The sequence below is a fragment of the Mytilus californianus genome, unplaced genomic scaffold, assembly GCF_021869535.1.
Source record: "Mytilus californianus isolate M0D057914Y unplaced genomic scaffold, xbMytCali1.0.p SCAF_65, whole genome shotgun sequence".
Lineage (NCBI taxonomy): Eukaryota > Metazoa > Mollusca > Bivalvia > Mytilida > Mytilidae > Mytilus > Mytilus californianus.
The window spans coordinates 89,625-377,982 of NW_026262718.1; the positions used below are offsets into that span (position 1 = coordinate 89,625).

General features: G+C 33.5%; 2 protein-coding genes across 2 annotated transcripts; both read left to right on the forward strand.

Annotated features, from left to right (window-relative positions):
• The first annotated feature begins 74,137 nt into the window (after positions 1-74,137).
• LOC127707331 (uncharacterized) lies at positions 74,138-76,429 on the forward strand. Its single transcript, XM_052211847.1, has 3 exons — positions 74,138-74,446; positions 74,479-74,627; positions 76,423-76,429. The coding sequence occupies exons 1-3, from the start codon at positions 74,198-74,200 to the stop codon at positions 76,427-76,429; spliced, it is 405 nt and encodes a 134-aa protein (XP_052067807.1). The 5' UTR covers positions 74,138-74,197.
• Positions 76,430-111,717: 35,288 nt separating this feature from the next.
• LOC127707341 (uncharacterized) lies at positions 111,718-216,052 on the forward strand. The gene is made up of 8 exons (XM_052211855.1): positions 111,718-111,874; positions 168,536-168,737; positions 185,062-185,364; positions 186,485-186,554; positions 188,474-188,547; positions 205,123-205,188; positions 211,389-211,424; positions 212,337-216,052. The coding sequence occupies exons 1-8, from the start codon at positions 111,851-111,853 to the stop codon at positions 212,633-212,635; spliced, it is 1,074 nt and encodes a 357-aa protein (XP_052067815.1). The 5' UTR covers positions 111,718-111,850; the 3' UTR covers positions 212,636-216,052.
• Positions 216,053-288,358: the final 72,306 nt, after the last annotated feature.

Here is a 288,358-nt window from a genome sequence, read left to right on the forward strand (position 1 = left end):
CTTTTCTTTACAATTCAATTCAATTAAAATGTTTATTGCCATATGAACTTTAAACAATAAGTTACAACAAATCCAAAAAGTATAAATAAAATCACAATATTAAATGGTTCAAAAGAGTACGGGAAGTACCTAGAAAAATCCTTTAATTTGATTAAGCTAAGTGGGAAAATATAATTTGATTTACAAAAAAACTTAGAACACTAGAAAAAGATTATGAATCAAGTAATGTTGACACATTATAGAACACCTTAAAGTAGATCTTGTTACATCAATCGAAAAAAATTTACCTCACAAAATGATGACATATAAACACATATTACCTGGGTGACAGATAAATAACGAAAACTTATCAACAACAAAAATAAAGCATATAGTAAGGGAAAGAAAAAAAAAAAAACTTCAACAGCAAGTACAGAAAGAACTACGTACAGAGTACTGGAACTACATAGAACAAATAATTTGTGATTTACTTGTAAATGATGCTGATCAACACGACATCTTATTCAGCTATATTAAAAGCACAAGAACAGATAGTACAGGTATTGCACATTTAAAAAAGGGCCGCATTTTAATCATTGAAACAAGAAGAAAAAAACAAACATCATAAACCAACAGTTTCAACCAGCCTTCCCAAAAAAATCAAACACAAATATCCCAGACAAAGGTACTAGCCCACATCTTGAAATACCACAAATATCTATTAGCAAACCAGGAGTTACAAACTTATCATCTAAACTTAATCCACACAAAGCATTTGGACCTGACAATATAAATGGAGTACTATAAAAATTAAAAGAGCAAGTTTCACCAATACTTGCATTAATATTCAGTAAGGCAATACAGTCAGGTGAAAAACCGAAAGTTTGGAAACACACAAACGTTGCTCCTGCATTTAAAAAAGCGGAAAATATAACCTGTAAATTTTAGACCCATATCATTAACATGTATATGCTGTAAGATCATGGAACATATCACCAAAGTAACATAATGGCACATTTAGAAATCAATGACATCTTATATAATCTACAATATGGTTTCAGAAAAAAAGATCTCGTGAATCCCAATTAATTGACTTCATCCAAGAACTAGCATCTAGTAATAATTGTAACATTCCAACTGACTTCATCATTATGGACTTTGCTAAAGCGTTCGATAAAGTTCCACACAAGCGACTATTTTACAAACTAAATTACTAGGGTATAAGAAAAAATACACTAAACTGGATCCAAGCTTTTTTATCCGATAGAACACAAACAGTTGTTTAAATGGTATATCTTCTACATCAGCGCAAGTCACATCTGGAGTTCTACATGGTACTGTACTTGGCCCTATATTATTTCTCATTTACATCAATAATTTCTCTTAATATCTAACCAAAGCAAATTAAGATAGAATGATCTATAAAGAAATCAAATCTCAATCGGACTGCAATCAATTATAAGAAGATATGTCGCTGCAGCAAGGTTGGAAGCAGATTGGCTTATGACTTTCCACCCAGACGAATGCACAAAACTCGCAATTTCTCATAATAAGAATATGTAAACGATTACATCCTACATAACCAAATTTGTGAATGCGTTACATCTGCTAAATATCTGGGCGTTACAAGCAATATTCAGACCGAAACTAGAATACAGCTGCAGTTTATGGGATCCTCACACAACAGATGTTACTAAAAAAAAATAGAAATGGTTCAGAGACGAGCAACTAGATACATTTGTAATGACTATCATAACACCAGTAGTGTTACATTAGCTGAACGCCGCCTTAAAACACGACTTATAATATTTTATAAAGTTATTCACGGTCTTATTGTCATACAATCCAAAAAATATTCACAACAGACAGTAAAACAAGAAAACACTACCCAAATAATTACAGGCACAAAGGAAGCACATGGTCTTTCTTTCCACACAACATCATTTAGTGGGGCATGCTACCAATAGGCACAGTACAGTCAACCACAGTTTACAGCTTCAGTGCACACCTTATACAAGGTGATCTCTGTCAACTGACTTAAACCAGGTACTAAATTTTCAAAATAATGTCAATTTCAATCACTTGTTTTGTATTATACATGCATATATTGTCAAATTTATATATATATAATTCTTTTGCATTTACAAGATAAATAACTTTTGGTAAATACGACGCATGCGCAACGACAAGTTCTCTTAAGTATCCTGAAGTTTTGTTGTATAACTGAAGAAAGAAAAAGAAATGTTTTACTATTTCATATGAATAGACATTAATTTTCATTAAATGCAATGTTGATGATTAAAAGTTGTCTTGTGTTAGGTCTTTCCACTTTTCCGTGGAAAGACCTATTGGTTTTGTTCTGATTATTAGGTCTTTCCACTTTTCGGTGGAAAGACCTTTTGTATTTGTTCTGATTATTATTAGGTCTTTCCACTTTTCTGTGGAAAGACCTATTGTATTTGTTCTGATTATTATTGTTATTATTATTTTCTTCCGCCAAATTTTGTTCTCGCGCAAAATTTTTGTTTCGCAAGATGTCGCTTAGATATTTCTTATATAGTATCATACAGTTTATGCGCTTTTTATTTTCACCCGTTCTAAGCCGAACAATTTACTTTGTAGGAGTTATCTCCCCGAAAACTGTTTTCCTTGTGACTGCATCTCCTCCGTAACCGTAAAAGAAAGCGACAAATTTATTTCATAAAATTGCTCGTTATATCCTTTGCATGATTTGTCCTATTTTGACCGAAGCGATATGAATATTCCATATGAGAGTTATTTCCCCTTATGCATTTGAAATAAGTGATATGCATTTGTAACTGGTAAACCATAAGTGATAGAGACCTAGGGTCTGTTGATTTGAGGTCCTTGGTCCTTAAGAATAGAAAACTAGGTCAAGGTCAAAGGTCAAGGTCATGTTGTGATTTTTTACATTCAGTTCATATCGCTTCTTCCTAGAAAGAGTTAAAGATATCGACAAAACAATTTAACCAAAAAGTTTGTCGCGACAGGTGTTTACTAGAAAATATTTGTCGAAATGGTACGCGTCATTTTATTGCAGGGTCAAAGTCCCTGTTATGGTCGAATCAACAAATTACTTATCAAAACTTCAAACTTTGCAGCTATCATGTTGTAAATGTTTCTTATCTCAATTATCAACCACAGTCTACCACTACACTCTCCCCCCCCCCCCCCCCCCACCCCCCCCCCCCCCCCCCCCCAAGAAAATCGCTTTTAGTCCCGTACATTATACTGTAAAATGCCAATCCTTCTTATGTACAAATTTCTTTCTGAAATAGAAATCCATCCCTGCAAAAATCTGCTCCAATTCATTTATTTTCTGAAATTAATCTATGAGAGACGTGCGGTCCGCTTGATTGCGAAATTAAAATCAATATCGTAGAAATCGCTCCTTTAAGTTCGTAAATATTACTGAAATCCTACAATCAAATTTCTAAACATGCATTAAAATACAAATCTGTGCTCCCGTAAACATGTGTACGTAATATGTATGCATGATCCGACATCAATGACCTGTACAAAATAAAAACAATAGTTATCGTGTTTCTTTGATCAATACACATGTGCTCTGTTCAACGGTCTCCCCTGAAAAGAACTCCAGACATATATATTCGAGCGTCACGTGACTTCAAAACATCATCACGCGCGCGGACCTAAAATTAGAATAAAACATTAGAGATCCATATCCAAATATGGAAAGTGAAACTTCCAAGACAAAATGTTACTCATTTTTTTTCTTCCTACAAGTTGAAACAAAATGTACACACAACACATAAAAGAAACCATGAAGTATCAGTTCTCGTAGCAAATAGAGAAAATTAGAAAAAAAAAAGAAGATGTTAGGATTTTTATTTATTAGGAAATCCTGAAGCTGTCCATTTGGGAGTGCGGGATATACAAGTACGCAGCCTCGTCAGAATATGAACGTCAAGTCCGATGCCTCGCATAGAGAGAGTGTCATGCAAACTTTCAATCAATCAATCAATCAATCAATCAATCAATCAATCAATCGACCAACCAACCAACCAACCAACCAACCAACCAATCATGTTTCGGAGGGGAAAGACCGTTTAACAATTGTTTTTAAAACAATTGATTTATATTTATTTTTTTTTTCTTCTTCCGCCACTTTTATTTCTTGCGTATAAATTTTGTTTTGCAAGATGTCGCTTAGATGTTTGGTATATGATATCGAACAGTTTATGCGCCTTTGAAATTCACCCTGCGTAACCGAATACTTTTCGTTGTAGGAACTATCTCCCCGAACACTGTTTTCCTTGTGACTGCATCTCCTCTGTAACCATAAAAGAAAGCGACAAATTTATTTTATAAAATTGCTCTTTATATCCTTCGCATGATTTGTCCTATTTCGACCGAAGCGATATGAACACTCCATATGAGAGTTATTTCCCCTTATGCGTTTGTTATTAGTGATATGCATTTCTATATTGTAAACCATAAGTGAAAGAGACCTAGGATCTTTTGATTTGAGGTCCTTGGTCCAAAAAAAAAAGAAAATAAGGTCAAGGTCAGAGGTCAAGGTCATATTTTAAAATTTGATTTTGGCTTATTTTCACTTCTTTTCAAAAACCGTATAAGATATCGACAAGATATTTTTACTAAATTGCAAGTTGCGACATGTCGTAACACATAAATTTTGGTTGAAATGGTACGCTAACATTAAATTGGAGTTTTCTCCCCTCTTATGTTATAATTTAGGCGTAAAGTGATATAACTCATTAACCATATATGATTAAGACCTATGGTCTTTTGATTTGAAGCCCTCGGTTTATGACCTTGAAATTGAGCTGAAGGTCATAGGTAAATTTGACGTTCTAGATTTTGACCTTTGCTTTTTCCTCGTTAGTATACGTGATAAAGCCATAGGACTTTTTGCATTACGTTGCAAGCCACTTGACCATGGAAAAGCTAACCGGAAGTGACCTTGTGTAAACCGGAAGTAGCTATTTTTTGTACTTATTTAATGTAAAAGTATATAAAACCATATATTTTTGGAATCAGTATCAAGTAAACTATCAAATAAAACCGGAAGTAACAATTTATCTCCCTTATTTTGAAAAAAATGTATAGAAACCATGTATTTTTGGAATCAGTGTACAATAAACTATCATTAGACGCTGAATATGATATTTTAAACCAAATTTTAATAGTTCTATTTCAAAATAGATCTTTATGAGTGGAAAGACCTTCAATTGTTCTCGGAACAATTGGTTTTTAATTATTTTTTTTTTCTTCTTCCGCCACTTTTATTTCTTGCGTATAAATTTTGTTTCGCAAGATGTCGCTTAGATGTTTGGTATATGATATCGAACAGTTTATGCGCCTTTGAAATTCACCCTGCGTAACCGAATACTTTTCTTTGTAGGAGTTATCTCCCCGAATACTGTTTTCCTTGTGACTGCATCTCCTCCGTAACGGTATAAGAAAGCGACAAATTTATTTTATAAAATTGCTCATTATATCCTTCGCATGATTTGTCTAATTTTGACCGAAGCCATACGAACACTCCATAAGAGAGTTATTTCCCCTTATGCATTTGATATAAGTGATATGCATTTCTATCTTGTAAACCATAAGTGATAGAGACCTAGGATTTTTTTATTTGAGGTCCTTTGTCCCAAAAAAAGAAAATAAGGTCAAGGTCAGAGGTCAAGGTCATATTTTAAATTTTGATTTTGGCTTATTTTCAATTCTTTTCAAAAACCGTATAAGATATCGACAACATATTTTTACTAAATTGTAAGTTGCGACATGTCGTAACACATACATTTTGGTTGAAAGGGTACACTAATATTAAATTGGAGTTTTCTCCCCTCTTATATTAAAAAATAGGCATATAGTGATATAACTTATTAACCATATATAATTAAGACCTATGGTCTTTTGATTTGAAGCCCTTGGTTTATGACCTTGAAATTGAGCTCAAGGTCATAGTTAAATTTGACGTTCTAGATATTGACCTTTGCTTTTACCTCATATGTATACATGATAAAGCCATGGGACTTTTTGCATTACGTAGCAACCCACTTGACCATGGAAAAGCCAACCGGAAGTGACCATGTGTAAACCGGAAGTAGCCATTTTTTGTACTTATTTAATGTAAAGGATATTAAACCATATGTTTTTGGAATCAGTATTAAGTGAACTATAAAAAAAACCCGGAAGTGACATTTTTCAAACCGGAAGTAACAATTTATCTCCCTTATTTAGAACAAAAATGTATAGAAACCATATATTTTTGGAATCAGTGTACAATAAGCTATCATTTGACGCTGGATATGATATTTTAAACCGAATTTTAATAGTTCTATATCAAAATAGATCTTTATGGGTGGAAAGACCTTCAATTGTTCTCTGAACAATTGGTTTTTAATTTTCTTTTTTTCTCTTCCGCCAAATTGTTTTCTTGCGCTGTCTTTTTGTTTCAAAAGATGTCACTTAGTTTGTTTGTATATAATACCATACAGTCTATACGCTTTTGAAACTGACCCTATTTAACCGAACACTTTTCTGTGTAAGAGTTATCTCCCCGAACACTGTTTTTCTTGTTATGAGATCTCCTTCGCAACAGTAAAAGAAAGCGATAAATTTATTTTTCCAAAACGCTCATTATATCCTCAGGATGTTACGTTTTATTTTGACTGAAGCTATCCGGAGACTCCATATGAGAGTTATTCCCCCTTATGCATTTGATATAAGTGATGCATTTCTAACCAGTAAACCATAAGTGATAGAGACCTAAGGTCCCTGGTCCAAAAAAAAGAAAATAAGGTCAAGGTCAGTGGTCAAGGTCATATTCTAAATTTAGATTTTGGCTTATTTTCACTTCTTTTCAAAAACCGTATAAGATATCGGCAATATATTTTTACATGTCGTAACACATGCATTTTAGTTGAAAAGGTAAGCTAACATTAAATTGGAGTTTAAAATTTCTCCCCTCTTATATTTAAAATTACGCGTATGGTGATATAACTCATTCACCATATATAATAAAGACCTAGTGTCTTTTGATTTGAGGTCCTTGGTTTATGACCTTCAAATTGAGCTCAAGGTCATAGGTAAATTTGACGTTCTAGATTTTGACCTTTGGTTTACTTCATATGTATACATGATGAAGCCTTGGAACTTTTTGCATTAGGTTGCAAGCCATATGACCTTGGAAAAGCCAACCGGAAGTGACATTGTGTAAACCGGGAGTAGCTATTTTTTGTACTTGTGTAATGTACAAGTATATAGAACCATATATTTTTGGAATCTGTCAAGTAAACTATCAAATAGTACCGGAAGTGACATTTTTCAAACCGGAAGTAACAAATTATCTCCCTTATTTAAAGAAAAAAAGTCTAGAAATCATAATTTTTTTAAATCAGCGTACAATAAGCTATCATTTGACGCTGGAAATGACATTTTAAACTTAATTTTAATTTTTTTTTGTATCAAAATAGATCTTTTCGGATGGAAAGACCTTCCTGAACAATTGTTTTTTAATTTATGTTTGCTTCCGTTTTATCCAGAGATGCGTTTTTGCGCATCAATATATAGTAAGTGTTTGACGTAGAAATCAGGAATATGGATGGTACTCAAAGAGGATTTTTCGTTGTAAGAATCCAAATTTTTCAATCTAACCCTTTCTGGACCCATTGTTTACATTATTTATCAACGTGTGGTCGTCGATGATCTCAGATGATTGGTTAAGTTTAAAGTTCATAACCTTTTCAGCTCTATTAAATGTTCTTACAACTGTTAGAGAAATTGACAACTTTATAAAAACCTTTACTAAGCGGAAATAGTTCGACCTTCATTGTTTAAGTTTTTAACTAATAAATATTTCATAAATACTATGTTCTTGCTTCAAAATGGTCTATTTAATAAATACTTGCTTCCATATGATCCAGAGATGCAGAAATAACGTTGAAAAAGGAATATGGAAGGCACTCGCAGGGGGATTTCGTTTATCAAAAATGAAAATTTATTTGATAATCATTAGAGATAAAGAATCTTACATAGTTACTCGTGGATTATAGGATGTATCCAATCAAGTTAATCAAATTATCGACTTTTAATGTCCAAGCCGAGGCTCAGACTTTAAAATTCGACAATCAAACTATCTCCGATAAATACGATAGAAAAGGGTCAAATGTTAAAATTGCTGTAGCAACAATTGTTTTGGGCATTTTTATCGCTGTTGCGTGACAGTTTTGATCGATTTACTCGGAGGTCCACCATTCTATGGAAAACTTTTGTTGCATTTATCTTTTTTAAATTATTCTATTTGGTTTATGCTTACAAATGGAATGTTTTAGCTACCATATCTTGAATCAGACACGTTATATAGTTACATATGTGGTCTTTTGAATGACCGAAAACAAATTAAAAACCTCGTACGGTTCCTTTACCACACTGTGTATAAATGTTAATAGCCAAATAAAAGTAATATTATTATTTCTACGATAATTTTTAATTTAAGAGATGCCATTCGATCGATCGATCGAGAGATAGATAGATAGATCTTTATTCTCATAAACTAAATTACATAGTTACAGAGATAATAATATACACAATATAACATATTTTGCATGTGTGAAAATAACATAAACAACTATACTTTAACAAGGAGGACAGACTTTCACTGATATATAATAAATAAATCTACACAACTTTTCTAGTAAAACAATATTGGTTGTTGTAAATACATCATTAAGTTTAACAATATTAATATTTGTACACCAATACAGTGATAAATATTTTTATCGTTATTTTTTTTCAAAAAAGGACAAGACATTACATAATGGAATTCATCGCCGATGTCAGCAGAGCCCCAAAGGTGGCACAACCTCTCTTGTCTTTGGACATTATGCCACCTCCCTGCCTCCACTGGCAAACGGTGATTGCCACATCTAAATTTACATAGTTTCTCCATCGTTTTGAAATATAATTTTGATTTTGCCATATATTTGACATTCCACAATTATCAAAAATACTCTTGATAAATGACAACCATTTGTTTTCAATTCCTTAATTGTCATAATCAATATATATCAACTTATATAACTTTGACGAAATCGTGTATTCAAGTGTGTTATCAAGAAGGTAGCACCAACATTTTATCATCCGTAAATTAACTTGTATAGAAATCGGATATCTTCCCAAACCCCACAAAATCATAAAATTAGGAGTCGATCTTTTTAACCGTAATACATGTTTACAAAAACTCAAATGTACCCTTTCCAAAATGTCAAGGTTTTGTATCCCCATATTTCGGCCCCTTATAAAATAGTAGACAAAACGGCTTTATCAAATATATCGAGCTGGTACTCTATAGATAGAAGGTTAGATCTACACTTCTTAATAACACAATACATAGCTATAATATCTTGATCTCTAAGATATTTTCTAGTTGCAAAAAGATGCATTTCTAGAGAATATAACACCAAGGTATTTATAGTTCTTAACAATTTCTATCTCTTTGTTATCAATATAAAACTTCAAATTATTTTGTGGTCTACCTTTTGAAAAAATAATTACTTTACATCTTGCTAACATTAATTTCAAGTTTCAACTTTTCACAATATTTAGAAAAAACTATTTAAATGTAACTGTAAATCTGTGCATGATTCAGCAAGTAAAATCGAATCGTCAGCATACAATAAGACAAATATCTTAAAATAAATATCCAATTCATTTTCTTTGTCAGATTTGATTGAATGTACACCTTTAAATTACTATTTTCTAAAAATTCTTGAAGATCATTTAGGTACAAAGAAAATAATATAAGTTTCTCCTTGACGGACTCCAATATCGCTAGTCAGATGCTTCATTATTATGAAAAACTCGTGATTTAACATCTTTATAAAAATTTTCTACAATTCTAAGAAATTTACCAGATATCTTATTTAAAACAAGTTTATACAAAAGTGAGTTCCATAGTCGAAGGCTTTTTCAAAGTCAACGAATACACAATGTATTTTTTCGTTTGATACATAGCAACTTAAAAAGTGCATACAATGAACAAATATGATCATTGGTAGAGTAACCCTGTCGGAAGCCTGCTTGATTTTCGTTAAAGATATTTAGTTCGTCAACAAATTCCCCAAGTCTATCATTAAGGATATATGTCAAAATCTTTCCCAGGCTTGACAATAAAGTAATCGGCCTATAATTTTTTTCGTCTTATTGACACCCTTTATTCTTGAACACTGGTATAATGTTCCCAATGAGCTAGGCCTCCGGCAGAATACCCGTATCAAAAACAAGAATAAACAATTTTACATACACATCAATGATATAAAAAGAAGATGTGGTATGATTGCCAATGAGACAACTCTCCACAAGAGACCAAATGACACAAAAATTAACAACTATAGGTCACCGTACGGCCTTCAACAATGAGCAAAGCCCATACCGCATAGTCAGCTATAAAAGGCCCCGAAATGACAAATGTGAAACAATTCAAACGAGAAAACCAACGGCCAAATTAATGTACAAAATAATGAACGAAAAACAAATATGTAACACAGCAACAAACGACAACCACTGAATTACAGGTTCCTGACTTGGGACAGGCACATATAGAATGTGGCGGGGTTAAACTAGTTAGATGGTGCTAAACCCTCTCCCTAACCTGGGACAGTGGTGCAACAGTTCAGCAACAGAACACACTATACAAAACAATAAACGAAAAAAAATATGATAAACAGCAACAAACAACAACGACCACTCAATTACAGGCTTCTGACTTGGGACAGGCACATATAGAATGTGGCGGGGTTAAACGAGTTTGAAGGCGCCAACCCTCTCCTAACCTTCGACAGTGTTGTAACAGTACAACATAAGAACAAACTATAAAAATCAGTTGAAAAGGCTTAACTCATCAGAAGGATACAAATAGAAACACATCTAACAAAAACACAAAGTGGACGTGGACGGGTACTTGCACATCCCAAAAACAAAAAGACACTAAGTACAGATATGAGAGTACTCGCATTTACTGACAGCTAGTTCAAAGTCAATAACAACTAATAAAAAAATCATGCATCTAAGACTAAATTATCAATCAGTACAAATCCAACATCCAATGGATTTAATGTAAAGACGTCATAAACAGTCAGAGAAAAACATGACCTTGTGTAATGCCAAGATACAGGTATCGACAGATTGTAGAGCCATGAATGTGCATATGTATATAACAATGATATTTAGTTTGATTTTAATTTACTGCTAACAAAATCAATGTTAATACCAATAAAAACAATATTCAAAGATCTAATTACAGTGTTGAATTGGTAACATTTTAGAATAAGTTTATTTAAAGGATCGATAAGTTTACCAGGATAGTTTCTAAATTTCCGGGCTCGGAAAACAACATTTCCGTAAAAATGAGGATGTGCTATCCCGTTGGAAATAAGTTTTCTACAGGAACAACCAAACTTCAAAGCCAAATCTTTATATCTATGGCAGAATTTAGTAAAGGCTTTAAGTAATTTGTGGTAACGAAATCCTTGACTTAATAATTTACCAGTAATACATAGATTACGTTCATTAAAATCCAAAACGTCACACCAGTAAGATGGTGCCAAAGGAACATCACCATTCAAAAGAGGAAAATTATCAATAGGGAACGAAAAATCGTCCCTTTTGTTGTAAATTTAAGTGCAGAGTTTCACGCGTAAAACTGAAATATATAAATCTAGGAAAGGACAGTTATTACCGTTTATATTTGATTGATTTAAAGTAAGTTCCACAGTTTACTATCAAAATATCACACAGTTTACTATCAAAAAGTAAAATAACAAAAAATACCGAACTCCAATGGAAATTCATACGGAAAGTCCTTTATAAAATAGCAAAATCAAAAGCTCAAATAAATAGACACTCTATAGACAATGTACATAAGCCAAAATGAAAGACAAGGATGCACAATTGACCTTAACGCAATACCACAATGGCGTGATGTACAAGTACTGAGCCACGCCAAAAGTATATTACCAAAAATGGACTAAACAGTAAAGGTTAAAAATGTACAAGGACAAATAAAAAGATCACTATAACACGTAATTAAGATGATAAGCAACGTCAGTACCTAGTGTCTACACTTCAAGACCATCATGTATTATTTGTGAAGTTGATACGAAATATTTACCAACAAGGTCTTAGTATCTTCTAATTAACTTGTTTATAAAAAGGGCGAGAAGTTCTTTGACATAATCTTGGCTTATCAACTTTCTGCTCAGACACTGGTGACGTTTTATAAAGTCTGAGTAGCAGCTACAAGCTCTTGAATACCGAATGAGTTGTGAAATGTATATCTCATATGCAGGTGAAGCTGGTATATTGCTGCTTATGTGGGGGAAATTTATAATTTCGTAATTAAAATCGTCTCGTTTGTCATAGATTCTGGTACTGAGATGACCGCGTATGTCAAATTCGAGGTAAAAGTCTAAAAATGAGGCAGATGAAGCCGTGTCTGGTGTTTCTTTAATTTCTAGTTCTGCAGGATATATTAATGGAACCCAATCAGAAAAGTTTGGATTGTTAATGAAAAGAAAATCATCAATATATCTGAATGTGAAATTAAATGATCTGGCTTCTTTGGTATTCTTGTTTTCAAGAGAATTGGCAACACATTCATTGATTACTTTATCTTCACCTGGCGATTTGTTGTTCTTCGCCTTTTTAATAGCTTTATAATTTCGTCATGTATAATTACACTATTCAGTGTCTTATTTACAAGATGTGAGTTCAAATCATAATCGATGATAAACTCGTCTTCAAACTTGTTTTTATTCAATTCTTTTAAAAAATCAAATAAAGTTTCAATATATATATTGCTCTTTTCTCGTTTTCTGCCTCGCACCCTAGTACAATTCAGCATATTTCTACTATAATTGCGTGTACCAAATGTTGCTTTGGCAGAACCAATTAAAATATCAGTAATATTTGTAACTACAGAATTTATTTCATTTTTTGTTACATTTTCTAGATTAATGAAGAATTCACGTTATTAATAGAAAATTTTAAAGGTGAGTGAACATCAGAAAAAAGTTTAGAAAATTCAAGAACTTCAAAATTCGTTATGCATTGTAAAAAGTGTGAAGTCTAACATTATAATCTATAACACTATTATTTCTACTGGTACGTCGACCAATAACATCTTGACCAACTCTACCGTTTAAAATAAATATTTGTTATTTGTACAAAATTCAAGGAATTTTCTACCATAACTATTAACACCTTTGTTGGGGTTGTTTCTTGTTGTTGATATATTCAAATCGTCTAATGCATATTCATCAGTAAAATCAGTATGATCAGTAAGGTTGTCAATAACAAAATCATTTTCATCATAAAAATCAGCCAGGTTAGCTGAGCGACTGTTAAAGTTTCCTAACAAAACAATATAATAAGATTTTTTGAGAAAATCCCTGAAGTTCAAGTTCTATCCATGAAAAGCATCTTCAGATGTGTGGTTTGTATTTACTGCCAGTATGCAAACTATACCAATAAAGACGTTTTCTGGTAAATCGAGAATTTTTTTGTCAACAGTAAACCAATTAACCAATTTGCATTCAGTTTCAATGGGTTTAATATAATGTGCTAAATACTTCCGATAGCCTAAAGCAATAACACCAGTTCTATGGTTAGAAATTTTATGTCTTTTTTAAAACTAAAAATAAATACATCACAAATAATTTTGTCGCAATCATCTAGTTTAGTTTCTGTAAGACAGATAAAATCATGATTACACAGTAGGGATTTAAATTTAGGGTAAAGTAGTCTATTTTTAATACCACATACGTTTAAACATGACAAGTTAACAATATTGTCAGTTTTATTTACAGTTTAATTCAAAAAGCTGAAAGTCACAGGTACCGTTTGACAGATCACTTCTTGTGGTATCGTTGCCTCCAGGGTTGTCTAAACTAATTGACCATATTTTACACCTCGCTAACGCTCAGTGTAAAATATCGACACGTATAATGCCTACTAATGTTAAAATGAGCATAGAGTATGACATGAAGGAATTATTTCGATTCTAATAGGACATATATGGTATTTCTATATGATGAAGCGTACGCAAATACCTCAGGAATGTTTGGCTATTCCCGTTTACTCCCCATGAATAATGTACATTACATTTTCATATTTAATTTTATTTGGCATTGCACAAGTCATGTCTTCTTTGACTGTCCATGGCGTTAGAACACTAAATCCCTGATATGTGTTTTAATTGATTTTATTCTCTGATGCATGATTTTTTATTATTAATTGTGTTTGGCTTTTAACTAACTTTCAGTAAACTGCGAGTACTCTCAAATCGTACTTTCGTGTTAATTTGACCTGTTGACACAATTTGTAATGCATTTTGGTTATTCAATGTTTACTTATTTTGTGCTATATCTCGTCTCACTATTTTTAATATGTACCACCTTTGATGAGTGTTGTGCCACGATTATTTACAATATTCTTTTAATAATGAACTTCATTCATTGCTTTTTGCGTAAACCCCTGAGGACGGATATATTGGACGATGTCCGTAGTCTTTCGGAACACCGGATGTTATTCGGAATACATCTGTTTCTTTCTGTGGCCACCTTTCATATACATGCGCAATAGCTTATTACTTGACCTGTTGAATCATTAGCATCTTAAAGTTGCTATAGAGATAAGTTACATATGATGCGAAATTTATTATGACGCAAGCTACTTTAATAAGCATTTGAATACTTCCTTGCACGCAATTACAAGCAGCTAATATTTACCTTACATATACGCGTAGTTATTCTAATTAGAGTCAAACGTTGAAACCAGCTGTGTTTATGAGATATGAGATAAGATTTCACGTAAACAATGCGATTTATATTCGAAACTAGATTTGTTAAAACTAAAATCTATAAAAGAAGTATTACTAGCATTTCACTTAAGATTCCGAGTCGGGAAAATGTACATAATGTACGAAGCAGGCTATTTCATAATTTTCATACCTCAACGTCCTTGTGGGACTAACTAAAGGACAATACTGAAATTAAAATGAAGTCTTTCTTGCACTTTATTGAAATTTTACGTCTAGGATAGACCAAGGACGTATATAAATTTTATCTAAATTGATATACGTCCTTGAATAGTTTTTATTTTCTTTAAAATTGCAATTTTCTTTGTTTAAGTATTGCAACGTTATTTCCTTATCAAATGTCTATTAATTAATAGACACCGAGTGATGACAGATGCAGGCAGAGATAAGAAAAATTAATTTCTATTTATAGTTATCTTGGTCAGGGAACAGATTATCTAACTATATGTTCGGCCTGTAGTAATTAATGCTCTTCAAAATGTTCTCCCATAATACTATTTTTATTTGATCCCCCGTAAAAACTTTTAAAAATTGTGATCCCCCTCTATTAAATATGCCAAAGTTTTAACATGCAAAACACGTATCATGTTATTTCACGAAAATATTGAAAATGAAATATTCTCAGTGTATTGAGTCCAAAATCACATTTGAGGGAAAATTGCCATGCAATAGGGCTCTTCCATGAAGCCTCTTCCATGAATATTAGTAGGTAGAGCAAGCCAGTGCTTTGAATAGCTTTTTCTGACTTTTTTTTCCAATTTCCTATGTTGGGCTATTAAAGAAAACTTCATCCTAATTAACTCTGTAAAAAATATACATTAAAAAGTAAACTTTTTGAAACAGTAACAACACATTTTTTACTTAGAGGGATCTATTATATGTCCCTCTCTTGAACGCTGCTTAAACTTAAGTTTTACGTAAGGCCTTATTGAAACCTCCATTGAGCCGCTAAACTTTTATATGGATAGTTCATGATTACAGCTTGAACAATTCAATTACTCATTTATTGTTACATTTCATTCATAAATGTTTGATAGTAACCTCAAAATTTTGATTTATTAGCCTAAAAAGTACAAATTTTGAGGGAGTGAGAGGTATAAATGGACTTAAAGCGATCTTGTAATGAAACAAAAAGATACATTAGTGTTGTTCATCATCTCAGAATCATCTGTTGTATCAATACTCAACTGTTTGTATGCAGATTAGATGAATATTTAATAATTTATTGGAGAATTTATTGCTGTACACTATATTCTTCCATGATGCGGCGTGATTTGTATTTTTGGACAAAATTTTGCACAAATCGCTGTAGATTTCGTTTTGATTTATACTTATTTCTCTCAAACTATTAAGCTGATTATAACAAAACTTGGCAGTAATGCTTGTTAATTTAGTGATCGAAGTGAGTGAAATATAACGACTAAATTATTCGGATTATGAAGCACCCATGCATTTTATATGGGACAAAATGACACAAAATGGCAGCTTCAGATCCTACATCACTAAAGTCTTGTGATGTCTTACTTAATTGTATATGAATGGTGTTAAAAATATATTTCGATTTGATTGTTGTAATGTTCTTCTTGACATTTTGTCTCCGTTGAAGTATGTGAACTACTTATTTCTATGTGCAAAAAATATTGATCCCCCCACATTGAATTTATAAAAAAAATTGAACCTCCCTTTTCCACATACAGAAAAAAACTTGATCCCCCATGCATTTTGACCAGCCCCCCCCCCCCCCCCCTCCCAGATAAAAAATGATAAGTCCCTAAATACGAAAATGTAAAAAAGTGTAAGAAGATTTTGAGCCATCCCATGACTGATCAGTAGGCTACACAGTGCCCCCAAATGACCAGTATAAAACTATCCAGCAAGAGAGAAAAAGGATAGCCGGGTCAATGTAAGAAACCTACTAGGCAACTTCAGTTCAATTTCAATATCTCGATTATTCTAATGGATTTGTCAAATGTCAGGGAATATCTTTTTAAATGTGATAGGAAGACAACTCTCCATCAAAACACGGTGTAGTCAAAATTCGCAATTATAGGTTATAATTCAGCCTTCAACACAAAAGCTTGGCTCACATTGGACAGCATCCTACCGAGGGCCCCAAAACACTGTTATAAAACAATTTAAACAGGAAAAAACTAACAGATCTAATTTAACTCCAAACCAGAAACAAAAAGCAAATATGAACTGCACCAAAATAAGACAACCACTAAACAACATGCTTCGGACTTGGGACATGTGCTTATGAATACACCTGGTTTAAAAGAATTTACATACATACCATAAGACAGTAGTGTAATTTTACCATGTAAAAGACACCGTTTAATATTTAATGAAAAAATCGTGTTCAGATAAAAAAAATCGTAAGGGTTCCGCGGAACCCAGTGTCTCGCCTACTTTTGTTGAAATCGCAGGCTCAACAAAAATGAGGAAAAACATCAATAAAATTATTCCTCTCAATACTTTTTTTTTTATTTTAAGAAGCTTCTGTCCAAGTTTGGTAAAAATCCAGGATAGTTTATAAATCTAAAAAATTTAACTTCAGACTGTATGTAATGTTAACTGGAAGAAAAACTAAGTCCATTTATAAGTAAAATACAGATAAACAGGTACAAAATTTTAACAAAAAATTTCCTTCTAAATACTAGCTTTTAATCATAACCAAGCTTCTGTCCAAGTTTGGAACAAATCCAGGATAGTATATGAAAGTTATTAAAATTTAAAAAAAAATTTAACCTCGGAGTTAATGTATTGTATCCCAGCAGAAAACTAAGTCCATTTATAAGTAAAATACGGAAAAAATGGAATTTCATTTTTACAAAATTTACTTCTGGATACTATCTTATGATCATAAACAAGCTTCTGTCCAAGTTTGGTACAAATCCAGGATAGTTTAAGAAAGTTATTAGAATTTTAAAAACTTTAACCACAGAGTGAATGTATTGTTTCCCAGCAGAAAAAACTAAGTCCATTTATAAGTAAAATATGGAAAAATGGAATTTTATTCTTACAAAATTTACTTCTGGATACTATCTTATGATCATAAATAAGCTTCTGTCCAAGTTTGGTACAAATCCAGAATAGTTTAAGAAAGTTATTAAAAATTTCAAAAATTTTAACCACAGAGTGAATATTTGTGGACGCCACCGCCGACGACACCGACGGAATGTAGAATCGCTTTGTCTCGCTTTTTCGACTAAAGTCGAAGGCTCGACAAAAAGGAACACCTTACAACAGTTCATAAATGTGACCTTTAAACAAACTCATATTTAGGTGATGGGTATACTGATCAGTGGTAATTTCAGGTTTGACCATGTTAGTTTTTTTGTTGTTTTCAATTTTGTTTGTTTGTTTATAAGTACAAGGTGTAAGCTGTTTTGTCTAGGCTATAAATATCTTTTTTAATGAATTGGTTTCGGTCATCAAGGTGAAGAGGATACAGTGCGATTCAAATTGTATATATTTACAATTAAACTTGCAGGCCCTTTTTCATGACCCACAATTTGAAATATAAGAAAACATCAAAATAAAAAGGGACATCCGGAAAATATCTTCAAAGCGAGTTAAAGGTTTTAAAAGTGTTTGTTTTTAACAAAAGAGGTTTGTCATCTAAAACTTTTAAGAGCATACACAAAGCACAGAACTTAAAATTGCCAATGCTTACTACCCTAAGCATAAAAAACCTTGCAGAGCAGGTGTAAGGATCATATGGCAAAATTTGGGGTAATTTGCTAATTTGCATAGCGGCCATTTTGCCTTATCATGACGGCAGCCATTACAATAGGATTATATAAGCCCTTTTAATAAAAATGCCAATATGCAAATACCTATGTCGAATGAACAATTTGTTCGCATATAGGTGAATTGTACATGTTTTTAGGCTTCTGTCCGTGTACAAATGGACATTGTCTACTCTGAAATCTTTCGGCCTTTTTAGTTTAAAAATCGGAAGCGTAACCATTGTGTAATTGCTATTTAAGATCAAATAAAATGACGTAAAATCGTAAAATAGCAAGATTCAAAACAGAAATACACATGCAAGAAGATATTGTTCATGATTTGTTCGCATATAGGGAAACACCTTGTAGGTTGAATTTTAAAGTTAAATAACTTTTAACTTACCTGCTTTCTTAAGTTTTCGGCCAAATTCTTTTAAAAACATGATGATTTCAACCTTCCCATTTCGTAAAAAGTCAAATTTTAAGCATTTTCCCATAGAATTACACAGTATTTTTGTAAATATCCGCCAAAGGAAGTTTTTAAAGATACATTAGTTTTAGATACATGACGGAAAAGGACTGGATTATCCGCAAATCTATAATAAATTATATTTTCAATCTTAAGCTAAGGGAAGTAATTTGATCAAAAGGGACAAAGTCACGTGGTGCAAATGATTTAAATAAAGTACCTTTGATTTTGCCATATGTCTTAATAATGATAAATATCAAGCCATTGTTCAAATAACCATGAACATATCTCAAATTCCAATAAAAACGGCTATTTTACAGGTTCACGTATTGCATTTCTTAAACACATATAATCATTAATTGATTAAATTTCTTCACATTTGCATTTGAACTTTAGCCTAAAAACTAACTCTAATTTAAAAACAAAAACCAGCATCATAGAATGGAACATCAAGTGGGTGACTTAACATGATGTCTTTCGGGAGAGAGGAGAGAAAAAAATATTCCTTTAACAAGAATATTTCACCCCACATTGAACAGTATTTACTTTAAGTAAACAGTCACAGACAATTTCTAATTCTTATATAACAAAAATGATATAAAACAATAAATCTTTTTTTTAAACAATTATCTTATATCTAATGTCAAACAAGCATTTGGGTTTACGATTGCATTTCTTTTCTTAACCCTTACTATGCCGTAAAGCCTATATTTAGGCTTTCTGTACTCCTTTCAAATGCCAGTTAACGGTCTTTATTTAGGCTTAGCAACGGTTGCCTATGTCGTCTGTTTTATAACAATACACGTTACGTCACAGATGGGTAAGGACAATACATTGAGGCTCGACACGGGGTTTCAATGCAGGAAGATTTCTGTTTATTGCAGGGGACAGACTTGCCATTGCTGTGTCGTCATATGTTTTTGACGTAATGCTAAAATATGACGTCATTACTGTAGACAGCATCGTAAAATAATGGCCGTCTCATGAAAAATGTGACAGAAGCAAACAGGATAACTATTCATAACTATTCAAGTAATGTAGATCTAGAGGAGGGGTTTAAATAATAAAAAAAAAGATACAATGTATTCTTACTTTGATTAAATGAAGACTCGTGTAGTTTTCAAAACTATAGCCTAATAAAAAGTGAGGTCACGGAGATATTTATCAAGCTGCAGTTTTTGCAATTTTTTTTTTTAAATAATCGGAATAATACAGTAAAACAAATAACTACAATTATCTTCAGTTAGATGAAAAGTCTTATAAATGAATTGCATTCCTCATTTAAAATACATATTATTTCATTAAAGATCTAGACCGATTGTTTTCTAGTATTTTACAATCCGAGATGGCGGAAGATACCAGATATCTACTTTTAAATTTTATATCTTCAAATTTAACACCCTCCAAACACATTGATACACGTATTTTTCAATCAAAGAATTTTTAAAATGGGTCTCTAAATATTTGGCGAGTTATTTATTGACAGGATGAGAGAAATCCTGAAAGTCCGCAATCGCAGTCCATCAAACTGTTTTATCATGGTGATTCATGTTAAATGTATGATATATGTTCAATAGAATTATTCTACCACGGTTTAAACTAAATGTTGTACATGTCGTGTATTCGAAATAATTTACTTCAATTTCTGCCGGGTCAATCTTACTTTCAAAATGTTCATACTGTGAATCCGATGACCAACTGTTGAAACTCTAACGAACTTTTAAGAGATCACAGATTTGCATAAAATAATCGTTCTTTCTGAATGTACACAAGAGATAAAAATTAGAAGATGTGGTATGACTATCAATTACCCTTAAATGCAACAACTCCCTACAAGAAACCAAATGACGTATAAGTAAGCAACTAAAGGTCACCGTTTGGCCTTCAATAATGAGCATAACCCATACCGTGAAATGACAAATGCAAACAATTCAAACGAGAAATCTAACGGCCGGATTTATGCACAAAACAATAGACGACAAAAAAAAATATAATAAACAGCAACAAACGCCAACCACTCAATTGCATGTAGGCTCCCGGATTAGGACAGGCAAATATAGAATGAAAAGGGGTTAAACATGTTTGTGGGTACCAACCCTCCTCTAACCTGTGACAGTGGTGTATTAACATCACACCATAAGAACAAATTATAAAAATCACTTGGTTAAAACCGTAGTTATTATTGGAAAATTGTAACCCTGCAGTTACTGTAGTACAATTTTACATAAAATTCAAATATGGGATTCGGTAAAGTTGAAAAAACTTTTATAATATAAAAAAGAAGATGTGGTATGATTGCCAATGAGACAACTCTTCACAAGAGACCAAATGACACAGAAATTAACAACTATAGGTCACCGTACGGCCTTCAACAATGAGCAAAGCCCATACCGCATATATTAGTCAGCTATAAAAGGCCCCGAAATGACAAATGTAAAACAATTCAAACGAGAAAACTAACGGTCTAATTTATGTACAAAAAAATTAACGAAAAACAAATATGTTAAACAGCAACAAACGACAACCACTGAATTACAGGCTCCTGACTTGGGACAGGCACATACATACAGAATGTGGCGGGGTTAAACATGTTAGCGGGATTTTATAAATCTGTCTCCCGTGTCACTTGAAAAGAGATTGATACCAAGCACAAAAACGACTATTAAAAACACAAAAGGTATAGACATGAGAGTACTCGCACGCCGGTACAGAAAGCTAATTCATTAATAGGTTGAATTGACATACTCAATAAATGTTCGATTTTCAATATTTAAGTTTAAATGATATACTTTTACTAGGTTAAATTTGAAAACATTTCAAATCATAAATATCATAAATGTATCGCTTAAAATTACTACGGAACCCCTCAAATACGTAGGACTCGCATTTCATCTGCTGCGCTTCGGATCAAAATCTTAAAAACCCCAAAATACTTGATGTTCTGTGCACACCTCCATCTGTGCCCCTCTCCGTGACGTTCCTTCATTGTGGACGTCATAGGCGGTACAGTTGTTTTTTGTATACCCAAAATATGCCGTGGCAAAGTATTGAATCAGTGTGGCAGTGAAAGGGTTAAAGAAAGCAACTTGTCATTTGTATTTCCCGGTGTATATTTTCCGCGAAACTAGGTCATACATATTTTCACTTTTGAACACTTGCTTGTTATGCGGAATGATTTTCCATAGTTACAACATTAATAACTTCTGAATAAAGTAATTATGTTGTAACTATAGAAAATCAATTTTAACATTAATTATTCATATCTTTGTCGTATTCGATTAATACAATTCTAATGTGATTTGTGATATCCGTGATTACTCACGTGTCCAGAACTATAGTTAAATTGACAGAAAATATTTTTTCTTAATTTTAATATTCTATTGAGACAGCAGGTGCTTGTTTAGATTTTGTTTGATTGTACATGTTATGCTATTTTATTTTATACCAATTCTGGGGACAGAATTCTTTTTCTTGATGGGAGGCAGTGTTGTGCCACGATTATTTACAGTATTCTTTTAATAATTACCTTTACTCATTGCTTTTCATTTGTATTTCCCGGTGTATATTTTCCGCGAAACTAGGTCATACATATTTTCACTTTTGTACACTTGCTTGTTATGCGGAATGATTTTCTATAGTCACAATAAGTATTAAGTATGACGATAAATTTTCACTTCTGTACTCGTACTGTGAACAACAAATTTATATATTTTTGTAAAAAATATCTCCGTACTCCCAACAACAAAATTATTATATTTAAATTTACCTGTGTACGTTATTTTATTTAACGCCATTTTGTCACAGGTTATAGTTGATTTCTGACATAGTTTTACATCCTTTTATTTTTTTTTTATTTTTAATATTGTATTTATATTGTGTCATAGATCAAATTTATTCGTTCAGTGTATGTTTACTTGTTTTTGTTTTTGTTTATATGTATTTTTGATCGAGTTATGCCCTTTCAATTGATATTTTCTAGTGTGTCTGTTTATGTTGTAATGTTACACTACTGTTTTAGGTTAGGGTGAAGGTTGTCGCCTGATAAAATGTTTAAACCCGCTGCATTTGTATGCACCTGTCCTAAGTCAAGAGCCTGTTGTTCAGTGGTTGTCGTTTGTTGATGCGGTTCTTAAGTGTTTCTCGATTCTCGTTTTTTATAAAGATTAGTCCGTTGGTTTTCCTGTTTGAATTGTTTTACACTAGTCATTTTGGGGCCCTTTATAGCTTGCTGTTCGGTGTGAGCCAAGGCTCCGTGTTGAAGGTCGTACTTTGACCTATAATTGTTTACTTTTTACACATCGTGACTTGGATGGAGTGTTGTCTCATTGGCACTCATACCACATCTTCTTATTTCTATATATAGAGAGCATGATATGAAGGAATTGTTTCGTCAAACTGTTACTGTTTTCAAGATTTACATTCAACTGTATAAATATTTTAGTTTGGCATGAATTATCTCCTTTTTATGTGATTTTGAACTATATCACTGAGTATGTTTGACTTAATATAAACCAACAATTTGTATCCTTATTGCTGTTGTTTACTGTCAAAATGTAAATATATTTATGATGGTAATAGCCCCTAATACAGGAGTTGAAATATAAATATACTAGATTTCCAACTTCCATGTGACAAGAAGATATTTTATTTGGCATATATACAATATAATTAAATATACTTTCATAAGTACCCTATAATTTTAAAAAGAAATTGTCATTATCAAACAAGAAAAGCTTGACTGACTTGGTACATTGACACAACATATCATTTCTTACCTTCCATGAGACTTAAATGTCTTTTAATGGTTGCTTTTTAGTTATGGCTGTATAAAATATATAGACTGATGCTTAGCACCAAGAAGTAATAATACATTGCACACAGTGTTGCATGTATCAACACAATGTAGTGCAACGTACATTAATCACTACCAACAAATAATTGTATTTAGAAATTACAGGAAAAATCATATACTAGATATACTATCCAAAGATAAATTATTACAGTATATAAGAAGAGAGATCGTGTGTACTAAATGCGCATTCACATTGTCTTTAGTTTGTTCAACTCGCATGTACTTATTATTATTAATTTATTAAATTTTGTTATGATAACTCGATTTACGTAAGATTCACGTGAATCAAAATTTAACGTGAAATTTACGTGAATTTATCTTTTAGGCTTTATTAACGTGAAATATTACACGTGAAATTCACGTGAACAAAATTTGCATGTGTAAACTTCAATATGAATTTTGTTGGCAATACTCACTTTGTCATCTAATGTACCGCATTGTAATAAATATCATAAAGACAAATCCTTCTATTCAGATCTACCAATAATATCTTCTTTAAATTTTATTTTCAGTTTAGGCTAGGTAAAAGCTTTAAAATTAGCCAATACAATATGGGGTCACCGACCTCGTTTTTCGATTTAAAACACCATCTTTTTCATGGAATTTTTAAATCGCGATTTGTAGTTATTAACAGTGTAATATTTTATAAAAATTCCGTATCACATTAAAGTTGTTTGTTTTTTTAACCTTGTTGTTAGTATAAAGCTATTAAGAAAAGTCGGCGTTATGCTATCAGTTTTTTTTGGTTGACCTAGGTTTCAGGACAGCCAAATTTTAACACAATCAGAATCTGTGTAGAGGTAAAATACTTCCGGTCAATGTTCAGAGTCTAAACTACGTTATAAAGCATTTAAGGATAATTTTCGGCATCTTTGTAACATTATAGAAATTGTGAAAAAAAATACAAACCGATCTCTTGATTCTCCTAACCAAGGTGCTAATCTTTAAAATTAAGACCAATTATTAAATTCTGATTATACGCGAAGGATGAACAAATATATTTGAACACAAATTTATAATGGTGGGGAATATTTTTAGATTATCATATATCGTTTTCCATATCGGCCCTAATATAACCCCAAAACTTCCATATCGGACCGATGATTTTAGCCCAAGGTCCCGATATTGGTCGAGGGATGATACTAGTGCCAATATGGAAAATACCATGTAATGATCTGTTTATCACATATTTTATAGCTAATGAAGTTGGAACGAGATAATTGAATAAATAATGGAAAAAAAAACCCAATGTATTTAATTCATTTGTTTACTTTTAATTTGTGTTTGTTTGTTCTTCTTGATTTTATTTTGTTATATTGTTTTTTGCACTTTATAACGATCCAATAATTCCTCAATAATTCCCGTAACCACACCTGGTCTTCTCCGACAATCAACAAACATTTCTTTGAATGCTGCGCTGTTCAAACAGTTTTTTAAACGGCAGGGTTACTTTTAATCAAGTAAGTCTTAAATATTGTACTTGACTGTTCAAACCGGAAGAGGGCCAATATGGATTTTGCACGCGAGGGCCAATATGGCTCTCCCATTGAAATTGCATTGGAATCCCATATTGGCCCCGTTTATTTGCCCTGGGCAGCAATATAACTTGGGCAAATCAGCGTTTAATACATATGCAAAACCCAATGTATTCGTATCAAATATGTGATAATATTAGTTACACAATGTGGTATAGTAACCTTATATGATATAAATGGCGTCAGTAAATTCCATATTGGGTGACTGAGAGCGAAACCCCATATGGAATTTACTGACGCCATATATATCGTATTAGTTCACAAGCACACTGTGTAACGAATTTATCTTACGGACTATGTTGACATGAGACATTCAGACTAGTGGCCTAAGAAAGTGATCATGTCTTCAATAATAAGAACCTACTTCCATATGTCTATACAAAAACAAATGCCAATTATTACAACTTGTTTGCTTCTAATGTGTTTTCTGCATTTATTTCCAATCGTTCATCATCAATTTCTTCATCTGTTGTCCGGGCGAAACGTTTCAGATTTTTCCTCAATGCCGTGTTGATTTTAAAAAGAGACATGAAACCACTGTGTATTAAAATAAAACACGCCAACTAACTCTATATCAAATATACAGGGTCTGCACGTGTTCGCTTTTAACTAATTATATTCCTAGCAGTGAATAGGAAGTAAGACAAAGGTGTTTATGATTTCATTTAAACATTTGGATATTACTTAATAAATGTACCATTTCGTTAGTCACAGACAATATTATGCACAGAAACACCTTTTTTTTAACGTATAGACCCTACAAATTTTCTATAATATCGTATTTGAATGAATAAAAAAAAAGATACTTTTACAGCAAAATATTGGAATGCAATAATTAAATTTGCACCTTACACATGATGTACTTTGAAAATATAAAAAAAAACAAAAAAACTTGTGATATTGATTACTGAATACTGTAAAACGAGACACAACGACAAACAATGTAAAGCCGGGTGGGTGGTTGGGGGTTGGGGGGGGGGAGAACAATCTATACCAATATTGAAATACTGGAAGATATTCATTTGCAGTAATAAAAAGTCTATTGAAATTACCTTTTTGTTCCTAAGCATCTGGAAGTAGTACCAGGAATGTTGCTCAGAATATGTATATGCAAGGTGCAAATATAAAATGTGAAAATCACCACCATGGTTATTACTACACAGCGGAAACACTGACAAAAGAATTATAAACAAATGTATGTGAATATGAATGATGTGGTTTCAATTCCCTTGTTTGAGTCAACGATTTATCGAAGCTCTAAATAAAAAACGGAAAATAAATAAATAAAAAAAAATCTATAGATATATATATGAAATAAACTTAATGTACGTTTAACATTGGTTAACAGTTAATGAGAAAACATCGGGATGTTACAAAGATAATGTTACTGTAGCTGATAATAAAGGAGAAATTGGAATTGATAATGTTAGATTAATTACTGTACATATTTCAATTGTAGGAAATCATTACGACTGTTTAAAAAATATACTTCCGGGGTATGCAAATTACACTCATCCGGTGTATACGAGTTTTGTTTAAATCTATGATTGTGAGAATTTTTTTTATCATATTTCGAGGAAAGATAGAATTTAGAAAATTATAATTTAAAGTAAATTTTGGACATTTAGAGGAAATTTTATGCATGGCTAAGAACTTGGTAATAGAAGGAACATTTTCCACTTTCCTAAAAAATAAACTGAATATATGCAAGATTTTTTTTTGCATTTTTTTACGATTCGATAACTCCTTAATTTGATTTGCATTTTATAACGATTCGAAAATTCCTCAATTTTTTGCATTTTATAACGGTTCGATAATTCCTCAGTTAAATGATAAAGATGAGTAAATTCTTTTAACGCTGCGCTGTTCAAACAGTTTTTTAAACGTCAGGGTTACTTTTAATCAAGTAAGTCTCAAATATTGTACATGACTGTTCAAACCGAAAGAGGGCCAATATGGATTTTGCACGCGAGGGCTAATATGGCTCTTCCATTGAAATTGCATTGGAATCCCATATTGGCCCCGTTTATTTGCCCTGGGCAGCAATATGACTTGGGCATATCAGCGTTTAATACATATGCAAAACCCAACGTATTCGTAACAAATATGTAATAATATTAGTTACACAATGTGGTATAGTCCCTTATACAATATATATGGCTTCAGTAAATTCCATATTGGGTGACTGCATGAGAGCGAAACCCCATATGTAATTTACTGACGCCATACATATCGTTTTAGGTCACAAGTACACTGTTTAACGAATTTATCTTTAAGGCTATCTTGACATGTGGCATTTAGACTAGTGGCCCATCAAAGTGATTATGTCTTCAATATTAAGAACCTACTTCCATTGGTCTATACAAAAACAAATGCCACCTATTAAAACTTGTTTGCTTCTAATGTGTTTTCTGCATTTATTTCCAATCGTTCATGATTAATTTCTAAGACTTCATCTGTTGTCCGGGCGAAACGTTTCAGATTTTTCCTCAACGACGTGTTGTTTTTTAAAAAGAGACATAAAACCACTACTAACTGTGTATTCAAAATAAAACACGCCAACTAACCCCATATCATATATACAGGGTCTGCAGTGTTCGCTTTTAACTAATGATATTCCTAGCAGTGAATAGGAAGTAAGACAAAGGTGTTTATGATTTCATTTTTAAAATTTGGATATTACTTAATAAATGTACCATTTCGTTAGTCACAGACAATTTTATGCACAGAAACATCAAAGAACAAAAAAACTCTTTTTTTTAACATATACAATTTTCTATAATATCGTATTTGAATGAATAAAAAAAAAGATACATACAACAACAAAATATTGGAATGCAATAAGTAAATTTGCACCGTACATATGATGTATTTTGAAAATATATATATATAAAAAAATCGTAAGGGTTCCGCGGAACCCAGTGTCTCGCCTACTTTTGCTGTTAGTCGCAGGCTCAACAAAAATGGGGAAAAACTATTAAATATTTTCCTCTAGATACTGTCTTTTGATTGTAAGAAGTTCTGCTCAAGTTTGGTAAAAATCAAAGAGGGTTTATGAATCTAATAAATGTTTTAAAAACTTTAACTGCAGACTGTACGTAATGTTAACTGGAATACAGCTAAGTCCATTTATAAGTAATATACGGAAAAACAGGAAATAAATTTTTACAAAATTTCCTTCTAGCAAGCTTCTGTCCAAGTTTGGTACAAATTCAGGCTAGTTTAAGAAAGTTATTAAAATTTTGAAAGCTTTAACCACAGAGTGAATGTAATGTTAACTGGCAGAAAAACTAAGTCCATTTATAAGTAAAATACGGATAAACAGGATTTTTTTTTTAACAAAATTTACTTTTGAATACTACGAGTATCTTATGATCACAAACAAGCTTCTGTCCAAGTGTGGTACAAATCCAGGATAGTTTAAGAAAGTTATTAAAATTTGAAAAACTTTAACCACAGAGTGAATATTTGTGGACGCCGCCGACGACGACGACGCCAACGCCGACGGAATGTAGGATCGCTATGTCTCGCTTTTGCGACAAAAGTCGCAGGCTCGACAAAAAACATATTGTATAGACAATAAAAGAGGGACGAAAGATACCAGAGGGACAGTCAAACTCATAGATCGAAAACAAACTGACAAAGCCATGGTCAAAAATAAAAAGACAAACAGACAAATAATAGTACAGATGACACAACATAGAAAACCAAAGACTAAGCAACACGAACCCCACCTGGGGTTGATCTCAGGTGCTCCGGAAGGGTAAGCAGATCCTGCTCCAAAAAATTTCGACCAATCATTGAGCTTATCTTTAAATGAACGACATATAATTCATTCATTTTTTTACTTAACATGTGATATTGATTATTGAATACTGTTAAACAAGACACAACGACAAACCATATAAGGGGGTAGAAGAAGAACAAACTATACCAATATTGAAATACTGGAAGATATTCATTTTCATTAATAAAAAAGTCTATTGAAATTACCTTTTTGTTCCTAAGCATCTGGCAGTAGTACCAGGAATGTTGCTCAGAATATGTATATGCAAGGTGCAAATATAAAATGTGAAAATCACCACCATGGTTATTACTACAAAGCGGAAACACTGACAAAATAATTATAAACAAATGTATGTGAATATGAATGATGTGGTTTCAATTTCCTTGTTTCATTCAACGATTTATTGAAGCTCAAAATAAAAAACGGAAAGTAAATAAATAAAAAATCTATAGATATATTATATATGAAATAACCTTAATGTACGTGTAATATTGGTTAACAGTTAATGAGAAAACATCGGGATGTTACAAAGATAATGTTATTGTAGCTGATAAAAAAGGAGAAATTGGAATTGATAATGTTAGTTTAATTACAGTAACTGTACATATATCAGTTTTAGGAAATCATTACGACTGTTTAAAAAATATACTTCCGGGGTTTATATATAAAATATAGTATCGTATTCACTTACTCATCATCAACGATGCACAACCAGGATTCCATTTGAAATATGATTATGGGCAAAATAAATAAAGAATAGAGAATAATGGCCAAAATAAATAAAGAATAGGGAAAAATGGCATAATTATCTTTTTGTTTTTGTTTATTTACAGTTCAAATCAATAAATTTAAAATTTGAGCTACAACTATATTGTGTTTCACAGCCAATAGTGTAGTCTAGCTCTTTACATTAAATACTACTTCATTGTGTGAAGTAATTAACTAATAAATATAAGAAGATGTGGTATGAGTGCTAATGAGGCAACTCTCCATCCAAGTCACAATTTGGAAAAGTAAACAACTATAGGTCAAAGTACGGCCTTCAACACGGAGCCTTGGCTCACACCGAACAGCAAGCTATAAAGGGCCCCAAAAAGGACTTTTGTAAAACCATTCAAAAGGAAAACCAACGGTCTAATCTATATAAAAAACGAGAAACGAGAAACACTTATGAACCACATCAACAAACGACAACCACTGAACATCAGGTTCCTGACTTACCTTTTTGTTCCTAAGCATCTGGCAGTAGTACCAGGAATGTTGCTCAGAATATGTATATGCAAGGTGCAAATATAAAATGTGAAAATCACCACCATGGTTATTACTACAAAGCGGAAACACTGACAAAATAATTATAAACAAATGTATGTGAATATGAATGATGTGGTTTCAATTTCCTTGTTTCATTCAACGATTTATTGAAGCTCAAAATAAAAAACGGAAAGTAAATAAATAAAAAATCTATAGATATATTATATATGAAATAACCTTAATGTACGTGTAATATTGGTTAACAGAGAAACACTTATGAACCACATCAACAAACGACAACCACTGAACATCAGGTTCCTGACTTAGGACAGGTGCAAACAAATGCAGCGGGTTTAAACGTTTTAATAGGCGCCAACCTTCACCCTACCTGAAACGATAGTGTAAAAAAGAGGGACGAAAGATACCAGAGGGACAGTCAAACTCATAGATCGAAAACAAACTGACAACGCCATGGCCAAAAATAAAAAGACATCACAGCACAGAAAGATACACTATAAAATATCAATTGAGATGGCTTAACTCAATCAAAAGACATATTAACAAAAACAAGTGAACATACACTGAACGAATAAATTTGATCTATGACACAATGCAAATACAAAATTAATAAAACAAGGGGGTAAGATGTAAAACAATATCAGAAAGACAACCATAACCTTGGACAAAATGCCGCCAAATAAAATAACGTACACAGGTAAATAAAATAATTTTGTTGTAAGGTAAACATGGAGTACGGAAATAATGTTTACAAACTAAAACTAAATTTTCAAATATTGGAGATTACTGTTCTTATCAACAGTGGATCCAGTAATCTGAGTTTTGGTAAGCGTATTAGTTAAAGATTTAGGTTATATTTAATTTTAAAACGTTTTTCTTTTTTTTTGCATCGCTTTGATATTGTTTAATTTTTTTTAGTAAATTTGAAGTTATAATTATTCTTTTAATAACATTAATGGTACCAATTTTACTGCACCAGTAAACTTCAACTTATTTTGATTTTGTTGTTTGTTTTAAAATTAAACTTTTAGTCAGTTTCAATCACAAATCCTTTCCAGCTGATAAATGTGCTTCGGGGCATTTGTAACTCATTTATAGAAACTCTTTGTTTTCAACTGTAAATAGGCCTAAACAAAAGGATAATCCCTTACTGGTCCGTGTATATTTGCGTCCATTCGTTTTTCGTTTTGAAATATCAAATACAAAAAATTAAAAACGAAAGTGTTTTCATTTTTCGTTTTTGATTCCTTAAAAACCAAAATGAAAAACAAAAGTGTTTTCGTTTTTCATTTTTGATTTCTCGAAAACCAAAACGGAAAACGGAAGTGTTTTCATTTTTCGTTTTTGATTTTTCAAAAACCTAAATGAATATCAAAAGTGTTTTTGTTTTTCGTTTTTCGATTTCTCTAAACAAGAAAAGAATTAACATTTGCATTCAATTTCTGCATTTTGCTCTATTTAATTCTCGTTTTCTGGTATACAATATTTTCCTATCCTTTTTGATAGCCATGATACCCCGGTGTATTTACTACTTAATGTAGACAGAATAGACCACCTGACTTATGATTTGAACAAAGGTAATTAATGAATCAAAGACTTTCAAAGAAAAGACTTTATCAATCTGAACAATAAGGATGCATGATCTTTACTTTTCAGTTTTGAAAGGTTAGTAATCTAAGATGATTAGAACTGAAGACCTAGATCCATCTGTCAGTATTAGTACTTTTACACGAACATTCACGACGATAATCTGTTTTTTTTTTATTAAGATCGTTTGATTGAAAAACAAATTTTCGAAAGTTCACAATTCAAAATGGGATTAGCATTCAATCATTTTGCCATTCGGGGCCTATTCGTGATGATTTTTACTCCTTTGTGAAGGCTATATGGTGACCTATACTAGAGGTTACGGAATAGAGAATAATGGGGAAAAAAAATAAAGAATTATAGAGAAAATGGGCCAAAAAATAAAGAAAAGAGAATAATGCAGTGTTAGAATATAAAGAATAGAGAATATTTGGCAAAAAGTATAATGATTAGAGAAAAATGGCCTAAAACATTTAATGAATGGCTATTATTTATTTTGAATTTATTGAACCATAAAATTAATTTTTGACTCTTCACATTGAATAATCCGCGAAGCGGATTATGTAAAATGTGAAGAGTCAAAAATTAATTTTATGGTTCAATAAATTCAAAATAAATAATAGCCATTCATTATAAATAAATTTCTTTCAAAAAGAAGGCTCAAAGAGCTTTTTATATTATTTATATTAACAATAACAACGTACACATATGTTGGCGTATGAATATACACAACGTCAGAGTGGGCGTGTCGCCATAAAAATTGACAACATTGAAAATAAAGGTAATACTTTTAACCAATCAAAAGACAGTAACTACACCAAATTTATTTATTAAAGAATACAGAAATGAAGGACCCCAATCCAGACCATTATACTAGTTGCCTATACCAACGTTTTCTGTCTCCAGTAGATTGTTATTGGTAATCATACGTTTTCTCTTTATTTTTATGACTATCAGTTAAGACGTGAGCTTCAATAATTCGCCAGCATATATATATATATATATATATATAGTTACTTAACTTCTTTTGCTCCTGGTGACAAAATGGGAAAATATTATTAATTTATTGCGTCCAAAGCACTTTTCTGGTTTTATCAGGAGGGTTAGGCGGGGAAAACAACAGTATATTTCACCTGTTGGTACTGTAGCGTCACTCTTCATTCATTTTCTTGTGCCTGTTTTTTTTTATTTACACCAGGTTAGACTTTTCATTTTCAAAACCTGTCTATCCCCCACTACTCCCCCCGTGCGAAATAATATAATTTTATTAATGGTGACCCCTTTATGATTAAAAATAATTGAAAAAAAAACATATATTGCATACAGCTACCGATACGACAACAACAGAATTAAAGGCTCCTGACTTCAAACAGTCCAACATATTCGAGTGATACTCCCCAACTCATACCTGGGTGGTGTAAAAATCAGTTCATAAGAACAGAGTTGTCTTTCACATGAAACCACGTACAAACATTGGTAAATAGTTACTTCGGTATAAATGATCGAGAAATTAAGAAGGTAAAAACAAAACAAATATTAAAATTAAGACAGTATTCATGCAATAACTACAACTTGGATACAGTCACTTTGTTCAGTTAGTGTTTGATTTTGATAATTATTTTGCAAATCACCATAGATTTCCGATAATTGTTCTCCATAACACCCTATGGGAAAGCACATTATCTAAAGCAGAGTTAATAATTCATTTTACAATAACATGTTCTCGTCCTGAATATGCATTTAATTTGCCACTGGACATTAAAAAGCCATCCATCATTACCATCTCTGGCACAACCTTGCATAAAAGAGTGATTTTGCGGTCGTATAATGGTATGACGTTTGTCGTCGTCGTCCTAAGACATTTGGTTTCCAAACAATAACTTGAGTATACATGTACATGTAAGTGTATGGATCTTTATGAAATTGTACCACAAAGTTTCATACCACATAAGGAAGGTTGGAATGGATTTGAGGGTTATTGTCCCAACTTTGTAGGAATTAAGGACTCAAACCAAGCATTTTTCTTGTTTCAGGACAATAACTTAATAATAAGTGTATGGATCTCAATGAATTTGTGTCACAAGGTTCCATACTTCATAAGGAATGTTGTGACTGATTTTGGGGGTTATGGTCCAAAACGTTAAAGAATTACGGACCAAAAAATCGGTAAAAAAAACCTATGATTTTCTGGTTTCCGGACAATAATTTAAGTATAAGTCTAAAATGAATCGTTTTAGGAAAAAGGACTTAAAAACAATACTTTTCTTATACTTTTCATACGTTTTTCATTTCATGACCAACTTCAATGGGGTTTAATTCAAAGTCTTGAATTCTTGGATTTTTTTTATATGCAGAATCTCACCGTGTATTTATAGATTCTTATTTTGGGGTCCGTTTTCAATTTGGTCCACATGAAGGTCCAAAGGGTCCAAAATTAAACTTAGCTTGATTTTAACAAATAAAATAGATTATTAGGGTTCTTTGCTTTGATAAATCTAACCGTGTATTTAGATTTTTGATTTTGGGCCCGGTTTTCAAATTGGTCCACATTAAGGTCCAAAGCGTTCATAATCAATTTTAGTTTGATTTTAACAAAAAATGAATTAAAGGGGTCTTTTAATTGCTTAATCAAGATTTCAAGATTTATTGATAACGCTCAGACACATAAATGTGTAACATGAGGTCAAAGTATAATACATAAACAATTGAATGACGAAATGAGCATGCAGTACTATTTAAACACATAGAAATACATTTGTAAATATTTTAGAATAAACAAGCAATTTTCTTAATAAAAAATGATAGTCGTTTGTAGACTTCCATATTACATATGGACAATAATCCCTCCATTTTAATGTATTGCGGATTAATAGTATAATATCTAGGTAAGTATTGGTTTCTATAATTAACAATAGAATCATGTTGACATACAAATAAAATATAAAATTCATCACCAACAAATTTATGACATAATGTACATATTCTCTCTGGTCTAGGTATATTTTGCCAACGGCCTGTCTCGATTGGAATACGTAAGTTCGATGTCCTTAATTTAGTTACCCACCCTCTGTTCTGTTCAGATAGTCTGATCAGATATTTTTCTAACCCAAAGTCCTTTTTAAATGTCCCATAAAATTGTCCCCGAGATGAATTTTCTATATCGCCAAACCATGAGGTAATAAACTGATCACTCAATATTCGGTCGAGATAATTTTTATCACAAAAGCCAATTTGATTCATGAAAATGTATCCTAGACCAGTGTTGTTAAATATTGATTCTACAAAATCAATCCATTTGAAAGCATAATGACCATGATTCTTCAATGATAACATCAGCCTGTACAAAGCACTACTAAGTTTACTACTATTGTTTACAACTTTACACCAATACGAAATCATTCTACATTTAACTCGAATTTGCAGAGGAAATCTTCCCAATTCTCCATACACCATAAAATTGGGTGTAGTATTTCGAACTTTTAAAATTCTTTTGCAATATTTCAAATGCATCTGTTCAATAATTTTCAAATTCTCAAAACCCCAAACTTCAGAACCATATAAAAGAATTGGTTCTATCATGGAATCAAATAATTTCAGTTGCAAATCTATAGTAATGTTTTCGTTTCTAACAATTCTATGTATAAAATGCATCGATGTTTGTGCTTGATCAATAAGTTTCTTTTTGGTATCTAAAAAAGTACCGTTATATTTAAAGATAACACCTAAATAAGAAAATTTTTCAACAATCTCAAGTTCTTTGTCTTGTAATAAAAATTTAAATTTCTTTTTACTTTTCCTCTTTCTAAAAATCATAACCTTTGTTTTATTTAAATTTACTTCTAATTTCCACTTTTCACAATATAACTGGAAAATGTTTAGTGATCGCTGCATACCTTCTTCTGTTTCAGATAAAATTACAGTATCATCTGCATATAATATAACAAATAATTCAAAAAATATGTGCAATTCACTTTGAAACTTCTCTTTTACAGTTACTAGTGGAATCCCATCTAGACTCTTAAAGTAGTCTTCTAAGTCATTAAGAAAAATTGAAAACAAAAAAGGCGATAAATTCTCCCCCTGTCTTACACCTGTTAAACAGGGGAAAAAATCTGACTGACATCCATTATATTCTACACATGATTTGATTCCTTGGTACATATTAAAAATAACTTTGAAGCACTTCCCTTTGATATTACTCAATTGAAGTTTTCCCCATAAACCAGATCTTGATACCGTATCAAATGCTTTCCGAAAGTCTACAAAAGTACAAAAAAGTTTTTTGCCAAAGGAGAAATACAGCTCTATGAGTGCATGAAGTACAAAAATATTGTCTACAGTTGAATACCCCTTTCTAAAACCAGCCTGATTTTCATGTATAAGTGAAATTTCATTTGCAAAAAAATTCAATCGAGTATTGATTATGGAAGTAAATAATTTCCCTATACAACTGATTAATGTTATAGCTCTATAATTATCTGGATCCTTTGGACAACCTTTATTTTTAAAAACTGGTATAATTATTCCTGCTGTCCAGGTTTCAATAATAATACCGGTATCCAATATCACATTAAATAGTTTAGTGTAAATACATATCAAAAATGGTGGAGAGTTTTTCAAAAACTCATTCAGTATCCTGTCAGTACCAGAGGCTTTACCATGTTTCAAGTTCTTAATGGCATCCACAACCTCTTGTTCTGTAATGACGCCATTTAAAATTTCATTATAAATTGGGTCACTACACAACGCATTGATGTCAATGCCATCAAGATCTTCTTCGTCACTTGCATTCATGTTTTTAAAATATTCATGAAATGCTTCAATACTGATAGAGGGATTGTCTTTTTTGTAGCCAGAATATTTTTTAAGTGTCTTCCAAAATCCCTTTGAGTCATTTTTTTTTATCTACGCATGTATTTGCATGTTGAATATTGGATCATGATAGATAAATATCCAATTTCATTTTTTACAGCGGATGATCGTGAAGGAATTCTGGTGTTATGTTACCACAGACATTTCTACCCACTTGACTTGCGATTTTTGACTGATAACCGAACGTATTTCGTATAATTACGCGGATATCATGGAGTGCAAAATAACACTCCTAATCGCTTGTTATATATTAATTTCATCATTAAATATTCATGAAAATAATTTTAAGAATATAGATATATATATCTCAATAACAAATCAAGAATACCGAAAATTTGTGTTAACGCATGCGGAAGAATATCTCAAGAACGTTTTGCAACAAACGCGGGATAATATGAATGCCTACTCAAATCCAATCTATTAGAAAAACAAATTATTACAGAAGAGTGCCCACCATGCACTTGCACTGCACTATCATTAGAATAGTAGAATAGAATGACATACAAATGGATGAAAATGATATAAAACTGTTATACAAATGTTGATATAATATATAACACCAAACCAGAGTATACTGATAACAAATGATTATATCACTACAATATAATAGTTATTACGGTGAGGGTGAATTTCCTGTCATTTATTCGTCATCTACACACGAACTTGTCTCAGAAAAAAGATATATCTATGTACCTCAACCTAACTTTCATGTATAGAGATGTGATTTTTTCTGAGATAAGTGCTTGTGACCATCCACCAGAACTTGCGGTCATCCGATGTTCAGTACTTCAGTACTTTGATTTAAGTTCTTATGCCACATGTCAAATATTTAATCACAATCAAAATTCAGAGTTGTATTGCACAATTAATAGAAAGTATAAGTAGATTCACAGTTAAAAATAGATACCGCATTAAATTTTAATTTTATAGAAGAAATTATGTATACATATAGTTTGAAATGTTCAATTCAATAAAGATCTTTTTAATTAAAGGTAAGTTTTATGGATTTTTTTTTAAAGATATTGTATTAATGATGAATGATATTTTGCGAATTGTTTTTTTTTTTTTCATTTCTTTTGAAAGTATTTTAAGAACTTGGTGGTAGGTTTGTTTTTATTCTATATAAATTAATTTTAAGAATGCTATATATATATATATATATATATATATATATATATATATATATATATATATATATATATATATATAAGTCTAAATTGAAAACAACGTTCAAACCTATGATTGCGTTGGATAAAAATCGCAATTTTTATACGTGTGCATGCAAAACAAATTTCTTGGTAGAGGGGTCTAAATACAGCACAAACAACAGTTTCCAAAAGACCAAATGAGTGAAAAAGTATATTTTAACAAAACGCATTTGACTAGCAGGTCGAACAACTGATGCTCTTAAACCCTGCTGACTGCCATTGGCGATTGCCAAATAAACGGATCACAAGATGTAACAAAACAGATCTTATTATTAAATTATTATCAAACAGAAAACAATAAACGTGCGGAAAAGATGGTATACCGCAAACATGAGGTGCAAAAATTTGTACACCATATCCGGATTTCGACAATTAATGTCTCTTCAGTGATGTTAGGAATCGAAACGGTATTTGGAAGGCCATATAATTTACCTCAATTTAGGATAGACTCTTGAATTTTGAAAGAGTCAAAATAGGATGAACGGATCATATAAACCCAAAGGCAAATATAATACAAGCCCAAACGAAAAAATATAAACAAGTCTAAATTGAAAACAACGTTCAAACCTATGATTGCGTTGGATAAAAATCGCAATTTTTATACGTGTGCATGCAAAACAAATTTCTTGGTAGAGGGGTCTAAATACAGCACAAACAACAGTTTCCAAAAGACCAAATGAGTGAAAAAGTATATTTTAACAAAACGCATTTGACTAGCAGGTCGAATAACTGATGCTCTTAAACCCTGCTGACTGCCATTGGCGATTGCCAAATAAACGGATCACAAGATGTAACAAAACAGATCTTATTATTAAATTATTATCAAACAGAAAACAATAAACGTGCGGAAAAGATGGTATACCGCAAACATGAGGTGCATACATGTATAGAATTTTTTTATGAAGGCTAACTTGACAAACTTAGCTGTTATTATCCATTGACAACTTCTAGTAGATTAAATTTTTGGTACTGAATCTAACCTTATACAAATGTATTTAGATTTTGGATATTGGACCACATTCTGTACGTGCCTGTCTCAAGTCAGGAGCCTGTAGTACAGTGGTTGTCGTTGGTTCTTGTCGTTCATATTTGTTTTTCGTTAATTTTTTTGTTAAAAATTAGGCTGTTAGTTTTCTCAACCGAATTGCTTCATATTTTTCATGTTGGGGCCTTTTGTAGTTTACTATACGGTATGGTGTATTTCTCATTGTTGAAGGCCGAACGGTTACTTTTCATTGCTTATATCATAGTTGTCTCATTGGCAATTATACTTCATCTCCTTATTTTATAAAAGTCCAATTTCAAATTTTTCTGGTCTAACACCACCTTTATTCTGTGTCAGAAACCTATGCTGTGTCAAATATTTAATCAAAATTCAAATTCAGAGCTGTACCAAGCTTAAAATTGAGTGTCCATACTTGTCCCAACTGTTCATGGTTCGACAGCTGCGGTCGTAACATTCTGCGCCCCGTTGAGCATTTTGTTTATATTTTCAATTCGTTGGATATGTAATTTAACTGCAAAAGCCTCCAAGGGACGGTGGTGCATGGCAAAGTGGGAGTTAGACGCACATTGTATACATACTAGTATTTATAATCTGATCAAAATACCTCGTATCTGATGAAGTGGGGTTACTCTACTTTGTGATTTGACTCCAGGCGGCACCAAGGGAACATGCCATGCACAATTTACTTGTGAAAAGAACACCGAAGAAAAAAGTGCTTTAAAAAAGCTAATACGTGCAGAATATCCACTGTCATGTAGCTGAATAGGAATAATTTTACGTTAAATGAAAAGACTTTAAACTATATTTCATCTGTAATGCTAATAGCACACGTAAACTCTTTTCCTTCATTTTAAATTAACTTATATAATCGCATTTACTCTCATCAACTCAATCTTAGTTGATCTGCACTGATTTTTAAACTTGTCTGAGATACATATTAAGCTAAGACGAGGTCCATATTCGCTTCCGTATATATTTGCTGTCGCTATGTTCTTAACACGTATCTACTGTACAAAAAGAACGCATTAAATAATTGTAAATAATTTTACAAAAGGAAGACTAATGGCCAATTTCTCCCTGTATTTTATTCACACCATGGCCATTTTTAGCTCAACTGGCCCAATGGGCAAAGTGAGCTTTTCTCATCACTTGGCGTCCGTCGTCTGTCGTCCGTCGTTGTCCGTTAACCTTTACAAAAATCGTCTCCTCTAAAACTACTTGGACACAATCATTTTTGGGGTATCTAGTTTGAAAAATGTGTCCGAAGACTAAAATAGAAAAATGCAAGTTTTGTCTATTCTTTCGAAAACCGTTATGAATAGAGAAAATCTGACATGAGCAAATATGTTCAGAATGTTGAGCTCTGTTGTCCATACATGTCAAAATTGTCAGACGACCTCTTATAGGAGTTATTGCCCTTAAATGACAAATTTTACCATTTTTTTTCATTTTTGCCTATTATTTTGAAAACTATAATAGATACAGAGAAACATTAAAATGCAAAAATGATCAGCAAGACAAGTTCTACAAATAAGTTCAATTGTCGAAATCGTCAGCCGACTCCTTATTAGAGTAATTGCCCTTGGATGATGATTTTTACCATTTTTTTTGCGTTTTTGCCTTACAAATGTATATCTTAAAAATTATAATAGATAGATAGAAACTTTAATAAGCAAAAATGATCAGCAAGACAATATCTACAATTAAAAACAATATTGAGGAAATCGTCCGACTTTTCCTTGGAATTATTGCCCTTTAATGACGATTTTTAATCAGGTTTGGGGGGTTTTGCTTTACATGATAAAATTATAATAGATAAATAGACACTTTAAATCACAAAAATGATCAGCAAGGCAAGATCTACTAACAAGTCACTTTCATATCCTTTTTTGTGTTTTGAGCAAAAACTAGAGAAGATAAAGAGAAACTAAGCAGACTAAATGATCAGCAATACAAGACCAACAAAACATAGATTTTTGTCATGAATTTTATTCTCGTTTTATATATTCTATGTTGGAGAGTGTCCTTTGTTGAATATGCACATAAACCTAGGTGAGCGACACAGGCTCTTTAGAGCTTCTAGTTAAAAAGTATATCAATCTTTAACTAAATTCTTAGTACACGTATCGCAACCCAATGTATGTTTTCTATGGTTCTAACAATATAATGGTAATTCTTAAACAGATTACAAAACTATAAACGCCTAAAGGGTCTGCAAATAGTCCAAACCGGAAAATTTTTAAAAGATTTTTGCAACGTTTAAGTAGTTATCGTCAAAATGAATAAACAAAAATAAAATAGTTAACCAAACCAAAACTCTTTATTTATTAACTTATAAACGCCTAAAGATAGCTCAAAATCGCGATTTTTACAATTTTTTGCTTTTTAGTATTTATTCCTAAAACGTATAAGAAGGTCATCGTTAACCAAACCCAAATCGACGGCCTTCGATGCCAAATTTTACAAAAACATGTAAAAGCAAATTTGTATCTTCAACAGCATGCAAGATGTAACGCTGAATAGCATTTTGAGTTTATGGAAATTTATGTGTAAAATTGTTAAAAAAAATTGATAATTGAAATTGGGAATGGGTCAAAGAGACAACACAACAACCCGACCAAAGAGCAAAAAAAAAAAAAAAAAAAGGATCAAGGCCACCAATGAATTTTAGACACAGCGAGAAAATCCCGCACCCGAACGGGCTTCAGCTGGCACATGAACAAAAATGTGTACTAGTTCAGTGAAAATGGACGTCACACTGAACTCCTAAACATATAAATGAACTTAAATTACAAAAAGATATTTTAAATATATAATTTAAACTTTTTTATATTGCATTTCAAGTATGATAAAGATATGAAAAACACATTTTGGACCCTATGAGTGAAAAAAAAAGTTATTGAGAATTAGTCTCTAACCCTTTGCAATTTTGTATTACAATGCCTTCAACAGAAACAAATAGCACTGAATAGTATTTTGATTTCAGGGGAATATGTAAAACATTGTTACAATATATAACGTCATCTTCAATTTACAATGTGCAGACCAATTTTAGATTTTGACCCTATGAGTGAAATAAGTCCAGGGAAAATTGGCCTCGTCACTTTCAAAGACCCCCCCCCCCTTTTTTCCTGAAAATTGAAGGAAAGCCACATGTTTCTCAAGTGCCTGTGCTTTTGGCTATTTCTGTGGTTGACCCAACATGCTGCCAACAATTAAGTTTCGATGCTTTACTGCTTGAAAAAAAAAATGGTTCAACAAGTTCACGGTTATGAATGATTATCAAAATATCTTTAATGTCATCACGCAAAGTCAAAACGAACAAATTAAACCACCAATTATTGAGGCAAAATAATAAGAAACTGATCAAACTCAATTAGTCTTACAACCTTATGTTTTGTGATTTGAGACTTGATAAAAAAGTCGCGTAGCAATTTTATCACATATTTTATATTTTGATATAAATCAAGTAAGGCGGGAAGTACAATAATGTGCCGAGCATCGTAATAGACATCTTCTTTTTGACTGCTTCCTGGTGACTCTAAAGATGGCCGCCTAAACCTCGACTTCGAGTGTGAACTTTTTTAAAAATAATCTAAATAGCGTATACATATTAATTACCGTCTTGAATGCTGAGCTTGAATGTTCGTGAATTATTGGCTGATTGACCTCAGTCATCATGCAATTCTGATAATCTTAAAAGTAAAGATCATGCATCCTTATTGTTCAGATTGATAAAGTCTTTTCCATTCGTCGACATTATCTCCGATTTAAATACTATTGATCTGATAACCGCTGTGCATACTTTAACGACAGGGCTAGTTTTCTTATCAGCTAGGTAGTAACCTCCCTTGTTAATGTGATGTTGTAATCAATCGTTTTATTTCTACCATCTTTATACAATATTTCATTGTATTATTTTAATTTGTAATTCATTTAATATTTAAATATAGTAATTTTATATTTTATTATAGATAAAAACAAGAAAATTTGAAAGTCTTTGATTTATTAATCACCTTAGTTCAAATCATAAATCAGGCGGTCTATTCTGTCTACATTAAGTAGATAATACACCGGGGTTCCGATGGCTATGTAAAAAGAAAGGAAAACATTGTACAACGTAAAACGAGAAATAGATAGAACAAAAAACAGATATTGAATCCAAATGTAGATGTTTTTCTTGTTTAGTGAGAAATCAAAAACGAAAAATGAAAACACTTTCGTTTTCCGTTTTGGTTTTTGAGAAATCAAAAACGAAAAACGAAAACACTTTTGTTTTTCATTTTGGTTTTTTAGAAATAAAAAACGAAAAATGAAAACACTTTCGGTTTTTGTGTTTTGTTTTTGATATTTCAAAACGAAAAACGAATGGACGCAAATATACACGGACCTGGTCTAAGAACATGATTTACTTTCATTCTTCACAACATATCCAGAAATCAACGCCACTTTGCTTATTTGAATATTATACTAAAGAAATCGGATACGGGTCACGGAAATTATATTGAAATGATAGGGAATTTAGAAAAAATGTCTGTTTTAACTTTGATTTAAGTGATAGACAGGTTGCCGGGGCAGAAAATTCGAAGCGAGAGGCTTTTAACATTGCAGTATAAAATACAGACTAAAATGGCTGAAACGTCAAATTTGCAAACTTCGTGTTGAAAATTGGCTAACAAGGTCATTAGAAATACAGGTTGCCGGGGTGAAACTTGAAACTTGAATGTCCAAAGAATAAGCAAGTCCAAACCTTGTATGTGTAGTCGTTGAACTCTAGGTTCCCACGTAAAGTTAAAATGCCTCTATTTCAAGAAGAATAAACTCACGAAAACACGAAAAATTCACTAAATTCGCGTTCATTGTTTTGATTTTGACCGCCTGACAACTTTACGGAAATATCAGAGCGATTATAAACAAGGACTCTGTGACGGGCAACTTATAATATCCGTGTTTTAAAGATTTTAATGATATCAAGCCAGTCCAGTTCAAACTATTATCACGTGGTACAATTCTCATTTACATATTATGAGTATTAATTAGCAAAAGTACTACTAATTTCTGGCTATGATTAAGAAACACCAAATCCGACAATTTCATTGGCTGAGAGCACTTTGATATATTCTAATGAAATGATCGAGATGCGCGCAAATATTCATATTCTATTTGAAAGAGTGTCAGAACTAGAAAGATCAGATCAGAAAAATGAAAAAAAATCATTAAAATCTTACAAACTGAAAAACAATAAACTTTGTACGCAATATTTAGATTTAAAAGAGGAACAAGGGAATATGAGAGAAGATCAACACAAAACGATAACATATTTAAAGTGTTGTTCGAGTCGACAAAATCATTAGATGATTTTGATCTGAATAACTTTTAGAAAGATATTAAGACTATGAACAGCAAATTGGACAGACATAACAAATTAAAATCTAAAATGCAAAAGACATCAAATGAACTAAGATTAATTGTTAAACCGTCTTATGTATCGATAAATTCTCCCGTAAAATCATCTGGTGAGTTAAATGTCGGCATGTCGTTATGTAACGGTTTATTTCTTCCTCTGTGATATTTTATCCTGGGGATAATTTGTCACAGTAATTTTTTTCCAGACATGGTATTTCACAGGTAGATTTTATCCAGAGGAGTGAAATTCTAACTGTCTTATGCGGATAGTGTTTACCAGTATATATTTTCCGTTCCACATTTCACAGAACCTTGTAAAATAGAGTCCCACTGTCTACTAAATAAGGTACTCACAATCAATATATACCTGACCATAATTATAAATGTTTCACCAAGGTAGAACATATTTGCATAATTTGTCAATCGAAGGGAGGTAATTATGAGCCATTTATATTTTACAGATATTATATTCCAGAATCTATTTCATAGTGAAATTTTTCCTTTATTCTTAATTTTTTATATTAATTTATATAAAAAGATGACTTAAAACATGATTTAAAAAAAATATATTTCTACAAATGTACCTTTACTTTTTTATTTGTACTGAGATCTGAAAACAACTCACCTTTACCTGTATTTCACTTACCTTATTTATATATTAAATTGATCATGATATTATTTCACAATTAAGATCTGTGAAATTACTTCTGGTTTTGTTTCATATGTTTTCATAATATTTGTCTTTTAAAAGAATGATGTTTACTTTAATATTATTTTCAATTATAATCTGTGAAATTATTTCCCAATATAATACATTTATTTGGTTTTTTATTTACTAATTAAGCTTATATTCAAATACACTAAAACATTATTAGTACATAGTATTTGCAAAGATTAAGTTTTTTTTTTTATTAACTATTCAATATTTTAACTTCCCAGATAGAATTTCACGGCAATGGATAATATATCACAATGAAATATTTTCCTCCGGATAAAAAAATAACAACAACTTCTGTAACATTTTTTCCCCCAGATGATATTTCATCCGGATAGAATTTTGCTTTACACTCTGCTGGCACAAAAACGTCTTAGATCAATGCATATTTAAATGTGCTTACACCCCAGTTCTATTGTTATACTTCATATATATAGTTTCTATTTCTGAAACAAGTGTAAATTGAATAGATTTATTGTTACGAATAACAATGGATTTTGAACACAGGGTGTGACGAGCGGGGTTTCTGGAAACCCCTGCTTCTACATCCCGCAAACAAAGTCCATTGTTATTCGTAACAATAGAAATTGATTATTTTTTAAATAGCATAAACATAAGAAATTACTAATAGTGTTTACTACAAATTGTTTCATGATATTAAAAAAACACATTTTAGGAAATTCCAATAAGCATCTATATGGAATACAAAAATAATTCTTTAAATACTCTTTTGCTTGAAGTTATTTTTTTTATCCCAGTCATATGTCTCTATTCTAAAGCATTGATCTTTTAAAAAAAAATGGGGATTCTAACTCCCGGACCCCCCTCTCCCCTTTTTCTGTTGAGTTGGGAACCCCCGGCTGGATCAGCCCCTGATTGCCCCCAAAAAAGGGAGTTCCTCAATATTAAATATTGTATGTTGAGCGTGTCTGGTAGTCGGGTTTCTAATGCAGACACACCTATCCCATAGTATGTTCGAATATTATATGAAAGTTTGTTTATTCTCGAGAGGGGGGGGGGGGGGCTTTTGTTTTTGATAAAATCGTAAGGTATACAGTTATGATTACCTTTATTAAACTGATACAGGTAAGTACTTTGGGTTATAATATTGCCTTTATCTTTAGTCTCTTCTACCAAATCCAACGCTTGCCACAAAATGTCGTCCGTCTTATACCCGTCCATATTGACAACTGTATACCAGGAGCATGATGTATTTTTTGTTTGTAATAAGAATACACGAAACAGTCAACCTTGACCTGCTGATCCATATTAGCACATGGATTTAACTGGAATATGCAAAACAACTTGACATTTGTAAAATATACTCACTTGTCAAAGTTTGAACGACGATAACCAAAGAAAGGTTACTAGTGGGGTTTCATGTAATAAAAAATATTCTTATAAATCATGGTTTGATATTGTCAATAAATATGCTATCGTTTTTTTTTTTCATTTAATAATCAATGTTAACAAATATAGGGTTTAGAATGGGGTGTAAGTTAGTTATACACCCTCCGGCCGACGGGGTTTCTTATCCAGACACACCTATCCATCGGTGTATAACTATTACTTAAACCATTGTGGCGACAGCCTATTCATTTACCGTGGATTCTTTTTCTAGAATCAACGCTTCCTAAATCTGCCGCTGAAATGGACTCACCAAATTATATTCAATTGTTTCCTTTGTGTGTCTAGTTTCATTAAGTTTGAATTGGCTAATTTACTGATTTCTGTTCACTAATGGAATTAATTTAAAAATTTACCTTTAATTTTTGTAATTTGTATATGCCTTCACTGGGAATCGAACCCTTCCTTGAAATCTGTCATGAATGACTGACATCAACACATCGACGAAACCTCTCGACTACCAATGGGTTACAACTTAGATGTCTATTATATATATATAAATGAACATCGGACACACAGGGGTTGTACCTTTATATATACACAATGGGTAGTCGTATAGTATGAGTTGGTAGCCGCGAGGTTAGCATGCTTTAAATCAACAAGTTAAAAGATAGGGATTTGTCGGTTTAGGTTCGAATCCCTGTATTATCTCTGTTGTCCCAATTCTTTTTTTTCTAATTTTGCATGTTATAGTGGATATTTTTGTAATAATAGCGTGTTTTGCCGTTTATTTTTTGGGTTATTATCGGCTATTTCACATGTTTGAAACAAAAATGATTACATTCTATTTGTCAATTTTTGTTGTATAAATATAGTATGATTTCATCTGTTTTACTACATAATGTTACAAATATTTGTTCGCAAATTCCTATGCTAGAAAATCGTGATGTGCCTAGAGTGCTAGAAATTTCGGTAACATACTTATTATATATACTTTATATATGCTCTTTGGTCGGGTTGTTTTCTCTTTGACACATTCCCCATTTCCATTCTCACTTTTATTAGAAATAATTTCGAATATGTCTTATTTTGTAAAAACAGATAATATACAGATGCCTGGTAATATAAAGATCTTTAAAGGTAGAAGTGTTATATTTGTATTTTGTTAACCAATTAATTGTGATCTGAGAATTATCAATGCATCGTTGGACACGATAACATGGTTATTTAAACTCACTTATAATACCTTCTATTTAAGAAAAGGCTTTAATTTTGAAAAGAAATTAACACAATAGTTTAAGTTATAGATACAATGGATAAGCGTAGATTCATGAAAAACAAACCATTCGCCCTCCGGGCTCATGGTTTCTTTTTCAAGAATCCACGCTTATCCATTGTATCTATATAACAGAACACCTCGGGAAAAAATAAAGGTACGGAACGAAGTACCCTTAAAAGAAAGTGACTATTCGTCATCGCTAGTAGACTATTCGAAACATTTTGTGTCTAATATCGAATAAGATCAGTTAAATGAAACATCGAAAGTTTCAAATAAGGATCAGTTAAACTTTAAAATACCGGTACATGTACAAGGAAATACCGAAGAAATAAAACCATGCAATGAGGATATTTTTGTTGGTGTAACACCAAGATAGCACATCAACACGATCTGGAATTTTACAGTTTCTTGAAGTGAAAGGTGTCAATACGACGTTCCTACAACTATTTCACGGTAAATACAATTATTCACGTATATCAGCGAAATTAAAACAGAGGAATCCGCCAGCATAATCGAGACCAATGCATTATGGCCTGCTGATGTACGATGTAGGAGGTGGCTGAACAACCACAACTGGCAACACAGATGGAATGAAACCCCATAGAAAGATACAAGTTGAACGCTGCAAGACTATTTAACACTTAAAATGTTGTTCATGTATGTAATGTAAACATTTACCACATGTTTTACTTTGTATGCTTCGATGAGTTTTAACATTTTAGAATGGAATGTAAGAGGTATTATGTCCTCTACCTTATGCCTTGTAAACTTGCTTGAAACTAAAAACTGTAATATTGCAATAATAAGTGAACATAAACTAAAACAAAATTTATTGTCTGATATGAATAGTATAGATATGAGATACAAGAGTATTTCAAAAACTGACAAGTTAAATGATTTATGTAATTGCACACATGGTAAAGGTGGTATTTCTATTTTGTACAAAGCATCTTTACAATTTTTCTGTTGAAGAAATAATAGAAACAAACTCAGATAGAAATGTTGCTATTGAGCTGAAAAACAAAAGTTTTGGTTCAATTTTTATATTCTGTGTATACTTACCTGCTGATGGTTTAATTGATAATTATAGACAAGAATTACAAGCCCTCGATGACTTATACACATATTACATAAACTACGGCAAAGTAATTGTTGTTGGTGATTTCAATGCTAGTTGTATAAACAAAAACCTTCAGATTACAAACATGATGAAATCAAAAGAGCTGTTAAATTTTGTACATAGACACTATATTTTTCATCCATTTACTGACTCATGTAAAACACCACTAAAAGGTCCAAGGTTCACATTCACATTAAAAAATACAATGTTACATTATACAGTCGGAAAGCAAGCCCTTAGAAACGACCGTTGTTGCTACTTTCTTAAGACAACAATGAGACTGATATTAAAACCCGCCATTCTGAAATTGCGTTAATTTCGCGGAAAAAATAATTTGGCGCCAATTTGGAATTTTTTCTTTTTTCTGTTTCTTACTTGCCATTAGGGTCAGAAATGGATTTCTTTCGATTTTTCAAGTATGGTTCTTATTTTCAAAGAAAATAATACTTAAACATGTTATAAATTGTCCGTCTTTTAAAAATAACGTAATGCCTTTGATCGTCGTTTAAGAATTATGCGAAATTGTCTGTTATTTTTTTCTTCTTTTTTTTCCAGATAAACAAAGAATATACAAACTATATAAAAAATTAATAATAAGTATCTCAAAGTTAAAACAAAAATCAAGTCTAACGTTCTATCATCCCTTAGGAAACCCCGTTCGAACTAAATTCCAAACGAAAGACATTTTTTGACATTGTAGTTTTTTTTTATCTTACACATCGATGTCAACTTGCATCTTTACACAATGTACACACATTTAGTGTGTTTGTTTGAAAAAGCAATGGCGAGTTCAGCTGTGAATATTTGACTGGATTAATTATTCTCTTTAAGTCAGTGATTTGTTTGACTTAACTAAAACAAGGTAAGGAAATCGTATACTGTCTTTACACAACCTTAACCAAAACGCATTCATCGTTTATAATATTATAAAAAAATTTGTGATGAAGTAATCCTGCAAAACTGCCAAAGGTAAATGAAAAAGTCTTGTCCTAAATATGAACTTAAAACAATCTCTTTCAGACTAGCATTTTAATCACTCTTATTCAAAGCATGTTCATACTGACATGAAGTGTGACTTACTTATGACTTGTGATCTAAAACATAATATTGTTGACTTAGCACTCATATGATAATCTGCTCTGAAATACTTTTATATAAATATAAAAATGCATAATTGTTAAAAAAAAAATTAAATAGAAGAAGAAAAATATTAGACCCAGTCTTTTTTGTTCTTATCTATTTTCAAGTTCATGATTAGAACCATTAATTTATTGGTTTAGTGTTTTTTTTTATAATTTGAGTCCATTCATTACGACATTAGAATCTGCATGGAATCAGTGAGACAAAATTTATTGTTATATTTAGTTTGTTCATTCAAGAATTGCAAACTAATTTCCTTTTATTTCAAATAATGAAGAATTTACATTCGGAATACTTTCATTATGGTCTCGTTTAAGTTTAAATGAAAAAGGTAGGATCAGGTATCAGTAATGAAAAGGAGTTCCTGTATTTGATCATTTTAATCCTGTCTTGATCCATTATTCATGAATATTTTGGCTACCCCTTGTATGATTAAAATAGAAATTTATTTCTGTGTTGAAATAATTTGGTTACAGCAGTATAAATACTTACCAAAATATAAATATTAAATTAACTCTTGGAATAATAATATTATGGCACATACTGAGAGGGCCTATTTGAGTATTTCACTGACAAGTGAGTGTGAGACTGAGTTCTGAAAAGTGATAAAATGTGTTTCGCTAATTTTTTTGCACATGTCTTTAGTATCAAAATATATTCAATAAAATTATTTTAATAATATCCTCATGTAAATAACAGCATATGGTGCTTAATAGATCTTAATATAATAATAGTTTGATCATGAGAGTGTCAAACAAAGGGACGTAACTCGTAAATTACTATCGGCCCCGCTTCGTCAGAAATATCGACACATCGAAGTGGCACATTTGCGTATTTCAGCGTATTAAGTGGCACAAATTTGACATATCATAGTCAAAGTTATGTTACATAACATAATTTAAATTCACCATAGCTTCCCGAGAAGTTAAGAAAGAAAATTACGATTTTAATTTCCAGTGGCCGATTTTTTTGGTCAACACCTAGACTTTGAAGACACATTTTGAGAGAAAAAATTAGTTTAATCCATAATTGAGTGGATCAATATATTCCTTATATACTCAAGAATGGTCACTTAAAAGCAAATTAGTTTTAATTCATGCAAAAAACTACAAATTCCAAAAAACGAGCTTCACTTTTTTTGGTAAAAAAATGCCCATATATGGTAATCACATGACTTCCATTGTTGCTTTAAGAAATGGGGTCAAACCGGGGTCAGCTTTCCGACTGATATATTGATAGACGAGATGTTAATCAGACAATTACGACGGTATGAAATCCTTTAAGAAGGAACGTTTAGCTCAACGTCTGATCATCTACCAATTATCGCCTGTGTGGAACTAGATGAGAACCCCTATATTAACTTAACAATTTTACAAAACTTCCAGCTTGGCACAAGATCACAGAACATAATATTAAAGACTATAAAGTTAAATTATATGTTCCTTTAGATAGACTAATACGAGAGGCGCAAAAAGATAACATTGACATAAACTTATTTAATCATAGTCTAGTGAATACGCTTATAAATATGGCAAAAGAGACAATTCCGTGTAATACGTATAATCTGCACACAAAACCATTCTGGAATAAAGACGTAAAAAAAGCACACAATAAAGAATGAAAAATGCGTAGATAGAAATAAGAAGATGTGGTATGAGTGCCAATGAGACAACTCTCCATCCAAGTCACAATGTGTAAAAAGTAAACAATTATAGGTCAAAGTACGCCCTTCTATACGGAGCCTTGGCTCACAACGAACAGCAAGCTATAAAGGCCCTTAAAATGACTAGTGTAAAACAATTCAAACAGGATAACCAACGGTCTTATCTATATAAAAAACGAGAAACGAGAAACACTTAAGAACCACATCAACAAACGACAACCACTGAACAATGTAGAGTATGGATGCACGACCTATTTCTTGTGACAATGTCAGCTCTGTTATTAAATAGTTAAAACGTAGAAAAGCGTGTGGCAATGACATGGTTCAAAACAAACACTTTACATATGGTGGGCCGAAAGTTGCGGAATGTTTTTCAATTTTTTTAATATCGTTATAGAAAAACAGCAAGTTCTTAATGACTGGCAGAAAGGACTTGTTGTTCCCTTGTTTAAATGAGGTGATAAACCTTTATTGAGCCCGGACAGCTATCGGCCCGTATGTTTACTATCTGGTGTATTGAAGCATTTTGAAAAGATAGCACTCATCCGCCTACAATCATTTGTCGTAATACCAGGAACGTCTCCGAATCCTCTTCAACATGGATTTCAAAAAGGTCTTGGTTGTCTAACTACGTCCTTTTGTCTCCTCGAAACAATTTACCATAATATAGAACAAAACAGCAAAGTATTTGTAGAGTTTCTAGACAGTAGAAAGGCCTTCGATACAGTGTGGCGTAAAGCACTTAATATGTTTACATTATTCAACCTGGATGTCAAAGGGAAAGCATGGTCCCTGGTTGATGGTATGTATAGTAAAACACAAGTTGCAGTTATTGTGAATCAATGTAAATCAAATAACTTTGTTGTTAAAGAAAGTGTTAGACAAGGAGGGGTATTGTCTGTATTTTTTTTATATTTAGTGTTTATTAATGAATTAATTACTGAATTAGAAAGATATAATATAGTTACTGCAGTCAATAGTATAAAATGTTGTGCACCCTCACTTGCTGACGATATTACATGTATTGCTTCAATACAGAAGCGTTTAAAACACATGATCGATATATGTACAAGATATATAACCTGTGAAATAAAAAAAACGCAAATGATATTTCTTTGGAAAACTTTGTAAAACGAAAAACTCTTGTCTTCCAAAACTAATCTTTTTACGAAGCCTTTTTTCGTGCCTATTAGATGGACGAAACCATATCGGTGTTTATTACATGGACGTAGTAAAGTCACTTCAATGCATCTAAGTCGGAGTTACTGAGCTTAGTTGAAGGTTCTTTTCCTAGACTAATTGTAAAAAATGATTCATCATTACATGCACTTAGTTCAACATAGAAATCGAGAAAAAGGTTTTCTATTTATAAGTCCAGACAAGTGATGTACATATTTGATGTGCACGTACAGCCAAAGCATGCATGTATGAAAACATCAGTGAACCGACGGTCGCAAATTTCACAAGATCTGGAAACGTGGTTTGGAGCGGGAGATATAAGTTTTCCGATAAACCTAGCAGTGCGAATTTCGGAGCTGTTCGAAAGGAATTTCCACACATGAGCCGCAGATACGGGTTTATGTATATATTTGAATCTCTCGAAGTCATCAATTTATTCACACATTTTAACGTTTTGTTAAGGTATTACCCCTTTTCAGCATTACATTAAGTTGCCAGAGTGACCTTTCCGTATAAAATAAAAAGATAAAAATAATCAAATTGAATACGATTTTGTTTCATTGTTTTATTTGTTTTAATTGTCAAGTACACAAATTTCTATTTTTTTTTTTTATTAAAATTTTAAGCTACACATTTCTCTATTCTAGAGAATGATATACAATAAGGTGATGTGGTATTGTTGCCACGTAGACAACTATCTACCAGAGACCAAATGACGTAAATGTTTGCAAGTATAGGTCACCGTATGGCCCCCAACAAGAAGCAAAACTCTTCCCGCATAAAAGCTATGAAAGGCCCCGACATGAAAAGTATATTTTAAATAAATTTCAAATGAACGAAAATTTTGAACAAAGATTGATGTAGAGTAAAAAATCTGATTCGGATGTGATTTGATTGCAGTGCTTTTTTTATTAATTTATTTTGATCACTTAGCAGATTTTCCTTGTTCAACAAAATAGTAAGAAATGGGGGGACAACGATTAAACTGAATCAATCACTACTATGAAATAATGCAAATTTATGATAATAATATGAATAATGATCGTGTTGTTTTGCTGGATCCTCGTCGATATATTGCTGAATAAATTGTTATTATTTTATTGTTTAAAAAATCATTTCAGTATTATCAAACAAACTCATACAGGATTAGCTGTTCCTTTTGAGATGGTCCCCACTATAGACTGTAGTGGTATTTGTATTTAACATCAGCGTCAAAATCGTATTGACTTTCCTAACACGTCTAGTAGAGCTTTCTTACATTTTGACGAAAGGTACAAACGAACGCAAGGGGAGCATGTATTACTACGGAAGCCTTTTAGGGCCATGCCAATTTACTTTTTACAATTTGTTATAACAGATTATTAATTTGATATAACAGATTATTAATTTGATATAACAGATTATCAATTTGATATAACAAATTATCAATTTGATATAACAAATTATCAATTTGTTATAACAAATTATCAATTTGATATAACAAATTGTGACAATTTGATATAACAAATTAATAATTTGATATAACAAATTAATGATTTGATATAACAAATTAATCATTTGATTTAACAAATTATTAATTTGATTAAACAAATTATTAATTTGATTTAACAAATTTTAACAATAACGATCGTTTATTGACTAGTTTCATGTCAGGGAGAGAAGAGGTGAGAAGTCCAGAGCTAACCGATACAACGTAAGTATATATGTAGGAAGGTGAGAATAATTCATAGTTACCATGGAAACCAGAAATCCTTAATTTTCAGTGTGTTTTTCTTCATATTTTGAAAAAAAGAAACATTGACCAAGTCACACTGAATGTGATGGTTAAATGTTTAGTTTTATGATCCCGCTCCTACCACCTTGATTTACTCCTTTTCAAGCTTTTCCCTTTATCAATTTAAACGATATACATGACTTTTTGTACTCTTTTTGTCCTTTAGAAACCAGGAGAATAAAAAAAAAGACTCTCCGTTCGTTTTTTGGATTGTCATGCAAATTTGTTTCCGATAGAAGCATAACTTATTTTAGTCTCCATGGATTTGACGTAAGCTTTTACAGTTGAGGGCTTTATTTATAAGGAAGAAGCAGTTTCATTTTGGGGTTAGAAGGTTAAATGTGGAGGACAACGGTTGATTTGAAAGGCAGGGATGGCTGAAGCAGTTCTTTTGTTTAATAGAATATTTTGCTGTCTTGCGTCGTACGCTTCGAAAATTTCCATCAAAGATTTCACGGCTTCCACAAATGGAAAGGGTTTGAAATTTTCTTTTAATATGACGTGCTGGATGTTTTAACTCGCAATCAAGGCAATCGGTTACATAGGGAAAATATTTTTCATTGTATGCATTGAAATCAAGACTTTTCTACGACCCCGTGTAGACGTGCATATCTAGGCCCTTAAGTCTTCTGTAGGATTTTGGTTACATATTTTAAATTCAAATGAAAATGAGTCTTTATTATATAATGTTTATAAAGTTAACAAGCAGTTAAATGATGGATTTGCTTCAAAAATTAAAATGCTACTATCAAAATTGAATTTCACTCATGTTTGAGAAAATCAATGCACCTTTTCTAAAAAACGATTACTTTTAGCCCTCGTGAAGAAGCTCAATGAAAATTACATTATATTTTGGAAAAATTGTCTCTTTAATGATGATAATTCAATAAATGGAAATAAACTAAGAACCTACAGAAAATTTAAAGTAAAGTATGAACTAGAAAAGTACCTTTTATTGAATTTAGATAAATATGTTACACAAAATTATGCTAAAATAAGAAAAAGTAATAGTATACTGGCTGTTGAACGCGGTAGATACAACAAAACAGCCTTGGAAAAAAGAATATGTCCTTTTTTGCCATAAAGAGGTGGAAGATGAATACCATTTTATCATAACATGTACATAAATTAATAAAACTAGGATCAAAATGTTTAATGAAATTTCTAGTATTGTCCCCAGTTTTAATTCAATGAGTAAAGAAAACTAATTTGATTTTATATTTTCTTGTGAAGAATGTGATATTTTACTTATCATTGTTAACAATATAAGTGAAATGTATAATGAGAGAAACAATTATAATGTCAATATATGAACTGTGTGTATTTGGTCGCTTAACTTATAATGTTATATATAATCATAATATTTGAATTAATAATTTTATAGAGGAGGCATGCTGTCAAAAATAGTATAATACTTAATATTAATAATCTTTATTTTTTTTTTTCAATGCTACATGTTTGTATTGTTTAATGTCTATCGTTTTGTCATTAATATGCCTGTCTGTCTGTCTGTCTGTTTGTTTGTTTTGTTTTGGTTTTGTATTGGTTTGTTTATTTAGTAACAATCCTATTGTTTGGATTTTAAACTAATAAAATTCTTATGTAACGTACGATATAACACTTTGAAGTTTCCAGAATACTATTTAAGGGCTTTGTCTTTGATCCTGTCGGTTCTCTTTGTATGGGTAAGTTGTGAGCGTGAGAAAAAAGTTGAAAAGTCTGAAGTTTTCTAAAACGTACAATGTAATCAGAACAGATGTTGCAAGGGCTTCAGCCGGGTATATATAAAAGGGATATTTTTTATTCAAATGTTATTACGTACGCAAAATGGAGCCAAATGAGAAAGATAAGGAAATGTAAGTAGTACGATTATACATGTTCTTAGATCATCTTGTGACACGTCTTTGTCCAAAGTCGTGTTCTCGAAGCTCTCTTAACTCAGGATATATCGCAATTTTCATTCTAACTTTAGGACACCTTAATATGTGTCTTGAGACCAACCTATCTTGATCCTAACTTAATAAAGTTTGGATCTCGCTTTTTGTTCATTATTTACGTGAAGATGAACATGAAATGAAATGCACAATCGGTTATCAACTCGTATTTAAAGAAATTGTGCATGATTTTAAACTTTGATCTTCGTGTTTCACGATTCGATGACACTACAAATTCAATTCTCATTCCAAAACTTATTGTTTTCCAGTTTAAATTACAATCCTTTTTGTTATAATTTTATAATTAAATATGACACCATGCATTTAATTCAAAACATGTAAACGTAATTATAAAATTCGTAAACAATTTTATTAATTGGTTTCGTCATTAATAAATGTTTAATCAAAGAATTATTTTCAAAATGAACGATTTAAACATTTCGCACATAAGATGATTATGTTTAGGACATACTAACAATTTAAGATGCGTCTTATATAGCTTCGAGACACAACTTAACAATGTCCCAAGGCGTCTGAGATAGCTCCAATACACAACTTAAGAATGTCCAAAGATGATCCTAAGTCCATCCTAAAATTGGTCTTCGGATGAGTCTTATTTAGAAAGCCGGTAAAGTCTTCAATAATACATCCACATAGATCTGTACTTAGATAGTTTGGGCTTTATCTTTCATGGTAATTTTGGCATTTTTGAATAATTATGCTCTTCAACGTTTGGGATTGTATTTTTTAGTTCAACATTGTAGACCTTGAGCACAACTGACGAGTCACAACATCTAGTGCATCAAAATTGGTATCACAAAAATGTTTTTGGCAACTTTATTTGTAAAATGTCGCCCAATACTTCAACTTGTTACATAGTTTCTTGTCTCGCCAGCGATTTGTGTTGAAGAAAGCGAAACTTTGGGATATTGATCCGGCGGCAGCGTCGGCATTAGCTCTTGACTTAAAAGCTTTATTTTTCATACTTTGTATATAGATGCCTCATGCGACGAAGTGTCCGTCTGTCCATGGTTCTGCGACTACTTGAAAAATTCACAATTTTGCAATATTAATAAGAATATGTGGTATGAGTGCCATTGAGAGCAATTCTCCATCCAAGCCAGAATGAAGTAAAAGTTAGCAATTATAAATTACAGAACGGCCTTAAACACAGAGCCGTGGTTCTCAGTACCGAACAGCAAGATATAAAGGTTCCCAAAATGACCATTGCAAAACAATTTAAACGGAAAAACCAAACGTATAATCTATATACTAAACCAGAAGCACATATAAACAACACTCACAAACGACAATCACTATACAACAGGTTCCTGACATAGTAGTATAAAATATGCAGCGGGTTTAAGCTGTTTAATAGGCTCGCCAACCTTCACCCTAAACCGAGACAGTACACTGTAAAATTGGTGTTTAGATCTTAAACACATTTCTAAGCACATCTTTTGTGCGCTTTTTTTACATGTTTAAATGTAAACGTGTCTCAGTACAATGTGTTTAGGATTGTGTTTAGAATCGTGTTTGGCTTAGAAATATGTGTTTAATTTTTAAACACTTTCATTTTAAACACATTAAAAATGTTTAAATTCAAGTCATGTTTAGATATTATGTGCTTACTGAGAAATGTATTCAGAAATTAAACACAATCCTAAACACGTTTAGATCTAAACATGTAACACAAGTGTTTAATTTCTAAGCACAACTTTTACAGTGTAGTTAAACATAACATAAAAAGACACACTATAAAATATTACCTCGATCAAAGATTTAAATAAAAACAACACTAAACGAATAAGTATGATCCGCGACACAATTTAATATTTAAGAGTTGAATGCTTCTTTATGTAAATTTATTGGGATGTAAAAGCGATGACCGAAGTACATTTTGTCTAAAAATGTGCGCACGGTCAACGCTATTACAACCCTATGCAATTACAAAAAGAAGCATTATATACTTCTAATTACATTTTTTTAGCTAGGATCAGGAAAACACGATTTATATCCAGTTTCTCTTTTATTTTCATGTGCACTTTTTTGTGAGAGCTCGTGTCATCATGAATGTTACATTTCATTGTGTAATGAATGTTAATTTCAGAAGGACGCGAGATTGCTGTTAGAAAATAAAAATTAGGTATCATAATGAAACATACATGCAATGCAATTATATACAAAACGAGGGCAAAAACACATATGAACTACAACAATCACCTGAGCAACATGCTGCCTACTTGGGACAGGTGCATATAAAATGTAATATATTTAGTATCCCCTTGGACAGTTAATTTCGCTTGACCTCGACCTAATTTCACGGATCAGTGAACAAGGTTAAGCTTTCGTGGTCAAATGAAAATCTCCGATATTATAAGCAGTAGGTGCACCAAATAATTGCATAAACCAAAAGGGTCGCATTCTTAAGTGCTATTGGACTGAAAATATATAATTATGCTTTGATTTCGTAGTATTTCAAATACTACGAAATCAAAGCATAATAAATTTCATTTCTTCATTTTCCATTCCGTTTCGTTTCGTTATATTTTGTTTCGTTTCGTTATTTTTCGTTACGATTTTGTTTCTCACTTTATGAGTACTTTATTTTGAAATGTGCCAAACTCCTATCTGTATGGGTTGCTTGTGAAAACGGAAATATAATTTCTTTTCTGTTAATTTTTAAGCAAACAGAAATGTCCAGCTTAAATATTTCTTGTCTTCAGCATAGATGCTTCATGATATGATCCTGTTATGAGCCCCCCTATAAATCCCTCCCCCTTATCATAAATCCCATTTTTTTCCCCAATATATACCACTTATTAGTATCATGTATATACCAATACACCATATTTTTAAACACCAAAAATCAAAAAATCAAATCATTATAGAGCTTACCTATGTTAAAACAAGGACACATTAAATATCAAGTTCGTTGTTTCGGTGCAATGCATTTTTAACTGTTAGGAAACCTATGTATTGCCATTCAATACTCTCCGAATACTTGTCTTAGTTGTTTTGTTGCTGTGAAAAAAAAACCCTTATGAGTTATGCGGTACTTTTGGTATATATTGGATGCTTGCAAAGTCTACATAATTACATTCGTCAGACATGTTTCACCTGACCTCAACCTCATTCATTTCATGGATCAGTGATACTCGTTTTTGTGGTCAAGTCCGTATATCAAGTACTAAAAGCAATATATCACTTATATTTGGTGTGTGGAATGACTAAAAGGTGTACATGTTTGACTGGCAGGGTTGACTGAACTTGACCTCATGTTCATGGTTCGGTTGTCAATTTTTTGTGGTCTGGTCTGGTTCTCAGAAAAAATAGCTGCTTTTAGTGTATGAAAAGAACGTAAGGTGTTGAGTCCGTCTGACTGGTTACCATCTGACCTTGACCATTTTTTGTTTTTCATTTATTGGACACTAAGATTTTACTAATTGGGCTTTATTTGATACTCTAAGCCAAAGGGCTACTATATTTGGTATAAATCATGGAATGGTTGTTAGGTAGACAAGTCTGTCTGGCAGCTTTTTATTGTGTTGTCCATTATCAAGCCTCATCCAACTTCTTGAAACAAGCTCTTTGATTACTTATATAAGAATGAGTTTTAGTGGATCGAATCAGTCAACCAAATGGTTTACCCTGGTTTCTATTTCAATGTTGACATTTCTTTCCTTTAAATAGGATAGTACACCTTGTTTATTATGGCATGGTATTGGTTGCAAAAAATTGATATTTTTCATTTAAATGCAATATTTCTTATTTAATTGGTATATTTCTTCATTTAAATGCAATATTTTTTTATTTGAATGGTATATTTTTTCATTTAAATGCAATATTTTTTATTCAAATGGTATAATTTTTCATTCAAATGGTTTAATTTTTCATTCAAATGGTATAATCTTCATTTAAATGCAATAGTTTTTATTCAATTTGGTATAAAAGGTCATTTGAATGAAATATTTTTTATTCAATTGGTATAGTAGTTTTTTTATATCTATATGCAATAATTGCATTATGGGAAATTCTTTGACGTCATAAGGTCAAATTTGCAACAACGTTTGTGATTGGTCGGAAATTGTTTAGATTTCTCCCCTTTCTTTCTAAACATGGGTGACCAAGAATTAAAAAACGCGTCAGAATATCGCCCCTCTAACTAAATCTAACGTTCGTGCGAGTCCTGCACTGGCTGTTAAAATCTTGTGGTCATAAATAGTATTTCTATTGTAAAATTTCGATGGTTAAAACGTTCGGTCCACTTTTCAAAAACCGTTTCATTGAATATGGATTTATATGCAAGTATATCGTTTTTTTTAAATAGATTAGACACCGTTGGTTTTCCCGTTTGAATGGTTTTACACTACTAATTTTTTGGGGGCCCTTTATAGCTTGCTTTTCGGTTTGAGCCAAGGCTCCGTGTTGAAGACCGTACGTTTACCTTTAATGGTTTACATTTACAAATTATGACTTGAATGGAGAGTTGTCTCATCGGCACTCATACCACATCTTCTTATATCTATATACAACGTTAACCAGACGTTTCTCAGACTGTTTTCTTTTTTTAATAAATCCTTTGCCGCGCGTTGTGTACTGATTGATAACTCAGTCTGGGAGAACAAGATTTACTTCAGTACCAGTTGTAATTAGGTTTGAGCAAACTTCCAGCAGAGACATATATACACAGAGATTGGCAACTGTAACAGTGGTCAGCGAAATCCAATTAAAAAAAAATGTTTATGCAAATATTTTCTGCAATAAATTGAAAAGGCTCAGCTGCTATGACTATTCAGAAATGTGAGGTACATGTATATGTCAATGAGACAACAACCCAACGACAAAAATATTCTTTGCACATCTATGAATGTTTAAGAATTCTTGTGGAGGTCAAAAGCACATAACGTGTACTTATATATTGGTGACCTGGTACATGTATGTACCTATTGATGCATTCCGTCTTAAACATAAGTTGTGTGAAGAGACCAAGCAGTTTATATGCTTATAAAAAAACTGATATTAAAATGAATGCCTGTATAACAAATTCCGGGAATGAGACACTATTTTATTTAAACCAGATGAGATATTAGTGGTAAAGGTTTAAACAGAAGCAAGAGATGTCAAGGGGCAATACAAAAAGTACAAGGTCATGTAACACAGATGAAAAAATGACAAATGAAAAGAAAATAACAGCCCACATAGCACTGCACCGAAACATAAACCCACAAAAGATCAGATAAAACTTGTCTACAATTTTAAATGTTTCTAATTTCAAACTCGAGTTTCACGTACTACCCAATAGGAAAGAGTAAAGATAAGGATGTTGCAGTACTTCTGTGGTCTATGAAACAGAACATTAAAATTCTATAGTTCAGCAGAGCATTTTACTGTACTTATGATATACATTGTTTTTAATCAGGGTCTGTGATATTAAGTCTATAAAAAACTACAAATAATGACAGATTCATATTCAATATTTCATGACAGCAAAAATAGTGATTTCGACAACACTGTACATAATGTACGTTCATTTAGGAAATTCATACAAAGATTCCACAAATAATGTAATTGTAGGTCAATCAAAAATTAATCATTTAAATCAGTTTTCCACGAGACAAAATTCTACTGGCTACATATTTTTTTTATATAAAAAAGTTGCTTTCTGATTTCTTTTTTTGACATGTTAAATGACTATTTTTGTTCCTGATTGAATACTATAGTAGAATGTAGGACAGTAAGTCACAGGACAAAAAGTCACGGACGAAAAGTCACAGGACAAAAAGTCACAATTCAGTTTTGAGATTATTTTTCTCTGAACAAGAAAACACTAATTTTAAAAATAATTTTTTGATTTTTTATTGAACTATAATATATGAAGCAACTTTGTAATTAAAATTTATTCAATAAATATCAATGATGATCAAATAATTGTTATGATAACTAAATGTCAAAGTGGTTTGGCACTTAAATGGCTTCATGGTGCCAAGAAATATATTATTTGCATGATTAAAATTTAATAATTTTTCATTTATCAAGGCTTATGAACAATTTCCTGAACTTAAAAATGAATAAATGTAAAAAAAGATATTATTTGAAGATCTTTCTCTTATATATTCAAACAATTGTCAATAAATTATTTGTGACTTTTTGTCCTATCCAATTTGTGACTTTATGTCCTGTGACTTTTTTTACTGTGACTTTCTATCCGTTTACCCTATTCATAGTATAGCCCAGTGTTTCTGTTAAAATAAAGTTCTGGTCATGGTTAAAATAATGTCAGAATTTGTTTAGTTGTAAAAACAATTACCAAGTAATAATCCACTTAGAACTTCACCTCCGGCAAAATTCAGGTGATCGGAGGGCAATAAATTGCGTAATCGCACACCTGTGAATCCACAGTCTCAACTCTAAGGAAATAATGACCGGAAAATCAGACACACATAATTTCACTGTGTAATTTAGAAGCAAACTTTAGCAAAGAAATGTTTCTTGTAATATCATGATCATTCACAATTTACCAGATTTTACTATTTAAATTAAAAGAAATACCGAAAAAAAGAAAAAAATATTTTCTCAATCAAATACATTTAAAAAAATACAACTATTTCAAGTAGTTTTTAGAAAAAGAATTTATTTGATCTGAAATAAGTTTTCCTATTACTTTTCTTGATTAGCTATCGAGGTTATTCATCCCTGACTTGTCTACATGTTGTAGAATAATTATCGACGAGAATCTCATTCCGGTCCGCGTTTTTTAACATGATTTCACGGAGTTGCCAATCTCTGTGTATATATGTCTCTGCTTCCAGTAATTGAAAATACTCTTATGTCGGTGCTTTGTGTCTATTGTCTTAATGTTAGTTTTTTTTGTGTGTCTCGTACCGATCTTTTGAGTTAATTTGCTGATTTGTGCAGGTTATTATTTTATTGTACTGTTACACCACTGTCCCAGCTTCGGGATGGGTTGCTCACAAACATGTTGTTGTACTGTTACACCGCTGTCCCAGATTAGGGGGAGGATTGGGATCCCGCTAACATGTTTAACCCCGCCACATTCTGTATGTATGTGCTTGTCCCAAGTCAGGAGCCTGTAATTCAATGGTTGCCGTTTGTTGCTTTGTTATACATATTTGTGTTTCGTTCATTTTTTTGTACATGTATTTAATTCGGCCGTTAGTTTTCTCGATTGAATTGTTTTACATTTTTGATTTCGGGGCCTTTTATAGCTGACTATGCGGTGTAGGCTTTGCTTATTGTCGAAGGCCGTACGGTGACTTATAGCTGTTGATTTCTGTGTCATTTGATCTCTTGTGGAGAGTTGTCTCATTTGCAATCATACCACATCTTCGTTTTTATATCCACCCTGCCATATTCTTTTTTTGCCTGTCCCAGGGATGGAGCCTGTAGTTTAGTGGTTGTCGTTGGTTCCTGTCTCGACTCATATTTGATATTTTGTAAATTGTTTTGTTATGTATAATTAGGCTGTTAGTTTTTCGTTTGAATTGTTCACACTTTTCATGTCGGGCCTTTTATAGACGACTTTACAGTATCAGGTTTTTGTCATTGTTGAAGGCCTTACGATTGTCTACAAAAAGCATTTGTCTACATGACGGCAAAAAGCTCTACAGAGCTTACGTTTGTAGTATTTCATGTAACCCGACTTAAAATATTTTTTTCTTATCTTATCTTAATATCTTATCTATAATTGCTTACATCCACTTCATATTTGAACTCCGGTGGATAGTTGCCTTATTAGCAATCATATTCCATCTCTTCATTTTTATATTATATACGTGACTTCTAAACTCGTGTTTTCCTGAACCAGCATGAAATAATTTTCACTGGGCGTTAAAATTAGCAACAAACAATCAATCAATTTAAACTTGTGTTAAATAAGAGGAAAACCATTTGATATTTATTTATTTGTTGGGGTGGGGGACAGAAGGATTTCATATATGAATATGGTTGCCTGGTAAGAGCTGAAAAATAGGCATGATTAGCGACAGATTGAAATGAATAATAATGCCCTCTCTTCCCTTCCCCATCCTTCATCTATAAATTTAAACTGACCACCACGGAATAGCCCAATAGTGTTGAAAGTAACGTTAAACACCAATCAATCAAAGTCCCTTCCCTAGAATATCAAGTAATCGTCCCTTAACTGTTATTGTCAGTGTAGTTCTTATATTTATCCAGTTTATCGTCGTACAGGGATGTCCTACTAAGGCTGTCATACCATAAAAACGTTTATAAAACAGCTCACATTCTAATATATCTGCATTCATAAATTTATTAATTTCATTTAGACTAAACGACGCCATGTTTGTTATGTGCCTCTGCCGTCAACCTATCAAAAAAGAAGAGGTGGAAGATAGCCAGAAGATCTTCCCAATGCAAAAAAAAAAAACAGAAATGGACTTCTTCTGGCTCACTTCCGAAGAACAAAAAAAAAAAGGTGCCCTATTGATATGTTTTAAAAACGCCTTGCCCCTACCTTTTTTTCCAAAAAAAATGGCATTATTAAATATATAAACATATATATGATCATCAAAATTAAAATGCTATTGTATTTTTATAAGACCTACTTTATTACATGACCTGGGACTAATGACATCTATCTATAAGTCCTAGCATACATTAATTATTATAATATGAATATGTTTCTTGTTTTAATAACCACATATGATGCTATGCATGAGTCACCATTTATCAGGACATGAATTGGGTTTACATAGAGAGGATAAGGGACGACATCAGAAAATCAATGAAGGATAAAAAACTTAATTCAAATAGTTTTTTGGGGGGGGTCAAAATTGCTGCAAGTTTTGTTCAATTAACATCGATTTTATATATATCCTTATTGGTCAATCAATTTTTCCCAAATTAAGTTAAGAGGGGGGGGGGGGGGGGGGGTAGGGGTAGGGGGTCAATGAAAAAAACTATATGAATTAAGTTTTTTTTATCCTACATTGAACTTTTGATGTCGTCCTTAATGTGCAAAAAAATAGATAAGGGGCGGTACCAAACCTATAGATAACATAATAAAGAAATGATGAAATATACAGAATACGTTGATTGCCTTTTAGTTGCATTATGTCCAGTGGCAAATATGTCACGTATGTTTAGGACAAATATAATAGAGATCAAAGGATAAAGAATAGAGTGAAATGGTAAAAACTAAAAGATATAGAATTATAGAAACGATCTTTGATCTGAAACCCCTACCCTCACACACACACACCATAACCATTACTGCCAATACTCGCATATAAACATCTCTATACAAATATCTAAATTTAAACCTACTCCCCCCCCCTCTCTAGACACCGAGGTTTTTGATCCGCCCCTGTTAAATGTGTCTAATTATTTACATTTTGTACGTGTCTAGATAATAGCTAAACGTACAATCATATAATTTGTTGGATACCTAATTATATTATATAATGTGTCACAAAATAAACTTGTATACCCCCCCTTCCCAATGCAGTATTGAAAAGTAAATCATTTAAAAGTCCTGAAGGTAAAATATGAAGCTTAGAAATGGAAAAATATTAAATACTAAACTCGTTCAAAGGGTATCTACACGTCTCAATCTTCAAAATCACTTATCTAAAAATACTACCATCGCTAACATTTTTAACAATAAAAATCGTGGTTACCCTTCTATCGATAAGTGTCATGCCAAAAAATGACTTACATGTCCCCGTCTTTCCACCAACAATACGGTAAGGTCTACGTTTAATGGTCGCACATTTTCTTTAAATTTTGAAACTGATATAACTTGAAAAACAAACAGTATTATTTATTTACTCACATGAAACAAACCGGGATGCGGTATTCAGTACGTAGGTGAAACTGGACGATATTTATCTAAACGCACGCAAGAACACCTGTATCGTTTTAAAAGACCCAATAAATTCAAAAGTATCATTTATCAACATCTTAAAAAGCACAATCATCCTATTAAATATTTAACAGTTCAACCTTTAGAAGTAGTAAATAAGCAGCCTGGTGAATCTCATTCAAAGTTTGTACGATCGCGGAAAATAATTGAATTAAATTGGATTAAAAAATTACAGACAGTGTACCCTCTCGGTCTTAATGATAATATCATGGGAATTGGTAATATATCAAGAACCGATTATGTTAACATTTTGAATATAGTTTCTAAAACTGTTCGTAAAAACCGTTCTCAAGGGCGTAGAAAAAATTGCAATCAAAGAAAATTTCGGACCAACCATACAAATATTTCGGACCTAATTTCTATTTCAAAAAACAACGGCAGGCATTAACTATTAACCAAGCTCTGTTCTTTACCTATAAATAAATTAAATAAAATTTTAGAGGATTGCAACACAATTTCATATTGCAGTCCTAAGTATGAGATCGTTCAAATTATAATGGCATATTGTTATTCTAAACTGTTTCCCAAAATTGATCGCCCTGAAGATCATAAAAAACATTTTATTAAAATAAAGTATGTCAATAAAGGTTTTGATTTTGTAAATATTGCCGGTATTTTTAACGACCATTCTGTTAAAGAACAAATTCCTGGATATTTTGATAATACTGAACTCCCTCTTATTTGTTATATTTACAAGAAATCTACCCGAAAATTTGTGTTTAATATAGCCAAGTCTGTAAAGATGTAAATATCAGTGAAAATACACCTCCGTCATGTAATTGTAGTAATTCCGAATACACTTATGGCCCCATTTCCCATGTTATAACAGGAGACCTCAGCAACATCGTTCGCGACCGAGAGTTAAAATCATTCCTCAGTAAAGGACCTAAATATCGTCCCACCGTCAATTATTAATTGGAATGAGTGTCGTAATATCATCCACGACTCACTTCGTGCTTACTGTTTGAAATGGATAAAACGGGAAAAAGCTGACAAAAAATCTTTGGACTCTTTTTTTAATTCAGTAATGAAGATAGTTGATATACGTATACAACATTTTAAAGAACATTTTACTCTTAACAACAACCATAAAAATCCTATCTCTCGTATCAAACATAAACTAAAAGAACTAGCCAAGGAATTTGTTCTTGTCCCGGCTGATAAAGCTGCTAATAATATCATTATAGTTTGACGTAAATTTTACATTGAGGTTCTGCAAAAGGAAATCACGAATTCACCAACATTCCAACTGACTTCATTTTCAGAAATCGATATCTGTAACAAACATAATCTATTAGCTACTTCTTTACAAGCAGAACCAAATACAATGAAAGTCCCAACTATGTACTGGCTTCCGAAGCTACACAAATCACCTTACAAATATAGATTTATTTCGTCTTCAAGTCATTGTCCCACTACTAAATTGTCTATTCTACTTACTAGTACACTTGGTACAATCAAAAACCTGATAATAAATTGTTCAAATAAGGCATTTGAAAATAGTGGAATTAACTACTTTTGGAGTGTCAAAAACTCGTTGGAAGTACTTGATAAATTGCATGCATATATTGGTGATTTTGAATCTGTTCAAAGTTTTGATTTTTCTACCCTATATACCACTTTGCCTCATATTCTTATTAAGAAAAAATTCACACACCTAATTAAATGGGCATTTAAAAAGTCGGAATGCGAATACATATGTTCAAACTCTTTTAGGTCATTTTTTAGTAGCAACAAACAAAAGAGCTATGTCAATTGGACATGCTTTGATACTTTATCTGCCCTTGAATTTTTACTTGATAACATTTTTGTTCGCTTTGGAGATTCCGTATATCGTCAAGTTATCGGAATTCCAATGTGGACTAACTGTGCACCACTTATTGCGGACCTGTTTTTGTATTGTTATGAATTACAATTTATGACTAAAATCAGCAAAGACCCATCGAAACAACATCTGATACAAAAATTTAACAATACTTTTAGATATTTGGATGATATATTGGCTCTCAATAATGACAACTTCAGTATGTATACTAAAGAAATTTATCCTGTTGAACTTACTTTAAATAAAGCTAATACTAACAATGACCACTGTCCTTTCCTCGATCTTGATATCTATATCATTAACGGGAAGCTTAATACAAACATTTATGATAAAAGAGATGATTTTTCATTTCCTATCGTTAATTATCCTTATTAGATGGTGACGTTCCCTTGTCACCTTCTTATGGTGTTTATATATCTCAACTTGTACGATTCGCTGGTGTATGTAACAACGTATTAGATTTTAGCGAGAGAAATTTATATATTATTGAAAAATTATTACACCAGGGTTTTCGATATCATAAACTAGTCAAAACATTTACTAAATTTTATCTTCGGTATAAGGACATCATTCGTAAATATAACTCAACATGCAGACATCTTATACGTTCGAGTATTTCACATCCAATCTTTTATGGTAATATTCTTTACAAAGCACAAAAATGCCAGTATTCACCTCAAAAGCTAACAAAACCTTTAAACAGACTTATTAAGAAGGGATATAGTTACGATACTGTTGTCAGGTCATTAAAGATTGCATATTTTGGCTTTAATATTGATTCACTTATAGGGTCTTTGCATCGGAATTAAACATATTTATTCTAAAACCAGTCCTTGGCATGACACGGGTTGTGTTCTTCTCATATATTTTATGACGGTATAATACTAAACCCCTAACAGGAGGGATTGTGCCTGATATTCATATGAAGAAGACATAATCTTTCAATCAGTTTAATTGAGGTCTGGAGCTGGCATGTCAGTAACTGCTAGTAGTCTGTTGTTATTTATGTATTATTGTCATTTTGTTTATTTTCTTTTGTTTCCTATTCTGACATCGGACTCGGACTTCTCTTAAACTGAGTTTTACTGTGCGTACTGTTGTACGTTTGTTTTTACTACATTGGCTAGAGGTATAGGGGGAGGGTTGGGATCTCAAAAAACATGTTTAACCCCGCCGCATTTTTGCGCCTGTCCCAAGTCAGGAGCCTCTGGCCTTTGTTAGTCTTGTATCATTTTTAATTTTAGTTTCTTGTGTATAATTTGGAGTTTAGTATGACGTCCATTATCACTGAACTAGTATACATATTTGTTTAGGGGCCAGATGAAGGACGCCTCCGGGTGTGGGAGTTTCTCGCTGCATTGAAGACCCATTGGTGGCCTTCGGCTGTTGTCTGCTCTATGGTCGGGTTGTTGTCTCTTTGACACATTCCCCATTTCCATTCTCAATTTTATTTGAAATATGCCCTGCATACTTATTTATGCAAAGACAAATAGTAATTATTGAACTACTGTGGGGCTTGAAAAAAAATCTATTTAAGGGATTCGGAGACGAGAACAGTAAAAAAAAGCTCAGCAACGAATCCTAAATGTAAAATGATTTGCAGCATAAGACATGAGAGCACATATTATAGATAGTATTAAATATGAAGTTCACGTCTCATATAGTGAATTCCTATGTCATAGGACTATTGTTGTAACATGGGTTAGTAACTGGTTCCAATTTATCCTGAATTGTCTTTATTAAAAAATTAGTTCCGGAGTATAACAGCTTATGTCGCTACTCAGTGTGGGTTTCTGGTTCTGCTGTCATAATTAGGTGATTTTTTTTTCTACATGTAGTAAAAAAGAGGGGGCTTTAATTAAGTTAGTCCAAATAATTGTAACGTCCTGGATGCTTTTTATTCTTTTTTCAAGTGTTCCTTCCTGCAACGTCTCTGAGGATCAAGAAAAGTAAAAAATGATATAGCACTAAAGAACGTCATGATTACATGTATCTGGACTTAGAAGGGGGAGGGGGGCTAGCTATGTATTTTTTTTATTTCAATGTGTAGACTGTAGGAGAGTTTCTTCAGAAAAGGTTTTCATTGGAGGTGTTTTTGCCATGCACGCAGGCATCTGTTTCTATCCATGAACAAGTTGTGTGTCAAATTAATTATTATTGCTTGTCACTCGCATTTTTTGCTCGTCCTGGCCATTATTGGCATTAACAGCCAGTGCACGAACTCGCACGAACGCCAAATTTAGTTAGAGGGGCGATATTCTGACGCGTTTTTTAATTCTTGGTCACTCAAGTTTTGAAAGAAAGGGGAGAAATCCAAACAATTACCGACCAATCACAAACGTTGTTGCAAATTTGACCTTATGACGTCAAAGAATTTCCCATAATGCAATTATTGCATATAAATAAAAAACGACTATACCAATTGAATAAAAAATATTGCATTCAAATGACATTTTATACCAATTGAATAAAAAAAAATTGCATTTGAACGAAAATTATACCATTTGAATGAACAATTATACCATTTGAATGAAAAATTATACCATTTGAATGAAAAATTATACCATTTGAATGAAAAAAATATACCATCTGAATAAAAAATATTGCATTTAAATGAAAAAATATACCATTCAAATAAAAAAATATTGCATTTAAATGAAGAAATATACCAATTAAATAAGAAATATTGCATTTAAATGAAAAATATCAAATTTTTGCAACCAATACCATGCCATAGTTTATGCGTAAACGATATCTTTCAGACAATTACCATTTTCATTATTTCATTTTCATTTATGATCGAACAAACATATTCATATTTCAAACTTTTAAGCCTCAAACCCAAACCTAAATTGTATTGAATTTGGTATTTTTAGGTACATTCTCTGTGCTACGATTCTGGTTCATAATCATAAACTTAATATTTGTCTATAAATTTCTTTGATGAATTTTTCTTTGTATGTGTCGCTTTTAAACATTCATTTATAAATACTATTTGTCATTTCTATTTCATTGCATCTAGAAGTATGGATTCTAACGGTGAAGAAGAGGAATCCTCCAGATCTTTATATAATTTCCTTCAAGGTCGTGAAGTAGATGTGAATAAATTAAAGGAGCAGAAGGTATGGAACTGTATGTGGTGTGATTTAATTATTAAGTATTCTCCTGATTAATTAAAAGCAGAAACAATGCACTGAACTGTTTTTCGCAAAATTTAGCGTTGAAATTTGTTATGATATTTAACAACAAGTGGGCTTTTGTAACTAAAATTTGTAAATTAGAAGTTTTCTCTGTAAGGGTTATCTCCCCAAAAACCGTTTTGCGTGTAATTTGTACTTTCTCACAACAAAAAAAGAGAATGTGAAAAATAATTTTAACAGGCGCATTATTAGACTCCATATATATGAGAATGTTTCCCCATTCTCTATTTTACATGAAGGATAATTATATAGGTGAAACAGTAAAACTGTTAATGATCCGCAATCATTCATGTTTAGCTCACCATGTTAGCTCAAATGGGCCAAGTGAGCTTTAGTGAAACCGTAAAACTGTTAATGATCCGCAATAATTCATATTCAGCTCACCTGGCCCAAATGGGCCAAGTGAGCTTTTCTCATCACTTGGCGTCCGTCGTCTTCGTCGTCCGTTAACTTTTACAAAAATCTTCTTCTCCTCTGAAACTACTTTGCCAATTTTAGTCAAACTTCGCCACAATCATCATTAAGGTTCCTCTGAAACTACTTGGCCAAATTTAGTCAAACTTCGCCACAATCATCATTAACGTATCTAGTTTAAAAAAAAAATGTGTTCGATGACCCTGCCTGCCAACCAACATGACCAACATGGATAAAATTAGAACATATTTTGTCTAGCCTGCGACTTTTGTCGCAGAAAGCTCGACATGGGGATAAAAATCTGGCTATGGCGGCGGTGGTGTAAGGTAACCGTCTATCACAAATCAATTGTCCTTGACCTCATTTTCATGGTTCAATGACTACTTGAAAAAAAGTTAAGATTTTTGTAATGTTAATTTCTCTCTTATTATGAGTAATAGTATAACTATATTTGATATGCGCGTACCTTGTCCGTCACACAGGTTTCACTTGACCTCGACCTCATTTCATGGATTGTAAGGTGTACGTGTTCAACTGGCAGGTGTCATCTGAACTTGACCTCATTTTCATGATTCAGTGGTTATAGTTTAGTTTTTGTGTTTTGTTCTATTTTCCTTATACTGTATGCAATAGGTCTACTATATTTGGTGTATGGAATGATTGTTAGGTGTACATATCCAACTGGCAGGTGTCATCCGACCTTGACCTCATTTTCATCGTTCAATGTTCAAAGTTAAGTTTTTGAGTTTTGGTCCTTTTTCTTATACTATATGCAATAGGTCAACATATTTGGTGTATGAAAATTTTTTATGATGTACATGTCAGTCTCGCAGGTTTTATTTGACCTTGACCTCTTTTTCACGGTTCTTTGCTCAGTTTAAAGTTAATGTGTTTTGGTCTGTTTTTCTTAAACTATAAGCAATACGTCAACTATATTTGATCATACCTAGTGTATAGAATGATTGTTTGGTGTACATGTATTTCTCATTTTCTCATTTGGTTTATATGACCTTGACCTTTTTCTTGGATCATGTGAAGTTTGTGTAATATTTGTAGTAAAGCTTTATATTTAGGACGCAACATAATATCAATGGTTAGTAAAGAAGGCGAGACATTTCAGCATGTGCACTCTTGTTTTTTTTCTCTTCATTTTTGTAAGGCCTTATATGATGTAAATTATAATTGACAAATAGACACTTTAAATCACAAAAATGATCAACAAAGAAAGATCTATTAAAAAGTCAAATTTTGCCGATATAGTTAGTAGACTCTCATTCCCCTTGAACGAGAATTGTGTCCCCTCTTTTATGTTTTGAACAAAAAATATAGTAAATAGATAGAAATTAAACAGACTAAAATATCATTTATGCAAGATCAACAAAATAAAAGATTTTTGTCATAAAGTCTATTCCAATCTACAATGTTGGAGTATCTTTTGTTTGATATGGACCTAGATCGAGCAACATTAGAGCTTCTAGTTAACCTATAAACACACAGTTATCATATTAAATCTTCATTTTTATTTAAGTAATCCCCCCCCCCCCCCTAAAATAAAATATTGAAACAAGTTCATGAAGGAAGATGTAAGAATATTTAAAGGATTAGAGAAAACGGAAGAGGGATCCTTATCTATTTAAAGTACACATATACAAGTCCGTGCCAAATGATTTGTCTATCGAGATATTGGTATTTCCAGGAGCATGCAAGTATAAAAACCGCCTCCCCTTCTTAAAGTAGCCTGGCATGTTCGGTAATCAAATTACTCATTGGAGTCGTATTCATTCTTTCTTCAATAAGTAAATATCAATCTCTAGAATTACCCTCTTTAATCCCGAAGAAACAACCCTCTTACAATGTTGAGAATAGGACATACTTTGTTATTATTGATAATCTATGGTTTTTTTATACAATGGCTTCCTTTTCAACATAAGTGAAACATGCAGGTATATTGGTAAATAAATAAGGAGTATATACCAAAAACTATTAAATATTCTTTGGCATTCACTACTGTTACACGAACCATGGGTAGTATGCTGCTTATATTCCAATCTCTTTTTCCATAGCTGAATAATCATTTCCTTTTTTCAGATAGACTGTAAAGTTATACTGGAAATGGATGACAGAGAATTATCTAAATTTATTCCAAGGTATGGAGATCGTGTGCTTGTTCGCAGTTTTCTTCGAAAACAGAATTCGCCAAAAACAAGAAACCCTAAAAGAAAGTCGAAGGGTTGTATTGTATCATCTTTAAAGCAAACACTTAAAGCAATGAAAAATAAGAACAAAAAAAAAAAGGTAGTTCAGACTCAGAATCGGAAGATACAAGTAATAGATACACTGGTAACCAAAATGCTCTTAAAGGTACTAGACAAGTAAAACTTGTTCTTATGAAGAAAGATAAGACTGGACAGTTCACTAAAATCTGGACACAAAAAGGTGGTGGGCCTAGAAAGTTGCCAATTAACAAGTCTGCCAAGAAAGATGAAATTATAAAACTTGGAAAACAAATCTACTTTGGAAAAGATGGCATTTCTAAACTTGGGTCTGTAGTTGATTTCAATTTTGAAATTAAAAACTTCGAGGTTGAAGTTGTGGGCGACACTCTCAGTGTTGGGGACCTTTACACAGCCATAGGCCTTACGTTATTAACTTTCTACATTTTGCTCACTCCAGTGGAGGAGGAGAGCCTCCCCAAACTATCACTACCAAAAAAATCTGTAAAAATAGATGAGCAGCACGAGAAAGAACAAACTGATGAAAAGGAACAAGATGAAAATGATTTAACACACTCTGTAGGAACAGATATTATAGCAGAAGCCATACTATCCTCGGGGGTTGCTGATTTTGATGGTGGAGATTCTCTCGATAGCATTCCGGACTTTTTTGAGCATGTAGCATTTTTAGAACCAGAGAACATAGATGTCCCAGGTGATTTTAGTTTGCCAGTAGAAGAACCAGTTACTTTGAATGAGGCTTTAACACAAAATCAAGATGGACCTATGGTTTTGGATGATTTTAGGGTTTCCCATCCCTCTCAAATGATGACAGAAACCCAAAAAATAAGAGTACACAGGTCAGACTTACTTAACGATATGATAACAATATTCAAACAACAGTATATAATACAGAGAAATTTAATGTTTGAGTATGTAAATGAAATAGGGTCAGATTTAGATGGTGTGTCTCGAGATGTCTATTCTTCCTTCTGGATTGAATTCCTCAGGTGTTCCTCCGAAGGGGAAGATTGCAGGGTACATGCCTTGAACTCGAGGTGGCAGGCAGACGAATGGATGTCCATAGGGCGTATCAAGGCAAAGGGTTATCAGGACCACCAAATTTTCCCCCTACAACTTTCAAAGGTAACCACCATCGTCATTGCATTTGGGGAAGAAACTGTGACATCAGCAGATTTCTTTAATTCCTTCCTTCACTTTGTTAGCCAAACGGACCGTGACTTAATACAAGCTGCGCTAAAAGACGATCTGAAAGGAGAGGATAAGGATGAGCTTTTAGACCTTTTGGAAAGGTTTCAATGCAGCATCAATCCTTCAAAGGATAACATGAAATCAATTATAGACAAAATTGCTCATAAAGAGTTAATACAAAAACCCAAATATGCGATGGATAATATGGCAATCACATGTAGAGAAACTTTCATGGGTACCTTTTTATCAGTTGATAAGCTGTTAGAAAAATATGTTAATCTTGAACCAAACCCCAAGGACATTTTTAAAACTGCTGAAGGCTAGTCCAATAACGAACGCTGAGAATGCCTCATTACGCTTTTTTCAACAATACGTGAGGGGCCAAAATACTGTGTCACTTAGAAAACTATTGAGATTTCTGACCGGTTCAGAGACTATAACAGTTCCGAAAATAGACATATCTTTTACACAGTTGGAAGGATTTAACAGGAGACCTATTGCACATACTTGTGGACCATCACTAGAGTTACCGTCAACATATTCGAGTTACCCAGAGATTAGAATGGAAATGGACAGCATCCTGTCTGACGACTCCTGCTTTGTAATGAATATTGCTTGAGCATATGATCATATTAACAGTGACATGGGGTTATTTTCCAAGAAATGTGTATCTATTCATATTCTACTGAATTTTTTTTCTTGCGTTCAAACTGATAGCATGATGGATTTTAAAGGACAATAAATGCTATTAATGTCTGAATGTTGTGGCATATTAAAAAAAAAGATAAGCGAATAACTGCTTCTGCACCGATATTTAAGATGCCATAAAGAAAGTAATGAGAAAAAAGGAGAAACTTTTCAGCCTTGATTTTAGTTTAGTGTGTATAAATATGCATATGATCTCTACTGTAGGAAGTAGGACTTATAAATTGATCTGAAAATTCTCGTTATATAATTACGATTTTTATCTTGGGAATTTTATTTTTTTTTCTCAAAATGTGCAAAGTGCACCCTAAGAAAAGTTGCAAAATTGATGTTTATATGTTTGTGCAAGAGAGACACATGTGAAAATTGTTCTTTTTTTTTCTTTTTCATGTGAATTGGGGTTTTTTGTTGTTTCTTGTTTGTTTTTTGTTGTTCTTTTTTTTTTTACCTCACCTGGACAAAAAGTCCACATCATTTTCTATATGTTTGTTGAAATCTATAAATGATTAATGTAAATTAAAAATATGTTTTAATTTCCAAGACAAGATCTTCCTTTAAAGCAGGCGACATTTCATCGAAATCAGACCTACCAGTTTAAAATACAGAGTTATTGTCCCTGACATGCCAAAGGTCCATGTTAGCTTTTGCCATCACTTGATGATTGCCGTTGTCAATAATCTTTTTTTAAATATCGTATTGTATAAAATCACTGTACAGATTTTGATAAAACCTGGCCACTATGACCCATAGAGTATTAAAGATTGATGATAAATGTATTTGCAAATATGTTCATCAATCGGTATGCAAAATATAACCTTTATCAGACTACTTATCACGACCTGAAAAAGTGATCACCAAGAAAATTTATATTTAATTTAGATATTCAGAGTAATTGTAGTGGCTCAGAACATAGGGAGCGGTATTATGCGTTCTTTTTTCGTTGTTTAGGCCCAGTTTATATGTCGGACCTGTGAAATCAAGTTCAATTTCAAGTACAACTGTATGAATATGACAGATATTTACGTGGCAAAAAGAATAGAAAATTATAAGTAGAAAATTATAGTGATAATGATATCAAGTTTTCAAGTTCAGCGGCGACTCGTGGATCAGGTAAGCCTCTGGTTTTAGGATTTTATTAGAGCATTGTTGACACTTTTCAAAAGTGGGATTAGTTACGTGTGTGGCCTGTGCATCAATGATATAATTTGAAACACAACATGAAGCCTTCTTTTATATTTTGTTGAAAGAATATATCTCGTGGCAAGTAGTAATTGTAAAAACAACTTTTGTTATTTTTATAGTTCCTATGTTGCTGTCAGAGATAACGTTGCAGTTATCCAAATTTAAAATGTTAAAATAATAGAAAACATTTTTGTGAAATAAAAATTAAAAAAAAATACATGAACATATATATGTGTTTGAAATGATTTTTGTTTGGTTCTAAAAATAATATCAACGGTCAGGTTTTCAGCACTGGTGACAGAAGAAAATTGTTTCATTCATACATACGAGCTATATCTTTGATTTTCTGGAAATATATTGTTTTTGTCCCATTAGTCATCGAAACATTTGTTTTGCTGTTTTAGCATAGTTATAGTTCAAACATATTTATTTAAAGTGAATTGGGAAACAAGTAATTACAACTTATATTAATTCCTTACAACTTTGCTGGTGCGAGTGTGGCCTTATATTTGAAGGGGACTATTGTCAGGAGTAGCCCCGGTGCCCACGTGCACGTTTGCATCCGCATAAAGGTTGAATGTCAGATTTATATCGGAACAAATATACATGATAGAATCCTCCAATCTTGCATACAGATTCATCGGGGATAGTAGATTAGCACCAAAGCAAAAGTTACATGGTCACTGCGACATACATTTTCCAGTTCATTGACTTATATTAAATAAAATTGAGAATGGAAATGGGGAAAATGTCAAAGAGACAACAACCCGACAAAAGAGAAGACAACAGCTGAAAGCCATGCGCCAATGTGTCTTCAACGCATTGAGAAAATCCCGGTGGTGGTCCTCAGCTGGCCCCTAGCTAATAAAATTGTGTACTAGTTCAGTGAAAATGGACGTCACACTAAACCCCAAATCATATAAATGAACTAGAATTTAAAAAAAAACATACAAGACTAACAAATGCCAGAAGTTTACATCCGAGTTCATTTCTCAGCAACTATAATCGGGTTTGAAAAATTATTTGAGAGGATGTCGAATTTTTTTTCAGTTTTGTTCGATTTTCTCTATTTATTTGTTTCATGGAATGGTTTCGGTAGCATGTCGACGAATTTGATCTATTGTTTTTCGTTTCCCAGATAAAGGGACCCAAATTGACGGTGTCCGAAACTGTAATTTTTTTAATTTTGTCCGATTTCGAACGTTTCAATTGATTCCTCATGGAAATTCCTGTCAGTGACTGTCAATTAGATTTCCATACCTCTAACGGCTTCTGACCTAAAAGTTATCAAAGAGGCCAAAAAGTTGGTATTTAGGGGTATCATTGATTTGAACAATTTCACTTCACGAAAAGTTCGGGAGGGGACTTTTGTGATACCTCGAGCGTCCGGTTAGCAAGCATGGATTAAGTATATTCTGACTTACTGACAAGTCCAACATAAAACATATTGGTATGTATATGATGCATCTAGTGATGCTCCCTGCAATGCAAGCTGTAGATGCTGACCGTGACCTACATTTTTCGGTTTTGCCGCTGACTGACAAAATAAGAATCCACTATCATCAATCTTCAGTGATTTTCTATCATTTCTACCAAAATTGCAAACCACCGTTAAAATTTTCAAAATGGCTGCCAGCCGTTACCATGAGAAGTGAAAAATGTTGAAATTATAATTCTTTTAAAACAAGAACCGGCCTTATGAAACTTTAAGTGAATGTTGTATGTGAAGTATAGAAGCTCACATTGTGTATAGAAATTCCAAAGTGACCGCCATTTCCATGAAAACTGGAAATAAGTCTTATCATCATGACATGGGACATTCTAGAACATATGTTCTATTACTCCTAGAGACTTCAAACTTCATATGATGGTAGTGTAATCGGAGAATATGATTCAACATACAAACAGGATATTAGTTTGTACAGATGTGCTATCTGACCTTAGAATTTTTAAAATGGTCGCTGTTGCCATACAAATGCAAAAATACCAAAAAAAATCAAATTCTCAAACTGTAATGAAACTTTACAGGAATGTCAGTTGAAGATGTTCAATTTGACTGGAATTTTAAAAATGGCTACCGTTATCCTGGAAATAACCAGTCCAAAATGACTGCCATTTATGTGGCAATGGCGGAGTATTGATATCCGCTATAATTTGCAATATATTAATTGTAATTTTTTGGTACATTTATTGCAATTTAAATATTTAACTACCTCCGATAGTTTTGGGGACATTTGATAAAATCTAAGCTAGATTTAGGGTTTATTAAAAGATTGCAGTGCAGATATATATATATATATATATATATATATATATATATATAGAAGTCTATAAAAAGGACCAACCAGCAAATTTACTATGTACCGGATCGTCTAGAATAGACGATACTGTACAGATAAGGAAAAAGTATTGTTAAAACTATTGACACTGACGAAGGCTATTTGTTCAGCCGAAATGTTTGTCAACACGATTTAATAACAACATCTTCGTATAATACCATCTTATATTAGTACCGTTGTGCAAATTTTTAGACTTATATATATATATATATATATACCAATATAATATCTTGTCTTGCTGGTTTTTTTTTTTCTTTGGTATATTTTGTCTTTCTGTCACAATTTGTTTTCTGTAAGCCAAGACCTGAAGTTTTACTTAATAGAATATATGTTGCTTAGGTGGCCATTTTTATTTGTCTGATCAGAACAAAACGGAGGTGATTTGTAAATGATACACAAGGGATGATAACTGCAAAATTTCAAAACATTCAGTCCAATGGTCAGTGGTTTCAAAGAACATTTTAAAAAAAAGGTAAACAGACGACGGACGCAATGTAATGGAAATGTGGCCAGAAGAGCAAAAACAAAAAGATGACTGCATTTTTTGTGTTCATACCAAACGGTTAAACATCTTATTTTGTCGAATGTCTCAAAATCTAAAAGAGATACAGGAATATTGAAGTCGCCTGCTGTTTTCGTTTCAAAAAGTTCTGCTGAAGTCTCAAGTGAGTCGAATAAATTGAAGACTCCTTGTAGGATTATTTGCCCATGATAGGTCAAGTTGACGATTATCACTATTTGGGCTTAAATATTGAAAACTGTAACAGATAGAAAGATACATTTTTGTTCTTTCCAAAGTTGAAATAATTCTTAATCTTGTGATATTTATTCCATTTGATCCAGCAGCCCTCATATAAGTTATTGCACTTGAATGGGCATTTTTTACTCATAGCATGACAACTGTTACAGATGGAATGGAATGGAGTGATCCTTATGACTACCAATTATTTAAATGGGTGGAAATATTTTTAAGACTCCTCGATAGGTTAATTGACTTGTTTACTTATAGCTTTAGTTGGTAAAGCGTAAGAGATATACAGAAAATTTCTGTGAAAAAAATTATACTTATCACAAGGACTGCCAATAAATTATTTGGGCTAGATTGATTTGACTATCCCCTTTTACAGTTATCATTTTTTTCAGGTTCAATTGGCTGTTCTTCATGTTGTGAAAACAGAACAGTTTTATTTTTCATAATACTTATGACTCGAATTACCAATGATCAAATTGGTTCAATGTGAGTTATTGAGTTATTACTCGTGAAAGGCAAAATTTGCTGTTTTTGGTGTATAGCAGGGAACTGTTTTTACAGATAGAAATTTTTTTTTCAAGTTGATGAAATGGTTCTCATGACAAGGGCTACCAAAAGCATAAAGGGTAGATAAGATCCAATGGCAATCATTATGGCTAATATCTTAAAAACTGGCAGGGATTATATCCAAATTTCCATCTGCTAGCATTTTTTCTCAAATTTGGAATACTAATTTGTTCGAGTAGTGACCTCGAAGTATACCCATATGTAACGAACTTTATATTTTGATGCTACTACCATGAAAATAATAGAAAATGAGTGATCAATGAAAAAGGCAAAATGACTTATATTTTTTGTATCCTTGACTGGTACATTTGTCATTGCTGAAGACATCAATAAGGCCTCTCCGTAAACGTTTAGTGCATGTTATGTTCTAAGTATGTTTTTTTTGTTTGGCATGGGTAACAAATTTAACAAAATTCGTCAACATTTTTATTATTATCTACAACACCAAATTTCGTATAATTGGCCTCAATAACAAATACAAGTCGATCCCTTCACTGGCGCATGCAGCTTCAGTCCAATTATTTTCCTCCATTTCATAAATACATAAATCAAACACATTCTGGTCACAGATTATCGATGTCTTAGTACATGCTTGTTCACAAACAGCTATCTCAGCTTCTTCTTTCACGCCATATAGATAATTATCTGCTCCACATAGTTCAGGAAGATTATACAATAGTTCTGGTCGTCCACATGGTGTCATTACATATTTCATGGACCTTAATTTGTGACTATTCCAGGTTCTAACAACTATTTTCAGTTCATCTTGAAAAAAAGCATTTTACATATTTTACAGACAAAATTGGAAAAACTGAGTCAAAAATACAAATTAATACCCCGCTACATCATTTATTAACTTGGAAAAGTCCATGTTTTGTTACAGTTAACCCCAAAATTCATTCATAAAAATCAAAAAAAGGATTATGCATAATGGCATCATGTAATAAAATTTCCATGAAGGTTTCATTTAATTTCACACAGTGGTTATGGACCAGGCTCAAGCTAGCAGCCACTCGCTAGCAGCCACTACGCTAGCAGCCAGTTTTCGGATATGTCTATGAACCCAAAAGTTGCATAAGATTCAAACGTACTCAAAATGTTTTTATCAATATATAACTACTATACTATTAGTTTTTAATATACAATTAAGCAGTCGAAGACACTATTCAATGAATTTAAAAAATTCATTTCCTGTTCATTAACTTAAAGACAATATTAATCGTTTTAAATATACCAAACAGCGTACTGCACGCTTTAAATTTTTAATAGTCAACAGTTTTGAGTGTATATAGAATCGTAAATAGTTATGAAATTATTGAAATGCTTGCAAAATTGCTTGTAACATGGAATTGACTAAGACATCAGAAATTATTTATGTGATATTGTGTCAAATGGCTTTCCATATTCTCGGCATCCTGTCAAATAGTTCCTGAAAAGTTAAAATTGTTCTGCATTACAAGAATAGAAAGTTGCGCTCGTGCTTTAATATTTTTTTAATCAGACAAATATGTTTTAACGAAACTTTCTATTTCTAAACCAGTAGATTTCGTTTACTTTTGATTAGACGAAAATTTTATTTTTTGTACACAAAGTATGGTGGGCAAGGAAATTATTTATTATCTATTTAAAAAATAGATCCGTGCTATACCCCGATTTTGAATTTTGGTCAAGCAGGCCCTAGGTCACAAGCTTCCGTTTGCACCTAGTGCGGAAAAAAGTATTGCCGTAGGGAATTTTTTATTAACTTTTCCGTATGGGTGGGGTAGGGTGTCCGACCCCAACTTTGGACCTGATTAAAAAAAAAACTAAGCCGAACCACACCCTGGATTTTTTCTCAAGTAAACCTCAGCTACTCAGCTTCACTTTGCACCTAGTGCGGAAAAAAGTATTGCCGTAGGGAATTTTTTATTAACTTTTCCGTATGGGTGGGGTAGGGTGTCCGACCCCAACTTTGGACCTGATTAAAAAAAAAACTAAGCCGAACCACACCCTGGATTTTTTCTCAAGTAAACCTCAGCTACTCAGCTTCACTTTGCACCTAGTGCGGAAAAAAGTATTGCCGTAGGGAATTTTTTATTAACTTTTCCGTATGGGTGGGGTAGGGTGTCCGACCCCAACTTTGGACCTGATTAAAAAAAAAAACTAAGCCGAACCACACCCTGGATTTTTTCTCAAGTAAACCTCAGCTACTCAGCTTCACTTTGCACCTAGTGCGGAAAAAAGTATTGCCGTAGGGAATTTTTTATTAACTTTTCCGTATGGGTGGGGTAGGGTGTCCGACCCCAACTTTGGACCTGATTAAAAAAAAAACTAAGCCGAACCACACCCTGGATTTTTTCTCAAGTAAACCTCAGCTACTCAGCTTCACTTTGCACCTAGTGCGGAAAAAAGTATTGCCGTAGGGAATTTTTTATTAACTTTTCCGTATGGGTGGGGTAGGGTGTCCGACCCCAACTTTGGACCTGATTAAAAAAAAAACTAAGCCGAACCACACCCTGGATTTTTTCTCAAGTAAACCTCAGCTACTCAGCTTCACTTTGCACCTAGTGCGGAAAAAAGTATTGCCGTAGGGAATTTTTTATTAACTTTTCCGTATGGGTGGGGTAGGGTGTCCGACCCCAAATTTGGACCTGATTAAATAAAAAACTAAGCCGAACCACACCCTGGATTTTTTCTCAAGTAAACCTCAGCTACTCAGCTTCACTTTGCACCTAGTGCGGAAAAAAGTATTGCCGTAGGGAATTTTTTATTAACTTTTCCGTATGGGTGGGGTAGGGTGTCCGTACTATGAGTACGTTTTAGAGGCAATATCTATGAGGAGGAAAGATTAAAAATGACACTCCGTAAACTGTATGGACACCATCACGAATTGGGTGATCTATACGATGTGTCTGTGTCTAAACTAACTAACGACATTTTTACCACGTCTTAGATTGTGGTTTATCATCTACGTCGTCTGGTCTGACCGAACATGACCTATTCCCGAATATGACTGTTTTGACGTGTGTGAATTCGCATTGCTATAAGACGTGTCTCGGTACATATATATTCAACATTCGTGTATTTAAGGATGTTCACTCCTCTTGTTTTTGAATTTTTGCCAGATATTCGGAATCCTCTGGTAGTGCCATTAAAAAATTTTCCCCGCTTACACCTACTTTTCTTTTCATAATTTTATTATATATAGTTTAAATAGCAATATTTGAAAGTACAATAAAATCCTTGTTATTTTTTCATATTTTTTTAAAGAAAAAGGGTGCCAATGTTAAATGTATGAAAAATCTAGAGAGAAATATTTCCCGCCAAATTTTCAAAGGCTTATTTATCTCCAAAACAAGCACACGGACCCTTCATTTTTTTCTGCTATTTTAGTTCCTTTATTTATATACTATCAATTTATAACAGTCTTTTAAAGAGCTTGTTATTTTGAAACAGAGTAGCAAACATCCTTAATTATGATGTTTCTTTTGTATGTTTGGTTGGATATTGTGTTAAGTCTTATCGTTTATGGTTTGAATTCTATTTTTATTATCTATATGTATGAAACAGTTAAGATAATTAATTAGCTAGTTCATTTCTAAAGTTTTTTTGTTTAAAACAGCTATAAGCACAGGATTTATATGTTTTAAACATTTTTGATTTAAGTAACAATATACATGTACAGTAAGGAAAATTTTTTACCATCCCCTTTTCCTTGCTTTCTTACAAATTAATTAGCTACTGTTTGTGTCATATATGTGCATATTTATGTAATCAGTATCTTTCATAGATTTGATATCTAGTAGTTGAAATGGTTAAAAGTAATTTCTCTTTGATGTATCCATGTAACCTGCATTTATTTGCTATAAAATATTGCAAAAAGGGGGGGGGGGGGGGGGGGGGGGGGGGGTAGGGGGAGTAAAGATGTCACATATTTCCCAAAAATTTAGACACAAGTAGAATTTCCATCCATTGGAGTGATACCTTTTCAGCAATTGTTTACATGTATCTCTCAAGAGATCAAATAAAAATCATATGTTTTTCGTCTCATTTTTTTTTTAATTGGGTTAAACAGTTCGTGTGAACAACGTCTTGGTAAACAGTTCACAAATTTCTGGACCTGTGGTTGGTCTGGCTATGAAAATACGGACAGTCAAACAGAAAATAGCCAATAAAACATGTAAAAATGATCTTGATGTTCTTATAAACCCACTTTGAAGACTAAATTAGTCATCAGCTGTCTAGAATTGATTTTTTTTGCACAATATCTTTCATATTTGGAAAATACACCGGGCCTAAAATGCTAAACTATACTCCTAGCTGTGTATTTCTACCTTAAAAGAAAAACCGACATGGTTAAAAATACAAATTATTACACCATTAATAATACACTACCATATTTATATTCTATTTTTAGAAATTTACTTGTGATAAAATAAACGTCACAAAAAATACGTCACGTTTTATGGCGTTGATACATTCGTGTGACGAACAGTTCATAATTCTATTGTGTGTTCTGGTGTACTGTCGTAAGTTAATGGAAGGTGGTGTCCGTTGTTATTGTGTGGTTTACATGCTGTAATGTACTATTATATTATTTATGTATGTATTTCTCTGTCCTGAGTGTTCTTTCGTTTATTTTTACTGTATTCCTGTCACGTAATGTTGTAATTTTATCGGTATTTTTAACATTGCCATATAAGCGGGAGGTTTTGCTAGCCATAAAACCAGGTTCAACCCGCCATTTTTTTCTTAAAATGTCCTGTACCAAGCAAGGAATATGGCAGTTATTATCAAATAATCCGTTTCTATGTATGTTGGTGTTTGTTTTGGTAGCAGTTCAGTGTTTTTGTTGTTCCGTTGCTTTCCTCTTATAGTTAATGTGTTTCACTCGGTTTTTGTTTGTGACCCGGATTTGTTTTGCTTAATCGATTTATGGTAGCAATAAATAGTTAGGAAAAAAACTTGAAAAATGACACCCATTATTTTAAAATACCCTCTTTCCATTGCTTTCTAACAAATAAGGCTTAATGTGTGGGTTATGCATGTGCATATATATGGAAACAGCATTTTCCATAGATTTGATTTCTAATTGTTAAAATGGTGAAACATAATATCTTTTTTGTGTAACCATGGCATCAATCTGCATTTATTTGATACAAAATATTACAAAAGGGGGGTGAAAATGTCACAAAAGTCCTCAAAATTCGGTCCAAAGGAAAATTTCAATCCATTAAAGTGATACTTTTTCTGAGACCATAAACATTTATCTACCAAGATGTAAAAAATAAATCATATGCATTTCAGTTCATTTTCCCATGAAATGGAATTGAAAAGTTCGACGGTCAAATCTTTGTTGAAAACACTGCAATTATTTCTGGACCTATGGGCGGTACGGATGTGAAAATACGGACTGTCAAACAAAACAAATGGCATATAAAACATGCAAAAAATTAACCTTTATATTTACATGAACCCACTTTGAAGGCTATATATTATTCTTCAGCTATCTAAAAATCAATTTTATTGTACAAAAACTTTCAAATTTAAAAAATTCACTATGGCCAAAATGCGAAACTAAACATCTAACTGTGTATTGCTACCTATGACTATTGAACAGCGGTACTACTGTTTACATACCAAATACCCCCCCCCCCCCCCCCCCTCATTACTCACAACTCGTACGGGTTTAGGCATTACCGCTATGTCTCGCTCTACCTCTGTTCAATTGGTCAATGTGGAGAATCTCTTAGTTAGGCCAGTCGCCAATAGTTATTGGATTATATGACATACCAGGGTCCCATCATCCCATACTGAAAAAATCGTACGGGCCTGTAACACAAGTAGTATTGGCCTTTTTAGTGAAAATGTCTACCTCTACGTCAGGTACCAAGGATTCGTTGAGTGATTTTTTCAACTTTTTCTAGACTTTGGATCTTAGTTATTTTCAGCAATATTTATGAAACTTTTGTGTAATCAACTCCTCCTTAAGTTTTCCACCTATATCCTATACACTTCACTGGAAGATTGTACATATGTTGGAATTGTGAACAGCATTGTCGTGTGGATTTTTATACGAATCAAATATAACGGTGGAATGGAATCAGTTATTTCAAACCCCGGTATTGGACTTATGTATGGTTGTCTGGACATTATGGTCCAGGAAATTAAAAGGTTACTGCCTTTGATTTGCATCTAGTGCGTACAAAATAACTCTACAGATATTTCTTTTTTCTTATTAAATTTACAACGAGTGACAGGAGCCAGTAATGTAAGACCCCGATATTGGGCTTGTCCTGAAGAGCTTTTTTTAGTTTTCTCACCTGGGCCTTTTATCCAGGAAATCTTATGCCACTCGTTTGCATTTAAAGCTTATGCAGATCAAATTAAAAGCATGGCCAATAGGATTGGTTTATGTTTTAGATTTAAGTTGCATACGTCAGTACCGATATTGGACTCATTGTATAGACCTTCCGCGAAATGTCCACTTGAGGCTTTTGGTCCAGGAAATATTTCCTCTCTGATTTTCATATATACACCTAGTGCAGATAAAATTTTCGACGCAGGAATTGTTTTACAAATTAAATTTAGGTTGTATAAATAATAAAATTGAGAATGGAAATTGGGAGTAGGTCAAAGAGACAACAACCCGACCAAAGAGCAGACAACAGCCAAAGGCACCAATGGGCCTTCAACGAGCGAGAAAATCCCGCACCCAGAGGTTGTCCTCGGCTGGCCCCTAAATAAAATTGTGTACTAGTTCAGTGAAAATGGACGTCACACTAAACTCCAAAACATATAAATCAACTAAAATTGAAAAACATACAAGACTAACAAAGGCCAGAGGCTCATCATAGATACCAGGATTTAAATTATGTACGCCAGACGCGCTTTTTGACTACAAAAGACTCTTCAGTGATGCTTGAATCATCAAGTCTAAAAAGACCAAATAAAGCTGAAGAGCATTGAGAACCGAAATGGTTTATCAATACAGCTAAAGTAGGCTATTCCTGGTGTAGAAAATCCATAGTATTTCGAAAAATGTAAAGTTTTGTAAACAGTCAATTTATAATGATGACCATATCAATGATAATTCTTGTCAACACAGAGGGCAGTAATGTCAGATACCAATATTGGAAAATGTGGTTTAGACCTTTCTAAGAGTAGTCATAAACTGGGCATTTGACTAACAAAAACGTAGGACACAGGTTTGATTTTTTACTAGTGGGAATAAAAGCATTGACGTATGGAGGTAAATTTAGAGTGGATAAAGGTTCAGTTATTTCAGATCTTTATATTTAAGCTATAAAGTAGACCTTCCGTTAGTCCTCCCACCTGGATCTTTTGGTCCAAGAGATCTGAGGTCACTGTCTTAAATTTGCATCATGTGTGGATCAAAATGGTGTCGAAGAAAACTTTTTAATTAAGTGATGGTAAGGGGTAGGTAATCTCAGACCCCGATTTGGATCCTATGATGTAAATCTTCTGTTGTTTAACCCATCTGGGCTTTTTGTCGATAAAACCTTATAGTCTACCTTTCATATGCATGTAGTCCGGATACAAGTATTGCCATTGGAAATATTTTCGAATCAAATTTAGGCCGTAGGAAGGAGATGAGTATTATCAGACCCCGATATTGGATATGTGGTGAGATCTATCTTAGGTTTCCCCCTGTGTCTTTTGGTCAAGAGAACTTTAGGCCTGTAGTATAGAATTGACAGTTCGGCCGCACTAAAACATAGCACCGGTTTTTAAAACATAAACCCGTAACCCTCACCCTAAACCCTTAAAATAACAGCCAAGTTCGAAAAAAACAATTGACCTGACAGGAGAATGATAAAATAAAAATACAATATGGAAATGACATCAACATATAAAGTTGAAAGCGAGGAAAGATTGAATATATACAGATGATCTGAACGGAAATGTCTCATGAGGCTATGAAATGTGCACTGTGATATCTCAGAAATTACAGAAGTGGATGGAAAATTTTGAAATAGTAAATTGTTAATTCTTAATAATAGAAGAAATGAAAATCACTAAAGTCTCAGCTTACAATATACTACACAAAAAAATTAAATAAATTGGTGGGAACTTGTGTCAGAAGTAACGGTTTACAAATAGACCTACATTTTGATCTGTAAATAGTATCAGGGTTGGATTAAAAACTTTAAATAAACTTTAAAATGATAAAAAAAAAATTTTGAAGAGGGGGGATAAAAAGATATACAATTACGACATGGTATTAACAAATACAATGGTGTTTGCTGTTGAAACAAAAAACCGTAGAAAGCTTTTGCTAGGAATCAACTGCTTTAAAAAATTAAAATATAGGGAAAGTTCAGACAATTGAACCAATTCAATCTAAAACTGACATAATGCTGGCAGAAAGAAACAGACATTTGTGGAACTTTTTTGTAAGTAGTCAAACCTAGAAAAAAAACTCAAAGTCTAGATGGATCCAGAGACATTTTAAAATACCACACGTTTCAAAAGAATGGAAATTATAAATGGGGGTACTACGAAAATTGGCAAAAGTATATGTGATTTTAAATTGCATGTTTGAAAAGATGGTTGGTGATAAGAAGGAAGAAGAAGAAGCTTATATACTTTGCTGAACAAACATGACAAAGGCGATCAACTTTGAAGAGATGTTGAAAATGATGTAAAATAGATTTGGAGAGAAATTTGTAAGTTGGACATCAGACAAAAGTGGTTAGGCACTGACTGAGGAGATTAAAATAAAATTTGATATCGATAGATAAAGATCCATTATCGGATTTCAATACTAGGTCTTTCCTAAGTGGCTGGCAGACAAGAAAGCCATCATTGATGTGAACCAGGACGAGCAATGTTTTTATTTGGGCGATTTTTGTGTCGATAAATTACGAATGGGTAGAACATAAAAGTGTTGACCGGGTAAACTAGTACCATCGATGGGCAGAAGAGTTCACGTTTGAAGGGATTGACTTCCCAGTGAATCTCAAGTTTGAGAAAACAATCCAATATATCAACTAGCGTGTATGGTTTAGAAAAGAAAAATACCTACCCACTCAGGATATATGATACTGACAACAGAGAACTGAATGTGGACTTGTTGGAGATTGAGAAAGAAGGATTGACACACCGCTATTATCTGATACCTAATCACTTGATCTAAAGTATCAACATATTTTATAGATCACCCCCGGTTTTTTGTCAGTCTGATTTCGACTTATGAGTTTAACATGTTAAAATATCTCTTTGGTTTATTTCGCCTCTCTTTATTCACTTCCAAAGTGAGCAGACCCTATCCAAGCAAAAAGAGAACAGTATTAACAAGGTGATTGTTAAGTTACGATGACGGATCAAGGGGCCTACGATGATTTTGAAAACCATTTGAAATCAATGAAGGTTCCATTAATTCGATGTGTACGCAGGATTTGAGTGCTTTACTGATGACATGACTCGAAAACATTGTGAGGGATTGTAGTGAAAACAATGCAATTTTTTTTTAAATCAAGGAACAGAATAAGATTCCAACTGAAGAAATTATGAATCGCTGGTGCCGAATGGATAACTTCAAACCCTACCAGAAGCACACATCGTGTAGAATTTGCTATAGCATTAAGGGCTATGACGACAGGGTGTAATCTAGAGAACCAATTTGTTATACAACATGTTAAATGCAGAAAGAAAGGGACGATGTTACCAAGATCTTTGTGATTACTTGAATATGTACCAGAAAGATAATTATTGAATGTTCGAGGAGATGTCGGAGGAGAATGAATAAGCATTACAGCAGGCAACGATGTAACGGATCTGTTGAAAAACTAGGAGATGACAAAGTGATACATAACTGTCAATATACCGGGGGAAGCAGGGCGCAGCTCACTATGTGAAACCTAAAGAACAAGATACCCAAATTAATTCCATTGATCTTCTACAACCAGACCGGGTACGACAGCCATTACATTATTACAAACATGGGAGTGAGTGGAGCACAGATTACTTACAAACCCCAAAACGAAGAATTATACATTCCCTTTACAAACATTGTTGCGGTTGGTGAATTTAAAGGGGAGGAGGGGAAGATGTAGACAATGTACCGGGACTCGCGCTTTATTGACAGCCTGACATTAATAAAAGCAATTGTTCTTGTACTTGTAGAGAATAACACAGCCGTCGCATTTCCAAACACACAGAAAGTGTTTGGAGAAATCAGGAATTCTAATGCAATTTTATGTAACAATTTTTTCATTGGCTAAAAGTTACCATCAAACCCACAGTTGACATGGCGTAACTAAGGATGGAACACGCCATTTTGAAATGCTTGGATCAATTACTATCAATAACTACAATATTATCGAAAATAAAACAACATCTACCTCAAAATCGCCGTTTTGATATGATTTTATCCAAAGTTTAATCGTAGAATTAACGTAATAACCTACAGTTTGTATGTTTTCATTTGTATGACCATTTTCCGGATTTAGTTTTAATGTAAATTCCGGGTAACGGGAAATTTCTCCAAGCACTTTCTGGCTGTTTGGAAATACGACGGTTGGGTTATTTTCTGTAGACTTGCTTTCCTAAAGCACTCGCTATTAATAAAGCGTAATGCCGGTACACTGTCTGCATCTTCCCCTCCTCATCCCCTTTTTGCTCTGCGACACTTTTTGTAAAACGAAATACATTTTTTGTTTGTTTTTGGGTATGTAAGTAATCTGTGATTTACTAACTCACATGTTTTCAATGAAGCGGTAGCTGTCGTACCCGGCCATGTTGTGGAAGATCACCAGAATGAATTCAGGTGCCTTGTATTTTAAGTTTCACTTGTGAACTGTGCCTTTGTAAAGCCCGGTTTGTTGACAGTTATCTTTCACTTTGTCATCTCCTAGTTTTTCTCAACATTCTTTGCCTGGTCGAACGCTTGTTTAATCTCTTTCGACATCTCCATGGACATTATTATTATTTTTCTGGTACAGAGCTAAAAAATCTTCTTTAAATATATTCATAAGGATCTCGGCCACATCATCCCTCTATTTCTACATTGTACATGTTGAATAACAAACTGATATCTAGTGAACACCCTGTCGTCACAGTAATTTATGCAATAGAAAAAGGACGGTGTGTGCTTTTGGTAGGGTTTGGGGTCTGGTTTGCAGTCATACATTCGTCACCAGTAACTCATAATGTCTTCGGCCGGGATTTTATTCTTTCATTGACTTTTTTACAAAGTCCTGAATTTTTTTTTATCTACTAATCCTCACAATGTTTTCGACTTGACGTCTTCAGTATAGCACTCAAATTCTACGTACACTACGAAATAATTAAATCTTCATTGATCTCATACGGTTTTGAAAATCTTGGCATCGTTACTTTCGTTGTCATCTTTTTTATTTTTACAAAATATGAGCAGGACACAATACACAACATAGAAAACTAAAGACTGATCAAAACGAACCCGACCAAAAACCAGGGGAAATCTCGGGTGCTTTGGAAGGGTAAGCACCTCCTGCTCCACATGTAACATCCGTCGTGTTACTCCTATAAAATATTTTCATTGACTATATCAAGTGATTCTGTAGCACACGTTAGTTGATTCAATTTGGTAATTGACAGTTATCTAACCCTAAGACAGCAACAAATTTATCAACCATCAACATTCATAAAGTGTTCTTTACATTTTTTATACAGAGAACTGTGTTTTTTAAGTAAGAATCACCTAGATTGTATGGCAGAGTAAAGTTTTTACAAACTTTACGGATATGCATATAGATATGCATATAAATATGAAATTTTCTAACTCACTTTTTCCCTTTAAGATACTCTTGTATGGTATTTGACTGAAGTAGATTTTACGCAACCACATGAGCATACAACTACTAGATACCTCACTTCTTCACGGGAATGAAGAGTAGAAAAATGATCAGAAGTATTAGATAAATGAGTGAAATACAGATATTTAATATAGTACTCCCCACAAATCAATGTCTTATATGGGATTCGAAAAATGAACGAAAGACTTAAAACTTATAAACGTCAGATAGGTCTTTTTGATGTATAAATTACTATATGAACCACAGGATATATAGTGTGGTATTTTAATCAACATTCTTCCATAGGAACTGGAACACACTGGACATGGTGATTTAAAAACGGATCAAAATATATATATTGTGATTATTATGAACTTCAACACCCCGAGAAATCGATTGAGTATTTACAATTATAAATTGACTAAAACATAGATGAACTACAAAAACGCGACACAGTAGTGTGTGAAAATATTTGTTTGAACGTTTTGAAAATGCTTTCAGATAGTCAACCGTTTGATGAAGTGACGTTGTTTTGATTAAAATTATGAAAAAGAAAGATGGTAGATTAGTTTATAATTGTTAAAGACGAGCGAACATTGTTACTCTTTTCCTGAACATCGATGGTAAAACGAATGCGGATTATGCAGAACCACTCAATTAGTAATATCTCCGAGCAAAATAAGGAGATACACCGATGAAGAAAGGCTAGTATACAAAGAATTTGCTCGAATTGGTCGCAAACATGAAAAAAAAATAATTAAAAAATTGTTAAAAGCATGTTATCGATGATTTCAGAAATCAAGGAAAACCTCGACGTGAGTGTTCAATTGAAACTTACGGATAAACCTAAACAATCACTTACAACCGAAGATGACAAGATAGAGGTAAAAAAACCATCAAAGTCCTTTTTTACATACCAGGTGCAAACAGAAGTTAGGGAACTAATACCTATCATTTCTTATACCTATACCAAACCAATTGCAACTAAAATTTTCAATTACAAACGCGTGTTGCAGGATCTCAATATTGACGACTTCAAGTCTAAACCTCCTGATTGCACCTGTGCTAGTTCCCCATTTATATATATAATCCGGCTGACCATGTTATTACTGGTGACCTAAACATTGTCAATAACACTTCTCTCCGAAATGTGTTATCCAAAGGCCCGAAATATCCTGAGCCTAAATCCATCAATTGGAAACACAACTTCAAAATACTGATGGATTCAGTCGAGAATTATGCCAGGCAATGGGTTACACGTGAGAAAGAAGACGTAGATACTCTTTCCGAATGGATTAAGGTAGTGAGGTCGTTAATACAAATCAGAATTAAGAAACTGAATGGTCTATTAATACCCATGCTACATCAATCTTTAAAGACCCAAATGTTGCTATACACTTTTCCTACCTCCATGACAAATATGTTGTTGTCCCCGCAGATAAACCCCAAACAGCATCGTTTTTGTGTGTAAATCACATTACATAAACTGCTTGATAAATGAATTAGGTATTGACAATTCACTTGGAAACTCAACATATACCCCCACGACACTTACTAAAGAGGAAATCCTGGATAATCATAGGTCTGTTCTATGTTCCTTTGGAATCGTCAACCAAAGGTGAAGAACTGGATCTTCCATCACTGTATTGGATACCTAAACTACATAAGTGTCCTTACAAACAACGGTATATTGCTGGGTCTTCCAAGTGCTCCACGAAACCTCTTTCTAAATTATTAACATCAATTTTATCAGCAATCAAAGCCGGGCTTCAAAGTTATTGTAAAACTACCTATTCAAGAGGTGGCGTGAATCATATGTGGATACTAAAAAATTCTAAAGATCTTTTAAAGTACATACAATCTAAGACTCTTTCATCTAAGACTTTTCTACATTTCGGACACCCTACCCCACCCATACGGAAAAGTTAATAAAAAATTCCCTACGGCAATACTTTTTTCCGCACTAGGTGCAAAGTGAAGCTGAGTAGCTGAGGTTTACTTGAGAAAAAATCCAGGGTGTGGTTCGGCTTAGTTTTTCTTTTAATCAGGTCCAAAGTTGGGGTCGGACACCCTACCCCACCCATACGGAAAAGTTAATAAAAAATTCCCTACGGCAATACTTTTTTCCGCACTAGGTGCAAAGTGAAGCTGAGTAGCTGAGGTTTACTTGAGAAAAAATTCAGGGTGTGGTTCGGCTTAGTTTTTCTTTTAATCAGGTCCAAAGTTGGGGTCGGACACCCTACCCCACCCATACGGAAAAGTTAATAAAAAATTCCCTACGGCAATACTTTTTTCCGCACTAGGTGCAAAGTGAAGCTGAGTAGCTGAGGTTTACTTGAGAAAAAATCCAGGGTGTGGTTCGGCTTAGTTTTTCTTTTAATCAGGTCCAAAGTTGGGGTCGGACACCCTACCCCACCCATACGGAAAAGTTAATAAAAAATTCCCTACGGCAATACTTTTTTCCGCACTAGGTGCAAAGTGAAGCTGAGTAGCTGAGGTTTACTTGAGAAAAAATTCAGGGTGTGGTTCGGCTTAGTTTTTCTTTTAATCAGGTCCAAAGTTGGGGTCGGACACCCTACCCCACCCATACGGAAAAGTTAATAAAAAATTCCCTACGGCAATACTTTTTTCCGCACTAGGTGCAAAGTGAAGCTGAGTAGCTGAGGTTTACTTGAGAAAAAATCCAGGGTGTGGTTCGGCTTAGTTTTTCTTTTAATCAGGTCCAAAGTTGGGGTCGGACACCCTACCCCACCCATACGGAAAAGTTAATAAAAAATTCCCTACGGCAATACTTTTTTCCGCACTAGGTGCAAACGGAAGCTTGTGACCTAGGGCCTGCTTGACCAAAATTCAAAATCGGGGTATAGCACGGATCTATTTTTTAAATAGATAATAAATAATTTCCTTGCCCACCATACTTTGTGTACAAAAAATAAACCTTTCGTCTAATCAAAAGTAAACGAAATCTACTGGTTTAGAAATAGAAAGTTTCGTTAAAACATATTTGTCTGATTAAAAAAATATTAAAGCACGAGCGCAACTTTCTATTCTTGTAATGCAGAACAATTTTAACTTTTCAGGAACTATTTGACAGGATGCCGAGAATATGGAAAGCCATTTGACACAATATCACATAAATAATTTCTGATGTCTTAGTCAATTCCATGTTACAAGCAATTTTGCAAACATTTCAATAATTTCATAACTATTTACGATTCTATATACACTCAAAACTGTTGACTATTAAAAATTTAAAGCGTGCAGTACGCTGTTTGGTATATTTAAAACGATTAATATTGTCTTTAAGTTAATGAACAGGAAATGAATTTTTTAAATTCATTGAATAGTGTCTTCGACTGCTTAATTGTATATTAAAAACTAATAGTATAGTAGTTATATATTGATAAAAACATTTTGAGTACGTTTGAATCTTATGCAACTTTTGGGTTCATAGACATATCCGAAAACTGGCTGCTAGCGTAGTGGCTGCTAGCGAGTGGCTGCTAGCTTGAGCCTGGTAATACAATAGATTCAAACGTACGCGTATCAATACCAAAAAAAGATAAACGACTTTTACTGAAATTTTAATCCTATGGTATAGATATGTATGACAATAAAGATGACAAGGAATATGCTTCAGCGGAAAACTATTGGAGTATGCATTTCCATTTGAAAAAAAAATATAGAGAATCATTTCAAGCTCCTGGAAAATTTTTTGGGATGTTAATTAGATTTTGGTTTGTACGAAATTTCACGGTGACCTATAGCTGTTAGTTTCTGTTTCATTTTGTCTCTTGTGGAAAGTTGTCTCATTGGCAATCATACAGTGTACCACATCTTCTTTTTTATATTTATATACTAGATTTGACCAAATATGAAGCAATGCAACTCTTAGCTTTTCATCTAAATTTCGCTAAACGTCAAATCTTTTTGGGTCAAAACATTATATGATTTCATATACATACAGTGTTCGTTTATTTGTAATATCTAAAATGTTAATGCATTTTAAGAAATCTAGAAATTATTTATAGAAAGTAAAATGTTTTGGAAACATACCTGAACTAGGTTCATGAAACAGAATCTAATTAGGTTCACATCAAGAAAGTCCCCACTGAAATGACCATCGTCTTTAATAGTTTGAAACATATCCATCCAAAACTGAGCACTTTCTTTTCGTAAAATATTTCACCAGCTTTCAATCCGTTGATTACATCTACTTGTGCCATAAAGAAATGCGTTTGTTTCATGGCCATCACAGTCTCGTAAAGCAACCTGCAGTTCCCGAACAATTCCATTTTCAGTTCCAAGGTCTGCCCTGATACATCGAGGACAACCACCTACCTCACGTACGGTATCAATAAAATACCCTGCAATTACATAAGGGTCTTTGTTCGTTGTGTCAGCTTCTAACCACATGATGTTGCGTGAAAATCCATCAATGCATCCATGAATGCATATTCCATAGGGTTTTAGCTTGTCATATCCGTCCATGTGCCATATGTAGTTAGGACCGTTATTCATATACGTCTAGTCAATTTTCTTGCATTTCGACATTTCACACCAGTTGGGTCAAGGCATTTGATTATGAGTCGGACAGATTCTTTGTCTATTTCAAGGCCTCTCTCTAAAAATTTAGTGTGCATCCATCGGTATCCATGCAGTTGTCCAGATACCTTTGACTCTTTAGATATAAATGTAGCAACATCAAACAAGTTACTTCGAGATCTTCGTCGGTATAATCCTAGTGATGCAACAATTCGTTTCAATTGTCTTGTGGAAATAATAACCTTATGTTTTTTTGCCAAAATATACTTGATTTCGTCGAAAGTAAGGAGTAGAGTATAGTACATTTCAATCAGATTATTCCTTTTTTCCATTTCTTCCAATTCAATAAGTAATCAACTAGCTTTTTCGAGTCTATCGCTAAAACGCATCTGAGAAGACTATTTATTTGGCAGAGAAATATCGTAAAATCAAATAAATGATTCAATAAATCATATAAATTATTTGTTATATCAAATTATTAATTTGTTATATCAAATTATTAATTTGTTATATCAAATTATTAATTTGTTATATCAAATTATCACAATTTGTTATATCAAATTGATAATTTGTTATATCAAATTGATAATTTGTTATATCAAATTGATAATTTGTTATATCAAATTGATAATTGGTTATATCAAATTAATAATCTGTTATATCAAATTAATAATCTGTTATAACAAATTGTAAAAAATAAATTGGCATGGCCCTAAAAGGCTTCCGTATTTTACATTCCCACGCTAACACTGTGTGTCTTGTTTTATCAAAACGGCATTCGTTTCTGAATCAAATGTATCTTTAAAAGTTTAATCATATCGTATATAAAACACGCATTTGATATATGAAAATAAAGAAAAATAGTTTGAAATACACTTACGTCCGATACGTTGCTTATGTCTTTCACGATTACACACATTTGCGCTGGATTTTTTCAAGCATGCTTTTTTCTAAATGGTTAAACCATTAACATTAAAATGAAATTCTTGCAGTTGATACTTTAAATGTAACGCCAAAATTCATATTTATTTTTAATTATCTAATTAATTAATGACTATGCCATCAACAAATTGTCAACGTGCATCATCGATATTTGCCAGACAAAGAAACTACAATGAATGGAAAAATTTATGAAAAAAATATCTGGGAGAAGGAAAAAAAAAGATTTTGTGAGAAGTTTTCCCACATATTTAAAAGTTAATGGTTAAACAGATCATATTGCGACACTTGCGATCGCATGAAACAAAAGTTAAACGGAATAATAACTTTAACCCCCTTTAAAAGTTAAATGGTCGATGCCTTTGACTTCCATATTTTAACGATTTTAGTCTGTATTCAACTAGTAATATCTTCAGTTAATATTAGGTGCACGACTGATTTGATCAGATTTTCTTAAACGCCGTCAATTCGTTTAAAATTATTTATTAATTGTAAACCAATCAGTGGTGCATTTAGCATTCACAGAACAGGAGCGAATATGTGAAATACAGTGTCGATTCCAAGGGAACCATTGACATACACACACAGACTCACACACAGCTGAGAAAATAACAGAGCAACACATAAATGATCGTCTTCATCAATGCAAATAGAGTTAAATATGAACGTTATATAGTTCACACTGTATAACAAACGTAAAATGGTCCACAACAATCACCGATATAGGAGGCTAGGTATATGTCTGTCGGGTAGAAACACATCAGGTGCACCCCACACCTAAATCCGCCCTTGAACTCTAATTATAGATCAATTTATTATGGATGTGGTCTTGTTCATTTATACATGTTTGAACATCTAAATGTTTAAGCGAGCCCCGTAAAATATTTTGGGTGTCCTTTTTAATTTTTTTTTGGGAGGGGGGTTGTTGTCAAGCACTTTTTGTTAAGGGGCCTTTTTTTCTTCAGACAAGTCAATGTTTAGCAAATTGTGTTGAATTGTCTCCTTCACCCTGGTTTTATTATAATGTCATAATAAAGTGTAGTGTAATGGTCCTCGATGTGCAAACATTGAGACGAAACGCCCTCTTAGTCCCATGACATCCTTGATTAATATAACATAAAAGAAATTCAAAACTCAAAATAAAGAATCCCTAAAACGGGTCTTACGTATGATTCTTCAAGCGTACGCACCTTTCATCAAATTGCAAGAAAGCTCTATTTAGAATGTCTAATATGTCCGGAATAAATCCGATATGGTTTCATCCATCTAACAGGCACGAAAAAAGTCTTTGTAAAAAGATTTGTTTCGCAAGACAAGATTTTTTCGTTTTACAGAGTTTTCCAAAAAAATATAATTTACGTTTTGTTTATCATCTTAATAACGTGTTATATATTCTTTAATTGCTTTATTAATATTACTTTTACTGTTTAGTCAGTTTTTGGTGATATCCATTTGACGTGGATCTGTACTTATACATCCCGTCATTGTGTTATTGTTCTATGGTACAATTTTTGTATTCTTGTCTTTCATTTTTGCTAATGTGCTTTGTCTATATGCCCTTTTGTGTTTCTTTGTTACATATGACGTGGTTCTGTACTTATACATCCCGTTATTGTGTTATTGTTCTATGCAACAATTTTTGTATTCTTGTCTTTCATTTTACGCTAATGTGCATTGTCTATATGCCTTTTTGTGTTTCTTTGTTACATATGATTTGGCTCTGTACTTATACATCCCGTCATTGTGTTATAGTGCTATGGTAAATTTTTGTATCCTTTGTTTTTATAGTGATTAAGATTACAACTTAATGTTGACTGATGTACCCCTATTTTTTGACATTTTGTACCTATTATGTCTGTTTATTTTGTTCACACATCGTTGTCAATATAATGGAATTTTATACAACTGTCATACAAGTGAGAGGTTTAGCTAGCTATGTGTTAAAATCAATCGGGTCCAGGACCAATCCAGTATATCTTATTATAATCCTTCGTGATTAATTCCATTTTCTATGTGCATACATTTAGAGTAATTTAGAGCTGGTAAACTCAGTGTATGATAAATATTTCTGGTTATGGAATACATTCTCCTGGTTTTGGAACACATTCTTCTGCATTTACTTGCATATTTTTCTAGAAATTCACACTTGCATGTTTGTAGTATAATTATTGTGTGTGTAATTTTAGAATAGAAATCCAGATCAGGTCTGGGTTTCTGATATTAAAAAAGGTGTTTCGGTTATGGTCATGTAGACCTAGGCCAATCCTCATCAGGTATCCCTAGCCTACATGTTTCCTTTCTTGTAATATGTAGAATAGTTCCAATTTGAATTCTCTAATGGGGATACTTATTACTTGTTATTAACAAGACAATCTCCATATATGCTTATTATAACCCTTTGTTGAATTGCTTTTCAAAACCATGGTAAGGGACAAAAAACTGAAATATAGATTTGAAAAACTATATAGAACAACTCTTGACCAGAGAAAGTGACATTGAAACTACATTAAACAATTAAGAAAAGTAAAATGGAAGATCAATAATTTACAATGAAGAAACAAATAATTATGTCCGAAATAAATGTGCCAGATGAAAAGAATACAGGAAGTACTAAACAGGATATGTCAATTAAAGTCAAATGACAAGAAATATAAATTGCATCAACAGAATGTTATAAAGTTCTTGACTTATACATACAAGTCACTGGTTCAAATTTGATTCTCATGGGGATTCGACCACCTGTATATACGAATATTACAATAATAACATGTTCAACAGCTGACAAATAATAGGTGTTTTTTTCTAAATGAAAAATACTAATTGACTATAACTATCAAACTATAATTCTTTAACTGACCAGTAAATAATACTATTATTTTAATAGAGATACGATATAGAAGAAGAAGAAGAAGAAGATGCTTTATTTCCATCAAATGGGCTCACAAGGAGCATAATATAATATCATTATAATATTATTTTTACAAATATAATAAACAATACAGTATACATAGTTACAAACACAAATAAGAAACAACAGTTTTCACATATTCGTATATATATATATATAGGAGTATATATATAAAACCTTCGTCTCAGGCACACCTCTAGAAAGTAAGAAAAAAGAATTCTGTGAGTAGGCTAAATATATCTAGCTTAACTGCAGGAGGCACCAATGGACGGTGCTATATGGCATGGTGGGTGCATATTAAAATGTGTATCGGGACATTAACATTATTAATGATATGGTAAGACATTGTAAGAAGTTGCACATAACTGGTATGTCATCCTCGTGCCTTGTGCAGAGGAGTCAGTACTATTTAAAGTGACACAACTGCAAAAGGCACCAAGGGACAATGCTAATTGACATGCCAAAGTGCACATATTACGAAAAGATAAAATATTACCAGTTTAATCAAGAAATATCATAAACAGAAAGGTAATAGGACTTATACGATGTGTCCTGTACCCCACCATGTCAACCTCGTGCCTAGTGCAGAAAGCCTGATTTAAATATTTATCTTTCAAGTTATATTTTGTCTTCATCAACTAACTCACAGACAGATATCAAGATATCAAGATTCTCTACATTAAGAAGCCATATCAGTTTTTGGCTAGGAATCAAATGCGTAAAGTTTGGGCATAATGAGTTAATAGTAGAATTTAAACAATTTCTCTTATCTTGAGATGATGTACACAAAATGTTTTTCATCATCAACTTCATTTGAGGTGCACCTGAGACATATTCTGTCTTGTAGGAGAGTACCCTCTTAGTCTGTGAGAAGAAATACGCAATCGAGTGAAATTTCTCCTCTGCTCAGGTGATTGTAATAAAGTAAGATATCTTTCAAGACCAAAATGAGTCTTAAAAGTGCTATAGCTACAAAGCTTCCCATCAGCACAATTGTGCATTTGTTTTCTCCACTGTATTTCATAGTGCTGATAAAAAAACTTTTTAATTAAAATTTTGAATCTAAAGTTGCTTGCAAAGGCTAGACTGTCAACCCCATTAATTTTTTTTTTGCAAATAGTTTAAAGATCCATACCAAGAGGGAATTTTTGATTCAAATAATAGGTTTGACTCTAAATATGCATCTTTTAGTAATGGAAAGGATGAACCCAAATTTTCAAGCCGGTGCCAGTATCTGATCATAGATTTGGTGATATCAAAATGTAAAGGAAATCTCCCAAGTTCTGAAAGAGTGGCAAAGTTTGTTGCTCTTTTCCCCACACCTAGTAATAGTTTACAAAATTTCAAATGTAATCTTTCAGAAAGAAGTTTAGGATAGGCTTGATCAACTGTAGAAGTCTGAGAATTTAATTTTTTTTTGAAGGGATTAAAAAAGCCCCAAATTTCCGAACTATACAAAAGAATGGGTTTAATTGTATGATCAAATACGTGGAGGCTGTTTTTAATATTTGGATTCAGTGACAAGAAGTCCTTTCGTAGCTTGTAGCATGCTTTCAGTGCCTTATTGTACAATTCCTTCTGAGCAAAGGAAAAAGATCCTGATGCACTAAATGTTATACCTAAATATTTACAATGTTGAACACAATCTATCAACATGTCATTAAAATAAAAATTATGTTTTATATGCCTGCCTGCCTTGTTAAATACCATCACCTTAGTTTTTTAGATTAATTTTCATACACCAATCTTTACAATAATTATTTAATTGATCAAGTTTACACTGAAGCCCCTTTTCCGAGGAAGAAAAAAAGACAATATCGTCAGCAAATAATAAACAATGAACTGGCTTTGAGTTAACCAAGACTGGATCAGGTGACTTTTCAAGATAATCAGGGAGGTCATTTATGAAAATTTTAAACAAATTTGGACTCAAATAATCTCCCTGTTTCACTCCCACCTTAGTTGGAAAAAGGTCTGTAACTCTATTCTTAAATCGAATACACGATTTACTCTGAGCATATATACTCTTAATTATATTATAAAACTTTATACCCAGCCCGATGTTTAATAACTTGAGTTTTATTCCTGGGTGAATGACGGTGTCAAAGGACTTCTGGAAATCAACAAAACAGGCAAACACTCTACCTTCTTTAGTATGGCAGTACTTATCAATAATGGTCTTAAGTATGAACATATAGTCAGATGGTCGTGCTTTTTTTGTGAAACCAATTTGGCTATCTTTAATGATCTGATATTTATCTAAAAATTTGCAAAGACGGGTGTCATGAATTTTATTAAAAAGCTTCCCCAAAGCATCAGTAATAGTTATTCCTCTATAATTATTAGGATCAGATGCATCATTCCCTTTATGAATTGGAAATATGTAACCAGTAGTCCAGGGTTCTGGGTATTTTCCATAAGAGAGGCAATTATTAACATTTTTTAGTAAACACGGTAACAAAGAGGTTTGACCATATTTTAGCATACTGTTAGAGATGTTATCCAACCCTGCTGCTTTATTATCCTTTAAAGATGACAAAGCAGTAGATATCTCGGTTTCAGAGATCCTACTATCAAGTTTATTAAAGCACTTTCTTTTTTCAAGAATGTTTAGCTTTTCCTCTTAAAATTGCAGTCACTCTTTAAACTCATCTTTTGGTTCGGTCAAATTTTTAAAATGATTCAACCAATCAAATGGTGCAACCAATGCACTCTTATCATCCTTTTCCTTGCCCTGCAGTTCATCAATCAATTGCCAGTACTGCTTAGGGTTTTCCTCATGCAGTGTTTCTATTTGCTTCAAAAATGACTGCTTGTATTCCCTGTATTTGTGTTTCCGTGCCTTAGTATCTACGCGCTGTAGTTTATAATAGTGACCTTTAACAGCAGTATCTCTGGGAAATCGAGAATAAATTTTCCCATAACTAAATAGGTTTTTTCGCAAATATGCAAGATTACAGTCAAACCACTTTTGGTGTTTAACCCCCTTACCCGTTTGGGCTTTACGCCTTTTAAGATATATATTAGCAGCAGTTATAATAATGTCTGTCAATTCTAGAGATGCGTTATCAATTGCATTTTGGGAATCTATGGGCTCTAGTTTAAGGAATTTGTCAAGTCGCTGCTGAATTTCTGCAGTAAAAAGGGCATCTTGAAAAAGAGCTGGTGAGTCATCTGACCATATGAAACCTGGTAATATTTCATGAGTTTTAACACTATTACAATCAGTTTTTAAACAATATTTATCAGACAATGACCATTCCAACAAACAATGGTAGTCTGATAGTGTTGGTATAAAATTACATGTCCTCATGTACAGAATTTGATTCAGGATACTCTCCGACACTTAAACATAATCAACTGTACTAGCCCCATTAGGTGTATAACATGTTAGCCCACCAAAGGTGTCACCAAGAACTCGACCATTTAGAATCCTTATTTGGTTACTAATACACAAGTCAAGCAGATCCCTGCCCCTTGAGTCAAGTTTATCATCTTTGCTCCTTCTTCAAGAATTTGTTTATCGCTGAAATAGGACTGATATAATGGAGAAAGATTATTACTGTCATCTATGATAAAATCTGTATCAGAAGCCACTCTGGCATTAAAGTCCCCACACAATAATATATTACCCTGTTTTTGGTAGGAAGCAATATCCTTTTCTAAACATGTAAGAATATCATGGTCAAGTCCTTTAGAGTATGATGACCCTTCTGGTGGATTATACACAACACATATAAAAAGATCTTTGTCAAATCCAAAGAATTTATTTTCTAATTTCACCCACTGAAAATCTGGGATAGATGATTTTAGAATTTTCACATGTTGCTTTAGTGAGGGCTTGCGTAGTATTGCAAGTCCTCCAAAATGCCTGTTGTTATATTTAGTTACAGGTCTACAAATTAGATGACAATGGAACGACCCTATATTAGTTACATTTGATTCATACCCCAAGTGGGTTTCAGCGAGGAACACTAGATCTAGATTTTCTATATGTTTCAAAAAGGGGGTCTTGAATGTTGTTGTTTTGTCTTTTTTTTTTAGACCACCCACGTTCCAGCAGCCCATTTTAATGGAAGATAAATCATCACAAGTCATTTTATAAAATAAAAGAGTGTCTCTAATTCTATCTTAAATTTTTTTGAATAGTATATGATTGAACAACTTGTTTTAATGATTTTAGATATTAATAAAAGAAATTAAATATATGAGATACTGGCTATCCTACCTCAATATCTTTATACTACAACTACATGTGATTGTGATATGAGAGTAATAATACTGTAAATATTTTCACAACTGATAGAACAATGTTTCATCATAAACACACAGATATTTATGCATATATTGTAATAGAAAAATGCACTTTATTTGATTTTGTATAGTTCACTAATTAATACATATAAAATTTAATGTGAAAAATATTTTATAATAAATTATTGTTTAACTGATATATACTTTAAAGGTCAAACTTTCATGTCCAGTTTTTAGTTCAAGTACACTTTACGTTGGTCAAACTAACCTTCTGATAGAACAAATATTACTTAAACCTTTGTTTGAAAGTAAAAGATTAACAAACAAGTCACAAACTTTGGACAATGGTTGACATGGTCAACTTACGTCAACAATTTAATTATGTTAAGCTATAGGTACCTTAGTAACATCAATATCTTAATTAAAATTTATAATGTTATTTTATATTATTTTATATATATATTTTAAGTTGTGTATTGTTTTATATTAAAGTTAAGAAAATATTAATGAATATATTTTGAAACATATTTTGGTAATTTCAAAAGTAGAAATTACAGAAATTAAAGAAAACTCATCTTTTATATAACTGATAGTTATGGCCTAGTTCTGGACCATAACTATATTTTGGCATTCTTATTTTATTGATTATGGATTAACAATAATAGCTTAATGGTCACTATGACACTTAGAAATTGGTATAAAAGGAAATCAAGTCGCTAAAACATTAATAGCGTATTTCTTGATTTTTCTAGGTGAGTCTCTTGGTTCTGGAAATAATTTAGATTAAAAATTATTTTTCTTTTTATTTTACTTTGGAAAAATAAGACAAAGTTTATAAATAATTTATATCTTAATTAAAATAAGGTTTAATTTAATGGTAATTATTATTGTTATTATATTATATTTGATTTGAATTGTAGTATTTAATTATTGTTTTCAATTTATTTTTGACTATAATATTTGTACTGTGAAATTGGATTATAATTATAATGATGTTCTCTTTATTAAATAAGAGCGTATTTCTTGATTTTTCTAGTTTGGTTTTTCTTTCCGTTGTTGATTCCGGCCTCCTACCGTGAGCCTCCCCCTAGATTGCGCCAAAAGGCATTACAATTGTCGGGTACAACATACCATAACATCACACGAAATATATCAACACAATACATATAATATATAATATATATATATGAGTTGTAGCTAGCATACTACATACACACACAAATGTATCCATAGCTAATTGTTGCATAGTTGCAGCAAGGTAAGATGTCAGATAACGACAAAACATAACAAGTACAAAATTAAAAACACAAAAAAAAACATTACGGTCTGATATATAATTCAATATTTAGAATTTGTGTGCATGTGAGCTTGCCGTTATGCATGTACATGTAAGTGCCCCCTCAAATAAACAAGAGACAAGAGGAAACAATCTCTGATAGTCACCCTGTGAATATTTTTTATATTAAAATAAAGAGAGAGAAAAAAGCAAAGAAACTAACTGATTGATATTTGAAACACAGCTTATTCCCAGTTTAATGTCTTCTTGTGCCCCCTACCATAACCTCGTCGCCCCTTGGATTGAGACCGCCCTCTTTGCGGGGTAGGCATAGAAATATCAAGGGCACTGTGTATTGATTTTTTAATATTACTGGCCAAAAGAGACACCCCTTTTGTAGATAAGTGGTATTTATCATCAGTTAATAAATCATTGATGGGATTTCCTTGTAACAGCATATTATTATGTTCACAATATGTCACAGTCGAGACTTTATTACCAATAATTGACTGCTTAACTAAGGCATTTATGATTTGGCCATTTGTAAAAAACCCAATATCATCTTTTCTTGGGGTAGTTAAAGAAATGATAATTTTAGCAAGTGACCATTTATCATGAATTAAAGAAATTAATTGATCAAGTTCATCAATACATTGCTGTGCAGTAAGATGTTTCAGGTCATTTGTTAACGAGTGCAGTACAACCAAATCTGGTCTGTCTTCATGTGAAGTTCCAAAAGCTACTGTTTCTTTTAATGTATATTTCAATACCTTTTCCACAGTAGCTGCAGTAGTCAGCTTAGCCTCGTTTATGGCTTTAATGTTTGATTTTCCTAGAAAAAGAACTTTCGGTTTGCTCTGTGTATCATATGTATGTTGCTGTTGATTAGTTGCTGCCTTATTAGTAGCAGATGTCTCCTTGGCCATGTTAGCATCAAGCTGGGCAGCAATATGAAGTTTGAGTTGGATTACTTCATCCTGGGCTGTGTCCAGATTTTTTTTAACAGTTTTTGGATATTTTGTGTTAATTGCTGTATTTCGTCATCTTTCACCTTTATTTTTTCGGTGTACTGATTAAAATTCATATTGGGAAGTTTCACAAGATTGCTTTAATTGATTCATTGTTTCATCAAGTAGTAATTTTAAACTTTTGATGTTTACTTCATTATTTGATCTTTCTATTTGAATGTTACCATCCTGAATTTTTAGTTGGTTCTCTAGATGTTAAAGCCTATCGCGAAGTTTGGATATTGTCTTTTGAAGGGAGGTAACCTCAGATTGGTCTTTAGCTCTAGGGTTAGCTTTTATTATGGTAGTTAGAGTTTCACACGAAGTGGTGATTGCTGTCATCAATTTGGTATAATCATTAGATTGTTGGCTTGCTGTTTGTATGATAGCCTCAGTTATTGTTTTTTTCAATACGAGAAAAGTGGTCCACTAAATTTGTGTTTTCTGACGTGCTACATGTAACGGTAGGTGTATTTGTGCGCTCATGCACATCCTGGTGTATGGTGGATTTGATGGATGTTAGGGAATCATCAAGCTTAGATGAAACTGTGTTGTAAACATCTTTTAAGGTTTGATCTAGGTCAAACTGTTCCTCAACTGTAGCATGTGTAGCATTATCAATCACCTTGGCTAAGATTTGTGTCAGGACAGGAAAGTAAGAATGAACAAAGGCCATGGACTTAGATCCCTGGACCCTGATTGTCCCGGTTGTAACGAAGAATGTTATGTTGAACTGCAATGCTTGTTCCTTATCCAATATTTCGATGACAATTGAATTATTGTTATTATTAGGGTCGGACCAAGTTGTCGGGACATCGTACCATTTAATGTCAAATTTATCATTATTTCCCATGTGATCATAATAGAATAAATCAAGGGTTTTAATCCATGGATGAATGCCTTCTACATTTGTGAAGAAGGTGATCATTCTGGCTTCTTTTTCATATAGGTTAATATCTATATCTTCAAATAAGCACTTCTTTGCTTTACCCGTTCGTTTGTGAAGGAGCTTTAGAAACATTTTCACTGGGTAATCTTTATAAACTTTGTCCATACTAAATTCTATAATATCTAGTAGTTCAGGGCCTCCGTTGACAATATTTTGATCAAGACCCGCCATTTTGTCTGTTTTATCACACGTGTTTTGCATTTGGCGTAAATGAAACTGTTGCGTAAATGATGTGTGGATTGTAATAGAATAAACTTACAACTCCACAGATGGAATTTATTCACTTTTGTACTGCTATTTGTTGTTTGTACGGCTATAAAGAGTTAGGATTTGCCTACTTTATCAGGACGATTTTCTTGCTCCCGCCATCATATAAGGGGAGGTACTTTACTAGGAAATACTTCATCAATAATTCCGGTTGGCCACTAATTGCGTGGTATACTAACGTCAATCATGAGCACAATGTCACCAATTTGTAAGTTGCGATTTTCAATTGGCCATTTTGATCGAGTTTGGAGGTTATGCAAGTATTGTAGGTTCCATTGCTTCCTAAATTGATTCGCTAAAACGTGTACATGTTTCCATTGCGATTTGTACTTATCCTTCACAGAAAAATCGAAATTATACGGTTCTATATCACTATTAATTTTCTGTGTCAAAAGAGTGTTTGGTGACAAAATAGCAGGCGATTCAGGATCACTTGACACAGCAATTATTGGTCTACTATTGACGATACAACAAACTTCTGTCATTAATGTGCATAAAACTTCATGAGTAAGTTGCTTTCCTTGAATGTCCGTTAACATTGAATCAAGAATTCTTCTTGCCAGTCCAATCATGCGTTCCCATGCACCATTCATGTGTGAGGCATGGGATGGATTGAATGTCCACACAATTTGTTTTTTAGACAGATATCCCTGAACATTTTCGTCATTAAATAGAAGTGAAAGTTCATTTACTGCTCCTACAAAGTTTGTACCTTGATCAGATCTAAATATATATATATATATATGCAATGTATGTAAAGGATTTTCTATTTATTTTCATTAGTAATATCGATCCAGAAGAAGAAAATAATACATTATTATGTGTATCTGTTACGGGCACTCCTGAACTATTTTAAGATATAGTTTAGGTTAGGTGAGGTCAAAAATACACGTGCATGTATCTGTGACTCAACCAATCAGCATACGAGATCTCGTAATCACGCGGAAGCAATTAGATAGAAATATTGGACTGATAAAATACACACACTTATCTATCACACAGTGCAGGGTCTATTTTAACGCTATAACATAGGAAGTAAAGGACTGTTTTGTCTTGTTTAAAAAAACCCAGTAATAATCATCTCTCAAATAGAGATTGATAATACAAGTTATTCTCAAATAGAATAACAGCATATAATAATCTCTCAAAAAGAGACTGCTATTAATAGAATAGCAAAAATAAAGTAATCTCTCAAATAGAGACTGCTTTAATAACTAAATTGCTCTCAAATAGAATAACAAAAAAAAAAGATATTTTATCTCTCAAATAGAGTATTAAAAGCAATGAGCAAACGTTTTACATACAAAAGACATAAAAATCTAAAAGAGTATTTAACGAATTCAAAGAAGAAAAATGATATAAACAGACGAAATTAAACAAAAGATAAAAATATCACGCACAATAAACTAATTGAAGAGCTTAAATAAAAAGAGGAAAACATACTAAAATAACAGAAAGAAGAAAAAAGATAAAAAACGATTATATAAACAGGTGTCGTATCCCCATAAGAGAATTCAAATTGAAACTATTCTACATATTACAAGAAAGGAAACATATAGGCTAGGGATACCTGATGAGGATAGGCCTAGGTCTACATGACCATAACCGAAACACCTTTTTTAGTATCAGAAACCCAGACCTGATCTGGATTTCTATTCTAAAAATACACACACAATAATTATACTACAAACATGCAAGTGTGAATTTCTAGAAAAATATGAAAGTAAAATGCAGAAGAATGTATTCCATAACCAGGAGAATGTATTCCATAACCAGAAATATTTATCATACACTGAGTTTACCAGCTCTAAATTACTCTAAATGTATGCACATAGAAAATGGAATTAATCACGAAGGATTATAATAAGATATACTGGATTGGTCCTGGACCCAATTGATATTAATATAATCCACCATTTTCTACATAAGAAAATGCCTGTACCAAGTCAGGTATATGACAGTTGTTATCCATTCGTTTGATGTGTTTGAGCTTTGGATTTTGTCATTTGATTAGGGACTTTCCGTTTTGCATTTTCCTCGGAGTTCAGTATTTTTGTGATTTTTCTGTTTTCGATTTCACAGGTTATATTTCGTAGCCCAACCATTCTTTCACACATATCTGATCTTGTTGACGTCTTAAACTTTTGTACGTACTTTACAACAAAATGCTGAGGTCTATTCAGTAATGTGTTGTTAACAACTTTATCATTTGTATTTCTGTTATCAATATATTGATGTATTCATGATAATATAATTAATGTAATCTCTATGAAAAGGAAATAAAGAAATGAATGAATGAATGGTCCCATTTAAGCTATCCAATCAAAGCGGACACTCCAATCTTATCCTTCAATTCGTTTTCAATCAGGGATCAATGACGAAGTGACATCTGCTTACAAAAAAATTGAAATAATTTGTAGCAACGTCGAACGAATAAATTTATATTCAGATACATTTCTATTATACAGTCACACTGTTTCAACTGCAAACTGTGAAATTGAATTTATTTCTTAATTTTGCAGTTAAATGATAGGAAAATGAAACTTTTATTTAAAATGTTTAATATAAAATTCGTAGTTGTACTAAGAAATTATATTTTTAATTTTGAAGATTAACAAAATTGCGTAACTAACATGTTTATGAAAAAAAAATATCCAATTTAGGGGAGGGATTAACAAATAAAAATTCCTGTGTTGTGCCTCTTGAATTTTTATTATCTCCCTTTTGTGAAAGGAATTTACTTTAAGCTTAGCCCTACGTATTTACACCGACTTAGCTAGCAGGACTTAACATTATGTTTACAAACTTTAATACTTTTTAAAACTGTTTGGTGTAGTTAATGATGATGTGTGGAATCAATGTAGCAGTGCAATGCGGTTTCGAAGGATAAGCGGGGTATTTATATGTAGATGTATGATTGTTTCATTTTTTAACAGCAATGATATATGGTTAAAATCAAATGAATTTATACCAAACTTAATTTAGTAAGATACAACAAATAAACAAAAAATATATTATATATTGTCAATTTAGCACAATTTTCGCTTTCATATCGCAGTCGTTTATATTTGAAATATATTTTCCGAAATCTATTTATAAATTAAAGGGTACGAATATGACGTATATGGGTGTATCAAGAAAATAACCATATTGGTTTATTTATAGTTGTTTAAAGACATTTCGATAAAACTTACTCCTGTGGCGGATTCAAGTGGGTGCGTAATGTCCGGTCGTGCGCTTTAGATGTAGAAATTTTAAGAACGCGTTTTATAAAGCAGTAAACATTCATCAAGTTCAAAGTGAGGTCAAAATCCAATAGTTTTCAGGGGCGGTCAAGCCATTTTTAAAAAGGGGGTTCGAACCTTATGTCCCCATTCAAAAGCATTGATCGTCAAAAAAGGGGGTTTCCAACCCCCGGAACCCCCCCCCCCCCCCCCCCCCCCCCCCTTGGATCTGCCTCTGGTTTTATGTGTAAAGGTAGAAGCACTAAAATATATGGCAAGAATATCTAACATGGAAGTAAATCACTATATCTATATGATGCATATTGCAAGAAAGAAATATTTATGAAGCAGGAACTTTTTTCTATAACCTTTGTCAAAAATATAATAATATAAATTGATCACAGATACTATTTTCTTCTTTAAAATGTATTAACTTATAGAACGAATTCAGTAATTCCAAGTCGAACTCAAATAAGTTTTATAGCGACATATTTAAAAAAAAATGCAATTCTTATAACTAGTGTTGTGTGGGTGGTTTTTTGTTTGTACGACTTTTTTATCGTTGGTCATAGTGTTATTTGTGTTTCCTCGACATACATGGTTTAAGATAAAACCCTTGATATCTGCTTCCTTTTTTCAACCAAGGAAAAGATATCCAAATTATTCAAAGTTTATCGATTTATTGAAATCAAAAGAATACTTAAAATATATATGATATTTATGTGTGTGTGACATTTATAGAATTGTAGAAATTATTTTGTTATTAAGCCCGACTGTCTTATATTCTGTTCATCCATATATCCATCCTTCTAAAGTAGCCAATTCAATATTATCATAACAGCCCTGCAACTGAACATACCTTTTTTTTTTTAAATTGTGAATTACAATATATACATTGTAGCAGATTCCATAGTGTAAACACGGTATTAGAGGTTTTTTTTTTTTGCATCATTGGAAAATCAAACGAACATATTATAGAATGTTAAGCATTGTAATTTGAAAAAAATCACCGCGAAGTCTTCTAGAGTAGGTAAAAATGAACAAAAAACATAATATGCTTAAATAATTAGTGGGTTTAGATAACATACATTCAAAACATGATATATTCAAAAACACTAGGTTTTATAATATGCTTTCAGGAAATAAAAAGAAAAAATGGTGTCCCCGAACTTGTTCTCTTGCTTCTAGTAAAAATTGAAAATTTCATTAACATTTCTTTATAAAAAATGTACTTTAAGAGCTATTTCCTCTTATATAGCTAAGTTGAAAAATTAAATCAAACAATACAAATATTCAGTATTTGTAAAAACAGACTCTATAATACAGTACATAATTTTTTTTTCTTTATTTAAATAAACAATTTTTCACATGAATTGCCATTCTGTCTCAAAATTTGCAGATTTAAGCAAAATACTAGACCGATTGTGTACTGCTCTTGTGCAATCCAAGATTGCGGTTACAGTTTAACTGCCTTATTAAGATCCATTATGATTCTTCCCTTCGCCTATATCAAGCTGCTCAGTCGCTCGGTTATTATCTCATCATTGCTTTGAAACGTGAGCAAAACTTATCAGCGACGTCACAATGTCTGAGGAGAAGGTATCAGTGTGTTAGGAGACGTTATCAAGCTTACTTGTATCAGCGTTAAACTGTCTTAGGAAAGCAAAAAGACCAGAAATAGTACAATAAACAAATGAATCAGTTGTTCTGCCTAAATATATTGTAAAATATCCGCAGTTCGAAAGAATGGGAGGCTTTTTTCTGCTCGTTGGCAACACGCATATTCAGGATCCCAAAATCATATTTAAGAGTGTTTGAACTTTGTCGTAAAGAAATGCAGAGGAGTACTGAAAGTGTGTATGGTTGACATGAAAAAATACGTAAGGTTGCATATTTGAACCCCTGCAGTGCCAAAAAGGTTTCAGATCCAAGAAAGATATAAAAGTAGGCAATGCGCTCTGTTGATACTTCGTACTTTTCATTTGAGGCAGTTCCGGTCCAGAACATTTCCGAAGGGAATGTACACAAATTGTGCATTGATAGGTGACTGAGACTTTGGATCGCCGATAAAGACACGGTGTGCGTTAAAGATATGGTCAATAGCTTTCAATCTTATCCTCGTTGGTCAAAAATTCCGTTGTAGGGAAATAATAAGAAATTGTAAATCATGTCACCATTCCTGTGCTGATGAGTAGGAAATTTGGTATGTTGTAGTGTGAGCGTCAATTCTGATGTACTTTCCCACCCGGACATTTTCACGGATAAAATAGACAACTTAACAGTAGAGAACAATAAACGGATCACCGATGTAACAAATGGATCTTAATTATAAATTTAATACTAAACAGAAAACAATAAACTTGCGGAAAAGATTATATACCGCAAACAAAAGGTGCAAAGGTTTTTGTACACCATATCTGGATTTCGACAATTAATGTCTTTTCAGTGATGTTATGAATCGAAACGGTATTTGGAAAGCCATACAATTTACCTCAATTAAGGATAGACTCTTGAATTTTGAGGAGTCAAAATAGGATGAACGGATAATATAAACCCGAAGGCAAATATAATACAAGCCCAAACAAAAAAATAAGACAAGTCTAAATTGAAAACAACGTTCAAAACTATGATTGCGTTGGATAAAAACCTCAATTTTTATACGTGTGCATGCAAAACAAATTTCTTGTTAGAGGGGTCTACATACAGATCAAACAACATTTTCCAAAAGACCAAAAAAGTGAAAAAGTATGTTTTAACAAAACGCATTTGACTAACAGGTCGAACAACAGATGTGCTTAAACCCTGCAGACTGCCATTGACGATTGCCAAATAAACGGATCACCGATGTAATAAATGGATCTTAATTATAAATTTAATACTGAACAGAAAACAATAAACTTGCGGAAAAGATTATATACCTCAAACAAAAGGTGCAAAGGTTTTTGTACACCATATCCGGATTTCGACAATTAATGTCTTTTCAGTGATGTTAGGAATCGAAACGGTATTTGGAAAGCCATACAGTTTACCTCAATTTAGGATAGACTCTTGAATTTTGAGGAGTCAAAATAGGATGAACAGATCATTTAAACCCGAAGGCAAATATAATACAAGCCGAAACGAAAAAAAAGACAAGTCTAAATTGAAAACAACGTTCAAACCTATGATTGCGTTGGATAAAACCGCAATTTTTATACATGTGCATGCAAAACAAATTTCTTGTTAGAGGGGTCTAAATACAGCAAAACAACATTTTCCAAAAGACCAAAAAAGTGAAAAAGTATATTTTAACAAAACGCATTTGACTAACAGGTCGAACAACAAATGTTCTTAAACCCTGCTGACTGCCATTGGCGATTGCCAAATAAACGGATCACCGATGTAATAAATGGATCTTAATTATAAATTTAATACTAAACAGAAAACAATAAACTTGCGGAAAAGATTGTATACCGCAAACAAAAGGTGCAAAGGTTTTTGTACACCATATCCGGATTTCGACAATTAATGTCTCTTCAGTGATGTTAGGAATCGAAACGGTATTATATATATATATATATTGTTACATCTAGTGATCCGTTTATTTGGCAATCGCCAATGGCAGTCAGCAGGGTTCAAGAACATCCGTTGTTCGACCTGCTAGTCAAATATGTTTTGTAAAAAAAAATACTTTTTAACTTTTTTGGTCTTTTGGAAAATTTTGTTTGTGCTGTATTTAGACCCCTCTACCAAGAAATTTGTTTTGCATGCACACGTATAAAATTGCGGTTTTTATCCAACGCAAGCATAGGTTTGAACGTTGTTTTCAATTTAGACTTGTATATATATATATATATATATAATATAAGTGCCTATAAAAAGCACATGACATACAAATCTATGGGAGTGTGGATTAATCAGTACAGAGATTAATTCAATTACACAAATAAAATTATAGATTGCCTAACAATGTAATTTTAACACACTATTTAGTATGTAAATATAAGAATGTTTAAAATATTTACAAAATGATGAAAATAAACGCAATATTTCGCTAGACTAACTAGCTTTATCAAGCGTGCATCTATCCAGGTGAAATCGGATGTAGATGATAAGAAACTTTTGCAGCTGAATGTATATGTTGCACTTGAATTTGGCTGCCTTGAAAATAATACATAATTTGGATGAAGTTGAAGATTTTTACAAAATTGGTAGTTAAAGTTAGCAACGTCCATTGGCAAATATTACAGGATAAAAAGGACGATGCTGTGTACTAAATTATTCTTTATCTTTCCTTATCTTTTCTCATTTTTTTCGTTAAGACCATCAGGTTCTAAAGTGTGGAGTAGGTGGATCCAAAAATTTTCTCTCTCCTTCTCGCCGTGGTGTCCCACTCGGTGTTGACTTCTATGATTTGGAAAGTAACATTATCAAAAGAATGTTTCGTTGAACGAAGATGTATTGTGAGAGGACAATTTTTGTTGGTTTTGTACCATGAACGATGGTTATTGAGCCGAATATTAAATTTGTCCATTGTTTGCTCTTTCAAAAGCGCTAACAAAACTAGTCGCCAAGAACTTCTAGAGTACAAAGATAAGAATAAAGCAGCTAACAGAACACCCCTGGTACTCACTTACCATCCTGATTTTAAAAATGTGTCTTCCATTGTTCAGAAGCATTGGAAAATTATAGAAAATGATTCAAATGTTAAAAAAGTATTTTCCTCACAACCAGTCATGGCCTTCAGAAGACCTAAAAACATCCGTGACAAATTAGTGACATCTGTATTAGCAAAGCAGCCTACTCCATCTCCCGGTTGCTACAAACAATGTGGTCGAAGGAACTGCTTGTGTTGTAAAGCTGCCAACACAAGCAGTTCTTTCATCAGCTCCGTAACTAAACAAAATTATACCATCTACTCAAATTCCAACTGTAAAACGGAGAACTCAATTAATATATTAACATGTGACACTTGTGGCATTCAGTATGTGGGAGAAACAATGGACAAATTTAATATTCGGGTCAATTTATAACACCTCTTCTGACGAGAAAAAAGCCAAACAATCGCTGAAAAACCGAGATGATATTGTAATAAAGCCAGCAGACAAGGGAACTGCCGTTGTGATAATGGACAAAGCTAACTATATCGCGGAAGCAGAGCTTCAGCTCTCTGATGAGAGATTTTATTAGAAGCTTGACCATGACCCTACTTCCGAGTTTACTTCCAAAATTATTACTGCGTTACAAACCATGCACAATGACGGTCACATAGATGAGGCTACATTCGGATATTTAAAACCAGAGAACACCAAGTCTGGTCGATTGTATCTTCTCCCCAAAATACACATGGTTAACAACCCTGGTAGACCCATTGTATCCGCAAACGGCCACCCGACTGAGAAAATCTCGGAATTCGTAGACTTTCATTTAAGATCTCATGTAGAAAATTTTCCTTCTCACATTCAAGACACCACAGACTACCTTCGTAAAATGGAATCCATGAACCCTCTTCCTCCGGAAACTCTCCCTGTCACTCTAGATGTCACCTCATTGTATACCAACATACCTCATGATGACGGAATACAATCGTGTAAGGAAATGTGGGACTCGCGCAACACTTTAGAACCACCTACCGAATGTTTAGTCCAGCTGCTTACTCTGGTTCTGAAATGCAACAATTTCACTTTTAATGGTGAACATTACCTTCAGATAAACGGGACAGCGATGGGGACGAAAATGGCACCGTCTTACGCCAATATTTTCATGGGCAAATTAGAGAAACAAATCATATCAACATCTTTATCCAAACCTCTGTCTTGGTCCCGTTCCATCGATGATGTTGACATGAAATGGATTGAATCCCAACTTAAACTAGATGATTTCATCAGACATGCAAACAACGCCCACCAGTCAATTAAATTTACATATGAAATTTCCGACTCTAAAATATCTTTCTTAGACACAACTACATCTATAAAGGACGGTGTCATATCAACAGACCTCTACTGTAAACCTACAGATAAACATCAGTACCTTTCTCCCCAAAGCTGTCACCCCAAACTCTGTACAAAAAGTATCCCCTATAGTGAAGCTCTTAGAGTAAAGCGGATTTGCTCCTCTGAGGAGGCTGTCACTAAACGGTTACAGGAACTTCGCGGATTTTTTACCAAACGAGGTTATAAGGAATGGGACATAGATAAGGGATTTGCACGTGCTAACAATAACAGCCGCAATGACCTATTACAATACAAACAGAAGAGGCGCAGCAAAATAGTTCCTTTGTTTTAACATACAATCCCGCCTTTACTAACCTTTCACGTTTGATCCATACCAATTGGCAAACTATTGCCAAGCACCCTAAATTATCCAAGATCTTTCCCAAACCTCCTGTCTTAGCTTTTCGGAGACCAGCAAGTCTGAAAGACTTATTTGTGAGAGCTGATGTCTCCTCTAATAAAAGCTGTTCAACTGCAGGATGGTGCAAGTCGTGTGGTAACAGACGATGTCCGACTTGCCAACAAATACTGAATACTCAAACATTTACTTGCCACTCCACCGGGTCTGTGTACACTTTATTTCGCAATGTAACTTGCAAAACCCAGAATGTTGTATACCTTCTTCAGTGTCAATGTGGCATGCAGTGTGTTGGCGAGACAGAACAACCATTCAACAAACGCATGAATGGTCATCGAAGTGACTACACCTGCAAGCCCGACCTCCCCGTAAGTTGTCATTTGAGATCACCTGGGCACGCCCAAGCTGATCTCATAAACCTTACCATCACTATCATAGACCACAACGAGGGTTGGTCAAGGGCCGACAGACTTGCTCGGGAAAGGTTTTGGACAAGAAAGCTTAGGACAGTTTCCACAGAGGGCATCAATGAAAAAACATAGAATGTGTCACTCATTTTCCCTACCATCACTTGTTTCCAGTAACTCAGGCTTCCCCTTTGGACTCTTACAGTTTTAATAAATTTATTCCTCCTCCCAAACATCAATATTGATGCCGCAAGTTTATTGTTTTCTGTTTGATATTAATTTGTAAATAAGATCCATTTATTACACCTGGTGATCCTTTTATTTGGCAATCGCCAATGGCAGTCGGCAGGGTTTAAGAACATGTGTTGTTCGACCTGTTAGTCGAATGCGTTTTGTTAAAATATACTTTTTTACTTTTTTGGTCTTTTGGAAAAATGTTGTTTGTGCTGTATTTAGATCCCTCTAACAATAAATTTGTTTTGCATGCACACGTATAAAAATTGCGGTTTTTATCCAACGCAATCATAGGTTTGAACGTTGTTTTCAATTTAGACTTGTTTATATTTTTTCGTTTGGGCTTGTATTTTATTTGCCTTCGAGTTTATATGATCCGTTCATCCTATTTTGACTCCTCAAAATTTAAGAGTCTATCCTAAATTGAGGTAAATTATATGGCCTTCTAAATACTGTTTCGATTCCTAACATCACTGAAGAGACATTAATTGTCGAAATCTGGATATGTGTACAACAATCTTTGCACCTTTTTTTTGCGGTATACCATCTTTGCCGCAAGTTTATTGTTTTCTGTTTGGTATTAATTTATGAATAAGATCCATTTATTACACCTGGTGATCCGTTTATTTGGCAATCGCCAATGGCAGTCGGCAGGGTTTAAGAACATTTGTTGTTTGACCTGTTAGTCGAATGCGTTTTGTTAAAATATACTTTTTTACTTTTTAGGTCTTTTGGAAAATGTTGTTTGTGCTGTATTTAGACCCCTCTAGCAAGAAATTTGTTTTGCATGCACACGTATAAAAATTGCGGTTTTTATCCAACGCAATCATAGTTTTGAACGTTGTTTTCAATTTAGACTTGTTTATATTTTTTCTTTTGGGCTTGTATTATATTTGCCTTCGGGTTTATATGATCCGTTCATCCTATTTTGACTCCTCAAAATTCAAGATTCTATATTAAATTGAGGTACATTATATGGCCTTCCAAATACCGTTTCGATTCCTAACATCACTGAAGGGACATTAATTGTAAAAATCCGGATATGGTTTACAAAAATCTTTGCACCTTTTGTTTGCGGTATACCATCTTTGCCGCAAGTTTATTGTTTTCTGTTTGGTATTAATTTATAAATAAGATCCATTTATTACACCTGGTGATCCGTTTATTTGGCAATCGCCAATGGCAGTCGGCAGGGTTTAAGAACATTTGTTGTTCGACCTGTTAGTCAAATGCGTTTTGTTAAAATATACTTTTTCACTTTTTTGGTCTTTTGGAAAATGTTGTATGTGCTGTATTAAGACCCCTCTAGCAATAAATTTGTTTTGCATGCACACGTATAAAAATTGCGGTTTTTATCCAACGCAATCATAGGTTTGAACATTGTTTTCAATTTAGACTTATGGTGATCCGATGGAGAAAATCGGTTGTAGAGTCGTCACTGGTTCAGACGTACTTATAATAAAATTATTTTTGTGACTGCATCTTACATTAATTTGTAGGATCCTTTACAATAGATAATTCAGCTGATTTGTAACAATTCCATCTTCATGCCTTATATATCATGTACTGTGTTACGACGCTAGATTAAAACTGACGAGGAAAGGTAACACCCGGCCATATTATTATAGTGCCTAGGTGTTCGAATGGTCTAGCGCGTCGGGCATAGTGCATGGCGATTTGGTGCCACGATATCTCAGAAGCATGAGTTCGAATCCCGGCGAGGGAAGAACAAAAAATTTTCGAAAGCAAATTTACAGATCTAACATTGTTGGGCTGATGTTTAGACGAATTATATATAGATATATATTCTTTATATTTGCTTATTGGTAGATTGAATATGTTTTATTCATGTATTTAACATTCAATTTGTATGTACAGAGCCTTATTGGAAATTGGTTTAATCCAAATGAGTAGCTCTCTTTGAATACAGATATTATTATTATTAGAACACACCCGCGAAATCGCGGGTATTTAAAGCTTGGTTGAAAGTATGTAAACTGTTGTAGGATGAATTTTTGTAAAATATTTTATGTCTGGAGAATTTCAGAAAAGGTATCAAACTGAGTCATATAGGCACTTGGAGACAGGACAATTATTTTAAGCCCTCTCCCTTTTTTCCAAAGTCCGTTATTTTTTTGCTCTCTGTTAAATTCCATGATGATTTTCGCGTTTCTGTATACTATGAACATACATATAATATAAATAAGTGTATTTGCTATTAACTATCAATTCCAAGTTTCTTCTCCACGGCGATCACTGCTATATTATATAGAGGGTCTCTATATATAATAGGATTATAATCATAGTATACATACAGAATAACGCGACAATAATTGTCCTGTCCCCGAGTAATTATGAAAATTATGTTTAAAGAGGGGAGTAAATGGGGGTGGTATCTCCACGGAAGAACGCGAAATAAAATTGCCATTTCACGATGAGCGAACAATTAAAAATTTCTTGCACGTTGATCTTTTTATCGATTTCAAGAAACACGTTGAATAACGAACCTTTTTCACGGCTGCACGTGAAATAAAAAGTGGCAAAACACGTTGCACGAAAATAACCCTTTACCCCTCTTTTAAAGTTTAAAATCGGAAGTCTTGGGTATGACTTAAAAGTCGGTCAGTATGACGGAAACAATACCCGGACGCCTTTTCCTTCGTTTTTCTCCAAAAATAACCCAAACTGAATAATCATAAGAATGGATGACAAATGCAACTATGCAAAATAGGTCCAAAATAAATATTCCCTTGTTTTTGACAGTTGTAGGTAATTGATCCTACATTTCATTGCAGTAAAACATTTCTGGATCATAAACTAAATCTTGGATATTTCAAAGCATCATTATTTTTTTATTTGGGGTTTCTATAGAATATTTTGGAAACTTGAGGTTACATGGTTACTAAAGCTTGTACGCAGGTTAAAAAAGGGGGAAAATTTGATTGGTTAACTTTCAGTGATGGTTATTTTCTTATTTGCAATGAAATGTTATGTAAAATTTTTTCTATAGTACTGGACAGGATAAAACTTTACTCATGCCAAGTATTTCTTTATCTGAAACAAAGATAAATTCTGTACAATTTTTTGAAAAGTGCAAATTTAACATAGACTAATAGGGGAAAATCAATGGTGGTATTACACCTACTGTGGATTCATTAATATTCGTTGGATACCAATTTTCGTTGATTTCGTGGGTACTGGGGAACCACGAATTTAAATGTTCAACGAAATACAAATTTTCTAAAGGATTGAATGCAGACTTTGCGAAAACCACGAATTTAAATATCCACGAATATGCAAGTTTTCCTCAATCCACGAAAATTGGTACCCACGAAAATAAATGAATCCACAGTAATATGGGAAGCTGTACATGCACCTTTGACCTTGTGAGTACTCTCATGTGTTAAAATTTCTTGCTATTTAAGTGAAATATTACAAATGATGAAATATTCTGAGTGGATTGAGTCTCCAAAACACATTTTATGAGAAACTTTCCTTGAAATAGGACTTTACCATGAATATTAGTTGACAGAACAAGCCATACTTAGAGCTTTGGGGAGCTTTTTCTCCTTATTTCTTACATTCTGCTATACTAGAAAAATTTTCCTAAGAAATACCTAATAAATATATAGTTTTAAGTAAATGAAATTATTTTTAAAGCAGTAACAACAAATTATTCACCAAAAGAGAAGCTTTTTATGTCCCTCTCCGGTACGCGACGTAAATTTAAGTTTTACGTAAGGACTTATCGAAACCTCCTTGGAGACAGTAAACTTTTATACTAATGGTTCATTCAGCTTGAATACTTCAATTAATCATTTATTATAACATTTCTATCATAAATGAGTGAAAGTTACCCTAAATTTTTTATTTATTGGCCTAAAAAGTAGAAATTTTGAGAAAATGAGAGGTATAAATGGACCAAAAGAGACCTTATAAGGAAGACAAAGAGGTCCGTTAGTAGTATTTATCATCCTAAAGTCACCTTTTGTATCATATTCAACTGTTTGTAGGCAGATGAGATAAATATTTGATCATTTATTGGTCCACACTATATTCTATTATAATGCGGCTTGGTTTGGATTTTTCGAAGAAATTTTGCTCGAATCGCTGTAGATGTCGTCTTACATTATACTAGTCTAAAATTTGTCTCAAACTATTGAACTGATTATGACAAAAGTTGACAGGAATGCTTGAAATAACCAGTATTACAAAGGAAAAAAGTCACATTCAGTTTAGTTAAGAAAAAAGTCTTCTTTAGGTGTAATACCACCAAATCATAGTACGTCACATCCGGTTGCATACGAAAATAGGTCCAAAAAAAATATTCCCTTGAATTTGACAGTTGTAGGTAATTGATCCTACATTTCATTGCAGTAAAACATTTCTGGATCATAAATATATATCTTGGGTATTTCAAAGCACCATTATTTTTTTATTTGGGGTTTCTATAGAATATTTTGGAAACTTGAGGTTACATGGTTACTAAAGCTTGTACACAGGTTAAAAAAGGGGGGAAATTTGATTGGTTAACTTCCAGTTATGGTTATTTTCTTATATGCAATGAAATGTTATGTGAAATGTTTTCTTTAGTACTGGACAGGATAAAACTTTACTCATGCCAAGTATTTCTTTATTTGAAACAAAGATAAACTCTGCACAATTTTTTGAAAAGTGCAAATTTAACATAGACTAATAGGGGAAAATCAATGGTGGTATTACACCTAATATGGGAAGCTGTACATGCACCTTTGACCTTGTGAGTACTCTCATGTGTTAAAATTTCTTGCTATTTAAGTGAAATATTACAAATAATGAAATATTCTGAGTGGATTGAGTCTCCAAAACACATTTTATGAGAAACATTCCTTGAAATAGGACTTTACCATGAATATTAGTTGACAGAACAAGCCATACTTAGAGCTTTGGGGAGCTTTTTCTCCTTATTTCTTACATTCTGCTATACTAGAAAAATTTTCCTAAGAAATACCTAATAAATATATAGTTTTAAGTAAATGAAATTATTTTTAAAGCAGTAACAACAAATTATTCACCAAAAAAGAAGCTTTTTATGTCCCTCTCTGGTACGCGACGTAAATTTAAGTTTTACGTAAGGACTTATCGAAACCTCCTTGGAGACAGTAAACTTTTATACGGATAGTTTATTCAGCTTGAATACTTCAATTAATCATTTATTATAACATTTCTATCATAAATGAGTGAAAGTTACCATAAAATTTTTATTTATTGGCCTAAAAAGTAGAAATTTTGAGAAAATGAGAGGCATCAATGGACCAAAATAGACCTTATAAGGAAGACAAAGATGTACATTAGTAGTATTTATCATCCTAAAGTCACCTTTTGTATCATATTCAACTGTTTGTAGGCAGATGAGATAAATATTTGATCATTTATTGGTCCACACTATATTCTATCATGATGCGGCTTGGTTTGGATTTTTCGAAGAAATTTTGCTCGAATCGCTGTAGATGTCGTCTTACATTATACTAGTCTAAAATTTGTCTCAAACTATTGAACTGATTATGACAAAACTTGACAGGAATGCTTGAAATAACCAGTATTACAAAGGAAAAAAGTCACATTCAGTTTAGTTAAGAAAAAAGTCTTCTTTAGGTGTAATACCACCAAATCATAGTACGTCACATCCGGTTGCATACGAAAATAGGTCAAAAAAAAATATTCCCTTGAATTTGACAGTTGTAGGTAATTGATCCTACATTTCATTGCAGTAAAACATTTCTGGATCATAAATATATATCTTGGGTATTTCAAAGCACCATTATTTTTTTATTTGGGGTTTCTATAGAATATTTTGGAAACTTGAGGTTACATGGTTACTAAAGCTTGTACGCAGGTTAAAAAAGGGGGAAAATTTGATTGGTTAACTTCCAGTGATGGTTATTTTCTTATATAAAATGAAATGTTATGTCAAATTTTTTCTATAGTACTGGACAGGATAAAACTTTACTCATGCCAAGTATTTCTTTATTTGAAACAAAGATAAATTCTGTACAATTTTTTGAAAAGTGCAAATTTAACATAGACTTATAGGGGAAAATCAATGGTGGTATTACACCTTATATGGGAAGCTGTACATGCACCTTTGACCTTGTGAGTACTCTCATGTGTTAAAATTTCTTGCTATTTAAGTGAAATATTACAAATAATGAAATATTTTGAGTGGATTGAGTCTCCAAAACACATTTTATGAGAAACTTTCCTTGAAATAGGACTTTACCATGAATATTAGTTGACAGAACAAGCCATACATAGAGCTTTGGGGAGCTTTTTCTCCTTATTTCTTACATTCTGCTATACTAGAAAATTTTCCTAAGAAATACCTAATAAATATATAGTTTTAAGTAAATGAAATTATTTTTAAAGCAGTAACAACAAATTATTCACCAAAAGAGAAGCTTTTTATGTCCCTCTCCGGTACGCGACGTAAATTTAAGTTTTACGTAAGGACTTATCGAAACGTCCTTGGAGACAGAAACTTTTATACTGATAGTTCATTCAGCTTGAATACTTCAATTAATCATTTATTATAACATTTCTATCATAAATGAGTGAAAGTTACCCTAAAATTTTTATTTATTGGCCTAAAAAGTAGAAATTTTGAGAAAATGAGAGGTATAAATGGACCAAAAGAGACCTTATAAGGAAGACAAAGAGGTCCATTAGTAGTATTTATCATCCTAAAGTCACCTTTTGTATCATATTCAACTGTTTGTAGGCAGATGAGATAAATATTTGATCATTTATTGGTCCACACTATATTCTATCATGATGCGGCTTGGTTCGGATTTTTTGAAGAAATTTTGCTCGAATCGCTGTAGATGTCGTCTTACATTATACTAGTCTAAGATTTTTCTCAAACTATTGAACTGATTATGACAAAACTTGACAGGAATGCTTGAAATAACCAGTATTACAAAGGAAAAAAGTCACATTAAGTTTAGTTAAGAAAAAAGTCTTCTTTATGGGAAGCTGTACATGCACCTTTGACCTTGTGAGTACTCTCATCACTACTGTAACAACAGCCCATGAAAAGGCCGTGAAATGTCTGTGAAATATCACAGGGCCGTGAAAACCCCGAGAAAATACCCCGTGACTTTTGTAAAAAAAATATTTCTAAAGGCCGTGAAAAATATTTGATGTTAGAAAAAGACCGTGAAATTTCAATACCCCGTGAAAAGGCCGTGATAATTTGTCCTTTCATGCTTAATAAAAAATATCACGGCCTTTTCACTGGTTGTTGAACCAGTGAAAAGGCCGTGATATTTTTTCATGTCAATTTTTTCTTATCCTAATTCAGATTTAAAACATCCCATGTGATTATTGTAATATGGTCTAATTATTTCCACTCACATTTTTCTAAATATCCTATAAACTTTTCATTATAAATATATGTCTGTTTAAATATTATTATATGCAATACTACTGTACAGGACTGACTTTTCAATGGAACCATTCATTGTTATATTTAATGACTTTGTGCCAATAAATATTTTGTATTTAAAGAAAAGTATTTTGCTTCTCGTCTGTACATTATTAAAAACAATTTAAACATTAATTTTAATTGGAACCGAAACATGTAAAAACGAGAACTTCCCGGAATATCAGACCGTATCCGGATTCGTGTTTCTTTTAGAGTAATTGTAACATTTCCGCAAGCTAGGTACAATGTAGGAAATTTGAAAGACGCCGAAGGTCGATTAATATTTACTTTATAGATGCAAGACGAGTGACAGCAAGTTTGAGGTAAGTTAAGTTATTAATATTTTATTCTTTTATGCATCATATCACCAAAATGTTGATGACGTTTGTGAGCATTTCCATTGAACTGATTTTCACTGAATTTGCAGAAACCGCGCAAACATGCATGTGATATATTCACTTATATTTTAGTCTGTTGCACATGATTCCTTTAATCATTTTGGTTAATGTTTTCTAAGACTTACCGGATCCTATAAATACGATTACGGTTTTTTTTTTGTTTATGTATTTGGGGAAAAAAAAGGGGGGGTCCTTTTTCCCCACACTGGCCACATAAAAAAAATGACATTTATGTACAGTACACTACGTAGACATAGACATAGATAATCGGAAATGATTATAATAGCAATAAGTATCTCTGAAATGGAGTTCACTCTGATAATCAGAGGCGTAACCCCCTTTGAATGTGTTGGGAGCTATTTAAGTATTTTCTGACTTGGCCGCGTCGGAACACAGAGTTCAAAAGGAATCAGAGGCGTAGCAGGGAAAGTATTTAATATTTGTAAGGCAAAATGTCCTTTCTAGAAGGGTTTGTGCCATATCATAAGAATAATTATTATGGAAATGAGGTGTTTAAAAAATAATTGGTATGGCGAATGTGCCTGCAGTAAAAGTTGCTACACCCCTGGCCCCCTGTAAAATTAATAGCTGTGACTCATTACGGCCACTTAGTCTAGAGAAGTTTGACTTAAGCCATACATATCATTACAAAGAAACATTTAAATTTAATAGTCTGTCTTAAAAGTGTCTTTAGTCTTTAAAAAAATCTAAAAAAAATAATATACAATGTAAGTTGACAATACAGAACTTCGTTAACTAATGATGCCATATATATTGGATAGGGGGCAGATTTTCTGGAAAATGGTATGAAAATATGGGAAAACCTATGTATGTTTCCAAGTGGCTGTTCTGTTTCAATGATGTTTTTTAGTATTTTTCATACCATTTTCACCTCCAGTATGAAAATCTGCCCCTATTCAATATGGGGTCATTAACCGTGAAGTCCTGTATTGCATGGAATAATATTGTAGCTGTTTTAAGTACATGTATGTACATAAATGCCAAAAATTAATTTGAATATATAAATAGTTTTTTTATATACATGTATAATATATGTAATGTTTCTTTATTTATTCTAGGAATGAATATGATCGAAGAGCAAAAGGATATAGCAGTCTTTATATAAAATAGTTCAGGAATCCAGTTGGAAAGAAGAGCTTTTCAGTTAAAAGTATTTCCTGGGAATTAAGAGGAACTTCTATAAATGTTTTTCTGGAATAGTTATTCACAAGGGCAGTGAAGTGAAGGATTACATTAGACAAATATTGCTGAAGTGGTAAAATCAGACCCAAGAGATGTACAAAATTTCTACAATACATGTTACAGCTGACTTTAGCTACTTAATCACATTGACATTTGTGTGCTTTTATGTTTTCTTTACATAATTACTACAGTTCTATTAAAATTAATATTTTTATTCTTTGTCACAATTATTACTAAAAAAAATACAGCATTTTAATATGGTTTTTCATAGTCTCACTTGCATTGTACTTAAATAAGTTGTCTGTAGATGTTTACACTAGGTTTTCAGGTATTTCACTTCACTTGATTGAAACAGCATTGAAATTTTTTGTAAAATTATGGCCTGAAAAATACATTTAACATTTTACAGGATTTTTCACAATCAGTGAATGGCTGTTTATCACAGTAGTACATGTACATTTCACGGTCTTTTCACAATGGGCACATAATTTATCACGACATTTCACGGTGTACATTTTTGTTTTTCACAGGGTTTCTACGGTCTTTTTACCCAAGTTTTCACGGCCTTTTCACGACAAATAAAGGCATATACTGTACTATATCTACATTTCACGGTCTTTTCACAATGGGCACATAATGCATTATCACGACTTTCTCACGGTGTACATTTTTTTTTCACAGGGTTTCTACGGTCTTTTCACCCAAGTTATCAAGTGGCAACTCTTCACGGCCTTTTCACAAACTTTTCATAGCCTTTTCACGACAGTCATTCCACGTTATTGTCACGGATAAGTTTCACGGCCCCCGTAAATTAACCGTGACAAACACTGTAAAAATCACCAGCATTTTTACGGATATTTTCACGGCCAATCTACGGGGCATTGTTCCAGTAGTGCATGTGTTAAAATTTCTTGCTATTTAAGTGAAATATTACAAATATTCTGAGTGGATTGAGTCTCCAAAACACATTTTATGAGAAACTTTCCTTGAAATAGGACTTTACCATGAATATTAGTTGACAGAACAAGCCATACATAGAGCTTTGGGGAGCTTTTTCTCCTTATTTCTTACATTCTGCTATACTAGAAAATTTTCCTAAGAAATACCTAATAAATATATAGTTTTAAGTAAATGAAATTATTTTTAAAGCAGTAACAACAAATTATTCACCAAAAGAGAAGCTTTTTATGTCCCTCTCCGGTACGCGACGTAAATTTAAGTTTTACGTAAGGACTTATCGAAACGTCCTTGGAGACAGTAAACTTTTATACTGATAGTTCATTCAGCTTGAATACTTCAATTAATCATTTATTATAACATTTCTATCATAAATGAGTGAAAGTTACCCTAAAATTTTTATTTATTGGCCTAAAAAGTAGAAATTTTGAGAAAATGAGAGGTATAAATGGACCAAAAGAGACCTTATAAGGAAGACAAAGAGGTCCATTAGTAGTATTTATCATCCTAAAGTCACCTTTTGTATCATATTCAACTGTTTGTAGGCAGATGAGATAAATATTTGATCATTTATTGGTCCACACTATATTCTATCATGATGCGGCTTGGTTTGGATTTTTCGAAGAAATTTTGCTCGAATCGCTGTAGATGTCGTCTTACATTATACTAGTCTAAGATTTTTCTCAAACTATTGAACTGATTATGACAAAACTTGACAGGAATGCTTGAAATAACCAGTATTACAAAGGAAAAAAGTCACATTCAGTTTAGTTAAGAAAAAAGTCTTCTTTATGGGAAGCTGTACATGCACCTTTGACCTTGTGAGTACTCTCATGTGTTAAAATTTCTTGCTATTTAAGTGAAATATTACAAATAATGAAATATTCTGAGTGGATTGAGTCTCCAAAACACATTTTATGAGAAACTTTCCTTGAAATAGGACTTTACCATGAATATTAGTTGACAGAACAAGCCATACTTAGAGCTTTGGGGAGCTTTTTCTCCTTATTTCTTACATTCTGCTATACTAGAAAATTTTCCTAAGAAATACCTAATAAATATATAGTTTTAAGTAAATGAAATTATTTTTAAAGCAGTAACAACAAATTATTCACCAAAAGAGAAGCTTTTTATGTCCCTCTCCGGTACGCGACGTAAATTTAAGTTTTACGTAAGGACTTATCGAAACGTCCTTGGAGACAGTAAACTTTTATACTGATAGTTCATTCAGCTTGAATACTTCAATTAATCATTTATTATAACATTTCTATCATAAATGAGTGAAAGTTACCCTAAAATTTTTATTTATTGGCCTAAAAAGTAGAAATTTTGAGAAAATGAGAGGTATAAATGGACCAAAAGAGACCTTATAAGGAAGACAAAGAGGTCCATTAGTAGTATTTATCATCCTAAAGTCACCTTTTGTATCATATTCAACTGTTTGTAGGCAGATGAGATAAATATTTGATCATTTATTGGTCCAGACTATATTCTATCATGATGCGGCTTGGTTCGGATTTTTCGAAGAAATTTTGCTCGAATCGCTGTAGATGTCGTCTTACATTATACTAGTCTAAGATTTTTCTCAAACTATTGAACTGATTATGACAAAACTTGACAGGAATGCTTGAAATAACCAGTATTACAAAGGAAAAAAGTCACATTCAGTTTAGTTAAGAAAAAAGTCTTCTTTATGGGAAGCTGTACATGCACCTTTGACCTTGTGAGTACTCTCATGTGTTAAAATTTCTTGCTATTTAAGTGAAATATTACAAATAATGAAATATTCTGAGTGGATTGAGTCTCCAAAACACATTTTATGAGAAACTTTCCTTGAAATAGGACTTTACCATGAATATTAGTTGACAGAACAAGCCATACTTAGAGCTTTGGGGAGCTTTTTCTCCTTATTTCTTACATTCTGCTATACTAGAAAAATTTTCCTAAGAAATACCTAATAAATATATAGTTTTAAGTAAATGAAATTATTTTTAAAGCAGTAACAACAAATTATTCACCAAAAGAGAAGCTTTTTATGTCCCTCTCCGGTACGCGACGTAAATTTAAGTTTTACGTAAGGACTTATCGAAACGTCCTTGGAGACAGTAAACTTTTATACTGATAGTTCATTCAGCTTGAATACTTCAATTAATCATTTATTATAACATTTCTATCATAAATGAGTGAAAGTTACCCTAAAATTTTTATTTATTGGCCTAAAAAGTAGAAATTTTGAGAAAATGAGAGGTATAAATGGACCAAAAGAGACCTTATAAGGAAGACAAAGAGGTCCATTAGTAGTATTTATCATCCTAAAGTCACCTTTTGTATCATATTCAACTGTTTGTAGGCAGATGAGATAAATATTTGATCATTTATTGGTCCACACTATATTCTATCATGATGCGGCTTGGTTTGGATTTTTCGAAGAAATTTTGCTCGAATCGCTGTAGATGTCGTCTTACATTATACTAGTCTAAGATTTTTCTCAAACTATTGAACTGATTATGACAAAACTTGACAGGAATGCTTGAAATAACCAGTATTACAAAGGAAAAAAGTCACATTCAGTTTAGTTAAGAAAAAAGTCTTCTTTATGGGAAGCTGTACATGCACCTTTGACCTTGTGAGTACTCTCGTGTGTTAAAATTTCTTGCTATTTAAGTGAAATATTACAAATAATGAAATATTCTGAGTGGATTGAGTCTCCAAAACACATTTTATGAGAAACTTTCCTTGAAATAGGACTTTACCATGAATATTAGTTGACAGAACAAGCCATACTTAGAGCTTTGGGGAGCTTTTTCTCCTTATTTCTTACATTCTGCTATACTAGAAAAATTTTCCTAAGAAATACCTAATAAATATATAGTTTTAAGTAAATGAAATTATTTTTAAAGCAGTAACAACAAATTATTCACCAAAAGAGAAGCTTTTTATGTCCCTCTCCGGTACGCGACGTAAATTTAAGTTTTACGTAAGGACTTATCGAAACGTCCTTGGAGACAGTAAACTTTTATACTGATAGTTCATTCAGCTTGAATACTTCAATTAATCATTTATTATAACATTTCTATCATAAATGAGTGAAAGTTACCCTAAAATTTTTATTTATTGGCCTAAAAAGTAGAAATTTTGAGAAAATGAGAGGTATAAATGGACCAAAAGAGACCTTATAAGGAAGACAAAGAGGTCCATTAGTAGTATTTATCATCCTAAAGTCACCTTTTGTATCATATTCAACTGTTAGTAGGCAGATGAGATAAATATTTGATCATTTATTGGTCCACACTATATTCTATCATGATGCGGCTTGGTTTGGATTTTTCGAAGAAATTTTGCTCGAATCGCTGTAGATGTCGTCTTACATTATACTAGTCTAAGATTTTTCTCAAACTATTGAACTGATTATGACAAAACTTGACAGGAATGCTTGAAATAACCAGTATTACAAAGGAAAAAAGTCACATTCAGTTTAGTTAAGAAAAAAGTCTTCTTTATGGGAAGCTGTACATGCACCTTTGACCTTGTGAGTACTCTCATGTGTTAAAATTTCTTGCTATTTAAGTGAAATATTACAAATAATGAAATATTCTGAGTGGATTGAGTCTCCAAAACACATTTTATGAGAAACTTTCCTTGAAATAGGACTTTACCATGAATATTAGTTGACAGAACAAGCCATACTTAGAGCTTTGGGGAGCTTTTTCTCCTTATTTCTTACATTCTGCTATACTAGAAAATTTTCCTAAGAAATACCTAATAAATATATAGTTTTAAGTAAATGAAATTATTTTTAAAGCAGTAACAACAAATTATTCACCAAAAGAGAAGCTTTTTATGTCCCTCTCCGGTACGCGACGTAAATTTAAGTTTTACGTAAGGACTTATCGAAACGTCCTTGGAGACAGTAAACTTTTATACTGATAGTTCATTCAGCTTGAATACTTCAATTAATCATTTATTATAACATTTCTATCATAAATGAGTGAAAGTTACCCTAAAATTTTTATTTATTGGCCTAAAAAGTAGAAATTTTGAGAAAATGAGAGGTATAAATGGACCAAAAGAGACCTTATAAGGAAGACAAAGAGGTCCATTAGTAGTATTTATCATCCTAAAGTCACCTTTTGTATCATATTCAACTGTTTGTAGGCAGATGAGATAAATATTTGATCATTTATTGGTCCACACTATATTCTATCATGATGCGGCTTGGTTTGGATTTTTCGAAGAAATTTTGCTCGAATCGCTGTAGATGTCGTCTTACATTATACTAGTCTAAGATTTTTCTCAAACTATTGAACTGATTATGACAAAACTTGACAGGAATGCTTGAAATAACCAGTATTACAAAGGAAAAAAGTCACATTCAGTTTAGTTAAGAAAAAAGTCTTCTTTATGGGAAGCTGTACATGCACCTTTGACCTTGTGAGTACTCTCATGTGTTAAAATTTCTTGCTATTTAAGTGAAATATTACAAATAATGAAATATTCTGAGTGGATTGAGTCTCCAAAACACATTTTATGAGAAACTTTCCTTGAAATAGGACTTTACCATGAATATTAGTTGACAGAACAAGCCATACTTAGAGCTTTGGGGAGCTTTTTCTCCTTATTTCTTACATTCTGCTATACTAGAAAAATTTTCCTAAGAAATAACTTATAAATATATAGTTTTAAGTAAATGAAATTATTTTTAAAGCAGTAACAACAAATTATTCACCAAAAGAGAAGCTTTTTATGTCCCTCTCCGGTACGCGACGTAAATTTAAGTTTTACGTAAGGACTTATCGAAACGTCCTTGGAGACAGTAAACTTTTATACTGATAGTTCATTCAGCTTGAATACTTCAATTAATCATTTATTATAACATTTCTATCATAAATGAGTGAAAGTTACCCTAAAATTTTTATTTATTGGCCTAAAAAGTAGAAATTTTGAGAAAATGAGAGGTATAAATGGACCAAAAGAGACCTTATAAGGAAGACAAAGAGGTCCATTAGTAGTATTTATCACCCTAAAGTCACCTTTTGTATCATATTCAACTGTTTGTAGGCAGATGAGATAAATATTTGATCATTTATTGGTCCACACTATATTCTATCATGATGCGGCTTGGTTCGGATTTTTCGAAGAAATTTTGATCGAATCGCTGTAGATGTCGTCTTACATTATACTAGTCTAAGATTTTTCTCAAACTATTGAACTGATTAGGACAAAACTTGACAGGAATGCTTGAAATAACCAGTATTACAAAGGAAAAAAGTCACATTCAGATTAGTTAAGAAAAAAGTCTTCTTTATGGGAAGCTGTACATGCACCTTTGACCTTGTGAGTAGTCTCATGTGTTAAAATTTCTTGCTATTTAAGTGAAATATTACAAATAATGAAATATTCTGAGTGGATTGAGTCTCCAAAACACATTTTATGAGAAACTTTCCTTGAAATAGGACTTTACCATGAATATTAGTTGACAGAACAAGCCATACTTAGAGCTTTGGGGAGCTTTTTCTCCTTATTTCTTACATTCTGCTATACTAGAAAAATTTTCCTAAGAAATACCTAATAAATATATAGTTTTAAGTAAATGAAATTATTTTTAAAGCAGTAACAACAAATTATTCACCAAAAGAGAAGCTTTTTATGTCCCTCTCCGGTACGCGACGTAAATTTAAGTTTTACGTAAGGACTTATCGAAACGTCCTTGGAGACAGTAAACTTTTATACTGATAGTTCATTCAGCTTGAATACTTCAATTAATCATTTATCATAACATTTCTATCATAAATGAGTGAAAGTTACCCTAAAATTTTTATTTATTGGCCTAAAAAGTAGAAATTTTGAGAAAATGAGAGGTATAAATGGACCAAAAGAGACCTTATAAGGAAGACAAAGAGGTCCATTAGTAGTATTTATCATCCTAAAGTCACCTTTTGTATCATATTCAACTGTTTGTAGGCAGATGAGATAAATATTTGATCATTTATTGGTCCACACTATATTCTATCATGATGCGGCTTGGTTTGGATTTTTCGAAGAAATTTTGCTCGAATCGCTGTAGATGTCGTCTTACATTATACTAGTCTAAGATTTTTTTTCAAACTATTGAACTGATTATGACAAAACTTGACAGGAATGCTTGAAATAACCAGTATTACAAAGGAAAAAAGTCACATTCAGTTTAGTTAAGAAAAAAGTCTTCTTTATGGGAAGCTGTACATGCACCTTTGACCTTGTGAGTACTCTCATGTGTTAAAATTTCTTGCTTTTTAAGTGAAATATTACAAATAATGAAATATTCTGAGTGGATTGAGTCTCCAAAACACATTTTATGAGAAACTTTCCTTGAAATAGGACTTTACCATGAATATTAGTTGACAGAACAAGCCATACTTAGAGCTTTGGGGAGCTTTTTCTCCTTATTTCTTACATTCTGCTATACTAGAAAAATTTTCCTAAGAAATACCTAATAAATATATAGTTTTAAGTAAATGAAATTATTTTTAAAGCAGTAACAACAAATTATTCACCAAAAGAGAAGCTTTTTATGTCCCTCTCCGGTACGCGACGTAAATTTAAGTTTTACGTAAGGACTTATCGAAACGTCCTTGGAGACAGTAAACTTTTATACTGATAGTTCATTCAGCTTGAATACTTCAATTAATCATTTATTATAACATTTCTATCATAAATGAGTGAAAGTTACCCTAAAATTTTTATTTATTGGCCTAAAAAGTAGAAATTTTGAGAAAATGAGAGGTATAAATGGACCAAAAGAGACCTTATAAGGAAGACAAAGAGGTCCATCAGTAGTATTTATCATCCTAAAGTCACCTTTTGTATCATATTCAACTGTTTGTAGGCAGATGAGATAAATATTTGATCATTTATTGGTCCACACTATATTCTATCATGATGCGGCTTGGTTTGGATTTTTCGAAGAAATTTTGCTCGAATCGCTGTAGATGTCGTCTTACATTATACTAGTCTAAGATTTTTCTCAAACTATTGAACTGATTATGACAAAATTTGACAGGAATGCTTGAAATAACCAGTATTACAAAAGAAAAAAGTCACATTCAGTTTAGTTAAGAAAAAAGTCTTCTTTATGGGAAGCTGTACATGCACCTTTGACCTTGTGAGTACTCTCATGTGTTAAAATTTCTTGCTATTTAAGTGAAATATTACAAATAATGAAATATTCTGAGTGGATTGAGTCTCCAAAACACATTTTATGAGAAACTTTCCTTGAAATAGGACTTTACCATGAATATTAGTTGACAGAACAAGCCATACTTAGAGCTTTGGGGAGCTTTTTCTCCTTATTTCTTACATTCTGCTATACTAGAAAAATTTTCCTAAGAAATCCCTAATAAATATATAGTTTTAAGTAAATGAAATTATTTTTAAAGCAGTAACAACAAATTATTCACCAAAAGAGAAGCTTTTTATGTCCCTCTCCGGTACGCGACGTAAATTTAAGTTTTACGAAAGGACTTATCGAAACGTCCTTGGAGACAGTAAACTTTTATACTGATAGTTCATTCAGCTTGAATACTTCAATTAATCATTTATTACAACATTTCTATCATAAATGAGTGAAAGTTACCCTAAAATTTTTATTTATTAGCCTAAAAAGTAGAAATTTTGAGAAAATGAGAGGTATAAATGGACCAAAAGAGTCCTTATAAGGAAGACAAAGAGGTCCATTAGTAGTATTTATCATCCTAAAGTCACCTTTTGTATCATATTCAACTGTTTGTAGGCAGATGAGATAAATATTTGATCATTTATTGGTCCACACTATATTCTATCATGATGCGGCTTGGTTTGGATTTTTCGAAGAAATTTTGCTCGAATCGCTGTAGATGTCGTCTTACATTATACTAGTCTAAGATTTTTCTCAAACTATTGAACTGATTATGACAAAACTTGACAGGAATGCTTGAAATAACCAGTATTACAAAGGAAAAAAGTCACATTCAGATTAGTTAAGAAAAAAGTCTTCTTTATGGGAAGCTGTACATGCACCTTTGACCTTGTGAGTACTCTCATGTGTTAAAATTTCTTGCTATTTAAGTGAAATATTACAAATAATGAAATATTCTGAGTGGATTGAGTCTCCAAAACACATTTTATGAGAAACTTTCCTTGAAATAGGACTTTACCATGAATATTAGTTGACAGAACAAGTCATACTTAGAGCATTGGGGAGCTTTTTCTCCTTATTTCTTACATTCTGCTATACTAGAAAAATTTTCCTAAGAAATACCTAATAAATATATAGTTTTAAGTAAATGAAATTATTTTTAAAGCAGTAACAACAAATTATTCACCAAAAGAGAAGCTTTTTATGTCCCTCTCCGGTACGCGACGTAAATTTAAGTTTTACGAAAGGACTTATCGAAACGTCCTTGGAGACAGTAAACTTTTATACTGATAGTTCATTCAGCTTGAATACTTCAATTAATCATTTATTACAACATTTCTATCATAAATGAGTGAAAGTTACCCTAAAATTTTTATTTATTGGCCTAAAAAGTAGACATTTTGAGAAAATGAGAGGTATAAATGGACCAAAAGAGACCTTATAAGGAAGACAAAGAGGTCCATTAGTAGTATTTATCATCCTAAAGTCACCTTTTGTATCATATTCAACTGTTTGTAGGCAGATGAGATAAATATTTGATCATTTATTGGTCCACACTATATTCTATCATGATGCGGCTTGGTTTGGATTTTTCGAAGAAATTTTGCTCGAATCGCTGTAGATGTCGTCTTACATTATAATAGTCTAAGATTTTTCTCAAACTATTGAACTGATTATGACAAAACTTGACAGGAATGCTTGAAATAACCAGTATTATAAAGGAAAAAAGTCACATTCAGATTAGTTAAGAAAAAAGTCTTCTTTATGGGAAGCTGTACATGCACCTTTGACCTTGTGAGTACTCTCATGTGTTAAAATTTCTTGCTATTTAAGTGAAATATTACAAATAATGAAATATTCTGAGTGGATTGAGTCTCCAAAACACATTTTATGAGAAACTTTCCTTGAAATAGGACTTTACCATGAATATTAGTTGACAGAACAAGCCATACTTAGAGCTTTGGGGAGCTTTTTCTCCTTATTTCTTACATTCTGCTATACTAGAAAAATTTTCCTAAGAAATACCTAATAAATATATAGTTTTAAGTAAATGAAATTATTTTTAAAGCAGTAACAACAAATTATTCACCAAAAGAGAAGCTTTTTATGTCCCTCTCCGGTACGCGACGTAAATTTAAGTTTGACGAAAGGACTTATCGAAACGTCCTTGGAGACAGTAAACTTTTATACTGATAGTTCATTCAGCTTGAATACTTCAATTAATCATTTATTACAACATTTCTATCATAAATGAGTGAAAGTTACCCTAAAATTTTTATTTATTGGCCTAAAAAGTAGAAATTTTGAGAAAATGAGAGGTATAAATGGACCAAAAGAGTCCTTATAAGGAAGACAAAGAGGTCCATTAGTAGTATTTATCATCCTAAAGTCACCTTTTGTATCATATTCAACTGTTTGTAGGCAGATGAGATAAATATTTGATCATTTATTGGTCCACACTATATTCTATCATGATGCGGCTTGGTTTGGATTTTTCGAAGAAATTTTGCTCGAATCGCTGTAGATGTCGTCTTACATTATACTAGTCTAAGATTTTTCTCAAACTATTGAACTGATTATGACAAAACTTGACAGGAATGCTTGAAATAACCAGTATTACAAAGGAAAAAAGTCACATTCAGATTAGTTAAGAAAAAAGTCTTCTTTATGGGAAGCTGTACATGCACCTTTGACCTTGTGAGTACTCTCATGTGTTAAAATTTCTTGCTATTTAAGTGAAATATTACAAATAATGAAATATTCTGAGTGGATTGAGTCTCCAAAACACATTTTATGAGAAACTTTCCTTGAAATAGGACTTTACCATGAATATTAGTTGACAGAACAAGTCATACTTTGAGCATTGGGGAGCTTTTTCTCCTTATTTCTTACATTCTGCTATACTAGAAAAATTTTCCTAAGAAATACCTAATAAATATATAGTTTTAAGTAAATGAAATTATTTTTAAAGCAGTAACAACAAATTATTCACCAAAAGAGAAGCTTTTTATGTCCCTCTCTGGTACGCGACGTAAATTTAAGTTTTACGTAAGGACTTATCGAAACCTCCTTGGAGACAGTAAACTTTTATATGGATAGTTGATTCAGCTTGAATACTTCAATTAATCACTTATCATAACATTTCTATCATAAATGAGTGAAAGTTACCCTAAAATTTTTATTTATTGGCCTAAAAAGTAGAAATTTTGAGAAAATGAGAGGTATAAATGGACCAAAAGAGACCTTATAAGGAAGACAAAGAGGTCCATTAGTAGTATTTATCATCCTAAAGTCACCTTTTGTATCATATCCAACTGTTTGTAGGCAGATGAGATAAATATTTGATCATTTATTGGTCCACACTATATTCTATCATGATGCGGCTTGGTTTGGATTTTTCGAAGAAATTTTGCTCGAATCGCTGTAGATGTCGTCTTACATTATACTAGTCTAAGATTTTTCTCAAACTATTGAACTGATTATGACAAAACTTGACAGGAATGCTTGAAATAACCAGTATTACAAAGGAAAAAAGTCACATTCAGATTAGTTAAGAAAAAAGTCTTCTTTATGGGAAGCTGTACATGCACCTTTGACCTTGTGAGTACTCTCATGTTGAGAAACTTTCCTTGAAAAAGGACTTTACCATGAATATTAGTTGACAGAACAAGTCATACTTAGAGCATTGGGGAGCTTTTTCTCCTTATTTCTTACATTCTGCTATACTAGAAAAATTTTCCTAAGAAATACCTAATAAATATATAGTTTTAAGTAAATGAAATTATTTTTAAAGCAGTAACAACAAATTATTCACCAAAAGAGAAGCTTTTTATGTCCCTCTCTGGTACGCGACGTAAATTTAAGTTTTACGTAAGGACTTATCGAAACCTCCTTGGAGACAGTAAACTTTTATATGGATAGTTCATTCAGCTTGAATACTTCAATTAATCACTTATCATAACATTTCTATCATAAATGAGTGAAAGTTACCCTAAAATTTTTATTTATTGGCCTAAAAAGTAGAAATTTTGAGAAAATGAGAGGTATAAATGGACCAAAAGAGACCTTATAAGGAAGACAAAGAGGTCCATTAGTAGTATTTATCATCCTAAAGTCACCTTTTGTATCATATCCAACTGTTTGTAGGCAGATGAGATAAATATTTGATCATTTATTGGTCCACACTATATTCTATCATGATGCGGCTTGGTTTGGATTTTTCGAAGAAATTTTGCTCGAATCGCTGTAGATGTCGTCTTACATTATACTAGTCTAAGATTTTTCTCAAACTATTGAACTGATTATGACAAAACTTGACAGGAATGCTTGAAATAACCAGTATTACAAAGGAAAAAAGTCACATTCAGATTAGTTAAGAAAAAAGTCTTCTTTATGGGAAGCTGTACATGCACCTTTGACCTTGTGAGTACTCTCATGTGTTAAAATTTCTTGCTATTTAAGTGAAATATTACAAATAATGAAATATTCTGAGTGGATTGAGTCTCCAAAACACATTTTATGAGAAACTTTCCTTGAAATAGGACTTTACCATGAATATTAGTTGACAGAACAAGTCATACTTAGAGCATTGGGGAGCTTTTTCTCCTTATTTCTTACATTCTGCTATACTAGAAAAATTTTCCTAAGAAATACCTAATAAATATATAGTTTTAAGTAAATGAAATTATTTTTAAAGCAGTAACAACAAATTATTCACCAAAAGAGAAGCTTTTTATGTCCCTCTCTGGTACGCGACGTAAATTTAAGTTTTACGTAAGGACTTATCGAAACCTCCTTGGAGACAGTAAACTTTTATATGGATAGTTCATTCAGCTTGAATACTTCAATTAATCACTTATCATAACATTTCTATCATAAATGAGTGAAAGTTACCCTAAAATTTTTATTTATTGGCCTAAAAAGTAGAAATTTTGAGAAAATGAGAGGTATAAATGGACCAAAAGAGACCTTATAAGGAAGACAAAGAGGTCCATTAGTAGTATTTATCATCCTAAAGTCACCTTTTGTATCATATCCAACTGTTTGTAGGCAGATGAGATAAATATTTGATCATTTATTGGTCCACACTATATTCTATCATGATGCGGCTTGGTTTGGATTTTTCGAAGAAATTTTGCTCGAATCGCTGTAGATGTCGTCTTACATTATACTAGTCTAAGATTATTCTCAAACTATTGAACTGATTACGACAAAACTTGACAGGAATGCTTGAAATAACCAGTATTACAAAGGAAAAAAGTCACATTCAGATTAGTTAAGAAAAAAGTCTTCTTTATGGGAAGCTGTACATGCACCTTTGACCTTGTGAGTACTCTCATGTGTTAAAATTTCTTGCTATTTAAGTGAAATATTACAAATAATGAAATATTCTGAGTGGATTGAGTCTCCAAAACACATTTTATGAGAAACTTTCCTTGAAATAGGACTTTACCATGAATATTAGTTGACAGAACAAGTCATACTTAGAGCATTGGGGAGCTTTTTCTCCTTATTTCTTACATTCTGCTATACTAGAAAAATTTTCCTAAGAAATACCTAATAAATATATAGTTTTAAGTAAATGAAATTATTTTTAAAGCAGTAACAACAAATTATTCACCAAAAGAGAAGCTTTTTATGTCCCTCTCTGGTACGCGACGTAAATTTAAGTTTTACGTAAGGACTTATCGAAACCTCCTTGGAGACAGTAAACTTTTATATGGATAGTTCATTCAGCTTGAATACTTCAATTAATCATTTATCATAACATTTCTATCATAAATGAGTGAAAGTTACCCTAAAATTTTTATTTATTGACCTAAAAAGTAGAAATTTTGAGAAAATGAGAGGTATAAATGGACCAAAAGAGACCTTATAAGGAAGACAAAGAGGTCCATTAGTAGTATTTATCATCCTAAAGTCACCTTTTGTATCATATCCAACTGTTTGTAGGCAGATGAGATAAATATTTGATCATTTATTGGTCCACACTATATTCTATCATGATGCGGCTTGGTTTGGATTTTTCGAAGAAATTTTGCTCGAATCGCTGTAGATGTCGTCTTACATTATACTAGTCTAAGATTTTTCTCAAACTATTGAACTGATTATGACAAAACTTGACAGGAATTCTTGAAATAACCAGTATTACAAAGAAAAAAGTCACATTCAGATTAGTTAAGAAAAAAGTCTTCTTTATGGGAAGCTGTACATGCACCTTTGACCTTGTGAGTACTCTCATGTGTTAAAATTTCTTGCTATTTAAGTGAAATATTACAAATAATGAAATATTCTGAGTGGATTGAGTCTCCAAAACACATTTTATGAGAAACTTTCCTTGAAATAGGACTTTACCATGAATATTAGTTGACAGAACAAGTCATACTTAGAGCATTGGGGAGCTTTTTCTCCTTATTTCTTACATTCTGCTATACTAGAAAAATTTTCCTAAGAAATACCTAATAAATATATAGTTTTAAGTAAATGAAATTATTTTTAAAGCAGTAACAACAAATTATTCACCAAAAGAGAATCTTGTTATGTCCCTCTCTGGTACGCGACGTAAATTTAAGTTTTACGTAAGGACTTATCGAAACCTCCTTTGAGACAGTAAACTTTTATATGGATAGTTCATTCAGCTTGAATACTTCAATTAATCACTTATCATAACATTTCTATCATAAATGAGTGAAAGTTACCCTAAAATTTTTATTTATTGGCCTAAAAAGTAGAAATTTTGAGAAAATGAGAGGTATAAATGGACCAAAAGAGACCTTATAAGGAAGACAAAGAGGTCCATTAGTAGTATTTATCATCCTAAAGTCCCCTTTTGTATCATATCCAACTGTTTGTAGGCAGATGAGATAAATATTTGATCATTTATTGGTCCACACTATATTCTATCATGATGCGGCTTGGTTTGGATTTTTCGAAGAAATTTTGCTCGAATCGCTGTAGATGTCGTCTTACATTATACTAGTCTAAGATTTTTCTCAAACTATTGAACTGATTATGACAAAACTTGACAGGAATGCTTGAAATAACCAGTATTATAAAGGAAAAAAGTCACATTCAGATTAGTTAAGAAAAAAGTCTTCTTTATGGGAAGCTGTACATGCACCTTTGACCTTGTGAGTACTCTCATGTGTTAAAATTTCTTGCTATTTAAGTGAAATATTACAAATAATGAAATATTCTGAGTGGATTGAGTCTCCAAAACACATTTTATGAGAAACTTTCCTTGAAATAGGACTTTACCATGAATATTAGTTGACAGAACAAGACATACTTAGAGCATTGGGGAGTTTTTTCTCCTTATTTCTTACATTCTGCTATACTAGAAAAATTTTCCTAAGAAATACCTAATAAATATATAGTTTTAAGTAAATGAAATTATTTTTAAAGCAGTAACAACAAATTATTCACCAAAAGAGAAGCTTTTTATGTCCCTCTCTGGTACGCGACGTAAATTTAAGTTTTACGTAAGGACTTATCGAAACCTCCATGGAGACAGTAAACTTTTATATGGATAGTTCATTTAGCTTGAATACTTCAATTAATCACTTATCATAACATTTCTATCATAAATGAGTGAAAGTTACCCTAAAATTTTTATTTATTGGCCTAAAAAGTAGAAATTTTGAGAAAATGAGAGGTATAAATGGACCAAAAGAGACCTTATAAGGAAGACAAAGAGGTCCATTAGTAGTATTTATCATCCTAAAGTCACCTTTTGTATCATATCCAACTGTTTGTAGGCAGATGAGATAAATATTTGATCATTTATTGGTCCACACTATATTCTATCATGATGCGGCTTGGTTTGGATTTTTCGAAGAAATTTTGCTCGAATCGCTGTAGATGTCGTCTTACATTATACTAGTCTAAGATTTTTCTCAAACTATTGAACTGATTATGACAAAACTTGACAGGAATTCTTGAAATAACCAGTATTACAAAGGAAAAAAGTCACATTCAGATTAGTTAAGAAAAAAGTCTTCTTTATGGGAAGCTGTACATGCACCTTTGACCTTGTGAGTACTCTCATGTGTTAAAATTTCTTGCTATTTAAGTGAAATATTACAAATAATGAAATATTCTGAGTGGATTGAGTCTCCAAAACACATTTTATGAGAAACTTTCCTTGAAATAGGACTTTACCATGAATATTAGTTGACAGAAAAAGTCATACTTAGAGCATTGGGGAGCTTTTTCTCCTTATTTCTTACATTCTGCTATACTAGAAAAATTTTCCTAAGAAATACCTAATAAATATATAGTTTTAAGTAAATGAAATTATTTTTAAAGCAGTAACAACAAATTATTCACCAAAAGAGAAGCTTTTTATGTCCCTCTCTGGTACGCGACGTAAATTTAAGTTTTACGTAAGGACTTATCGAAACCTCCTTGGAGACAGTAAACTTTTATATGGATAGTTCATTCAGCTTGAATACTTCAATTAATCACTTATCATAACATTTCTATCATAAATGAGTGAAAGTTACCCTAAAATTTTTATTTATTGGCCTAAAAAGTAGAAATTTTGAGAAAATGAGAGGTATAAATGGACCAAAAGAGACCTTATAAGGAAGACAAAGAGGTCCATTAGTAGTATTTATCATCCTAAAGTCACCTTTTGTATCATATCCAACTGTTTGTAGGCAGATGAGATAAATATTTGATCATTTATTGGTCCACACTATATTCTATCATGATGCGGCTTGGTTTGGATTTTTCGAAGAAATTTTGCTCGAATCGCTGTAGATGTCGTCTTACATTATACTAGTCTAAGATTATTCTCAAACTATTGAACTGATTACGACAAAACTTGACAGGAATTCTTGAAATAACCAGTATTACAAAGGAAAAAAGTCACATTCAGATTAGTTAAGAAAAAAGTCTTCTTTATGGGAAGCTGTACATGCACCTTTGACCTTGTGAGTACTCTCATGTGTTAAAATTTCTTGCTATTTAAGTGAAATATTACAAATAATGAAATATTCTGAGTGGATTGAGTCTCCAAAACACATTTTATGAGAAACTTTCCTTGAAATAGGACTTTACCATGAATATTAGTTGACAGAAAAAGTCATACTTAGAGCATTGGGGAGCTTTTTCTCCTTATTTCTTACATTCTGCTATACTAGAAAAATTTTCCTAAGAAATACCTAATAAATATATAGTTTTAAGTAAATGAAATTATTTTTAAAGCAGTAACAACAAATTATTCACCAAAAGAGAAGCTTTTTATGTCCCTCTCTGGTACGCGACGTAAATTTAAGTTTTACGTAAGGACTTATCGAAACCTCCTTGGAGACAGTAAACTTTTATATGGATAGTTCATTCAGCTTGAATACTTCAATTAATCACTTATCATAACATTTCTATCATAAATGAGTGAAAGTTACCCTAAAATTTTTATTTATTGGCCTAAAAAGTAGAAATTTTGAGAAAATGAGAGGTATAAATGGACCAAAAGAGACCTTATAAGGAAGACAAAGAGGTCCATTAGTAGTATTTATCATCCTAAAGTCACCTTTTGTATCATATCCAACTGTTTGTAGGCAGATGAGATAAATATTTGATCATTTATTGGTCCACACTATATTCTATCATGATGCGGCTTGGTTTGGATTTTTCGAAGAAATTTTGCTCGAATCGCTGTAGATGTCGTCTTACATTATACTAGTCTAAGATTTTTCTCAAACTATTGAACTGATTATGACAAAACTTGACAGGAATGCTTGAAATAACCAGTATTACAAAGGAAAAAAGTCACATTCAGATTAGTTAAGAAAAAAGTCTTCTTTATGGGAAGCTGTACATGCACCTTTGACCTTGTGAGTACTCTCATGTGTTAAAATTTCTTGCTATTTAAGTGAAATATTACAAATAATGAAATATTCTGAGTGGATTGAGTCTCCAAAACACATTTTATGAGAAACTTTCCTTGAAATAGGACTTTACCATGAATATTAGTTGACAGAACAAGTCATACTTAGAGCATTGGGGAGCTTTTTCTCCTTATTTCTTACATTCTGCTATACTAGAAAAATTTTCCTAAGAAATACCTAATAAATATATAGTTTTAAGTAAATGAAATTATTTTTAAAGCAGTAACAACAAATTATTCACCAAAAGAGAAGCTTTTTATGTCCCTCTCTGGTACGCGACGTAAATTTAAGTTTTACGTAAGGACTTATCGAAACCTCCTTGGAGACAGTAAACTTTTATATGGATAGTTCATTCAGCTTGAATACTTCAATTAATCACTTATCATAACATTTCTATCATAAATGAGTGAAAGTTACCCTAAAATTTTTATTTATTGGCCTAAAAAGTAGAAATTTTGAGAAAATGAGAGGTATAAATGGACCAAAAGAGACCTTATAAGGAAGACAAAGAGGTCTATTAGTAGTATTTATCATCCTAAAGTCACCTTTTGTATCATATCCAACTGTTTGTAGGCAGATGAGATAAATATTTGATCATTTATTGGTCCACACTATATTCTATCATGATGCGGCTTGGTTTGGATTTTTCGAAGAAATTTTGCTCGAATCGCTGTAGATGTCGTCTTACATTATACTAGTCTAAGATTTTTCTCAAACTATTGAACTGATTATGACAAAACTTGACAGGAATGCTTGAAATAACCAGTATTACAAAGGAAAAAAGTCACATTCAGATTAGTTAAGAAAAAAGTCTTCTTTATGGGAAGCTGTACATGCACCTTTGACCTTGTGAGTACTCTCATGTGTTAAAATTTCTTGCTATTTAAGTGAAATATTACAAATAATGAAATATTCTGAGTGGATTGAGTCTCCAAAACACATTTTATGAGAAACTTTCCTTGAAATAGGACTTTACCATGAATATTAGTTGACAGAACAAGTCATACTTAGAGCATTGGGGAGCTTTTTCTCCTTATTTCTTACATTCTGCTATACTAGAAAAATTTTCCTAAGAAATACCTAATAAATATATAGTTTTAAGTAAATGAAATTATTTTTAAAGCGGTAACAACAAATTATTCACCAAAAGAGAAGCTTTTTATGTCCCTCTCTGGTACGCGACGTAAATTTAAGTTTTACGTAAGGACTTATCGAAACCTCCTTGGAGACAGTAAACTTTTATATGGATAGTTCATTCAGCTTTAATACTTCAATTAATCACTTATCATAACATTTCTATCATAAATGAGTGAAAGTTACCCTAAATTTTTTATTTATTGGCCTAAAAAGTAGAAATTTTGAGAAAATGAGAGGTATAAATGGACCAAAAGAGACCTTATAAGGAAGACAAAGAGGTCCATTAGTAGTATTTATCATCCTAAAGTCACCTTTTGTATCATATCCAACTGTTTGTAGGCAGATGAGATAAATATTTGATCATTTATTGGTCCACACTATATTCTATCATGATGCGGCTTGGTTTAGATTTTTCGAAGAAATTTTGCTCGAATCGCTGTAGATGTCGTCTTACATTATACTAGTCTAAGATTTTTCTCAAACTATTGAACTGATTATGACAAAACTTGACAGGAATGCTTGAAATAACCAGTATTACAAAGGAAAAAAGTCACATTCAGTTTATTCAAGAAAAAAGTCTTCTTTAGGTGTAATACCACCAAATCATAGTACGTCACATCCGGTTGCATACGAAAATAGGTCAAAAAAAAATATTCCCTTGAATTTGACAGTTGTAGGTAATTGATCCTACATTTCATTGCAGTAAAACATTTCTGGATCATAAACATATATCTTGGGTATTTCAAAGCATCATTATTTTTCTATTTGGGGTTTCTATAGAATATTTTGGAAACTTGAGGTTACATGGTTACTGAAGCTTGTACACAGGTTAAAAAAGGGGGACAATTTGATTGGTTAACTTCTAGTGATGGTAATTTTCTTATATGCAATGAAATGTTATGTGAAATTTTTTCTTTAGTACTGGACAGGATAAAACTTTACTCATGCCAAGTATTTCTTTATTTGAAACAAAGATAAATTCTGCACAATTTTTTGAAAAGTGCAAATTTAACATAGACTAATAGGGGAAAATTAATGGTGGTATTACACCTTAACATACCAGGACATTTTGTGTTTACCCCGATTACACCAGTCTTTGGTCTTAATCCTGAATTCCACGTGTTAAGCTGAGAAACATTAAATACCAAACTTTAGTTTTACCCGACCAGGAATCGTACCTACGACCTCCTGCACTCGATGCAAGTACGCTTCCACAAAACTGCAAGGCGATTATAAAAAAAAAGAAGGAGGTTAGAAATTTATTTAAGTTCATGTAAGGTTAACCCAGCTAAACCATCTGTTAGGCAATTTTAGTTTTGATTCCTTACTCCGCAAAATTATAATTATTGAATTAATCTTGATGGAGGGCTTTATTAAACGCTTAAATTATAATATCTGTTTGATTCTCATTTGTCATAGATTTTGCTAGATCTTAGATCTTGGATACTGATAATGAGTTGGGTCTCGCAAGACATTTTCTCCTAAACTCATGCTGACTGTCATTTAACATCTTATTCTTTGTAAGATGTTTTCGGAAGTTACTTGTTAAAATATGTCGCAATATGTTACAACTTATTGCAGTTAGTGAAACTGGTGTATAGTCTATAGCGTTATGCTTGTCACCCTTTTCAAATTTAGGTACAAAATTAGCCTGCTTTCAATCTGTTGGGACTTTAACAGAATCAATCCATATATAGAAAAAAGGGGAGTCAAAAAGGGAGACAATTCTTCTGAAAAATTATGTAAAAAAATGTACTGGCGGATTATCAGGGCCAGTGGGGTTATGGGGATTTAAGTTTTGAGTAACTGCAGTATTCCGTTATTATCAATATTTATGTCTTGCATGGTTGGATGGGGACTTAAACCTTTATTTAGCATTGAAGATGTACCTTCAGTAGTGAAATCACTTCTACATTTTTCATTAAGGAAGTTGGCTTATGTATTAGAGTCACTGTATATTAAACCATTATTTCCTCTTAGTGTAAAAACTCCTAATGTTTCTGTTTTCTTACTTATTATGAATTGCCAGAAAGATTTTGGTTTTTCTTCTAACTGGTGCGGATTTTATTTTTTGTAGATCAACTTTTTTCCATAAATAAATTTTATGCTGGGATTGTTTAGATCTTTGGGCTTGTAGATTACATCTACCAACACGATTTTATGATCAGATATACCTGGGATGGATTTATTTTAGTTATTAAAGCAGGTTTCAAACATGTGCTTCGATGGGGTAAATTCGTTACATAGTCATTAAGTGACCGGATACTGAATTTACCCTTGTCAGTAGGTTTGATACCTTACTCGGCTTCGCTTCGCCTCGCCAGGCATCAAACCTACTGACCAGGGTATATTCCGTACCCGGTCACTAAATGACTACGTAACTAATAATACACCTCATGGCATAAAATACCCTTTTTAATGGCAATAAGTACACCACCATTTTCCTTCCCGACAGTCATTCCGGAACACACCTTCAAATAGTGTGGATGAAAATTTTCAGAAGATAAGACATCTTTGTTAAGCCATGTTTCGTTACTAATTATTATGTCTGGCCTAGACGATGTAAATAAATTTTCAAATTGAGGAACTTTAGTTTGGCAACTTCTAAAATTAATCTGAAGAACTTTCAATGAGTTTTGTCTATTAATGTTTTTATTTCTGGTTTGCTTAGTCACTGACTATGACAAGCCGTTTTTATACTTATTCCATTTTCAAGGTATCTTATAAAGATAAAATGATATCATTTAAACTAAATAAGATATCTTATTAAGTAATTGAGATATCTTATCAATTTAATAAGATATATTATTGAACCGTCTGTACATATATCTTATTTAGTTAATAAGATATCTTATTTAGGTTATAATATATCTTATTTAGTTAAAAAAAATATCTTGTTTATTCTAAAATATATCTTATGAACTATATACGATATCTTTTTTTCTATTAAAGATATCTTATTAACTATTAGAGATATCTTTTAAACTAAATAAGATATCTTTTTATCTAAAAAAGATATCTTATAACCTAAATAAGATATCTAATAAAACTAAATAATATATCTTATATACTTTATAAAATATCTTATATATGAAATAAGATATCTTATATTTTTGAACAAGATATCTTAAAAAACTAATAGCGATATCTAAACTAAATAAGATATCTTTATCACTAAATAAGATATCTTTACAACTAAATAAGATATCTTTAAAACTAATTAGGATATTTTTAAAACTAAATGAGATATCTTATATATTAAATAAGATATCTTATATATTAAATAAGATATCTTAAATATTAAATAAGATATCTTATATATAAAATAAGATATTTTAAACATTAAATAAGATATCTTATATATTAAATACGATATCTTTTAAATCAATTTTATAAGATATCTTTTATTGCTTATAAGATATCTTACAAAGTTAAATGTCTTATCTTATATACTTAACACTAGTCATTTTGGGGCCCTTTATAGCTTGCTGTTCGGTGTGAGCCAAGGCTCCGTGTTGAAGGTACTACTTTGACCTATAATTGTTAACTATTTATACATTGTGACTTTGATTGAGAGTTGTCTCATTGGCACTCATACCACATCTTATTCATATTGACTGCAGGGTTTGTTGCTCGTGCTTTGTGGATGCAGTAGAATGTGTCCCCGTGCTTGTGGTGTATACCGTTATATTTTACAATTATGGGTTGTTTGCCTGTGAGACAGCTTTCACATGTTTATGATATCTGTTCTTTATTTGTTAACTCAATAGAATGGTATTGGGATGTATAAATACTCATACACGCCTGCTGTTTTTATTATTGCCCCCTGCTATGGTTTTAATTAGATTTCGTATAATTTCTGTTTTGCCCTGTGTTTGTTATATGTCTGTTTTGTATTACTTAAGTCTTTTCGTCGGGCATTTTATAACAGTTTTTGTAAGAGTTCTTTAACTGATTTGCCTATTCCGTAATTGTGATCCTTATTCAATGTTACAGCCTTCGGTCTTTTTAAATTCCCTATACCTCTATTTATATAATCATGTCATTACGCAATGGAAAGAAATTAGAAAACAATCTTACTTCTAGGATATCCACGTAAAAAATCGAATTTCTAATAAAAATGATACAGCAGCCTATCAAAATTATCCCACTACATTTAGCACTGTGTACAATTGTGTCAAAGGAGGCAATGCCTCTACAGCCAGATTGTTAAACAAAAATGCACGTGGATATCCACACATTTTCCCGTGCAATGCCAGAAAATGACTGACCTGTTCAAGATTAACTTCTCACAATACTGTTAGTTCAACAGTGAACGGGAGAGCTATTTTGCTCTCCTTTTCTTGTGACATTACCTGAAAAACACAAAACCTTATTTATCTGGTAACTTGAACGCAGCCTAAGTGTGGTATTCAATATGTGGGACAGATGGGACGAGAAATTGACAGAAGAAATCAAGAGCACCTTTACCGCTTTCGAAGACCTAAAAAATTTAAAACTTGGATATACCAACATTTAGATGAGCATAATCACAATCTAAAATTTTTAAAATTCCAACCACTTGAAACCGTTAAGAAACAACCAGGACAATCACACAAACAATTTTAAAAATCCCTTAAAGTTCACGAACTATTTTGGATGAAAATATTTCAAACAGCTTATCCTCTCGGTCTCAATGACAAAATATAGGGACAGGGGAACATATCTAAAACTTCTATCGATGTCATGAATATTGTCGAAAAAAGGGCTAAGTATTTTTGCGCCTGTCCCAAGTCAGTAGCCTCTGGCCTTTGTTAGTCTTGTATCATTTTTAATTTTAGTTTCCTGTGTATAATTTGGAGTTTAGTATGACGTCCATTATAACTGAACTAGTATACATATTTGTTTAGGGGCCAGCTGAAGGACGACTCCGGGTGCGGGAGTTTCTCGCTGCATTAAAGACCCATTGGTGGCCTTCGGCTGTTGTCTGCTCTATGGTCGGGTTGTTGTCTCTTTGACACATTCCCCATTTTCATTCTCAATTTTAATAAATATTAAGTCCCATGGTAAACGTAAAAACCGTAATCTACGTATTTCGAATAATCTAAACACTTGCTGATCTGTTATTTGTAATAAAAAAATAATGGTTGAAATCAATTATTATGCAAACTTGTTCATATACCAATAAGTAAACTATATGATATTTTTCTGGAGTGTAATAATATTTCATTTTTCATCCCGTTGTATGAATACACCCGTATTATTACAGCCTTTTGTCATCACAGGCTGTTTCCTAGTATCGATAAACCAGGAAATCATAAACGGCATTTCCTTAAATTAAAATATATAAATAGAGGTATTGATTTTATTAACTTATCTAGTACAGTTAGTTAACTCTCGTTGTCTCGAACTCGGTTGACTCGATATTTCGGATGAGTCGAAATTTTCCCGTGGTCCTAAACCTTGTTCCATATAAATATATGTATTTCGACTCCTGTTGATTTGAAATTGGATGAGTCGAAATTTCGGTTGATTCGAACCAAATTTACGGTCCCAAAAGCATTAAAATTGCATTATTTATCTCAAACTCATACACATTTGTCAAAACATGACCTCGGGGATTTAAATGGATTAAAGAGTGCACCTGACAATACACGTGTTATTAGTCGTGTTAGGAAAGGGATTTAAATACTGCGCTGATGTTAAATACCAATACCGATACAAGATTTAAGTGTGGACTTTCTCAAAATGCAATTGCATTGAAAAGTATCCCGGCTTAGTCTAGCTTTGTGTTTGATACAACATGAAGCGAACGGTTAACGTCGACTCTAAATTTTAAGACCTGCATTGGCCTTACGTATTTTTTCATACATTCATTTGTATTTGTTTGATTTAGGAGTGCAAAATAAAACTTAACAAAAATATATGTAAGAGTCAAGAATGGGAATGACGGATTTTACGGCCAAAAGTCCAAATATATGCATTACGTGATATGGTTCAGTGGCGGATCCAGGGGGGGTGGGGGGTTCCGGGGGTTGGAACCCCCCCTTTTTTTGACGATCAATGCATTTGAATGGGGACATCTAGTTGGAACCCCCTTTATCCTGGGTTAGGACCCCCCCCCCCCCCTTTATAAATGGTTGGATCCGCCCCTGTGGTTAGAATATGTTTGATAGTTAAATCTATACAATATGTCCTATTTTCGTTGCAAAATATAGTTAGCGTGCATTTTGTGTCCGGTGATACAGGGACACGTATGTGTGGCTTAAACAAATCAGTACTTATCTGAACACATCGTTATATCTATATATAAAAAGATAAATAAATAGTGGGAACAAGTGGATACAGTGATATTTCCTATATAAAACTTAAAGAAACTGGGGATACAGGCGGACACAGCTGGACACAGTGCTATTTCTATGTTAAAATATAGACACTGGTGCACGTGGCTACATATATAAAACTTCTAAAGGCGGACACAAGTGGACACAGTATAATTTCTGTATAAAAATTACAGAAACAGGGGTTTACAGACGGACACAGCGTAATTTTTATATAGAAGTTTAAGAAAGAGGGGCTACAGGCGGACACACGTGGACACAACGTTATTTCTATATAAAATTATAGAAACTGGTAATTTTTATATAAAAGTTTAAGAAAGAGGGGGCTACAGGCGGACACACGTGCACACAACATTATTTCTATATAAAATTATAGAAACTGGTGGCTACAGGCTGACACAGGTGGACACAGTCCTATTTCTATATTAAACTTAAAGAAGCAGGGGGCTACAGAAGAAAGTTGTTTTGCTGCGCATCGTTTTAATGTTCCAGAAAACCACTTTTCACGAGCTATATGTGATTCGAATTGTCTACTTCTATCTGGGTATGAATGCAATGCATGGACAGATCGACGAAAGAACGGATGAATGGACCAATTCACCCATCACTATATACCGTCCAATTTTCAAAACATCCTCCGGACCCAAAGATAATAAAATTAACTTCTCCATATGAAAGTTTAACACCACTTTCAACAATATCTCAATTTAATCGTGGTGTTCTGTTTTGTTGGTGAAGGAAGCCGTGATAATAAGAAAAAAAAACAACTTTCGACCCTTCACCGAAACGTAAATTTAACATGCTTGATAATGTCCAAACGTAGTTATCTTTTAAAACTTAATTATATAACCTCTCTTTTCCAAAAAAACTAACTGATAAAAGTTGATAGAAAGAAAATGTCAGGTACTATCTCTTTATTCACACACAAGTCGGCAGTTCAATACAATAAACATAAACAAATTGGTAAAGTCCAAATTCATTTAATAAAGTCCAAATATAAAATATCAGTGTTACAAATTAGTTTTTTTAAACCAAAAACAATATATATGATTGCGATGGAAAATCCGAACGCAGTTTATGTGCTCTCGTTGGCAGCTCCAAACGGAGTCCCTTAATAAAAATTTATCTTTCTTTAAATACCAAATAGCGTTGCTAACGACAAAGTTAGTAACGGTCATTTTGTCAACAGAAATTAGATAACAGATTGATTCCGTTTATCAAAGAGAAATTATTAACACGCTTGTGTATTGAATTAAACATAATTGATCAAATAGAAATATTGAATAACCGTAAGATTTCAGTTCAATCTTGACCATAAGTATTGACAAATATAAATTTATAATCTAACATGTTTCAGGTGTAAACAAATATTTCGGACATTTAAATTCATTATGAATTTCGAGATCATTACTATTGAATAAATTAAATATGCCTGGTGCATTATACGAAATGTACACGTTAATAAACTGTAATAGAAATGAACACAATTAAATAGTTTTGAATATAAAATTTAGTACAAAATAATGTGTGACAACTCACCGTATGACCCCCAACATGCAGCAAAACCCATCCCGCATAAAAGCTAAGAAAGGCCCCGACATGACAAGTATATTTTAAATAAATTTCAAATAAACGAACGTTTTCAACAAAGATTGATGTAGAGTAAAAAATCGGATTCGTATGTGATTTGATTCCTGTGTTTTTTTTTGTTTTTTTTATTCACTTATTTTTATCACTTGTAGATTTTTCTTGTCTAGTAGTCGTTCAACAAAATAGTTAAGAAATGGGTGAACAACGATCTTAAACTTAATCGGTTACTACTATGAAACAATGCAATTTTAAGAATAATGGTCGTGTTGTTTTGCTGGAGTGATCCTCTTCCGTGTATTGCGGAATAAATTGTTACTATTTATTGTTTAAAAATCATCTCAGCATTATCAAACAAACCCATACAGGTAACTATAGTGAATGATTACCAGGGCTTTTTTGAGATGGTCCCCACTATAGCCTGTAGTGGTATTGGTATTTAACATCAGCGTCAAAATCGTATTGACTTTCCTAACACGTCTAGTAGACGTGTTAGGAGTTAGGAAAGGGATTTAAATACTGCGCTGATGTTAAATACCAATACCGATACAAGATTTAAGTGTGGACTTTCTCAAAATGCAATTGCATTGAAAAGTATCCCGGCGTAGTATAGTTTATCTTTGTGGTGTGTTTGATATGAAGCGAACAGTTAACGTCGACTCCAATTTTTTTAAGGACGTGCATTGGCCTTACGTAGATCTTCATACATTCATTTGTATTTGTTTGATTTGGGAGTGCAAAACAAAACAAAAACAAAAATATGTAAGGGTCAAGAATGGGAATGGCGGATTTACGGCCACAAGTCCAAATATATACATTAAATAATATGAGTAGAATATGTAATGTAGTCTTGCTGCGCATCGTTTTAATGTTCAAGAAAACCACTTTCCACGAGCCGTATGTGATTCGTATTGCTTACTACTATCTCCGGTATGAATGGAATACAGAAGGAAAAAAGAATGGACGGATAGACCCATCCAACCATCTATATATACCGTCCAATTTAGAAAGCGGAGAGTATAGTGAATATTAGGTAGAACAAAATGAAGGAAATCGAGAAAAAAAAATTGCCCTACATATAATTTAGCAGGCTTTGCAAGAGGTGAAAACGAATATTCCATTATCAAAATATCCTTCAGACCCAAAGATAATAAAATTAACTTCTCCATATTAAAGTTTAACACCACTTTCAACAATATCTCAATTTAATCGTGGTATTCTGTTTTGTTGGTGGAAGAAGCTGTGATACCAAGAAAAAAAACTTCGGACCCTTCACCGAAACGTAAATTTAACATGCTTGAATAATGCCCAAATGTGGTAATCTTTTTAAACTTATTTCGAGAACCTCTTCTGTCCAAAAAACTAACTGACAAAAGTTAATAGAAAGAAAATGTCTGTTAAAATGGGAATAAGAATAATTAATTCACACATTTTAACGGTTTTTTTTAAGGTATTGTAGCTTTTAGCATTACATTAAATTGCCAGAGTGACCTTTCTAGATAAAATAAAAAGACAAAGATTATCAAATTGAAATAGCTTTTGTGTCATTCTTTTATTTTATGCCCCACCTACGATAGTAGAGGGTAATTATGTTTTTCTGTCAGTGCGTCCGTTCCTTCGTTCGTTTGTTCGTTCGTCCGTCCGTTCGTCCGTTCGTCCGTCCGTACGTCCGTCCGTGTGTCCCGATTCAGGTAAAAGTATTTGGTCAAGATAGTTTTTGATGAAGTTAAAGTCCAATCAACTTGAAACTTAGTACACATGTTCCCTATGATATGATCTTTCTAATTTCAATGCCAAATTAGAGTTTTGACCCCCAATTTCACGGCCCACTGAACATAGAAAATGATAGTGCGAGTAGGGCATCCGTGTACTATGGACAGATTCTTGTTTTTACTTGTCAAGTACACAAATTTCTAGGGTTTTTTAATTAGAATTTTAAGCTACACATTTCTCTAAACTAGAAAATTATATAAATTAAGGAGATGTGGTATGATTGCCAAAGTAGGCAACTATCTACCAGAGACCAAATGACGCAAATGTTTGCAACTATAGGTCACCGTATGCCCCCCCCCCCCCCCCCCGATAAAAAGAGGAGCAAAATCCCGTATAAATGCTATGAAAGGTATATCTTAAATAAATTTCAAATAAACGAACATTTTGAACAAAGATTGACGTAGAGTAAAACATCAGATTCGGATGTGATTTGATTACAGTGTGTTTTTTATTCATTTATTTTGATCACTTTGCAGATTTTTCTTGTAGTCGTTCAACAACATGGTAAGAAATGGGGGAACAACGATCTTAAACGTATTCGATCATTACTATGAACCAAGGCAATTTTATGATAATATTAATAATTATCGTGTTGTTTTGCTGGATCCTCCTCGGTAAAAATTGTTATTATCTAGTTGTATAAAAATCATCTCAGTATTATCAAACAAACCCATACAGGTAACTATAATGAATGACTACCTGGGCTTTTTGAGATGGTCCCCACAATAGCCTGTAGTGGTATTAGTATTTAACATCAGCGACAAAATTGTATTGACTTTCCTAACACGTCTAGTAAATTTCCGATCACTGACCTCTGTATTGATTTATGACATTCTTTTTCCACGAGCGTTTACCTACGATTATCTTTGATCACATGATAAATAATTAGCGATACATTGTTATAGTTTATGAAAAATTATTCATAATGTTTGTAAACTTATTAACCGTAATCATACATTTATAAGCTTGTTTATGCATAAAGTAGGGATTAAGACTTAGTGATCAACTCAAAACCAATCGATCGGCGTCTTTAATCGGTTTGTACTTTATCTTGCAGAAAAAGATTGCAATTAAATAAAAGAAATTGAAAAGAAATCTAAATTTTAAAAATCTCTTGTATACGAGAATGAACAATTTTATCAACTTTAAATCACGCTAAGCTTGATTGGAAGTTACTCTTTCGGCCTAAAAACTACGGGAAAAATTGCAACTGTACAAAGAAATAAATAAGAGCAAACAATCATATTAATTTATCATAATAATTAAAGAACATTACATACAGATATATCGATCTCAGACCAGAGTATCGATTCCCTACCATATTCATCAGGATTTATTTTAACCTTACCAAGCTAAGCAAGAGTTGTATCGTATCCCTTGGTTTCTTAAACTTCCGGCATTCGTGTGATTCGAACTACAGGTGTCTCGAAATATTTCTCTGGGCCGACTGACTTCGAGATAACGAGAGTCGACTGTATATTCAATGACTCTACCATCCATAGCCACATACCTCCATATTTTGATAATATAGAACCACCGATTATTTCGTATTCGTACAAAAAAACAGCAGAAGTTTGATTTTTAATTATACGTCAATATAGAAAATAATGCTCCTTCCACTTGCGACTGTGAAACATCTAGTATTAGATATGTTCCCTTTGGTCATGTCATTACAGGAGACCTCAACATCGTTGAAGACCGTTAGGTCAAAACTTTTCTTAAGATCAGCAGAAGTTTGATTTTTAATTATACGTCAATATACGCGGTGGGTAAGGTTGTCCTGCGAGAGAATGTTCTGTGCTGGTGATTCGGTCCTGACTGGTGCTGGTGATCATTAAAATATGTAAACAAAGACGAAAATAACGAATTTTGACGTTTTCTCGCATAAAAAATGGAAGGAAACAGTTGAGATGTTTAAATTTTGTTTCTTATGGGTTCATAGGCAAACAATTACAAATATGACCCTCTAAGCTGTTTCAGTAAGCGTAACACAAAAGTGCTCATTTTTAGAAAATCTAGAACTGAAAAAATAAAACAAAAATGCTCCTGGAATCCGCTTCCTATACCCAAATCCACACGACAAAAATATTTTGTGAAAAACCTGTGCAATTTATTAAAATTGTGCATTTTCTAAGTTTAGACATGTCCTGATTCTGTGCTGGTGGGTCCTGTCATTGTGCTGGTGGGTCCTGATACGGTGCTGGTGATTTTGGGTAAACAGTTGGTTATATTTGAAACAAACGTTACAGAATCAATAAAAATGGGCAGATAATTGTATTCAATCGGATTTGTGACTCCTATTTTTACTTTTGTGCATCCATTTGGCTGTTTAATAAGCGTTTTCAAATAATCGTAACTTATATTACATAAAAGGGCAACATCTTCCGTCCAATATCAGATGAAAATATATCTAATTAGAATAGTTTTATTTAAGATATTAAATGCCCTTAAATTGATGATTCTCTACATAATATGCTAACTAAAACAGTTTTAAAAGGTGCTTAAGGTTAAGCGACATGTATATTATAACGACAATAAACGTTTGACTGGTTTATTTCAGTTAAATATTCGAGGTTAGATGATCTTACTACTGGTGCCTCTAATTTCTTCCTTAATATATACACTGTCTCCAATACATTTCGACTGGATAAAAAAAACGACCTAGACTTGCTTTTCATACATGACTGATAAAAACTTACTAGAATGGAACAAGATGTGAACAATTGCAAGTCAAAGTATGACCTTCAACAACGAGCAAAAACCATAACGAATACTAGCTATAAAAATCACGGTAAACGATAAAAAAATAAAGACCTTCGGCCTGATTAAAAATACAACTCTGAACAAAAAACAAACATGACAGATAGCAAGCATCGACAACCACTGGTTTTGGGCATTCTACAGGGCTTAACATGTTTGTTTGCGCTCCACACCCCACCCAACCCCTCCTCCTTTCCTCCTTCATTGGTACAGTGGTGTAACAACACAACACTTAGCACACAAAATAATAACATAAAGACACAAATTATTGAACCACGAGTACTCGCAGCTACTGAAAGCTAGTTCAACTAATAGATAAACCATGTTCTCTTAGATTAAAATCTCAATCGGTACACATCAAACAAATTTCGCAAAACTTAAGTTTACATTTTAATTTTTGTTTTAGCAAAACTTTAAAACTGTGCAGTGAATCTTGTGCTCACAACAGTTATTGTCATAAATATGTATACATCAGACATTAAAAAGGCATGCGGAAGATACTAAGTAGTATTTTACAGTTCAATTTATTGATCATAAAGGGATGGAGATTGCATGGAGGTTTACATATGATAAGAAGAAATTGATAGTATTTTTGGCGAAAGACTTTAAACCTTCTTTGCATTAAATTCTGAAAGTTTTCTTGTTGCCGTAAATGGTAAAATCCTCAACAAAATCTCAATAATTTGTTGGAATGAATAAAGGTTTTAAATCAAATTTTCATGGACTTTGATCCACTTTTTAAGCTCCCACCCTGACGAGCCATGTGAGCTGTCGGTATCATGTTGCACCTACAGCCCGTAAACTTTCACATTTCCATCTTTTTACCCAATTCCTACGTGACAGGATTATTATCCTAGTAACCGGTGTTACCAATGTATCGAACATTTTAAGTTAAAAAATTCCACAATACTATATTCATTTTGTGTGTCAATTTATTTGGACAAAACAAAACTGCAAAAACTTCGAATACAAGAGAGTATTTTTTTTAAATGTCATCATTATCTGTCGATTTCTAGATCTATGCATAGTATTTATTTCAGATGACATGGATTTCACACCCTGGTGACCCTGCTTCCCTTCATATATTCATATTTATCGTCCTTCCCTACGCCTATATCACACTGCTCAGTCGCTCCGTAATTCTCGTATCACGGCTTTGAGACGAGAGCAGGCATTATCAGCGACGTCACAATGTCTGAGGAGAAGTTATCAGCGACGTCACAATGTGAGATAAGACGTTATCAAGCTTGCTTTCGTCAAGTGTAAAACTGTCTTAAGGAGGGAGAAAAGACCAGTTATAGAACGATAAACAGATAATCGGGGTTTCTTCGTATAGATATCGTAAAATATCTGCCGCTCGACACAATGTGAAGCTTTTTCTCTCGTTCGCTGCGCTCACTCGCCAAAAAGGTTCACATTGTGGCTCGCGGTTGATATTTTACGATATCAATGTGTAGAAAACCCGATAATCTATACACATATATAAATAAACAAACTAAAGGCTGCAACTGGTATTTTTGCATTTGAAATGATTCATTGCAACAAGAATATTTGTATTGAATGGAAACTGTGTGGTTCAAAATCTTGTATTGCTGATAAATGTCGCTGGACCAAGTTTCGGCATCTGATCCGTATTTTCTGAAAAGTGCAAGGTAGATAGACATTGGCCTGTTGAATATTTTTACTCGGTAAGTTTTGCTCTAACCATGCTAACTGCTTGAACTTTTGCGATATAAACTCGAATATATTTTAACAAACAGTGGTCATGTTTGTTGATGAATATTGTTTTTCCTAGATTCACTCAGGAAAATTCATTTGGTAACATTTGGTCAAGCAATATCAGAGAAGATTTTTTTAATTACGGACGCCAAGTCAATAGCTCACACGGCCCCTTGATACAGGTGAGCTTAGAGCGAAACGGGTTGATAACCAGTTGAAATTAAACCAAGTTTTGTAAAGTTTGTATATTTTGATTGTTTAAAACTGTTTTTATGGCTTTTAAAAGTTAAACGTAGGTGTATAATTAAAGATTTTTTGCATCTTATATACTTGTTTATACTCAATTGGTAGTATGAAGCTACGAGATATTGTAATTTTTGCACATTTAACAAAACAACCGATTTCAGTAGGTGCAAATACTTTTGGGTTTTTAAGACGCATAAGCATAAATTCAACTGAAAAAATAACATGCACGAAAAGATAAAATAAGCATAAATTTGCATCTCTGCCCCCGGCAACAGTATTTTTTTTTGGGGGGTCTAAAAATGAGCAATTATCTTATCGTTAAGAGACAGTCGAGTACACATTTTACGTTCAAGGCGTGTTTGAGTTGATTGTTTTTTCCTGAAAACGTATAAAATAAAAATAATATGTTTGATACATCTGGCTTTAGATTCGTTTTTTTTATATTAAGGCTACATGTTAATATAATAATACTGAGAATTCACAGTACTTATCACAAAATGAAATAAATGGATGAAGTGAAATACCTTTGTAACGAGTCATTACTACAGAGAAGGTGTGTTTGAAACACAAAAAATAAAAGCTTCGTGCTATTACAAATATTTAACTTAAAGTTTATTTTCTTAGTCTGGTGTTTTTTTTTTTTTCGTTCACTCATTTTTCACTCATTTTCAATTAAAATTTAGGCATATTTTATTTTTATTCAGGAAATATATTTAAAAATAGAAAATTAGGACACATCGTTCACTTACTCCCCCTTCATTCTTTATCAAAAATCCTTGACAACAGACTTTACTTTTGGATCTTTAAAATGCATAACTTAAAAAAATCTTATTTTGTGTGTGTTATCTAGGTTATCTAGTCTTCATTTTCTGACAAATTCTAGTCTGCCCTTCCATGAAATATTTAAATATTTTTTTTAATGTTTTATTGAACTTTCGAAAATTCCCCCTGACAACCGATCAGACAATAATTTTATATTGACCAGAGGCTTAAAGGTACAGCAAATGATGCTTAATAGCTAATAGATACATTTTCTGTTAAAGTACAACTTTTAAATCTTACGGAAAATTTTTTATGGTAAAATTATCAATTATCAACTGCAGTAATGAAATCGTTCTTGATCATCTGCATCAAATTATTTTTTATCAACAATTTTAGAATTTCAAAACTATTCCAAGCTTAATAACTTTCACCGTGACCTCCCTCTTCCTTACTCCAAAAAAAAAAAAAAAACCCGCAATATTTTTGTCATCCTTTTAGTAAACACTAAAATGTTACAAAGAATTCTGATTTTAGCTGCTGAGGACACATGATTCTTACGCGCATAAACAAGGCTGAGATTCATTTGGTTGAATAAAAAGAAAAGTATCTACAGTATCGTACAAATTTGTCAGAGAAACAATATCCAGGATGCTTAGGCTACACTGAATGTATTATCTAAACTCATCTAAGAAATGTTCAGACTCACCTGATAGTTTGCCGTGATCAACTTAGGTTGTGCTTGATTTTCATATGATGAAGACATAATCTTTCAATTAGTTTGATTGAGGTCTGGAGCTGGCATGGGAGTAACTGTTAGTAGTCCCTTGTTAATTTATGTATCATTGTCATTTTGCTTAGTTTCTTTAGTTACCTATTCTGATACGGACTCGGACTTCTTTTGAACTGAGTTTTACTGTGCGTATTGCTGTGTGTTTGTTAATTCTACATTGGCTATAGGTATAGGGGGAGGGTTGAGATCCCACAAAGCATGTCTAACCTCGCCGCATTTTTGCGCCTGTCCCAAGTCAGGAGCCTCTTGCCTTTGTTAGTCTTGTATGTTTTTTTATTTTAGTTCATTTATATGCTATGGAGTTTAGTGTGACGTCCATTTTCATTGAAGTGGTACACATTTTATTTAGGGACCAGCTGAAGCCCGCCTCCGGGTTTGGGATTTTCTCGCTGTGTTGAAGACCCATTGGTGTCCGTCGGCTGTTTTTTGCTCTTTGGTCGGGTTGTTGTCTCTGACACATTCCACATTTCTATTCTCAATTTTATTAGAAAAAAGTCCTTTATTCTATATTTATGCTCTCCATTTTTATGCAAAACCTTTTACATTTTGCTTTTTTCGGGTCATTGTTGAAGGTCGTACGGTGACGTATTGTTGTAAACACCTAGTTCATTTGGTTTCTGATGGAAATTTGTCCATTGGCAAACATACCAGATAATATTTTTTATATAGGTATTGGATATTTTACACCGTATTTTGATGGTCATGCAAAAGGATCGTCATCCCGCAAATCGTATGCATAATTTCTCATCTCAAAAGGGGGCAAGAGGGGTTCAATTAACAGGTCAATATCTTTTTTTATTTTGCTCAAATCAGAATACAGTAAATTTAAAATATTGATAACCGATAACAGCATTTTAAATCATCTTAAATGAGAAAACAGTGAATTAAAAAATCAAAAAACAGTAAACAGGGGTATTTTTTTTTTCATAATAACAGTTCATAACAATGTCAATTTTAAGAAAAAAGATAACAGCTAATTAGTCAACAACAGTTAACAGCTCATATATCTTCAAAATAACAGTTAACAAAAGTTTAAAAATGCCAAAACACCTCAACAGAATGATCTTGCACCCCCTCTCAAAAATTAAATAAAAAAAAAAGACTCAACTTGGCTCATATGAAATATCAACCAAATATATGCTAGGTATATTTTCTATCAATTATACAAATTTTCTACATCAATGATCTTGAATAATTGCCACTTTTTACTAAAATATAAAGGCACAGAACCAGGACATAGGTGCACAGAACCAGGACCGTTTTTCTAATCACCAGCACATCGTCAGGACAATTTCGTTTGGCGAATTTGCACGACTTTTTCAATAAAAAATCGTTGTAATATTCCTCGCATGGTACTTAGGAAGTATCAGAGAAAAATTAAGCAACAGAACGGTTGTTTAATGGCCGTTCTGGTACAATGTAAACAAACCAACCAGCACAGAATCAGGACCCACCAGCACCAGTCAGGACCGAATCACCAGCACAGAACATTCTCTCGCAGGACAACCTTACCCATCGTGATATAGAAAATAATGCTCCTTCCACTTGCGACTGTGAAGCATCTAGTTTTAGATATGTTCCCTATGGTCATGTCATTACAGGAGACCCCAACATCGTTGAAGACTGTGAGGTCAAAACTTTTCTTAAGATCGGACCTAAATATCGTCCTCCATCTATTATGGATTGGAAACAGTGTCGTCACGTCAGTAAAGACGCTCTGTCTGCCTACTGTAAAAATTGGTGTAAACGTGAAAAATCTGATAACAAATCTCTAGACAGTTATTTGAATAAAATTATGAATACTGTTGATATTCGTATATCTCATTTTGAAAACAATTCTGAAATTAATAATAGGGTTCATGATATACCCATTTCTAGAATAATAAATAAACACCAAGTACTCGCAAAGCGGTTTGTGTTCGTACCGGCAGATAAAGCAGCCAATAATGTAGTGGTGGTGTGACGCATATACTACACGGAAGTTCTCCAAAACGAAATTATCAATTCTTTTACATTCAGGTCCTTACGCCCCACAGAGAGGCAAATTGTAAACAAGCATATCACTGCCACTACCCAGCTAAAAGCCTCTTCCGAACATTTGAAAGTCCCGACTATGTACTGGTTACCTAAATTACACAAACAACCATTTAAATTTAGTTTCATCTCCGCATCTTGTAAGTGTTCTACTACTAATCTGTCAGTGCTTCTAACTACCTCCCTTACTACTATCAAAGAACTTATTACTGTAAATTCAGAAATTATTGCGATGTTTTTATTATTGCGAAAAATGCGACAGGGTTATAATCGCAATAATTTAAACTCGCATTTTGAAATTTTTTATATGAATTAAACAGGATTTTTCTCAAAATCGCAAAAATTAAAATCGCATTTTAGTCTAAAATGACAAAATCGCAATAATAAATGCACGCAATAATTTCTGAATTTACAGTATCAACATTTGTAATAAAGTTTATGAAAATAATGGTATTATTTATTTTTGTAGTGTTAAAAATTCCTTAGAGGTTTTAGATAAAATACGTGCTTTTGATGGTCCTTTGAATTCTGTTGACAGTTATGATTTTTCGACTCTCTACACTACACTTCCACACAATCGTATCAAGAAAAAGTTTTCATATTTAATTAAATGGTCTTTTGAAAAATCTAATTGCAAATTTATTTGCTGTAACTCGTTTAAATAGATACAAGAAGATGAGGTATGAGTGCCAATGAGACAACTCTCTATCCATGTCACAATTTATAAAATTAAACCATTATAGGTCAAAGTACGGCCTTCAACACGGAGCCTTTGCTCACGCCGAACAGCAAGCTATTAAGGGCCCCAAAAAATTACTAGTGTAAAACCATTCAAACGGGAAAACCAACGGTCTAATCTATATAAAAACGAGAAACGAGAAACACTTATGAACCACACCAACAAACGACAACTACTGAACATCAGATTCCTGACTTAGGAAAGTCTTTTTCTGTAACGAAAAAGGAGAGTATGCTAGATACACTTAATGGAAATGTGAAGATATGATTGAAGCTGTAAATTTTCTCCTGGACAACATATATGTACGTCTCGGCGATAATGTGTATCGACAGGTAGTAGGTATTCCTATGGGCACATAATTGCGCCCCTTTGATAGCAGATTTATTCCTGTGTTGCTATGAATCACAGTTTATGGCTAAACTCAGTAAAGACACGTCATTGTAACATTTGGTTGACACATTCAACAATACCTTCCGTTATCTTATTGATATTTTTTCGTTAAATAATCCAGAGTTCTCTAAATATACTACCGAAATTTACCCAAAGGAACTTACTTTAAACAATTCTAACATAAACAGCAGTAGTTGTATCTTTCTAGATTTAGACATTTCAATTTCTAAATGGAAACCCCATACTTAAGTTTACGACAAAAGAGACGATTTTTCATTCCCTTTTGTTAATTTTCCTTTTTTAGACGGCGATGTTCCATTGGCTCCATCATACGATGTTTATATATCCCAACTCGTTCGTTATGCCCGTGTGTGTAGTTATGTCGTAGATATTAACGAACGTAATCACTGCATCGCTGGTAGATTATTAAGTCAGGGATTTTATAAAATACTTAAAACATTTACTAAAATCTTTCATAGATTCAAGAATTGATTAGTAAATTTGGCTGTACCTGTAGAAAACTTATTAAAACGGTATTTCACATCCTTAATTTTACGGTAATATTGTACTAAAAGCGCGGTTATCTTTTTAATGTTGTAATAAGATCTTTGAATATTGTTTACATTGACACTAACATCGATTTTGTCATCAACAAATTAAAACATAACTAAATTTGTTTTCTTTTCGAATGGTTTTTGGAATGTAAAAATACACATCCACGTTAATTTTGTATTTAGAGATTGCTTTACCTATATATAACATGATACATATTTATTATAAGGTTATATCCTAACGATCCTACTGCCTGTCGATACTTTTATTTTGGTATTGCACAAGTCATGTCTTCTTTGACTGTCCCTGGCGTTAAAACACTAAATCCCTGGGATGTTTTTTATTTGATTTTAGTCTCTGATGCATGATTTTTTATTGTTAATTGTTTTTGGCTTTTAACTTGCTTTCAGTAACACGAGTACTCTCAAATCGTACTTTCGTGTTAAGTTGCCCTTTTGACACAATCTGTAATGCATTTCCGTAATTCAATGTTTACTTATTTTGTGTTATATCTCGTCTCACTATTTTTTATATGTACCACCTTTGATAAGTATTTAGTATGACGATAAATTTTCACTTCTGTACTCTACTCTGAACAACAACTGTACTAATTTTGTAAAAAATGTTTACTTTCGTACTCCTAACAACAAAATTATTATATTTAAATTTACCTGTGTACGTTGTTTTATTTAACGCCATTTTGTCCCAGATAAGAGTTGTCTTATTGACACCCTTCCTACATCTTTTTTATTACTACCTGTAACGTAAATGTTATATAGGCACCTACGTTTTAATATTGTATTTATATTGTATCATATATCAAACTTATTCGTTCAGTGTATGTTTACTTGTTTTTGTTCAAATGTCTTTTTGATCGAGTTAAGCCATTTCAATTGATATCTTATAGTGTGCCTTTTTATGTTGTTAATTATGTTACACTACTGTCTCAGGTTAGTGTGAAGGTTATCGCCTTTTAAAACGTTTAAACCCGCTGCATTTTATGCACCTGTATAAGATATCTTATAAATCTGAACAAGATATCTCATAAATTATTTGTTGAAAAATATCATTAAAAAGATATAAGATATGTTAAAAAGTATATGAGATTAAGTATATAAGATATCTTATAAAGTATATAAGATATCTTAAAAAGTATATATTATGTTATTTTTTCTGTTATTACATTATTTTTTTAAAATTTTTTCATAATTACCGATAAAAAGAATAAAGGACTTTTTGTTTTTGATACTGGCTTTATCACTGTAAAATATCAGGGTCGCTCTTCGGTTTACCTTATATTTTACAGTGATGAAGTTAGTATCAAAACAAAAAGTCCTTTATTCTACATTTACATTTTTCCATACATTACAATAAGAATATTTCAGTCATTTTGGATCACGAAGTTCGTGTTGATATATGCATTTTGAAGACAACGAATTCCATTTAATTGATTATGAATTATGCCATACGTATTTTTTTTCAGATTTTGACACTTTGCTGGTTGGTTAACATCAAGTATGATGTATTTGCATATGACCTAGACAACTGCCCTTCTTCAAGCCAATGGAAACTTCGGGCTAAAGCCATGTGCAATGCATCGCCGGAAAACTACTCATGCCTTTATGATCTTATACAGAACAAATACAAGGAATCATGTTCAGGGAAACCAGATTATGTTAAACCTGGTAAGAATACATTTTTGATTTAGTAACAGGTAGAGTTTTATTGGAGTACTAGTTTAAAAAGACGATTGCTTCCTTAAGATGAATCATACAGACGTTGCAATGTTTCTAAAGTTAATAAATGATTATTATATAGTGGCTAAGTGACATCATTTTGTTTATTAAACACAACCTCATACCGTCCCAAACAAGATAAATTAATAAGATAAAACAATTTATCATACCTCAGTGTGTATTTTCTATTTAAAATCAAATATTGGTAAAATGACCCTATGGACGATAGTTCACAGAATGCAAACATTTTCCCGAAATATTTTATTCCTCGGGTGTTTGTAGTTTTGACGTTCAGTTACTTTTAGATCAGATATTTACCAAAAAACGTTTTATCATAAGCCACATCTAATATTATACTGTTATCAAATGGTTGTTTTCATATTAATCCTGTTTTATATTAAAGTACAGTCGTATTGGGTGAACTGTATTGACTCGAGGCGAAGCCGAAAGCCAATACAGCTGAACGGGACCCAATACGACTGTACGAGGACAAAATACAAGAATGATATGAAACAACGCGTTTTCTGACACCTGTATTAACCAATGACTTAGAATAACTACCAAAAGATGACCGAGGATAATCACGAATGTAGCCGGAAGACTCGTACAGGATGAATATGAACGATTTGGATTAATTATAATTTTAATGCAAGGAATAAGGGATTACCCTTTAAATTAATAATGTGCGATGAATTACCCTTTTAATCAACGGTAAATAACCCTTAGAGCCTCTCGAATTTGAACCGATTTATCTCCAATCAAAATAACGTCACTGACATATGTAAACAAAACGGAAATTATAATTTTAATGCACGGAATGTCAAATTACCCTAAACAATAATGCGATGAATTATCCTTTTATTCATCGTTCAAAAAAACCTTTACACGAGTTATATCCAATCAAAATGACGTCACTGATTTATATAGACTGGAGTTACGAAGAAATAAGTATTTGAAATCGGTCTGGTGCCGAGGATAGCTTTCACAAACGGCCCTTTTCATGGCCACCAATATTTTAAAGAAAGAGTCTTCGTTTGTTGAACATATGAGGCATTTTAAGTCACAAAATAATTCTCTGACGTAAGTGTTTTGACAAATTATTTGTTGCTACAGTAAGCCGACTTTTACAAGAGCTCTTTTAACATGTATTTCTAATGGTTCGCAGGGCCCTTTGGTATTATTAAGCACATGTGGCCCATTCGAAACGGTGCATATCTAAGATTGTCAACCGTACAGATTTCCCTCACTTCTGACTGTGCCCTCAGAGAAATAATACTTGATGTAACATCTTTGCTGTGTATCAAAGGGAGGTTGATAAAAACAGAGTCAAAATAATTCCCTTCAAAGACAAACTGCTGAATATAATGCTTATTAAACAGCCCTTTGACATGATTCTTGACAATAATTGAACATTATTAATATTCATTATCTGAGCGCCTGTGTTACGGACGGAATAATATATACCTGCGTATACTACCAATGTCATCCAAATAGTTCGATGGATTATTACAGTCCCTAAGCAGTATATTGCTGCACAATTTATTAATACTGCTCCCTAAGTAAACATATATAGATGGCGGTCTTATTTGATTACAAATTAACCGTCATAAAAAATATCCTATGGGACCATCCTAAGACCATCTTAAGACACCTAAATAGCAGACATGGGGTAATTGAAATATGTAATTGTAATTGGCTGTAATTAATTACAATTTCTCAAGTAATTGAATGTAATGTGTAATTGATCATTTTTTCAATTACAAGTAATTGGAAGTAATGAATTACAAAGCCAAAATTGTCTGTAATTGACAATTACTTTTCAATTACAACTCAATTACATTTGAAATTTGGGATCAGAAAGATTGAATCTTGTGTTTTTCTCAAAAATTTATGAAAAGCCATGACCTTAGCAAATGTAGTTAGCTGACAAATCAAAGCCTACACAGTATACCTTCTGTAATTACACAACCATGGAAGATTCTTTATTTTGTAATGAATGAACAAAAAATTAAAAAAAAAAAAAATATTGTAGAAACATGCCATAATTTGTGTTTAAAAGAAACCATTAGTAAGTCACTGTCTTATACCTTAATTAGCTTGTTACCTACATGTATATTCAGATGGATATTGTTAGACATTGATTTAACATAATCAATTTGAAAGGTCATAAGTCAATCAATAATTATAGCCTCTGGCTATTTGTTTTATCATATAATGACTGTTTTTACAACAGTTATGTTTGCATGTTAAACAGGTGTTAAGCCAATTAGAGAGAGATAAATATACCCCTAGGTACATGATTTTTTTTAAATTAATTAATTGTGATTAAAACTACATTATATTTAAAAAAAAGTCAGACTTTCTAAATCATTTCTTTAGGAAAAATAATTTTTAATAAGTTGTGATCAAAATAAAAAAAAAATAAAATTTTATCTATAGGGCTCTCTTCTTGTATCATTTTCAATGAAATACATTAAAACATAAATTTCAATAGGTAATTAAACAAAATTTAATATTTTCCAAATATTGAATAAAGCTTTTTATCATTTTGAGCATTGAATTAAACCAGACATCTAGTCCTAACCATTCCTGATAGACAAAGTATTATGTGCACTTCAGATTTATGTTTGTTTTTTCTTTATTACCTTAACACACCAGATATTTAACTTTCCCTTTTTCCTTGATACTGGCTGAATTTGAAAATAGTCACTGTAGATCTCATTTGTTATAACTATAAAGCAATGTATGATAATTATGTACATATGATAGAATAAATGCATGTTCTAAATTTTCCTTTCAAAAGTAATTGAAGTAATTAATTACATTTGCCAAGTAATTGGAAAGTAATTAATTACATTGTCAAAAAAAGTCAAATGTAATGTGTAATTTAATTGAAGATTTTGTAATTGTAATTGAATGTAATTAATTACTTTCAAAAGTAATTGACCCCATGTCTGCTAAATAGATGTTGTTAGGACATGTCCTAGTCCTAAGAGGACTTCGAAAAAAAGGTCCCATGTGTTTAGTCTTAGTTTCTCGGTGTTTACCATTAATTCATACATCTGTTTAGTTAATATAATATAATATACAACGAATAACAGACATCAGTTATTGATGTTTAAAGACTGATATCTCAATTTCACTACTGTACCGTTCGTTGTTTATAGGCAGTGGCCATTCTTTTGCTAGCTATTTAGTGTGTTTTATTTGCATCTTTAAATTCTTCGATGGACGATAAGTATGCATTAATATTTCTTTCTATAACCCTTTTTTGTATATCAGGGGTCTGTTAATCGAAGCTGTTCTAGGATCGGTCCTAAGACCTAACTTAGGAATAAATTAGGACGGTGTTAGGACCGACTTACAACATGTCTCAGCACATGATGCACATCGAAGCAATCTTAGGACTATCTTTGCTAGGATGTCATAATTGCTGTTCTAAGTGTTAGCGTAAAGAAAAATAGGATTTGAGACATTTTAAATGCTCAAGAAAGCATCAAATTTCAACAGTAGTAAATAAGTATAAGTTTACAAATTAGAAATCGTAATAGTATTATTATAAAGATAAACAATATTTTTTATCTAATAATGGTAGAACATTATAAAACAAAAACACAAACATGTAACAACGGTTTTAATTAATTAAAACAACTTAGAGACAATCAGTAACAATCATAATATATTTTAGCGAGTTTAATTCGAAGTGTCACCGACCGTGCAAGACCCTCATGGATAGTCAAGGTCGTTAAAAATCACCCTCGTCATTTTATCACAGATCACAGGCGCTTGTGGAATGGGCCTCCTTTTCTAAATCTTTTTTTTATGTGTGTTTTAATCATTTCCAAATTTCTAAATTAGCATTCTTTAATATTTTAATCTATGTTCATTTATTTAATGTGAGCCATATATGATGCCCCTCTATTCTTATTTTCCACGTGGAAAATATGAATAGCGGGGCATCATATATATATTATTGGTTTTGTGATATCTTTTTTTGATAAGAGAAAGAACACTTTAAAATAAGTGAAAATAGGTTGAAATATTAAAGAATATAAATATTTACTTAGTAGAAATTAAAAAACAAGAAAAACAAAAGAAGTTTTAGAAAAAGGGAGATCTTTTCCCTAAGCGCCTGTGTTACGGACGGGATAATCTATACTTGCGTATAATATTAATGTCACTCAAATAGTTCAGTAGATTGGTTAAAACCATTGTCGTGACTTCAGCCTATTCATTTACCGCGGATTCTTTTTCTAGAATCAACGCTTCCTAAATCTGTTGCTGAAATGGACTCACCAAATTATATTCAATTATTTCCTTTGTACCTAATTTTATTACTGATTTCTGTTTACTAATGGAATCGATTTAAAAAACTTACCTTTTATTTTTGTTATTTTTATATGCCTTCACTGGGAATCGAACCTCTCTTTGCAATCTGTTATGTGTGACTAATATGAACACATCGACGAAACCTCTCGGCTACCAATAGGTTTCAATTACGATTTCTATTCTATACATTTAAATAAACATATGATACACATCGGTACAAAGGACACACACGTCTTGTACCTTTATATATACATAATAGCCAATCGTATAGTATAAGTTGGTAGCCACGAGTGTAGCATGGTTAAGATCAATGAGTTGAAGAGTCAATGTAAAGGTAGAAACTTGTCGGTTTAGGTTCGAAATCCTGTATTCTCTTTGTTGTCCCTATTCTTTAGTTTTTTCCGTTTTTCTTTTTTTGTATGCTACTGTTGATATTTTTGTAATAATAGCTAGTTTTCCCGTTTATTTTTGGATAATTATTGACTCTTACATATTTGAAACGATAATGATACATTCAATTTGTCCATTTTCGTTATGATTGCATCTGTCTTACAAATGTGTAATCGCAAATCCCCATGAGAGTAAATCGTGATGTGCCTATAATTGGGCTTCTTGCTAGAAATTTCGGTAACATACTTATTATATATACTTAGAAATAAGTTCGAATATGTCTTATTTAGTAAATTACGGATAATATTCATATGCCTGATAATTTGAATACAGACGTGATATGTTATATTTGTATTTCTCTAAATAATTAATTGTGAACTTAGATTATTTAATGCATCGTTGAACATGATAATATGGTTATTTAAACTCACTTACAATACCTTCTAATGAAGAAAAGGCTTACATTTTGAAGACATAAACACAATAGTTTAAGTAATAGATACTCTGTGCTCATGGTTTCTTTTCAAAGAATAATGCTTATCTATTGTATCTATAATACTTACACCCCAGTTCTGTTGTTATACTTCATAGTTTTTATTTCTAAAAAAAGTGTATGCCCGTGTATGTAGTGATGTCATAGATTTTAACGAACGTAATCAATGCATCAGTGCATCACTGGTAAATTATTAAGTCAGGGATTTCGTTACCATAAATTACTTAAAACTTTTACTAAATTCTTTCATAGATACAAAGATTTGACTAGTAAATTTGGCTGTACCTGTAGAAAACTTATTAAAAATGGTATTTCACATCCTAAATTTTACGGTAATATTGTACTTAAAGCGCGGAAATCACTATGTGATCCGTGTAAACTCATCGAACCTTTAAACAAACTTATTAGTAAGGGTTATCGTACCAATGTTGTAATTAGATCTCTGAATATAGTTTACTTGGCACTAATATCGATTGTGTCATTAGCAAATTAAAACATAACTAAATTTGTATTTTCTTTTCAAACGGGATGTATAGAGACACACACACGTTCATTTTTATCTATAAAGAAGTCACTCCTCACTATCCTACTACCTGTCGATACATTTAGTTTTGGCATTGCACAAGTCATGTCTTCTTTGACTGTTCATGACGTTAAAATACTAAATCCCTGGGATGTGTTTTAGTTGATTTCAGTCTCTGATGCATGATGTTTTATTATTAATTGTTTTGGCTTTTAACTAGCTGTCAGTAACTGCGAGTACTCTCAAATCGTACTTTCTTTTTAATTTGACCTGTTGATACTATTTGTAATGCTTTTTTGTTATTTAATGTTTACATGGATCTTGTCTATATACCAGCTTTGATAATTTGGTATTACTACTAATTTTCACTTCTTCGTACTATGAACATCACAATTATTTAATTTTTCCTTAAATACTGTACAGGAAGTTTTATCTAGCACTTATTGTATAGTTTTATTGTTGATATTCACCCCATATGTAACAAGTGTTAAATTAGTTTTATTAATATTAAAGAAATTTCTTGGTATTCCTAAACGGAAGATTTTATACACACAGAAGAAGAAGTATACTTAACAACAAAATTATTTTCATTTACCTGTGTATAATATGACGCAGGTTTTTTCAAAAGTGATGATTTTCTTAATATTGTTTAACATTTCACAGTGGTATCACACTTTAACTTTGTTTTAACCTGTTTATTTACTTTTGACCTTATCCCTTATAATTTTTATTTACTATGTATTTGCATTCAGGTATCACAGATCAAATTTATTTGTTCATTGTGTGTTAATTTGCGTTTTTTGATTGAGTTAAGCCTTCCAATTGATATTTTATAGTGTGTCTTTCTATGTTGTGATGTTATACTATTGTTTCAGAAAAAGGAGAAGGTTGGTACCATTAAAACGTTTAATCCCGCTGCAAATTTTTGCACCTGTCCTAAGTCAGGAATCTGATGTACAGTAGTTGTCGTCTGTTTATGTAGTTCATACGTGATTCTCGTTTCTCGTTTTTATATAGATTAGACCGTTGGTTTTCCCGTTTGAATGGTTTTACACTAGTAATTTTTGGGGCCCTTTATAGTTTCTTGTTCGGTGTGAGCCAATGCTCCGTGTTGAAGGCCGTACCTTGACCTATAATGGTTTACTTTTATAAATTGTTACTTGGATGGAGAGTTGTCTCATTGGCACTCATACCACATCTTCCTATATCTATGTAAATTGCATAGATCTATTGTTACGAATAACAATGGATTTTGACCACAGGGTGTGACGAGCGGGGTTTCTGGAAACCCCTGCTTCTACGTCTAGGTTAGTCTATGAAAAGGTATATACTATGAAATTTAGAGCGAGGGGCTTGCCCCGAGCTCTTAATTTCATAGTATATACCTTTTCATATACTATCCAATTTAGCACATATTTACAACTCGAGTAAACTTTTAATTGGTCTATTGATAGTTTATTTTGGCTGACTACTTGTATCACAGGTGTTTGTAAAACGGAGCTCATTAACGAAGTTTTGTAAATCTACTCACAAGTATGATTGTAAAATATGTGATTTCAAAAGGCCCTTGACTCCAGAATGAAAAGATGGCAGCTGCTGGTGTAAGTATGTATATTGATATAAAGCGGTGTTTTACTATACATGTTCTTCTTACATGGTAAGATGACCAAATAAATTGACCAAAAGCAGGCAATAATTAACTTGCAGTGGAAGCTTTACATGTTTTGAAAACATTTTTTTAATTTTACAGTTAAACTTAAGCTATAATAAATTCGAAACATATAGATAGTTTGTCCCCATAGATATTAGCAGATATCTATGGGGACAAACTATCTATATGTTTCGAATTTATTATAGCTTAAGTTTAACTGTAAAATTAAAAAAATGTTTTCAAAACATGTAAAGCTTCCACTGCAAGTTAATTATTGCCTGCTTTTGGTCAATTTATTTGGTCATCTTACCATGTAAGAAGAACATGTATAGTAAAACACCGCTTTATATCAATATACATACTTACACCAGCAGCTGCCATCTTTTCAATCTGGAGTCAAGGGCCTTTTGAAATCACATATTTTACAATCATACTTGTGAGTAGATTTACAAAACTTCGTTAATGAGCTCCGTTTTACAAACACCTGTGATACAAGTAGTCAGCCAAAATAAACTATCAATAGACCAATTAAAAGATTACTCGAGTTGTAAATATGTGCTAAATTGGATAGTCTATGAAAAGGTATATACTATGAAATTAAGAGCTCGGGGCAAGCCCCTCGCTCTAAATTTCATAGTATATACCTTTTCATAGACTAACCTAGACGTAGAAGCAGGGGTTTCCAGAAACCCCGCTCGTCACACCCTGTGGTCAAAATCCATTGTTATTCGTAACAATAGATCTATTCAATTTACATAGATATAGGAAGATGTGGTATGAGTGCCAATGAGACAACTCTCCATCCAAGTAACAATTTATAAAAGTAAACCATTATAGGTCAAGGTACGGCCTTCAACACGGAGCATTGGCTCACACCGAACAAGAAACTATAAAGGGCCCCAAAAATTACTAGTGTAAAACCATTCAAACGGGAAAACCAACGGTCTAATCTATATAAAAACGAGAAACGAGAAACACGTACATGTATGAACTACATAAACAGACGACAACTACTGTACATCAGATTCCTGACTTAGGACAGGTGCAAACATTTGCAGCGGGATTAAACGTTTTAATGGTACCAACCTTCTCCTTTTTCTGAAACAATAGTATAACATCACAACATAGAAAGACACACTATGAAATATCAATTGGAAGGCTTAACTCAATCAAAAAACGTAAATTAACACACCATGAACGAATAAATTTGATTTGTGATACCCGAATGCAAATACATAGTAAATAAAAATTATAAGGGATAAATAATTAAGGTCAAAAGTAAATAAACAGGTTAAAACAAAGTTAAAGTGTGATACCACTGTGAAATGTTAAACAATATTAAGAAAATCATCACTTTTGAAAAAACCTGCGTCATATTATACACAGGTAAATGAAAATAATTTTGTTGTTAAGTATACTTCTTCTTCTGTGTGTATAAAATCTTCCGTTTAGGAATACCAAGAAATTTCTTTAATATCAATAAAACTAATTTAACACTTGTTACATATGGGGTGAATATCAACAATAAAACTATACAATAAGTGCTAGATAAAACTTCCTGTACATTATTTAAGGAAAAATGAAATAATTGTGATGTTCATAGTACGAAGAAGTGAAAATTAGTAGTAATACCAAATAATCAAAGCTGGCATATAGACAAGATCCATGTAAACATTAAATAACAAAAAAGCATTACAAATAGTATCAACAGGTCAAATTAAAAAGAAAGTACGATTTGAGAGTACTCGCAGTTACTGACAGCTAGTTAAAAGCCAAAACAATTAATAATAAAACATCATGCATCAGAGACTGAAATCAACTAAAACACATCCCAGGGATTTAGTATTTTAACGTCATGAACAGTCAAAGAAGACATGACTTGTGCAATGCCAAAAATAAATGTATCGACAGGTAGTAGGATAGTTAGGAGTGACTTCTTTATAGATAAAAATGAACGTGTGTGTGTCTCTATACATCCCGTTTGAAAAGAAAATACAAATTTAGTTATGTTTTAATTTGCTAATGACAAAATCGATATTAGTGCCAAGTAAACTATATTCAGAGATCTAATTACAACATTGGTACGATAACCCTTACTAATAAGTTTGTTTAAAGGTTCGATGAGTTTACACGGATCACATAGTGATTTCCGCGCTTTAAGTACAATATTACCGTAAAATTTAGGATGTGAAATACCAGTTTTAATAAGTTTTCTACAGGTACAGCCAAATTTACTAATCAAATCTTTGTATCTATGAAAGAATTTAGTAAAAGTTTTAAGTAATTTATGGTAACGAAATCCCTGACTTAATAATTTACCAGTGATGCACTGATGCATTGATTACGTTCGTTAAAATCTATGACATCACTACATACACGGGCATACACTTTTTTTAGAAATAGAAACTATGAAGTATAACAATAGAACTGGGGTGTAAGTATTATAGATGCAATAGATAAGCATTATTCTTTGAAAAGAAACCATGAGCCCAGAGTATCTATTATTTAAACTATTGTGTTTATGTCTTCAAAATGTAAGCCTTTTCTTCATTAGAAGGTATTGTAAGTGAGTTTAAATAACCATATTATCATGTTCAACGATGCATTAAATAATCTAAGTTCACAATTAATTATTTAGAGAAATACAAATATAACATATCACGTCTGTATTCAAATTATCAGGCATATGAATATTATCCGTAATTTACTAAATAAGACATATTCGAACTTATTTCTAAGTATATATAATAAGTATGTTACCGAAATTTCTAGCAAGAAGCCCAATTATAGGCACATTACGATTTACTCTCATGGGGATTTGCGATTACACATTTGTAAGACAGATGCAATCATAACGAAAATGGACAAATTGAATGTATCATTATCGTTTCAAATATGTAAAATAGTCAATAATTATCCAAAAATAAACGGGAAAACTAGCTATTATTACAAAAATATCCACAGTAGCATACAAAAAAAGAAAAACGGAAAAAACTAAAGAATAGGGACAACAAAGAGAATACAGGAATTCGAACCTAAACCGACAAGTCTCTACCTTTACATTGACTCTTTAACTCATTGATCTTAATTTTGTTTGTTTATTCTTGAGAAGAGGGGTGGGGGGGGGGGGGGGGGGGGGCTTTTTTTTTTTTTATAAAACCGTAACATGAAAAATACATTTATGATTACCTTCATTTAACTGATACAGGTAAGTTCTTTGGGTTATAAAACTGCCTTTATCTTTAGTCTCTTCTACCAAATCCAACGCTTGACTCAAATTGTCGTCTGTCTAATACCCGTCCATATTGACAACTGCATACAAGGAGCATGATGTATTTTTTTTTTGGTAATAAAATACGAAACGGTCAACCTTGACCTGCTGATCCATATTAGCACATGAATTTAACGGGAAGATACGGCGTGTCTGGATAAGAAAACCCTCCGGCCTCCGGCCGTCGGTGTTTCTTATCCAGACACACCTATCCCTCGGTGTATAACTATTACATAATTCATAAGAAGTCTATTGTTTACTGCTCCCTAAATAGACATATATAGGTGGCGGTCATATTTGTTTACAAGTCTGCCATCATAAAATATATCCTAAAGTTAGGACCATCATAAGACCATCTAAGACACATAAATAGGTGTCCTAAAGTTAGGACGATTCCTTTGACTTTTCCTAAGTGACGACATGTTTGATATACCCACTCAAGACAAAGATACGTCTTAAGATGATCTTAGGAGGTGTCGTAGTCCCAAGAGCGCATCAATAAACAGGTCTCAGTACTTTAAAATAATACATTGTTTTGTGACTAGAGCAAATACCAGTTTAATTGCACGCTAACTTGAACAACATGCACAATTAAAAAAAAACCCTTAAAGATAGGTATATTTCAATACAGACAGCATAATTTTTAACGATAATTTCCCAACGAACGGTACAGTATCAGAAAATAATCTTAACACTTTCAATGTAATTGTCATATGTTATATATTCTGGGAGATGATACACATGTAACACTTATACCAGCTGTCAAATGAAGTTATTTGTATACATAATTTTATGACAGTGTTGAGCTTTTAGTTTTTCAATATGTGTGTGTTTCTAAAACAGAAATTACAGCTGGAGTTAAACATGTAATTTCATAATTAACTTTGATGACTTAACCAAAATACAACGATTCAATACGGAAGCCCATAGGGGACCTACAAAAAAATAATATAATATCGTTATCTCAATATATATATCGTTATTTCGATATAATTAAATCGTTATCTCGATAAATTTATATCGTTATCTCGATATTTATATCGTTATCTCCATATATATTTTTCTTTATCTCGATATAATTATATCGTTATCTCCGTATATTTATTTCGTTATCTCGATATAATTATATCGTTATCTCGATATTTATATCGTTATATCAATATATTTATTTCGTTATCTCGATATAATTATATTGTTATCTCCATATATTTATATCGTTATCTCGATATTTGTATCGTTATCTGAGATAACGATATAATTATATCGAGATAACGAAATGAATATTATATCGTTATAACGATATAAATATATAGAGACAACGATATAATTATATGATGTTACGATATAAATATCGAGATAACGATATAAATATTGAGATAACGAGATAATTATATCGAGATAACGAAATAAATATATGGAGATAACGATATAATTATATCGAGATAACGAAATAAATATATTGATATAACGATATAAATATATCGAGATGACGATTTAATTATATCGAAATAACGATATATATTTTGAGATAACGATATAATATTATTTTTTTGTAATACGGAAGCCCTTAGGGGACCTACAAAAATAATATTTTATCGTTATCTCAATAAATATATCGTTATTTCGATATAATTAAATCGTTATCTCGATATATTTATATCGTTATCTCCATAATTATATCGTTATCTCCATATATTTATTTTGTTATCTCGATATAATTATATCGTTATCTCCATATTTATATCGTTATATCAAGATATTTATTTCGTTATCTCGATATAATTATATCGTTATCTCGATATTTGTATCGTTATCTCGATATAATTATATCGTTATCTCCATATATTTATTTCGTTATCTCGATATAATTTTATCGTTATCTCGATATTTATATCGTTATATCGATATAATCATATCGTTATTTCCATATAAATTATTTCGTTTTCTCGATATAATTTATCGTTATCTCGATATTTATATCGTTATAACGATATTTATATCGTTATCTCCATATATTTATTTCGTTATCTCGATATAATTATATCGTTTTCTCGATATAATTATGTCGTTATCTCGATATCATTATATAGTTAAGGTGGGGTTATGGCACCTTTTTGCAAATAACTCAAAAACTTATACAGATATCAAAATCTAGCAGAGAGTAAAATTGATAAGTACATTATGATCTGCCTCTGCCGAAATTTAAGTTCAGGTTGATCGGACAATTCGTTTCGGAGCTATGGCCCTTTATTTGCATTTTTTCTCAATTTTTTATAATTTTGACAATATTTTGAAAAGCTAGAACCTTTTTATTATTATTATTATTCCAAAATATTTCTTGTTTAAAATTATCTTAGTCATCCAGGAAACAGATTTACAGAAATGCCATCTATACAGGGGCAAAAGAAAGCTAACAAAGTCCATTTTAACCTTTATTTAACATTAAGTTTTAAATGTCTTAGGCCCGCTTGAACTAGTATATATATTTTTAATATACACGAGGTCGTAATAAATGAGATGTAGTAAGAGAATTAATAAGACAACTCTTTCCTGGGACAAATTGGCGTTATTGTAATAAAAAAAAAATGTACACATAAAATATAAATATAATGGTTTTGTCGTTAGGAGTTACTGTAACTGTCGATTGATCCTCCAGTGGGTTAGCAAACGCTCCCCGATAGTTGTCCGACCTAGTGTATATTACAGATATATATACTATTTCAAGCGTGTCTGGGACATATATTGAAAATCGACAGTTCTACGCATTTTCGCGTCAGCTACAGATTGATACAAAACTTTAACGACATTACATTTTTGCACCGGCAGTTCGATCGGCTTCCCTGGTCTGTCGCTTTCTTCTTTTCGTCCTGATTATGCATGAAATATTTGCGACTGAACGTTAAGCAAACATCAATCAATGTAAACAGAAATTGACATACCAAGCAAGCGGATCAAACTGCCAGCGCAAAAAAAATAAGCCTGTTTAATGTCTTTCAAGGTATGGCATCTATCAGAAGCGCGCGAAATGAAGAATGTTCGATTAATCCCCCAGTGGTGTTAGCCGGCGCTGACCGATAGTTATCCGACCTCAATAAATAGGTTCAAATTATGAGATGTTTCATTGCATAACTTTTTTATTATTACATGTAAAATGTCGGTTTATGGCTCGTTTTAAAGAAAATGCAATATACCTTTGAAAATTTTAAGATGTGGATCTAGACAATTTAATTGAGGTCTGGAGCTGGCATGTCAGTAACTGCTAGTATTCCTTTGTTAGTTTATGTATCATTGTCATTTTGTTTAGTTTCTTTTGTTACCTATTCTGACATCGGACTCGGACTTCTTTTGAACTGTGTTTTACCGTGCGTATTGCTATGTGTTTGTTTTTTCTACATTGGCTAAAGGTATAGGGGGAGGGTTGAGAACTTAAAAAACATCGTTTAACCCCGCCGCATTTTTGCGCCTGTCCCAATTCAGGAGCCTCTGGCTTTTGCTAGTCTTGTGTAATTTTTAATTTAAGTTTCTTTTATATATTTCGGAGTTTAGTATGACGTCCATTATCACTAGTATACATTTTTGTTTAGGGGCCAGCTGAAGCACTCCTCCGGGTGCGCGGGATTTTCTCGCTGTATTGAAGACACATTGGTGGTCTTCAGTTGTTTTCTGCTCTTTGGTCGGGTTGTTGTCCCTTTGACACATTCCCCATTTCCATTCTCAATTTAATTATACATAAACAAAATACAACGAGAAAACGAAGACCATATTCTTGATTTGTCGAGTTACTGACCTTGTGTATATAATAAAATAAAAAAATGTTCAAGCAAACCTGGGGCCTTTAGTTTTCAATAAATATGCAAAAATATGCGAAAATCTGCAAATTTGGGTATTTTAAGAGAACCAAATCTGAAAGTTTTGCCCACAAGACTTTATTGTAGCTCTTAATGATCTGAACAATTTCCAATTTAAACTAAGGCTCTAGCTTTTAATCTAAAATTTGAATTGAATGGATTTGATTTGATCGATAAAAACATATTAGAAACAGTAATTTTAAAAATTTAGGCGAAATGTATTTCTTACTCTAAAAGAAGCATATAAATATATGCAGTGTTGTATATGTATATATATTTTAAAATATACGACGAGGAAAAGTAACATCCGGCCACCGAAAGCTTTATTATTGTAGAGCCTAGGTGGTCGAGTGGTCTAGCGCGTCGGGCATAGTGCAAGGCGATTTGGTGCCACGATATCTCAGGAGCATGAGTTCGAATCCCGGCGAGGGAAGAACAAAAATGTGCGAGAGGAAATTTACAGACCTAACATTGTTGGGTTGATGTTTAGACGTATTTTAAAATATATATACATATACAACACTGCATATATTTATATACTTCTTTTAGAGTAAGAAATACATTTCGCCTAAATTTTCAAAATTACTGTTTCTATATTTCCATATCTACTACCAATGAAAGCCTTTATGTAATTATCATGCATTTATACTTTTTTGATATTGTATGCGCTTATCATTTTGCAAAGGGAACTATGTATTTCTTTTAAACTCAATGTTAAATAAAGGTTAAAGTGGACTTTGATAGCTTTCTATTGCTCCTGGATAGATGTCATTTCTGTAAACAGGGAACCTCAGTCTCTTACCTAGAGGAGTAATATAATTGTAAACAGGAAATACTTTGGAATATTGATGAAAAACCAAAAAAGGCTCTAGCTTTTACGACTTTCAAGATATTGTCAAAACTAAGATGAAGATTTGAAAAAATTGCAAATAAAGGCCCATAGCTCTTTAATAAGTTTTCCGATCAACCTAAACTTAAATTTTGGCAGATACAGATCATTATGTTCTAATCAATTTAACCATCTGCTAGAATTTTGATATATGTATAAGTTTTTGAGTTATTTGCAAAAAAGGTGCAATAACCCAACCCCACCTTAACTATATAAATATCGAGATAAAGATTTAATTATATCGAGATAACGATATAATTATATCGAGATAACGAAATGAATATTATATCGTTATAACGATATAAATATCGAGATAACGATATAATCATATCGAGATAACGAAATAAATATATGGAGTTAACGATATAATTATATCGATATAACGATATAAATATCGAGATAACGATATAAATATCGAGATAACGATATAATTATATCGAGATAACGAAATAAATATATGGAAATAACGATATAATTATATCGAGATAACGAAATAAATATATTGATATAACGATATAAATATCGAGATGACGCTATAAATATATCGAGATAACGATTTAATTATATCGAAATAACGATATATATATTGAGATAACGATATAATATTATTTTTTTGTAGGTCCCCTATGGGCTTCCGTAATTCTGTGTATGATATATGAACGTATACACATTTTATATTATAAATTGACCGCCTCAGCATGTTGTTGTGTTGTCGCTTCATACAGAAATCATACTGGAATGAACTTTACGTATACGGCAGTAATAATATGTGAAATTATTACAAATACTTAAATTTAACGTCAAATGTCATTTTGTTTTGTTCGTTTTATATTTGAATCAGGCTATATAAATGACAAACACTGTCATATAATTTATTAGGTAAACGATATGTCATCAGGGGTGAACGTGATAACGATAACTGCAATGACTCAAGGTATCAGCCTGTTAAATTATGGTCTAACCGAAGCAGTAAATGTGAAATTTTAAAATATGATTGCAACGAAATGGGACAAGTGATTGCCAGCAACGGATCAACAACCGAAGATCGTACTTGTCGATGTAATTACAATAAAGGATTTGATTTTGTCATTAAACCAATAAATGTCTGTTATTGTATTCCGTCAGAGGAAGATTGTTCGTGCTATCGAAAAAGCTGTTCTTCAGACGAAAAATTAACAAAAGGTATACTTAATTATTTGATAACATCAAAAGAAGGAAATACAATTTCGTGACAAAAAGTTAGTGATAGGGAGACATGCAAAAAATTCAAATTGATTTTTCACAAATGGTTTAGACTAAAAATTTGTTAAATTCTAACTGGTCATAATGAATGGTACAACTAACAATGTTCTATATCTCCTTGGAATGAATCAATTAGAACTTTGTATTCGGTACTGTTGTATCTTTTGCTATCAACGTCCACTGAATTAGTCAAATGATTGAGGTTGGCGTTGGCAGCCCGTCTACTCAGTTAGTCTCAAAGATTTATAATAGGGTTTAAATGCGTACGGACTAAATTATTTGACATTTGGAAGCTTGTTATCCATACTTTATGTTATGTTCGATCATTAAAAAAAGGTGTACTGTGCATTTTCTGATAAACAAGGGACAAGGATTGACATTCCTTAAGTTTTTAGAATAAAGCAATTAACTTTTCTGTCACTTGTATCATTCAATAATGTACGAGATACACTAGAAAATGGATGGAACCTTTAGAAAAAAATGCAATAATCATATTAAACATACTTGTGTACGACATTGTTTATCTTCTTCTTCATAAAAAAAATTAAGAGCTCTTTCTGGTATTTGGCATACTTTTTCGGAATTTTCGGTTTTTAATGCTCAGCAACTTTGTATTCGATTTGGTCTTGTAACTCTTTTGAATCAAGTGATTATTATGTCTGGCGTCCCAAATTATCAGCTTGGTATCTTTAATTAGTTGACTATACTGATATGTATTGCATTGTTTTTTTTTTTAATTTTTGTTATTCAACTAATCAATAAAAAAGTAACTTGATATAAACAAAAAGACAAAGAAACAAAAACAACAGAAAAAAACAGAACAAGCTTAATCCACCTGCATATTAAAATATGCCTGCCCCAAGTCGTGTTTTGTATCTATTGTTATTCTTGAAATCGATATTAAAATGAAGATTGTTTACATTTATCCATATCAAAACTATTTTTTATAAAAATAATATATGTTTTGTATTTGATATAATCATTGTCTAAATCATTACTATTCTCTTAAAAATATTGCGATTCAAGGATATGTTTAATAATTTTCTCACACTTTACATAGATTATGAATGTGCTTCAAAACTGAGACTGGATTTGCAGTACGGTAGATGTTTCGTTATTGTAGAGACACAGTAAGTTGCAGATTATGCTACAAGTATACATACTTTTAAACTCCTGAAGACAGCAACGGTAAAGAGCAAATCATATGGATTTTAGATTATAAAGATGCGTACTTTTGTTGGTAGAAGTCAATCCTTTAAATAATGTATTCGAAGAAAGTAAAAGAAGACATATCACTGATGCGCGAATTTAACTCGATCCCGCGAAAACGTTTATATAAAAATAAGGAGATGTGTTATGATATCCAATGATACAACTATTCACAAAAGTTCAAATGAAGTGGATGTTAGCAATTATAGGCAACCGGACCGTATCGTCGGCTATAACAGGCTCCGACATGAAAAAAATGAAAAAAAACAAACGGCCTAATTTATAAAAAAAAAAAACAGTTTACAAAAAAAAAATGTGTTAGACATGAACCAGCGACAAACACTTGATTACAGGCTCATGACTAGGGACAGACACACAAAAAAATGTGGCGGGTTTAAATATGTTTGTTAGCGCTCAACCTTCCCTAACCTGGGACAGCGGTGTCACAGCACAACATAAGAATAAACTATTAAAATCGGTCGGGAATGGCTTAACACATTAGAGTGATACAAAGCAGAAAAATATCTTACAAAATCACAGACCGGATCTGGCAGTGTATTTATCCATCTCTCATCACTAACAAACAAAAAAAAACAAACCACTAAGCACAGATCTGAGACTACTGGCAGTTACTGAAAGCTAGTTCAAAGCTTATACAAAAATCAAGTATCAAAGTCTATGCACTGAAATCAAGTATCAAAGACTATGCACTGAAATCAAGTATCAAAGACTATGCACTGAAATCAAGTATCAAAGACTATGCACTGAAATCAAGTATCAAAGACTATGCACTGAAATCAAAGACTATGCACTGAAATCAAGTATCAAAGACTATGCACTGAAATCAAGTATCAAAGTCTATGCACTGAAATCAAGTATCAAAGACTATGCACTGAAATCAAAGACTATGCACTGAAATCAAGTATCAAAGACTATGCACTGAAATCAAGAAAACGAAAAGCCGTGACAGTATTCAATTTTTGCCCGGAATGTGCAATTTTTCAAATCTTTTTGAACACAAAAGATATGAACCAAGTTCTAACCCGAAAAAATATTTAAAACACTCATATCCTTGTAAAATACATCAGTGTAGTAAAATATCTTTTATCAATAAAGCATTGATTCATATGTACTGTTTTAATTCGAACGTCTAGCGTACAAAATTGTTATCCTGGTAATTTGATGAGTTTGTGTAAATATTAATGACAAGATTTCACATCGAGGCAATTTTGCAAGTTTTAGTTGTTCGGCACTAAACGTAATAAGTTTCAGCCCAAATATATATATATATATATACATTTATATGTATAAAAAGTCAGATTAATATAAATAGTCTTCATCTTAAGGTTGTCATAAAATGTGTCAATGCAAATCCCTGGCTCCACCAGTAGCGGTGTCGACACAGGAAATAAAAATTACATTTTATGAATAAAGCCTTCATGAGACATTTCTTGACTCGTGTTCATCAGGTAAGCTCCAAACCTAAATTTGAAAGTCAATAATGGAAATATACTTGAGAACCTATATGAACGAAAAAGACCTTTAAAAAATAGCCCAAAACCATCTTAGGTCAGTTTATAATTAACGAAATCGGAACCTTATTTTGTTTTATGATTTCTAAATGTATTAAAGGAAAATATACAATAATGAGTTGATTTCATAATTTAAGAACCCACCTTTCCCTGTCCACCGAAGCCACCATGTTATAAACTGGTTTTGGATTCCGTCCAACCCAGCAAAAAATATTAAACAACATGTCAAATTGTACTATTCATATCAGCATTCGTCATCATCATATTCATATCTGTAGACCAGCAATTTTACTATAAAACATTTTCAGAACGGCATCATTTGATACTTCCTCAACATCACAACAAAGACCAGCAAGTACTATATTTCCCGTATATGAACGTGGTATGTAATGTTTATTTGTAAAAAAATTTTTTATTTACTTACTTTGTCTTGAATATAATTTATCATATGCAACACACTAATAATTTTATTTTTAAAAGATTTATTTTATTTTATAAAAGTGTCACCATCCATTACAGTATCTTTAAATATATATTCCATCTTAATAAAGCTTCATGACTTATATATCATGTACTGTGTTACGACGCTAGATAAAAACCGACGAGGAAAGGTAACAACAGGCCACCGAAAGCTTTATTTTTGTAGAGCCTAGTCGACTGGTCTATTGCGTCGGGCACAGTGCAAGGCGATTTGGTGCCACGATATCTCAGTAGCATGAGTTTGAATCCCGGCCAGGGAAGAACAAAACATTTGCTTCCGCAAATTTGCAGATCTAACATTGTTGGGCTGATGTTTAGACGAATTATATCTACAGAAAGTTGGTTCAGCCTTGTATCACCATCACTTGGATCAAATGAATAAATCTGTCGTAGAGTTTTCACTGGCTCAGACTTATATGTTTATATAAGTGTATAAGAACATCAGTTGTTCGACCTGTTAGTCAAATGCGTTTTGTTAGAATAGACTTTTTCACTTTTTTTGGTCTTTGGAAAATGTTGTTTGTGCTGTATTTAGACCCCTCTAACAAGAAATCTGTTTTGCATGCACACGTATAAAAATTGCGGGTTTTATCCACCGCAATCATAGGTTTGAACGTTATTTTCAATTTGGACTTTTTTATATTTTTTCGTTTGGGCTTGTATTAAATTTTCCTTCGGGTTTATATGATCCGTTCATCCTATTTCGACTCTTTAAAATTCAAGAGTCTATGCTAAATTGAGGTAAATTATGTGGCCTTCCAAATACCGTTTCGATCCCTAACATCACTGAATAGACATTAATTGTCGAAATCCGGATATGGTGTACAAAGTTTTGCACCTCATGTTTGTGGTATACAATCTTTTCAACAAGTTTATTGTTTTCTTCTTGGTAATAAATTTACATTAAGATCCATTCTGTTAGATCTGGTGATCATTTTATTTGGCAATCGCCAATGGCAGTCAGTTGGGTTTAAGAACATCAGTTGTTCGATCTGTTAGTCAAATGCGTTTTGTTAAAATAGACCTGTCCTAAGTCAGGAATCTGATGTTCAGAAGTTGTCGTTTGTTGATGTGGTTCATAAGTGTTTCTCGTTTCTCGTTATTATGACCCACCTCCGATAGTAGAGTGGCATTATGTTTTCAGGTCTGTGCGTCCGTTCGTCCGTCCGTCTGTCTGTCTGTCCCGATTCAGGTACAAGTTTTTGGTCAAGGTAGTTTTTGATGAAGTTGAAGTCATATCAACTTGAAACTTAGTACACATGTTACCTATAATATTCTAATTGTAATGCCAAAATTAGAGTTTTGACCCCAATTTCACGGCCCACTTAACACAGAAAATTATAGTGCGAGTGGGGCATCCGTGTACTATGGACACATTCTTGTTATCATCATTGTTTATCATAGAGATGCGACCATTAATAAATTTTGATATTTTTCACGGGAAAAGGCGGGGGATAGACAGGTTTTGAAAATGGAAAGTCTAACCTGATGCAAATAAAACAAAACACGCACAAGAAAATGAAAGAATAGTACTGCTAAAGTACCAATAGGTGAAGTGTACTGTTGTTTCTCCCTCTTGGCCCTGATAAAGATAAAACCCGAAAAGTTCTTCGGACGCAATGAATTAATAAAGTTTTTCCATTTTATCACAAGGAAGCAACGGATCTTCTTATTTTCATGTTTCGTTTAGGTTGAACTGTAAACCATAAATGTATTATTTATCACGTTTATCTTGTGCTCGTATATATATGACAGCGGCCATCAGTGAAATTATGCAATACGTTTAAATCCTAGGCGATAAGCTAACGCATAGACATGTTATTTTCAGGCATTAGGCTTGTTTACTGAAATCTGATGAAGAATATTCAATGTTTTGATGGGCATTATTTCAAGCAATAAATTGTTTTATCTTCTTATTTAATGTACATTTGGTGAAATATTCTTGATGTTTACTGATTCTAAAATTATATTTCAAATATTAATATACATTCATTGAACAGTTCTCCAAATTTTGGTTATTTTCGTATTCTAAATTTGATCAAATCGTGTTTCATTGTAGCAAATAAAAGAAAATAAGAAATAAATAGATAAATTGAGTTTGGGGGTAATTGCCCTAAACGTTTAGGAAAATGGGGCCAAAAAGGGGCCAGAAAACAAGCATTTTTCTAGTTTCCAGACGATAACTTGTGTTCAAGTGTATGGATCTCTCCGAAATTGTACTGCAAGGTACCATACCACAAAGGGAAGGCTGAGATTGAGTTTGTGGGTGAAGAATCATAAGGAGGTTCAAAAAATTTGGAGGGGGGATTTTTTTCCCTTTTTTTTCTTTAAAATTTTCCATTTTAAATTGGTTATTTCTGATTTATATATAAAAGCAAATAATAATGATATGGTGTGAATAGGTAAATTAAAATTTTTTAAGTTCTTAGACCACATTCATTCTGTGTCAGAAACCTATGCTGTGTCAAATATTTAATTACAATCCAAATTCAGTGCTGTATCAAGCTTGAATGTTGTGTCCATACTTGCCCCAACTGTTCAGGGCTCGACCTCTGCGGTCGTATCAAGCTGCGCCCAGCGGAGCATTTTATTAAAATTGGAGTTATCTTCCTTTGTCCATGATTATGGTTGAATCAAGTACAATCAATGCTTTATACAATGCAATGTTTAATTTTGCCTTCTACTGATAAAACACAGATCAAGTTGAATTTGGGTAGTGTCACTTTAACCATTATTGAGTGATGCCCCTTTATAAATCGAAAAATTGTAAAATTTTTAGTTTCCGTTCTGTAACTTAAGTTTGCCCCAACCAAACATGAAACCTATACACAATACTTATTACCACAAAACTAAGATCAAGTACAAATTTGGGTAGCGTCACTTTTATTGTTCTTGAGTTATGTCCCTTTTTAATGTATGCAAGCAGGGGCATCATCTGTGTCCATGGGGACACATTCTCCATTTATTTTTTATAATCCGCCAACACATTTTTGAAATATTCTGTATACAAAAATAAAAGTTGTTAATTGAATAAAACAACCCCTCAACTACAAAAGGCAATGAAAGAATTATATAGGCATCCGATATTTTTTAAAACCAATAAAATTTGTTCAGCAGAATCTGCTACCCATAGAGATGAAATGAATCCGTATGCTTGAAGTAAGATTAGCATATTTTGATACTATATTATCATACATGAAATTGAATATTATGTCCAGAACAATGCAAGACATAGAGGTGTATACGAATGAAAGTTATGATAGATCCGAATTTTATTCAGAATGCACCAATAAGAAACCGTAGTTTTTCTTCAATTTATTTACCTAAAACTATTATATCAGCTGCAAAATTATTATTATATATACGCCTACATTGCACTACACAATGGAAATTAACAATGTATATTTATATAAACGATCAAACTTGTAAATAGATAAATAAATAAAACTAATGGAAAAGGGTGGTTGAAGATTTTAGAAGAAAATTATTTGAAGAAAATGCACAAGTAGGATTATAAGTGAACGAAAACAAGAAAATTCTCTCTTTTTATGATAGAGTCGAGAAAGTCAATAATAAAAAAATACCGGTGATTATACTGATCAATCAAAGGTTATTTCTTAACAAGTAATAGCTTTTCTAAAAAGCTTGCCGCATTTTAGCTGCTTATATTGAAATCGGTGGTTTAAAATTTGTGGGTATATGTTTTTTTATTGGAATCTTGCATTCCAAGCACTATGAATATATAGTGTCTTTTTTCTCCTGGTTATTGATTTTAGTTGTAGTATTGGTGGATCAGGGTTATCATGGAAGGAGGCTTTATAGTCACTTATGATAATATATATATATATATATATATATATATATATATATATATATTTTGTAATAGCTAGAGTAACGATACATACACTTTTTTCTTTGTTTTGTGGAATATGATTGTTTACTCTTTATGACAATGCAAGTAGTTTTAACATGCATACTGTGTCTTGACAATTATGTGATAGTTTGCAAGGTTAATATAATCAAGTTGATAAGAAAACCTATTATTTACTTTTGAGGATTACTACTTGACAAAATGGACTACCAGTGGCAGATCTAGAAATTTTCATAAGAGGGTGCCCGCTCCAGTCATGCTTCAGTGATTCACTACATGTATATGATCAACAAAAGTTTCCCACAAAATGGGGGGGGGGGGGGGGGGGGAGGGGGGGGGAGGGGTCCCCTGAAAAACTTTAGTTGGCTGTTCAAATATGAGAATATTATATCTTATATGTATATTTCTGGCATATTTCTGGGCGCGGTTGAAAAATAAATGAACATGACTTTGAAATAGCAAGAATATTAAGCTTAAAGAAATAGACCAAATTTGGGTGACATCTATTAAAATGTTTGAAATAATTATGAAGTTGACAAGAAATGAACTTGTTCAGATAATATACAGTCAGCCTACAGACTTGTTGCCTCCTGAAATGTCTGCTTACACAGTGCTTTCCTAAAATGATTTATAATGTTATCTTTTTCATGATGAATGCTGAGCAAACATAGATTACGCCGTTGGTTTTCTCGTTTGAATTGTTTTACATTGTTATTTCAGGGCCTTTTATAGCTGACTATGCAGTATGGGCTTTGCTCATTGTTGAAGGCCATAAGGTGACCTATAAGTGTTTATTTCTGTGTCATTTTGGTCTTTTTTGGAGAGTTGTCTCATTGGCAATCATACCACATCTTCTTTTTTTATTTTAAAATGACAAGATAAATGTTATGTTCTCCACCCAACTAGTAAAATATATAACTTCTCGTTGAACTTCTAACACAACGATAAAACGCTGTGTTGCAAGTATCTTGGGTTTCCAGGAAATAAGATGCGATCATATTAATTCAAATTGCTCATTGCTGCCTTCAGTTATAATTTCATCTATAGTTGTAGACGTCCAGCTAGAGGGGTCATTAAACAAACTATAGTGCACTGAAACCCTTGCCCATTACTAAACCGTGATGCTTGGTGTTTGCTTCCTTGCACACACGCAACCATGTTACTCACCTTGTTTGTTTTCTATTATTCTATTTAGCTGTGTATCGGCAATTGTCTGTTTTGTTTTTACATCAGAAATCAATGAAGCGGTGAATGCGCGGGAAACGAAAGGACATCTTCGTATGAATACGGTAAATTCCGTGATTTGAATATTTTCTAATCAATATGTTCAAGCAATGAAAATATGAGTATAATATTTTTATTCATAGAGCACACGTTTTGTGTATTTACTATTTAAAATTATAGTTTATGAAGAAATATAGCAAAATATGTTTCAATACGCACTATAACGTGAAAATTAGATGTATTATTGTTTTGTTTTTGAAAGAACATTAATAATCCATAAATATACACCTTTGTACCAAAATTGCAACAAAATTTCAAGATAACATAAATTTCATCATCACAGAATGATATTATTTGCTCAAACTGACAGGGCTTCGTGAACTAAATTTGGCTTAAATTATGAGAGCAATTGAACACTTCATTATAGTTTCTACCGATGACCTACAATCATGATTTTTATCCGACCCCACTTACGGACGCGTTGACAAATAATGCATACAACTCAATAATAGCCAATCAGACGTTAAGATATCCTTCACTTCCCCCAGAAGCAGCCCGGAAGCAGCTGAGATGCAGCCATTTAATGTTATTTATAACCAATGAGATACCGTTAACAGATTAACCACATTCCAGACGTCCAGCCTTTGACTAATCATGTATTGAGATCGGTGGTTTGTGGGTATAGGGTTTTTTATTGGAATCATGCACTCCAAGCATTAGAATATATAGTGTCTTTTTTCTCCTGGTTTTTTATTTTAGTTGTAGTATTGGTGAATCAGGGTTATCATTGAAGGAGGCTTGATAGTCACATATGATAATATATATATATATATGGTTTGTAATAGCTAGAGTAACGATACAAACACTTTTTTGTTTGTTTTGTGGAATATGATTGTTTACTCTTTATGACAATGCAAGTAGTTTTAACATGCATACTGTGTCTTGACAGTTATGTTATAGTTAGCAAGGTTATAATCAAGTTGATAAGAAAAACGTATTATTTACTTTTGAGGATTACTGCTAGACAAAATGGACTACCAGTGGCAGATCTAGAAATTTTCATAAGAGGGTGCCCGCTCCAGTCATGCTTCAGTGATTCACTTCATGTATATGATCAACCAAAGTTTTCCCACGAAAGGGGGGGGGGGGGGGGGGGGGGGTCCCTGAAAAACTCTAAATCCGCCTCTGACTACTATAGTTGGCCGTTCGAATATGAGAATATTACATCTTATATGTATAGAAGACAGTGGTCTCTTTAGCCCAAATTAGAAGGGCGCCGCACCCTGGGTGCCCTTAGCCACGCCCTGGGTGCCTTCAATTGCGCCCCTCCCTGATGCCTTTTTCCAAGGGAAGGGGGGAGAATAGTTATTTTAATTCGCTTCTTTTGGTTAATAGTGATCTGATGTATGAATGTGTATTGCCATGTTTTATGAACATGTAGTATGAATGACTTTTCTAATGCAAATTTTATAGAGTAAATGATCAAAACAACAATTTATGCATCTTTATTAACAACATATACAGTAAAAAAAAAGTGCACTCGTGATACACACGGAAACGTAGACAAAAGAAATGAGAAGTGCCTTTTCCTATCATAAAAAAGTGCCCTGCCTTTCACTGGCACCCTGCCCCTTTTTATTTCTAGCTGGAGCACTTCAAGTGATGAATATCTCATCTAGCTTTTGTCTTAGAAGAAGCAATTAGTTTTGAAGGTACAGGTTAAGTGTTGTTATTACTAATTTCCAGATGTAGTATAACTGTAAGAAGATGTTTTGTGGTAATGGATTTGGAATGAAATATTAATTGCAAATAATTTTCTAGAACATGTTGTCAGCTGGCTTCTTATATTATTTATTATTTTGTTGCAGTTTATAATCTTGACATTTTTTTTGTAAGTTCTATAGATGAGAGCTTCATATTGGTATTATCATTTAGTGCTTTATATTTGGTTGCATGTGTAAGCATATGCTTTTGTCAGTTGGAATATTTATATTTTCATTTCTGATGGCAACAAGTTCATGTAATACATATAGTCAGGATTATTAGTAAGCGATAGTTGTTTTGTTTGTTTATGTTTATTGTCATGATTGATATGAACTATATAACTTGCTGTTTGGTGTGAACCAAGGCTTCATGTTGAAGAACGTACTTCAACCTATAATGGTTTACTTTTACAAATTGTGACTTGGATGGAGAGTTGTCTTTGGTACTGATATGACATTCTGTTATATCTATCGACAAGATTGAAAACACATTTTTTTGTAATAAAACATATTTAATTCTATGATATCATATTTAACAATTTATCGGTAATTTGTGCATTTTTCCTTTAATGTGTACTCTCTGATAATGTCAGTATCAGTTGACTGGTCGTGATATATAAATTATTGGGTCAGTTCGCAATTGACATTCTCAGGTGCGCTGTGTCAGGATCTTCTTTCCCCTTTCATTCACAAAATCATGCATGATTTTTTTTTGCAGAATCGCAAGAGTGTTTTGGTGGATGAAACACTTCTCATATTGTTTGAAAGTTTCAGTAAAATTAGTTTTGCCTTTTTGACAGATTGTGTGAAAATTCGAACAGAATATGAATAAATAAACTACTTCGCTGAGCGCAGCTGGATACGCCCGCAGAGGTCCAACCCTGAACAGTTGGGGCAAAAATGGACACAATATTCAAGCTTGATACAGGTCTGAATTTGGATTGTAATTTAATATTTGACATATTATAGGTTTCTGAATAAATGTAGTCAAAGAACTTGAAATTGGTTATATAAATTGAATTTATATTCAGTTAAAGATTTCTTGCTGTTGTGCAATACACTATGCTGTGCGCAATACTTAGTAAATCTGTTGTCAAACTATAAACAAATAAAATTTATAAAATTCTAAAGGGAGCTTACATCAATAGATATAATCAATTCACCAAAGTTTCATAAGAATTGCTGAAAGCATTTTTGAGTTATTGTCTGAAAACTGGAAAATCCCCCCTTTTTTAATGAATAAAACCCCATAACTCGGAAATGTAAAATCTAAAATTTATAAAATTCTAAAGGGAGCTTACATCAATAGATATAATCAATTCACCAAAGTTTCATAAGAATTGCTGAAAGCATTTTTGAGTTATTGTCTGAAAACTGGAAAATCCACCCTTTTTAAAAAATAAAACCCCATAACTCGGAAATGTAAAATCTAAAATTTATAAAATTTTAAAGGGAGCTTACATCAATAGATATAATCAATTCACCAAAGTTTCATAAGAATTGCTGAAAGCATTTTTGAGTTATTGTCTGAAAACTGGAAAATCCCCCCTTTTTAATGAATAAAACCCCATAACTCGGAAATGTAAAATCTAAAACTTATAAAATTCTAAAGGGAGCTTACATCAATAGATATAATCAATTCAGCAAAGTTTCATAAGAATTGCTGAAAGCATTTTTGAGTTATTGTCTGAAAACTGGAAAATCCCCCCTTTTTAATGAATAAAACCCCATAACTCGGAAATGTAAAATCTAAAATTTATAAAATTCTAAAGGGAGCCTACATCAATAGATATCAACAATTCTTCAAAGTTTCATGAGAACTGCTGAAAGCATTCTTGAGTTATTGTCCGAAAACTGGAAAATCCCCCTTTTTTTAATGAATAAAACCCCATAACTCGGAAACGTAAAATCTAAAATTTATAAAAAAAACAAAATGGAGCTCACGTCAATAGATATAAACAATTCACCAAAGTTTTATGCAAATCGGTTAAAGCGTTTTTGAGTTAATGTCCGACATGTTGACGACGGACGGAAGGACGGTATACCATACGACGTCCCGTAAACGGGCGTATAAAAACCCAATAAACTTTTTAAAAAAATGCACTATAATTAATAGCTTTCCTTGCTTATTCACAATGATGTACAAAATGTATAAATATATCATCCATGCTATTCCGATCTGAGTTTTTATTCATACATAGTCTGGTGCTGTTCCAAGTAGGCTTCTTTTTCTGTTTCTTGAGAAGTATTTGTTTTACCTGATCAGTCACGTTAAAGTGTTACAATTAATATTTAGACGCAACACAGAATAGTGACCAAAAAGGTACTTCTATCATATGAGAGGAGCTAGAAAAAAAAATGAAATGTACACATTATCAACATTTTTGTGGGACCATCAAGATGTGGTTTCATTGTCAATATATAGACAGATATTCATAGACCAAATAACAAATAAGCAACAAATTCAAAAGTAGATGTAGGATGAATTATAGAAAGAAGGGGTACCCAGGGGCCGAAACTTGACAAGGTTTGGTTTGGAACAAGTAATATATCTGCATTAACATTAAATGTAGGTTTTAAAAGGGGTTCCCAGATCGCCTTTCTCTAAATCCTTTTCTGAAATTAAAGGTAACCGCATATTTCTGGGCACAGTTGAAAAATAAATGAACATGACTTTGAAAAAGCAAGAATATTAAGCTCAAAGAAATAGACCAAATTTGGGTGACATCTATTAAAATGTTTGAAATAATTATGAAGTTGACAAGAAATGAACTTGTTCAGATAATATAGTCAGCCTACAGACTTGTTGCTTCCTGAAATGTCTGCTTACACAGTGCTTTCCTAAAATGATTTGTAATGTGATCGTTTTCATGATGAATGCTGAGCAAACATAGATTATGCCATTGGTTTTCTCATTTGAAATGTTTTATATTGTTATTTCGGGGCCTTTTATAGCTGACTATGCAGTATGGGCTTTGCTCATTGTTGAAGGCCATAAGGTGACCTATAGTTGTTTATTTCTGTGTCATTTTGGTATTTTTGGAGAGTTGTCTCATTGGCAATCATACCACATCTTCTTTTTTTATATTATAATGACAAGATAAATGTTATGTTACCCACCCAACTAAGTAAAATATATAACTTCTTGTTGAACTTCTAAAACAACAATAAATCTGCTGATTCATATCGTATCATTCAATGCTGTCAGATGCTATGTGAAAAATAACGAAATTTAGTTTAATGTATACTTCCATTATATTCGGTATTGTTATTCAGTTATGTCCAAAGCAGAACTTATGAAAGGCATGCAATAATTTATTTTCAATAGATGCATTTGAAAAATTTATTTTCGGCACTAGTAAAGCGACGTCTATGTTCATGATGTCATGTGATCATCTATATATATAAGAATATTTCATTAGAGTTGATTTATTAAAGATTGCTTTGAATCCTACTTATTGCTATTTGTCTGCAATTACTGGCCATCACAAAGGTTCACGTAAAATTTTGACGTTATAATACAAAATATCTGACGCCACAATGGAAAAGTGATTGTAGTATGATGTCAATGGTTGAAGCGGGACAGATTCTCAGGTCAGCTGGGACAGAATTCCATAAAGCGATTAGGTGTATGGTTATTATTTATGGGTACTATGTTCAGGAGGATGAATTCTAATATATATACGTAAAATACCTGTTCGGTTTTGGATTAACATCCTGGATCTGGATTTCCTTATCAACCACCATCATTGATAACGCATCCAAGTCATAAACTATAGCCTTTATATAGTCAGTTCGATCTGGCAATATCACATATTACAAATACTTATACAAATACAGCCGATAGATTAAACTCAGCACCATTGTATATCGATGATTATACATATAGTATCAGCTCATTCAGATTTGAAAAGGTTAGCAAAATAGCAGCACCATTTGAAAATGGAAAACCTTGATTATCTCGAGCATGTGAATCAAAGCAAATGGTAATTATCATCACGACGAAATATAATTATTGTAAGACCTGATACATTGTACATTGTAATGTGAACAAATAAGAACTGGATTTATCTATATCAAACATTTGTCAAATGCAGTTCTCAGTGCTGTTGATATATCAATTAACAATGACTGCTGAGCGCCACTGTGTACAGTGGCAGATCCAGAACTTTTCATAAATGGGGGGGGGGGGGGGGGGGGGGGGGGGCTATATAATCAACCAAGGGGAGGGGCGGCTTTTTTTTGTTGCCTATTTTAATTTCATCTATCTATAGTCGTAGACGTCCAGCTAGAGGGGTCATTTAACAAACTATAGTGCACTGAAACCCTTGCCCATAACTAAACCGTGATGCTTGGTGTTTGCTTCCTTGCACACACGGAACCATATTACTCACCTTGTTTGTTTTCTATTCTTCTAATCAGCTGTTTATCGGCAATTGTCTGTTTTGTTTACATCCGAAATCAATGAAGCGGTGAATGCGCGGGGAAACGAAAGGACATCTTCGTATCAATACGGTAAATTCCGTGATTTGAATTTTTTCTTATTAATATGTTCAAGCATTGAAAAATATGAGGATAACATTTTTAATCATAGAGCACACGTTTTGTGTATTTACTATTTAAAATTATAGTTTATGAAGAAATATAGCAAAATATGTTTCAATACGCACTATAAAGTGAAGATTAGATGTATTATTGTTTTGTTTTTGAAAGAACATTAATAATCCATAAATACACACCTTTGTACCAAAATTGCAACAAAATTTCAAGATAACATAAATTTCATCATCACAGAATGATATTATTTGCTCAAATTGACAGGGCTTCGTGAACTAAATTTGGCTTAAAAAAAATAGCAATTGAACACTTCATTATAATTTCTACCGATGACCTACTATCATGATTTTTATCCGACCCCACTTACGGACGCGTTGACATATAATGCATACATCTCAATAATAGCCAATCAGACGTTAAGATATCCTTCACTTCCCCCAGAAGCAGCCCGGAAGCAGCTGAGATGCAGCCATTTAATGTTATTTATAACCAATGAGATACCGTTAACAGATTTACCACATTCCAGACGTCCAGCCTCTGACTAATGAGACCGTATCACCATGGTGATACGGTAATAATACGTATACATTTTAAAGATTTTTTTGTTGTTTAACTGTGTTATTTAAAATAGACTTAAGAGATAACTGTATTGTATTTGAAGCTTTGCGGACGTCCATCGGTAGTTTTACTGTCACAAATTTAGTATACTTGGCGACGCGTAGGAATCATTTGTTTTTTTCACAGTTCAATTTAAAAGAAAAATCATGGTTATAAAATACAAATAATTACACCATTACTAACGCAATTCTATATTAATATTCTTGTAATAGTTAGAAAATACATCAAATAACACCATTACAAATTTAATCCCAATTTCATATTGTATGTTTAGTAATTACTGGTGACGTCACTTTTTGAGGCGTTGAAACATTCGTGTGACGCACAGTTCATTATTCTATTGTGCTGTATTTTTGTTCTGTCATAAATTAATTTTAGGTGTTCATTCTTATTCTGTGGTTTACATGTAGAAATGGACTATTACGTTATTTATTTATGTATATATTTCTCTGTCCTTGATGTACTTACACTTATTTGTACTTTATTATTGTCACGTAATGTTGTCATTTTAGCCGTATTCTTAACAATGCTATATAAGCGGGAGGTTTTAAATGTTCTGAACCAAGTCAGGAATATGGCAAATGTTATCACATAGTCCGTTTTTATGTATGTTGGCGTTTGTTTTTGTAGCAGTTTAGTGTTTCTGTTGTTCCGGTTTGTTTCCTCTTATAGTTGATGTGTTTCCCTCAATTTTATTTGTGATCTGGATTCGTTTCAGTTAAATTGATTTATGACTATTGGATAGTACAGTACTAGTTTATTTGAATAATTATAACATAAAATATACAAATTCATTGAAAATATTTTTATTTGTAAGATCCGAGCTTGGTCATCCTAAGATAAAGTGTTCATTGTTGAAAGCCGTACGGTGACCTATAATTGGTAGTTTCTGTGTTATTTGGTCTTTTGTGAAGAGTTGTCTCATTGGCAATCATAACACATCTTCTTTTTTTATGTTTACGATGCGTGCATCCCAAGCTTGAACCCAAAACATGTTTAAACGGAAATGAATCCAATTATTATCTGAAAATAAATTTGTGTCCTCCCAGCTAAGCATTTTGTTGAGTAAGATTTTATTTCGAAAAAAAATATCGTTTTTGTCCAGAATAAACAAAATGATATGCTTCAACGACAATAATTTGTTGAATTCTTTAATTCTTAATTTGCTGTGACCCACAAAACCCACGAAAATTGGTATACCACGTATACAAATGAATCCACAGTAATTGCGTTAGAAGCTTGTGAAACGGGAATTAAAAATTGCCAATCCTTGCTGCATATCGATAAAACAAATTGGAAAAAATCATCTACACACAAAATCAAAAGATCTTCGGCTCACAAATTCTCATGCTGCGTTCACACGTAATTCGAATTCGATTCGCATTAACTATTTCGAATTAGTTTAATTCGCATTCGAAACGTTTTACGTCCAAACGTAAATTCTAATTCGAATTGCAATGTGCGTCAAATTCGCTTTACTGTCCGAACGACGTTAACTTTTAATTCGTATTAACAAAAATGCATTTCTAATGCGAATTGGATAATGCGATTTAGCCAATTCGAATCAATTCGAATTAAAAAAGAAGAGTGTGTGAACGCGATAAGCGAATTCGATTCGCATTTGATTCGAATTCAATTCGAATTAAATGTACGTGTGAACGAGGCATAACAGTGTTTTACAAATTTCTTAGCATGTTACAATTTTCCAAAATATGTTTTTTTTTCACACGTAAGTTATCGAGCACGCCGGTCTGCTCTTGTCACATGTACATTCAAAAGAGAAATATTGTCTTTTCCTGAATATAAAAATTTAAAAGTCTGTCTTTGCAGGTTAAGAAAATAAAGATTCCTATTTTAATAAATTAGATATCCTTCCACTATTTTGTATACAATTTTAAGAATAGGTCGTCTATTTTTTTTACATGTATTTGTGGTTTTGCGTAGTTTTAAAAGTGCCAATATTTGCTGCGTATCAATCGACTCCTTTGGATTTTTGTTTACTCTCACTGATCTAGTTATATATACGAATAATTAACATGTTCCAGAGAGGAACACATACAGTAAAAGAAATAATTGAAGCTGTTGGTACTCTAAATGAAATATTTCTTTCACATTGCAAAAATTATGACATGACGAAAAAGAAATAGGTAAGGAGTAGTAGTTTACAGTATACCAGGTCGATGTGTTGCATTCCGATCAAATACAGTCAGAAACTGCAATAGTTTCATGGTGCATCAACATTACTGAAAAAATTTAGTAATATTGAAACTGTTATTTAAAAAATGATTTAGAGGAGGCTTCGAATGTAAATGATGTTTTCATAAAATTTGATGAGCCCAATATACTATATGCTACATAGTGACAATTATCGTGACTTTACAGCTGTGGTAATATCAGATTGAAAACGAATGTGACAAGAATTAGTTATTGTGATTGAAAAAGATAATACCATTCACAGGGTAGTATTAAGTGATCAAACTGAAAAAAAAAACCGGGAAACTGTGCAATAGTCGGTGTCTTTGCTCTGCACCTTGTGATAACAATTAATTTTATATCATGTTAACATGTATTTGAAGAGTATATATATATATATATTCCATAAGTGATGATGTCAATAGAAATATTTGAGTATAATTTGATTTCAGGCCATTGACATTTTAACATCTATTTCAAAGTTCTTATCATGTTACTATATACCAAATGTATTTTTTACTTTGGTTAAAAAAAATTAAGGTTTTACTTTTTCTTATCATTCACATTTCAGGCATTTAGATAAATGCGATGACATAACTGGCAGGATTTAAGAATAAAGCCAAGCATCATTTAGTTAAAAAACTGAATGTCTATGCGTTACCTTAATGCATGTGATCTAAGCTCAAAATTTAATTTCACTTATTGCAGCTACCATATACACAGACCAATTTACAATAAAAGTATATAATACTCTAATCTTGGTGATTAACATTTTAATTTGTATTCAAAATCCCTTCATGATTATTTGGTGAGCTTACATAGTACATAATTTCTGAAACACATTTTAAGATATGATAATAATCGGAGTGTTTTAGAGATTTGTTCTGATGACTTTAATTGATTAACAGGAAAGTGTAGTAAATAGACGACGATTGGAATTAAGCTTCGGATAAAAAAATATCGGAGCCTACTTGAATTTGTGACATTTTGTAATGATAAAGAAATGATAGGTCCTTCTTTGCTTGCAAATGCCACATTCATTCTGTAGTGACTGTGTATAACAGTTGGGATATTCTATAGCATTCAAATCATACATCAAAAGCACATGCGAGTAACTTACAATTTCCGGAGATAAATTAAGGTTAACAATTAAAAGCTAGGGAAATGTTATGAACTCCAAATGGAGCAAAACCCAGTACGTCAATTGGGTAGGAGTATTCTGTGCAAGCATTGCCAGCCATGCAAATCAATGCTCAGTAAAAATGTCAAAATTAGAAATAGAACACAATCTGAAACATTACAGATAATTCGAATTTCTGGAATGTAATGATCGAAAACTGAAAACAAGTCGCAAGTAAGTTCAAACACAACCATATAACGAGTCGATTAAGCAATGCTTGATGATGAACGTAGGAAGTCGCGAGTTCAGCCACTCATCCTCTTAATCCAAAACAAACTCGTGTATTTACGAATTTATGAAACGGATTCATGTTCCAGGAATTTATGAAAAGAAATCATTTATCCACGAATTTATGTAACAAGTGTAATATTACTGTACAAACATTCAAGTTAATGTCCCGATTGAATTTCGCGTTTATTTACTCAGACTCTGGAGTGGAACTTTTGTTGCGTTTTTTTTAGTGTTTACAGCACCCTTGTCGGTCAGCATTTTGCCTTTTCTGCAACAGTGACACTTTGAAATCTGTTCTAATTGACTCTTTGTTTGCTAGTATAGTTCAGCATATTGTTGATAAACAAAAGAAATGCAACAAAAGTTATTTTAACTTACACTATTCCTCGCTTTGCATTATTTACGATTTCTAAAATGCTAATGTCGTTCTTTTTAATAGATATTACTTATATCAGCGAGTACCGACATCTTATACATTTTTTTGAACTTGAAATATACTGTGCAGAAAAGAATATGTGCTTCATGTTTGTTCCTGTCAAAATCTTTTGAAAGAATGATGATTTAAACAGATTTAGCATGGATGTAGTTTTCAGATGTATAGAAAGAAATATGAAAAGGAGCAGGGAAATGTTTTCAAACGTTAATTTGATTGAAAATATCAGAAGAGCTCTAAATTACAAAGACCCGCCAGTACAAGTGAAGAAAGATGACTTTAATTTTCAATTTTCAATCGAGATACATACATTGTAAGTTAGAATTATAAACATAATAATTACATTACATGAGAGCACCCCCAGGTTTTTGTTGGCGTTCTGAGTATCTTTCGCCTCTCTTTTACAGATAAAAACATGGAATATCATAATGTGCAATTTGTTACTGTGATGTTGGTTTCCATTACTTTTTTAAGTAAGTATAAGATATTATATGAACTTGGATCCGCCTGAGGTGTACAACGACTCCAAAGCATAAATCATCATGTACGAGTACATTAAACTGTCTACCCCACATGCGAACATCATTTGGGACCTCGCTGTGTTGCAAGTATCTTGAATTTTAAGGCATATTAATTCAAATTGCTCATTGCTGCCTTTTTTAATTTCGTCTATCGTCGTAGACGTCCAGCTAGAAGGGTCATTAAACAAACTATAGTGCACTAGCTGAAACCCTTGCCCATAACTAAACCGTGATGCTTGGTGTTTTCTTCCTTGCACACACGCAACCATATTACTCACCTTGTTTGTTTTCTATTCTTCTAATCAGCTGTTTATCGGCAATTGTCTGTTTTGTTTACATCGGAAATCAATGAAGCGGTGAATGCGCGGGGAAACGAAAGGACATCTTCGTATCAATACGGTAAATTCCGTGATTTGAATATTTTCTAATCAATATGTTCAAGCAATGAAAATATTAGGATTACAATTTAATCAAAGAGCACAGGTTTTGTGTATTTACTATTTAAAGTTATAGTTTATGAAGAAATATAGCAAAATATGTTTCAATACGCACTATAAAGTGAAAATTAGATGTATTATTGTTTTGTTTTTGAAAGAACATTAATAATCCATAAATACACACCTTTGTACCAAAATTGCAACAAAATTTCAAGATAACATAAATTTCATCATCACAGAATGATATTATTTGCTCAAATTGACAGGGCTTCATGAACTAAATTTGGCTTAAATTATGAGAGCAATTGAACACTTCATTATAGTTTCTACCGATGACCTACTATCATGAATTTTATCCGACCCCACTTACGGACGCGTTGACATATAATGCAACTCTTATATTACGTTATGTTGTTTTATTATTACTTGATGATATGTTGTCTTTACATAATGATGTTTTGATATAACTCAATATGGCATAGTCATTACTTAATGATATTTCGATATTTCACGATATGGTTTCGTATTGACTTGATATAGTTTTATCATTACTTGATATGGTTTTTTCATTAATCAATGTGGCTTTGTCATTAGTCGATGTGGTTTCACCATTATTTAATGTGGTTGTTTCATTAGGCAATGTGGTTTTAACATTACTTGATGTGTATGTGACTTAACGTAATGGAGATGTTTCATTACATGATGTGGTTTTGTTGTTTCGTAATGATGATTTGCCAATTCTTTATATGGTTTTAACATTACGTAATGATGTTTTAAAATTTGACGATTTGACACTACATGATGTGTTTGTTTCAGTATTTGATGTGGTCCTTTCATTCTTTGATGTGGTTATCACATTACGTTGTGGAGGTAAAACCACGTGACCGTTTCGGGAAATAGTTCTATTTTTAGATCATAGAATTCCATGTTTTATGTGCCTTGGATGAGTGTGGCCATCCATCGAGTTAGAGTTTAAATTAAAGATTCGAATTAAACTTAGAGTTTAAATTAAAGTTTCGAATCAAACTTGGAGTTTAGATGAAAGTTTCGAATTAAACTTAGAGTTTAAATTAAAGTTTCGAATCAAACTTGGAGTTTAGATGAAAGTTTCGAATTAAACTTTGTGTTAAGTCTTCGATTAAAGTTATAATTCAAGCCATTATTAGAATAAAAGTTCTAGTAGCATTGAGTTTCGGGTTCAATTTCAAGATTGAGTCAAAGGTAGCGTTCGAGTTACAATAATGAATTCAACTTCAACTTTGAATTTGAGGAGCCTTTTGGGGTAGAGTTTGAGTTAGAGTCGAAAATGAGTTTCGTTTAGATTAAGATTTCGAGTTAAAATTGGAGTTATCTAATATGAGTTCGTCACGGTATTTAAATTTTTCTATCTAAGATCAAGGGCTTTTGCTCGGGATTCCGAAAAGAGGGCTGAGGGGTATTTGTACAAAACATAAACAATGTTATAGTATACAAAACACAACATAGAAATTGAAATAAAGTTGGATGTGTAATGATTGCCAATGAGATTACTATCTACTAAAGTTTAAATGTCACAATAATGGATGTAAGCAATCATAGGCAACCGTACAGCCTTCAACGCACCGTATAGTAAAAAAAGGCTACAAAGGCCACCACGTAAAAATGTGAAACAATTCAAATTTATACCAAAACAATCTACGAAGAACAAATTTGACTCACATAAAACAATGACAACCATTGAACCACAGGTTCTTCAAGTGTCTTGGGCAGGCACATACAGAAAGTGCACGTGGCGGAGTTTGACGTGTATGTGAGCGCTAAACCCTAACCTAAACTCGGACTGTAATGTAACAGCACAACATAAGAAAATGTAAAAAAAAGTTCCAATAGGCTTAAATCAATAGATCGGTATTACTGGGTAATATAAATTCATTGGTGATGATCTCGCGTGCTCCAGAAGGTTAAGCAGATTCTGCTCAACGTGTGGTAGCCGTCGTGTTATTCGTGAAAGTATAAACCCAGTGATTTGGTTTTATTTGGTAGTTCCCGTTCGAGGAAAAGATGACGGGGTTGTGGTACGAAAACTGGAACATATCCGTCGTCATTTGTGAAACAGATATTCCAAAAAGTTTGTTGTTTCAATTAGTGCGATATATATCAGAGTATGCAATTTATAATAATAACAGAATGATATTCGTATATGTTCAAATAATCATACACGCTAAAAAAGATAAAAGAATTCATATTTTATAGAATTGATGTTTGTCGCTTATTCCAATCCCCCCATTTCCCTGTAACTTTAGTGTGAGTTGATTTAAAGTGTCTCATTGCCGACAATAAAGTACAAGTCTTTTGATTTTTGTGTTGAACCTGGGACATTAATGTAGCAGCAGTGAGACACAACAAACCTATATTTCGTTGTGGTTAGTGGTGTCGGCGTCTTCATCATTTAGATTGTCAGGTTTCTCGTTTAAATTGTTTTTACATTTTTCATTTCGGGACCTTTTATAGCATACTATGTGGTATGGGTTTTGCTCATTGTTGAAGATTATACAGTCAAACATAGTTGTTTAAACTTTCTACGTCATGTGGTAAATATTTGGTTGAGAGTTGTCTCATTGGCAATCATACCACATTTTCTTATTTCTATATAGGTTTTTTTTTGCATTAAATATTACCGAATTAGACTGTGTTGGTATGATAAATTTGAAAAACTCGATTGATTAGTATAAAACTTGTATAGGAGTTATTCTTCAAGATCAAGATAAAGCATCTACAGAAAAACATTTCTTTTTTAATTTTGTATTTACCGGTACATGTACAAATAAATGTACGGTCAACATTACGCTTTCACACTGACAGCAGCAATATCAGGCGAGACGAGAATTCCGTAGAATCTTTCACGAATTATTATATATACTGCTTCCATTTGAGAACTAATAAAGAAAAAAACGGCAAGACCAAATTGTTTAGGGATATCCCCCGTATGGCCGAATGACTGTAAATTGTTTAGTACTTTTTTCTTATTTTTGTCTGCCGTTTCCCTTTTTTTATACCGAATAACTCTGAACAACAAGTCGAACTTTAATTTGAACTTGAACTCAATGGATGGCGAAACTCATTCAAAGGACATTAAACAAACGACATAGTGATATCGGTTTAAAAATAGAACTAGTTTTTCCGAAATGGTCACGTGGTTTAACCTCCACCACGTAATGTGATAACCACATCAAAGAATGAAAGGACCACATCAAATACTGAAACAAACACATCATGTAGTGTCAAATCGTCAAATTCTTAAAACATCATTACGTAATGTTAAAACCATATAAAGAATTGGCAAATCATCATTACGAAACAACAAAACCACATCATGTAATGAAACAACTACATTACGTTAAGTCACATACACATCAAGTAATGTTAAAACCACATTGCCTAATGAAACAACCACATTAAATAATGGTGAAACCACATCGAGTAATGACAAAGCCACATTGATTAATGACAAAACCATATCAAGTAATGATAAAACTATATCAAGTCAATACGAAACCATATCGTGAAATATCGAAATATCATTAAGTAATGACTATGCCATATTGAGTTATATCAAAACATCATTATGTAAAGACAACATATCATCAAGTAATAATAAAACAACATTACGTAATATAAGAGTTCCACATAAGACAGCTGTGGCGTTCCATATACTTCCAAGTAATGACTCTTCAATTTCGTCATCATCTTGATTAAAGAAACGAACGGAATCTTCTACATCAAGAATATCAACTATTTTGTAGAGCATTTCTGTCCGAATTTGTAAAATGGATGTACAGCATAGTATATAATGCATAAGTATATTCGTATTATGTAAGTTACACAAAGAGCATTTGCCTGTTTTAATAGCTATTACTCCTAATTTCACAAGCGTCATAAAATTTGAATTCAAAGATGGATAAGTTACTGCTAGTCGTAACAAACGATGCTCCGTCAAACATGTATGTTTTTTATTGTACCGCTTAAGTTCTGGTCGCCGTTTAACTGAGTGTTTCCATTTGTTTTCTTCGTATATGTCTGAAGTCTGTTTTACAATTTTGCTCCACAGTGGTTTGTCTGAAAAAGAAATTTTCAGCCACAAAGTTTTCAACAAAAACATCAAATTCATATTTCATCAAAATTTTGATATAATCGCAAGTCAATGATATTTGACTGGACTCACCGGCTAATATTTGTCCCATACGAAAATTAAACATCCGTTTATGTATTGTTGTTGATTTTGCACGAATCAACCTTAAAAAAAACAAAAGTTTCATTTTATCAGTATATCCTTCAACATGACCACAACCCAATTTTACTAATGCAAGAGTCAATCTGACTGCGTTTATCCATCATTAGTATAAATCTGACGAAATATCTTTGAGTCATTTCCAACATTTCAACTTCACGGTAGGGTAGCTGACCCCAAGTTTCACATCCATAAAGTGCAGTTGTAAGGATAACTCTTTTCCATATAAAGTTATTTGTTAAGGCACTCATCCCTCGTGGATTAACACCAACAGTATAAAGTGAGTGAAGTTTCTGTTATAATATTTTACTGGATTTATCTGATCTGTCGAAAGTTTTTCCATCTGAGTTAATAAGTGTTCCAGCGTAAGTACATACACGTTTTCTTTCGAGTACAATATTACCAAGATTATGACATGCTACAGAGTCTCTATTGTTGCAAGTCTTTCTTGGTGGTGTAAAAATCAAAACACTGCTTTTCGATGCATTATATCTCAACCGCCATTTGAACGCATAGCTGTTAACAACGTTTAATAATGTCTGAGCACCATTTACAGTTGCACTTAATACAGTTGTGTCATCGGCTAACACGATTGTTGGTATGCTGATCGGGCCTATTAGTAGTCCACAATTTGTCGATAAGAGTTCACAAATCAAGTCATTAATAAATACGGAAAATAACCAGGCAGACAACACACTACTCCTTGTTCAATCCGAAACACTTGACTTGTTAGTCAACTATGCTGCACATGTGCTGTTGCAGTTTTATACGACATATCTATAATTATTCCCATTTGTATACATTCTCCGCCTATTTTGTTCAGCCATATTGAATTTCGTGTGACGTCACGAAAAACAAGAAAAGACATATTTTCTTACAATGTTGACTGCTGTACCCCTATTTTTTACCTATTATGACTGTTTGTTTTGTTCACACATCGTTGTCAATATATTGGAATTTGTTGCGACTGTCATTCAAGTGAGAGTTTTAACTACAATGTAGCTATAAAACCAGGTTTAATCTAGTACCATTTTCTACATAAGAAATGCATGTACCAAGTTGGGAATATGACTGCTGTTATCCATTCGTTTGATGTGTCTGAGCTTTCGTTTTTGAAATTTGATTAGGGACTTTCCGATTTGAATTTTCCTTGGAGTTCAGTATTTTTGTGATTTTACATTATAATTTAATTTTACAGAGTAGACACATATATGATTCGGAAACAATTTTGTATAAAAGAAAAAAATTGTCTCTTCGATTTTATATTTACAATTTTGTCGTCTATCTTTTCTTCCTGTCTTCTTGTTTTGTTCTTACTTAAGAAAAAATAGATTCGAATCAAACTATCCAAAATATTTCAAATTGTATTTTAGTTAAAATAATCACCGTGAAAGATGATAGTCTATCAATGCATTGTCAGGTTGACATGTTTTTTTTGCAATTTTCAGGTATTTGGACGATAATTTTCATGATCTTCATAATGCGTAAGTTTGGTAATTTAAATTAGTTTTATACACCTGACTGTAATTCGTAAAACATAAAAAGTAAGTTATTAGATACACACACTTTAATTTACAATATATTACAAATCAAAAGACACATTAAGGGTATTAAGAAAACTTCATTTCTATCCAGTAAAAAGTGTTTGACGCAACAATTTTCTGGTGTTTGCACCTGGATTAATATTTTCGAAAAGAGGAAAAAGATCTAGAGTTTGGTGCATTTATACAATATAGCAAATTTTTTTGAATATTGGATTACTAAAATAAAGATATATATCAGTACCAACCATTTTGACTTATCGCGATACTCGGGACTTTTCTCAATACATTATTAGCCTCTCTAAATAGTTTGTATTCTTGTTGTTAAATCAATTGTACATATGAAAATCTTTTAAATACTTCAATGTAACAGACATATTGTCGATATTACTTTTATTTATGTAAAATGCATATTCAGTTTTTGAAAAAAAAAAAAAAAACAGTTCTCCTTTTACCCTATAATCGACAACTTATTAGTCTAACCCGACATATGTAAACAAAATTTTTACATTAGGAAGTCTGATAATTGTTATTTTAATAACATGAGTAAGTTCAAGTGGAGTATCCGCTCTTCCAAAATAGCTTAAACAACAAAATACAAATCTTTCCTCTCAACTTAAGTGTCAGTATTATAACATAGTTTAAAAATACCAAAATACTAAAGCAAATACAAGATTTGTAGATAAGTCAAGAACCTAACTTTTACAGCAAAAACCAACAATTATCGGAAAAACAATAATAAATCAAAAACAAAAATATCTATATTTCTGGTGTATTAAAATTGAAATAAGTGTATGCTAACCTGCTATTGCAAAAACTTATGTTTAACTATTGGTTCGACAAAATTTGTTTTAGGAATACATCAACCCTTTAACGTTATAACAGCTAACAGAAAAGATTTAATTGAGGAAATGGATGTTGCACTAATGAAAGAAGAGTTGTGTTTAAAAGGATTTGATATTAACATACCTGCCACTGTGCGCTCAAGAAGGGAAAAAGCACATATTATTTGTGACTTTTTGGAGAAACAGCCAACAGAATTCATGGTTATTGTGTATGAAATTTTAGAAAAACACAATCTGGATTTAATTCTAGAAACACTTAAAGCATCTGAAGGAAAAAATAGATTTACGCATTTTACGCAATTTTGTTAAACTTGGTAAAAGACAAAAGTAAGAGAACATTTAACAGCTGAGGAAAAGCATCAATATGTCATGTCATTGTTCATGAACCTGACGGTTAACATCATTCTCATTACATCTGAAATTGTCCCTACACCGTTTATTACAAAATATATTTTTGACAAACGAAAGTTAAAAATATGAGATGTATGGGCAGTTGTGTTTGATTTCGAAAGATTATGATCAGTTAAACTAATGCGTTTCAAATAATTTTAATAAACTTTCACTGAGGACTAAGTGGATGTGGAAACTGATAATTTCAACTTTTGCAATTCCGTTGTTATGGTTCATACTGATTGGAAAGGGTCTTTTGTGTTTTTATTTCGATTTGTAATATATACATTCCTTTCCACATGTTATGTGTGTATACTGATTACATAACTGAGATTAAATTCTATGTTGACATGTTTCCCATATTGCAAAAACTCCTTAAAATATTCTTAGCTCACCTGGCTCGAAGTGCCAAGTGAGCTATTCTCATCACTTGGCGTCCGTCGTCCATCGTCTGTCGTCGTCCGTCGTCGTCGTCGTCGTTAACTTTTTTACATTTTGAACTTCTTCTAGAGAACCACTAAATGGAATTGAACCAAACATAGCATGAATGTTCCTTATGATGTGCTGAACAACTGTTGTTACTTCGTAGCCGATCCATTTTTCAAGATGGCCGCCTGCGGAGGACTTAGTTTAACGTAGGACCCTATGGGAAATACATACAAATGTCTTCTTTTAGAGAACCACTGAATGGAATGAAACCAAACATAGCATGAATGTTCCTTATAAGGTGCTGACCAAGTATTGTTACTTCGAAGCTAATCCATCATCCAAGATGGCCGCCAGCGGGGGACTTAGTTTAACATAGGACCCTATGGGATACATACAAATGTCTTCTTTTAGAGAACAACTGAATGGAATGAAACCAAACTTCTTATGAGGTTCTGACCAAGTGTTGTTACTTTGTAGCCGATCTATCATCAAAGATGGCCGCCAGCGGGGGGAAACCACTTTTGCATGAAGCCGCACATGACACAGTACCCGAAATACCACGATTCCCTTATACATTATTAAAATATGTAGTCATCACTGCAATTTATTTGTGCAAAAGAATAATTTACTTTGTAAACAATGAATTTAACTGAACAAAATTAATTATTTTTATCTTTATATTTGCTCTAAATATGCATGAAATTTTTGCGACTGTACATCAAGCAATCAACAAACAAGAGTTAATGTATGTGTTGCAAATTATTATGCTAAACTGACTTTGAACAAACCAATGCTAATAAATGACCACTTAATCAATAGTTGGAGCACTGATAAAACTTGCACTAGTCTAGTAAAAACTTGCAAGATAAAACTAAATGTATAATATTTGTGAATTAATTCAAATACCTTCATCTAAAATTTTACATATAATAACCTTATCGATGAAAAATTAATAAAGAGCTCTCGCAAGTGAAGATAATTTTTTGATTGTGATATTCTTTTTTATGGCCCTGCCGTAAAGAAGGGGGCACTAAGTTTCATCCTTGTCCATCTGTACGTCCGTACATTCCAAAATTGGTTTCCGTTCTCTAACTTTAGTTTGCCTCAACCAAATGTTATGAAACTTAAACACACTGCTTATTAATACAAAACACAGAGTAAGTAAGAACTTGGGTATCGTCACTTTTACTATTCTACAGTTATGCCCCTTTACAAATGGAAAAATTGCTAAATTTTTCGTTTCCTTTCTTTACCTTTAGTTTTACTCATTCAAATGTTATGAAACTTATATGCAATGCTTAAGCTTATTGCCACAAAACATAGATCATGTTTGAATTTTGGTGGCCTCACGTTTACTGTTCTAGAGTTATGCCCTTTACTAATGGAAAAATTGCAAAACTTTTCGTTTTTGTTCTCTAACTAAGTTTTTCTCAAGCAAATGTTATGAAACTATAAACAATGCTTAATACCAAAAAACACAGATTAATCACACATTTGGGTAGTGTCACTTTTACCGTTCTTTAGTTATGTATCTTTATTATCTTATATCCAAGCGGGCGCATCATCTGTGTCCTATGGATACATTCCCCATTTATCTTAATATGTGATGCCTGTTTACCCATCATTGAATGTCATAACCTCTGTGCTTAAATATTGAGGACATATTTGAGCTTCAAGTTTTTATCAAGTTGACAAGTTTTTGTTCAATAACAATTATTGTACATGTTAAATTTGGGAGAGTGAAAATTCAGACAGATTTTGATGAAGTAAATAATTAGACCATTTGGAATGTGAAATTCGACATGTCTGGGCGATTTGTAGTTTTATGGACATCTTTGTACGAAATGAACACATTTGAATATCTCAATATGATATTAAGGGGCATGCCCCCAAAAATCATTGGTTAGTTTATATGCTGAATCTGATAAGTTCAGTTTGACGGTAACCAGTAATTTTCAGTCAATTATATTTGGTGTGTTGTTGTCAGATTTGCAACATCTCATCCATGGGGATTACTTAATCAATCCCCCTTAGTCATGGTTGTCATGGTCTATTGATGTTTAATTTTGGGCATGTCACAGCTTAGAATTAAAAGGTAAAACCTCAGAAAATTACAATAAGACCATCATCAACATCATCTTCAAAATACATGTATATGAACATGCATACTAATATTTTGGTGAAAGACGTTCATCCTGTCGATTTACTTTGTCATATTCCTTTAGATAAATGCCTAGTGAATATATTCATGTCCAACAATAAGAAAACAATCCAAATGCCAAAGATAATTGAAAGACGTCTAGATGTCAATACGCAATTTCAAACAATCGACAAAATAAAAACTAAAAGTACAGCCAATTGTTGAAATATTTTAAATATTTCTTTCACAACTTTTTCAAGTATTAGATTCAACCTAACAATTTATAAAACTTTAATTTCATTGTGGCTAGTCTGTAACATAGACATCAATTAGACATTTGAGAGGAGCCATTACTATTTGGACATTACTTTGAGAAAAACAAAAAAGGTGTCTATTCCAAGGATATATAATTGGTCATACATGTAGATTTGAATCTTTTTTATTATGACATCAGATTTGGGTGTCGAATCGGGAATGGAGGTTGGTACCAGACCTCAATCTGAATCTTTCATATATATATATATATTGATTTAGTTGTGACGCTAAATAGACACTGAAGCAGTTTAAAGTTTTAATGTGTGTTCACCTGTTTACTATGATTAGGTGGAAGTATGTTCTTATTTCAAAAAGAGGGGCTCTCAGCATATATCATTAATGTGTGCATGAAGTGACAACGTCTTGCTAGAAACTGAATGTTTCGACCACAACTAAATATGTTTTAATTGGGATACGTATACATGTATATAATATAAAAATATATATGATTTTTCAAGACTTCTGATCCATGTAGTTTGTATATATAAAAAAGAAGATGTGGTATGATTGCCAATGAGACAACTCTCCACAAGAGACCAAATGACACAGACGTTAACAACTATAGGTCACCGTACGGCCTTCAACAATGAGCAAAGCCCAGGACGCATAGCCAGCTATAAAATGACAATGTAAAACAAATCAAAAGAGAAAGCTAACGGCCTAATTTATGTACAAAAAATGAATGAAAAACAAATATGTAACACATAAACAAACGACAACCACTGAATTACAGGCTCCTGACTTGGGACATTGGCATGTTTGTTAGATCATCAATGATCATAGAGGGGGTTTAAGTTTGATTTATAAAATATTTTTTGTAGCAAAGTATTCTGTTTTCTTTGTTATTGTTTCAATTGAATACATTAATAAGCAACCAATTTGAATGTCATACCATTTGTGGTGTTCTTAAGAACGCGTTCATATTTGCAAATAAAATAATAAAATAAACACTTTTCTTGTAAATTTTAATTTTCCTCTGTTTCAGCTGCTGTGTACAGTTATTTAATCCACTACGTAAGAGTTCAATGCATAAATTATTCCATTCACTAAACATTTTCCTTCAATTCTTAGAGAAAACATTTTAGCAATTTGTTCTTCGAAGATCTTCTTCAGTATATTTGATATGAGGGAGCGATGTAAATGAGTGGATAAGGCTGGTGTTCCTTTCAACAACAAAATACAATTTTTTTCTTCCTTTCTCCCTTCTTTCGACGAATATATATGTAGGACTCTAAAGTGCGATGGGGACGCTAAAGTACGATGGTCACGCTAAAGTGCGATGGTGTGCGCTAAAGTGCGATGCCTCCATACGCTAAAGTCCGATGGTCCGCGAAAGTATAGACGTAGGAAACGTAGTTGGATTATGACGTTAACAGTCGTTTATACAAACCCAAAATGAATATACCGGAAGATAAATTAGGAATATTTGATAATCAACTTTTAATCCAAATGTCCATGACTTAATTAATTTAAACCTAACCATGCTTTGTCGGCTGAAGCAAATGTGTTTTTTTTTTTTTTTGGTGCTGGAAGAATGACTTGTGTCCTGCAGTCGACCATTTTACTATATAGATACAAAATAGTATACGCATAATTATCCTGTATCCTGCTTCTATTGGAAGTAAACGGATACATTTAAATCACTGTTTATGTAACTTGCAGTTTACTTTGCGGTCCCCGTTTAAATATTGTCGATTTTATTGAAAAGTAACGTCGGTAAAATAAAGGTACATGTTTTCATGCGTAAATTATAAGTTGTCGGCTAAAACATTAGTTTGTACACTGTAGGAAAATATAACATGTATTTGTACTCGCTACGAAAAAGGAGAAAGCTCGGAAAGCATCGCATTTCTCTCTCACTTAATTTAGAGCTTAACATATGTGATAAATAAATGTTACATATTCCGACAATGAACGAATTTTTTATTTGTAATTTACAATGACGACTGGGGAGGTGTTCACATTAGTGATAGACTGTGTGAACGGCAAGCTACACCAAATATCCAAATATTTAATACGCCCGAATTATTAAAAAATCATTTACAGGAAATAAAGTATTCTGTGACACCTATATTACCTTTTAAGCAATTATTACGAGGTCGGTCTGTTCAATTTAGAAACAATCAATTAAGCCTACCGGTAAATTATAAAGCCTATCACATATGTTATACCTTAGCATACTAGCTTAAATGCAAAAAGACTATTTTTTAACAGCCATGTAATTTAACGTTTTAAGCCCTTTAACATTACCCTTTTGGTCCATCGCACTTTAGCGTGATATACCATCGTACTTTAGCGTAGACCATCGCACTTTAGCGTGACCATCGCACTTTAGAGTACCATCGCACTTTAGAGTCCTACATATATAATATGTTGTTGCATCTAAACAATTGTGTTTTTGTGCATCTATGATAGAACTACATTTTGTTTATAGCCATTATCATGTGATTATGATGAACTTTCCTATTTCTTTTTTGCAGGAAAGCACACATTCCATTTCACATTAATCCAATTAGCGCACCATGTAGATAAATATCAACTTTCAGTTTCCTCTTCAGTATTGACCTATTGATCATGAAAACCAAGATGTCTGATCACCTATAAATACACAAAGTAATACTATGTATGTGAAGTTAGCAGCCGGTTCGTTATTCGATATTCGATATTCAATATCCAACCGGCTGCTAGCAGTCGGTTGGATATTCAAAATTTAGTTGAAAATCATAAAAAAATTAAATACTTGATAACATTAAAAGCACGATTTTCATAGTTAAGAGGACTGATAAGATACGTAGGAAATCGTTTAATGACCTCTTCAAGCTGTCGTAAATTCTCGTTGTCCTCGAATATAAACCCGTTTCTAAGTTGCATATTTGTCTTTATGTAATATAGATTTTTATCAATAAAACAACTTCAAATATGTACTTTTATATATGATACTTCTTAACACAAAAGGAAAAACCTATAACTCTAGAAACATTTAGAAATATAAATATAAATATTTATGGAAAGCCCAAAAAAGAAATATATAATGAAAACCTACCTGAGACCGCTTAAATGAGGGTGAGACCCCCCTGGTCTTTCAACGTCCATAAAATTCAACTTAATCATAGACTCTGTATATGTAAAGGTTGTATTAGAAGGATTTCTCAGAATAATGTCATCTTCGATATCTACGGAGGGCTTAGAATGTCACTTTTCAGCTAAAAGTTGTCAAAATTTTAGGACAAAGGGCACAGGGCAATGGTGAGAGCCCTCTGATCTCTCAATCTTTCTAACATTATGCAGACATTTAGTTAATAGGTAGATACAAACGTGACTAAAAGGAATTTGGGTACACTTCCTGTCTTCTATGTTTATGGAGCGCCCAAAGTGCCAGTTGGATATTCAAAATATATAGTGAAAACCTACCTGAGACCGCTTAAATGAGGGTGAGACCCCCCTGGTCTTTCAACGTCCATAAAATTCAACTTAATCATAGACTCTGTATATGTAAAGGTTGTATTAGAAGGATTTCTCAGAATAATGTCATCTTCGATATCTACGGAGGGCTTAGAATGTCACTTTTCAGCTAAAAGTTGTCAAAATTTTAGGACAAAGGGCACAGGGCAATGGTGAGAGCCCTCTGATCTCTCAATCTTTCTAACATTATGCAGACATTTAGTTAATAGGTAGATACAAACGTGACTAAAAGGAATTTGGGTACACTTCCTGTCTTCTATGTTTATGGAGCGCCCAAAGTGCCAGTTGGATATTCAAAATATATAGTGAAAACCTACCTGAGACCGCTTAAATGAGGGTGAGACCCCCCTGGTCTTTCAACGTCCATAAAATTCAACTTAATCATAGACTCTGTATATGTAAAGGTTGTATTAGAAGGATTTCTCAGAATAATGTCATCTTCGATATCTACGGAGGGCTTAGAATGTCACTTTTCAGCTAAAAGTTGTCAAAATTTTAGGACAAAGGGCACAGGGCAATGGTGAGAGCCCTCTGATCTCTCAATCTTTCTAACATTATGCAGACATTTAGTTAATAGGTAGATACAAACGTGACTAAAAGGAATTTGGGTACACTTCCTGTCTTCTATGTTTATGGAGCGCCCAAAGTGCCAGTTGGATATTCAAAATATATAGTGAAAACCTACCTGAGACCGCTTAAATGAGGGTGAGACCCCCCTGGTCTTTCAACGTCCATAAAATTCAACTTAATCATAGACTCTGTATATGTAAAGGTTGTATTAGAAGGATTTCTCAGAATAATGTCATCTTCGATATCTACGGAGGGCTTAGAATGTCACTTTTCAGCTAAAAGTTGTCAAAATTTTAGGACAAAGGGCACAGGGCAATGGTGAGAGCCCTCTGATCTCTCAATCTTTCTAACATTATGCAGACATTTAGTTAATAGGTAGATACAAACGTGACTAAAAGGAATTTGGGTACACTTCCTGTCTTCTATGTTTATGGAGCGCCCAAAGTGCCAGTTGGATATTCAAAATATATAGTGAAAACCTACCTGAGACCGCTTAAATGAGGGTGAGACCCCCCTGGTCTTTCAACGTCCATAAAATTCAACTTAATCATAGACTCTGTATATGTAAAGGTTGTATTAGAAGGATTTCTCAGAATAATGTCATCTTCGATATCTACGGAGGGCTTAGAATGTCACTTTTCAGCTAAAAGTTGTCAAAATTTTAGGACAAAGGGCACAGGGCAATGGTGAGAGCCCTCTGATCTCTCAATCTTTCTAACATTATGCAGACATTTAGTTAATAGGTAGATACAAACGTGACTAAAAGGAATTTGGGTACACTTCCTGTCTTCTATGTTTATGGAGCGCCCAAAGTGCCAGTTGGATATTCAAAATATATAGTGAAAACCTACCTGAGACCGCTTAAATGAGGGTGAGACCCCCCTGGTCTTTCAACGTCCATAAAATTCAACTTAATCATAGACTCTGTATATGTAAAGGTTGTATTAGAAGGATTTCTCAGAATAATGTCATCTTCGATATCTACGGAGGGCTTAGAATGTCACTTTTCAGCTAAAAGTTGTCAAAATTTTAGGACAAAGGGCACAGGGCAATGGTGAGAGCCCTCTGATCTCTCAATCTTTCTAACATTATGCAGACATTTAGTTAATAGGTAGATACAAACGTGACTAAAAGGAATTTGGGTACACTTCCTGTCTTCTATGTTTATGGAGCGCCCAAAGTGCCAGTTGGATATTCAAAATATATAGTGAAAACCTACCTGAGACCGCTTAAATGAGGGTGAGACCCCCCTGGTCTTTCAACGTCCATAAAATTCAACTTAATCATAGACTCTGTATATGTAAAGGTTGTATTAGAAGGATTTCTCAGAATAATGTCATCTTCGATATCTACGGAGGGCTTAGAATGTCACTTTTCAGCTAAAAGTTGTCAAAATTTTAGGACAAAGGGCACAGGGCAATGGTGAGAGCCCTCTGATCTCTCAATCTTTCTAACATTATGCAGACATTTAGTTAATAGGTAGATACAAACGTGACTAAAAGGAATTTGGGTACACTTCCTGTCTTCTATGTTTATGGAGCGCCCAAAGTGCCAGTTGGATATTCAAAATATATAGTGAAAACCTACCTGAGACCGCTTAAATGAGGGTGAGACCCCCCTGGTCTTTCAACGTCCATAAAATTCAACTTAATCATAGACTCTGTATATGTAAAGGTTGTATTAGAAGGATTTCTCAGAATAATGTCATCTTCGATATCTACGGAGGGCTTAGAATGTCACTTTTCAGCTAAAAGTTGTCAAAATTTTAGGACAAAGGGCACAGGGCAATGGTGAGAGCCCTCTGATCTCTCAATCTTTCTAACATTATGCAGACATTTAGTTAATAGGTAGATACAAACGTGACTAAAAGGAATTTGGGTACACTTCCTGTCTTCTATGTTTATGGAGCGCCCAAAGTGCCAGTTGGATATTCAAAATATATAGTGAAAACCTACCTGAGACCGCTTAAATGAGGGTGAGACCCCCCTGGTCTTTCAACGTCCATAAAATTCAACTTAATCATAGACTCTGTATATGTAAAGGTTGTATTAGAAGGATTTCTCAGAATAATGTCATCTTCGATATCTACGGAGGGCTTAGAATGTCACTTTTCAGCTAAAAGTTGTCAAAATTTTAGGACAAAGGGCACAGGGCAATGGTGAGAGCCCTCTGATCTCTCAATCTTTCTAACATTATGCAGACATTTAGTTAATAGGTAGATACAAACGTGACTAAAAGGAATTTGGGTACACTTCCTGTCTTCTATGTTTATGGAGCGCCCAAAGTGCCAGTTGGATATTCAAAATATATAGTGAAAACCTACCTGAGACCGCTTAAATGAGGGTGAGACCCCCCTGGTCTTTCAACGTCCATAAAATTCAACTTAATCATAGACTCTGTATATGTAAAGGTTGTATTAGAAGGATTTCTCAGAATAATGTCATCTTCGATATCTACGGAGGGCTTAGAATGTCACTTTTCAGCTAAAAGTTGTCAAAATTTTAGGACAAAGGGCACAGGGCAATGGTGAGAGCCCTCTGATCTCTCAATCTTTCTAACATTATGCAGACATTTAGTTAATAGGTAGATACAAACGTGACTAAAAGGAATTTGGGTACACTTCCTGTCTTCTATGTTTATGGAGCGCCCAAAGTGCCAGTTGGATATTCAAAATATATAGTGAAAACCTACCTGAGACCGCTTAAATGAGGGTGAGACCCCCCTGGTCTTTCAACGTCCATAAAATTCAACTTAATCATAGACTCTGTATATGTAAAGGTTGTATTAGAAGGATTTCTCAGAATAATGTCATCTTCGATATCTACGGAGGGCTTAGAATGTCACTTTTCAGCTAAAAGTTGTCAAAATTTTAGGACAAAGGGCACAGGGCAATGGTGAGAGCCCTCTGATCTCTCAATCTTTCTAACATTATGCAGACATTTAGTTAATAGGTAGATACAAACGTGACTAAAAGGAATTTGGGTACACTTCCTGTCTTCTATGTTTATGGAGCGCCCAAAGTGCCAGTTGGATATTCAAAATATATAGTGAAAACCTACCTGAGACCGCTTAAATGAGGGTGAGACCCCCCTGGTCTTTCAACGTCCATAAAATTCAACTTAATCATAGACTCTGTATATGTAAAGGTTGTATTAGAAGGATTTCTCAGAATAATGTCATCTTCGATATCTACGGAGGGCTTAGAATGTCACTTTTCAGCTAAAAGTTGTCAAAATTTTAGGACAAAGGGCACAGGGCAATGGTGAGAGCCCTCTGATCTCTCAATCTTTCTAACATTATGCAGACATTTAGTTAATAGGTAGATACAAACGTGACTAAAAGGAATTTGGGTACACTTCCTGTCTTCTATGTTTATGGAGCGCCCAAAGTGCCAGTTGGATATTCAAAATATATAGTGAAAACCTACCTGAGACCGCTTAAATGAGGGTGAGACCCCCCTGGTCTTTCAACGTCCATAAAATTCAACTTAATCATAGACTCTGTATATGTAAAGGTTGTATTAGAAGGATTTCTCAGAATAATGTCATCTTCGATATCTACGGAGGGCTTAGAATGTCACTTTTCAGCTAAAAGTTGTCAAAATTTTAGGACAAAGGGCACAGGGCAATGGTGAGAGCCCTCTGATCTCTCAATCTTTCTAACATTATGCAGACATTTAGTTAATAGGTAGATACAAACGTGACTAAAAGGAATTTGGGTACACTTCCTGTCTTCTATGTTTATGGAGCGCCCAAAGTGCCAGTTGGATATTCAAAATATATAGTGAAAACCTACCTGAGACCGCTTAAATGAGGGTGAGACCCCCCTGGTCTTTCAACGTCCATAAAATTCAACTTAATCATAGACTCTGTATATGTAAAGGTTGTATTAGAAGGATTTCTCAGAATAATGTCATCTTCGATATCTACGGAGGGCTTAGAATGTCACTTTTCAGCTAAAAGTTGTCAAAATTTTAGGACAAAGGGCACAGGGCAATGGTGAGAGCCCTCTGATCTCTCAATCTTTCTAACATTATGCAGACATTTAGTTAATAGGTAGATACAAACGTGACTAAAAGGAATTTGGGTACACTTCCTGTCTTCTATGTTTATGGAGCGCCCAAAGTGCCAGTTGGATATTCAAAATATATAGTGAAAACCTACCTGAGACCGCTTAAATGAGGGTGAGACCCCCCTGGTCTTTCAACGTCCATAAAATTCAACTTAATCATAGACTCTGTATATGTAAAGGTTGTATTAGAAGGATTTCTCAGAATAATGTCATCTTCGATATCTACGGAGGGCTTAGAATGTCACTTTTCAGCTAAAAGTTGTCAAAATTTTAGGACAAAGGGCACAGGGCAATGGTGAGAGCCCTCTGATCTCTCAATCTTTCTAACATTATGCAGACATTTAGTTAATAGGTAGATACAAACGTGACTAAAAGGAATTTGGGTACACTTCCTGTCTTCTATGTTTATGGAGCGCCCAAAGTGCCAGTTGGATATTCAAAATATATAGTGAAAACCTACCTGAGACCGCTTAAATGAGGGTGAGACCCCCCTGGTCTTTCAACGTCCATAAAATTCAACTTAATCATAGACTCTGTATATGTAAAGGTTGTATTAGAAGGATTTCTCAGAATAATGTCATCTTCGATATCTACGGAGGGCTTAGAATGTCACTTTTCAGCTAAAAGTTGTCAAAATTTTAGGACAAAGGGCACAGGGCAATGGTGAGAGCCCTCTGATCTCTCAATCTTTCTAACATTATGCAGACATTTAGTTAATAGGTAGATACAAACGTGACTAAAAGGAATTTGGGTACACTTCCTGTCTTCTATGTTTATGGAGCGCCCAAAGTGCCAGTTGGATATTCAAAATATATAGTGAAAACCTACCTGAGACCGCTTAAATGAGGGTGAGACCCCCCTGGTCTTTCAACGTCCATAAAATTCAACTTAATCATAGACTCTGTATATGTAAAGGTTGTATTAGAAGGATTTCTCAGAATAATGTCATCTTCGATATCTACGGAGGGCTTAGAATGTCACTTTTCAGCTAAAAGTTGTCAAAATTTTAGGACAAAGGGCACAGGGCAATGGTGAGAGCCCTCTGATCTCTCAATCTTTCTAACATTATGCAGACATTTAGTTAATAGGTAGATACAAACGTGACTAAAAGGAATTTGGGTACACTTCCTGTCTTCTATGTTTATGGAGCGCCCAAAGTGCCAGTTGGATATTCAAAATATATAGTGAAAACCTACCTGAGACCGCTTAAATGAGGGTGAGACCCCCCTGGTCTTTCAACGTCCATAAAATTCAACTTAATCATAGACTCTGTATATGTAAAGGTTGTATTAGAAGGATTTCTCAGAATAATGTCATCTTCGATATCTACGGAGGGCTTAGAATGTCACTTTTCAGCTAAAAGTTGTCAAAATTTTAGGACAAAGGGCACAGGGCAATGGTGAGAGCCCTCTGATCTCTCAATCTTTCTAACATTATGCAGACATTTAGTTAATAGGTAGATACAAACGTGACTAAAAGGAATTTGGGTACACTTCCTGTCTTCTATGTTTATGGAGCGCCCAAAGTGCCAGTTGGATATTCAAAATATATAGTGAAAACCTACCTGAGACCGCTTAAATGAGGGTGAGACCCCCCTGGTCTTTCAACGTCCATAAAATTCAACTTAATCATAGACTCTGTATATGTAAAGGTTGTATTAGAAGGATTTCTCAGAATAATGTCATCTTCGATATCTACGGAGGGCTTAGAATGTCACTTTTCAGCTAAAAGTTGTCAAAATTTTAGGACAAAGGGCACAGGGCAATGGTGAGAGCCCTCTGATCTCTCAATCTTTCTAACATTATGCAGACATTTAGTTAATAGGTAGATACAAACGTGACTAAAAGGAATTTGGGTACACTTCCTGTCTTCTATGTTTATGGAGCGCCCAAAGTGCCAGTTGGATATTCAAAATATATAGTGAAAACCTACCTGAGACCGCTTAAATGAGGGTGAGACCCCCCTGGTCTTTCAACGTCCATAAAATTCAACTTAATCATAGACTCTGTATATGTAAAGGTTGTATTAGAAGGATTTCTCAGAATAATGTCATCTTCGATATCTACGGAGGGCTTAGAATGTCACTTTTCAGCTAAAAGTTGTCAAAATTTTAGGACAAAGGGCACAGGGCAATGGTGAGAGCCCTCTGATCTCTCAATCTTTCTAACATTATGCAGACATTTAGTTAATAGGTAGATACAAACGTGACTAAAAGGAATTTGGGTACACTTCCTGTCTTCTATGTTTATGGAGCGCCCAAAGTGCCAGTTGGATATTCAAAATATATAGTGAAAACCTACCTGAGACCGCTTAAATGAGGGTGAGACCCCCCTGGTCTTTCAACGTCCATAAAATTCAACTTAATCATAGACTCTGTATATGTAAAGGTTGTATTAGAAGGATTTCTCAGAATAATGTCATCTTCGATATCTACGGAGGGCTTAGAATGTCACTTTTCAGCTAAAAGTTGTCAAAATTTTAGGACAAAGGGCACAGGGCAATGGTGAGAGCCCTCTGATCTCTCAATCTTTCTAACATTATGCAGACATTTAGTTAATAGGTAGATACAAACGTGACTAAAAGGAATTTGGGTACACTTCCTGTCTTCTATGTTTATGGAGCGCCCAAAGTGCCAGTTGGATATTCAAAATATATAGTGAAAACCTACCTGAGACCGCTTAAATGAGGGTGAGACCCCCCTGGTCTTTCAACGTCCATAAAATTCAACTTAATCATAGACTCTGTATATGTAAAGGTTGTATTAGAAGGATTTCTCAGAATAATGTCATCTTCGATATCTACGGAGGGCTTAGAATGTCACTTTTCAGCTAAAAGTTGTCAAAATTTTAGGACAAAGGGCACAGGGCAATGGTGAGAGCCCTCTGATCTCTCAATCTTTCTAACATTATGCAGACATTTAGTTAATAGGTAGATACAAACGTGACTAAAAGGAATTTGGGTACACTTCCTGTCTTCTATGTTTATGGAGCGCCCAAAGTGCCAGTTGGATATTCAAAATATATAGTGAAAACCTACCTGAGACCGCTTAAATGAGGGTGAGACCCCCCTGGTCTTTCAACGTCCATAAAATTCAACTTAATCATAGACTCTGTATATGTAAAGGTTGTATTAGAAGGATTTCTCAGAATAATGTCATCTTCGATATCTACGGAGGGCTTAGAATGTCACTTTTCAGCTAAAAGTTGTCAAAATTTTAGGACAAAGGGCACAGGGCAATGGTGAGAGCCCTCTGATCTCTCAATCTTTCTAACATTATGCAGACATTTAGTTAATAGGTAGATACAAACGTGACTAAAAGGAATTTGGGTACACTTCCTGTCTTCTATGTTTATGGAGCGCCCAAAGTGCCAGTTGGATATTCAAAATATATAGTGAAAACCTACCTGAGACCGCTTAAATGAGGGTGAGACCCCCCTGGTCTTTCAACGTCCATAAAATTCAACTTAATCATAGACTCTGTATATGTAAAGGTTGTATTAGAAGGATTTCTCAGAATAATGTCATCTTCGATATCTACGGAGGGCTTAGAATGTCACTTTTCAGCTAAAAGTTGTCAAAATTTTAGGACAAAGGGCACAGGGCAATGGTGAGAGCCCTCTGATCTCTCAATCTTTCTAACATTATGCAGACATTTAGTTAATAGGTAGATACAAACGTGACTAAAAGGAATTTGGGTACACTTCCTGTCTTCTATGTTTATGGAGCGCCCAAAGTGCCAGTTGGATATTCAAAATATATAGTGAAAACCTACCTGAGACCGCTTAAATGAGGGTGAGACCCCCCTGGTCTTTCAACGTCCATAAAATTCAACTTAATCATAGACTCTGTATATGTAAAGGTTGTATTAGAAGGATTTCTCAGAATAATGTCATCTTCGATATCTACGGAGGGCTTAGAATGTCACTTTTCAGCTAAAAGTTGTCAAAATTTTAGGACAAAGGGCACAGGGCAATGGTGAGAGCCCTCTGATCTCTCAATCTTTCTAACATTATGCAGACATTTAGTTAATAGGTAGATACAAACGTGACTAAAAGGAATTTGGGTACACTTCCTGTCTTCTATGTTTATGGAGCGCCCAAAGTGCCAGTTGGATATTCAAAATATATAGTGAAAACCTACCTGAGACCGCTTAAATGAGGGTGAGACCCCCCTGGTCTTTCAACGTCCATAAAATTCAACTTAATCATAGACTCTGTATATGTAAAGGTTGTATTAGAAGGATTTCTCAGAATAATGTCATCTTCGATATCTACGGAGGGCTTAGAATGTCACTTTTCAGCTAAAAGTTGTCAAAATTTTAGGACAAAGGGCACAGGGCAATGGTGAGAGCCCTCTGATCTCTCAATCTTTCTAACATTATGCAGACATTTAGTTAATAGGTAGATACAAACGTGACTAAAAGGAATTTGGGTACACTTCCTGTCTTCTATGTTTATGGAGCGCCCAAAGTGCCAGTTGGATATTCAAAATATATAGTGAAAACCTACCTGAGACCGCTTAAATGAGGGTGAGACCCCCCTGGTCTTTCAACGTCCATAAAATTCAACTTAATCATAGACTCTGTATATGTAAAGGTTGTATTAGAAGGATTTCTCAGAATAATGTCATCTTCGATATCTACGGAGGGCTTAGAATGTCACTTTTCAGCTAAAAGTTGTCAAAATTTTAGGACAAAGGGCACAGGGCAATGGTGAGAGCCCTCTGATCTCTCAATCTTTCTAACATTATGCAGACATTTAGTTAATAGGTAGATACAAACGTGACTAAAAGGAATTTGGGTACACTTCCTGTCTTCTATGTTTATGGAGCGCCCAAAGTGCCAGTTGGATATTCAAAATATATAGTGAAAACCTACCTGAGACCGCTTAAATGAGGGTGAGACCCCCCTGGTCTTTCAACGTCCATAAAATTCAACTTAATCATAGACTCTGTATATGTAAAGGTTGTATTAGAAGGATTTCTCAGAATAATGTCATCTTCGATATCTACGGAGGGCTTAGAATGTCACTTTTCAGCTAAAAGTTGTCAAAATTTTAGGACAAAGGGCACAGGGCAATGGTGAGAGCCCTCTGATCTCTCAATCTTTCTAACATTATGCAGACATTTAGTTAATAGGTAGATACAAACGTGACTAAAAGGAATTTGGGTACACTTCCTGTCTTCTATGTTTATGGAGCGCCCAAAGTGCCAGTTGGATATTCAAAATATATAGTGAAAACCTACCTGAGACCGCTTAAATGAGGGTGAGACCCCCCTGGTCTTTCAACGTCCATAAAATTCAACTTAATCATAGACTCTGTATATGTAAAGGTTGTATTAGAAGGATTTCTCAGAATAATGTCATCTTCGATATCTACGGAGGGCTTAGAATGTCACTTTTCAGCTAAAAGTTGTCAAAATTTTAGGACAAAGGGCACAGGGCAATGGTGAGAGCCCTCTGATCTCTCAATCTTTCTAACATTATGCAGACATTTAGTTAATAGGTAGATACAAACGTGACTAAAAGGAATTTGGGTACACTTCCTGTCTTCTATGTTTATGGAGCGCCCAAAGTGCCAGTTGGATATTCAAAATATATAGTGAAAACCTACCTGAGACCGCTTAAATGAGGGTGAGACCCCCCTGGTCTTTCAACGTCCATAAAATTCAACTTAATCATAGACTCTGTATATGTAAAGGTTGTATTAGAAGGATTTCTCAGAATAATGTCATCTTCGATATCTACGGAGGGCTTAGAATGTCACTTTTCAGCTAAAAGTTGTCAAAATTTTAGGACAAAGGGCACAGGGCAATGGTGAGAGCCCTCTGATCTCTCAATCTTTCTAACATTATGCAGACATTTAGTTAATAGGTAGATACAAACGTGACTAAAAGGAATTTGGGTACACTTCCTGTCTTCTATGTTTATGGAGCGCCCAAAGTGCCAGTTGGATATTCAAAATATATAGTGAAAACCTACCTGAGACCGCTTAAATGAGGGTGAGACCCCCCTGGTCTTTCAACGTCCATAAAATTCAACTTAATCATAGACTCTGTATATGTAAAGGTTGTATTAGAAGGATTTCTCAGAATAATGTCATCTTCGATATCTACGGAGGGCTTAGAATGTCACTTTTCAGCTAAAAGTTGTCAAAATTTTAGGACAAAGGGCACAGGGCAATGGTGAGAGCCCTCTGATCTCTCAATCTTTCTAACATTATGCAGACATTTAGTTAATAGGTAGATACAAACGTGACTAAAAGGAATTTGGGTACACTTCCTGTCTTCTATGTTTATGGAGCGCCCAAAGTGCCAGTTGGATATTCAAAATATATAGTGAAAACCTACCTGAGACCGCTTAAATGAGGGTGAGACCCCCCTGGTCTTTCAACGTCCATAAAATTCAACTTAATCATAGACTCTGTATATGTAAAGGTTGTATTAGAAGGATTTCTCAGAATAATGTCATCTTCGATATCTACGGAGGGCTTAGAATGTCACTTTTCAGCTAAAAGTTGTCAAAATTTTAGGACAAAGGGCACAGGGCAATGGTGAGAGCCCTCTGATCTCTCAATCTTTCTAACATTATGCAGACATTTAGTTAATAGGTAGATACAAACGTGACTAAAAGGAATTTGGGTACACTTCCTGTCTTCTATGTTTATGGAGCGCCCAAAGTGCCAGTTGGATATTCAAAATATATAGTGAAAACCTACCTGAGACCGCTTAAATGAGGGTGAGACCCCCCTGGTCTTTCAACGTCCATAAAATTCAACTTAATCATAGACTCTGTATATGTAAAGGTTGTATTAGAAGGATTTCTCAGAATAATGTCATCTTCGATATCTACGGAGGGCTTAGAATGTCACTTTTCAGCTAAAAGTTGTCAAAATTTTAGGACAAAGGGCACAGGGCAATGGTGAGAGCCCTCTGATCTCTCAATCTTTCTAACATTATGCAGACATTTAGTTAATAGGTAGATACAAACGTGACTAAAAGGAATTTGGGTACACTTCCTGTCTTCTATGTTTATGGAGCGCCCAAAGTGCCAGTTGGATATTCAAAATATATAGTGAAAACCTACCTGAGACCGCTTAAATGAGGGTGAGACCCCCCTGGTCTTTCAACGTCCATAAAATTCAACTTAATCATAGACTCTGTATATGTAAAGGTTGTATTAGAAGGATTTCTCAGAATAATGTCATCTTCGATATCTACGGAGGGCTTAGAATGTCACTTTTCAGCTAAAAGTTGTCAAAATTTTAGGACAAAGGGCACAGGGCAATGGTGAGAGCCCTCTGATCTCTCAATCTTTCTAACATTATGCAGACATTTAGTTAATAGGTAGATACAAACGTGACTAAAAGGAATTTGGGTACACTTCCTGTCTTCTATGTTTATGGAGCGCCCAAAGTGCCAGTTGGATATTCAAAATATATAGTGAAAACCTACCTGAGACCGCTTAAATGAGGGTGAGACCCCCCTGGTCTTTCAACGTCCATAAAATTCAACTTAATCATAGACTCTGTATATGTAAAGGTTGTATTAGAAGGATTTCTCAGAATAATGTCATCTTCGATATCTACGGAGGGCTTAGAATGTCACTTTTCAGCTAAAAGTTGTCAAAATTTTAGGACAAAGGGCACAGGGCAATGGTGAGAGCCCTCTGATCTCTCAATCTTTCTAACATTATGCAGACATTTAGTTAATAGGTAGATACAAACGTGACTAAAAGGAATTTGGGTACACTTCCTGTCTTCTATGTTTATGGAGCGCCCAAAGTGCCAGTTGGATATTCAAAATATATAGTGAAAACCTACCTGAGACCGCTTAAATGAGGGTGAGACCCCCCTGGTCTTTCAACGTCCATAAAATTCAACTTAATCATAGACTCTGTATATGTAAAGGTTGTATTAGAAGGATTTCTCAGAATAATGTCATCTTCGATATCTACGGAGGGCTTAGAATGTCACTTTTCAGCTAAAAGTTGTCAAAATTTTAGGACAAAGGGCACAGGGCAATGGTGAGAGCCCTCTGATCTCTCAATCTTTCTAACATTATGCAGACATTTAGTTAATAGGTAGATACAAACGTGACTAAAAGGAATTTGGGTACACTTCCTGTCTTCTATGTTTATGGAGCGCCCAAAGTGCCAGTTGGATATTCAAAATATATAGTGAAAACCTACCTGAGACCGCTTAAATGAGGGTGAGACCCCCCTGGTCTTTCAACGTCCATAAAATTCAACTTAATCATAGACTCTGTATATGTAAAGGTTGTATTAGAAGGATTTCTCAGAATAATGTCATCTTCGATATCTACGGAGGGCTTAGAATGTCACTTTTCAGCTAAAAGTTGTCAAAATTTTAGGACAAAGGGCACAGGGCAATGGTGAGAGCCCTCTGATCTCTCAATCTTTCTAACATTATGCAGACATTTAGTTAATAGGTAGATACAAACGTGACTAAAAGGAATTTGGGTACACTTCCTGTCTTCTATGTTTATGGAGCGCCCAAAGTGCCAGTTGGATATTCAAAATATATAGTGAAAACCTACCTGAGACCGCTTAAATGAGGGTGAGACCCCCCTGGTCTTTCAACGTCCATAAAATTCAACTTAATCATAGACTCTGTATATGTAAAGGTTGTATTAGAAGGATTTCTCAGAATAATGTCATCTTCGATATCTACGGAGGGCTTAGAATGTCACTTTTCAGCTAAAAGTTGTCAAAATTTTAGGACAAAGGGCACAGGGCAATGGTGAGAGCCCTCTGATCTCTCAATCTTTCTAACATTATGCAGACATTTAGTTAATAGGTAGATACAAACGTGACTAAAAGGAATTTGGGTACACTTCCTGTCTTCTATGTTTATGGAGCGCCCAAAGTGCCAGTTGGATATTCAAAATATATAGTGAAAACCTACCTGAGACCGCTTAAATGAGGGTGAGACCCCCCTGGTCTTTCAACGTCCATAAAATTCAACTTAATCATAGACTCTGTATATGTAAAGGTTGTATTAGAAGGATTTCTCAGAATAATGTCATCTTCGATATCTACGGAGGGCTTAGAATGTCACTTTTCAGCTAAAAGTTGTCAAAATTTTAGGACAAAGGGCACAGGGCAATGGTGAGAGCCCTCTGATCTCTCAATCTTTCTAACATTATGCAGACATTTAGTTAATAGGTAGATACAAACGTGACTAAAAGGAATTTGGGTACACTTCCTGTCTTCTATGTTTATGGAGCGCCCAAAGTGCCAGTTGGATATTCAAAATATATAGTGAAAACCTACCTGAGACCGCTTAAATGAGGGTGAGACCCCCCTGGTCTTTCAACGTCCATAAAATTCAACTTAATCATAGACTCTGTATATGTAAAGGTTGTATTAGAAGGATTTCTCAGAATAATGTCATCTTCGATATCTACGGAGGGCTTAGAATGTCACTTTTCAGCTAAAAGTTGTCAAAATTTTAGGACAAAGGGCACAGGGCAATGGTGAGAGCCCTCTGATCTCTCAATCTTTCTAACATTATGCAGACATTTAGTTAATAGGTAGATACAAACGTGACTAAAAGGAATTTGGGTACACTTCCTGTCTTCTATGTTTATGGAGCGCCCAAAGTGCCAGTTGGATATTCAAAATATATAGTGAAAACCTACCTGAGACCGCTTAAATGAGGGTGAGACCCCCCTGGTCTTTCAACGTCCATAAAATTCAACTTAATCATAGACTCTGTATATGTAAAGGTTGTATTAGAAGGATTTCTCAGAATAATGTCATCTTCGATATCTACGGAGGGCTTAGAATGTCACTTTTCAGCTAAAAGTTGTCAAAATTTTAGGACAAAGGGCACAGGGCAATGGTGAGAGCCCTCTGATCTCTCAATCTTTCTAACATTATGCAGACATTTAGTTAATAGGTAGATACAAACGTGACTAAAAGGAATTTGGGTACACTTCCTGTCTTCTATGTTTATGGAGCGCCCAAAGTGCCAGTTGGATATTCAAAATATATAGTGAAAACCTACCTGAGACCGCTTAAATGAGGGTGAGACCCCCCTGGTCTTTCAACGTCCATAAAATTCAACTTAATCATAGACTCTGTATATGTAAAGGTTGTATTAGAAGGATTTCTCAGAATAATGTCATCTTCGATATCTACGGAGGGCTTAGAATGTCACTTTTCAGCTAAAAGTTGTCAAAATTTTAGGACAAAGGGCACAGGGCAATGGTGAGAGCCCTCTGATCTCTCAATCTTTCTAACATTATGCAGACATTTAGTTAATAGGTAGATACAAACGTGACTAAAAGGAATTTGGGTACACTTCCTGTCTTCTATGTTTATGGAGCGCCCAAAGTGCCAGTTGGATATTCAAAATATATAGTGAAAACCTACCTGAGACCGCTTAAATGAGGGTGAGACCCCCCTGGTCTTTCAACGTCCATAAAATTCAACTTAATCATAGACTCTGTATATGTAAAGGTTGTATTAGAAGGATTTCTCAGAATAATGTCATCTTCGATATCTACGGAGGGCTTAGAATGTCACTTTTCAGCTAAAAGTTGTCAAAATTTTAGGACAAAGGGCACAGGGCAATGGTGAGAGCCCTCTGATCTCTCAATCTTTCTAACATTATGCAGACATTTAGTTAATAGGTAGATACAAACGTGACTAAAAGGAATTTGGGTACACTTCCTGTCTTCTATGTTTATGGAGCGCCCAAAGTGCCAGTTGGATATTCAAAATATATAGTGAAAACCTACCTGAGACCGCTTAAATGAGGGTGAGACCCCCCTGGTCTTTCAACGTCCATAAAATTCAACTTAATCATAGACTCTGTATATGTAAAGGTTGTATTAGAAGGATTTCTCAGAATAATGTCATCTTCGATATCTACGGAGGGCTTAGAATGTCACTTTTCAGCTAAAAGTTGTCAAAATTTTAGGACAAAGGGCACAGGGCAATGGTGAGAGCCCTCTGATCTCTCAATCTTTCTAACATTATGCAGACATTTAGTTAATAGGTAGATACAAACGTGACTAAAAGGAATTTGGGTACACTTCCTGTCTTCTATGTTTATGGAGCGCCCAAAGTGCCAGTTGGATATTCAAAATATATAGTGAAAACCTACCTGAGACCGCTTAAATGAGGGTGAGACCCCCCTGGTCTTTCAACGTCCATAAAATTCAACTTAATCATAGACTCTGTATATGTAAAGGTTGTATTAGAAGGATTTCTCAGAATAATGTCATCTTCGATATCTACGGAGGGCTTAGAATGTCACTTTTCAGCTAAAAGCCTCCGTAAAAACAGAAGACTGGAAGTGTACCCACATTCCTTTCAGTCACGTTTGTATCTACTAATTAACTAATTCTCTGCTTAATATTAGGCAGATTGAGAGATCAGGGGGTTCTCATCATTGCCCTGTGCCCTTTGTCTTGAAATTTTGACAATTTTTAGCTGAAAAGTGACAAGCTAAGCCCTCCGTAGATATCGAAGATGACATTTTTCTGAAAAATCCTTTTGATACAATCTTTATTTATTCAGAGTATACGAATTCGTCGAATTTTATGGACATTGAAAGAACAGGGGGGTCTCACCGTCATTTAAGCAGTCTCAGGTAGGTTTTCGCTATATATTTTGAATATCCAACTGGCACTTTGGACCTTCCGTAAACACAGAAGACAGGAAGTGTACCCAAATTCCTTTAAGTCACGTTTGTATCTACCTATTAACTAACTCTCTGTTTAATATTAGGCAGATTGAGAGATCAGGGGGTTCTCACCATTGCCCTGTGCCCTTTGTCTTGAAATTTTGACAATCTTTAGCTGAAAAGTGACAATCTAAGCCCTCCGTAGATATCGAAGATGTCATTTTTCTGAGAAAACCTCTTGATACAATCTTTATTTATACAGAGTCTATGAATTCGTTGAATTTTATGGACATTGAAAGAACAGGGGGTCTCACCGTCATTTAAGCAGTCTCAGGTAGGTTTTCGCTTTATATTTTGAATATCCAACTGGCACTTTGGGCCCTCCGTAAAATCAGAAGACAGGAAGTGTACCCAAATTCCTTTTAGTCACGTTTGTATCTACCTATTAACTAACTCTCTGCTTAATATTAAGCAGATTGAGAGATCAGGAGGTTCTCACCATTGCCCTGTGCCCTTTGTCTTGAAATTTTGACAATTTGTATCTAAAAAGTGACAATCTTAGCCCTCCGTAGATATCGAAGATGACATTTTTCTGAGAAATCCTTTTGATACAATCTTTATTCATACAGAGTAATTTTATGGACATTGAAAGAACAGGGAGGTCTCACCGTTATTTAAGCGGTCTCAGGTAGGTTTTCACTATGTATTTCTTTTTTGGGGGCTTTCCATATATATTTCTATTTATATTTCTAATGTTTTCTAGAGTGATCGGTTTTTGTTTTTGTTTTAAGAAATATTAGATATAAAATTACAGTTTTGATGTCCTTTTATTGATAAAAATCTATTTTACATAAAGACAAATATGCAAATTACATAAGCATTGATAAGGGTTTATATTTGAGGACAACGAGAGTTTTAGACAACTTGAAGGGGTCATAAAACGATTTCCTACGTATCTTTTCACTCCTTTCAACTATAAAAATCATGCATTTAATGTTATCAAATATTATATTTTTTTATGATTTTCAACTAAATTTGAATATCGAACCGACTGCTAGCAGCCGGTTGGATATTGAATATCGAATATCGAATAACGAACCGGCTGCTAACTTCACATCCATAGCAAATAATATGTTATAAATGGAGAGAGAAACAGCAATAAGAAAGGTTATTTTGTCATGTTTATGAACATTTTAAGAATATTTCCTTTCTTACTTGTGAGTTCTCTTAATTCCATGCTTTTTGTCTATTGGTTTTTATAATAGTTGATTTTGTGCATTTTATCAATCTTTCGGGTTGAGGCAATTGCAACGGTTATTTTACAGTTTGTTCTTTATATGTTGAGCTGTTAAACCACTGTCCAAAGTTAGGGTAGGGTTGAGTGCTCACAAACCTGTTTTTTATTACATGTATTAGTTTTTATTGATTTTTAACTAGCTGTCAGTAACTGTGAGTACTAACAGATCTTTGTGTCTTTTCGATTAAGGGAAAGGTATAAATTTCCTGCTTGCACAAAATGTAGTCCAGACTGGTGTAGAGTTGTCTTATTGGCAATCATGCCACATCTTCTTATTTTTATATAACCTTGCCATATTCTTATTGTGCCTGTCCCAAGTTCGGAGCCTGTAGTTTAGTCTGACACTAAAATTTAGTGATTGTTGTTGTTTCATATCTGTCATATTTATTTTTTGTAATTTGTTTTGTTATAAACTAGGCAATTTAAATTTAGTTCTACAATTGGGATTGTTTCAATTTTTCATCTTAGGGCCTTTTAAAGCTGACTACTTTGACAATAGGGTATGGATTTTCTCATTATTGAAGGTCGTCACTGGCCTATAATTGCTTTCTTGGAGCAATGATTTATAGTTTTCATATTTAATATACCACATCTTTTTATTTTTATAATAATCATGATAATCATCTTTCAAGGGCAATAACTTTTATAAAAGTGGCCTTATGAGTCTTATCGAGCGTCACTGATGAGTGTTTTGTAGACGAAACGCGGGTCTGGCGTAAATACAAAATTTAATCCTGGTATCTATGATGAGTTTACTTACCATTTAGATTTTGTTGACTTCTGCAAATTTTAAATTGCCTATCATTTCTGCTGTTAATAATTTCTCTGTATCTTCTATAGTTCTTGTCCTACACATAAATAGAGTAAAAATTATTATTTAATGACATCTTGCATCAATAATTATTTTGCTGTTTAATGTATATCAATGTGTGTTTAATAAAAAGCTGTACCATGAGTGCTTGATAAGCTTGTTGCCTTTTTAGCTTGGGTTTATGCTTTAAATGAATTTTAATGATCAACTACATTATAGAACAAGAGGCTGTCAGAGTGACAGCAAACCGGATTTTCCTGCAGAGGCCGAACCCTGAACAGTTGAGCAAATATGGACACTACATTTAAGCTTAAAACAGCTCTGAATTTGGATTGTGATTGAATATTTGACACAGCATAGATTTGTGACACAAAATGAATGTGGTCAAAGAACTGAAATACTTGAAATTGGACATTTCCCTATTAGGGTCCAATATCCAAAATCTAAGTACATATTAGAATCAGCATATCAAAGAAACCCAAGAATTCAATTTTTGATGAAATCAGACAAAAGTTTAATTTAGGACCCTTTGGACCTTAATGTGGACCAATTTGATAAAGGAGCCTACAATCAAAAATCTCTCAATACATGGTTAGATTCAGCATTTCAAAGAACCCCATAAATTCAATTTTTGTTGAATCAAACAAAGTTTAATTTTGGACCCTGATTTGGACCAACTTGAAAACTGGGCCCAGAAATCTAATATTTAAATACAGGTTTAGATTCAGCATTTGAAAGAACCCTATATATTTAATTTATGTTGAAATGAAACACAGGTTAATTCTATCCATAATATTTTCTGTGCAAAAGGAAATAACTCAAACTGGATAATTTTTTTCTAAAATAAGATATGATGCAATTTTTCAAATTATAATCATTAATATAATAACAACAACCAGTGATGACCAAGTTCTCCAAAATTAGATAAGATTTAACACTCAAACATTGTTAGAATCAGTATATCAAAGAACCAAAGAATTCAATTTTTGATAAAATTAAACAAAAGTTTAATTTACGACCCTTTAGACCTCAATGTGGTATTATCTTATTAAAAATGAAAAGAAATACAGGTTTAGATTAAGCATGTCAAAGAACCCTATATTTATTCAATTTATGTTGAAATCTAACACAGTTTAATTTTGGACCAACTTGAAAACTGGGCCCAAAATCAGAAATCTAAAAATATGTTTATTAATAAACAATATAAGCTTAGTTTTTAAAGGAGTTCACTTCATAAAAAAAAATGTATAGCATTCAGAAAATTAGTTTTTACAGAATAACAAACAAACTTGCCACAAAATTCTTCAAACAATTTACCAAAGAAAAAAATAAAAAAATTCCAAATCGCATTTATCATTAATACAATGTCTTTTCGAAATCTATAAAACTTATCAGTTACAAGAAATAATTGTAACAGGATGCTGTTACGAAGTCTCCCAAACAAAGCTCCAATAATTCGTCATTCCCATGGTCATCTGACATTAGCTAAAGTCCAGTACAAATTGGTTTGTGATAGGCATAAGTGACACCTATGGATTGACCCTGTATGTCATTCAAATCTTCTTGAAATGACGAACAGGAATATATATGATTGTTTAGGGGTGGAGATCACGACCGTTTACAAGTTTTCAAAAGGGGGGTGTGATCCCCAGTGGACTCCCCCTAAATTTCATATGATTTGTTTTTTTGTCCCATACAAGAATATATATGGTTTTGGGGTGGGGATCTTGACCGTTTACAAGTTATCAAAAAGAAGGGGGATGGGGGTTACCCCCATGGACTTCCCCTATATTTCATTTGATTTGTTTTAATATCCCATACAAGAATATATATGGTTTAAGGGTGGGGATCGCGACCGTTTACAAGTTCTTAAACAGGAGGGGGTGGGGGTGACCCCAGGGGACTCGCCTTTTATTTCATTTGATTTGTTTTATTGTCCCATACAAGAATATATATGGTTTCGGGGTGGGGATCTTGACCGTTTACAAGTTATCAAAAAGAAGGGGGATGGGGGTTGCCCCCATGGACTTCCCCTATATTTCATTTGATTTGTTTTAATATCCCATACAAGAGTACATATGATTTAGGGGTGGGGATCTCAACCGTTTACAAGTTCTCAAACAGAAGGGGGTGGGGTTAACCCCAAAGGACTCGCCTTTAATTTCATTTGATTTGTTTTATTGTCCCATACAAGAATATATATGGTTTCAGGGTGGGGATCTCAACCGTTTACAAGTTTTCAAAAAGAAGGGGGGTGGGGGTTAACCCGGGGACTCCACAAATATTTCATTTGATTTGTTTTATTGTCCCATACAAGAATATATATGGTTTTGGGGTGAGGATATTGACCGTTTACAAGTTTTCAAAAAGAAGGGGGTGGGGGTTTCCCCAGGGAACTTCCCCTAAATTTCATTTGATTTTTTTTATTGTCCCATACAATGGTTTAGGGGTGGGGATCTCGACCGTTTACAAGTTTTCAAAAAGAAGGGGGTGGGGGTTACCCCCATGGACTTCCCCTAAATTTCATTTGATTTGTTTTATTGTCCCATACAAGAATATATATGGTTTTTGGGTAGGGATCTTAACCGTTAACAAGTTATCAAAAAGAAGGGTGGTGGGGTTACCCTCATGGACTTCCCCAATATTTCATTTGATTTGTTTTATTTTCCCATACAAGAATATATATGGTTTAGGGGTGGGGATCTTGGCCAATTAATAGTTCTTAAACAGGAGGGGTGGGGTTGACACCAGGGGACTCGCCTTTTATTTAATTTGATTTGTTTTATTGTCCCATACAAGAATATATATGGTTGAGGGGTGGGGATCTTGACCGTTTACAAGTTTTCAAAAAGAAGGGATGGGGGTGACCTATCTGGACTTCCCCTATATTTCATTTGATTTGTTTTATTGTCCCATACAAGAATATATATGGTTTAGGGGTGGGGATCTCGACCGTTTACAAGTTCTCAGACAGAAGGGGTGGGGTGACCCCAGGGGACTCGCCTTTTATTTCATTTGATTTATTTTATTGTCCCATGCAAGAATATATATGGTTTAGGGGTGGGGATCTCGACCGTTTACAAGATAAAAGCACATTCTTAAATTGAAGGGGGTGGGGGTAAGAATTTACATGATTTAGGGATACTTAATTATCTACAAAATGTCTGATAATGAACAGTAGATTCAAACTTTATTTATACAGTCCTTCTAGTAAATTTCAAACTTTATATATACAGTCCTACAGATCTTATCAGGAAACAGAAAATCTTCAAATAAATCTGTCACTCCAATGATTATCAAATGCTAAAATATTTCCCAGATCTAATTGAACAGAACTATGGTTTAACATAGTACTCTAACATTACATATATAATAATTAATAATGTAATAATCTTCAAAATGTCTAATGATATAGCTTATAATCATTACCACTTAGGAAATAGATAATTTTCAAATAAATCTGTCACTCCAATTTTTATTGTGAGATAAGACAAATCATAACATGATAACAAGAGTAAAATATTTAAAAATTCCACTTTTGGATATTAAAAATGGCGATAACTCACAAAGGAGATAAACTAAAATCTTGAAAATTGAACTAGACCTTCATTAAGTCCCAGGAAACAACATATTTAAATTTGAAAAAAAATTGTTAAAGCGTTTTCATGTTATTGTGCTGACACTGTTTGGCACCGCCCGTAGATTCGCCCAGCCGCCCGCCGTACATCACCATTTTAATAACAGATATTTCCTTCGAAAATCCGGTTAAAAACTGTGAGCACTGCGCAAATAAGACCCCCCCCCCCTAAAAAAAACAAAACTACAGGTTGAGAGCCTGTGTCGCTCACCTGACTCTATTTGGGTTTTTGAAATCATATAAAAAAAGATAAAAATCATAACAGATACTTTAATAATGATTGAGGCCATATTTGGTTTAATATTGTCCTACTCCGCTGGCGGCCATCCTGGATGATAGATCGGCTACAGAGTAACAGCACTTGGTCAACACCTCATAAGGAACATTCATGCTATGTTTGGTTTCATCCCATACAGTGGTTCTCTAAAAGAAGACATTTGTATGTATTTCCTATAGGATCCTATGTTAAACTAAATCCCCCGCTGCCGGCCATCTTGGATGATAGATCGGCAACAAAGTAACAAATCTTGGTCAATACCTCATAAGGAACATTCATGCCATGTTTTATTCCATTCCATTCAGTGGTTCTCTAGAAGAAGTTCAAAATGTAAAAAGTTAACAATGGCGACGGACGACGACAGACGACGGACGCCAAGTGATGAGAAAAGCTCACTTTGCCTTTCGGGCCAGGTGAGCTAAAAAAGGACATGCACACAGAGTGGTATTCATTGACACAAAACATGAAAATAATTTGGCTCCATTTAGGGATATCTCAAGTGTATATAAGTTTAAGGCCGTGATTTTTGAACAATTACATTTCTAAAACCTTCCAAAGTGTGAAAATGGAAAAAATTTAAACAATTTTCCAACAACTAAAATTCCATAACTCTGCATCGTATATAAAAATAAATAGGGGATGATACTCCGGCTTGCATATCATATAAAGTTATAAAGGAAGATAACTGAAGAACGGTAAAATTTATACATTTATAAGTAGACTCCGGCAAATTGGATACCCAAAATGTCAGCTAAAAATATCCGATTACCCGATATATTCAATTAGACGATGAATGTATATTCATTGAATATTCTGCAATAATGGGTAGATATAATCCTGAGATGTTACTAACCCTTACAATTGCTAAATATGTGAAAGGGCTGGAGGATTGATGGAGTGATTTTTATCAGTTACATCACCACGATGTTTGTGTAAAAAATTATCAGCTGAATATGTAATGATTAAATTTGTTTGCAGTTTTTAAATCCTTTATTTATTTAAATAAATCAAATTTCCTGAAATATTTATGTGAATTATTATCTACCATCCATAGTTTGTCTTTATTTGTTTTGTAAGCAAATTAATATTCATTATTTACATTATCACACAGGTAAACTAATTTGGCTATAAATAGATCTAAGCATGTCTGTGTAGAATCTCCAAACTAAAATCGTATTTGTTATAATTTTATTTCTTTAAATAATCAAATTTAAATTTATGAAAATAATCATGATTGATAAAATATTATTACATAAAGTTTACGTTTTCTGAAGACTATTTATATTTAGGTCATAGTTCTAGAGGCTTCCTCACAAATTTGTAAACATCCAAAATGTCGTCCATGACATGTTGTTACTTTTGCACATGTGAAAAAAATATATCTGACAAAAGTCAGATTTCTCTTGTCAAAACGGATTTATATTTATATTGCAATAAATTATTCAGAAGGAGGTACATTCAGTTTAGATTATATTTCTGATTCTGTGAACACTTAGAGTTTAATCAAAATTCTCCAAACAGCAACGTCAACTTGTCAACTGAGTCTTGCATATTTTATAAATAAATTCAAACCATTTGAAGTAAAAGGGCATCTAATTCACATGACAAAGGAAGACAATGATTAAAGACAACAATTTATTAAGAAATAGTTTCTTTTATTTAGTAAGAACAAAATCTTCTTGTCTGCAAGATTGTTAATTCGTAACTTCCGGGTCCATTTCCTGACAGAAAAACATTGAAACTATCCGATTGTGCATGGTTTTGAACAAAATGACCTGAATATTCTTATCCGATTTGCCGATATATTCTTATATCCGATATTCGATTACACGATAAAATTAACATTTAACATATAGGGAAGGGTTTGGTGTTTTGGAATAATATTACAAAAGCCGATATATTCGTTTAGCCGATATCCGATTAGGTGGAGTCTACCAAAATTTGAACTTGATCTGATTTTGTGGTAAAAAGTATTGTGTTAAAGTTTAATAAAATTTGGTTGAGGCAAACTTAAGTTAGAGAACGGAAACGAAAAATTCATCATTTTTTCCATTTGTAAAAGACATAACTCTAGAACAGTAAAAGTGACACCACCAAAATTCAAAATGTTTTTTTGTGGTAATAAGCATTGGGCGCAAATTTCAGAACATTTGGTTGAGGCAAACTAAAGTTAAAGTTAGAGAGCAGGAAACCAAAAATTCATCAATTGTTCCATTTGTAAAGGGGCATAACTCTAGAACGGTAACACTGACACCACCAAATTTCACACTTGATCTGAGTATTGTAATAATAAGCTTTTGTAAAAGTTTTATAACATTTGGTTGAGGCAAACTAAATTAGAGAACAAAAACCAACTTTAGGACAGACGGTCAAGGGTTAAACTTAATGCCCCCTCCACTATGGGTCATAAAAAATGAAAAGGGAGTTTATGTGAATATATAAAAACAATTCACCAAAGTTTCATAAAAATTGGTGAAAGCATTCTTGAGACTATCCAAAGTCCCAATATACAACAAAAACTTAAATTAGAATTTTTTTTAAATTGAAAGGGAAATTATCATGATTATGTTAATTGGCAATATTAATAAATGCATGCAATAATTTCTGAAATTTACAGTATATAGGCTTTTAACCCCACCATATTTTTGCACCTGTCCCAAGTCGGGAGCCTATGGCATTTGTCAGTTTTGTATGATTTTTAGTTTTAGTTTCTTTTATATATTTCGGAGTTTAGTATGACGTCCATTATCACTGAACTAGTATACATTTTTGTTTAAGGGCCAGCTGAAGTACACCTCAGGTTGTGGGATTTTCTCGCTGCATTGAAGACTCATTGGTGACCTTCGGCTGTTATCTGCTCTTTGGTCGGGTTGTTGTCTCTCTGACACATTCCCCATTTCTATTTTCAATTTTATTTTAAATTCTATTATTAATGTTAGGCTTCCTGTTGATTTGTTTTACATTTGTCATTTCGAGGCCTTTTATTATATTTACAGCTTTCTATATGGTGTGAATTTTGCTCATTGTTGATGGTCGTACGGTTATCTATATGTCAGCGAAGCAACATCACAACTGTTTCCAAGTTTGTGGAGTCAGAGGACTGCTCATCTTTCCGACTTTCGGATCATTTGTTGATTTTTCATGAATATGTGCCATTCCAATATGAAATAGCTATGTATTAAAAAAACCTTTACACTAGGATATTCATTTGGGGAATAATGATTTGGTGGGTTTTCCCTAGTCCAAATAATTATCACGTCTAGAAAGGCTATTTTAATTTTTTTTCTGGGACGCCTTAATAGCCTTGCAAGACGTCATAATTATTTGGACTAGGTTTTCCCCACCAGCGACATCGTTGTCCTGTGGAAGAAACGAGCACAGGGGTTTGTTACAATTTGCCGGGTTTACTATCCATACAAACCCCGAAAAAAAAACGTTTTTTCGGGGTTCGTATGGATAGTAAACCCGACAAATTGTAACAAACCCCTGTGAAACGAGTTTGGCGCATTAACAAAAAGATTATGTCTGTGGTGACAGGTTAGTGTGTGTGCTTACCAATATTTGAATTTTATGAACCTTCTTTTTGAATATTTTTTTTCATTTTTTGGTACAATACTGACGTCGAATGTTGTTGTGCTGTTTATTTTTTACAAAAGCGATCAAGTAATGCAGGGGAAGGAAACTTACTTAAAAGACCAAAATGAGCCGCAACTAATAGGTACATAAATATTTACTATGCAGTCAGTATCCCGATATATATGTATATACTCTGAGACTCATTTCACAGAAAAATCGTACAAGTGAAAATACTCGTTAGTCATGAACATTTTAGATCACTTAAAATTTAGATTTTATAACTTAAATTACAAAAGATGATAATTTGTCAAATGAGTCCCTGTAACCAGGTGCTGCATTTTTTTGCACGCGTCAAAAAACAGTTAAAAGTGCCGGGATCTGACAGAGCTTTCAAGAGCTATTTCTGATACTGTGAGTTTATCATATATTTATCACAAAAAGCTAATGCTAATTTCTTTTCTTTTAATATGAAGCCCCCAGGCCACCCCTCCTCCAGCTTATCTGATTAATTTAAGATCACTCTGAGTAAAGAAAGTAAGTCACAATTGCTTATATCAGGTATTTTAAATTCTGGTTGATAGTTGTCTCAGTCACCAATCATACTACATCTCCTTATTTTTTTTACAAGAAAGCTTTATTTAGATGCGGTATAGTGAGTGATGAATGTGTAAACATGCAGCATGCTTGTAAATAATTGTTAAAATACAGCACAAAAGATGTCTCATTGGCACTCATACCACATCTTCTTATATCTATATAATATATCAAACTCGAGTCAACGCCATGTCAAAAACTAAAAAATAAAAAAAACCGACCAAATGACAAATAGTCTATAAAAACAACTATAGCATACCAAAATATATAATTTGTAAAGACTTGCATGCAACTAGGCCTATAGCTCTATCTTCTTATAGATCTCATAACATTACGATTAAAAGTCAGATTATGTGTGTGTAAGTTTATTTGAAAATTCAACGAGACACGTCATAATCAGGTAAAATCCAAAATAACAATTTACAAATTCAGATCTACTGCCTGTTGTATATAATTGCTTACATGGTTGTATATTGCCAAACCCCAACATCGTGAATAGATATGTTTGGTACGGGATGGCGGCTTCGAAGCGGAGACAAAAAGACCCAGATAAATGAAAGTGTAGAATTTTGTTGTTGAGAATTTTTTTTTAAAGAACTAGATTCATATCTCAGAATTTGAATATAGCATCTCGTTTTCTTTAGATAAATTGTTAGCTATTACTGGCTATAATAATTACCCCCTTATAAGTATTCGCAAAACATGAAGTTAATGATCAATGGATATGAAAACACTTTATAGCGTATAAATACTGGTAAACGGACAGCAAGTCATAGGACAATTATATAGTTCGAATAAATTAGTTTACAATAACTGTTGAAAGGTTATGAGAGAAAAATCTGGATGAATTTATTTTTATTAGAATGATTTATTTTACAGTAAAGGCTTCATATTTTTTAATCAGTTATTTGTAAAAGAAAGGTGACATGTTTAACACCATGGAGGCAGTTAATTAACAAACTAATATGGTGGATTTTTTTCTTTATACAATCATTGATCATTATTAATATTTAAGAATAACTTTTGTTTACAAATTCGTTTTTATAAATAATGGTTCAAGAAAAAAACTTGAAAATTAGTCTGTTAGTTTCCAAAGAAAAAAATATCTTAAAAACTGAACTGTGAGTTTTCAATCGTTACGTTTTGTTATACGTTTTTAGTGTTAATCTCAGCAAAGACAAATTTGGTGATAAAAATCGATTTGTTGGTCTTTCGTAAAATTAAAAAAAAACAAAACATACGTCACAATGTAAACTTATAAAAAGGGGGGGGGGGGGGGAGAGGGGGGTGGCGATGGAAGAAATTCAATATTGATCCTTCAAGGGACAAGTGAACGTGGGAGATATTCATTCCCTACTGTAAAATACTGAGTTTTGGTTGATTAATGTCGGGTGTGTCTGACGTACCGGATTAATATCCAGTGGAAAATATTTAATGTGTGTTCATGACGAAAACAAATTAACAAAATTAACAATAAATATGATAGGTAGGTCTTGTAGTTGAGACCGCCCGTGATACGGTCGGAAAATTTCGACTGCCAATGAAAAAGGAGGGACAGAAAATTGGCCTAATACCAGGCTACTTACAGTCCACTCGAAGAGTTGTTGCAAGGATTCAACGTCCCCATTCGGACGTGGCTGAGCACAGCCCAATGGACGTTCCACTATCATTACTGCTAAGGTTTTATTGCCGGTCAGAAGAAGACCTGTAACGACGCTATTTCTATAGTTACTCTAGTTCGCTAACGAATTCGCTTCTTGTTCCATTGAATATAAAGGAAACAGTTATCTAATATATATATATTTTTCTTGAACTACTATAAATAAAGTAGTTCATTCTAAAATGTATTCTTTAAATGTTAAGAAAACAATAAGTTAAAATGGCTAGGTACATACATGTACATGGCTTCATGGCTAATACCAAAAAGGTATTGCCAATTTCCCGTTTATTTGTTTCATTGTTTGGTTCACATGTTCAAATTTAATAAATTGATGAATTTAATAATTTATTAATATCCTAAATCCTTGTTAATATATTTACTTCGATAGAAAAGAAAGTTAATCTTCTCATCTGGACTTTAATCTTCATATCCATTATCTATTTTGGGATTGAAAAAAATATCTTTAAAAAATGCGGTTTCGAACCTATTTCTTCATTTTAATTTGGTTACAAGTTCAGCAATAACTGATACAAATATGATATATTACCAATGATAAGGCCATATAGTTGAAGCTTTTCAAAATTTTGTACATTATAGGTACGTGTATCAGATCGGACATTTTTTTTAATTGTCCTATATAAATCATCTTACTATAAGTTATCTCAGGTCTAAACAAAATGTTACTATGAGTGTTCTAATGAGTTTTGTTTGATAATTTTTTGTTTAGTTTAGTTCAGTTTATTTTTTTTTTTTACACGAGAAGGTCTGCTAAGAAGTCTATGGTGATCTCTTTTTTTTCAGCATAACAAACGGATACTCTTTAATGTACACTAGGTGGACTTTCCTCTGTTCCGATGAAGGCAGTGCACATCTTTCATTTAAAAGATTAAATCGTAGTTTTGCAACAGACGGCGGCACATCGGACATTGACTTACCATTTTATAATTTGCAACAATTATGATTAACCATATATTTATAAGTTATAAAAAAAAAATACTTTTTGTACTTCTTTATTTATAGATGAGATTTGAGAATGATATGAAAATAATAAAATATATATTACAAAAAAAAAACATCTCAGGTCTAGTTATCTAGTATGAAATATATCCACTGGAAATAAGCCCTTTAAAACACAAATCCCCGTTTACTCATTGCGAAGTTTATTTGTTAGTGTTTTTTTAATCTTTTTTTTTAATGATTTTATTATATTATCTTTTTTGTGAAAATTTTGAATGGTTGAACATGAAATGGACACCGATACTACAAAGAAAATTTGTTTAATGTCAACAACAAATGGAAGTTTTTAACGACCTTGACTGGCTATACAGCCCTTGCACGGTCGGCCCTGGCTTGCGCCTTTTTGGGCATTAAATAATTCAGTTTTTACCATATGGTAATTGATATAATTTAGAATGACAAAAAAATTATTAAAACATAATATAGAGTAAAAATTTGAATAACTAAATGAATAAATAAATTGATGAATAAGTTAATAAATAAAGAAAAGAAAAGAATATAAAAATAAATAAAATAAAATAAATTAAAAATGAAATTTTTATGTAAAACATAAAAAAAAAAAGAAAAAAAGTTTAATGTCATCTGTTGCAATATATACTAAGTATTACGTGGACAGGATGTTGCCCAGAAAATTAAGGTATTCAAAATAAGTTATACACACCCCAAGGGTACACACCACTGTCATATGGAAAATTACTGGGTCACCAGTAAACTGGTAATCAGCCATGCAATTAATCAGTTGACTGACCATGTCACTACAATTTAAAAAAGTTTGTCGTTAGATCAAAATGAAATATTTATTTTAATTTGAAATTGAAGAACTAAAAGGATTTATCATAAATATGAAGGGAAATAATTCAACAAAATCGGATTATTTCCCAAAAGATTATATTTTTATTTTAATCTTTTCCGGGGGAAATATAAAACTGTATATATAAAGGGTCCCATCAAGGATTTTATAGAAATCCTTGATCTCATGAAATGGATCTCACACAGGCATGCATAATTAAGATTTATACATTTATTGATTCTATGATTTCTTGAGAAATCAGGAGGGAAATATAAGAAATATTTAGTTTTGATATTAAATTAAATTTACCTTTCCTCACTATAATTCATTTGACAGAACATTGAGGGATTTAAGGGTTTGTCCGTACAACGTGTTTGTCATTAGTATTTCACATGACTTATTGTTTTCGCTCTCCCCCTCTTCAAGAATTGTATATTTATATATCCTCGTCCTTTAATTACCACCCTCTTTGTGATTACGTATACCATTAAGCATTGCTAACAGTAACCCGGGACTTGATTTACATGTAATATCAGGGGCGATTCCAGCCAGGATAAAGGGGTCCAATTATATGTCTCCATTAAATGCATTGGTCGTTCACAAAAAAGGGAGTAAAACCCCCGGATCCCATCCCCTTCGATCCGCCACTGATTGTGAATATAAAGATAATTGTTACTTAAAAGTCATTGACTAGTACTAGCTCCGAGCACCTGTTTTGGGATGTATACAGCTAATTAACCGTAAATAACTTGTCTCTTCTCTGCTAATTAATGTACCTGCAATTCACCCTGATTCATTTGTGAAACCACCGACACTAATAATATTACCTCAAAGTTAGAGGTTCTCCGTTACTGGGAACTTCATATCGGATCCTATCAATTTATTGGTTCCATTCCCCCTAGTATTAATGATCCATTTGCAGTGATAATGACAATCTAAAAGGTATACTCATTACTGTTGATTTTGCATGATAACATACATGTATATGTCAACTCACTTCTCCTTCCTACGGCGTCAGAGAAAAAAAAAATGCAATGCGTCATTACTTCCACATGACTTTGGAAAAAGACAATAATTTATTTCACTGATTTAGATTGGGCTGACGGATTTTTTTATGGATTGGCATTTTTTTTTAATTTTTTATTTTCATTTTCGTTTATCCTTTTATCATATCTTATAGCAGGTTATTTATTTTCAGCACTGTTGTGTAATATGGTATAATGGACGTGACATTACTATGTAGACAGTACGGTAGTTAGATATACCGCGTAACCCGGTTCCCGGAATGATCCATTGTAAACTACCTAATTCAGGATAAGATCTCAGATAGTTACCAGATAACGAGAGTTGGCGTGTTGGCGGGAATAAGAACGCATGTACTAGAACTTAACCAGAGAGTATCAGAGTATATTTGGTAAGTTAGTACAATTAGGAGCATTTCATTGTATTAGTAGTATTAGTATTGAGTGATAATACTCGGTGTTAAAAAGGACGATTGGATCGAGAAACAGAAGTGAGTACGTCACGTGTAATTGCGAAGTTCATATTGCTATATTTGGTATATTATGAAGTGTTTGAACACGGAAATAATATAAGCATAAAAACTTCGGTTAATTACAGTGTTAATAAATTTATTTTCGATAGTTGTTTTACGTTTGGCTTAAATTAGCCGTTTGTGTAGAAATTAGACAAATTAGCCGTTGTCAGAGCATATTAGAGATATTAGCCATTGCAGAAAAAATATCCGTTTTTGTGTGGTTAGCCACATAGCACATACACATTAATTTTTTTTTTCTGGTTCAGCAACCAGTGATTTAATTGAACTGTGTTTGTGTTAAAATAATATCATGACAACATTAGCTTTTCAGCAGCAATGTGTAAAAATTAACAGCTGTTTCTTATGAAGAATTAAGGTTGTTACCTGGTGTTGGAAATGTCATAGCTGACACGATTATGTCTATGAGAGAGACATTTGGTAATATTCAGCCTGAGCATCTTTCTGAAATACCAAGACTACGACTTACTGAAACTTTGATGGATTTGATAGATTTTTCACCGGTTACACAGCAACAAGAATACCAATCACGGAGTCAAGTTATGATTAACAAGACTATGTTGATTATGGTGAAGTTAAAACATCTGGATTTCATTCTGAATATGCAAGACGAGAAGCAGAAATAAACGACTTTTCAGATTCTGACACACCTTCTGATGAATGTTTGCTTAAACCTGAGCCTGAGGAAGTCAAACGTAAGTTATCACGTCCCAGTTCAGCGATGAGCAAGCCTTTAAATTACACTTTGCAGTATGGGGACCACCGGTATTCATCAAAATTGTCAAGACCTGATGAAAGAAAGACGTTACTACAAACCGAGTGTGATGACCAAGATAAAGTTCAAGATTTTTCAAGTGATCGACAGTTTAAGCCAGACAACATTCAAAGAACCGATGAATTAGAGTACATTAAACCACGTACCAGATTAAATGTTGAGCAAGACATTGATTATTCACGTAACCAAATACACAGCAGCAGACATCACAATTGGGATGGCAGCAAGGTCCCAATGAGCACATTGAAAAACGTGATTATTCACGTTATCAAAATACACAACAGCAGACAAAACAATTGGGATGGCAGTAAGGGCCCAACGAGCACGAACCTAGATTAGAAAGGCCAGTTCCAGTCCCAAGACGTCGTCAACAGGTAGAATCACATATACCTTCACCAGAAATCCGACGCATAATACCTACACCTGAAATCCGTCGCAGAATACCTTCACCAGAAATCCGACGCAGAATACCTACACCTGAAATCCGTCGCAGAATACCTTCACCAGAAATATTTAGGGAACCAGTATATTCCTTGAGAACACCAAATCCAACATACTCTTCTACAATAAACAGAAATATGTACCCTTCAAGACCATATTTAAGTTATGAGGAGTCGCCGCAATTAATGCCTCCAGCAAAGCCAAAATCAAAGAACCTAGAAATACCAAAAGGACTGACGTATGATGGATCATCAAGCTGGAAAACTTTTTACACCAAGTTTCAAAGGTATGCTGATCGTTTATCGTGGACCACCACGGAACGAAAAGACCAACTGTGTTGGTGTTTACATGGTAAAGCAGGTGATTACTATGCAAATTTACTTGATAGAGACCAAGGTGTAGATTACTTTGATTTAATTCACAAATTAGAGAAAAGGTTTAATTTTCAAGATTTACCAGATACTTTGCAAGTTCAGTTTAGGAGTGCACGACAAAATACAAATGAGAAATTGGAAGATTGGGCAGACCGAGTTCTCTCGTTAGCCTGTAAAGCATTCCGAAATCGTCCTGACAGTTACATGTTTACATAAGTTATCTTGAAAATATGCCAGGGATGCTCAGATAAAGAAGCTGGTCAACATGGAGCCACAGCCAGACCAACATCTGTTGAAGCAGCAATTGACCAGATAAAATGGTTCCAACATAACCACACAGCTATATTTGGTAAACCAACCGGTGGACGTGACCCAACACCAAATCAGGATGAACCAAGTTATGACTATGATAGCGATCTAGCTGTTCACGCTATTGGTAAGACAGATACAAAGTCTGAACTGTCTAAACAAATGGAAACATTGCTAGAAAAGATGACTGCTATGGAAGCATTTCATTAACAGGAAATAGGAGACCTTAAACTGCAGCTTCAAAAACAACAGCAGGCAAAACAGTTTCCTGCACAAAATGAAGTCCAGCCAGCAACCCAACCATTCAGCCAACAAAATCAAGGTAATCGCCAACAATGGCGTAACAGGGATAATAGGCAAGATAATCAGCGACAATCACCATTTAAAAGGCGCTGGGGACCTATACCACCTGAAAAATTAGCAAATATGGCTTGCTATTTCTGTCATCAGTTTGGACACATACAACGGGATTGTCCTGAATTACATTCAACGACAGGAAATAATTATACAGACCATTTAAACCAGAAGGAGTCGGGCTAAAGGGCGGAATCCTGACTCAGACCACACCTAACCGCCTAACGTTGAACACTATTTCAAACGAAAGAAACAAGTCACCTGTTTCCGGGATTACCCCGTTAAAAACATGTGACATGTCAACATCCACAGATACTCTGTCTAATTCACCATTGCACACAACGCAGCCTGATAATGATTTACAGAAAGTAATTGACCTTCAGTTGCAAGATCCCGTACACTTAGGAGGAACTATTTGCCAGTTAGGCTCAGCATCTATGCTTCGATTCACTTTAAAAGTGCATGGACAGCCTGTAATTTCGGTAGTAGATACCGCAGCAGAAGTAACAATCATTTCTGACAAAGTTTATGAATCTCTTAGCAAAAAACCACCCATGAAAAGAAAAACAACAATGCATGCAGCAGGGCATGGTATGCACACTGATGTCTTTGTAGTGGGACCAGTTGAATTACAAATTGGTGAAAGAACATATCGGACAGATATTTATGTTGCGCCTATTGATAATGACATGCTATTAGGACTTGATTTTTCTAGTCAAAGCAAAAGTAATTTTAGATTGCAGAAAATTAGTCTTTTTCATCAATGGAGAGGCATTACCTATGGTTCATGGACATGTTGGACTGGTACCGCCTGTGAACGCGATAGCAAGAGTAGCTAAAATAACTGTTCCACATAGAACAGTCATACCTCCTAATTCAGTTGTACAATTAGAGTCAGATTTGTCAGCGGAATTAACTGATTTTATAGTTGAACCTAATAAAGAGAGAAATTTGTTAATCCCACGTGGTTATTACAACGCTAGTTCTTTGCCATGTGTCAGTTTACTTAATGTAACGAACAACAAGATAGTTTTGCAAAAGGGAACTCTATTAGGCGAAGCAATTGAAGCCGACGTTGTTGAAACGGGGCCAGCTCCGTCAGTAGCAACGACTGGAATAGTCAGAGATAACAATACACTACCGGAACAGTTGCAGAACATATTGGATAAATCCAGTACACTTGCTGAAGACCAAAAGTCCAAAGTTGCAAACTTACTTCATGAATTTGCTGATGTTTTTGCACTAGATGATTTTGACTTGGGAACATTTAACCACATTGAACACGAGATTGATACAGGCGATGCACGCCCTATCAAACAACGAATAAGACGAACACCTATGTGCTTTGCACACGAAGAAGAAAGCCATTTAAAGAAAATGTTAGATGCAGGTATAATAGAACCTTCTATATCAGAATGGGCATCTGCCCCAGTACATGTGCGCAAGCGCGATGGAAACGTGCGCTGGTGCATTGATTACCGGAAGTTGAATTCCGTGACGAAAAAAGATGTCTATCCGCTTCCCTTGATAGACGAATGTTTGGACACTTTGGCGGAAAACGAATGGTTTTCAAAATTGGACGCTAATAGTGCGTATTATCAGATAAAAATGAAGGACTCGGACAAAGAAAAGACCGCCTTCATCACTAAATATGGATTATTCCACTTTGTCCGAATGAGTTTTGGCCTTTGCAATGCCCCTGGAACATATTCACGAGTAATGAATCTCGTTCTCAGAGGTTTAACATGGAATGTTGTACTCGCCTTCCTGGACGATATTCTAGTAATGGGAAAGACATTTGAAGACCATTTACAGAATTTAAGATAAGTTTTTGAACGTTTCAGAGAGTATGGGCTCAAATTGAAACCCATAAAATGTGATTTCTTTAAAAAGGAAATAGACTTTTTAGGCAGAACAATCAATAGAGATGGTATGGCAATTTGCAGTGAATATGTTGAAGTTGTTAAGAAATGTAAAGTACTTACGACAACAAGAGAGGTTGAACAATTTCTTGGCTTTGCTAATTATCATAGAACTTTCATAAAGAATTTTGCAGATTTATCCTACCCTTTGTATCAATTGACCGGTAAGAAACCGTACAAATGGGGAGATTCAGAGCAAGAGGCCTTTGACAGATTTGTAGAGGCATTGACAACAACTCCGTTATTGGCATTACCTAACAATAAAGATCCGTTTATTTTGGACACAGATGCTTCCAATTTCGCAATTGGCGCAGAATTAATACAAGTCCAAGATGGCGTAGAGCGTCCCGTTGCCTACGGAAGTTTTCCATTAACCCATGAGCAAAAACGATACTGCACGATACGAAAAGAATTGCTTGCAGTAGTGAAATTCACCAGACATTATAGACATTACCTTTTAGGAAGAGAGTTTATAGTCCGTACAGACCATAGTAGTTTAACGTGGTTATTGCACTTTAAAGAGCCACAAGGACAACTAGCTCGATGGTTAGAGGAGCTAAACCAGTATCACATGACAGTAAAGCACAGGCCAGGTAAAAGACACCAAAATGCGGACGCATTATCACGTCTGCCAGATTTAGCCTGTCTACAGAATAGATTAGCAGCTGGAAACATGCTAAAACACAATCTACCCTGTGGAGCATGCGATTATTGTACTCGTGCTCACCACAGTTGGCTTGGTTTTCAAGAAGACGTAGATAACGTTATTCCGTTAGCTTTACATCAGGACTGTAAAACTTTTGAGCACACACACAATACTGGACCACTTACAGTACTACCGAGTTCTTTGATTTCTGAGAACAATTTACTGAAATAGGACATTGCACAACATACAAATGTAATTATAAAGGACAATGCTAGACCAGATAGTTCAATATCACAAGACGGGGACCAGAACGTGACAAGTCACGTGAATGAGAATTTAGGTACATCTCCGGACCAGCCACAAGTATTTGACAGTACCAAGCAAGATACAGTAAGCCACAACGAAAATGTTTGTCACAGTTCAGTTGAAATAGTCACTACACCACTTGGTATGTCAATTTACGCGACATATTTGGACCTTTCAAATGTAAATGCCATTACCGAGACAGGTATAGAAGCTAGTACTTATTCACCAGAGCAATTACGAGATTATCAGTCTAAAGACCCAGACTGGAGTTAATACTGGTATGGTTCAGGGACAAAACAGAGCCATCAGAGGCGACAATATTCAGATGTAGTCCAATAGCTAAGAAATATTGGATGAACAAAGATATGTTCTACTTAGATGATAATGGAATATTGAGAAATTTGGACAAGAAAGACAAAACACCAAGACTTGTGGTACCAAGAGATCTTGTTGAACAAGTTATATCATTGTGTCATGATATTCCTGCTGCAGGTCACCAAGGTATGAATAGGACCACATTGAGAATCAAGGCAAAATATCAATGGTATGGGATGACACATCGAATTAGAGACTTTGTCAAAACATGCAGTACATGCAATTTACACAAGAAGCCAAACAGGAAGGCTAAATATCCGCTTACCCAGTTTCATGCAGGTGCACCAATGGAGCGTGTTCACTTGGATTTTTTAGGACCACTGCCAGAGACAAAATTTGGGAATGCCCATGTACTAATTATGGTTGATCAGTTTTCAAAATGGATGGAATGTATTCCGTTACCAGCACAAACTGCAGAACATACGGCAAGAGCTGCTGTGAACGAGTTTTTCTCTCGTTTTGGATTCCAATTTCAGGTTTTTACAGACCAAGGACGCTATTTTGAAAGCAAGCTTTGCAAATCCATCTGTGAAATCTTGCAAATGCACAAAGCGAGAACTACTCCGTACAGACCATCATCAAACGGACAAGCAGAACGTTGCAACAGAACCTTAATGGACGCCGTCCGTTGCTTCGTGTCTAAACAACAAGACAATTGGGATGAACATTTGACACAGTTGGCAGGAGCTGTTCGATCGTCGGTGAACAGAAGTACTGGTTTTACGCCAAACATGCTGATGCTTGGGAGAGAGGTTAACCAGCCCGTTGATTTATTGTACAGCGTACCTGGTGCTAAAACAGACGAGTCACAAGATGAGTATGTGATAAGACTCCGAGATGCCATAACATCTGCACATGAAATAGCGCGCAACACGCTAAAAACTACACAGAATACCATGAAACGTGATTATGATGTACGTATTCTGGAGAGAGAATACATAATAGGAGATTTAGTTTATGTTTTGGACACGGCAATGTTAAAGGTCGGGCGAAGAAATTGGACCCACCTTGGAAAGGTCCAGGACTTGTATGTGCCAAATTGTCTTCGTATGAGTACAAGATAAAATTACAAAAAACTGTACTGACAATAAATCATGACCGTTTAAAGCCATGTAAAGACAGAGAAGTACCACCCTGGTTAAAAAAGTGCCAGCACCGGTTACAGGACGGTGAAGATGTGACCAAGGCGACTAACCCAGACTTGTACTGTTTGTGCAGAAAACCAGATGATGGACTGTTTATGATACAGTGTGATTTTTGTCATGAGTGGTACCATGGAGCTTGTGTAGATTTGACACCAGAGCTTGCGGACACTATGGTAAAGTTTAGATGTCCACGGTGCCAGAGTCCTGGCACCGCAAGGTAAATTTATATTTTAAGGCAATACCAGTAGTATGATGTACATTTTTAGCATATGTTATAAATAGTTTTTATTGTGTTTTTCAGGTTGTGTATTTTGGATTGATTAATCATGAGTAAAAGGCCAAGTAAGGATGATGAGAACAGTTGACCTACACCTTCAGAGGCATATGAAAGGACACCATTGCCTTTCCCCCCGGGGGAACAGCGGGGAGATGTACGTGAAAGTCACGATCAAGAGTTCAAGACAGAACCTGCAGAAAGTCCAGAAGATGTTCTTGATCTACATGACATAAATTATATAGATTGGACAGATATTCAGGTTCCACAAGAGCCTACTGCCCCAGTGGAAGAAGAACGTGATTCGTCACGTGTTATTCTTGTAAAAGAACACCAGACAGACATGGTAATATCAACTGACGGTTCTGGAAACAGATCCGTCAGTGTGCCAGCAGCAGAAGGGACCGAGGTACAGGTGCCGGAAGTCAAAGGGCCAATTCAGGAGCAGGATGTTCAACAGCCTGATGTTAGAAAATACCATGATAGCAACAAACATTCTACGTGCCCATTATTAACGTGTGGAGAATCGACCAAAATGTTAAAACACCACTGCTGGCAGTATCACTTGCCATATATTTTTAAAGACCGTCCCTTGGATCAATTTGAGAAGGAGCCAGGTTTTCAAAAACTAAGAGGAGCAGCCATCCAAAAATTGGCTTCGTGGATTGTTGGTCCACGTGCTACAGTGTATGATTTGGTGCGTTACATCAATAGTAACAATATCTTGCCACGAAATTGCACAATGATGCAAAGATGCCAGGACCAGATGAGGAATTTAATTGCAGTAATGAACTGGTACCCACCAGCAGAGGACATCTATACGATGTACCCTGTGAATTCGCCAGCAGTTCTAATGCAGTGGGGTATCCTAATAACACTGCTGTCACAGTTATCTCCAAGTAGGAGGGCGGAATTCCGCAGAATTAGAACTGGGTATGTGTTGCCCCCGAGACAGCAACAACAGTCTCCAGTGAAGAGGAAGGCGGAGATGTCGGTAAACCTACCACTGCCGAAATCCTATAAGAGCAGTCGTCCAACTGAGGGACGACAGATGGTTACTCTATCGGGCAGGGCCCGTGAAATCAATCCACCCGCAGTTAAAACTGTAGTGAAGACTCTAAGTAATTTACAGAGCCAGCTTGCTGGCAAACCTATGGACGTCAGGGAAATCTTAAACAGGAAAAGACAATCCCGGGATTTTTCCCGTTCAGAATCAGAAAATAAAAGTCGAAAGACGGATATGTCGATACATTCTGTTATACAGGTATCGAATCCTGCATCGGATAGTAACAATAACATTAAAGGTATTCAAAAGGTTACTCTTGTGTCAGAAGCATTTGACAGCCATTTCCATTTAGACAGAGCCAGTATTTTACTGACAGGTTCCTTGGCGATGTCTGTGGAACAATATTTACAGGAGAAATTGATACCACAACCAGATATTTCAGTTGAGGTGGTTGGAGGGGTAATGGTTTATTGTGATCCGGATACATATCCGCAGGTTTTACTGGACACCTCCAAATGGAAAATCGCCATAGGACTCCATCTCAAATCTGCACGATATTTTAACAACGACCAATTTACGGCGATGCAAGAGGCATTATCGGACATGCGCTTATCTGCTATAGGTGAAATTGGTCTGGACAGAACCGTTAATCCAATACACTGGGTGTCTCAAGAGAAAATTTTGGACAAATTGTTGGGTTTGGCGAGACCAAACAAACCAGTCATTTTGCATTTGCGTGGCCAGGCCACGGAAACAATGTCTGAAGCAGTCTACACCAGGGCTTTAGAAATAGTGCGAAGCAAATGTGAATCTGAACAAAAAATCCATCTTCATTGTTTTCATGGCAGCACAACACAAATGGACACTTGGCGTCGGGTATTTCCAAATACGTATTTTAGTTTTTCGTTAAAGGTAAAGGACTTCCACGAGGATCAGATACAGGCCGCCAGGAATGTTCCAAATCATCGTATTTTAAAAGAGACTGATTCGCCCTACTGCACAATTCCTTCAAACATACGGATTAATAATCCGCGTAGAATTGGACAAGTTGCCATGATTTTGGCAGGTTTAATGGGTCAGCCAGTGGCAGAAATTTTTGCATTAACCACGAAGAATGGCAAAAGTCTATATGGCTGAATAGTGAACTGTGTTATATATTAGTTTAGCAGCCTGCAGGAGACAGGTTTATTCTGAAATGTAAATATAGCAGATTCATGTGGACATAGAAAATCAGTTGTAAATTGTGATTGGAAATTACATCAGATGTGAATAGATTGTGTTTAATACATCTATATATATATATATATATATATATATATATGTAGGACTCAAATCTATGGCGGGTTCCAAATCTATGGCAGATTCCTAATCTATGGCAAATGTGACGTAACAAACGTCAAACAAATCAAATCTATGGCAGATTTTTGTTTTCTCCAAATCTATGGCAGATCTTTAAATTACGTCACAATAGAATGACTCAATATTACATCGTCGCCGCCGCAAACGTTGGCGGAACTCATAGATTTGAACACGATTCCAGATGAAGGTATTTCCCTCGACAACAATTTGCGGATGGTTTAAAGGAAGATATGACCTATTATCCGGAAGAGGGACAAAATGTGCTGTACCGGCCGAAACCCGCGATGAACAAAGGCACCGCTTTTTTCAGTACCGGATATTTTAGAAAAGGAGTTATAGTAAACATTTTACTGCCTACAGCTGGCAAAGTTTATAAAGTGAAAGATAAAATTACCGGATACCAATTTGATTTAAATCGTCATCAAATAAAAATGATATTAACGATGAAGTAAATATTATTTGAAAATTCAAACTGTTCATTTTTATTTATCATTTTTGTTTTATAAAAAAAACTATCCCCTTTTTTTTGTTTATAAGGGACTTACTAGTTGGTTTAATGAATGGGTTAAATAGGTAACATGCACAGATTAAAAAATGTTTATTTTTACGGTGCACATCATTTCAATCTTGAAGTCTGTATTAAGGTATATGATTTCATCATTCACGAATTTGATTGGTTGCCAACACGATTTGGTTGACCATTATGAAATGTTTATTTCACAAATATTTATATACATGCTCCCGTCGTACATGTCCACTTGTTTAAGACAAGTCATTGGTCGTATATGTACTGCATTGTTTTCCATTTGCACAAAATTTGCCATAGATTTGAAAACAACAAAAAACCCGCCATAGATTAGGAAATTACAAAACTTGCCATAGATTAGGATTGTAAAACAATCTGCCATAGATTTGGGATGGCATGACGTCCCATTTACCATAGATTAGGAATCTACCATAGATTTGGAACCCACCATAGATTTGAGTCCTACATATATATATCAAGGGATTATATGCTAGTTATAAATTAACTCCGCAGAGCGACAACGGAGCAATTGTAGAATTTTGAAATATATGTATGTTGTTAATATGTCAAGATTGTAAAATATATTTATATAAAGTTTGGAGATTTATTTGGATCCCCGTGGTGCGACCAGACGGGGTGGACTAAAGAAATATAGTGAATATTTGAATAGGAAGTACACTCACTCCTTTCAAAGGGTGGGGGGGGGAGTGTTGTGTAATATGGTATAATGGACGTGACATTACTATGTAGACAGTACGGTAGTTAGATATACCGCGTAGCCCGGTTCCCGGAATGATCCATTGTAAACTACCTAACTCAGGATAAGATCTCAGATAGTTACCAGATAACGAGAGTTGGCGTGTTGGCGGGAATAGGAACGCCTGTACTAGAACTTAACCAGAGAGTATCAGAGTATATTTGGTAAGTTAGTACAATTAGGAGCATTTCATTGTATTAGTAGTATTAGTATTGAGTGATAATACTCGGAAATCACATCAGCACTCACAAGGCAAGGTGATTCCTTAAAAAATCCCCCCCCCCCCCCTTTTTCACCACTAACAAATCAAATTGAAATGGTTGCCCCCTTACACCTACATGACCTAAAAACATATTCATATGAATATTTGGTATATCACACAAATGTGACAACTCTTCACCAGTGACATGAGATAACCTAAAGCAGGCAAGACATTTCAGCATGTGAAACCTTAATGATCATCATAACAAACGGACAAATATGGCTATATTTACACGTCAAAAACTACTCTGAGTACAGACTTACCTGTCCAGTTGAAAAAGTTTTAAGGCTTGGCATCCACTAGATATATAAAAGTTAAATGCATTTTGTAATTCAGAAAGATATAATCTTTTTTGGATTTTAATGGGCATTTAAAGGTGTAAAAATAAACAAACACCTGAATTACTTTGATACTGTCCACTCAGTTTAACCCTTTAACTCACCTATAGTTGTGTAGATACCTGTTGTCCATGTCAATCAAGGACAATCAATACAATACAATACAGTTTTTACCTGAGAGGGAGCATCTCAAAGTTGTATCACAACTTAGTTAATTTTTACACCCATCAAAATCCAAAAGAGATTTTATCTTTCTGAAACACAAAAGGCATTTAACTTTTATATATCTAGTGGATGCCAGGCATTAAAACTTTTCCAACTGGACAGGTAAGTCTGTATTAAGAGTAGTTTTTGGCATGTAAATACAGCCATATTTGTCCGTTTGTTATGATGAACCTTAACTGTTGGTCCAAGTACACAGTTGTCATCCATTCATTTTCATTTTTTACAAAAAGAGTCCCTAGTGTGGACCATGTATTACTTCCAAATTTATTTATTTATATTTTTATGCATAAAAAGTAAGTAGGGGGATGAAATTATTTTATTTTAGTTTGAGAATGACTCGTTCTTCTTGTATGATGTCACCTTAGCCTACAAATTACCAAAAAGAAACACATTTTTATTTCCTCTAGCTTACAAAAGAGGGACGAAAGATACCAGAGGGACAGTCAAACTCATAGATCGAAAATGTATGTGTATGCATTTTCATATGTAAAAATGTGTTACTGCCTATATTGGCCTTAAATGTTATTCAGTCTTGCATGGCCTAGTGGGACCTTGTTCTACTCATGTGGTATGCTATAAGCAGATAAGTAACTTTCTTTCCTTTTGAAATACAAATAAATTCTTAAATATACATGAAGAATTTTTATATTAGCTCCCCCTCCTTAATTAGAAATCTCTATTTTCGGCAAAGGCTCATATAAATTCGGCTTTTGAAGAATTGAAAAAAATCTGAGACAGCAAATGAGTATTCAGCTGCTTTACATTAAATACATCATGTACATACATGTGACATACACAATTATATATAAAGCCATTTAAAAAGCAATTTTTTTGCAATATTTAAATTATGTAGGCCCAAATCTTAATAGTTGAAATTGTTAGCTTTAAACGTTAAAAAATTAACACCCAAAGTTCAAACATAAGAATGAACTTATAGTCTTTAATGTATATATGCTATTGCCATGAAACTGGGTAAACCGTCTTATAATTCCCTCATCTTAGTTCATGCCAAGTTTGATTAAAATTAATTTAGTCAAAAGTATTTCTACTCTATTAGGTGTCTAGTGTGGATAGTGTATAACTTGCAAATTATTTTTATACTCCTTCCAAATTTATTGCTTTGAATATTACAGATGAAATTACATTGGAAAAAAATGTGGCAAAAAAAAAAAGGGCGGAATTCCGCAGAATTAGAACTGGGTATGTGTTGCCCCTAAGACAGCAACAACAGTCTCCAGTGAAGAGGAAGGCGGAGATGTCGGTAAACCTACCACTGCCGAAATCCTATAAGAGCAGTCGTTCAACTGAGGGACGACAGATGGTTACTCTATCGGGCAGGGCCCGTGAAATCAATCCAACCGCAGTTAAAACTGTAGTGAAGACTCTAAGTAATTTACAGAGCCAGCTTGCTGGCAAACCTATGGACATCAGGGAAATCTTAAACAGGAAAAGACAATCCCGGGATTCTTCCCGTTCAGAATCAGAAAATAAAAGTCGAAAGACGGATATGTCGGTACATTCTGTTATACAGGTATCGAATCCTGCATCGGATAGTAACAATAACATTAAAGGTATTCAAAAGGTTACTCTTGTGTCAGAAGCATTTGACAGCCATTTCCATTTAGACAGAGCCAGTATTTTACTGACAGGTTCCTTGGCGATGTCTGGAACAATATTTACAGGAGAAATTGATACCACAACCAGATATTTCAGTTGAGGTGGTTGGAGGGGTAATGGTTTATTGTGATCCTGATACATATCCGCAGGTTTTACTGGACACCTCCAAATGGAAAATCGCCATAGGACTCCATCCCAAATCTGCACGATATTTTAACAACGACCAATTTACGGCGATGCAAGAGGCATTATCGGACATGCGCGTATCTGCGCTAGGTGAAATTGGTCTGGACAGAACCGTTAATCCAATACACTGGGTGTCTCAAGAGAAAATTTTGGACAAATTGTTGGGTTTGGCGAGACCAAACAAACCAGTCATTTTGCATTTGCGTGGCAAGCCCACGGAAACAATGTCTGAAGCAGTCTACACCAGGGCTTTAGAAATAATGCGAAGCAAATGTGAACCTGAACAAAAAATCCATCTTCATTGTTTTCATGGCAGCACAACACAAATGGACACTTGGCGTCGGGTATTTCCAAATACGTATTTTAGTTTTTCGTTAAAGGTAAAGGACTTCCACGAGGATCAGATACAGGCCGCCAGGAATGTTCCAAATCATCGTATTTTAAAAGAGACTGATTCGCCCTACTGCACAATTCCTTCAAACATACGGATTAATAATCCGCGTAGAATTGGACAAGTTGCCATGATTTTGGCAGGTTTAATGGGTCAGCCAATGGCAGAAATTTTTGCATTAACCATGAGGAATGGCAAAGGTCTATATGGCTGAATAGTGAACTGTGTTATATATTAGTTTAGCAGCCTGCAGGAGACAGGTTTATTCTGAAATGTAAATATAGCAGATTCATGTGGACATAGAAAATCAGTTGTAAATTGTGATTGGAAATTACATCAGATGTGAATAGATTGTGTTTAATACATCTATATAGATATATATATATATCAAGGGATGATTTGCTAGTTATAAATTAACTCCGCAGAGCGACAACGGAGCAATTGTAGAATTTTGAAATATATGTATGTTGTTAATATGTCAAGATTATAAAATATATTTATATATATTTTGGAGATTTATTTGGATCCCCGTGGTGCGACCAGACGGGGTGGACTAAAGAAATATAGTGAATATTTGAATAGGAAGTACACTCACTCCTTTCAAAGGGTGGGGGGGAGTGTTGTGTAATATGGTATAATGGACGTGACATAACTATGTAGACAGTACGGTAGTTAGATATACCGCGTAGCCCGGTTCCCGGAATGATCCATTGTAAACTACCTAACTCAGGATACGATCTCAGATAGTTACCAGATAACGAGAGTTGGCGTGTTGGCGGGAATAGGAACGCCTGTACTAGAACTTAACCAGAGAGTATCAGAGTATATTTGGTAAGTTAGTACAATTAGGATCATTTCATTGTATTAGTAGTATTAGTATTGAGTGATAATACTCGGAAATCACATCAGCACTCACAAGGCAAGGTGATTCCTTAAAAAATCCCCCCCCCCTTTTTCACCACTAACAAATCAAATTGAAATGGTTGCCCCCTTACACCTACATGACCTAAAACATATTCATATGAATATTTGGTATATCACACAAATGTGACAACTCTTCACCAGTGACATGAGATAACCTCAAGCAGGCAAGACATTTCAGCATGTGAAACCTTAATGATCATCATAACAAACGGACAAATATGGCTGTATTTACACGTCAAAAACTACTCTGAGTACAGACTTACCTGTCCAGTTGAAAAAGTTTTAAGGCTTGGCATCCACTAGATATATAAAAGTTAAATGCATTTTGTAATTCAGAAAGATATAATCTTTTTTGGATTTTAATGGGCATTTAAAGGTGTAAAAATAAACAAACACCTGAATTACTTTGATACTGTCCACTCAGTTTAACCCTTTAACTCACCTATAGTTGTGTAGATACCTGTTGTCCATGTCAATCAAGGACAATCAATACAATACAATACAGTTTTTACCTGAGAGGGAGCATCTCAAAGTTGTATCACAACTTAGTTAATTTTTACACCCATCAAAATCCAAAAGAGATTTTATCTTTCTGAAACACAAAAGGCATTTAACTTTTATATATCTAGTGGATGCCAGGCATTAAAACTTTTCCAACTGGACAGGTAAGTCTGTATTAAGAGTAGTTTTTGGCATGTAAATACAGCCATATTTGTCCGTTTGTTATGATGAACCTTAACTGTTGGTCCAAGTACACAGTTGTCATCCATTCATTTTCATTTTTTACAAAAAGAGTCCCTAGTGTGGACCATGTATTACTTCCAAATTTATTTATTTATATTTTTATGCATAAAAAGTAAGTAGGGGGATGAAAGTATTTTATTTTAGTTTGAGAATGACTCGTTCTTCTTGTATGATGTCACCTTAGCCTACAAAATTACCAAAAAGAAACACATATTTATTTCCTCTAGCTTACAAAAGAGGGACGAAAGATACCAGAGGGACAGTCAAACTCATAGATCGAAAATGTATGTGTATGCATTTTCATATGTAAAAATGTGTTACTGCCTATATTGGCCTTAACTGTTATTCAGTCTTGCATGGCCTAGTGGGACCTTGTTCTACTCATGTGGTATGCTATAAGCAGATAAGTAACTTTCTTTCCTTTTGAAATACAAATAAATTCTTAAATATACATGAAGAATTTTTATATTAGCTCCCCCTCCTTAATTAGAAATCTCTATTTTCGGCAAAGGCTCATATAAATTCGGCTTTTGAAGAACTGAAAAAAATCTGAGACAGCAAATGAGTATTCAGCTGCTTTACATTAAAATACATCATGTACATACATGTGACATACACAATTATATATAAAGCCATTTAAAAAGCAATTTTTTTGCAATATTTAAATTATGTAGGCCCAAATCTTGATAGTTGAAATTGTTAGCTTTAAACGTTAAAAAATTAACACCCAAAGTTCAAACATAAGAATGAACTTATAGTCTTTAATGTATATATGCTATTGCCATGAAACTAGGTAAACCGTCTTATAATTCCCTAATCTTAGTTCATGCCAAGTTTGATTAAAATTAATTTAGTCAAAAGTATTTCTACTCTATTAGGTGTCTAGTGTGGATAGTGTATAACTTGCAAATTATTTTTATACTCCTTCCAAATTTATTGCTTTGAATATTACAGATGAAATTACATTGGAAAAAATGTGGCAATTTTTTTTAGGTTAAGTAGTGATTTGGTATAGTTTGAAAAGGTCAACTATTAGTATGTCTGAAGTTGTCAAACTAAATTATAGACCCTTTAAACATGAAATTGTCCATATTTTGAGTTATAGCTTATAGATTTTTCTATTATGTTAATATATTCTGTCCCAAAAGTAGTACACTAAACTGTAAATATCTTTTTTGGATAGAGCCAGCGCAATTTTTTAAATTTGCCTTTTTAGCTCATCGTTCCGAAGGAACACTGAGATTTTGCCATCACTTGGCGTCCGTCGTTGTCTGTCGTTGTCCGTCGTCAACCGTTGTCGTCCGTCGGGTGTAAACTATTTCAAACATCTTCTCTGAAACTACTGAACCAATTCCTACCAAACTTAAGCTGAATGATCCTTAGGATATCTACAATAAAGTTTGTGTTTTGTTTTCTGTTTCGTCAAAAAACATGGTCGTCATGGCTATATAAGAACATAGGGGTAAATGCGGTTTTTGGCTTTTATCTCAAAACCCAAAGCATTTAGAGCAAATCTGACACAGAGTAAATTGTTCATTAGGTGAAGTTCTATCAGCCCTGAAATTTTCAGATGAATCTAACAACCCATTGTTCATGTTGTTGGGTTGCAGTCACTAAATCGGTAATTTCAAGGAAAATTTGCAGTTTTTGGTTATTATCTTGAATATTATTAATGATAAATATAAACTGTAAACAACAAAAATGTTCAGCAAAGTAATATCTACAAATAAGTTTCATAACCAAAATTGTCAATGGACCCCTTAAGGAGTTATTGCCCTTTAACGACAATTTTACACAGTTTGTTTATCATGTTTTCTAACTTTAAAAAATCTTCTCCTCTGAAACTACTGAACCAATTCCAACTAAACTTAGGCTGAATGATCCTTAGGGTGCTTAGAATAAAGCTGGTGTTTTATTTTTTGTTTCATCAATAAACATGGCTGCCATGTCTAAAAATAGAACATAGGGGTAAAATGCAGTTTTTGGCTTATATCTCAAACACTCAAACATTTAGAGCAAATCTGATGTGAGGTAAAATTGTTCATTATGTCAAGATCTATCAGCCATTAAATTTTCAGATGATTCTAACAATCCATTGTTGGGTTGCAGTCACTAGATTGGTAATTTTAAGGAAACTTTGCAGTTTTTGGTTATTATCTTGAATACTATTAATGATAAAGATAAACTGTAAACAGCAAATATGTTCAGCAAAGTAAGGTCTACAAATATGATAAACTACCAAAATTGTCAATTGACCCCTTAAGGAGCAATTGCCCTTTAAAGACAATTTTTCACAATTTGTTCATCTAGTTTGCTTACTTAAAAAATCTTCATCTTTGAAACTGCTGAATCAATTTTTGCCAAACTTTGGCTGAATGAGTTTCAGAGTATCTAGTATAAATTTTGTATTTTATTTTCTTATACGACAAGAAACATAGCCACTATGGCTAAAATGGAACATAGGGGTAAAATGAATTATTTTTGCTTTTGAAGAAACAAAGAACATTCAAATGGAATTTTTAAGCCACTTATCATGCTTATTAATATATGTTGAGAAGCAAAATTATCATAAATGAAAGATTCAAGCAAAAATTTACAGGTGAGCGATTCAGCCTCTTGAGAGCCTCTTGTTTTAATTGCTTATGTAAGTAATATATTAATTTGAAATTTTGACGACAGACACATACAGATTATACCGTTAACAATATTTCAGAGTTTAACGTTGTCAAGCACACATAGAAGAATAGTTAATCACGTCATTTTTGTCCAATGAAAAATTAGTATGAACACGATGAAAAAGTACGGGAATGTTTGATTGTTAAACTATTGACCGGGGTTATGTCTTTTAAACTGTTGACTGGCAAATAGTCTGTGAAATGAAATAGTAGAAATATTTCATTCTTTTTTATTTCATGATATATAGAAAAACACATTCTGATGTATAACATGTATAATAATAGTTATAGTCATTAAATTATAGTTATTACCTTTTTTAAGTTTAGGGCAAGAAATATAGAAGATAAAGAAAAATATAAACAGTTACAACTGTACAGTAGAAATGATCGGCAGAACAAGATAAACAGAAGACAACAAGGCCTAAATGGAAAGACCATTTCTATATAATAAAAGTGATTGCCCTTGAATGATGACTATTATAAAAATAAGAAGATGTGGTATGGTAAATGAGTAATCTATCCACCAGAGTTCAATGAAGTGGATGCAAGCAATTAAAGACCAATGACGGCCTTCGATAATGAGAAAACCTATACCTTATAAGTCAGGCAATGAAGACACCAACATGAAAAGATTTAAACAAACCAAATTAGTGCAAAGCCAATAACAATTAATAAAAAAGTCATGTCTGTGAGCACCCAACCTAACCATAATCTAGGACAGTGGTTCAAATAGCACAACATATGAACAAACTGTAAAAACTGTTGGAAGTGGCTCAACTCAATATTACTGCAAGGCACTAAAACGACTGATATTAAGTCATGGACACAAAGCATTGAAATAAGAGAACTCATAAGCATGATAAGTAAAAATATCAAATTTAAGTTTCTCAAAATGTTCATAATAAACATGAAAAAATAAGCTTATTTCATATTGCTGTTTTTTTTCTCAATTAAGATTTTGTGTATTTATAGGTCAGACATCTTGGTTTTCATGATATGATCAACAGGTCAATACCGATGAGGGAACTTAAGGTTAATACTTTTCTACATTGTGTGCTAAGTGGATTAATGTGAAATGAAATGTGTGCTTACCTGGAAAAAGAAATAGGAAATTTCTACAAAATGGCTGTAAACAAAATGGAGTTCAATCATAGATGCACAAGAATACAATTGTGTAATTGCAACACCTACATATTCACTGAAGGATTAGGGAGAAATGTAGAAAAAAATAGTATTTTGTTGTCGAAATAAACACCTGCTTTATCCATTCCTGTACATGTCTCCGTCATATCAAATATACAGAGGAAGATGTTTGAAGAACAAATTGCAAAAATGTATTCTCTACCTACCGATTGAAGGAAGATGTCTGGTGGATGGAATTATTTATGCACTGAACTGTTATGTAGGGGATAGAATAATTGTACGCAGCAGCTTAAACAGAAGAAAAGTTAAATTAACATGAAAAGTGGTTGTTTTATTTAATCTGCAAATATGAGCACAATATTAATAACATCACCAATAGTATCAAACAGCTAGCCTATTGTTTTTGTATGTCATGTTACTCATGTTACAAAAAATTCTCTGAAACTGACATTATCAAGATGCTTGATTTCTTGATTGACAACATATTTGTTACGTTTGGAGGACGTGTTTTTCAACAGACTGTCGGAATTCCAATGGGAACCAATTGTGCCCCTCTTCTTGCCGACTTGTTTCTTTATTATTATGAGGCTGACTTCATACAGGAGCTTCTTAGGAAGAGAGATAAGAAGTTAGCAATATCCTTTAACTCTACGTTCCGCTATATAGATGATGTTCTCTCACTAAATAATACAAAATTTGGTGACTATGTTGAACGAATCTATCCCATCGAACTAGAGATAAAGGATACTACAGATACAGTTAGGTCTGCCTCATATCTTGACTTACATCTAGAAATTGACAATGAGGGTCCGTTGAAAACAAAACTTTACGACAAAAGAGATGATTTCAGCTTCCCAATTGTGAACTTTCCATTTCTATGTAGCAACATTCCAGCAGCGCCTGCATACGGAGCATATATCTCTCAATTGATACGATATTCCCGGGCTTGTGTTTCCTATCATGATTTCCTTGATAGAGGATTGCTGCTCACAAGGAAGCTATTAAACCAAGAGTTCCAAATGGTGAAGTTGAAGTCATCCCTTCGTAAATTTTACGGACGCCATCACGAGTTGGTTGACCGTTATGGAATAACCGTTTCACAGATGATATCGGATATGTTCCTTATGTCGTAACTACAATACCCTTCCCTTTTCACTAATGTGACTTACCGAGTTAGACTATTTACCGGATTTGTAATAACATAAGCACAGGAAAAAGTATTTCCTCAAAGGAAAATTTGAAGCCGCAAATTTCCTCAGAGGAAAATTTGAAGCCTCAAATTTCCTCAGAGGAAATAGAATTTCATCAAAGAAAAATTTAAAGCCGCAAATTTCCTCAGAGGAAATAAAATTTCCTCAAATGAAATATTAATGCAGCAAATTCCCTAAGGGAAATCTTTTTCCCTTGAGGAAAAATCTGTTTCCTTTAGGGAAATTTGATTTAGAAATTTTCATAAGGGAGGCCCGCTCCAGTCATGCTTCAATGATTCACTACATGTATATGATCAACAAAAGTTTTCCCACACAATGGGGGTGGGGGGGGGGGGGGATGGGGGAGGGGAGGGGGTCCCCTGAAAAATTCTCTAAATCCGCCTCTGACTACTATAGTTGGCTGTTCAAATATGAGAATATTTCATCTTATATGTATAGAAGACAAAGTGATATATATCTCATCTGACTTTTGTCTTAGAAGAAGCAATTAGTTTTGAAGGTACAGGTTAAGTGTTGTTATTACTAATTTCCAGATGCAGTATTACTGTAAGAAGATGTTTTGTGGTAATGGATTTGGAATGAAATATTAATTGCAAATAATTTTCTAGAACATTTTGTCAGCTGGCTTCTTATATTTTTTAATATTTTGTTGTGGTTTGTAATCTTGCTGTTTGGTGTGAACCAAGGCTTCATGTTGAAGACCGTACTTCAACCTATAATGGTTTACTTTTACAAATTGTGACTTGGATGGAGAGTTGTCTTTGGTACTGATATGACATTCTGTTATATCTATCGACAAGATTGAGAACACATTTTTTTGTAATAAAACATATTTAATTCTATAATATCATATATAACAATTTATCGGTAATTTGTGCATTATTCCTTTGATGTGTACTCTCTGATAATGTCAGTATCAGTTGACTGGTCGTGATATATAAATTATTGGGTCAGTTCGCAATTGACATGCACGGGTGCGCTGTGTCAGGATCTTCTTTTCCCTTTTATTCACAAAATCATGCACTATTTTTTTTGCAGAATCGCAAGAGTGTTTTGGTGAATGAAACACTTCTCATATTGTTTGAAAGTTTTAGTAAAGTTAGTTTTGCCTTTTTGACAGATTGTGTGAAAATTCGAACAGAATATGAATGAAAACCCCAATAAACTTTTAAAAAATGCAATACTATTAATAGCTTTCCTTGCTTATTCACAAGGATGTATAAATAAATCATCCATGCTATTCCGATCTGAGTTTTTATTCATACATAGTCTGGTGCTGTTCCAAGTAATCTTCTTTTTCTGTATCTTGAGAAGTATTTGTTTTACCTGTTCAGTCACTATAAAGTGTTACAATTAATATTTAGACGCAACACAGAATAGTGACCAAAAAGGTACTGCTATCATATTCATATGAGAGGAGCTAGAAAAAAATGTACACATTTTCAACATATTTGTGGGACCATGAAGATGTGGTTTCATTGTCAATATATAGACAGATATTCATAGACCAAAGAACAAATAAGCAACAAATTCAAAGTATATGTAGGATGAATTATGGAAAGAAGGGGTGCCCGGGGGCCCCAAACTTCACAAGGTTTGGTGTGGAACAAGTAAAATGTCTGCATTAACATTAAATGTAGGTTTTAAAAGGGGGACCCATGTCGCCTTTCCCTAAATCCGTTTCTGAAATTAAAGATAACTGCATATTTCTGGGCGCGGTTGAAAAATAAATGAACATGACTTTGAAAAAGCAAGAATATTAAGCTTAAAAAAATAGACCAAATTTGGGTGACATCTATTAAAATGTTTGAAATATTTATGAAGTTGACAAGAAATGAACTTGTTCAGATAATATACAGTCAGCCTACAGACTTGTTGCCTCCTGAAATGTCTGCTTACACAGTTCTTTCCTAAAATGATTTATAATGTGATCTTTTTCATGATGAATGCTGAGCAAACATAGATTACGCCGTTGATTTTCTCGTTTGAATTGTTTTACATTGTTATTTCGGGGCCTTTTATAGCTGACTATGCGGTATGGGCTTTGCTCATTGTTGAAGGCCGTAAGGTGACCTATAGTTGTTTATTTCTGTGTCATTTTGGTCTTTTTTAGAGAGTTATCTCATTGGCAATCATACCACATCTTCTTTTTTATTTATTATAATGACAAGATAAATGTTATGTTTTCCACCCAACTAAGTAAAATATATAACTTCTCGTTGAACTTCTAAAACAACGATAAATCTGCTGATTCATACCGTATCATTCAATGCTGTCAGATGCTATGTGAAAAATAAAGAAATTTAACTTAATGTATGCTTCCATTATATTCGGCATTGTTATTCATTTATGTCCAAAGCAGAACTTATTAAACGCATGCAATAATTTATATTCAATAGATGCATTCGAAAAATTTATTTTTCGGCACTAGTTAAGGGACGTCTATGTTCATGATGTCATGTGATCATCTTTATATATAAGAGTATTTCATTAGAGTTGATTTATTCAGAGTGCTTTGAATCCTACTTATTGCTATTTGTCTGCCATTACTGGCCATCACAAAGGTTCACGTACAAATTTTGACGTCATAATACAAAATATCTGACGCCACAATTGAAAAGTGATTGTTGTCTGATGTCAATAGTTGAAGCAGGACAGATTCTCAGGTCAGGTGGGATAGAATTCCATAAAGCGATTAGGTGTATGGTAATTATATATGGGTACTATGTTCAGGAGGATGAATTCTAATATATACTAGAACACACCCGCGATATCGCAAAGTATCTAATTATGTGTAAGCCTTATTTTAGTCTGGATTTTAAGTGATTAGTATTGTCATGACGTAAAAACGGCGAATCAAAGAATTCAACTTTATTTATAACTTATATAGTCATTGCTGTTGATTAAAAATTACTCGGCGAACAAATTGGAAACTGTACCTACGCCTTATTTTAAGTCTAGATTTTTAGTATTCGTATTGTCATTTTATAAAGTCATGCTGATTAAAATACTACAATAGGAAACAATGTGACAATGATTGAATTTAGTAGTGTCAACCCTGTGATTATGACCCGTGTATATAGCAAATCCCAAATACACCGTTTGGTGGTGCGCCTGACAGATGCGGAACGTACAGATAAGGTAATAGGTAAAATGTGACACATAATGACATGACTAAAAGGAAATCGCATCGGATAGTTCCGGAACTTATTAATTTGTCTAATTGCTTATTGTTTGAAACAGTAATCGATGTAAAAGGGTAAAATTTTCAGTTTACCCTATCAAGTATATATACCCTTATATAAGTTTGACTTGTAGCTTTCTTCGGTTATACGTTTATTAGGTGAACAAAAAACGGTCTTTAGATTTAGTAGTATAGATACATAAAATACCTGTTCGGTTTTGGAATAACATCCTGGATCTGGATTTCCTTATCAACCACCATCATTGTTAACGCATCCAAGTCATAAACTAGAGGCTTTACATAGTCAGTTCCATCTGCCAATATCACATATTACAAATACTTATACAAGGGAGACGGATTTATATAAGTTCTTCTTGTTTCCGAATCCCAGTATTTCTATTGTATAATTGTATTTTGTGCACTTTTGAAAATAAAATATTGTTTAAACTAAATACTTATACAAATACAGCCGATAGATTAAACTCAGCACCATTGTATATTGATGATTATACATATAGTATCAGCTCATTCAGATTTGAAAATGTTAGCAAAATAGCAGCACCATCTGAAAATGGGAAACCTTGATTATCTCGAACATGCGAATCAAACAAATAGTAATTATCATCACGACGAAATATACTTATTGTAAGACCTGATACATTGTAATGTGAACAAATAGACCACTTTCGAGTTCATCCTTTACCGGAAAAAACTCGTCAATTATGCACGCCTTTATGACGTCATTTACCAGATAGAGGGGATCGCATGTATACCTGCACTATTAACGTTCATCAAGCGACTTAGTGATCGTCATTGTGCAGGATAAACTAGAAATAGTATTTGTTTTGTAAGTACTTATTCCCAATTCCCTAATGACGGCAGTGCTGATTGTCAATTATGAGAATTTAATTTGCAGAATAATTCGTGCAGTATAGCATTATAGTTTTCCAACCACTCGACTCGAGTTTTTGACGGAAATGCATCGAACTCGAAAGTTGTCTATTAGAATTGGATTTATCTATATCAAATGCAGTTCTCAGTGCTGTTGATATATCAATTAACAATGAGTGCACTTAAACCCTTGCCCATTACTAAACCGTGATGCTTGGTGTTTGCTTCCTTGCACACACGCAACCATATTACTCACCTTGTTTGTTTTCTATTCTTCTATTCAGCTGTGTATCGGAAATTGTCTGTTTTGTTTACATCAGAAATCAATGAAGCGGTGAATGCGCGGGAAATGAAAGGACATCTTCGTATCAATACGGTAGATTCCGTGATTTGAATATTTTCTAATCAATATGTTCAAGCAATGAAAATATGAGTATAATATTTTTATTCATAGAGCACACGTTTTGTGTATTTACTATTTAAAATTATAGTTTATGAAGAAATATTGCAAAATATGTTTCAATACGCACTATAACGTGAAGATTAGATGTATTATTGTTTGGTTTTTGAAAGAACATCAATTATCCATAAATATACACATTTGTTCCAAAACTGCAACAACATTTCAAGATAACATAAATTTCATCATCACAGAATGATATTATTTGCTCAAAACTGACAGGGCTTCGTGAACTAAATTTGGCTTAAATTATGAGAGCAATTGAACACTTCATTATAGTTTCTACCGATGACCTACAATCATGATTTTTATCCGACCCCACTTACGGACGCGTTGACATATAATGCATACAACTCAATAATAGCCAATCAGACGTTAAGATATCGTTCACTTCCCCCAGAAGCAGCCCGGAAGCAGCTTAGATGCAGCCATTTATTGTTATTTATAACCAATGAGATACCGTTAACAGATTTACCACATTCCAGACGTCCAGCCTTTGACTAATCAGACCGTAACAATACGTATACATTTTAAAGATTTTTTTGTTGTTTAGCTGTGATATTTAAAATAGACTTAAGAGATAACTGTATTGTATTTGAAGCTTTGCGGACGTCCATCGGTAGTTTTACTGTCGCAAATTTAGTTTACCTGGCGACGCGTAGGATTCATTTGTTTTTTTCACAGTTCAGTTTAAAAGAAAAATCATGGTTATAAAATACAAATAATTACACCATTACTAACACAATTCTATATTAATATTCTTGTAATACAGTCGAACCTCGTTGTGTCGAACTCGGTTGTGTCGAAAACTCGGATGAGTCGAAGTAATTTCTCGGTCCCGGTAAAATTCCCGTTTGATCAATGCATAATTACCTCTGATGAGTCGATCTCGGTTGATTCGAATACTCGGTTATGTCGAGTACATTTTATAGTCCCGTCGATATAAAATAATGTAAATTGACCCCGATGTCTCGAAGTTCGAAAGTAAGAATTTTCTAAAGATGCAGACCTAATGATAAATACTCAAATCGGATGTATTTCTTATGTAACCTAATCATTTTCAAAAGAGATTAAAGCTGAGTAAACATACTTGTTTGTATAACAGTTAAATTGACATGTTTATGGTTGCCGGTAAATAACACCTTTTTTGATTGTACAAACGGAACTTTAGAGTGTTGAACATATTTCACATGAGATAAAAACGAAACGAATTTAAATGACACTAGCCGAGATTAAATCAATCGTTAGAATTAAAACTCATTAATTACAATAAATAAAGGATTAAGACAATTATCATAAATTCATGATAATTTAATGTACAGCAGACACCCTCATCAGAGACCGTTCAGAACTTATTTCGTTCCGCGAATGATTTCATAATTTATAGTGACTGACCTTTATAAATATGTGTGTAGACTATTGATTTTATTTGTGCATGATTTGTATCTGTTATTGTGTGTTTGATTATTATGAAGGACCAACAATGGCGATTGCATACACAATTATAAAGTGTGTCATATCGACAAAAAGGCACACTGTTCAAAGTCAATGATCTAGTTTACGCAAATTTCATACCGTATTTCTTGCATTCCAAATTTTGACGACACACTCGACCTCGGATGAGTCGAACCTCGGATGAGTCGAATACTTTGGTCTGGTCCCTTCGACTTCGACACAACGAGGTTCGACTGTAGTTAGAAAATACATCAAATAACACCATTACAAACTTAATCCCAATTTCATATTGTATGTTTAGTAATTACTGGTGACGTCACTTTTTGTGGCGTTGAAACATTCGTGTGATTCTATTGTGCTGTATTTTTGTTCTGTCATAAATTAATTTTAGGTGTTCATTCTTATTCTGTGGTTTACATGTAGAAATGGACTATTACGTTATTTATTTATGTATATATTTCTCTGTCCTGAATGTACTTACATTTATTTGTACTTTATTCCTGTCACGTAATGTTGTCATTTTTGCCGTATTCTTAACAATGCTATATAAGCGGGAGGTTTTAAATGTTCTGAACCAAGTCAGGAATATGGCAAATGTTATCACATAGTCCGTTTTTATGTATGTTGGCGTTTGTTTTTGTAGCAGTTTAGTGTTTCTGTTGTTCCGGTTTGTTTCCTCTTATAGTTGATGTGTTTCCCTCAATTTTATTTGTGATTTAGATTCGTTTCAGTTAAATTGATTTATGACTATTGAATAGTACGCTACTAGTTTATTTGAATAATTATAACATAAAATATACAAATTCATTGAAAATATTTTTATTTGTAAGATCCGAGCTTGGTCATCCTAAGATAAAGTGTTCATTTAAAACTTTGATCGCAATCGAGGACAAAGACAACTAATTATGTGTTTGTAATACACTTTATAAATTCTTGTCGGAATTGTATATGGTGTTCAAAGCCCTTTGATGTACAACTGATTGAAAGTACCCGGCCACGTCCACTCTGTGTTTTTGTTAGGTGTATTTCTATCTGTATCCATCTGATGAGTTAAGCCTTTTTCAACTGATTTTTATAGTTCGTTCTTATGTTGTACTGTTACACCACTGCCCCAGGTTAGGGGGAGGGTTGGCATCCCGCTAACATGTTTATCCCCGCCACATTCCGTATGTATATGCCTATCCCAAGTCAGGAGCCTGTAATTTAGTGGTTGTTGTTTGTTGATGTGTTACTAGTACATATTTGTTTTTTTTTTACTTTCACTGATCTAGTTATATATACGAATAATTAACATGTTCCAGAGAGAAACACATACAGTAAAAAAAATAATTGAAGCTGTTGGTACTCTAAATAAAATATTTCGTTCACATTGCAAAAATTATGACATGACGAAAAAGAAATAGGTAATGAGTAGTAGTTTACAGTATACCAGGTCGATGAGTTGCATTCCGATCAAATACAGTCAGAAACTGCAATCGTTTCATGGTGCATCAACATTACTAAAAAAAATTAGTAATATTGAAACTGTTATTTAAAAAATGATTTAGAGGAGGCTTCGAATGTAAATGATGTTTTCATAATATTTGATGAGCCCAATATACTATATGCTACATAGTGACAATTATCGTGACTTTACAGCTGTGGTAATATCAGATTGAAAACGAATGTGACAAGAATTAGTTATTGTGATTGAAAAAGATAATACCATTAACAGGGTAGTATTAAGTGGTCAAACTGAGAAAAAACCCCGGAAAACTGTGCAATAGTCGGTGTCTTTGCTCTGCACCTTGTGATAACAATTAATTTTATATCATGTTAACATATATTTGAAGAGTATATATATATATATATATATATTCCATAAGTGAATATGTCAATAGAAATATTTGCGTATAATTTAATTTCAGGCCATTGACATTTTAACATCTATTTCAAAGTTCTTATCATGTTACTATATACCAAATGTATTTTTTACTTTGGTTAAAAAAAATTAAGGTTTTACTTTTTCTTATCATTCACATTTCAGGCATTTAGATAAATGCGATGACATAACTGGCAGGATTTAAGAATAAAGCCAAGCATCATTTAGTTAAAAAACTGAATGTCTATGCGTTACCTTAATGCATATGATCTAAGCTCAAAATTTAATTTCACTTATTGCAGCTACCATATACACAGACCAATTTACAATAAAAGTATATAAAACTCTAATCTTGGTGATTAACATTTTAATTTGTATATTCAAAATCCCTTCATGATTATTTGGTGAGCTTACAAAGTACATAATTTCTGAAACACATTTTAAGATATGATAATAATCTGAGTGTTTTAGAGATTTGTTCTGAAGACTTTAATTGATTAACAGGAAAGTGTAGTAAATAGACGACGATTGGAATTCAGCTTCGGATAAAAAAATATCGAAGCCTACTTGCATTTGTGACATTTTGTAATGATAAAGAAATAATAGGTCCTTCTTTGCTTGCAAATGCCACATTCATTCTGTAGTGACTGTGTATATTAGTTGGGATATTCTATAGCATACATCACAAGCACATGCGAATAACTTACAATTTCCGGAGATAAATTAAGGTTAACAATTAAAAACTAGGGAAATGTCATGAACTCCAAATGGAGCAAAACCCAGTACGTCAATTGGGTAGGAGTATTCTGTGCAAGCATTGCCAGCCATGCAAATTAACGCTCAGTAAAAATGTCAAAATTAGAAATAGAACACTATTTCTGGGATCTAATGATCGAAAACTGAAAACATGTCGCAAGTAAGTTCAGACACAACCATACACTGTAAATTCAGAAAATATTGCGTGCATTTGTTATTGCGATTTTGTCATTTTAGCCTAAATTGCGATTATTATCTTTGCGATATTGAGAAAAATCCTGTTTAATTTAATAAAAAATTTCAAAATGCGAGTTTAAATAATTGCGATTATAACCCTGTCGCATTTTTCGCAATAATAAAAACATCGCATTAATTTATGAATTTACAGTAACGAGTCGATTAAGCAATGCGTGATGATGAACGTAGGAAGTCGCGAGTTCAGCCACTCATCCTCTTAACCCAAAACAAACTCGTGTATTTACGAATTTATGAAACGGATTCATGTTTCCACGAATTTATGAAAAGAAATCATTTATCCACGAATTTATGTAACAAGTGTAATACTACTGTACAAACATTCAAGCTAATGTCCCGATTGAATTTCGCGTTTATTTACTCAGACTCTGGAGTGGAACTTTTGTTGCGTTTTTTTGTGTTTACAACACCCTTGTCGGTCAGCATTTTGCCTTTTCTGCAACAGTGACACTTTGAAATCTGTTCTTATTCACTCTTTGTTGGCTTGTATAGTTCAACATATTGTTGATAAACAAAAGAAATGCAACAAAAGTTATTTTAACTTACACTATTCCTCGCTTTGCATTATTTACGATTGCTAAAATGCTAATGTCGTTCTTTTTACTAGATATTACTTAAATCAGCGAGTACCGACATCTTATACATTTTTGTGAACTTGAAATATACTGTGCAGAAAAGAATATGTGCTTCATGTTTGTTCCTGTCAAAACCTTTTGAAAGAATGATGATTTAAACAGATTTAGCATGGATGTAGTTTTCAGATGTATAGAAAGAAATACGAAAAGGAGCAGGGAAATGTTTTCTAACGTTAATTTGATTGAAAATATCAGAAGAGTTCTAAATTACAAAGACCCGCCAGTACAAGTGAAGAAAGATGACTTTAATTTTCAATTTTCAATCGAGATACATACACTGTAAGTTAGAATTATAAACATAATAATTACATTACATGAGAGCACCCCAAGGTTTTTGTTGGCGTTCTGAGTATCTTTCGCCTCTCTTTTACAGATAAAAACATGGAATATCATAATGTGCGATTTGTTTCTGTGTTGTTGGTTTCCATTACTTTTTTAAGTAAGTATAAGATATTATATGAACGTATCACATTATATAATTACATGTCATGTTAATGATGATAAATAGACACAAATCGACACTATATCTATACCTAAAGATATTCCGCTGTTTTAAAACAAAAGTAAACAAGAAATTAAAAGTAACAGATTCTGCAAGCTCAAACTAGAAAAATTTACTCTTTTCGTGGTATGTTTTATTTAAATGACACGAGAGATGGATTAAAAGTTGTGGATAAGGTCCCGTTTGCATAAAACATCTTAACTTAAGTATAACTTAAGCTTATATATCATTAAGAATTACATTAGTTAAGTAAAATTCTTAAGTCGTATGCATAAAATTACCAAAGTCTCCTTTTAACATGGGAATATTTATATTTGAACATTTCTCTAATACTGTATGATATATGATAGTTCATCGAATCTACTCATTAATTGATTGATTATCTTTATTTCCTCCATATATATGAGGATTTTACAATTTATATCATAAGAACAGAATCAAAAACATTACACACACATATTTACATATTATAAACAACATCTTAGTATAACACCAATAAAAAAAATAGACATAGATAGTTACATAATTATATGAAATACAGTCGAACAAAAAAAGTCTTATTTATCAATTTTCGTACAAGAACAACATTAGTTGAGATCAAATATGTGACTATAAAGATCATAATTGAAGACCTGATATAGTTTATACATATTATCTGCTATGTGGCACATCAAAAGGCTCCATAAATCAGTATTTATAGTTTACATGGTATGATTCATACTTCCAAGTAACGACTCTACAATTTCGTCGACGTCATCATCTTGATTAAAGAAACGAACGGAATCTTCTACATCAAGAATATCAACTATTTTGTAGAACATTTCTGTCCGAATTTGTAAAATGGATGTACAGCATAGTATATAATGCACTTAATAAAGTTGTGTCATCGGCTAACACGATTTTTGGTATGCTGATCGGGCCTATTAGTAGTCCACAATTTGTCGATAAGAGTTCACAAATCAAATCATTAATAAATACGGAAAATAACCAGGCAGACAACACACTACTCCTTGTTTAATCCGAAACACTTGACTTGTTAGTCCACTATGCTGCACATGTGCTGTTGCAGTTTTATACGACATATCTATAATTATTCCCATTTGTATACATTCTCCGCCTATTTTGTTCAGTCATATTGAATTTCGTGTGACGTCACGAAAAACAAGAAAAGACATATTTTCTTACAATGTTGACTGCTGTACCCCTATTTTTTACCTATTATGACTGTTTGTTTTGTTCACACATCGTTGTCAATATATTCAAATTTGATGCGATTGTCATTCAAGTGAGAGTTTTAGCTACAATTTAGCTATAAAACCAGGTTTAATCTAGTACCATTTTCTACATAAGAAATGCATTTACCAAGTTGGGAATATGACAGCTGTTATCCATTCGTTTGATGTGTCTGAGCTTTCGTTTTTGACATTTGATTAAGGATTTTCCGATTTGAATTTTCCTTGGAGTTCAGTATTTTTGTGATTTTACTTTATAAATTAATTTTACAGAGTAGACACATATATGATTCGGAAACAATTTTGTATAATAGAAAAAAAATTGTCTCCTCGATTTTATATTTACAATTTTGTCGTCTATCTTTTCTTCCTGTCTTCATGTTTTGTTCTTACTTAAGAAAAATTAAATTCGAATCAAACTATCCAAAAAATTTCAAATTGTATTTTAGTTAAAATAATTACCGTTAAAGATGATAGTCTATCAATGCATTGTCAGGTTGACATATTTTTTTTCAAATTTTCAGGTATTTGGACGATAATATTCATGATCTTCATAATGCGTAAGTTTGGTAATTTAAATTAGTTTTATACACCTGACTGTAACTCGTAAAACATAAAAAGTAAGTTATTAGATACACACACTTTAATTTACAATATATTACAAATCAAAAGACACATTAAGGTAGATCCCGATACTTAGGGAATTAACCCAATTACGACTGGTTTCCAATATTAACGCGCGAATATGTCGCTTAGAAATCGGAGACCTGGGAACAGTTGTTGTGATCCCGAGTAAATATATGAACTTACCCAAGACGCTGAGCAACTTCTTGGCGTTGATCGCTTAGATGGCTTTCTGGTATAATATTTGGTGACTGTCGTCTTGATTAGGTTTACCGGAAAGAGAGCGAAGGCATCATGGGATCGCTGCAACTTCCGGCAGGGTCTGGCTTAGTACCAACGAATACCACACTCCTCCCGGCTTTATATTTTTGTTGTACGTTTAGAATTTCTGCAACATGGTTGCCAAATTGTCCAAAATTGAGATAATAATAAGGGTGAATTTTTCGGATGGGCCCCCTCAGATGAGAGGGGCCCAGATTAAACAAAAGTACTATTTCTATTTGTTTGGGGCCACTAAATTAAGTAGACCCTATTTGTATGTACAGCCAGCCCCTTACCCCTTCTAGGAACGATCCCAGCCCCCTCAACCCCTCTGTGATGCCCCCTTGATTATGTGGGGTTAGTGGGTTATTTGTTTTGACATGAAAATAATAATGAAAATAAACTTAATAATAACCTTCCTTTCTGGACAGATTTTTAAAAAATTATGTACACATATTTACACCTCTGTTTTTTTTTCTCCCTACCTTGACCCTATACAGGGCCCGTGCATTGCTGGTGGTGGTCTCCAGCAATGCCCAAAGGGTGTCCCTTGACTTAAATGCCAACAGCCCCATTGCCACCTCAGCAATATACTGGGGATGCCCATGGCTGTTATTGGGCACCCATGACGGCCTGAAATAGGGGTTCACTCTCAAGTATGATCCTTTCCAGAGGGAGGGACGACACCGCTTGCCCTTGTTCCTGGTCGAACCTATTGACCTCCCCCGTATACCCAAAATAGACATTTGGGAACGCATCCCTCCACCGCCTTGTCCCTGCATCTCCCCATCGAAACAATGGAGGTGGATCCTCTGCTGAGGGGCCACCCGCCCCCGGACTGTGGTAAGGACTTTCAGGTGTGCCTCCGCACTATGGCGATCCTCAGGAGCCCCTCTAACGTGAAGAATGAGGGGAACCTCTGGCCTTCCTTGGCACAGGTTCAGGACCCACCTTAATGTGCTTACTTGCCTCTGAAGAGGTGGGTCCCGCTGGCTTTGGTCCAGCCCAACTTCTCCTATTGCCCTCACCCCAGGCAACCCCACCAGCTGTTCCATCTTGCCGAATGTACTGTCTTCCAGCTGATGGGCCTTTTTGGGTGAACTCCTATGGCCGTTACCCAGGGTGATCCCTTAGGGGTTTCCCGCAATGTCCCTGCAGATGGCCACGCCCCTGGGTCACAATGGACCATCACACCTCCCACTAGGTCAACTGGGTTTCTGGGGTGGGGGTGAGGGGGGGGGGGGGTGTGTGGTATGGCGCATCTCTATGAACCGTCGCCGGTCCATCCTTCCTGTCATCCTCCACTGCCTCCACCCCCGGTCCAAATGAAAGTGGGAATCAAATGCAGGTGGTGTGGGGTCCCCAGCTGCACACTGTGTTTCCACCAGAATTTTCTTCCCATGAGGGGAGTCGGAGGGAAACCTCAGAGGATCTATTCCCCCCTCCGCCTGTCCTAGCTGGCCTGCTGGGGACCCTTTGGCTGCCCTGGGTCCCTGCAACCAGAACATCCCCCTGAAGGCCTCTGCCCTATCTCCTAGCTCTCCCATTGTGGCCGCCTGGACCCTCCAATCAATGAGGGCTCCACGGGAGTTAACTGGTGCTGTGGAGAAGTAAAGGGGAACTGGTCGCCCCCCTTCAAGACATACTTCCTCCATTTGGCCCTGGACAGCCTGCCCAATGATGTGGGGCCGGGTAATCGCCAGTCGGTTAATGTGGGCCACCAAATCCTCCAAATCCCCGCCCACTAACATCCATGCCTGAGCCTGTAAAGCAGCAACCCTGATTGGCGCAAGAGAAGCCCTTGATGACCCTGGGGGTTCCCCAAATACTTCAGCAACATGCTCCAGCATCACATGTGGCTGAATATCTAACGCCCTTATGGGGCAACCCTGGATGGGGCACTTTTGCATGGTGGGGAGGTCGCTCTCCCTCGGTGTGTTGTCGTATTGGGGTGCCCTCTGGCCTGACACCCCAGTCTCCCTAAGCGTATAGTCGTGTTGGAGTGTCCTTTGGCTTGACACCCCAGTCTCCCTTGCCGTTAAGTTTCCTTGGGGTGTTCTCTGGCCTGACACCCCAGTCCCCCTCTGAGTAAAGTTGTCCTGGGGTGTCCTCTGTCCTGACACCCCAGTCTCCCTTGCCGTATAGTTTCCTAGGGGTGTCCTCTGGCCCGACACCCCAGTCTCCCTGTGTGAATAACTGTTCTGGAGTGTCCTCTGTCCTGACATCCCTGTCCCCTTTGCTGTGTAGCTGCGTTGGGGTGTCCTTTGCCACGACACCCCAGTCTCCCTCCTTCCTCCTCCCTGTTGGAATGTGTTCTGTGCGGACACCCCCGCTCTACCCCTCAATCCGGTCTGGGGTGTCCGCCTCTCTTGGGCGTCTCTTAGGGCCCTTTGTCTCCTAGCGTTTTCCTCTGCAAGGCGTTCTTTTTGCCTATTCCTTCTCCTCTTCCTTTCCTGGGTTGTCTCCTTTTTCACTTGAAAACCCCTACCCAGTGGAGGCGCGCTGTGAGCATACCGGTCGGCTGGAATGCCCACAGGAGTGCCCCTGGCCATCGGGACAGCGGCCCCTGGAGTACTCCTGGAAACGGAGCATCGGTTCCTTCCTCCACTGGGGTCCCTTACTGCTCCCTTCCTACTACCTGACCGAGCCCTTTCCCTGGAATTAGGGCTCCCATCCCTGGTGCTCCTGCTAACTGCCCCGGAACCCCACTCCAAACTCGTATCCCCAGCCTTTGGGGATGGGTCCCTGTGGTCCCCAGAGATGGCTTCCCCCGGGACCTCAGCTTCCCCCTCCTGGCCCTTGGTATCTCTCAGGCTTGGGGTATCCCTTTCAACTGAGGGGACCCTATCTCAATGTCGTCCCCAGGGGCTTACCTCCTCTCTCTTCTCTTCCCTCTTCTCCTCGGCAGCCCAAACCGCTTCGGGCTGCCTCCAGCACTCTCGTCACTGGACATCTCTAATGCTCCCTGCAAATACAAAAATTAAACATTTTGAGGGCCAAACATACTGACATCTGGCCTCGTCATTAAATATAACAGTTATCTAACTAGATAATCATGAACAGTGTAACTAGTTGCATTCATATGTACAGTCTCAAACTATATACACTGACTTAAAAACTCCTTATGTACAACAACCTCCTTATGGCACTCTATTCTGAACCCTTCCTACGGGCTGACCTCCGCAGTCCAGTAGGGTTCAGACTAGCTTGCGGTGGGTCTGGTTTACTTTTTTCGATCTAACAACCAGAGCATATATAGTCCTGGTTCTCCCACTCTTCAGCTTCCTGTGGGGAAATTCCCACGCACATGCCATGGTACCACTCACTGCACTTGTCACAGGAGATCATAAAGTCCCCTGTGTAAGGTCCTCGGCAAGTGCAGTACAGTGCCCCAGTACTTCCTGTTGAGACATTCGTTTTCCCGCCCTCGGTTGATTGCAGGGTGGGGAGCATAGGGTCCACCCCGACAGGACCTTGGACACTAGCTTGAGAAGGGGTTACAGGGTTATTAAGGTGCATTGCTTGGGCCACCCCTCCCTTTTGGAGCTCTACTATTGCCCGGTTGACCCATGCCGGTAGCTCCCTATCCCTACACAGCTTTAAACGGTCGTGATTCACCGTGGTGAGAGCTTTCTTCATTTTTACCTTATACAGGTAAGGGGAGATCCTTTCTAGGATGATCCCCAGTCCCCTCCACATAGGGCTTAGCTTCTTACACTTTCCTAGCAGTGAAGCTGTGTCCAACTTATAAACAACGTCCCCTACCTTGTACTGACGGGAAACTACCCTGAGATCGTAGGCTTGCTTAGCTCTGAGCTGGGAGGTTTTGAGGTTTGCCCTCGCAATTTCATGGGCAGACCTTATGGCCTCTTCCAAGTCACCCACATACCCTGCAAGGTCTGGAGGTTGCCCCGTTTTTGGCGGCCTGAACATTAACTCAGCAGGGAGGTTTACCTCTCTGCCCAACATGAGGCGATTGGGGGTAAACCCGGTAGATCTATTCACTGATGCCCTTATCCCCCCGCTAATTGGGGAATGTGCCAGTCCCAAGTCTGATTGCTACCCACAAAACACCGGATCGAAGCCAGGAGGGTGCGATTAAACCTCTCCACTTGGCCATTAGCAGAAGGGCGATATGGGGTGGTACGGGCCTTGTGGATGTGGAGCAATTCAAAAACTGATTGGAAGAGTAAAATCTCGAAATTACGGCCCTGGTCTGTAAATATTTCATATGGATACCCAAATCTACAGAAAAAATCGTTAACAGCCGCCCTTGCCGTAACTTCAGCCGTCTGAGAGGGAAGAGGGATACATTCTACCCACTTACTGAATTGATCTACAATCATGAGCAGATGTTCATTTGCTCTGTCTGACTTTGGTAGGGGCCCTACAAAATCGAGGTGCACTCTCTCCATAGGAGCCCCAGCATGAAACATTGTCATAGGGCACCTTGCGGTCTTATTCGGTTTCTTGCTCTGGTTGCATGCCGAACAACTTGCCACATAGCCCTCCAAGTCCTTTTTAAGCCCATGCCAGTAGTAAAACTGTTTTACTCTTTCTTGGGTTCTAGTCATGCCCTGGTGCCCAGCTGATGGGATGTCATGGCATAATTCCATAATGTCCCTCCTCCATTCTCGGGGCACCAGTAACCTATTTCCCTCTCCATCCTTTGCATGATACATTATCATTCCCCGTTCATTCCTGCTGAACCGCTCCTTGATAGTCCAATAAAATTTTGCAGGTGGGCTACTTCGAAACAGGTCCCCTTGAGCAGGCTGACAACTGTTGTCGTCCAGCCAATCAGTGAACCACTTAAATTCAGGGTCCTTGCTCTGCGCGTCGCAAATCTGTTCAACGGAGTATTTCCCTAAAACCACCCCAAGGCCCTCCTGCACAACCCGGATTGAACAGTCTGGGTTGTCAGGGACTATTACCACATCTCTACCTACAGTGGCCACTGTCACTCGTGATATACAAATGCCCCCGTCGGCGGAATTTTGGCCAGCAACGGGTATTTCATCTAAAAACACACCCTCTGCAGAATCTTGGCCAGCGACCAGTATTTCGTTTACAGACCCGCCCCTCATACCTGTTCCTTTGGATGCCAACGGGACCACGTCATCCACATCGGTCATAAATTTAGACCACTGTGCTTGGGCCCTTGCACAGTATGGACAACCCCCGCATGGCAGGGTTGCCAAGTTCACATCTGTTTTAAAGTCCTGACATGGAGAGTCAACAGGCATTCTGGACAACGCATCCGCATTTATATGCTTGGAGCCTGCCCTATGTCGCACCTCCATGTGGTATTGGCTCAACTCCTCGAGCCACCTGGCTAGCTGCCCCTGGGGCTGCTTAAAGCGAAGCAGCCAGGTGAGGCTACTGT

Coding starts and splice junctions, on each gene's coding strand:
- LOC127707331 (XM_052211847.1), top strand. CDS start 74,198: ATGGATGACAGAGAATTATCTAAATTTATTCCAAGGTATGGAGATCGT. Junction 74,447..74,478: donor TAACCAAAATGCTCTTAAAG/GTACTAGACAAG, acceptor GTTCTTATGAAG/AAAGATAAGACTGGACAGTT.
- LOC127707341 (XM_052211855.1), top strand. CDS start 111,851: ATGCGGTTTCGAAGGATAAGCGGG. Junction 111,875..168,535: donor GGTTTCGAAGGATAAGCGGG/GTATTTATATGT, acceptor ATTTTTTTTCAG/ATTTTGACACTTTGCTGGTT. Junction 205,189..211,388: donor GGTTTCCATTACTTTTTTAA/GTAAGTATAAGA, acceptor TGCAATTTTCAG/GTATTTGGACGATAATTTTC.